This window comes from Cavia porcellus, unplaced genomic scaffold, assembly GCF_034190915.1.
Source record: "Cavia porcellus strain 051 isolate PalLab524CR breed Dunkin Hartley unplaced genomic scaffold, mCavPor4.1 scaffold_7, whole genome shotgun sequence".
NCBI classification, from domain to species: Eukaryota; Metazoa; Chordata; class Mammalia; order Rodentia; family Caviidae; genus Cavia; species Cavia porcellus.
Genome location: NW_026947490.1, coordinates 27102778 through 27374602, shown reverse-complemented (window position 1 = coordinate 27374602; position 271825 = coordinate 27102778). Strand labels below are relative to the sequence as shown.

Here is a 271825-nt window from a genome sequence, read left to right as displayed (position 1 = left end):
CGGGGATACTTGGATATTAAAGAACAGCTTTTTTTTTTTTTTTGTCTGTTTTTAAAGATACCAGGGATCGAACTCACGACTGCCTGCTTGCAAGACAGGCGCTTATGCCACTGAGCTAAATCCCCAGCCCCAAGAGTAGCTTTCTTCCCGAAACCAGTGACTCTTCCCAGGTTTTAGCCCCATGGTAATCTGGCTCCCTGTTTCCTAACAATCACTGCTAAAACAATCATTTGGATAAGTGGTTCCTTTAAGAGGCGCCTCTCCCCTTCATCCCCATCAAGCTGCACGCGCCCAGCCATGTGCTTATCCCTTTCGTCTGCCTCATTGGACACAATTGGGTCACGGTCCCGCCCCTAGCACCACCTTCTATTGGTCAAATGTAGGTCAATGTCCCGCCTCTTTCCAAAAGGCAAGACAACTTCACGCGTCGAGCCCCTCACGCGCCCTCACGGGGTTGGCCGCTATTGGGCCCCCATTGGCCGGGGGTCTCAAGAGGCCGAGACAGGATTGGCCCGTGCCTGCAGCCAGAGGGAGGCACGCGGCAGGGATTCATGGCCAACGAGGAGGGCGGTGCAGGCCCGAGGCGGGCGGGGACCGGGAGGCGGGCACGCGCTTTGGCGGCCGGTGTTTTGGTTTGCATTTTTTTTCCGCGAAAGAAGTTTGCCTTGGCCACGCCTCAAAGCGGCCGCCTCCTTCTGCTCCCTCCTCCACCCCTCCACGCACACCTCTCTGGTGCAGATTGCAAAGCGCCTCCTCTATCGAGAGCTGCAATTTTTGTTAAGAGCAAGACTCGCCCACCTTGTAAGAAGGAGCGCATGTGTCCTCCTGCACCTTCAGTTGCAAAGAACTGGCCGCTTGATCTGGTCACCCACTCGCCCAGATCGTATGATCTCCCTGGACTTTCTTGATTCGCACATTTCTGCACCAAAGATCGCGAACCCCTGGCGCTCCTAGGATTTGCAGCGTTCTGGATACTGAAGGCTTGCAAGCTACGCGCGCCCAACCTGGGGCAGACACTCGCCCGAGCCTCAGGAGTCCCCGGCGAGCAAGTCCTTTGCCTCTCCATGAGCCCATGAACCTGGGTCTAAGTGCCTGGCGATGGCGCGGCCTCTGAGCGACAGAACTCCGGCTCCCCTGCTGCTGGGCGGCCCGGCCGGGGCAACCCCTGGCGGGGGAACACTGCTTGGGCTGAGGAGCCTCCTGCAGGGGACCAGCAAGCCCAGAGAGCCAGCCACCTGTGAGTTCGGCCCTACTCCCGGAGGGACTCAGGTGCCAGGGGTGGGGTGCACAATCACTGCTCGCGTGCTGGGGTCTGTCTTCCCCAACTTATTCTCAGTCGCCCAAGTGGTTAGGGCCCCTCGACCCCTCGGCGTCCAGCGCGCACGGTGCAGGCTCGCAGTCTGTGCGCCCGGAGCACCCCGCCCCCTCATTCTGTGGCCTCGGAGCCTGGACCCCTGGATCCTGGGAAAGGGGGGGTTGTGTGTGTGTCGGAGGCTCACAAGGAGGTGACACGGGCTTGGGCGGGGCCTCGCGAGGTCACATGGCACCCGGGGATGAGGAATGTGCCCGCGGAGCAGAGCCCCTTCCTGCGGCTTCCTGGCGTGGGGAACAGAAAGGGGCGAGGGGACTCGCAGCAATCACAGAGCTGTCATTTTGTTCTCTCACCTGCCCAACCCCTCCAACCTACCTTGTCCCTGCTCCCTCTTTCTCAACTTCCGTCCCTCCCTCTGGGCCTCTGTCCCCATCGCTGAATGTCTTTATCCTCTCCTTTGGATCGCTGTCACCGTTTGTATCTCTGTCCTCTCTTCTCTCTGGGTCCTTGTTCTCCCTCGTCTTCTCTCTCTGGATCACCGCCGTGTGCTTGTCTACACCTCCTCTCCGACACGGGGGATCCCTTCTGCACCCCATCTCCACCCCGCCCCTGTTTCCCTGGCCCGCAGGTCTCCTGAAGGAAAAGGAGCGCAAGGCGGCTCCGCCCGCAGCCACAGTCCCGGGGCCGGGCCTGGAGACGGCAGGCCCGGCGGATGCCCCCGCTGGGGCGGTGGGAGGCGGCGGGTCCCCGCGGGGACGCCCGGGCGCCGTGCCTGGCCCGAGTCTGTTGGCGCCGCTGCTGTGGGAGCGTACGCTGCCTTTCGGCGACGTGGAGTACGTGGACCTGGACGCCTTCCTGCTGGAGCACGGGCTCCCGCCCAGCCCGCCGCCCCCCGGCGGCCCGTCGCCCGCGCCGTCACCCGCGCGCACACCCGCGCCCTCCCCGGGGCCCGGCTCCTGCGGCTCGGCCTCCCCGCGCTCCTCTCCTGGGCATGCCCCCGCCCGGCCCGCCCTGGGGGCCGCCGGCGGCCACCGCGCAGGTGCGACGGAGAGGCGGGGTGCTCCCGGGTGTGGGGCTCGCGGCGCTGCTCGCCAGGACATGGGACCCTGGCCGCCGGCGGAGTACCGACTCTTCTGGGTCCAGATTCTGAGCTCGCAGGCGGATCAGGGACCGAGTCTCCCGAATCCTCACGGAGCAGACTCGAGACTCCGAATTTCAGGACTCCTGCCCGGAGAGGTCGTGGAATTGTCTGTGGAAAACGTAAACAGAGGGTCCAGACATTCCTGGAGCTGGGACAGGAAACCAGGAACTCAAAGTTATTTACTGGGGATGAGCCCTGGGACCCTGACTCCTAGCTCCTCTGAAGTTGGAGAAGGCAGGGCTGGGCACAGACTTTTTCTGTGTCGCCAGGACAGAGGCTGGCCGTTTAGGCCCGTGGGTCCCCCAATAAGAGGTGCCGCAGCCCCGCATTCTGGATCCTCCCCGATCTCCTTTAGCTCTCAGGAAAGGGGCCAGGGATTTTAGAATAGTGGAGCAGGGTGTTCACTGACCATCTGAGATCGGGGGCCTGAGATCTTTGCAATCAGAAGAGGGTGGCATGGAGACCCGAAGGAGCAGAGGAAAGAGGACCCTGTTAGGGGATTCTGGGGTGTCCATGGTCGGACCACAGGCCCAAGATGGCTGGGTGCACCTGCCCCGGGCTTGACCTCCAGACAGAAGCAGGGTCCTCTTTCCCAGCTGCACACTCCGCGCCACGTGAGTCCTTGCTCCCTCCTCAGTGCTGCGCGTTGTCACGCGCGAGGGGGCGGGGCTGGGAACGTGAGGCGGGGGAGGGGCAGAGGGAAGCAGGCAGTGGCACGTGACTGGCCGGCGGACCCTGTGTCCTCAGCTGGCCTCGGTTTGCTCGCGCTTAAAGGCACAGACCCTTATCGAGAACCAATCTTTTGGAACCTCTGAAGGGTTTCCATTTCTCTACACTCACCTTTCCAAGCGAGTAACTGTCATATAATTTTGCAGTCTAATTCTCTGCATAGCCTGGGGTGTAAACTTTGGCCGGCGATTTAGCAAATAATTCCCAGGTTAGACTGTGGAAGAGAAAGGCCACTGTGAATCTGAAGTCCTGAAGTTTTTATTTTTACATTTTACCTTTTTGAGACAGAGTTGCATTATGTACCCCAGGCTGATGTCCATCCTGCAGAGATCCTCCTGTCTCAGCCTCCCAAGTGGTGGGTCTGTGCCATCGTGATTGGGTTAAAGTTTCATTGCATGTCACTTTTTTTTTTTTTGTCTTTTTGAAACAGGGTCTCGCTATGCAGTTCAGGCTGGCCTTAAGCTCACTTCGTAGCCCAGGCTGGTCTCAAACTCGCAATGATCCTCCTGCCTCAGTCTCCCAAGTGCTGGGATTACAGGCATGAGCCACCACACCTGGCTGCATTTAACTTATTTTTGAGACAGCACCTCCCTAAGCAGTCCAAGCTGCGCTAGAACTCTGTCACCCAAGCTTGCTCAAATTGCAGTCCTCCTGCCTCAGCCTCCTGAGTGCTGGATTGTAGGCATGTGCCGCCTTGCCTGACTAGTGTTGAAGTTTTAGAAACTGTTACATGATTTCCGTGTTACTCAGGGCCAGTCACTTATGACTGAGCATCAGTTTCCATGTCTGTAAAAGTGGAATTGGCTTGGTGATATCTAATCATCCTTGCAGCCTGGGGAAAGTTTATATTTTATGTGACAGAGATTGATGCCTGGTAGGCCAGCTCTGTTAGACTCCATGTGGGCCTCTGTGTGCTAGTTAACTTGTCTGAGCAGTGGTAGGCACTGGGGACTTGCGCTTTGTGTGACACACACTGTTTCCCCAAGGCCTGACCTCTCGAGACACACCCAGTCCTGTGGACCCAGACACTGTAGAGGTGCTGATGACCTTTGAACCCGACCCAGCTGATCTTGCCCTATCAAGCATTCCAGGTCATGAGACCTTTGACCCTCGGAGACACCGCTTCTCAGAGGAGGAACTTAAACCGCAGCCAATCATGAAAAAAGCAAGAAAAATTCAGGTGCCAGAGGAGCAGAAGGTGAGTACTACGCATGAGGCACAGGCGTTGCTGGGACAGGGTCAGTGCCTGGGATACTCTGGGCTTCTCACTGGCACCAGCTCTTAGGCTTTGCTACCCTGTAGCCAAAGATAAGTCCTTGGCCAAGGGGCACTGAGGGGTAAGGGACTTTGGCCAGAGATCCACAAAGAGTGTCCCTGTGAGCTATAGACTCAGCCAGCCATGCTAGGTCTGATTGATCACAGGAATCCAGAATTCTCAGCAGGGCAGGGTTCAAGTTCCAAATTCCCTTAGCAGCCAGCTAGGCTGAGGCTTTACCCTCCCATTTGAGATGTCTTCAGACTGACTGCTTCTGCCTAGGATGTAGACTTTGCCAGGGTTTGTAGGCCCTGGCCTTCTTACTAGTGAGATGTCTGAGACTCCCAGGAGCAACCAAGGCCATCTCATTTTAGGTGGCTTGGGCATTGTGCTTGTGCTGCACTGGGGTCTTTGTTAGTAAGGATGCTCTGACAGGTCTTTGCCTTGGCCATTCCCAGCAGCTAGAACTTGCCTAGCAGCTCAGTATAGATGAGTTTTTTCCTGCTGCAGGGCCACGTTGCTAGGAACTGGATGTGCCTTAGAAATCAGGAATTAAAGTGTAACTAAATGGGGAGGGGGCTAAAGGAAACATCTTTTTGAGCTGGGTGGTCTTTGTAACCGAGGACAAGAAATACCAGGATTGGAGGACCCTACGTATAATTCTCAGGGAAGATCATGGAATAGGTACCTTGGCTAAGAATTGACTCCTTTATAGCCAGGTCCTGTTGGGGGAGAGGCAGCTCCCTGGTCTCACTTTGGAGCCAGCATGTCAGAGACTGCCCAGGATCACTGGGACCACTTAGATCTCACTTTTGTTTGCTGAGGAGAGATGAGGTTGCCTTGGCAACCAGGTCAGCAGAGACACAACTCTGGAAAGATTTTATGAGACGCCAAACACCATCATTAGGGGGCCCAAGTTTTCCTTAGCAACCAGGATCTGGAAAGGTGATAGATAGGGCAATGCTCTTCACTAAGATGAGAGCTCAGATGGAGGCTCTGTTGCTAGGTAACAATCTTCCTTAGCAAACCAGGATTAACTGCAGGGGCCTTTTGTTTAGTGGGGAGGGCTGGGGTCTGCTTTGCACTTTGGAGACTTGAAACCGAGTTGCTTGGGGAGGGGGCATCTGTCTCATACTTAGCTTTTGTTAGGAGCCCAAGAAGGGCAGGCCCTTGGATACCCATTCCATCCCAGCAGAGATGGGGTATCCCTGATCTCTCCTGCTAAGCAAGGACCAAGTGTATGTGTATGGGTGTGTGCCCTGGAAACTTCCCCTCCCTTTCTCTCACTGAACCTCAGTGCCCTCCTACCCCTGTACCCCAGGATGAGAAGTATTGGAGCCGAAGGTACAAGAACAATGAGGCAGCCAAGCGGTCTCGTGATGCCCGGAGGCTCAAAGAGAACCAGATAACAGTGCGGGCAGCCTTCCTGGAGAAGGAGAATGCCCTGCTGCGGCAGGAGGTGGTGGCGGTGCGGCAGGAGCTGTCACACTACCGGGCGGTGCTGTCTCGATACCAGGCCCAGCATGGAGCCCTGTGAGAACCCTTTTCCTCTCCCCACCTCAGACTTGTGCCCTGCTGCCTCTTCCCTCCCCCGCTCTGTGGCCCACAGGCTGGCCAGCTGGGTGCCCCAGGGACCTGATGATGCAGATAAATACATTTATATTTTTAAGAAAAAGTGAGCCTACCCCCTCCCTTGTGGGAGCGGGGAGGGTCCCGTGTATGCTCCGGACACACTGGGGACCCCATCCTTCCACCGCTTTCATTAACACGAACCTGAATAAATCTTGAGAACCCTAGAGCCAGCTGTTGTGGGGGACAAGGCAGCCACTGACCCCGGTGTGAGGCCAGCAGTTTACACTGGCGGCAGCTGGCGAGCAGACCTGATGGCTATCCGCAAAAGCCAGGAGTTACTGGAAGGTCTAGTTGTGGGCTGTGGATGGAGGAAGGGGCAAAGGTCTAGAAATGAAGCGACTACCTTTATTGCATAGACCTTTTCAATTGCTTTTTAAATTGGGGACAGAGGGTAACAGGACACAGAAGTGAATTTCCCCGTCCCCACCCGTAGGGGGCGGTATTAGTGCAAATCAGTCAGACTCGGGGACCCGCCCCTTAGGCTGATTGGCCAGTTAAGTGGAGGCACCAGAGTGGATAGGGCGAGACCCAGTCCTGCATGGCCAATTAACTACGGCCTCCCCCAGCTCGTACATTCCAGGTCCCATCATTGGACAATGTGTGAGGCAGTCTCTACCCTCAGCCGCCCAGACCCGCGGCGACCTGGAGGCAAAGTGAGGACCAATTTAGCGTCCCCCTCAGCGCAAACTGAGCCCTCACCAGTCAGGCACTACCCAGGGGATGAGATCGGACCACCCTCCAGCATCACTTCCGGTTCCCTGATGGCAGGTCCCGGACCCTTGCACTTAGGGGGCGCCGCCCCAACTCTAGCAATCAGGCCACGCTGTAGCCTGGGTCCTGTCACTGGCGCATTCCCAGTGGATTCAGGGTCCCTGCCCGGTGCAGCCTGGAGGCCCTGTGAGCAAAGTACCGAGACCCGGGTGTATCTGCGCCTGCAGTGGCCCGTACTCCACCAGCTCTCCATCCACCGTGAGCAAGCCACGGGACGTGAGCGGCTCCAGACGGAAGGCACGGGCCGGGGCATAGCCGACCTGTGGGCAGCCCAGGTTGAAATGGCTCCCGTGCTCCATGGCCAGGAATAAGCGCAGAAGCATAGCCCGCGAAACTCCACCCCGCACCCACAGCAGGTGCACCGCACCGTCGTCAAAGCGCGCATGGGGGACCGCCAGCATATCAGCGCTCAGGTGGCTCGGGGAGATGGCCAACACCAGCACAAAGTCTCCCTCCAGTGTCACCCAACCTGGGGGCAGTGGGCTACCCAACGGTGGCAGCAGATGGTCCTTTGGGCCCTCAGTAGAAGCTGCTGGTGCAGCAGGGGTGTGGGGCGGGAGCCCACAGGCTGTTGGCGTTTCTGGGCGCCCTTCTGTGATAGGAGACAGCGTAGTTGCCTTGGGAGAGCCACAGGGCTGGGACAGGGGTGGGTCTGGGGACAGTGGAGCTTCCCCAGGGCCACCCCAGTCCCCCGCCAGCTCTGGGACCCCACCATTGAGGGACTGCACAGGCATGGGCTCAGGTGAGCTGGGAGAGGCCAGGGCAGTCTGGGGCAGGGGAAGAGGCAGGGGAAGGTCAGACACTGAGCGGTGTAAGGGGGAGTGTGCCACAGTCGGAGGTGGGGCCGGGGCCAAGGTCAGCTCTGACTTTGCCCGGGGCAGGCCTTGGGCAGGGCCAGGTGAGGCTGACTCCACAGTGGTGGGGAGGTAGGAGAGACGTCCGTGGTAGCTGCGCAATGCGGCGAGGCCCAGCACTGTACCCAGTGTGAATCGGGCTTTGCCTAGGGCTCGGAAGCGCTCGCTCTGGATGTCCACATCCGACACAAAGCCCCAGGCCACAGAGAGGAAGGAGAAACAGCGGGCGCCTGAGGCCAGTGTCACAGAGAGCAGGTCCAGTGGGTGGCTGCCACCCCTGCAAAGCAGCAGGGAGCAGTTGAGCAGCAGGTCCAGGCCCAGGGCAGGTGGAAACCTTCACAGCCCAGGATACATGGCCGGGGTAGGAAAGAACAAACAGCACTGGTGAGAGACTTGAAGCACAGGGTGGTGAGACAAAAATGGTGACGTACACTGCACCAAGACCAGGGACCCCATGTCCCAGAGCCCAGTGCAGCCAGGTCTGTGTGCCACAGTTCTAGCTGCTGGGACCCAGCTGAGAATGAGATGGGCTGCGGTGCCTGGGGCTAACAGTGCGGCATCCCGCAACCAGGCTGATTTTGTGGACTGATAGTGGGTTTGGCTAAAGGGGAGATCGGGGTCCCCATTACCCCAGGAGACCTCACCCTGCCCCGAGTGTCTCCGCAACAGGAGTGCCCAACCTACCCTCCATGCCTGTTTACAGCTCCAGCCAGCGCGTTGCCCGAGCCGCAGGGGAGGATCCCCAAGGGCATCTTCACTGCCTGCTCCCAGTCTGGGCGATCTAAGAGCCCATTCAGCACCTGGAGGGCGGAGACCAGCTGTGTGGGGCCCAGCTTCTAACTCTCTGGTCCCCCAGAGCTCAGGGTTAAGGGCAGGGGCTTCTCTACCTCATAGAACAGCCCGTCTCCTGAGAGGGTGACGATACTGTCCCACTCACTCAAGCTCAGTCCCTGGACCAGCTCCCGGGCATGGTTAGGTCGTTCTAAAGGAACAAACCAGAAGATTAGGCAGCTGTCTCTCCCCACAACACCCATCTCCCTGAACCCAGGAGTCCTGGCTGTGCCCCGAGTCCCATGTACCTTCCCATACCTGTCTGAATGAGGTTGAAGGACAGCCCAGCTTCGGAAATCATGGGCAACACGTGGCTCTCACACCACTGCCAGGCCTGGCCCCGTCCCCCAAAGGGATTGACCAAGAGTAGCAACCGGGGTGGCCGTGGCAGGAGCTCAGGGGTGATCTCTGCAGAGAGAGAGAGGGCAGGGTTTGCTGCAACCCCATGGGACAGGGAGGGCTGGGACAAAGTTGGGGTGTGATACCAAGTGCCCTCTGGGCCCACATTCTTGAGGAAGACAAAGGCAGTGTGACCTGGAACATCTGTTATCCAGGATCAGGCTCCTTCACTGTCCCCATCCCTTAGGAGCCACAGCCAGCCAGCAGGACCACAGCAGCCTAAGGAAGGTTCACCAGATGGGGATCCCTGGAGGCCCCTGGAGGCTGTAAAGGTTCCACCCAAAAGCCTTCTCTCTCTATTGGAGCCTCAGATATCTGTGTTGGCAACCTTCACATGAAGTGGCGACTGTTCCTGTCTACTGCTGTCAGTGCCAGGGAGCCTCTGAATCATCTGTCTGTGGTCAAGCCTGGGAAGGGGGTTGGGACTGACACAGCATTGAGCCGGAAAGCAGCTGACAATTCCTTTCTCTCTGCCTGTTTCTGTTCCTTTTGTAGCCCACCCCTGTCTGTGTCCTAATCTCAATGTAAACCCACAAAGAGCAACACCTGTAGATGGAGGCCTCTCTGCAGGCCAGAGCGGCTGCATGGGGCCTCACCCTCTTCCCCAGGCAGTGGCAATCCTCGGAGCAGACTCATTAGGGCAGTGACCCAGCGCTGGGCCTCTGCACGGTTCTCCTCATAGGTTGCAGCCCCATCGGCCTGAAAGGTTCGGGCAGCTCGGCGGCGGCCCCCGCGCCGGCCCCGCAGGTAGGTATAGATGCACAAGTAGGCCGCTGAGTCTGAGGGACTGTGGCTTCGCAGAGTGCAGCAGCCTGAGATCACAGACAGGGGGACAAGGCCATCCCGGGGTCGGGCTTCAGGCTTTGGGAGCAGCCGCTGTATGTGCAGGGCCTGTGATGTGAGGGTGAGGGCAAATCGTGAGCCTCGAGCCGGGTAGGAGCCAAACTCGCCATGCAAGAGTGGGGTGCTGGCAGCCAGTGGTGCTGGTGAGGGGGCCATGGCCTCAGCCCTGTCCAGGGCTCTCCTAGGCCTGTGGCCCCAACTCCTGGTGACCTGCTGCTCCGGTTTCTGTGGAGAGGGAGGAAGGAAGGGTCAGAGTCCAGGGCCCTTATCGGAGATTGGGAAATGGAAGGAGAGGCAGGCACTGTGGACAGGACAATGAGGCAGTGGCAGATGGGAAGGACCCACCAGTGACACACAAGCTTGTGCAGATGTGGAAACCTGAAGGACACAGGCACTTGCACAGGAAGGCCAGCACCCTGAGAGGCCTCGACATGCAAATGGTCACTAGGTCCTCCTCTGTGGCTATTTAGGACCCTTTGTGCATCAGTCATGGTGCGCACAGCAAACAGCAGAAAACGGACAAAAATCCCATTCCAATCAAAAGCAGAAAGGCAGGATGAGACAGTAAACTACTAATGTGTTGGGCGATGATAAGGCTTTAGGAAAAAATACAGCACAGGAGGGAATCAGAAGGTAAAGACAGACTCAGAAATAGGCAGGCTGGACTGGCTGGCTGAAAGTAACCCCCTCGTGCACACTGAGCAATCTGCAGGTGAAGACAGTAGAACCAACTGCTGAGACAGGTGCAGGAAGAGGACAGAGAACACTGGGCAGAAAAGAAGAGCTTCATTGAGATGAAGCTGCACTGATGAAAGAGAGTTTCTCAGCCAAAAGATGAAAGGCAGGGAAAGCTGAGGACACAGAGAAGAGCTGGGAGGCAGGGCTGTAAAATGGAAACCAAAGGTTGCAAGTGCTGAAAAGAGGAAGGGGCTGAGAATCTGTCTCTGAGCACTAACCTGAGTGACTGCTGCCTGCTCTCCAGGAAACAGCCAGAGCCAGGAGTGAGGTCCCTTCCCCACAGGCCCTTCTGCTCAGCTGCCACTCACCTGCTCTTCCTGCTCACCTTTGTCCTCTGCTAGCCCGCCCAGCTTCCTGCCTCTCACCTGTCCGCCCTACAGCAGCCATGGACACACACCCTCACCCCATCAGTGGACTTGTCCTCAGGAGTGGCCTCTGCTGCCCAACACTCCCACCCCGCCCCAGCAGGCTCCCCAAGACCCTGTGTGTCTGCCCCCTCTCCTCCGTGAAAACCTCAAATCAGGCTCAGGCACAAAGCCCTAGTTTTACAGCCTCTGTTCTGTGTCTGGGGCTCTGTCCTGAGTACCTAAGCCTGGCCCTGGCCCTCCACCCACAAACTGCCAAACCAGAGCTTAAGTCACGGTCCGCTGCCACTCCACTTCTGGGCCTGGGCTTCCATTCCTGGATGCCTCAGTCGTGGTCCTGGTTTTCTATTTCCATCTCCCACCCCTGCACTCCAGATGCCGGGCTGGATGTCTGTTCCTCTTCGTTCGCCGGTCCTTCTCCGCCCCCCCCCCCCACTGGGGTCCCTGCCAGTACCCTAGCACCCTCCTTGAGTCCTCCTTTGGGTAGACCCCTCATGTCTGCATGACAGCCCCCAATCAGACCTGGGTGGGGGGAGGGTGTGCATCCGCTGAGCCAATGGATGTGTAGCTGGCCTATACCGCACCAATGAAAGCGCGGGGAGGCGGGGCCAGACAACTCGCGAGTTTAGCGCTCAGTCCCCTTACGCTCCCGGGAGCAAGCGCAAGAACTGAGCGATGCACTGCGCTTCTGGAGGCCTGCCGCCATGGTAAGTGAGGGCACACACATAGCCGAGGTGGCATCACACCCTTGCAGACAACGTTGATGCTGCCTTCTTTGTTGAGGGCAAGTAATCCTGGCGGCCCATCCCTAGAGCTTGTAAAAGAAAAGGGGCGTGGAATAGGAGGGCTTTCACTGCCTACACAAAGCCTTAACACAGCAAGAGGTCCAGAGATAAGTAACCGGAGTTAATAATAAACCTGGACGAAAAAGCAAGTAGACAAAAAGGAAGACAGAGACCCAGAGAAGCAGAGTCAAAGATAGGTTTTAAGTGTGTTAAGGCAGGGTAACAAGCGGGTAGGGTGTCTTTCAGACAGTTACAAGAAAAGCAGAGACACAAATCAGACAAAAACAGTGGGGTTGAGAAAGTGGAAGGGACAGGCACAAGAAATTCCAGAAAATGACAAAAACAGACTGAGATAGGCATTTCTGGAATGAACTCTGCAGATAGGTTCATTAATTCACTATTTACTCTGGATTCCAACCAGAGTAAAGGCAGCAGGAGATAAACATCTGGCCAGGAAATGACTAACCACATAGCAGGACAGACACAAAGGGAGAACCCTCTAGGCCAGGGGTGAGGAAGGGAAAGAACGTTTGAAGTCAGAAACTGAGAGAAACTGAGAGATGAAAGGGGAAGATGTTGACACAAGAAGACACACAGAGGCAAAGATCTAGTCAGGCAGAACTGCGGAGAGACATATGCAGAGTGAGACAGGGATAAAACTGGACAAGTGGAGCTGTGGGTGGTGGCACATGTTTGTGATCTCAGCTGCTGAACTTGGGAGGCTAAGGCAGGAGGACCACAAGTCCAAGGCCAGCTGGGCCAGCTTAACGAGACCCTGTCTCAAAAAGAAAAAAAAAAAAAAACAGCTGGGGATGCGGTTAATGGTATAGTGCCTGGGGCCCAATCCTGAGTACCACATAGGGGTGTGTGTGTGTGTGTGTGTGTGTGTGTGTGCACGCGCGCAGAGGAAACAATTCACTTACTGCCAAGCAAAATATATTCTGCATCCATCCCACATTAACAGTTCATGCAGACCAAGTCAAAGATAGAGAAAATCCCAGAAAGACTGAGGCAAGGGAACAGAGCAACTGAGCTTGGAGCTCAGGAACAAAGAAAGCCCCGATCAAAAAAGCTGAGATTTCTCTGAGTCATCAGGTTAGAGAAAAGGGAACATGAAACGGAAGCAGATGGAGGAAGAAAAGGGGATGGGGACCTACAGCTCACATGGATTTGCTGCATGACTCTATAGAACCCCTCCATTCTTGGCCATACCTACCCTGGCTGGAAAATGGAGAGAAAGCTATTCACTCAAGGCTGAAGAGGAGGTCCAAAGCCAGTGATGGAAAGGTGTCAGCTGATGTAGCCCCACAGAATATCGACCCTGGCTTTCAGATGAACCTTTACCTGATTCCCAGACTCCTCTGATTCAAGGTGTTTGTTCATCTGTGGCCCTCTGTCCTGTTATGTCAACAGACCTTGGCCCTGGGTCTGAGGCCATAGAATGGCAGTCTGGAATGTACAAGGGAGTCAGGTTTCACCGTGCAACCCTGGTTTAGGCTCTGTGGAGGATAGAAAAATGAGACAGTTTGGTTACTGCCTCAACCAGTCAGTCTGGTTCTGTCGAAAAAATAAGTGTTACTTACAAGGCAAATTGCCATTGAGCACTTAGTGCAAAAATAATGCCCAAAAAGAATTTTATTAACCGGTATAAGTTCGGAAAGCATCCCATGTGTCAGATCTACTATCATTCCTTTTTTCTAAATATGGAAAAGTACAGCACAGAGAGTGACTTAGCCAAGGTCACATCACTAATAGTAGCAGAGCCAGGATTAGAATTTGGGTACAGTCTGGGCAAATCCCGTCTCATCATTTTTCTACGTCTCCACCTCTCTCTGGGGCCCCATCCCCTTATTCTTCCTCCCACCCTCAAGTCTCCATCCCCACTCCACGGAGGATCCATTCTTCTTCCTCTTTGAATTTCTAGCTCTGGGTCGCACTTTTGTAGGAGATTTCACCCACCTTCCCTCCATTCCACCCCTCAGGCCGGACCCTCAGGACGCGATCCCTGGGATCCCAGTACCTTGTACCTCCCTCACATCGAAACCGCTGGGCTGGCTGAACCTTTCAGGTGAAGAAAAAAGCAGCCCCTCCCTGGCGGGAGAGGCTGAACCGGTGGTCAGAGAAGGGCCATCTAGGGGTCGGTAGAAGTGCAACCAACAAGGTAGATATGCAGGGTGCTCTAGAGTTGCAGCAAAGTGATCCCAGATTGGAAATCTAGCAGAACTTCCGAGCTTTAGCTGCGCTTGAGAGTTCAGCGCTAAAGAAGGTACCCGTTAATCTAAACAAACGCAAGTCGCTTGGAGAGGACTAGACCCGCCAGCCCCGCCTCCTCACCACCACAACCCGGCCCACCAGGTCCTCCGAAGTCACAGAGAGGCCCCCGGTGTCCGGCCAGAGCGCCACAGCACAATGCCTCTTCCTAGCTCCACGCATCTCTCTTGCTCCGTTTCCTGTATTTCCGGAAGAATATAGAGAACAGCGCCTGAGTAGATCTAGAAAGGCTCCCCGACGTGCTGACCCTTCCTTCCTGCGCGTGGCGCTTGTTTCTCTTTGATTATTCCTGCGCTCTATTTTGTGGTCAGCCTTCTAGGGAGTCATCCAACTCACCATAGAGAAGGCCGGCTCGTGGTAGAGCGTCGCGCCGGGCTCGTAAAACGTCATTAGGGCGTCGCGCGCTGGAGGCTTTCCCCGCCCCTCCCGGCATCGCTCTCTCTTTCCGGGTTTGACTAAGGAGGAGTCGCCATCATGGTGAGCGCGCCCTGGGGTATTCAAGGCATGATCATCCGACGCCATCCTCAGCGGTTTGGGGCTGAGGGTGTGCCAGAGGGATGCAGGGGTTTCGCCAGTGTCGGAGGGAAGCGATTTCCGGGACGAGGATGCTACTCTAGGGACCAAGAGATTCAGCATGGGTCACAACCGTGTATTCCAGTGGTCTCCGTGAACAGACCACCACATTGAGGTATAGGGAGGGAAAATGATGGGATGCGGCCCTGTGTGGCTGGAGGTATAGCTTTTAACCACTTGCTTTGCTGCTTTACCTGGACGTGGCGCTCCTTAGTCTGGGAAGTATAATTAGGGGAATCGAGGGTCGAGAGACCCAGGTGTTGCACCCAAGCCGACTTAACGTTCCAGTTGCAGCCTCTGTATGATGTGGTTTTCCAGGCCTGGGCCACCGTTCTTTTGCTTTTTCCCTGGAAGCATAGTAGGCCTATCTCACAGGTTCCCTCACATGAGTGGGAAAGAAATAATTCGTAGGTGTTTTTCATCAGAAGGGCTTAAGCTTTGAATTCATGAAAGCTGTTAATACGTGTTTACCTAGAGTTAATAATGGTCTGAAAAACTGGTTATTCAGAAAAGCAGGAAGGAGGCGTGGTGGAAATAATGGACTTTCCTGTTTTCTTAGTTTTCGAGTGGGGGCAGCTCTCAGATCATGTGTTATCTTAAATGGAAGTTCACTGTCATTGTTACTGAGAGTTTATTGCTGTATTATCTTAAGCTTTTCATGTGTTATCTTAAAAAGGAGTTTGTTGTCATTGTTCCTGAGAGTATTGCTTATTTCTGGTTATCCTTTTGTTATGAGAGGCAGTTTGGGGAACCTAAGTGAGGTCTGTGTACTTGGGAAGATACAGTTAGTTGGGAATTGGCCATTTTCAGGTCTGCATGGCCACTGTGCTAAGACATTACAGGTGCTGATGAATTTGCAGGCTGCTTTCCTTCCCTTTTGAGAGGGCTCGCTGGTGGCCCTGGAGTACTGTTGCCCGGGGCTCTGCTCTGTCTGGGACAGTTGTTGGGAACATTGGTGGCATAATTGCCCAGATTCAGGGTCAGAATCACAGTTTCCCCTTTATCCTTCCAGGGAGTCGACATCCGCCACAACAAGGACCGAAAGGTCCGGCGCAAGGAGCCCAAGAGCCAGGACATCTACCTGAGGCTGTTGGTCAAGGTGAGGTTGGGGCCCAGGGTCTTGGGGCAGGGCCGCCCAAATCTTCCCTTTTTTGGTACTGAGCTTTAGTGCCTTCAGCTGCTGGGCTGTCAGCACTTTGGGGAGTGGGGAGGAGATTTTCTGTGTTTCCAGGAAGGACCACCATCTACTCTCCCCAGGCTCCACAGAATGGGAAAAGTCATCAGAACCTTCCAGCCTAAAAGGTTCGTTTTCCTCTATCCTGTGCTCTCAGGCTTCTTCTTCCGTCTCTCTCAGCTGTACAGGTTTCTGGCCCGACGGACAAACTCCACCTTCAACCAGGTGGTGCTGAAGAGGTTGTTCATGAGTCGCACCAACCGGCCACCTCTTTCCCTCTCCCGGATGGTGAGTGGCTAGTGTGGGGACCTTGAGCTGTGCCATGGCAGTGTTGGTGTCCCTGGGTTGTCAGTGAGCAGTGGGTGCAGAGCTCTGAGCTTTACTTGGAGTTGAGTATCTCTAGACTACTGGCTTGGCCCCTTGGCTGCCTTTCTGGCTCATTGTGAGGTGGAAGTAGTTGAGCTTCAAGTCCAAGGCCAGGTATGGTGTGCCTGTAATCCTAGCAGTCTGGGAGGCTGAGGCCAGAAAATCTTGTGTTGGACCTCAGCCTGGGCAATTTAGTGACTTAACGAAACCTTGTCTCAAAAAGCGTTAGTGATGTGTAGGTCACCCTGTGCAAAGATCCTGGATTTGGTCTTTAGTACTGAAAACCACAAAAATAAAAAAACTTCCAGAAGGAGTTTGTTGGATATTCTCATCAAGTTTCCTGGAGTAGGGGCTGGTTTAGCTCAGTGGCATAAGCACCTGCCTTGCAAGTGATCAGTCAGTGGCTTCGATCCCTGATCCCCACCCCAAAGTTTCCCTGAGTAGATCTCTGAGAGCCTCGATGTGCTGTGGGAGGTGAGATGGGCTTAGCTGAGACTGTCCCAGGGCTGGAAGTGGATGGAATTAGAAACCCAGATAGCCTGTGACTTGTCTTTCCAAGATCCGGAAGATGAAGCTTCCTGGCCGGGAAAACAAGACAGCAGTGGTTGTGGGGACAGTCACAGATGATGTGCGGGTTCTGGAGGTGCCCAAGCTGAAGGTGAGTGTCACACCTGGTATGGAGCCTGGCCTGCTGTGGTGATGGCCACCTCTTTGGAGTGCAGCAGGCAACTCACACATTTGGGTGGCTTTTAGGGTGGGGTGGGGCTCTCCTGGAGAGGGGTCCTTGGGCTGCTGCTCGTGGATCCTGTTGAACATGTTGGCTCTTGAGCCAGATGGCCTGGGCTCGAATGTGGGTTTCTTTGCAGTTTAAAGTGCCACAGGGTTGGCACATGCCTGTGATTCCAGCACTTGGGAGGCTGAGGCAGGAGGATCACTGTCAATTCTAGGCCAGCCTGAACTCTACATAGTGAGACCCTGTCTCAAAAAGCCAAAACAAGTCTTGTAATTTTTGTACATAATGATGTAAGGTCATTAGAAGGCAGCACTGTGCTCCTAGGAGCTCCTAGGATTAGGTTGGTGTTGGTTCTGCAGGCAGCCAGGGCAATGAGTGGTGACCCCACCTACCCTGTCTCCCCCAGGTTTGTGCCCTGCGTGTGACCAGCCGCGCCCGAAGCCGCATCCTTAAGGCTGGGGGGAAGATCCTCACCTTTGACCAGCTGGCCCTGGAGTCCCCCAAGGGCCGAGGCACAGTCCTGCTCTCTGGTAAGTGGCACTTGGTGGAGGTCAGGGTGTGTCCCAGTTCCGCTCAGCCCTGTGAGGGTTGAAGGGGGTGGGTGGCTTCCTGCAGGTGGTTGAGGTGCAGGACCCTGCTGATCCCTTGCTCCTGTCCCCAGGTCCACGCAAGGGCCGAGAGGTGTACCGGCATTTCGGCAAGGCCCCTGGAACCCCACACAGCCACACCAAGTAAGTACAGGGCCTGCTGGTGCCCCCCTTCATCCCTGCCACCCATTGTGGGTGGGGGGTGAGCACAGCTGGCTTTGAGGGTCAGGCTGGAAACCAGGGCCTGCTGCTGTGTAAGATGGGCTTCTCCCTTACTCTTCCTACAGACCCTATGTCCGCTCCAAGGGCCGGAAGTTCGAGCGCGCCAGAGGCAGACGGGCCAGCAGAGGCTACAAGAACTAGTGCTGGACCCTTCTCTGTTAATAAAAAGATTTGGATTCCGACAGCCCTCTGTGTGTCTTGGTGGATGGGCTGGGATGGTATAAGAGGGTGGTTGGTGCCTGCAAGTTGGGCACATCATGTGTAGAAAGTCACCCATACCCATCCTTCGGGGCATACTTTTGACAGCAGCCTTGGCTTAGCGCATGTGCAGTGTCCTCACTGCGCCTGTTGGGCCCCTGAGAGCCTGAGTTCTGGTGCCTTCCTGGTTGTCAAGTGTTCCCACACCTGCTTCCTCCTGCTGTCATCCTCTCCCAGGGCACCTGGGGCGGAGTTGCAGTGGGCGGGCATGGGAATGGATGAGGAAGCTGGGCAGGTGGCCAGTCCCCGAGGTGGTGCCCTCAGGGCCCTCCCTGTGTTTACCCTAGGGGCTGGGTTCCCTGGGCCCTGCACAGGGACAGGAAGAGTGCCAGAGAAGGAGGCCTTCGGCCCTATTCCTCCGACATGAGAAGGCAAGCCATAGGAGGGTAGCAGGGCTGGGGCAGGAAGAGGCCTGGCTTTGTTCCTCCATTTTCTCTGTGGGGCCATTGCTGTGGTCTCTGGGGAAGCCAGGTACTTGGGTTGAAGAGATCTGGGGCTTGGGCAGGGGATAGGACAGGATGTAGAGAGACCCCAGACCAGGAAGAAGGTGTGGGCTGGTGGGGTTCCTGCAAGCCAGTGGGCTTGGCATGGCCAGGGTGCAGTGCAGCCTGAGGATGCCAGTCTCCACCTAGATGGGTGGTCACGGTCACCCCGGGGAGGGCTGGTGGATCCTGGGCACTGGGTGAGGGGTGGCAGGTGGGAGCCCTGAGATCATCAGAGGATCCAGTTGGCAGAGTCCCTGTGCCATTGGTTAGGGACAGTAGGGTAGCTTGGGTGGCCCGATACATTTGGGGCAACCTGGATTGCAGCATTTTGTGGCCAGAGGGCTGGAGGCTGTGGGGGCTGAGCAGAAGCAGTTGGAGACAGTGTCAGGTGTTCCACCTGGCCCTTAGACAGTGGGGTTCACTGAAGGTGCTGCCCCGGAGAGCCTGGCAGGGCAGGCAGTCATTGGGTCACCCGATCGTTGGAGCTGTGGCCCAGGGACAGCGCAGGGAGCCGTGGGGAGGCCCCCGATGGTCCATCCTCTAGGGACAGCTGGAGGCTGGGTGACCCGGCCCGTCCTTCCACGGCCCGATGGCAGCTTCCCAGCTGGCGGTGCTGGAGGAGGCAGAGGCGGGGTCTGGGCTGCTGCCACTGACCGAGGCCAGCCCTGCCTTCTTGTACTCCGAGGGCCAGCGGCTGGCGATCGAGGCACTGCTGAGCGAGGGTGCCGAAGCCTTCCAGGCTCACCTGCGTCAGGAGGGGCTGCGACCCTTTCTGAGCGGAGAGGAAGTGCGAGCCTTGGCCGAGGCTGCTGAGGACTGGACAGAAGCCGGGCCGGAGCTCAGCGGGGCCGCAGAAGGAGGGGCTGTGGGCAGCCTGACCTACTGGCCTGGGCAGTCGGAGGAGCCGGCGCCTGTGCTGCGGCTGGGCTGGCCAGAGGATGGCGCCTGGAAGGGCATCACTCGGGCACAGCTGTATACCCAGCCCCCCAGTGAGGGCCACCCACCCCTCAAGGAGCTGGTGCGCCGAGAAATCCAGGCTGCCCACAAGGTGGGTGTTGTCATGCGGCCTGCATCCTTTCCTCAGTTCTCACCTACCAGGTCCCCGCTGTCTCTCCCTGGGCTCTGGGACTTGTGTGTCCACAAGTCTACTCCACAGGACCCATCCCCTTCCAGCATCCATGCCCCTTGAACAGAGCTGTGACCCTGCCTGGGCCTCAGGCATCTCCATGTCCTGCTGTCACAAGGCCAGGGGCCCTGTGCTCCCCCAGAGAGGATGCAGACACCTCCCACAGCCTCAGAGGGCCTGGGCTCTCAGTAAGCAGTGTCACCTCCTGTGCCAAGTCTTTCCCGTGGTCCTCCAAGAGCCCTGTGAGGTGAGACTCGTGCCCATTGAGGAGATGGGGAAATTGAGGCAGGTTGTGTAAGTGGCTGAAGGAATTTGAACCTGGACTATCTGATTGTTGAGTCTGTGTTTCGTCCTGGCCCTCAAGCATGATGAGGTCCCTAAGGCATGCCTTCATGGTCTAGTAGGTCAGCCCTACTGTCCCCATACTCAGGCTATTCATTGAGACCCAGAGGTTCAGTTACCTAGGGTCTTGTGAAGGTGTCCAGCAGCTGACCAGGAGCAGAGCTGATCTGGTCATGCATTCCAGCCTGGGGACAAGTTTCACCTTGTGGACATGATTTGTTTTTTCCTTCTTTGAGAAGCTGCTCCCTACACAACCTAGACTGGCCTTCAACTAACAGCAATCCTCCTGCCTCAGCCTCCGTAGCTCTGGGATTCCAGGCATGTGCTTGACATGGGGATATGATTTCTTATGGCAGTTTTCCAGCAGTTCAAGGCTGGGGGCCTTAGAAAGGCTACCATTTCTCATTCAAAGTCCTGGAGTTTCCCCCGTCAGCTCCCCTGAAGTTTTACAACAGAGGCCAGGCCCTCAGAGCCTCCAGAGCCCTGATGCCAGGCCCCCTTCTGCCTTGGGTCCCTGCAGCTCTGGGCTCCCCCAACATGTCCACCTCCCCTCTCCCCACTGCAGCTGGTTGCTGTGGCCATGGACGTCTTCACTGACCCAGACCTGCTTTCGGACCTAGTGGATGCGGCCACACGCCGCTGGGTGCCCGTGTACCTGCTCCTGGACCGTCGGCGGCTGTCGGCTTTCCTGACATTGGCTGGGCAGCTGCGAGTGAACCCCTGGGCCACAGAGGTAGGGGCAGGACTGAGGGATCCAGGTGCCCCCACCACCCTAGCACCCGCATGCAGCAGAGGAGCAGCCTTCCTCAGGGTCCAGGGTCGGTGGGAGGGTCCTTTCCACACCACTGTGGGGAAGAGGTGCGCCCTCCTGTGGCTTCCTGGGCCGCTGAGTGGGTGGGGGGACCCTGAGCCTCCACCCGGCCTCCCCACTGTCCCCCTAGAACCTGGACATCCGAGTTGTGCGGGGCTGCACTTTCCAGAGTCGCTGGCGACGGCAGGTGAGCGGCGACATGCAGGAGAAGTTTGTGCTGCTGGACGGCGACAGGGTCATCTCAGGGTCTTACAGGTATGGCCCCCCACCCCGACATCCTGACCCTGCTCTGTGCACGGGGCTCAGGGCATGGGCAGCGCCCCCTTGTGGGCCTCTTCAACAGCGGGCTGGGGGTAGCAGCTGTGGCTCCCTGGTCAAGGGCCTTTCTCTGGTTGGCCTTGGAAGGACTCCGAGGTGGGTGGCCTGGATTCCAGCTAGCTGCTTGCTTTGTGACTGTGGGCGACTTGCTGCACCTCTCTGGGCATCAGCTTCTACTGCTACAGAAGAGGGAACTAGGTGTGAGCCTCCTGGAACAAATTTGCTAACCGAGCCACTCGTGGTTGGACTGACTGTTGGGGGCGCCACGTGCACTGGAGGACGCTGCCCCCAGTTAGGTGAAGCAGAAACCGTGCTGAGTGCCCTTGGACCCCAGCAGCGCCCCGCTGAGACCCATGGCTCTAGAGTGACTGTTGTCAGCCTGTGTCTCAGAGCCCCGCCCCAGAGGATTTCCTGTTTGTGGCAGTTTTCTCCACCTGGCCTGGGAGGAGCCCGAGACCAAGCATTTCTGACAGTGTTCCCGGATGTCACGCCCTTGTGTGGGGCCACATTCCTGGAATCCGGACACTCTGAGAGGCCAGAAGGGAAGTGGAGGCAGCCTGGGCAACCCAGCGATTTAACAAGATCCTGACTCAAAAAGTAGAAAGGGCTGGAAATGCAACTCAGTGGGAAGGCCCTGGGTTCAATACCCAGTATCTGCAAACCAAACCAAAACGAGGCTAGCTGAACTGGGATGTCTTGGAATGAGGTGTGTCCACCTTCCCAACCTCAAGGAAGGCTCTGAGAGTGTGGAACCCGGCACCTCAGTGAACATCTGTGTCACTATACTGTATTTCCTCAGCTCTAAGGTACCATCAATGGAAAGAAGCATCTTGATCCCAGGGTGAAAAGATACACCTCTCAGAGTCAGCGAAATACAGCAGTCCAGCTGGGCATGGTGGCACATGCTTGTGATCCCAGTACTCGGGAGGCTGAGACACGAGGATCGCTGGAATTTCAAGGCTGGCCTCAGGCTCCATCCTGAGTTGAAGCCCAGCCTGTACAATGTGACGTGAGACCCTGTCTCAAAAAATGAAATAAAAAAAAGGAGGAAAGAAAGAAAGGAAGGCCAAACCATGGACAGTGGCTCTCTTAGAACAGATGAAGCTGTGGCCACAAGAGGTTGTCCAGGGTCATTTAATGGGGAGAAAGGGTCGGGTGAGGAAGTGGCGTGGGGGCGAGGCCGGTCCCAAGCCCGGGATCACAGCAGGTGTCGGAGCAGTAGCAGGCCCAGCACCAGGCTGGTGGCGGCTGTGACTGTCAGGTGGCCTGTGGGGCCACTGCCTCGGTTGCACAGGTGGCCGGAGCAGCAGGAGGTGGTGAGGGTGTAGGTAAGGCCCATGTAACTCACGGGCTCCTCGCGGCCGCAGCTGGTGGTGCGCACGCAGCCTTTGTTGATGACAGGCCCCATGCCCTGGGCCACCCCGCGGCCCGTGAAGCAGTCCTCCTCGTCCCCGCAGTGCATGCGGGTGCCTGGGCAGATCAAGGAGTCAGTCAGCTCGCAGAAGAAACAGTGCTTGATGCCTGCCGTGCCCTGTGGCAGCGTGGTCGCCAGTAGCAGCAGAGGCAGCCACAGCCAGCCAAGGACCATGGTGGCCTGGCAGCAGGGGTGGTGCCCGAGCCAGGCCGGGGGGCGTCGTGGACCCTGTGGAACCGCTGGACCAATGGTGTTTGGGCTCCCACTGTGACACTTGGCCCTGTCCTGGCCTCTCTGTCTGCACCTGCAGTGTCCTTGGCCTCCGACGCTCTGCGTCCCTCTCCTGGGTCTGCGGGCGGAATGTGCGACCTCACAGAACCCTCAGGGTTCTACAGCCCCCCTGGGGGTGAGGTCACACACAGGTGGAGTCGGTGTCACCATCTGAGCAGCAGCTCAGCCCGCCCACCTGCACCCCAGTGGTGCAGGATGCATGGACACCACGCAGGGCACCAGCTGCCACGGGCTTGCTGTGACTCCCATGTCCCATGGCGACTGTTTTCCTGCATGGGTCATCTGAGGCCCAGGACAAGAATGTGACCCATTTGAGGTCCCCTGCAGAGATGCTGGGAGTGAGGACTGTGTTTTCAGTCAGGCTCTGCACCAAAGGCTTTGGTACTAGTCACTTCGGGACCAGGCCTGGCGCTGGCAGGGTGCCTCAACCTGTCCTCAGCTTTGAACCTGCCCGTGTTTCAGATGGGCCAGCAGAGGCACAGAGCAGGAGCACTCAGAGCCTGGCAAGCAACAAATGCTTGATAAATGGAGTCTTTCTAGGGAGCAGCCCAGTCTTAAAACCGCCCTATGGATACCAGGCATGGCGACCCCTGCCTATGATCCCAGCACCTTGGGAGGCTGAGGCAGGATGATTTTTGTGTTTCAGGCCAGTTTGGGCTACACAGTAAGTTTAAGGTCAGCCTGTGCCTCATATGAGACCTTGTCTCAGAAAAAAGTCACCAAAGCCCCTCCACCTGGCTCTGATGGTGATGGGGAACATTTGAGCCTGTGATGATCCCCAGCCCAGGGCTGAGATGCGCACCACCCCAGTTCTGCAGGGGCAGAAGCCGAGCCCCAGGAGGTCAACTTGCCCGAGGTCAGGCAGGCAGGCATAGGCCAGGCTGTACATCTGACCGCCACCCGTGTCTCCCAGCTTCACATGGAGCGACGCTCGCCTGCACCGAGGCCTGCTGACCCTGCTGACTGGGGAGATCGCCGATGCATTCAGCCGCGAGTTCCGCACGCTGTACGCGGCCTCCTGGCCTCTCCCGCCCGCGCCCACCACGGGGCCCTTGCTCAGCGTCCCTGCCTCTGGGGACCTGTTGCCCGCCCGGAGCCCACACCGTGTGGTCCACCGCTGCCCAGTCGCACCGGTGTCACCGCTGCCGCCCAACGGCCCCCTGGCCCACCGTCTGGCTGCCTGCCGCCTGCAGGAGGGGGACCCCAGGGAGGCTCCGGGGCCACCCGGCCTGGCACTCAGCGACATCCTCCGCAGCGTGCAGGGCACCCGGACAGCCAGTGGCCCCCCGGCCCGGCCCAGCCGCTCCCTGTGGGACCTGAGCCGCCTGTCCCAGCTGTCTGGCTCCAGCGATGGGGATGGCGAGGTGAGACGAGCAGCCGCGGCAGAGGCCCAGGAAGGGATGGCACCTATCGAGGTCCCGTGGGTGGCCTGTGGGGTCCCTGCTGGCACTAACCAAAGCAGGAAGTCCTTCCCTCCCTCCATTCTCCCCTCTTCCTTTTTCTCTTCCTCTGTCTTCCCCGCTTCCTTTCTCCCTCCCTCCTTCCTCCCTTCTCTTTCTTTCTGTAGCCCTCAGGATTGAACCCAGGACTTTGCACTGAGCAACATCCCTAGCCCTTGGTTGTTTTTTTTTTTTTTTTTTTTTTTTAATTTAAAATTTTTTTTTTTTAGCCCTTTTGTTGTTTATTTACTTACTTTTTACATTTGGAGAGGCCGGGGGAGATGGCACAAGACCAATTCTCACTAAATCACTAAGTGCCAAGGCTGGACTTGAGTGTGATGATCCTCCTGACTCAGCCTCCTGAAGAGCTGGGGTTAGAGGCAAGTGCTGCTGCACCCAGCAGAAGAAGCATTTTCCCAGGCTTACTGTATCCTCCTGGTGTGGTGACAAGAAGGCCAAATGGTTCACTTGCATTTACAACTGCTTGTCCACACTCTGTAGCCCTACTGTGTGCTGGCCGCACACTCTGGGGCATATGGCAGAGACTCTGAGGCCTGAGTGCGAGTCCTGGATTCATGCCTACCCTCTCCGCACTTCAGTGTTCCTGTCTAGGAAATGAACTGAACCAGTGCCTGGTTCTCCGTGTGGCCGAGAGGTCGGTCTGTGAGGGTAAATAACAATGTCACCCACACTGCTCTGACATGAAAGTTTTTATTTATTCCATGATGTCCTCATCACAGGCCAATGAGGCCATACTCGCTTGTGCCCCCCAACTCCCACTTTTTTTTGGTTTTCCAAGTCTCTCTATGCAATCCAGGCTAGCTTCAAACTCACAGTGACCCTCCTGCCTCAGCCTCCTGAGTGCTAGGATTACAGGTTTGCACCACCACTCTGGGCCTCCTTTCTGGATTTTAGTCTCAAGGGGTGTTAGGGAAAGGGGTCCAGAAGCGCTTATAGGAGCTCCCCTCAGTCCCCCAGCTGCTTAGACAGTGGGGTCCCACAGAGCCTGTCCCAACCTGCAACTGGAGGACCCAGGGCAGGTGATGTCCTCTCTCTGTGCTTCAGGGTTATGGACTTGAAGTGGGTGACCGTGAGGGTATAGCAGAGCCATGTGGGGCAGATCTGTGGGCAGGCCTGCTGTGCCCTCCTGCCTGTTTCCCTGAGGCTGACATGTTCCTGAGTCCCTCCAGCTGCAGCTTGGAGAGACTGGGGAGGCACTGGGCTGGGGCAAGATCCTGGCCTCCACCGGGTCTGGCTGTCTTCACTCCATAGTGCCACCCTCGGCAAATATTTGCTCCTACAGGAACTGCAGGTGGCTTCCGGTTCCTTCTAATCCGCAAAACCACAAAACCATAGGTGGCTCCCTGTGTGGGTCTGGGGGTGCGTGGCTCCCCACTGCCTTTTTCCCCTTCATGCCCACCTGGTCCTCACCCCCCCACTTTCCCCTCTACTTCCCTCACCCCCACTTCTCACCTCCCCCTTTCCCTCCACAGCTCAAGGCCTGGGGCTCCAAGGACACCCCAGCCAAGGCCCTGATGAGACAGCGGGGTGCTGGAGATGCCCGGCCTCTCGCCTGGTGCCAGCCCCGGGGCAGCCCCCTGCCCCCAATCCCTGCCCGCCGCCTCCGCTACCTGTCCCCCACCCGCAGGAGGATCGGTGACAGCGGTCCATCCCAGTTGGTGGAGCTCAGAGGCATCCAGCAGCCAGACTGGGCCCCTCGCTTGGGAAGAGGGGGGCGACCCTGACAGAGCCCCAGCCCTCACACTGGGCTGAGGGAGTGATTTTGTGCCGTGGTCCAGGAACTGGGTGAGCCTGGGGCCTGCTCTAGGCTCAGGGTCACAGTCTGGGAAACAGAAAAAGTCCCCAGGGCCACAGCACAGTGCATGAGGCCTCAGCCAGGCCAGGACTTCTTGGAGGAGGTGGCTGAGCACCCCATGGTGAATATGGGGTGAGGAGGAGGACCCCTGGGGACCAAAGTGGAAGAAGATACTGCTCCCACCATGCTCGGGCGCTGTGGGTAAACTGAGTCCTGGAACGGAAGAGCCCGAGGATGGGGTGCCTACATTTCCGAAGAGAGCAGAGCTGAGTAACGAGGGACCAGAGAGTCTCATGATTAGGGTGCAGGCGGGTAGGATGGGGTGATGAGGGGCAAAAGGGAGCATCGGTTGGGAGGGAGGCCTCCCTTTCTTCAGAGAATAAACTGCCTCCTGACACACATGCGTGTCTCCGCGGCCCCCACACCCCTCCTCATGTTCCTCCTCATGTTCCTCCTAGGGGCTCTGGTCCCCTGCCTTCTGCTGGGAGTCGTCCCTGTGTGGGGCTCCTGGCCACCCTGTTCTCTTGGGCCAGGGCTGAGTCTCAGTCCCTTTCAGCGGCCCAGCCCTCTGCCCTCGGGAGCCCTCTGCCACCTCCCCTGGAACCCCCCCTCCTGAAATCACCAAGAAATGGGGTTCGGCAAAGCATTTATTTTCAGGGTCACTAGTGGGGGGGTTTGGAGTCCTCACTGGAGCCAGGGCTGCTCTCAGGCTCAAGCTCTGGGTCCAGGCCACAGTCCCCCAGGTCCTTGTCCCAGGGGAAGGCTGGCATCTCCTGCATCTGCTCCCTGTAGACGCGGTTGAAGGCCTCGCTCTGCGCCACTGTGAAGTGGTTCTTCCAGTCGCCGCTAACCCCTGGCAAAGGAGGAAGGGGCTGGGTGAGGGGCTGCCGAGGGGTAGGAGGGTCATGACCGCCCACATTCGGGCACTTTCTTTCCCACCTCCTGGCCCTTATGGAGACAGCAACCCCAAGTCAGCCTGTCCCCTGCTTCACCCCTGCCTGAGCCAGGCATTCTCTGGGGTTCATCCAGAGACCTCCATGGCCTGGCTGTGAGCCCCCAGCCAGTGTAGGACTCCTTTGGTTTGCCACCTACTCCTAGGGCGACCACTGGGTGCCAGCCTTGCCTGGAATCCTGGGGCCCACTGATCCAGATCCAGATCCTAGCATTTGAAATGCCGGTGCCACATACCACACAATCTCCATGTGAGCTCTTGGGGAGCTCCTATCAAGGGCTGGGTACCCCCAAGAAGTCCCAATCCTTGGAATCTGTGAATATGCAACTTTTCTTTCTTTGTTTTTTTTGAGATGGGGTCTCACTGTGCAGTGCAGGCTGGCCTTGAGCTCACTTTGTAGCCTGGGCTGACCTCAAACTCACAATGATCCTCCTGCCTCAGCCTCCCAAGTGCTGGGATTACAGGCGTGCACCACCATACCCAGCTTCAAGCATCTGACAGTTTCGGCAGTGATCAGGGGACTGGGGGATGGGGCTCTCCAGAGGGCATGGGGCCCGCCAGTCCGGGTGCCTGTGTCACCCCAGGCTGGATGCTGTGCTCTATGGGTCTATCCCCACCTTTGCGGAGGAAGGCCCCAAGGCGGTGGTCCAGCAGGCTGGGGGGCAGCAGCGTGTAGTTGGACATAGTGTTGGCCTTCATGGCGCCAAAGGCCGAGTGCGCCACAACGGAGCCCAGCGCCTCCTCGCCCAGCGGCCGGTCCAGGAACTCACAGATGCGCTGCACGGAGCTGTGGAGGTCCTGGGTTGGGGAGAGGCCAGGGAGGCTGAGGCAGGAGACATCCACCACAGGGGTACCCAAGATGGCTCATTCACCCCTCACAGGGCTGGGTGCTGGGCCTGACCTCTCCGCCCTTGGCCTTCACCCCACCTCAGCCATTAGTCATCAACCCTGACCCTCCTCCCTCACCTCTGCCATGTTCCCAACTCTGTGCCCACAGCCCCAGGACTGACGGAGGCCTCTCCCTTCCAGACCCGAACCCAGCCTCCTCCCTGCACTCCCTGCCACTGCCTCACCATTCCCCTCAAGCCAGCCCTGCTCCTCCCTGGCTCCCAGCCCCCTGTGGCCCCCAGTGCTTTTCTTTCTTTCTTCCTTTCTTCCTTCCTTCCTTCCTTCCTTCCTTCCTTCCTTCCTTCCTTCTTTCCTTCCTTCCTTTTCTTTCTTTCTTTTCTTTTTTTGCTTTTTGAGACAGGATCTCACTTTGAACTCGCAGGCTGGCCTCAAATGTTCAGAGATCTTCCTGCCTCAGCCTTCTGAGCACTGAGATCACAGGCATACTGTCCGATGCCTCACTGGCCTGGCTTTCAAAGACAGGGTGACCTGTTCTCAGCGCTTCCCAAGGTTCCAGGATTTGCTGTTCCCTGCACATTCCTCCCTCGGCCTGGCTGGAGGCTGTCAGGGACACCGTTAGCCACTGAGGATGGCTGTCTTCCAAATGGGTGGTTTAGGTCCCTGTAGACTGAGCACCCACTGCATTCCAAGCCCTGGTTCCAGCCCCTCATGTACGTTTGCGCCAGTTCTGTCATTGGCTTTGCAATGAGAAGCACCATGCTGTAATGCCAACCCTCTGGGAGGCTGAGGTAGGAGGACTATAAATTCAAACCTAGCCTGGCCAATTCAACAACCTTGTCTCAAAAAAAAAAAAAAAAAAAAAAAAAAAAAAAAAAAAAAAAACAACTAAGGATGTAGCGCAGTGTAAGGCTCTGGATATTTAACTGAACAAGAAAATTATCATAGCTGGGTGTGGTGACACAGCCTCTAATCCCAGGGCTCAGGAGGCTGAGGCGGGAGAATCCTTGCAAATTCAAGACCATTGTAGGCTACAAAGTGAGCTCAAGGCCAGCCTGAACCGCACAGGGAGACCCTGACTCAAAAAAAAAAAAAAAAAAAAAAAAAAAAAAAGAGAAAAACAAAGCTAGCTTGCCCAGCGACAGCAAGGCACTTGTCCAAGGTCACACAGCACGGAGAAGGTCAGACTCAGTCAGTGCAGGCCTCAGCTGCCCTCTCCCTCACAGCCTTCTGTGACACGCAGCGCCACCTTTCCAGGTCACTCCTGGTTTCGTAACCGCCATCCCTTTCTGTCCCAGAAACGTGACCATGACCGTGTGGGCAGCTGGAGAGCTCTGCCGGGCTCGGTGGCCCAGTTTCTGGTCTAGAGAACCAGGCTTGGAAGGGAGGGAGGGTGGAGCCGAGCTAGGACCTCTTCTGCATCTTCCCATGAGAACACATTTCCCAGGCCAGGAGAAGTAACCGTCTAGCAGGCTGACTGCACCCAAGGTGCCTCCTCCAGGAAGCCTCCCTGACTTCTCCACCGAGCACATAGGGCAGGGCTGGCTGGGGTACTGTCTTCACTGTCTCCCTCAGCCCTTCCTGGTCCTCCTCTCCCACGTGCTGCAGTTCTGCAGACTTTCATCCATCTAATTGTCTTCCCTGCTCAGAGCCCACCCAAGGGCCCCTGCTGCTCAGACAACGGAAGTGCTCTCCGAGCTGGCCCCTCCTCCACCCTCCCAGACCCTCATTTGTTTCTGTTCTCCTGGGATCACACTGAGGCAAAAGCCAACCCAGGGCCTTTGCACCAGCCACCTCCCCAGGCATTGCCTCTCCTCCTCAGCTCCTGCTCCCTCCAGAGCTGCTCCTCTGACCCCTGACCCTGAGTCATGGCCCCAGGGTCCTGACTTTCTTCCCTGCTGGGTTGGCATTTCCAGGGGTGCATCTACACCTGGCTCCATTCCAAATCTACAGTGCCAGGCTTAGGAGCATGGGGGCAGCAGGGCTGAGGGGACCCACCTGCTGGAGCTCCTCGTAGGTGAGGAACAGGAAGTTCTCTTTCCCCTGCATCCGAATCCAGCCCTTAATGTGGTCGAACCAGGAACCAAACTGCACTGTGGGCGAGGGGTGGGAAGAGGGTGAGGCACAGGACCCCCTGGCTTAAGGGGACGTGCTGTGAACCCAGCAGCACCCCAGGTCCCCAGGTCTGCTGAGTCCTGGGCCCCTCCCTCCTGCACCTCCCAGCTCCCACCACATGCACCCCCCCCCCATCCATATGGTCAGACCATCAGCAGTCTGATCCCCCCTCAGCTTGGATCTAAACTGGAGCTTGGATCTAAACTGGAGCTTGGATCTAAACTCCTGCTTCAGCCTCCCAGAGTGCTGGGCTTACAGATGTGTGGCACCATCCCCAGCTTCCAGCACTCTGTCCCTTTCCTCATCCCCTCTTCCCTCTGGGTCTTCCTTTCCTGGAGTGGGCCTCACCTTGGCCTTTGAGGAAGTCCTGCAGGAACTGGTCCGGCGTGCCAGGGTCCTTCAGCTGCCGGGCAATCCTGGAGTAGTGGTAGAAGGATACCAGGACGTCGCGGGGGTTCCGGGCGAGGTAGATGACCTACATGTGGGCATCAGGGAGTGGAAGGGTGTCAGACCCAGGTGGGGCCCAGATCCCAGGCAGGAAGGTTTAGGGCGGACCTGGGCAGGGTCCTGCAGCTGACAGTGGCTCAGCACTGGCCTCACTCTGGGGGTGGGAGGGACCATTTCAGGATCAGGAGAAGTGCAGCACAGGAGGAGGCGTGGGATTCAGGGTAGGGGAGATCAAGATGCAAGGCATTGACTGAGAGACATGGAAAACTGCCCACCTCCGTGACCTCCCCCTCCGCACCTTGGCCTTAGAGTTGAAGGCAGCCTTGGGAAAGATGTGCAGGGGGAGATGGGAACTCAGGAGGCGTGGCCTGGGCTGGTCCGGGAGGCTGAAGGCGCCCATGATGGTCTCACACCAGGGCGCACGCTCCCAGATGGGCACCGAGCGTATCCAGGTGGGATCCCCATCCTTCAGGATTAGGCTGAGGATCTCGATCATCCAGGAGGTACCTATTGGGGGAGACTGGGTGATGAACCGGAGTGGGAAGGGGTGATGGGGGAGCAGTCAGATTAACAACAGCAGCCCCCACACAGCACTTTGCCACGTATTTTTTCTATATTTTTGTGGCAAGGTCTTGCTATGGATTCCAGACTGGCCTCGAAGTCATGGTGATTGTCCTGCCTCAGCCTCCTGAGTGCTGGGCATTCACCATTTGTTTTATTGCATTTATTTTATCCTCAGTCCATGGCAAAGGCAGGGTTGATGAGCCTCGTTTTCAGAACATGTGACTAAAATGCCAAGAACAGTGTCTATCAGGACCCTGGGAGGCTGAGGCAGTAGGATCCCAAATTTGCATCCAGCCTAGGCAAATTTTAAGAATCTATTTCCAAATAAATAAATAAAAAGGGCTGGGGGGTACAGCTAAGTGCAAAGGCCCTGGGTTCAATTCTCAGTGCTAAAAAACAAAAACAAAATCCTGAGGCGATGTCATTCATCCAAGGCCGCAGAACGGGAAAGTGGCAAGTGGCAGCTATAACCTGGCCACCCACCCTCCCTTGTCCCATCTTCCTGGTGGGAAATGGTGAAGCCACATCTCTTGTTTGCTCTGTGGGGCCACATGACAGAGCCTGACCAAGGAAGGGTTCTGGATGCTTTATTTTTCTTGTAGCACTGGGAATTGAACCCAGGGCCTTTGCACTAAATCATCCTGTTTTAGTTTTTATTTTGAGACAAGGTCTCACCAAGTCTCCAAGTTGCCCAGGCTGGGTTTTAACACTGGCTCCTCCTGCCTCAGCCTCCGAGTGCTGGCAGTGCAGGTGTGCGCTCATTCTGCTGAATTTTAACAAATGCCCGGCGCCCGGCACCAAAGCGTGGCCTCCTAGCTCTAGTTCGTTGGTCTCACGGGTGAACCTTTCCCTTGGTCAGCTGGGTCGGTGCGAAGTTCTGCCGGCAGAGGGCGCTGCAGGCATGTGCCATGAGGACAGGTTGCTCTTCCTGTCCCTGAGGATCTGTGCCTCCTTAGCGGTCAGCCCATCAGTGGACACCCAGCGACATTTACCCACTTGGCAAGTTTCAGCGCCACACCCTCTCCAGGGGAGTGGGGTGGGAATAGGGAGGCAGAAAAGTCCCTTTTCCAAATGTGTTGCTGCTTGGGGGGAGCAGGAGGGAGGAGTTAGTTCCAGCCCAGGAAAAGCGGCTGCTCTTTAAATCGGCTGTTCCTGTGTACTTTTTAATCGATGTTTTGAGACAGGGTCTCCCTATGCAGTAGGCTGCCCTTGAACTCACTGTGTTGTCTAGTCTGGCCTCAAACTCTTGGAAATCCTCCTGCCTTAGCCTCCTGAGTACAGAGATTATAGGCATGCTTTAGCACACCCAGCTTTATGTGTTGGTTTGTTTGTTTTTTGAGGAAACTCCGTGCTGTTCTCCACCGTGGCCGCATCATTTTGCATTCTCATCACAGAGCACAAAGTATCTGGTTCCTCCACATTCTGGTCCACACTTAACATTCTCTAAATAATTGCCACCGCTTGGGTGTGAATCATTCTTTACATGAGGCCTTTCTTGTCCAAATCACTGCGGTTTTAGTCTCCTGTCTGGGCCTGACCGATCCACCCTCGTGAGACGGTTTAGCAGAGATCCAAGCATCTTCAGGCCCATCCTCCCTTCCTCAGGGTTATTACGCGCAAAGCACGTTACCATCAACCAGAAACTACATTTCCCAGAATCCTCCGCAGCTGGGTTAGTCACGTGACAACGCTCTGGCCTATGAAAGGCGAGAAGTGAGTCCGCGGTCTGGGTTGTGCTATAAACGTTCGTTTCCCTTTCCTACTTGGCAGCACGGTGGAGCCGGTACCTGAGAAGAGGCAGACAACATCTTACACGCTAACCAGCTTGACTGCTTGGAACGGAGCCCCCTGTCTGTCCAAATACCCGCCCACCTGACGCCGTCGTGGGGAGAAAAAGCAGCTTATTTCCTCTTAGGAAGAGCGTTATTTTGAGACAGGGTCTGGCTAAATTGCTAAACTGCCTAGGCTGGGCTCAAACTTGTGATTCTCCAGCCTCAGCCTCTCCCAGAGTGCTGGGATTCGAGGTGTACCACTAGGGCTGGCCGCTAAAGCATTTTTTTTTTTTTTTTTTTGGTCTTTTTTCTTTTTATCGATACCGGGGATCGAACTCACGACTGCCTGCTTTCAAGGCAGGCGCTTATGCCGCTGAGCTAAATCCCCAGCCCCAAGCATTTTAACCTAAACCCGGACTAGCACCAGCGTTGACTAGGGAGAAGAAACTACGGCAGTGGGGAACAGGAAAGAGAGGGTTTGGAGATGTTCTCAAGGGTTTTCACATTTCCTAAGGATCTGAGCCCAGGGTGGAACAACCAGAGGGAAAGGTGTTTCATCGCGGAATCCTGCCTACAGAGAATCCAGTTGTGTTCCCACGATCAGAAGCTATCCCATAATCATAGCCACAGCACCTGGAGTCCCAGCTACTCAGGAGGCTGAGGCAGGAGAATCTTGAGCACAAATTTGACGTGGGACTGGGAAACATAGCCAGACTGTCTCAAGAAAAAAATCATGATGATGATTAAGGAATCAAAGATATATATTATCTCGTTTGTTTTGTTTTGTGAGACAGAATCTCACTATGTAGCCGAGGCTGGCCTCAAACTCTGCCTCAGCCTCTCAAGTGGTGAGATTTTAGGTGCGCAAAGAGAAATAGCAAAGAGAAATATTTTTTGTTGTTGTTGTTTTGGTAATAGGGATTGAACTAAGGACCTTATATTTGCCAGGCAGGCACTTGTGCCACTGAGCTATGCCCCTGGCACTTTTGTTGTGTTTTTTTGTTTGTTTGTTTTGTTGTTGTTATTTTGAGCCCGTCTCACTATGTGGCCCAGGCTGCCCTTGAACTCAGAGCAGTCTTCCTGTCTCAGCCTCCAGAGTGCTGCAATTACAGACATGAGCTACCACATCTGGATAAATACAAATACAGTTTGATTACATACTTTTAAAAATATGCATAGAAAAACATTATGAACAAAGGCTAAAAGGCAAATGACGACCTGGACAAAGATACATAATTTGTTACAAAAAGTTAAGTTCACTAATAAATAAAAAGCACTTATGAATCAATAAAAAACCAATAATATAATAGAAGGGGAAAAAGGACCAAGGGTAACAAATTCCAAAAGAAGAAATAGAAGTAGGTTTTGTTGTTGTTGGCTTTTATTCTTAGGGACCAGTGATCAAACCCAGGGCCTCTCATGTGCGAGGCACGTTGTCTACCACTGAGCAAATCCACAGCCTGTAAGTAGTTTTTGAAATATTTAGCCAGATGTGGTGGCACTTGCCTGTAATCCCAGCACTCTGGAGGCTAAAGCAGGAGGATTGTTGTAAGATCGAGACCACTCTGAGCTACAAAATGTGCTCAAGGCCAGCCTGAACTCTATAGTGAGACCCTGTCTCAAAAAGAATAAATAAACCTTTATTAGAAAAGAAAAGGAATATCTAAAATTATGTTCAACTTCATCACTAGTGATATAAGCATACATTAACATGAGGCAGAGTCCTTTTTTAGTTTCACTTGTCAGCCTGGTACAGAGCAAAAGCTCTGGTTCAGGATGATAGCGGAGATGTGGGGAAGAATGCCCCAGATTTTATGTGGAAATTGGGCCACAACTTTCAGGACTGCAAGTGTACATAGTCCACCCTTCTTGTAGAGGTGCTTGGGGATGGAACTCAGGGCCTTGTGACACCCCCAGCTCTTTATTTTTTATTTTGAAACAGGGTCTTACTAAGTCTCTACATTGTGCACACTGGGTTTGAATTTATAGTCCTCTTGCCTCAGCCTCCCAGAATGCTAATATTACATGTATACCACCATACCAGGCTCATGTCTAGGAGTTTACCCTGCAGATAAACACACATGCAAAAGTATGCATGTATGTTTTTGTTTGGTTTGGTACTGGGGATTGAACTCATGATCGTGGGCTTGCCAGACAGGCACTTAGGCTGCTGAGTTATATACCGGGCCCCTGTTTGTTTGGGTTTTTTTTGAGACAGAGTCTATGTAGCCCAAAGTGACCTTTAGCTCACGGAAATCCTCCTGCCTCAGCCTCCTGAGGGCTGGGACTCCACTATCCCCCTCCTTTAATGGGTCATAGATTTTTTTTTTTTTTTTTGTATTTTTACCAGGACCAGGGATTGAACTCATAACCACACGCTTGCAAGGCAGGCATTTATGCTGCTGAGCTAAATCCCCAGCCCCCTATGGGTCATAGATTTTAATGTAAAATCCAAATTCATAAAACTCAAAGAAACACAAGCCATCTTTGTTACTCTGTTTTGTTTTTTGGTCTTTTTGAGACAGGGTCTTGCTATATAGCCCAGGCCAGTCTCAAACTCACAAGGATCCTCCTATCTCAGCCTCCCAAGTGCTGGGATTACATGCATGCACCACCACATCCAGTCAGGCCATCTTTGTGATCATGGGTTAAATAAAGACTCCTTGGCTACAGCACCAGACTCATGATCCATAAAAGCACAAATTGACAAATTTGATATTTGATGAAAAATGTGTGCGCTTATGCCCTGGTGAGAAATGAAGAGACCTTGTACAACGAGAGAAGTCTGTGGAAAATGTATGCGTGATCAGGAGTATCTGGACTACCGAACAATTTCTGGAGGCTCAGTGATGAGAAAACAAACTGCTCAGCTGAGGAGTAAGATGATTTGACCTGAGGCTTTCCCAGAGAAGACACAGAAGGGCTGAACACCAGGAAGAAATCACGGCACCACTGGTCACTGGGAAGATGCAAATTGAAGCCACAGTGAGACATCCAGCAGTGCCTATCAGAGTAGCTTTAAAGAATATAGGATAGAGCCTTGGGGTAGAGCTCAGTAGCACAGCGCCTGCCTGGCATCACGAGGTCCTGAGTTTAATTCCTGGGACCAACAACAACAACAGAAGAGCAATCTGGAGTGGTGGCGCTGGCCTGTGATCCCAGCACTCAGAAGGCTGAGGCAGGAAGGTTGCAATTTCAAGGCCAGCTTGCATTACATAGACTCTGTTCAAAATTGGGCTGAGGATTTAGCTCAGTGGTGTAAGCGTCTGCTTGGCAAGTGCATGGTTGTAAGTTCGATTCCTGGTACCAGGAAAAAATAAATTGAATTAAAAATAGAAAAAATAAAATAAAAAGGTTTTTAAAAAATAATGTAATCACTGGCATTTACTGGGACCCTCACCGTGCTGGGACCTGGAGCACTGGGAAACCAATCAACCCCTCCCCACCGCCTGTTTTGTTTTGTTGAACTTCAATATACATGAGGGTATGGACAGCTATTTTAAAGAGAACGAGAGACTCTACGACAGCCATTGGTGACATCCCTGTTGTCTGGTTTTGAAGACCTAAAACGCCTTCCTCATTTTGTTCGGATCAGTTTTATACCATGTTGTTTTGTATGAATTCTCTGTATGCGAAGACGTGGACAACGATTTGGAAGAAAACGAGACAATATGATAGATAGTGAAGATCTCAGGTCATCTAGCTTTGAAATTTATATCTCTTACATTGCTTTCTTATGTCCTATTTTGTTCTGTTTTGTTGTGTTTAATTTTACCCCCTTTGAAATAAAAAATTTAAAAAAATAATGTAATCCCAGCACACAGGAGGCCGAGGCAGGAGAATTGCTGTGTTTGAGGCCATCACGGGCTACATCATGAATTCAAGACTACTCTGAATTACATAGTGAGATCCTATGTCAATAAATAAAATAAAACCTCAGTTTGGAGCCTAGAACAGGATCCTCCATTACACTATGTAATAAATGTTCATGACGGATTTGTATAAGAGAGGGGAAGGACCTTCATTTTCTGCTCTGGGTCTCTGAAATGCTACTGATGGGTCATCTGTGACCAAGAGCAATATGTGTCAATTTTCTGGGAAAAACAGATTTTTTTTTTTTTTTTTTTGGTCTTTTTCACTTTTATCGGTACCAGGGATCGAACTCACGACTGCCTGCTTGCAAGGCAGGCGCTTATGCCGCTGAGCTAAATCCCCAGCCCCCTTTTTTTTTTTTTTTTTTGAAAAACAGATTTTTAAAAAATATTTTGAGACAGGGTCTCACCAAGTCAGTTGCCTGGGATGGGCCTGAATTTGCCATCCTCCTGCCTCAGCCTCCCAGAATGCCAGGATCACAGGCGTACACCACGGTGTCCGGTGTCCAGCAAACCAGGCTTTATTTAAACACACAATTAGCTGCATCGCCTTGTAATTAGGGCTGGGGGTCTGTCAAGGAAATAAGATGGGGCCTGGGGCTGGGGGAGGCACCCAGCTGGAGGAGGAGGGTGGGGGTGTGGGTGGGGATGGCAGCTTGGGGGACAAAGAAGGGCTGGGAGCTGGAGGTTGGGAGCTTTCACTCATGCAGTGCAAAGGGAGGTCCTGTGAGGCTGGGGGCAGGGGAGAGCTGGGCTTCTGCCTCTCTTCTGACGTGATGGGGTTAACCTGGTGAATTTCTGTTACTTTTGAAATTTTTCAAAATATTTCATTCTTTTTTTTTCCTTTTTTTGGTTGGTGTTATTGTTATTTAATTGGTTGGTTGGTTTTGGTTGTTTTGAGAGTCTCACTATGTAGTCCAACCTGACGTCGAGCTTGCAGAGATCCTCCTTCCTCAGCCTCCCTAGTGCTGGCGTGACAGGTGTGAATCACCGCACACGACAGGTTTGAAAGCAGACCAACCCAACTGAAGTTACAGTTTCTCATTCCAGTGGGGACACCAGAGAGCCTGGCCAGCAGCGACAAATACATACACTGAAGGTGAAGGGAACCGGAGGGCAGGAGGGGGCGCTGCTGCCACCGCCACCAGCAGCTCGGGGACCCCTGGCCCCATGCCAGGCTCCTGGGTGACCCCCACCTCGCTCTCCCCGGCCTCAGTACCTGACTTGGGGTAGGTGACAATGAAGATGTCGTCATCCCACACGTCCTGGGTGTTCTCGGCCTGGCTGATGCTCTCGGGTGAGTAGAGGCCCACGGGGAAGGGGATGCCCTTGTACCAGAAGTATTCACCCAGCAGCTTCGTGCTGCAGGAGAGAGACAGGCAGTGTGAGGACACAGGGCCACCCTGGGTACCAAGCCCCGCGGGATCCAGCTTTCATCAAAAGTGGGAGTGGCTTGCTGAACCCCTGCATGACCTGGATGTCATGATTGTGATCCATCCTTCATGGGTGGATGAAGGCAAGCATGGGCTGAGGATTTAGCTCAGTTGCATAAGCATCTGTCTGGCAAGTGTGAGGTCGTGAGTGAGTTCAATCCCCGGTACCAAAAAACAAAAAATAAAGCCAGGCACACGCTGGACATATGGTGCATACTTGTATCCCCCACACTCAGAACTCTGAGGCAGGAGGATCTCAGGCTGGTCTTGAATTTATTATGTAGCCCAGACTGGCATCAAACTCGTGAAGATCCTCCTGCCTCAGCCTCCCAAGTGCTAGGCTTACTGGTATAAACCACCATGCCTAGCTGTATTTTTCTTTTTAATTTTTTTTTTTTGCTTTTGGGGATGGGATTTCACTATGCAGTTCAGGCTGGCCTTGAACTCATTTTGTAGCCCAGGCTGGTCTCAAACTTGAAACAATCCCTGCCTCAGCCTCCTAAGTGTTAGGATTACAGGAATGCGCCACCATGCCTGGCCTTTAGTTTGTGCTTTTGAAACAGGGTCTCACTATGTTATTCAGGCTGGTTTTAAAGTTGTAGAGATCCTCCTGCATCAGCTTCTTGAGTGCTGGGATTACAGACATGCACCACAACCCCTGGCTTTATCCCTCGTACTTTGGCACCACTTGTGTTCCAAGACCCCCAGAGATGCCTAAACCCTGGGATAACACCAAAGTACAGACACAAGGGGTAACAATACAGCAGCTGATCTGACAGCCCAGGCAACCAAGCAGGGACTTCGTGGTGGACATGGAGAGGGGACTCAGGTCAGGGGACAATTCCTGGGCAGGCAGGGTGCAGCGGGACAGTGGGAGGTTTCATTATCCCTCCCAGAATGCTCTGCAACTTCAAACTGAAAAATTGTTTCTTTCTCAGATCTTCACCCCTCACTTGTTTCTCTTGACTTGGAGGACTGAACCAAAGCTTGCACATTAAGCTGTATCTTCAATTTTTTTTTTAACCATGATCTCACTCTATAGCACAGGCTGGCCTCAAACTCCTGGTGATTGTCCTGCCTCAGCTCCTGGGTTCTGGGATTGGGGGCATGTACCCCCACGCCTGGTTTAGAGGGGCTAAGGCTGGCTGTTCCCCTGCTGTGGCCGAGTCCTTTGGGTCTTCAAGGTCATCACAGCTCCTTGAGGAAGTTACTTCCCTCCACTTGCAGCAAGGAGCACAGACCACACAAGGAGAGGCTCCTGTGATGTTCACAGGAGCATAAGGAAATCCGGGGTACCCTAGAGCACCCCGCAGTGCCACAGGGCTGAGACACTTGATGCTCAACCAGTATCTGAAAAAATGAACAGTGAAGGCTTCACTAGGAAGCAGGGGGAGAAAGGTCCAGGTCACACAGCCCTGTCCAGTCCCAATGGTTCTCTGCCCTGGGCTATGAAGGGTCGGGACCCCCCAGTTTCCCTGCCGAAGCCCCAGTGCACAAAGCTCATCCCACACAACTCATGTGAGGAGGAATCCCTGTCCCTGCAGGAATGATGGCTTGGGGTTCCCCACGTGTTTCAGATGGGAAAATGGGGGGTTCAGGGAGGGCCACAGTTTGGCTAAGGTCACACAATGAGAACCACGCACAACTGGAGTGATGCTGCAGGCCAGTTATACCAGCTACTGGCAGGCTGAGGCAGGAGGATCTCCAGTGTGAGCCCAGCCTGAGCCACTTAGTGAGACCCGGTCTCAGTAAACGACACTAAACAAGGAGCGCTGGGGTCTGGTTCTTCCCCAAATTGCTCCTTCCCTGCAGCCCACCCTCAGCCAGAGTCCCCAAGTGCACTGTGCCCTGGACCTGACCCGGGGGTGTGGTGCACAGAGGCCACAGGATGGCCCTGGCTGAACTCTTGCTGTGCTGGACACAGGGCCTGAGCCTCTTCTCCCCACTCCTGAGCCAGATGTGGCCCCAGGGCAGCTCCTCCCTGGGTCACAGGCCCAGGGTGTCACACACACACACACACACACACACACACACACACACACACACACACTCACACAGCAGGCATCCTGAGCAGAAGAATGAGGGGACAGCGGGGGGCAGGAACAGGGACTCAGTGGCCCAGGACTGCTGATGGGACAGGCTGAAGGCCTCATATCCGCTTTGTGTCATCACTGGTCCTGCAGATGACCCCAGACCATGGGACTCACCCATCCTCCTCCTCTCCCCCACTTCCTTCCTCTCCCTCCCTTTTTTTCTTTTGGTACCTGGGATCAAACTCATGAATGTACACTTGCAAGGCAGGCGCTTATGCCACTGAGCTAAATCCCCGGCCCTCTTTCTTCCTTTCTTTTCTTTTCTTTTCTTTTCTTTTCTTTTCTTTTCTTTTCTTTTCTTTTCTTTTCTTTTCTTTTCTTTCTTTCTTCCTTTCAAGACAGGGTCTCATAGCTGGGCGTGGTGGCTCACACCTGTAATCCCAGCATTCAAGAGGTTGAGGCAGGAGGATCATTTCGAGTTCAAAATCAGCCTGGGCTACAAAGTGAGCTCAAGGCCAGCCTGCACTGCACAGCAAGACCCTGTCTCAAAAAGACACACACACACACACACACAAAAAAAAAAAAAAAACCCCAAAACCAGGGACTCACTATGTAGCCCAGGCTGGCCTCAACCAGCAATCATCCTGCCTCAGCTTTCCAAGTACAGGGATTACAGACATGAGCTACCATGCCTGGCTTCTTTCCCTCTCACGGTTTACATTGCAGTGTTGAGTGTCTCTTATTTATTCCAACATGCTCAAGACTTCAACTGTTTGAAGGTCAGACTCCCCCCCCCCCAAGGTTTTGTAATATTTGCAGATTTGCCACGAGCTGTCTCTCGTAGGGATCGGAGTCTAAACACAAAGCCTGCGTAGCTTTGTGTACTTTCTGCACAGAGCTTGGGGGGAACTGGGTACAATAGCCTTTTGGACTGGGACCCGCGGGGAGGGGAGGCTGGGTGGAATTTTCCACCTTGGAGTGTCTGGGGCAGGGCTTCCGGATGGTCACCCTCGTGTGGACAGTTCGTGGCTGTCCCCATGGAGCTGTGGGCCCAGGCTGTGCACTGATGGCTTCTTCCTCCCACTGCATCCAAAGTACTCCTAACAGGGAGGCTGGAACCATCCTGGGGTCCCTCACTCCCCACAGCCTCCAGAGTGATTCACACATCTCTCGCTGTACCCTCAGCAGCTTATTATCTTCCCTCCTTATAGCTGAGCCGACAGCCTGTGTGTGGTGCTCAACATGTGTGCATCCAGCGCTCGGGAGGCTGGGGCAGGAGGGTTGCCACAAATTCCAGGCAGCCTAGGCTACATTATAAGACCTTGTCTCCAAACCAGACTAAACCACACCAGAGACAGAGGAACAAACAGGCACACAGAGAGGCATTACACAGCTGGAAGATGTTATACAGCTGCAGGAGGACAAAGCTGGGATTCACAGGCAGGCAGTGCAGCCCCAAAGTGCGCGGCCTCAAGAGTTTAGGGCCATGGGTGCTCCCTACCAGCCTCCTCTTGGCTTCTTCCCGGGGGCACCTCTGTGCAGGCCCTGGGGCCTTTGGGGACAGGGTAGTCAGACTCAGTTTGATCTTGAAGAGCTCATAGGCCCTCTCTAAGTCCCTCTCACCACCACCCAGCTCCCTGCTGTCACCTGCAGAGTTAACCCCCTGGGGGTTATGTTATTATTATTACTGACATTTTTGATATGAGGTCTTGCTATGTAATCCAGTATGGCCTTGAACTCAGTATGTGACCTCAAACTCATCGCAATCCTCCTGCCCCAGCCTCCTGAGTGCTGAGACGACATGTGTGTACCAACAGGCCCGGCCACACACGCGTGTTGACAGCTGCTCTGTTGTCATTATCCAAAGCTGGGAATGGCATAGACACCCCCCGATGGCTGATGAGAGGGGCCACTCTGCATGTGACTACAGGGCTGAGTCCCGGCCCCAAAAACACCCTAGTGTGGGAAAGGGATTTCGCAGAGGGGATCATGGGAGGGTCATCGGCAGCAGGGTGTCCCTGAGCTGTTGGCCCCTGACTGTCCTCAAGGGTCCTCATGATAGCAGAGGGCAGGAGGCCGGAGGACACCACTGCTGGCTTTTAAGGAGGAAGCCAACTGGCAGGGAGAGGGCTCTGCTGGTGGGGTCAATCCTGGCAACACCTCAGTGGCCCCTGGAACGGATCTGTAAGGCAGCCAGCAGGTAAGGACACAGAAAGAAAAATTGGGACAGAGACCGGTGTGGTTTAGTCTGTTGTGTAGGGTGGGAAGTAGAGACAGGAGGTGGTGACAGCCGAGGGGGTCCCCTGAGGACAGGGACAGTTCTGGGCCCTATCAGTAGAGGTCACCCAGTCCTACATTAAATCCACAAAGCTCATTTGCCTACAATCCTCGCACTCAGGAGGCTGAGGCAGGACAGTCATTATGAGTTTGAGGCCAGCCTGGGCTACCTAGAGAGACCTGTCTCCAAAAACCAAAACCAAAAGACTGAAGTCTACAGAACTTATGTATTTCCCTTCAAAAGGTGGGTTTCACTGTCTGCTTATTATTATTTTTGATGCGTTATGTTTTTTAAGAGCCTTTCCATACAGTACTCAAGCTTATCATATCGAATTGGCCCATGTCCCTTGAGACCACTCGAGCACCTGGACAGAAGCAATGTGGGTGTCATTTTAGATCCATGGAGCGTTCACCTGTATTTCCAGCACTCTAGGTGGCTGAGGCAGGAGAACTGCGAGTTCAAGCCCAGTCTGGGCAATTTAGTGATGTATCAAAGCTTGTCTCAAAATTTATATATATATATATATATATATATATATATATATATATATATATTTTTTTTTTTTTTTTTTTTAAGGGCTGAGGATGTAGCACAGTGCAAAGGCCGTGTATTCTGTCGCTAGTACTGAGAAAAAGTAATAAAGGAGCAGTGCATGCAGAGGCAGCGGCCTGCTGGACCCCCAGGATTTGGGGGCGGGTTGCAGCTGGACCCTTGCAGCCCCAGAGCTGCCTACGCGGCTCCTACTCGACTGCATCAGGGCAGTGTCCCCAACTGCAACCGCAGCGCGATGACTCATGGTTTGGCCAGGCTCAGGTCACGACTGGCACTGCCTCTGCGGACCAGACCGACCGCGGGAGGCATTTCCAGAATGCAGGCGGGCTCCTCCCCTCTGCAGGGCTCCCTGGGGCTTCCCAGGTCCAGGACCCCTGCCCAAGCACCTCACCCATCCCCCTGCCCAGCATCCTGCCGCCTTTCTTCCCCGTTGTTTCAGTACTTAGTGACTTTTTTTTTCTTCTGTTTTGTCTGCTACCGTCTTTAAATCCACAAGAGCAGAAACTCTCTCCCCTCCCAGGCTCCATCCAGAAGGGGCTGAGTGGGAGATACGAGGTCCACACTCCCTTCAGTGGCTGGATGACCGAATAAGATCCCTCGCCCCCAGCCGGCCAAATGCACAGGGTACATGGATGTGCTTGGGAGATGCCTGATGAAATATATACCCGGATGTGGATTGCAACATTTTTGGAAGAGGAACAAAAACAATAAGACCGTGGGTCAATAAATCAGGGCCCCTGAAAACACTGGCAGGTTGCCATGCCCAGACTGTTTGCATTCGGCTATTAGTCTCAGCCTAGGTGTGTTCAGAGTTCTGCAGTTCACTGATATAAACTTCTTCCACTAAAAAAAAAAAAAAAAAAAAAAAAAAATCTGGTGGATGTGGCAATGCACACCTGCAACCCCTGGAATTTGGGAGGCTGAGACAGGAGGATCACAGTGAGTTCCAGGTCAACTGGGCTATGCAGGGAGATCCAGTCACATAAATGATTTTTTTTTTTTTTTTTTTTTTTTTTTTTTTTTTTTTTTGAGACAAGGTTTCACTGTAGTTCAGCAGCCTGAACTCACTGTGTAGTCAAGGCTGGCCTCAAACTCACGGCAGTGCTCCTGCCTCAGCCTGCTGAGTGCTGGGATTACAGGCGCAGGTCACCACATCCAGCCTCACAAATGAACACTGCACTCAGGTTAATGATGCGGCTTGATGGGGGGATTGTAGGCACCACAGGTTTGGGGTGCTACATGCATGGGGAAGGATCAGGTGTGCCCAGGGCAGAGCCAGGTATAATGTAGTAGCTTAAATGTGTGAAAAATAAGAAAGAAAAGAAAAGGAAAGAAAGGTGCAGTGGTGCATACCTGTGATCCCTACCCAGGAGGCTGAAGCAGGAGGACCTCAATTCAAGGCCAAGCTGGGACAAGCTTGAATCTCAAAATAAAAAATACAAAGAGGCTGAGGACATAGCTCAGTGTTCCCTGGGCTTGCTTCTCCAGGAAAGGGGGCGGGGGGGGGGTGAATTCAGGGGCAGAAGTGAGCCTGCCTTGAGGTCTGCGGTGTGAGGGCCTGAGAGGGGGTGGAGGTGATTTGGTACAACTTCTTGACTGCCTGTTTTTGGCTTTATTTTGGTATTAGAGATTGAGCTCAGGGCCTCTGCACTGAGCTACATCTCCAGCCCTTTAGCTGAATTGCTAAATTTCCCCGGCTGGCGCTAACTTGTGATCCTGCTGCCTCCGCTTCCCAGAGTGCTGAAATTCCAGGCACATACCACCACACCGATATTATACCTTGCCCCTTCCTCTGCCGCTTGCTTTGTTTTCAGGGACCATATCATGGCCATCTTTTCAGGTCACCTGCAGCCACCACACTTCAAACTCAGTTGTAAAATACCTCACTGCCGCCCTCTGAAATCGGTTTCCTTCCAGGGTAGGTGCCCAAATCCTTCATATAAAATTGCCGGGCCAGGGGAAGTGGAGCACACTCAGGAGGCTGAGGTAGGAGGATCACCGTGAGTCTGAGGGCAGCCTGGGCTCCACAGTGAGTTTGAGGCCAGCCTGAACTGCATTGTGAAAACCAGTCTCAAAATGTCAACATAAGCCAGGTGTGGTGGCTCACGCCTGTAATCCCAGCACTCAGGAGGCTGAGGCAGGAGGATCATTGCGAGTTCAAGACCAGCCTCGGCTACAAAGTGAGCTCGAGGCCAGCCTGAACTGCATAGAGAGACCCTGTCTCAGAAAGACAAAAAAAAAAAAAAAAAAATCAACATAAATAGTAATAGTTTACAGTAATAAAAATGCTTTTTAAAAAAATAATAATTTTAAAAAACAGTTGGGATCAGATTGGGGAGGTAGCTCAGTGGCACAGTACCTGCCTGATAAACATGAGGCCCTGAGTTCAATTCCTGGTAACCCCAACCAAAGCCAGGTGGGGTGAGTTGCTGCTCTGTGTCTATACTGCAATAATAACAGAGAAACCTCCAGTTAAATAACTGAGTCTCTCTGCATTCCTCAGCGTTCTCTATGCGGGACATTGGTCCCCAGTCTGTGACTTTGCCAGGCTGTGAGCTCATGGGCAGACACTTGGGTTGAAAGAGGTGGTTCTGGGTCCAGTTGGGGCCAGGGCAGGGAGTTGCCTCATAGGATGGGGTGCCTGGCTCCTACAGCTGGCTGTGGGCTCCCTCCAGGCCCTGCTGCAAGCCGGGGACCCCAGGTTCCAGGCCTGGCCCTGTCCCTGGGGCCCGGAATCCCTCTGCGGCCTCTGTCAGACTTCGGCCCCACCTCTGGGTCAGCGTCATGTTCAGTCCCCGAGGCCAGGTTCTGCCTGTTCCTAAGGCTCCATGCGCCACCACCCAGGGACCTCATGTGCGCCACCAACACTGGGTCCTCGGGGCTCTTCTGCCAGCTTGCTCCTTTCTCTCTTCTGAATTCCTCCCTTTGCCCCCTCTCCCTGGCCCCTCTATCTGGCTTTATGAACCCCCTACTGTATGCCGGGAGCTGAGCCCCAGTGCCAACTCCGACGTGGTAGGTGCCCACACGCGGCTGCAGTGATGGGAGAACGGGATTTATAATTTCATTTTATGGTCGCTGGTTCAACATCCCACACTCATAATCGAGTCAGACCCTGGGAAACTTAGTTAGCGGGCCGGGAACAGCTTGGGCCGGCGAGTCCACTTTTTCAGCCAGAAAGTTGATGAGAACGAACTGCAAATGGGATCCTTGCTGTGAGTTAGAAAGCAGAGCTCCATTTCAAAGGCCGGTGCCACAGAGACACGAACCGTCTTACTGGGACTTTTTACATGGATTACATGTTGAAACGAAGCTGTCTCACCCAATCAGGCTACATATATAATTAAAATTAATTTCACCCATTTCTTTGGCTCCTTTAAATGTGGCAACTAGAAAAGGTTAACCTATGAGAGACGGGTGTGGTGGTAAACACATGTGTAATTCCAGCCCGCTGGGAGGCTGAGGCAGGAGGATCCCACGTTCAAGCCCACTCTGGACAATCTAGCAAGACCCCATCTGCAAATTAAAAAATTAAAAAAGGGACGGGGATGTAACTCAATGGAAAGGCCCTGGGTTGGATTCCCCAGTAGCACAAGAAAAAACAAAACAAAACACAGCAGCGTAGCTATGGGGCTCACTGACCCCGCGGGGGTGACAAGGCCCCGATGGAGAGAGATCCTGAGGGGCGGCCTCCTCCAGCTGTTCAGAGCCCTGGCTGCTCCTTCCCTCCTGTATGCAGGCTGAGAAGCTGCCCCACCCTGGGGCAGCTCCAGGGACCCCTTCTCAGCTGTATGCCTCAGTTTTCCCCCCTGAAATGGGAATTACCATGGCGACCGCACGGGCTGCTCCCAGGGTGGCAGGAGCTGGGCTGTGTGAGCCTGGGAACACAGTGCACATGGGGAGCCTGTGGCTGGCACTGTCCTTCCCTGCCCCCATCTTCCCAGCTCCTGAGCTCCTGGCTCGGAGGGTGGCAGGGATCCAAGAAGGAAGGAGAAACCAAACAAAGGACCAAGCAACAAAACCAGCAGGGGGCACCGTGGCCGTGTTGGGGGCATCACCTTGTCACACACTTCCACAGCCATCTTGTCTACCCGGCAGTTCCCACTGATGGAGTGACGGGGCTGGTGGCTGACTTCCGGTGGCCTTCTTTCTCTCTCTCTTTTTTAATAGACAGTCTTACTTCCTAGTCCAGGCTGGCCTTGAACTCATGGTGGTCCTCTTGCCTCAGCTTCCCAAGAGCTGGGATCACAGGCATGCACCACCACGCCTGGTTTGTGGCCATCCTTCCTTGCAGCAGTGGTGTCCCCACTTTCCCTGCCCCTCAGTCCCCACACAGTGGCCCCTAAATCTCTCTGGGAGCCTCTGTCCAGGCCTCCCTGCAAGACCAGGGTCTTTGGTGCCTCTGTTGGCCAAAGGGTCCCCTTCCTTCCCCAAGAGAAACCAGAGGTGGTGGGTGCTCTGGATCTCCTGGTGCCTACGTTGGACCCCAGGGGACACGAGGGGGCAGGGGACAGAGGTGTCCTGCATGCAGTGCAGCGCAGTGAGGGGCTGTCAGCCTCTCCCCGTCCCCATGGGCCCCCTGCATTCTGCCAGCCCGCGGCCCCCCCAGGGCCACGCTCAGCCAGTGCCACCGTGGAACCTTTTATCACCTGTGGGCACTCACTTGGCTACAGGGCCCTGTGCCTGCCGTAAAACCAGTGAGGCGCACAGCAGCCTCCTGGCAAGGAGGGGCTGTAAAGAGCAGAGATCAGAAGGTCCCCAGTGGGTCCTCGGAGATCAGAGGGAGGAGCAGCAGTGTGGCTGTTCAGGGCCATCAAAGGTGCAGCCCGGTCCAAAAGGTAGCTGACCAGCTGGGCCTTGACCCGGGTTCAGAGGGGAGTCTCCAAGCCTCCTCTGGGCAGGAGCTCCCACAGGGCTCTTGCTATACATCTGTCTTCCTCATTCCCTCACCTGGGGTGTGCTAGAGTGAGGTTTTCCTAGTTCAAGTCCCAGCTAGCCCATGGACTGCTGTGTGACCCTGGGCAAGTTTTTCAACCTCTCTGGGCCTCACATTTTTTTTTTTTTACCAGTACTGGGGATCAAACTCATGACTGCCTGCTTGGAAGGCGGGTGCTTATGCCGCTGAGCTAAACCCCGAGCCCCTGGGCCTCACATTTTAAATGGGGTGATGGTACTAGGTTGATCTCAGGCAGGCAGGTCACTGAGAGGATTAAGTGAGATAATACACAGCATAAGGTGAGCAGATCCTGGAACTCGGGCACCATGGAGCTCTGCACCGCCAGCAGCTGCCCATCCTGCCCGCTGCCTGCATCCTTCCCTCCTCAAGCTTATTTGGTCCTTATTAAGCCATTTTTAGCCCACCAGATACATACAAGACTGTGCAGAACTACCAAGCACAGTCTATAACCCCAAAGGTCTTGCTGGCTATTTCAGAGCCCAAATTATGAACCCCTTGTACCTCAAAGCCTGCCACTCCAAAACAACATATGATTTAGTTTTTCTCATTCAGGAGACTTAAAATGCAATCTGAAGCTGTGGCGGTGCACACCTGTGATCCCAATGCTTGGGAGGTTGAGGATGGCCAAGGGCTCCAGGCCAGCAGGGGCTCCCTAGAGAGCTCCAGTGAGAGCCTGTCTCAAAGAACAAACCAGCCTCTTGCCACCCCCCCCCAACCAAAAAATCAGTTAAAAAATTAAAATGCCAGGGCTGGGGATTTAGCTCAGTGGTGTAAGCACCTGCCTTGCCAGTGTGTGGTCGTGAGTTCAATCCCCGGTACTGATAAAAAAGAAAAAGACAAAAAAATAAATAAATAAATAAATAAATAAATAAAAAAAATGCTAGCAAGCCAGCAAGATCCCAGGGGTCACTGCCTCTGCCTAACACCCACTGTGGGACCATGCAGAGGGCAGCTCCTGGGCCCCGATGCAAACCCAGGATGCGTCTGATTGTCCCAGCAGCCTCTGGCCTCAAAGCCCAGCCCTCCTTTGGAGCAGGCCTGGCCCCTCCTCGCCTGCCTGCATGCTCATAACCCTGACTCAGCCACCACCCCACGTTGCCCAATCTCGTCTCCGTTCCTCCATTCATTCATTCCTGGGCCATTCACTCTCACCGACTCAGCTCCACATTGTCCCCCAACAGGCAGAGGCTCAGGGGTCTCAGGATGATTTGGCCACAGGCCAGTGCCATCTGGGACCCCAGGTGGGCACATCCTTCCCCTGGGCTGGCCAAAAATCCCAAATGCTGCCATGAAAGCTCTGGGCCTGAGAATCCACTGGGCCAGGGAAAGAGAAACAGCAGAGGCTGCCCCAGAGGAGGATTCGGGGACAACTTGGAGGGAGGGACCAGGTCATCAATCAGTCAATCGAGGCTGATGCCAAGGCCTGAGAATGGTGGAGAAGGAGAGGCAGGGAGGTCATACCAGGCTTCTGCTGGTCACTGGAGGGGGCAGATGCAGGGACACGAGAAGGGGCCTCTATCCCAGCCCTGAGCTCCATTCCAAACCAGGGGTCTCTACTTTGTATTCCTCCTGCGAGGAAGATTTCTCTTCAATAAAATAAAATCCCTGTCTTACAATGCTTTTGTAAGCCACTGCCATGGACACAGAGGTGCCCAAAAGGGACTCCAGAAGGGGACAGCTGGGGACAGACCTGGGATTTAGACAGAGCCTTGGCCTCCTTGGGAATCCCTGTGGCAGAAACCCAGTGTTAAGGCCTGGGGCAGGGAGCCCAAGGCGTGGCAAGGGAAGGTGACATCAGTCACCGTCCCTGGGGAGGATGGAATGTGGGAGGTTATGGGGTGGGGTGGGCATGAGGTGGCACCTCAGGACCTGGAGGGGCTGGGAAGGTGGGAGAGGCAGCTTGGGACCCAAGGGAGGCTCTGGAGAGGCCGAGACTGAGCTGGGTTCAAAGTACGGAACAGGCTGGGGCCTGGAGACAAGGTCCAGGGATGGGGTGTCAGGGACCTTGCAGGAGGAGCAGTGCTCTGTTGAAGTGATAGTGGGGTCAGAGGTCAGGGCAGGGGCAGAGCTCCATAAAGGTAAAGGCCCCAGAGAATGGCTTATGCCCAAGAGTGACAGCCTCCTGGGCCCAGGGGCCTCCGCTGTTGGGGGAGCTGGAGATGCTGTTGTGCACTAGAGACCGTGACACCCTGACTGACAGTGACAAAGGGGAGAAACTCCCAGTCCTGGGGTGGGGGTGCAGGGACCCTGCAGGTAAGCTGCTTTCTGAGGACCCAAGGCAGATCCCGGAGCCCCTGGCAGGAAGCACTTAGTAGAGAACACGACCCCCCCTTCCCGGTGGGCCCAAAGATGCTCGGAGGTTTGTTGAGGCCACATGGCACTTGGCTGGGGTTAGCAGTCCCATCTTTGGAGTCTCACCTTACAGTGCCCTGGCTCTGGAGTAACACAGGGCCCAGCAGCATACAGAGGTTACCCCAGCTGTGTGCTGTGTGATGGCAGGTAGCTGCCTGCCCTCTCTGGGCCTGGTCTGTTCCTCCGAGAACAGTGGAACCATAGAGCCACTGCCGGCAGGGGCCTGCAATCTGGCCAATTTCTCTCTCAGCCTTAGTCTCCCTATCTGGGAAGCAGGTGCTTCACAGGCCTCTGATTTCCTAGGTGCAGCGAGGAGCTGGAAGACTCTGTCCTCACCTCTCCCACTTGGCCCACACTTCCTGGGGCACAGCTTCTCCCTCAGAGACATCCAGGCATCTCCATCCTGCTCACCCTGCTCTGCTACCTGCCCCTCCATTCAAGCAGGGGGCACGTTCTGACCCACAGGAAACACCCTTATTTATTTATTTATTTTTTGGAGATAGTCTCACTATGTAGCCCAGGCTGGCCCCAGATTTGTGGTGATCTTCCTGTTTCAGCCTCCTGAGGGCTGAGATTACTATGAGCCACCTCCCTCACCCCCCTCCCCATTCTCTGAGGGCTTATGAAGGAAGGGTATTCTGAGAAAAAATGGGGTGCAGCAAGCCCTTAGTTTTGCCAGGCAGCTCCTGCACACCCAGCAGCCCCCCAGGCAGGCATCAGTCAGATGGTGACTGTGGATCCCTTGCACAGAGGAGCAATCAAGGCTGGGGGAACTCAGTGCCAATGGCCCACTCTCTTCTCTGGAGGGACCCTGGGGCCACCAGTTTCATCCTGTCCCCTTGCACCCAGACTTTCGGGCAACCTCACCTGATTTCCGAGATGTTGTTCTTGAAGTAGTCCGGCATCACAGGGGCGCAGGGCCCGTCCATGGCGGTGGGCGAGGGGCAGGAAGAGAGGAGCTGGCCAGGTGCGCGCAGCCCGTGTCTGGCGTCTGTCGCCGAGCAAGCGCCAGGTGCTGGCCAGGTGCAACCTCGCCCGCCCAGGGGCGGAGCTGCAGCCGGTTCGCCCAGGTGCTGCCCACGCCCCGCGCGGGCCCAACAGGGAGGGAAGGGCGCCTCCCTGCTGAGAGGGCGGGGGAGAGGAGGGAGGGCAATGCCAGGTCCCAGCCAATGGCACCTCCGAGGCGGCTCCTGCACGGGCCCAAGCCCCGTCTTCATTCATTCTTTCCTTCTTTTTCGTTTTTCTCCTTTTCTCTGAAGTTTTGAATCCAGGGCTTGTTCTATAGCCCAGGCTGGCCTCTAGCTGGCAGGATACTCCTATCTCAGCCCCCCGAATTCTGGGATTGTGAGCATGTGCTACCATTTTTTACTTCACTTCATTCGTTCACTTTTATTTATTTAAGAACTACTTGCCAGGGGTAGTGGCTCTCACCTCTAATCCCAGCACTGGGGAGGCTGAGGCAGGAGGATCATTGTGAGTTCGATACCAGCCTGGGCTACAAAGTGAGCTCAAGGCCAGCCTGAACTGCATAGAGAGACCCTGTCTCAAAAAGACAAAAAAAAAAAAAAAAGAACTACTGAACTTTAAAGATAACAATACACCATATACGGCATCAGCACCTGCCTGGCAATTGTAAGGCTGTGAGCTTGATCCCCAGTACCAAAACCAAAAACAATATGCATTATATGAACCATCATTACCCTCTTACCATCTTGTTTTGAAATTTTCTCTTTAAAAAAAAAAAAAAAAAAGAGATAGTGTCTATTAGGATTCTTACTCTGCTAAAAACAAACAAACAAACAAACAAAAACCAGGGCTGGGGATTTAGCTTAGTGGCATAACAGCCTGCTTGGCAAGTGCAAGGTCATGAGTTCAATCACCAGCATACCCCCCTCAAAAAAACCCCATGCACACACACAACTTATTTACTGAGCGCCTGCTGTCTTCTGGGTGCTGGTCTAAGTGCCAGGGCAGAGCAAGATAGTAACTGTGTCCTCCTGGGTGACCTGGCACAGAGTGACAGAGGCACAGAGATGGCACAAGGGTGCCAGTGGGGGTGGCAGAGGGACGAAAGAGACAGAGACAGTGAGGGACACAGAGAGACCAAACAAAGGGCAGGAACAGCAAAGATTCACAGGAAGTCAGAGACAGAGACCAAGAGGCCAAGAGGTGACAGATACAGAAAGAACTTGGGACAGAAACACCCAGATGTCATGCAGGACACCAAGACCCAAAAGGGACAGAATCCCAGAGAAGGCCAGAGATGTGTGGGGACCCAGAGAGGCAGCAGGCACCCTGGCTGGGGCTGCCCGAGGAATCTGAAGGCCTGGTGGGCAGCTGTGCCTTGGTTTCCCCATCTGTGCATGATGCCCATTTGGTCAGCTGTAATGAGGACAAAGTGGGGCATAGGGACACCCCAAACTGGTTCTGTCCTCCCAAGCCTTCCCCCACCCAGGCCCAAACCCCTGGATCTGCCTGAGAAACCCAGGCCCACTGGAAGTGACATTTTTATTGAGCAGAAGAAATAGGTCCAACAAGTTTAAAAACACCTTCTGCAAACTGGGTGTGGTGGTGTATGCCTGTAATCCCAGCACTCAGGAGGCTGGGGCAAGAGGATCTCTTTGAGTTTGTGATCTGCCTGGGCAACAAAGTGAGCTCTAGGTCAGCCTGAACTGCATAGTGAGACCCCGATTCAAAAAGATAAAAGAAAAGGGGGGGGGTGCGAGAATTTAGCTCAGCAGCATAAGTGCCTGCCTGCCAAGTGCGAGGTTGTGAGTTCATCCCGGTTCCACAAAACAAACAAACAAACACACAAACAAAAAAAACCAAACCACATTAAGAAAGGAAATAAAAGTCACTGTGCCACCTCCAAAAAGACTACCACAAACATTGTGATAGGATCTTTCTAAAAAGTTCTCACTTCTCAGGGATCCAGGAGATTTTCGTCAGATGAATAACCATCCCCCCAATCAACATTTGCTTTTCTGCTTGCTTGTTTGTTTGTTCAGGTACTGGGATTGAATTCAGGACCTTTGCATGAGCTACATCTCAGTGCCCCACCCCTTTGAGACAGGGTCTCAGTAAGTCCCTAAACTGGTAGTCCTCCCACCTCAGCCTCTCACAGGGCTGGGATGACAGCACTGTGCCTGTCATGTGCCTGGCTTTAAATTTTATTTACTTATTATTGCTGCACAGATGAGGGTGATGGGAGGGATCATTCTCCTAAGGATGTGTGGAAAGGGGTCCAGAAAGGGGTGAGCACCACCAAGGTCACACAGCACTGTCCCCTTCATGCTGTGCACAGGCAGGAGACAAATGTCGTGGGATGTCCCATGCCCTCAGCATTTCCACGCAAAGACTCAACTCTGAGACCTGGGGGGTGTGGGGACCTCCACCCCTCAACCCCGACTGAGCCTCCCCCACCCCCAGTTCACTGCTTTAGCACCCAGCTGTGAAAAGGGGCCCTGGAATTGAAGACGAAAAGCAGCCAAGCAAGGGCCATCCTGATGTTGGGAGCCAAGCAGCAGCACTTCACCTGGCCCTGGGCTAGAGCCACTTCCTCCCTGATGCGCTATGACACATTCTTTTCTCCGGAGGACGTGACCCTGGCCTGTCCCTCCCGTGGGAAGTCACCAGACTGCTGTGGGCCCAGCGTCACCCAGAGAGGCGGAGCGGAAGGGGAGGCAGCCCTGGGGGTCTGGAAGAGCCAGCAGGACCCTGCGTGGTCATTGGGATGCGGCCGGCAAGCGACCCGGGCGGCACCCGAGCTGGCTGTGGCAGGTAACTAGCCAAGCGAGCAAGCCGAGGTCCAGACGTTCCCACCCCAGGGCCTTTGCATTTGCTGCTCCCCTCCACCTAGGAGTGCTGTGGCCTCCTGAGCCGTTTCCACAGTGCCACCAACGTCATATCCCGCCCTGTGCTTTTTCCACCGCCCTTGTCACCATCTGATTTCCAAAATGTTCTGCTTGCTGTCAACCACACAGGGATGCCGCTTGTCCTCCATCTGTCACCATGGTGTCTCCAGCAGGTTCCGGAATGTGGCAGCTGTGGCAGGGGGCTGGGCTCTGGAGCCAGCGGAAGGGGCTGAGAAGACACACAGGCGACTGGGGCAAAGTCCTGGCAACTGCAGGACAGGAGGGACACGGACGACGATCAGCGACCCCCAGAAATCCAGCGGGCCCTGAACATCCGGGACCCGGGGAGGGGGCGGGGCAGAGGCAGCAGGGGCTGTCCAGGTCGGGCCGCAGGGGCAGTGGGCGGGGCCGGGAGCCCCTCTGCAGCCCTGGCCCTGCTACCGCGCTTGACTGGCACTCGCCTGGGGTTTCTTCCTGGACCTCAGGGAAACCACGCAGGGGTTTAATCCCTAGTTTTATGTTACTGGTTTTAGAAGGGTGGAAATTTAATCCCACTGTGACGTTTAGAGGTGGGGCCTTTGCGAAGTGATTAGGTTAGATGAGGTCATCAAGGTGGAGCCCACGAATGAATCCAGGTGGCTTTAGTAGGCCAGAGAGAGAAGCCTCGTGACACTGGTTCTGCGAAGAGCAGGGGGAGGGAGCCTCGAGAACATGCATGACACTTTTTATCTCCAGAACAGTGAGATAAATGAACTTTTTTCTTTACAAAATAACCAGTCTCATTTATTTTGTTATAATAATGAAAAACTGGCCACTAGACCACCCCTCTATCCATTTATTGATCTATTCCTGCATCCATTCGCCATTCACTCAACTATTCATCCATTCTTTATCCATCCATCATCCATCCAGCACCCTCATCCAACCACCTCCATTCATCCAACCACTCACCTATCCAACCATCCACTCTTCCACTCAACTATCTATCTATCCACCCCAACAACACACCCATCCATCCAACCACTCATCCATCCACCACTCACTCATCCAATCATCCATATAGCCATCCAATCATATATTCACCCAATCATTCATTTATCCATCCACCCACTCACCCAACATCCATCCATCCATTGGCCCATCCATTCATCCACCCACCTGCTGCCCATCCCTCCGTGCAACCATCCAGCCATCCATTCCATTTATCCATTCATAGATGCTTCTGTCCATCCAAGGACCCATCCATTACTTCATCTATTCATATCCATCATTCACTCATCCACCCATTAAATATCATGCTTCCACTCACCCATCCAACTCTCCATCCATCCATCCATCCATCCATCCATCCTATTTATCCATTCATGAGATGTTCCCATCCATCGAAGAACTCATCAATCACTCTATCTATTCATTATCCATCCATCATCCATTTATCCCCCACCATATATCATCCAACCATCCACCCACTTACCCATCCATCCAACCATGCATCCACCCTTCCATCCATTCTATTTCATTGTATGTATCCACTCACAAAATGCTCCATCCACCACCCACCTATAATCTATTCACCCATCCAGTCAACCACACTTCCATCCATGCACCCATTCACTCGACATTCCTTCAACATATGGGGAGGTGTCTCCAGTCAGCCCTCACTGACGTTTACTCACTGACAAGATTAGAAAGTAAACATCTTAGAGCCCAGCTAACCAAAGCAGTGGCTGTTTAGCACTAGAAATGAGGCATAAGTGACCAAGGGAATAAAAATTTTCAATTCCACTTCATTTTAATCAGTTTAAATGTAGCTTCAATTGCAGAAACAATGTAAAATACTTCCTCTGAAATGCAGTGGGAATGTTTTGGTCAGACTATGTTTTACTTGCTGTGGTACACGCCTGTGACCCCAGCACTTGGGAGGCTGAGGCAGGAGAACTACTGAGTTCAAGGCCAGCCTGAACTACATAGCAAGACCCTGTCTCAAAAAACAAAACAAATGGGAGCTAGGGATTTAGCTCAGTGGCATAAGAACCTGTCTTGCAAGCAGGTGGTCATGAGTTCGATCCCTGGTACCGATTAAAACAAAAAAAAACCATTATCCTTCAATTGTGCTGTTGGCAATTAACTGGAATTGAGACACGAAGCCTATGAAACATCTCAGAGTGACTTTGATATTGATTGTGTTGATTAATAGATAGATTGGATTAAATACAGCATATCCTTAAAACTAATTTTACTGGTTTTACTTTTTGAAAATCGTGGCGGGGCCAGGTGTGCTGGCACATGTCCGTGATTCTGCACTCTGAGAGGCTGAGGCAGGAGGATCACCTCAACTTCACAAAGAGTTCAAGGCCAGCCCGAATGACATATAAAGAAGCTGTCTACAAACAAACAAACAAACAAAATAGTCCAAAAAATGTGGCAGCCGGCAAGCCTGAGGTACACTGGCTCTGGGAGCTGAGAATGGAGTCAGGGCTGGATGTCCCCTGTAGAGATCAGGGCAATAGGACAGTTGTCCCAGAGGTCAGATGCCCCAGGAGGACCAAGGACAGGAAGGCTCTGTACTGGGCAGGGACCTGAGTACAAAAGGCACAGGGGGTGGGCACAGAGGCCTGGAGGCCCGAGGAGCGCTGGTGGGAGTTTTCTCTTCCCCAAGAGCGGGAACCCCAAGAGGTGTGGGGTGCCAGGGACACCCACCTCTGTCTCTGGCTCGATAGGCTGTGCTCTCCGCTCAGAAACCTCCAGGAAGATGAGTGTCAACTGCCTGGGCCACCAGCCCTGACAAAGCGCTTTCCCACCTAGAGCTCCCTGCCTAGGGACTGACTTTGGGGGGGGGGGGCAACGCGGAGTTGGGTGCAGAGAGGACCCTATTCCCAGCCTCTCGCGGGGGGTCCCGCCAGCCCCTCCCCAGCCCCGGAGGGTGCACTTTGCTGTGGGAACGCGTGGATGCGGCACAGGGAGGTCACTGGGTCACGAGGTTATATTTCCCAAGAATCAGGCCACCTTCACCTCCAGAGCGCAGCCTTTCCATTAAAAGCTGGTAATTGCCACAAATACCAGGCGAACTCAGCTGCGGGAGAGGCCGGGTTCCCAGAGGGCGAGGCTGGGGGAGGGCGCCCCAGTCTGGAGGAAGGAGCCGAGCAGGAAGCTGTGGGGCGCGGTGGGGACAGCCCGGGTCGGAGGCCAGGACCCCGGGTTTGAGGGAGGAGGCGGGACCCGGGCTCTGGGCCCCAGACCAAAGCTCAAGGGCACTGTTAGACCCCTGGCTATGGAAAGAGTGTGGGAAAAGGGGAGGCGGGGTCCCGCTGGGGAGGAAATGAAGTCCTCAGGCGGGCGGGGCGCCGGCTCTATCCCCAGTCTCCCCTCTAATCGCGGGTCCATCTCGGGGTGTGCGGCATTGCAGACACCTCCTTCTCTGCCCTCCACCCCGATTACTCCATCGCCGGGGAGCCGCCCCGAGGCCGATACCACCTTCCTCCGTCCCGCCCGCCCCGCCCCACATCCTCCTCCGGGAAGGGGTGCAGGAGGTCGGCTGCGGGGTCCCACAGGCCGGTGGAGTTGGGGAAAGAGACTGGGCGGGGCTGAGGCCGAAAACCTGGGTCAGAATCAACCGCGTGGCCGGGCATGGTGGCGCACACCTGTAATCCTAGCACTCAAGAGGCTGAGGCAGGAGGACTTCTGCAATTTCGAGGCCAGCCTGGGCTTCATAGTGAGACGGTCTCAGAAAAAGAAAAAACTCCAAGGCCTGGTCTGTTGAGTCCGAGGGAGAAGGCCTCTGGGTCTAGGCTGAAACAGCGCCCACTGGGGGCACAGGATGTGTGCTGTACGCAGGGTACTGGGCAGCACAGGTGGGCACAGGTGAGCGAGCCCCCCGGGCTCCTCGCTGTTCCAGCGGCGTCCTCCGTGTCTCTGGCCTCTCCTCCAAGGTGCCAGGACCAGACAAACCCGCCGCGCCGGTCGTCACCCCCCTTCCGCCCCCCAGCCTCCCGCCCGGTAGGGGAGGAGGTGGGCGGGGGGCAGGGTCGAGAACCGGCTCCGGCCACGCCCCCGCGAAGCCTGCAGGGCTCCTTCCCGGCCTCGGCGCCGCCCGCCACCTTCCGGGCCTGGCTTCCTCCTTGCTCTAGCACCGCTCCCCTCCAAAACCTGTTCCCTAAACCCACTCTGCATACTCTGAGTCCTCATCCAGGGTCCTGTAAATATGTCACTTCCCCCTGCAAAAGGGACTTTGAAGTACTGGGCTACTGGAGATTAAACACAGCGCTTTCACACTGAGCTACATCCTCAGTCCTTTTCATTTTTTATTTTTATTTTTTATTTTTATTTACACAGTCTGGCTAAATTGTAAAATTGGCCTGGTATCCAGTCATGGTGTCCTCCTGCCTCAGTCTCCCAGATCGCTGAGATCACAGCTGTGTGCCGCCACACCCCCAGCTAAATGAGGGATCTGGAGGTAGGGAGATGATGTTGGAGTAAGGAGCTAGGCCTTCCCAGGGCCCAGTGGAAGAGGCTGGAGGTCACTGCTGTGGGCTTTGAAGGTGGAGGACTGGGCTCAGAACTGAGTGGGGAAATCCCAGTGATTCAAGTGACCCCAGCCAGCCCAGCCCACACCTGGATTTCAGCCTCACAACAACCATTTTGGATTTCTGACGAGCACAACTGTGAGAAATACACGTATGTTGTTTTAAACCACTGCATTTGTGTCAATTGTTCCAGTGGCCAAAGTAAAGAAGAAAAAAGATGACAAAGGACTAAATGTTACATGCAATGAAATAGCACACAGAAAAAAATACTATGCGGAACACTTGGGACAGGGCAAAGGACTGGAGTGTCACCCGAAGGCTGTTTTGGGGAAGGCCATCAGGGTGGCCTCTTGAAAGAGGTAGGTATCTGGGGAACATTAGATGTCAAGAACAGACTATAGGCACCTGTCATCCCAGGACTCATGAGGCTGAGGCAGGAGGGCTGCCAAAATCCAAACCCAGCCTGGGATATACAACAAGGAGACCCTGTCTTAGAAACAAACAAAATCCAGGATGATGACATCTGAAAGAATCTTGGAAGGTGGCCAAAGCCTGGACAGAGGGCAGTGTGAGCCACGGAGCTGTCTCCAGACTGGCAGGAGGCAAAGGGTTCTCCGCAGTGTCCTGAAAGTAGGCTGTATCCCAGCAAGGGGAGCCAGTGGGTGCCTGGGGACTCTACTACCTCGAGGTACACAGACGCACAGTCAGTTTTACTGTCTTTGTCAAGCATTCAGCAAGAGCCGAGTGAGCTAAGATTATTGCCTGCTCTACTAGGCTGCTGGGCTACTGGCTATTCGTTTAATCCTGAGAGGCCCTCTGAGGTCACCCTGCCTCTGAAAGGAGGCAGCAGGGACTCAGAGTGCTGATGTCACTTGTCCAAGTCACTGCAAGTACTGGGTAGTGCCAGGACGTGAACCCACCAGCTTGGGCTGCTGTTGGAGGTGTGACCTGCATTCCAGGAAAAATGACTTTGCGCTTTTCTGGCTCACAATAAAATAAAGGGTAACACTTAGTCTGCACCCAGGCATCAGGCTTCAGCCAGGCGCACCCAGCAGTAGCTTGCTCTCTCTCTCTCTCTTTCTTTCTTTCTTTCTTTTTTTTTTTTTTTTTTTTGTCTTTTTGAGACAGGGTCTCACTGTGCAGTTCAGGCTGGACTTGAATTCACTTTGTAGCCCAGGCTGATATCAAACTTGCAATGATTTTCCTGCTTCAGCCTCCCCAGTGCTAGGATTACAGGTGTGCCCCACCAAGCTTGGCTCTTTCTTTTTTTTTTTTTGGTGTATGTGCTGGGCATTGAACTTAGGGCCTTTGCACTGACTTGTATCTCCAGCCCCTTTTTAAAGTTTTGAGACAGAGTCTCACTATTGCCCAAGATAAACTTGAACTTGCTAAACTCCTGCCTCAGTCTCCCAGGGTGCTGGATGTGCACACCCAGGTATGCACCAACACCCCTAGCTCAGGAGAGCTTTCAATTGTTCTATTCCATTCCATTCTGTCCCAATGCTTGGGATGGAACCCAGGGTTTCACACATGCTAGGTAAATAGTCCACCACTGAGTTACCAGTTCTGGACAGCTTTTCAGTTTTGCTTTGACTTTGGAACCCTGTCTCAAAGATAGGAAGGGCTGGGAGTGTAGCCCAGTAGTAAGGTGCCCTTGGGTTCTATCATTAAAAAAAAAAAAAAAAAAAGGCCAGTCTTAGACTGAGGAAGTTGTAAATTCCAGTGGTGGCCCACATTTGACAGCCTGTTACCACCACCCTTGGTTAGGCAGAGGTTGACAGAGAAACTCAAGAAACTGGAAAGAATTCACACCAAAAGTGTTGAGCCAGGACCTAATCAGACCTCATTTAGCCCAGGACTCTCAGCTGACCTACCTGTCTCTCCCCTTAGAACCCAGAGCAGTTTCGGGCTGGGCATTTAGCTTATCAAGTGAGACCAGTCCCGCAGGGGGGACACCCACATGGGACAACGATCCACCTCGAATTGGGCAAAAGAGGGAAGGACCTTACACTTTACCTATTTCCTAGGGCTCCTGAATTAGGATGTTTTACAGGCTTTATAAATTTATACACTTTGTAGATTTCACACTGTGCATAAGGTAAAGCTATGAGGGTGGGGGAAGAGGGGATGCACAGCAGGATTACCTGCTGGGTCAAGGGTTTACCAGGAGAAACAAAAGCTGGGCTGGTGCAGCTTTGTTTGCTGAAATCAAACACTGGAAGAGAACCTCATGCCCATCAGAACCTCATGCCCACCAGATCGATCAGTGGCCCCACACAGAACCCTGAGGGCAGGAGAAGGGGAGCCCCATGGCCCTGCTGAGCCCCAGAGCTCTGAGCACTTCTGGGCTACCACTTTGGTAGAAAATGCAGAGCAGCCGTGTGTAGTAGCACATGCCTATAATCCCAGCATTCCAGAGGCTGAGGCAGAAGAAACTTACTGTGAGTTCCAGACTGGCCTGGGCTACAAAGTGAGCTCAAGGCCGGCCTGAACTGCAGAGCGAGACCCTGTCTCAAAAAGACAAAAAAAAAAAAACAACAAAAATGTGGGGGATGAGGTGTCACTTTGTAGGCCCAACCCCCTCTAACCTGCAATTTACAATAGCCGCCCTGGTATGCGAGAAGGAGGTAGAATAGGAATGCCTGTTCTTAGTGAGCCCTCACCCTCTGGAATCCATACTGTGAGCTGGCTTTGTTTTGCAGAAGTCTTGAGGAAGTGGCTGGCCACCCTTTGTGACACTAACAGCAGACAAATTAACAACATTCTTGAGCTAATGAATTTCTTCCTGGGCTAGAGAGGTTATGAGAACTGGTTGTGATTATTTACTTCACTTAGATAGTTTTAGAATAAACATTGTAGTCTGTCACGTTGTAGCTTGCCACAAAGAATGCCTTTTCACTACTTAATTATCTGGGCTCTGTGAATTGATCGGGTTTACTATATATGAATCCTAAAATAAAGATTGTGCGTACAGTGCAGTGCAGTGCAGTGTAACGCGGTGCAGACAGCAAAGGTGTCTCTCCTGTCTTTCTTTTCCAAGCGCTGTACCCCCCGTGTCCCGACAAGGCGTGCGTGTTTACCTTGCCCGGAGTTCAGAGTGCTCTAGACACTCACGACAAGTGGCGCCCGAATTCAGGGACTCCGAAGGTCGCTTAGGAAGGTAAGTATAATTTTATTACGGGGAAATGGGACAATCTGCTTCCTCTCCTTTCTTAAAAATTCTTAAACATTTATTATCTATATATGGCATATCGCTCAGGTCAGCTGACTTGGATATGTGTATTGATACAATTAAAGAATATAATCCTTGGTTTCCAGATGAAGGAACTTTGGATGTAGAAGTATGGAGGAAGGCAAGGGTTAGTATAGAAAGGGCTATGCAACAGGAGGAAAAGATTCCTTTACGTTTTTGGGCTATTTGGTCGGTTGTGTACTCTTTATTAAAAGCTATGGAAGATGAACATATTGTAGAAAATCTTCAACTAGAAATTAAGCCAGTTATTCAGGAATTGCCCCTCACAGAGGAGGAGCAGAATGTAGTTCAAAATGACGCTATCGCTTTAAGTAGTGAAAAGGCGTCCAAACTAAAAGTAAAATCCACTACAGCCGACTCAGCTTTAGCTGCCGCAGCAATATCAAATTATGACAATCGCCCAATTTTACAGGCTATACAACATTTAACACAAGAGGTGAAACAACTCTCCGTTAAGCAAAACCCGCCTATAATTCCCTCTGCACCTCCTCCATCTAACCCTAATTGGAGTAAAGCCAAGCTAGCTTTGGCTGATCTACCAAAATTAGGGGATTCTGATGAGGAAAAGCCTGCCTTTGCTTTCCCTGTAATCAGGCCTCAGCCAATAGATGGAGAGGCAGTTCCCCCTAGATGGGAAGCATTTAATATGGATGATTTAGCAAAATTAAAAAAGGCTGTAACCCTTTATGGCCCTCAGGCTCATTACACTAGAGAATTAATAACATCAGTAGCAGATCAGTATGGTAATCTTGCTCCTTATGATTGGAAAGCCTTGGCCAAAATTCTTTTAAAGGAGCCAGAATATTTACAGTGGCACATGTGGTTTATGGAAGGTTGTGCGAAAAAGGCAAGACAAAAATGCTAATATAGTGATAGAAATGTTTTAAAAGATATTTTAAAAACTTTACCTCAATATTTTTCTCCGTTTGGACTTGTAATAGCACAGGATAAAATTCAAAAGGAAGAAGTTAGTCATTATTTGGGATATATTCTTACTAGACAAAAGGTGATTCCACAAAAAATGTCTATTAGGAGAGATAAGTTATCCACTTTAAATGATTTTCAAAAATTATTAGGGGATATTAATTGGCTTCGTCCCACACTAGGTATTCCTACCCATGCATTACAGCATTTGTTTGCTACTCTACAGGGCTCTTCAGATCCATCCAGCCCTCGTTCTTTAACAACAAAAGCCGAGCAAGAATTACAGTTTGTAGAACAACGAATTAAGGATGCATTTTTAATTAGGATTGATCCTAAATTGCCTCTAACTTTATATATTATTAATACTTTTCAATATCCCTCTGCAGTTTTAGGTCAAAATGCTATGCCAGTAGAATGGGTATTCACTAAAACTAAGCAATCTAAAAATGTTATGCCTTATATTGACATGGTTGCAGCTTTAATTATGAATGGTAGAGCTCGTTCTATAACTTTGATAGGAGAAGATATAAACAATATAGTTATCCCTTTAACTAAGGAACAATGGGAATATTTGTTGTCAATTACTGAAACCTTACAAATTGCTTTAGCAGATTTCATGGGAACTTTTTCATATCATTTTCCTAAAAGTAAATTATGGGATTTTTTTAGACGTCAACAATTTGTGGTTAATACCTTATTAGCTGTACAGCCAATTCCACAAGCTTTGACTATATTTACAGATGGATCTAAAAATAAAGCTGCATATTGGACTCAAAAATCTTACTGGGTACGTCAGACAAATTTTAACTCTGTACAACAAAATAAACTTTTTGCTATATTACAAGTGTTTTTAGATTTTCATAACCAACCTATTAATATTATAGCCGATTCGGCCTATTCTGTTGGAGTAGTGACAAATATCTATTCAGCTGTGTTATATTCTAATAAGCCTGCTTTATTGTCTTTATTTCAAAATTTACAAACACATGTTCAAAAAAAAAAATCATTCTTATTTTATTACTCATTTACGTTCTCATTCTCAGTTACCCGGACCATTAGTATCAGGTAACAATGCAGTGGATTCCTTAGTTATGTTCACCACACCCGTTAAAAAACATCAATTTAATCATGCAAATGCAGGACATTTGCATCTTAAATATAAGATACCTTTTACAAAAGCTAAACAGATTGTAAAAGCCTGCCCTATTTGTAGACCATTACATTTAAGAATTATTCCCGCAGGTGTCAACCCTCGAGGAACTCAACCTAATGAATTATGGCAAATGGATATTACACATGTACCTTCTTTTGGTCGGCTTTCTTATGTACATGTAGTTATTGATACCTATTCTTCATTTCTATGGGCTACTGCTCAACAGGGAGAATCCACTAAAAATGTTATTGTACATTTATTGGAGACTTTTGCAGTTATGGGAATTCCTTCTAAAATCAAAACAGATAATAGACCTGCTTATACTAGCAGAACATTTAAACAATTTTGTGATCTCCATAATATTATTCATATTACAGGGATTGAATATAACCCCCAGGGTCAAGCTATTGTTAAAAGAGCACATGACACTCTTAAGTTGCAAATTAAAAAATTAAAAAGGAGGAGTCAGGAGGATATTCAGATACCAATACTGTTTAAATTGCAAAACAGTCCAAAAACATTACTGCATCAAGCATTGTTTATTTTAAATTTTCTCAATTTACCACAAGGTGAAATATTAACAAGAGCTGAAAAACATTTTGAACAGCAACAACAGTCTTTTGTGATTAATGAACCTATTTGGACTAAAACAGCTCCAGAGGCTGAATGGGAGAGGGGCACATTGCTCTATAGGGGGAAAGGTTTTGGTTATATCTCCACAGAAAATGGAATTCAGCAGTGGGTCCCTGGACGATGGATCAGGACCCGCGTCTCCAGATCCTGTTCACCAGCCCCGGAGACAACTCCCCAAGGAACCGGAACCGTGCCTTCAGAAGCGAGCGCGAAACCAGCTAGAAGCTGAGGATGCTGAGTTTGTTCCTATCGCAGCCATGGCCAGATTACAGCTAAGAAAATCCCGCCGCTCACAGCGACCAAATTTAAATCCCCTCCCTACATGGGGACAATTAAAGAAATTGACCATAGAAGGGCAACGGCTTGTCCTTCAAGCAGGAAAGCCTTTAAACCCCGAAAACTTGTTTTTAGCTTTATGTGCCTTGCTCACCGTTGCATCGGGGACTGAGGTACCTCCGCATTCGTACTGGGCATATATTCCAAACCCCCCTTTATTAGAACCTGTAAAATGGGGAACTAGTGATATTTTACTTTATACCACACCTAGAGAAATTTTGTCAGCACCGTGGGCTGATTTAACCCCCCACAATCAAGATGATGGGACACTATTCAATTTTACTTATTATGGTAATCAAAGGCCTATTTGCATTGGGGAACCGCCTTGCATCCCTCTGGGATGGCAGTATTGGATTCAACATGGAATAAAAGCAGGCAACAAAAGGACAAGGCTTCAAGCCTTGGCTGCTCAAACCTTTAATGTTACCTGGAAAAATTTAACAGCACCTGATACAAATACATTTCCTGTATGCCCTGAATTCACTTATAAAAATATTTCTTATAATCCCATAATTTGGCAACTATGTATGGGAAAATTTGCTAAAAATATTGATGGGTATATTATTTGGGGACCATTTGGAAAATTCGTTAATGGATGTGCTGAATGGAATGAGACAAGATGTAATCTCTCTGTTGTGTATAGTCTTCCAGATCCAAAGAAAATAACTGACGGAGCTCCTATATTTCAACAAAAGACGGCTCTCTTGTGGTGGGGAGATGGTGGAATCGCTAACCCTGCTGTTGCAGCCGAAGAATACCCTCATCACCTTCAAAATCATATTTGGAAGATCCCAGCCGCTATGCAACCTGTAACCTTGTACAATGTTTCATATTCAGGGACTAGTCGATCTGTATCTACTACTTATAATTTTACTAGGTTTAAAATGTATAATATTACTGTTTGTGCACCTCTACCTTATGTCTTTTTAGTGGGAACTTTTAATTTTACACATTTTTCTTGTACTTGTTTAAATTGTCAATTGTTTACATGCTTAAATAGCACACTAAATTTCACTAAGCCTTATACAGTTATGCTGTTACAACAAAAAACTCATATTTGGTTGCCTGTAAATTTAACTCGACCTTGGTCTCAAGACCCGGTAATTTCTGTTACTACTGAATTTTTTAAACATCTGTTAAAACGTACAAAAAGATTTATTGGAATAGTGGTTGCTGTACTGTTAAGTCTGATAACTGTAGCCTCTCTAGCAGCAGTCTCAGGAGTAGCTTTACATACCTCTTTGCAAGAAAAACATGTTGTCGAATTATGGCATGAGAATTCTCATGAACTTTGGTTAACTCAGTGGCAAATAAACGCCAAACTACAACAACAAATAGACCTCCTTAAACAAACAGTTGAATGGATGGGTAGAAAAATATTGGCTTTTCAGCATCAAGTGTTTTTAAAATGTGATTGGAATTCAACTACTTTCTGTATAACCCAACGACCTTATAATCAGACAAAACATAAATGGGAAATGATTAGAATGTATTTAAATGGAAACACCTCTGCCCAGGAGGAAATAGAATCTTTGCATAATCAAATTGACAAGGATTTTGCAAAGCAAAATGATGATGAATCTCTAGCACAATTCGCGCAATTGCTTGCTCAATCTTTGAAAGGATTAGATTCCAAAGGAATCTGGCAGAGCATTACCCACACTTTTAGTGGCATGGGACTTAGTTTAATTATAGTTCTCATTGCCATAGTTCTTGTGTATTTTTACTGCATAAGACGAAATACTATTAATAACCTGATCTTATGGAAATTGTTGTTAAAAAATAAAAAGGAAGGAAGTGTGGGGGATGAGGTGTCACTTTGTAGGCCCAACCCCCTCTAACCTGCAATTTACAATAGCCGCCCTGGTATGCGAGAAGGAGGTAGAATAGGAATGCCTGTTCTTAGTGAGCCCTCACCCTCTGGAATCCATACTGTGAGCTGGCTTTGTTTTGCAGAAGTCTTGAGGAAGTGGCTGGCCACCCTTTGTGACACTAACAGCAGACAAATTAACAACATTCTTGAGCTAATGAATTTCTTCCTGGGCTAGAGAGGTTATGAGAACTGGTTGTGATTATTTACTTCACTTAGATAGTTTTAGAATAAACATTGTAGTCTGTCACGTTGTAGCTTGCCACAAAGAATGCCTTTTCACTACTTAATTATCTGGGCTCTGTGAATTGATCGGGTTTACTATATATGAATCCTAAAATAAAGATTGTGCGTACAGTGCAGTGCAGTGCAGTGTAACGCGGTGCAGACAGCAAAGGTGTCTCTCCTGTCTTTCTTTTCCAAGCGCTGTACCCCCCGTGTCCCGACAAGGCGTGCGTGTTTACCTTGCCCGGAGTTCAGAGTGCTCTAGACACTCACGACACAAAAAACCAGAGTAGGCTCCTGAAAGTACAAAGTTCCTGAGTTCTACCTGCAGTACCAGAATACAAAAGCCAAAGACAAAAACAAAACAAAACAAAACAAAAAAAAAACACCTTACCAACCTTACCAAATTACATGCTTTTAGTATGTACTGTTTATTGTGTATAGTTGACACCACTTCCCACGAAGTTCAAATAAAGCAGTGAAAACACACTCATTCAATTGTTGAGTTCAAAAGTTGAACTGTGTTCTTTTCCTTTTTTGAGAAAGGGTCTTGTCATGCATTTTAGGCTGGCCTTGAACTCACTACATAGCCCAGGATGGCCTCAAATTCATGAGGATTCTCCTCTTTGGCTTCCTGAATCCTGGGATTACAGGCATAGGCTACTGGCCCTGAACTGTGTATTTTTTTGTTCTTTTTTTTTTTTATCAGTACCAGGGATCGAACTCACAACCATGTGCTTGCAAAGCAGGCACTTATGCCACTGAGTTAAATCCCCAGCCCCTGAACTGTGTATTTTTAAAGTGTGCATTTTGTATGGCCTTGGTGTGTGATTGTATGTTAATCATAAAATTTCATAGCTCTGACTGGAAAATGAAGCAGATGGATAGCTGTTTTAGAATGAAGACCAGAGCGGGGCATGGTGGCACCCAGCTGTCACCCCTCTATGAAGCAGGAGGCTGAAGCAAGAGGATCACTGAGAGTTGGAGACCATCCTGGTGTATGTAGTAAGATCTTCTCTAAAAAATCCCCCCAAAATACCAAGAACCAAAACAAACAACCCTCCAGAAAATTGCTTAAATTAAAAGGGACCAAAGAAACTCAATAACTGGGGATTTAGCTCAATGGCATAAGCACTTGCCTGGCAAGTATGGGGTTGTGAGTTCAATCCCTGGTACCAAAAAAGAAAAAAAGAAAATCAACAACTGAACCAATGTGTGTGCCTTGCAGGAGGAATCATGGCACACGCGTTGGTTTTTGCCTCTTGGAGCATTTGGTGATCTGGAAGAAGAGACCCCCTTGGGTGCTCATAAAGCAGCAAAGAGGAGGAGTTTCTGGCCCTCAGACAGGGATTCCAAGGACACCTGAGACAGATGGTCCAGCGGGGTGACAGACTTGGGTTTTCAAATTCACGTGTTGCTGTTATCTCAAGGTCACAGGAAATTGGGGTTCAATAAATACAGTCACACGTTAGAAAGTCTCATGACTCAGGTCTGCTGGGTCCCTTTCCCCAGAAACCAGGAAGCCCGCATTTAATCATTAAGATACAAGAGGCTGCCTTTGTGACAGCTGGACTATCACTTTCACTCAGGACAGTTATCACCCAAGCAGCATCCGGGATCTGCAAGGAGCTGGCAAAACCAGGAAGGCCCTGCATAACCGAGTGACCTCTGGACCAGTGATGCGTGAAGACACCGAAACCAAGGGAAGCTGCAGGGGTTTACTTAGGTCTTCTCTCAGTTACAAAGCGAACCAGTCTGAGACAGTGGGAACGTCTGTTTTTTCTTTCTTTCTTTCTTTCTTCCTTTTTTATTTCTTCTTTCTTTCTTTCTTTCTTTCTTTCTTTCTTTCTTTCTTTCTTTCTTTCTTTCCTTCCTTCCTTCCTTCCTTCTTTCTTTTTCTTTCTTTCTGAGACAGCCTCTTGCTGTGCAGCCCAGGCTGGCCTTGAACTTACAGTGATCTTGCTACCTCAGCCTTCAGAGCGCTGGGATTGCAGGTGAATGCCAATGTGCCCAGCGGCATCTCCTCAGTTTTTTCCATCCTTTCACTAACACACAATAACTGTACAGCTTTCAGGCAGCCTGTGGGGACTGGACATAGGGATCAAATCAGGTGACTGCCAGCTCTGTAGCATTACTTTATGTTTAGAGACTTCAAATTCCTCTCTTATAACCAACAGGATGCCTGTTTGTTCTATTTGGTTTTGTTTCTGTTTTCCTTGTTGCACTCAGGATCGAACTTGGGTCTTTTCAGTGAGCTACATCCCCAGCTTTTTTCTTCAAGTTGCCCAAGTAGGACATGAATTTATAGTCCTCTCACCTCAGGCTCTTGGAGTGCTGGCCTTGCAGTGGCCCAGTTGCCTGTTTTTTTTTTCCCCTAAGCTGCCTCTTTTCTGCCATCTCAGATGTCTCAGGCAGGGGGACCCACCCCCCACTTTCCACCATGTTGTCCCTGCTCAGTGCAGACTCTGGGGCCAGGTCCCAACCTCAGAACCCGTGAGCTTGAGTCATTTCATAGCAAAAGGGATTGGGGGTGCAGTTGAGATGGGGCAATGGCCCTGGGTTATCCATAGGGGCCCTGGAGGCCATCTGGGCTGTCCAAGGGAAGGAAGTTGGCACGATGAGACTCCCTTCCCGGGACTGCAGGCAGCAAGGGCCACTGGAAGGGGCCAAGGATCCAGTTCACGCCTGGAGTCTTCAGATCACCCTGTGGCCCAATGCTTGATTTTGGCCTCAGTGAGACTCAGTGAAGACGTATAGGCCCTGGAACTCTTAAGGGGGGCGGATTTGTGTTTTATGCCTCTAACACTGTGTAATTTGTTAGGGCATCAATAGAAAGCTGATGTTAAAACAATGCACAAGTTGATTGGTTGTTTGATAGTTAAACAACTGGAATGAAGTGCATCCAGGAAACCAGCACTTTCTCTACTTCCCTTAGAGTTTTGAGGTCAGAAGTGGTTCACAAGGAAGAAAAGACAACCAACCCTGGTGTGGTGGCATGGGTGTCCTGGCTGCCTCGATGTCCTGAATGAATTCAAAACCTTTCTTTTTCATGGTCATTTTGATTTTGGTGAAAAGCCAGAAGTTGCACAGTGTCAGATCTGGTGAATAAAAGAGAGGAGAACTCAGCCTGCCTTTGCCGTGGGTGACATTGGCAGCAGCGTCCACGGTACTTATCACCCCTAGTAAAGATACTTCTGAGAGAGCACCTCCAGAGCCGCTTCAGAAAGTATCAAGCACCAAGGGATATGTGTGTGCAAGTGAAGGGGGGATGGAATTGTGAGACAGGATGGTGGCAGTGTGTCTTTTACCGTAATCATTAAAAAAAATCTTGGGGCTGGGGATTTAGCTCAGCGGCATAAGCACCTGCCTTGCAAGCAGGCAGTCGTGAGTTCGATCCCTGGTACCGATAAAAACGAAAAAGACCAAAAAAAAATCTTATACACACACACACACATATTTTTGTTTTGTTTTGTTGTGACAGGGTTCACTATACAAGTTGTGCTGGCCTTGAACTCACTGTATAGCCCAGACTGGCCTCAGACTCACAGCAATCCTCCTGCAATAGCCTCAGAAGTGCTGGGATTACAGGCATGCACCACCACACTCGGTTCAATAAAAAAATCTAATATTTCACTGTATGTTTTGATCACATTGCATGCAGCATAATATCAGTCATAAATGAACAGCATATAAAACTGCAAGAAGCTGGGTGTGGGGGTGCACTGTTGTAACCCACCCAAAAAGAAGGCCCCATGATAAAAAGTGGGGCAAGATCCCTGAGATGATAAACGGGGCAAGACATCTTTTTTAAAAGAAGCGCTTTTATTTTAGCTGGCCCAGTGACACAGTGCAGATGGAATTTGCAAAGCTGTGCAACCGAGTTAGAATTTTGACTGATTTTTATAGTTTATTTATGATTAGCTCATTGAACATTAAGTACATAGTGATGAGAAACAAAAACAAGGTGGGCCTTTGTTACTTTTTGCTTGAGGTAAGAGGCATTTCACAGTGGGTGGTTAGCCAATTTATAGCCCTTGGTCTGCCAATTCCAGGAATATTTGTCTCTCATAAAGAGAACAATGGTTGACACAGCATCATTTGTCTCTTACAAAGGGAACAAAGATTGACACAGCGAACAGGTTACTCGAGGGACGATGCATACAGAACAGCATGACGACGCCATCAGTTAATCTATAATTATGTGGTTGGTGAAAAACCATATAACTATGGTTACTAGGGTAATGAGCTCAGCGCAGAATGACAATACTGCTAATAACTATCTTTTTAACTAACTATTTTTGCTAATTATCTTTTAATCAATTATTTTAATTTTTCAGCATCTTAGTATAACATTCCCCACTGATTTTTGTCAATGATCCAAATCATTGGCTCATGGAATTTTCAAGCAGTGGTATTTTTTTTATAAACTTGTGTCCTTAAAACCACGAGTTTTATTGTTTGAACCCAATCTTTGACATAATTTACCAATTTGTTTATGGTGCAAAGTTCAATTGTTAAACAAGTAAGTAAGATTAACAGAGGTCTAGAGGCTGCTGTGATTAATGTTGTCAACCAGGGAGATAGAGAAAACCATCATTTATATCAATTTTATATAGCTTGTCTGGCTTGTTTTTATTTTTGTTTAAAGCTGGCCATACTTTGTCAGATAACCCCAGGATAAATGGCATACAAGCAACAATTTTTTTTTAATGTCAGACAGAGGCCTCTTTTCTTTAGGAACAGGAGATCTAGACCCCACCGGTCTTGTAAAACCATCTCAGCCAGTGAACTTAAAGAATCATCTAATTTGGAGACAGTCACTAAGAGCTGCTAAATCTTGGTCAATTAGTGTACTTAAGTGTCTATAATTTTGGTCTCTAACTATTAGGCTGGACACTCTTAAACCTATTGACCTTGTTATCTCAATTTTCAGTAATACAGGTAAGAGTACAGGATTTCTCTTTGCTCGGATTGGACTTTTTAAGTCAAAGTGACTCCTACCGTTATCTCTAGAGTACCAATACACTTGGGGAAAGATAAGGACTAATATGCAAAGTTCAGGGCGATGGGTGAACAGGTGATGCATGGAACAAGTCGTTAAGGACTTATAACAGAAGTACAGGCAAACCAGGCTCCATTGGGAGCAACAAGGTGCTGATTAGCAGGATAGGAAAAATTATGAATCAAAGCTGAAGAGGTAAGATTACAGAGCACAGCATAAGGGGAAATACACAAGGAGTAGGAGGCAGAGTAAACACAGGTTCCTGGGGTGCCCCGTACATTGTCCATTGTGAGCAGAGGCCTGGCATCCCATCAACAAGAGGTGTCATCTGTACAGGAATTTAAAAGTTGATTTGCCATAAGCAATGTTCAGAGGCAAGAAGGGGTCTAGAGATGGCGCAGAAATTGCAGAGAGCAGAAAGGTCTCAGGAGCAGGAAGTCTAGTGGAGAACAGAAGATTGGATCTCCCGAGTGAGGAAAAAGTAACAACCCCCTTTATTTTCCTGTCAAGGAGATACAGATTTACAACCCCAATGTCTACAAAAATATTTTGTCTTCACGGACTGTGAACACCTGTGATCAGAGGCTGGCTGTTGCTTTTGGGGGCAAAGATACCAGCCAGTGGACTGTAATTTCTTTTGACTACATAGGTCCCTGCAAGTCTTTATTAGCAACCAATCAGGCAGCATGGCATGCAAACCCAACAACATTTTTTTTGTCTAAGTTTTGCTGGGATGAATAGGGCACATAAATCTATCTTAATTATCTCATAGCCAGTAGCATTGGCTACCAATAATTTACCAGTGAAATAGTAATTTTCTAAGTCTTAAATAGTGGGTTATAAGGTATCTCCTGGGGGTCTCCATAAGGAAGAACACCTAAGAACAAAGATTATCGGATACATTTGGCAATTTTAAGCTTTAAAGAATCCTTGGAGGGAAAAACAGTCTACTTATCTGTAGGTTGATCGCTGTCCAAGGCCAGAACTGGCTTGAAGTGGCAATGATGAATCGAGGCAGGCTTTTCAGTGACTCTGACAACAGTCGGAGTGCTGAGGATCACGGTGTAGAGGTCTTCTCTCCATGGTTTGAGAGACTCACGGTGATGTCTCTTGATGACTAGTGTCCTAGGTTTCACTGCAGGACATTCGTCCTCGGGATGGGCTGCAGGCAGAGGTTGTTGTTCTTGGAATAACCGGTGGATGGAACCAGTGGAAGTCAGAGCTAGCTGAAGGGCCTGGAGGAACTTAACAAGATCTTGATTAGCCAGATCAGCTAGATTTTTTCTCAGAAATCTTAGGAATAAGAGGAGGAGGTCTCCCATATAGAACTTCAAAGGGGAAACAACTACAACATAGGGGGTACATCACTCACGCAAGAGGGCAAAAGGAAGGAGACTCACCCAGCTCTCGCCAGTTTTCAATGCAATCTTAGTTATTACCATTTTTCAAGTCTGGTTTATCCTTTTTACTTATCTTGAACTTTAAAGCCGGTAAGCACAATGGAGTTTTCAATCAATCTGCAAAGCTTGGGTTAGTTTTTAAGTTATCTGGGCTATAAAAGCCGGGCCATTATCGGACCCCATGAATAAAGGAAGGCCAAATCAGGGAAACTGCTATCAGGGCTGACTCAAGACTTAGTAGGAAAAGTTATCTACCGCTACTCTTAAAGTCCAGGCTTGCTCGTTTTTGTGAACTCTATTTTCCAATGTTTTCCAGGCATAGTCCCACGATAACAAGTGGTTTCCATTTGTTGTGGTTGCTTAGGGTTTGCCAACTGGCACTGAGGCCATCTAAGGCTCACAAACTGAGTAAGCTTTAATAACTGAGGGATAAAGAAACGATCTTAAAAAGAGCAGCGAGTATTGATCCTCCCATGTGAGCGGACTGATGAGCTTGTTGGATGAGTTTTTATCTCAAGGCCTTGGGGAGGAGGACTCGATTATCAGGCAGTTGGTACCAGCCCACAGGGATATCAGACTTTGCTTGGAGTTGAGCTGCCAAATGCAAGTCTTTTTGAGTGCAAAAGGGCTCTGACAAAGTAGTAGGAATCAGTAGCAACGTCGGGGCTGTCTCAATCCCCACTGATTTTGTGGCTGCTCTTCGAGCATCAGCGTCTGCTAGATTATTTAATAGCTACCTTTCTTGGCATCCAAATGGCAGCTAACAAATCCAAAATTTGGGGAACATTTTTGATCTTTTGGCCCCTTTAAGTCAATAAATCTCATTCTTGATAAATGGTCCCATGAACATGGGCAGTAGCAAATGCATATCTGCTATCAGTCTGACAACTTGAGGGCCTCAGTGAGGGCAATGAGTTCAGCCCATTGGGCTGATGTTCCTGGCTCCAAGGTTTGCTCCCATAGAATCTGAGAGTCCATGATGGCGGCTCCCATGACCTGCTTACCTTTATAGATGTGACTGCTTCCATCAGAGAAATATGATGGAACTCTGGACAGTGGCTCATCTGTCAAGTCTGATCGAAGCCCCATGAGATGATCAGAGGGGCAAGGAGAGGTCATCATCAGGCAGCAGAGTATCTGGGTTTAAAGCCACTGTCCCCTTGAAACTGATGGTAGTTGCTGATAGTGCATGACTTGTGAGTCAGGCAGCCATGGGTCCGGGGGAGCTTTGATGAGAGTCTCCAGTGAATGAGAGGAGATAATTAAAAGTTTTTGTCCAAATGTCTTCTTTTGGGCCATTTTCACCAGGAGGTCCACCGAGGCAATCATCTGCAGGCAAGGCAGCCATCGGGCTGCCACATTATCAAGTCTCTTGGAAAGATAGGTGTTGGGAGCCGCGTCTGTGATAGCTCGCCTTGCGCGGCGGACGTGCGGCCTGTGGTAAAGAGCAAAGCCTGAGGTAGATTACCCCTCCCATCGAATATGTTAGTTTCCTGCTTACCGCGTAAACAACCCGCTCAACAATATAGTCTGCCTGGCAACTGATGATGTTAGCCAATCAGCTTGCCTTGCTTACTTTAACATGATTGGACACTGTACCCGTATATATACCGGTGCCACCCCTGGGCGGAAGAAGAAGCCAGGTAGAAGCCCAGAAGTAAAAGCCCAAAAGGAGCCGCGGAGAGCGGACCGGTAGAGGCTTTGGGGCAGACTGAAGCACAAAAGGAGCCGCGGGGAGCGGACCAGAGGAGGCTTCAGCTGGGAGAACCCAGGGCAGGCTGTACGGAGAAGGAAAATAAAAAGAAAAGGTTGTCCACTACCAGACTTTGTCGTGTGTCCTTCCTGCCGGCCGGGAGCGGACATCGACATTTGGAGGTCCGCACGGGGACTGATCACCCCCGAGACGTGGAAGTGGACAACGCTCCAGTACAGAGCTGCGAGACAGGTGAGTTGGGGATAAGCCTGGGCTCTGGGTGGCGCGCACCTACAGGGCTTTTAGACTCCCCTCAGGCTCACGCGTAAGTGGCGGATTCCTTGGGCCTCATGCGGTGAGTAACATATTAAAAGATGGGAAACATGTTAGGTAGCAACACTAAGAGCGAGGGTGGTTGTGGAGAAAGCTCTCAAGAGCTTACAAAAGTACGCAGGGTATTTGAGCAGGCCCAGTCAGGGAGCTCCCGAGAGGGGTCCGTCAAGGGGAACAAGGATGCTAAGGAGGAGGACGGGGCTCTAGCCTCGGAGTCGTCTGACTCCGAGGACGAGGGAAAGTTGAATGGCAAGGAGGCCAAAGAGACCAGCTGTCAGGAGCCTAAATCGCTCAATAAGGAGTCGCAGGGTTCTTTTCCAGCGTTGCCCCGCGAATTGCGCTCTGCTCAACCTGGTCTTCGGAGGAGTAGAGAGCTCCTGAGCGCTCCCCGGCGCGAGAGGGAGGCGAAGCCTTCCGCCCCACCTTGGGGGCCGTTTCCGGAGGCGATTCCTCGCCACGAGGCGGCCACCTGGGAGCTCTCTCCCCTTTCGCCAGAACAGGAAGTGATGCACGGGCCCCCATTTTCCGCCCAATCACGGCCGCTGTCTTATGCTCTGCCGCCGGCGGGTCGGTATTTTTACAGGCGGCTTTGGCAGGGGGGACGCTTGTCTCATGAGGTACATCCACCTGGGATAGATAGTGGCCCCTACGGGATATTTCCTGTACAAGTAGCTATGGGCCAGGGACGCAATGTATGGGAGCCTTTTGAGATAAAGCAGATTAGAGAACTTAAAAATGCAGTTACAACCTTTGGGCCGACTGCGCCTTACACCATTGCCATGCTGGAGAATCTGTCTTCTGGGCCCCTCACCCCCGCGGACTGGATTCAGCTGGCAAAGGCGTGTCTGCCCTCGGGCAGTTACCTGGATTGGCGAGCCTGGTACACAGAGTTCTCTGCCGAGCAGGCTGAGAAAAACGCCGGTCGAGGAAATGGGGGCTGGGGATTTAGCTCAGCGGCGTAAGTGCCTGCCTTGCAAGCAGGCAGTCGTGAGTTCGATCCCTGGTACCGATAAAAACGAAAAAGATAAAAATAAAAAATAAAAAATAAAAAACAAAAAGGGGGAGTAAGCCAAGGCCTGCCTCCAAAGGCGCGGTTATCTATGACAGGACAATGGATGGGCCCGGATCCAGTGGTCAGCTGGAACCGAGGCGCGGTTTGTGTTTTCCCACAGGAACCGGGACGAGAACCACTGTGGATACCGGAGAGACTGACACGGGCAACAAAGCCCTCGACTGAAGATCAGACCTGCCCTACTGGAGATCCATCACAGACCAACCAATAAGATGAATAGAAATAGCGGTAGCCCGAAATGGACAAGAAGATCCTCAGGCATATGCATGGCTTGCTCAATTGGCCCACGACCGAGTCTAGATATGGCGGGCATCCCTCATTCTCCTCCATAAGGTGACAATACACAGCAGGGTAGGTGAGTCAATGACGGGTAAGAGCGTGCCTCCCCAGCACGACTCGACCTAAGCCAGGCCCTACCCCATCCTGCACGTAAGCCGCTGGACTGTTAGATGCTGCCCAGGTCTAAATTTCTCTCCGAGGGGATTTCTTTACGGAGAGGAAATGAGTGCAAGCTTGTGTGCATCCAGGTTCCGTCCAGTTTGTGCCTGGCCCTAGAAAAAGGACGAGGGCCTCAGGGCCTTGGCAGACCATGGCATGGCCAACCAGGGTCTAAGCCAAGGACCTACGGTGGACCTACACATAGGGCATAAGCCTCTGCACCCAGTCCAGGAAGGGCTACGATGCGCACATTCATAAAAAATAAAATAGGGGGAGATGTTGGGAGCCGCATCTGTGATAGCTCGCCTTGCGCGGCGGACGTGCGGCCTGTGGTAAAGAGCAAAGCCTGAGGTAGATTACCCCTCCCATCGAATATGTTAGTTTCCTGCTTACCGCGTAAACAACCCGCTCAACAATATAGTCTGCCTGGCAACTGATGATGTTAGCCAATCAGCTTGCCTTGCTTACTTTAACATGATTGGACACTGTACCCGTATATATACCGGTGCCACCCCTGGGCGGAAGAAGAAGCCAGGTAGAAGCCCAGAAGTAAAAGCCCAAAAGGAGCCGCGGAGAGCGGACCGGTAGAGGCTTTGGGGCAGACTGAAGCACAAAAGGAGCCGCGGGGAGCGGACCAGAGGAGGCTTCAGCTGGGAGAACCCAGGGCAGGCTGTACGGAGAAGGAAAATAAAAAGAAAAGGTTGTCCACTACCAGACTTTGTCGTGTGTCCTTCCTGCCGGCCGGGAGCGGACATCGACAGATAGGCAACAGGCCCTTGCCATGGTCCTAAACTCTGGGTCAGTACTCCTTTTGCTATCCCTTGCTTTTTATCAACATAGAGGGAAAAAGGTTTTTGCAACTTAAGCACAGCCAGCACTGGAGCTTCTGGTAAGGCTGATTTTAGTTGCTTAAAAGCCTGGTCTCGTGAGTCTATAATCTAAAGCAGACAATATCCTATGGCTCCTAGAAATTTTCACATTTGCTTCTAGTCAAAGGGACCGGAATCTGTTGAATGGCTTGTACCAGCTGGGAGGAAAGAGTCAGTTCTAAGCAAACTCTAATAACTAACTGAGGGGCATTTTTTCAAATCTCTCAAGCCTTTGCAATTTTTGCTTAATATTAGGGGCCCACGGTTACAAAGGTATTATTAATGGCCCTTGCATTTTCAGGTGCCACCAGATCTATAGGTGTACAAATGTAATAGGCCTCTAGCAATCTCTCTAGAAACCCCCGAGGGGGACTCATCTTCCAGTTGTCTCACCTCTGCTACCTTGGACAAATTGGTGGGTTTTCTGGCAGCCCTTAAAAGCTTCTGAGAACAACTGGTGATACTGAACGAGAGCCTTCTTACCTCTGGCTGTTCAATTGGGGCAGGACAAAGGGGAAACACGGTTCTGGCATTTAGGACCAGACGACAGGTTTTTATTTGGAATGCACACTGCTTTTTATCCTGCAGCATGAATTTTTTTTTCTCTTTTACTGTAAACAAAACCTGCAAAATCTGTTGGCAGTCATCCCAAGTGGGGTGATGAATGGAGAAGACAGACTCTCCCCCTTTTTAGAATATAATCTTATTTTAATGGAAACATTTTGCAGTAAAGGTTTACTGATCCAATTTTGTCAAATTCTGAACACATTTGTTTTTCTGTTTTTTACTTATTACCAGTCAATTACCTTTTCTCTAGCTTTTTAGACAAACATTAAAACTTTTAACAAAATCCTTGAAGTGATTTTTTTTAGTAGTCTAAAATATATTAAATCATTTTATGTCTTTTTACCACTTTAAAATGTTACACTTTAAAAACTGTAACTTTTCAAATTGGCTCAATAACAGTATGACCTAGCTTTACTTAGTAAAGTCAATATGATTTTAAAAACCATAAACATATATATGTGTAAATATATATATGCATATATATATACTTACATTTTAACCAGAAAGAAAAATACTTGGCTGGGGATTTAGCTCAGCGGCATAAGTGCCTGCCTTGCAAGCAGGCAGTCGTGAGTTCGATCCCTGGTACCGGTAAAAAGGAAAAAGACAAAAAAAAAAAAAAAAAAGAAAGAAAAATACTTTTAAAGGCATGCCAAGGTTGTACATAATCAGTTGAGGACTAAAACATTAAACAAGGCGCCACAAAAGACAAGACCAATATTAAAGACACAAACAAAGGTTTTTCTGTCTGTGGTTTGGTGACCTAAAGGGAAATAAATTTTTATTATGACCCTTTAGTCTAATAAGCCACATGGAACCTGCAACAGTAGTTTAAGAGAAAAAAGAAATCTGAATGTTAATACTGAGGTAACAGATTCAAATGAACAAATGGCTCCACAATAAAAATATGCCAAGCACAAAACCAAATGGACAAAAAAATCCCAAATCACAAATGGGCTAGAAGCCCTTTCCCAGAGGGCGTCCTGCTCCAGTGCAGAAGGAACCAGCCAAGCTCCTCTGCAACTTTAAACGTGCACACTTAAATTATAAAGAACAAAAGACCCAAATACTTATAGATGGTTCAAGCTGATCGATTGGTGGAAAAAACATGGGGAGGGGTCCCCTTGTAATCCCAGACGAGCTCCCAAATGTTGTAACCCACCCAAAAAGAAGGCCCCATGATGAAAAACGGGGCAAGATGTCTTTTTTAAAAGAAGCGCTTTTATTTTAGCTGGCCCAGTGACACAGTGCAGATGGAATTTGCAAAGCTGTGCAACTGAGTTAGAATTTTGACTGATTTTTATAGTTTATTTATGATTAGCTCATTGATCATTAAGTACATAGTAATGAGAAACAGAAATAAGGTGGGCCTTTGTTCCTTTTTGCTTGAGGTAAGAGACATTTCACAGTGGGTCGTTAGCCAATTCCTAGCCTTTGGTCTGTCAATTCCAGAAACATTTGTCTCTAATAAAGGAACAATGGTTGACACAACATCATTTGTCTCTTACAAGGGAACAAAGGTTGACACAGCACACAGGTTACTGGGGGGGGGGTGACGCGTACAGAACAGCATAACGGCGCGGTCAGTTAATCTATAACTATGTGGTTGGTGCTTGGTTACTAGGGTAATGAGCTCAGCACAAAATGACAATACTGCTAATAACTATCTTTTTAACTAACTATTTTTGCTAATTATCTTTTAGTCAATTATTTTAATTTTTCAGCATCTTAGTATAACACATCCTAGCACTCAGGAGGCTGAGGCAGGCAGATCCGTGGCTTTATAGGATGCAGCCTGGGCTACATAGCAACACCCTGTATCAAAAGACAAAGTCATGGAAATGACTTCAGGATGGAGGCAGCAGTGGTTGTGGAGGATGCTGGGGCTAATGTCCCCAGCATTGCTCTTGGGGCTGGAACTGCAGGCGTGGGGCCCAAGAGAGACATGGCCCTGAGTTTCTTCCTTCCTGAGCCTCCTGTCCCACAGAGCCACTGCTGTGTGGAGAAGAAGGAGAGGACCTGCACCCCATCCTCTGACCTGAGAAGGGAACCCTGAGCCAAGACCAAGTCACCCTCAAAAGATCAAGAGCCTATCTGCGGGAACAAAGAGGCTTTGTCAGACAAAGGCTCCCCTACTGCTTCTCAGAAAGTGGAGTAGAAATCATACATCCCTTCACCCCCACACTAACCTTAACCCTAACCTACCAGCACTGAGGACTGAACGCAGGTCCTTTGGCCTGAGCTCATACCTAGCCTGTTTTTGAAAATGAAATGACTCCCACCCAGCTAACACACAGATAAGAGTGATCCCATTTCAAGATGCAAAATTGAGAATTATGGAGGAGGAGGAAGAGGAAGAAGAGGAAGAGGAGAAAGCAATTAGCACATCCTGGTCCCTCCTAGGGTTCACACTTGATCATGAACTCAAGGATGTTCATGGGAGCATTTTAACATTTCCTGGGCAAAAGCCTGGAAAGTCCCTTGGCTATCAGGTAATAATTAAGCTAGGACTCAGCATCCTGTGACACAGGGCGTAGCAGTTTAGAACTGCTGGATGGTGCTAGGGATGGGGAGAGTAAATGATGAAGATGAAGTGATACAGGCAAGTTGGGAAACAAATTGCTCAGGGCAGTATGCGGTGGTCACAAGTCCACAGAAGTGTACATTTAGCTGGGCACGGCATTGCATGCCTGCACTGGGAGGCCAAGACAGGAAGATTGCAAGTTACAACCCAGCCTGAGCAATTTAGTGAGAGCTTGTCTCAAAATAAAATAAAAATTTTAAAAGTTCTGGGAGTGTAGTCTAGACCCTGGGTTCACCGGGCATGGTGGTACATACCTGTAATCCCAGCACTTGGGAAGCTGAGGCAGGAGGATCCAGGAGTTTGAGGACAGCCTGAACTACATAGCGAGACCCTGTCTCAAAAAACCAAAAAAGGAAAAAAAGACCCTAGGTTCAATCCCCAGGATGATCAAAGATAACATAAAACCTTCATCCTCATTTCACCAAAAACTGATTGTGGGGCTGGGGATTTAGCTCAGTGGCATATGTGCCTGCCTGGCAAGCGCAAGATTGTGAGTTTGCTCCTCAGTATCAACAAACAAACAAAATCCTGATTGTGTCATTTTCCACAAAGATGCTGTCCCATAAATTGTTTTGTTTTGTTTTGAGACAAAGTCTCACTATGAAGTCCAGGCTGCCCTCAGACTCGCAGAGATCCTCCTGCCTCAGTTTTCTGAGTGCTGGATTCACAGGTATGTGTCACCATGACCAGCTCAAGCACATATATTAGAACTGTACAGATTGATGAGTTGGTTTTCAGTAGATATACCAGTTATCGAGGAGCAAAGTTTTTTTTTTTTTTTAAGGAAAGGACATTTCCAGCCCTACCTCTAGAATCCTAGATTCTCATCCCACCTCCCCAAGGCCACCGTGACCTTGATTTCTCATATGTTGCAATTATATTTTAACCAGCAGCTCTGAATCCCAGAGATAGACTTAGAAGCTACCTTTGTGAACCCTATATGGGATTATTAGCATGCATGCCTGATCTTTCCCCTCTGCTCCTGGTACAATAAAACCCTGATCTTTATTCTCTGTGTTCAGTGAGTACGAGGTTCTGTGTCTGATTTAAATCAGCAGATGTGCAAACACACGTGCACAAAGCTAGCAGATGACACTGGGGCAATCAGATGGGTGGATAAAGGGAGGCCAGGTTGCTGGAGCAGGGCAGCATGGCCCCCCAGCAGCTGTCATAGGTGACATTGCCAATGGGCACATCTCAGCCACAGCTTTGACAGGCAGGTAAGAACATCAGGGTTGTTGGTACTTGGAGACTTTGGTTTTTTTCTTTGTGGTATTGGGGATTCAATGTGGGGGCTTTGCAATGAGCCACATCCCAGCCCTTTTCTTTTTTTAATTTTGAGACAGTGTCTTGCTAAATTGCACCAAATGGACTTAAACTGCTGCAGTCCTCCTGCTTCAGCCTCCTGAGATGCTGGGACAGCAAGCATGTGCAGCCACAATCAACTGACGTTATTTTAAACCTATGTAACATCAGTGCCAGCCTTCCAGATGGTCCACTGTCCAGTGGTCATACCTTTGTGCGTGCCTTCTTTTCTCAGGCAGGAACCAAAAGAACATGCTAGAATTGACTTAGGAGTCGCCGTCATATCCATGGTGTCCCAGACACCTACTTCGGGAACCCAGGCAGCTCAGTGGAGAGGCTTCACCCAGCCGTGAGGCCAGGCCAGTGTGTATGCAGACCTTCTAGCTTTAGCCAAGGCTTCTCACTACCGCAGCCTGGTCTACATCTGACCACAGATGCACAACATACCTCAAGTCAGAGCGGTAAGAAAAGAGTCATGCAGAGTCCTCTAAAAAAAAATTATTTTAGCTGGACATGGTAGTATAAATCTGTAATCCCAGCACTCAAGAAGCTGAGGCAGGAGGATTACCATGAGTTCAAGGCCAATGTGGGCTACATAGTGAGCTCAAGACCAGCCTGAACTACATATCAAGAACCTGTCTCAAAAAATGTTTTTGCAGTGCTGGGGATTTGTCCTAGGGCCTTCACACTAGCTACACCCCTATCTATTTTTTTTTTTTTTTTTTTTTTTGAAACAGAGTCTTACTAAATTCCAAGGCTGGGTTCAAGCTTGCAATCCTCCTGCCTTAGCCTCCTCCAATGGTGATGGGATTACAGGTGTACACCCATATGCCAGTTTGAGCCCCTTTGAATCTTGCTGGAGGGAAGGTAAGGATTCTGGGAGTGCTGCCCCAAGATCCAACCCTTCATTCTCCAACCCGGTGAGCACTAGGCCTTAGCCAGGTTGATGAGCTGTATGACTGGGATGTGCCTGCTTGGAACAGGTGAAGGGGTTCAGAGAGCATGTGGTATGCAGGAGCGCGGCCCAACTTTTTCTTGCTCCATGGTTCCTGTGGTACGTCCAGGAAACCCTGCTCCAGGTGTTTACAACCTGTGGTGTTCCCTCTCTGGGGACCCTGGGCCTTGCCTGTAGGACATTATCAAGCACATGTATAAAGGAATTTGATTGCTGTATCGCTCCTCTCAAGGTCCAAGCAGCCACATGCGGAGACCACACACAGAGAGACTCAGGCCAGCCCCTAGCCACCCCAAGGATACTAATTATGGAAGTAAACCTATGGCGGAAGTTGCAGGCTCAGTCACAACCAGACTCTGCAGAGGTGAATGAGCAGAAGAACCAACCATTCAGCAGAGCTCAGTCTACACTGGGATCAAGACAAAGAACAAACCGAGCTGCTTTGTGACCAGGTCTGGGGAAGTGTGTCTTGCATGAGTGGGTAGGAGAGACAAATTTCTGCAGCAGGCCTGAACCTGAGAGGTGAGGAAAACAGTGAATCTTTCAGTGTGAGAAATGCTGGCAGTGCTGCAGAGCAGGACTCTGCAGAAACCCCTATACCCATAGGGCTAACTAAGCACTTGAAATACGGAGTGCAACTGAGAAACTGTTTGGTTGTTTGGTTTTGGTTTTGGTTTTGGTTGGTTTGAGATAGGATCTTTCTATGTTGTCCAGGCTGTCCTTGAACTCATTGCATATCCCAGACTGGCCTCATACTTGATGATGATTCTCCTGCATTAGCCTCCCAAGTGCTGGGATCATAGGTATGTACCACCACACCTGGCAAGAGACTAGATTATTTTCTTAATTTTATGTTTTGGATTTCTTAAATTTAATTTCAGGGCCGAGGTTTAGCTCAGAGGTACAAGCGCCTACCTGGCAAGCGTGAGGTCCTGAGTTCAATCCTTGGTACCAAAATAAAAAAACAAATAAAATTTCATTTTATTTACATTTAAATAGTCTGGGGGCTGGGGATTTAGCTCAGCAGCATAAGCACCTGCCTTGCAAGCAGGCAGTCGTGAGTTCGATCCCTGGTACCGATAAAAACCACAAAAAGACAAAAAAAAAAAAAAAAAAGAAAAAAGAAAAGACAAGAGTGCCTGGCAAACCACATAGAACCCGATCTGTCCCTCAGACAGATGCTTTCTTTCTCTCAATAAATATATTCCACTCTCAACTCAGTTGTTTCTAAAATTCATTCTTCGATTTTAGAGAACACGAACTCGTACTGGACATACAGTAGGCCAGGAGTTTTATTCCCCTATCCCCTTGGGCCTCGCCAAGGAGTCCTCCCATCAGCGTTAGCGGGGCTCAAGCATGAGAGCTTCCTGGATGCAGGAGCTGATCCTAAACACCCGGGAGCAGGAGGTTGGTCTCTTCAGCGGGGACAGAGTGAGGGGTGACTGGGGTTTGGCTCCCCGCAAGTGCCTGCTGAGCTCTGATTGCCATGGGCACCATTGGGCGGTGAGGCCTTTAAGTTGTGATTAGGTCATTAAGAAAAACTGATGCCTTTATTAATTAATCAATTTAATTAATGCCCTCAGGTCCTAAAGAGAGATAATAAGGGGCAGGCTCCTCTACCGCAAGAGCAAGTTAGGAGCCAGTCTGCACCCACAGGTCCTCATCTCCCCTTGACTTGCACCTGGGACTTCACTCAGCAACCTCCAAGCTTTTCTGCCCCTGGCACAGAGTAGGTTGTAGTTCCTTTTTTTTTTTTTCCTCTTTTTTGTGGTGCGGGCAGTTGAACCCAGAGCCTTCACACTGAGCTAAATCCCTGAAACTTTTTTGTTGTTATTGTTACTTTTGAGATCAGATCTTACAAAGTCACCAAATTGCCCAGGCTGGGCTCAAACTTGTGATCCTCCTGCCTCAGCCTCCCAGAATGCTGGGATTACCCAGCTGGGTGCTAGGTGGTGAGCATCACCATACCCAGCTTCCTCATTCTTGGTTCTTTTTTTCTTTTTAATGCATTCTTTTTTTTTTTTTTTTTTTTTGAGACAGGGTCTCTCTATGCAGTTCAGGCTGGCCTTGAGCTCACTTTGTAGCCTAGGCTGGTCTCGAACTCACATCGAAGCTCCTGCCTCAGCCTCCCGAGTGCTGGGATTACAGGTGTGAGCTACCACACCTGGCTCCTCATTCTTTTTAATGTCTGCACAATGTTTTGTGCGGTAGAGAGCCCCTTTTATTAATGCATCCTCTCTGATAAAGCAGGAGTATCTTCCTATTTTTTGTGGCTTTTTTAAATGATCACAGGCAAGTAAGTAAATAAGGATGGAAAATCTCTGCATGATATAGGTGTGGCTTTAGACTCTGCAGACAGATATGTCCCAATCTTGCTAAATAGGTGAAATCCAGGGCTGGGCATGGTGGTGCATACCTGTAATCCAGACACTCTGGAGGCTGAAGCAGGAAGGTTGCTGCAAATTCAAGGCCAGCCTGAGCAACATAGTGAGTTGGAGGCCAGCCCGAACTACATATATGACCCTGTCTCAAAAGACAAGGGTACAGATGCAGCAATCCCTCGCTTGAGCTTCCACCTAAGGTAACTGAGCTCAACGTGCTGGAAAGGTGTCCACTGTGCCCTGCCCACAGCCACCTGTTCCCACCCACAGAGCTATGCAGACGCCCTGGGCGCCCATCACTGCATGAATGGATAAAGAAAACCCAGGGATGCCTACAATGGCCACCATTCAGCCAGCAAACAGGAAATTCTATCAACAATATGCACCAACCTAGAGGACATTTTGTGAAGCACGGAGAGGCAGAAACCTCTGTGTGATCTCACTGACAGGTGGAATCTTGAAAATCCCGAGTGGGAGGGAGAGATGGCCATCACCTGGAACCCAGTCAACATTGAGGAGGTTGAATAGGGCTCGGCACTCCAGTCACAAAGGAGGACTGCGGTTGACACTCACGCAGTGCATGTTGCGAAATAGCTCACAGGGAGCAGGATTTTGAATCACAAAAGAATCATTGCAAAGTATGATAAATGTCTGCAGTCATGGATATGGTGACTGCCATATTTGATCATCACACAGCATATCCATGTTCCAAGTGGGACATTAAAGCCAGGTATGGTAGTGTGTGCTTGTAATCCCAGCACTCGGGAGGCTGAGGCAGGAGAATCCTTGTGAGTTCGAAGCCGGCCTGGACTGATACGGAGATCCCGTCTCAAAAACAGAAACAAAGCATTGAAGGTAGGTCTTTTAGGGCTTTGTGGGGTGTGAAGACCTGAATTTTCACCTGTCCGATGATCCAGGACATCCAGGGAGCATTTAATGGCAAAAAATGGCTTCCTGGCAACACTCTGGGATGGGGCCAGGGGCCAGGGAAGGGGCTACTGCAGTGATCCCAGCCACGTACACGGGTATGACACAAGTGGTCAGAGCCTGGGAAACATGAGCAGCAGAGCTGGCTGTGGGGCAGCATGGGGGTGTGAGAAGCAGCCAGGTGCCACAGGGACCATGGGTTTGTCCCCAGGGCACGTGGGTGGCAGATGTTTCCTGAATGTTGTGCTGTTTAGCACCTTTGGACCTTGCACTGCCTGTGTCTCCAACCCCAGCCTTGTTGCACCCCATTTCCTAGTAGAGTCAGCTCAGAGGACGCCATGTATGGAAACTGCTGTAACCCTGGCTTTGCTTCTCCTTTAAGAGGACAAAGGACAAGCAGCTGCTGCTCAGAGATGGGAAAGGGGCCTTGACCTCAGCCAGCAGCAAATCAGTCAGCAGGAAATGACTTCTAGTTTTTTCCTTCAGCAAACATTTATTGGGCACCTACTGTGTGTCAGGCACTGGGAAGGGTGGGAAACACAGAGACAGCTCTGGGCCTACATGGGGCTTGAATAGAGGGGGAAGACAACCACCAGGAAGGACAGGAGGACAAAGCAGGTAGACAACCAAGAATGGCTCTCAGTATTGAGAATGACAAGTGCAAAGGTCCTGGGGCTCCTGTGCTGGATGGGGTAACCAGAGCTAGGGTTCAGTAGGAGAATAGGCTGGAGAAAGGGGGGGTGCCATTGTGGGGTCTCATGGTCCTGGTAAGCACTTTGCTTCTACTCCGAGTGATAAGGCAGCCACAGGAGGTTCTGTGCAGAAAAGGGATTATATTAATCATATTCCTTATTCTGTGCTATTTTGGCATCTTTTTTCCTTTCTTTTTTGAGATGGGTGAAGGGGAGACCTCAAGTGATCTTCCTGCTGCAGCTTCCCAAATAGCTGAGACTGTAGCTACAAACCACGGCGCACAGCCAATATTTTGACATCCTGAGGTGTGAGGGTCCAGAGAGGCCACTGTCACAGCCAGCCCTGAGGACCACAGATGGTGCCCACCAGTGATCTATGCCAGGCTGATGAGCATTCCAGAAACTTCCCTTTTCCTTGGCCCAGTGGTGAACCATCATCAAAACCACCATAAGTGCCCAAAAACAGATTCTGGAGCCCAGTTTTGGTTTTGGCTTTTTTTTTTTTTTTTAATGTTTTTCGCCATACTGCAGACTCAACCCAGGCCCCAGTCATGCTAGCCAAGCACTGAGCTACTCCCGCGGGCTCCCTCCCCCTTGTGAGACAATGTTGCTAAGTCACTGCGTTGCCCATGCTGCCCTGGAACTTTGGATCCACCCGCCTCGGTCTCCGAAGTAGCTGGAGTCCATGCCAGCACCACTGTGCCCGCGCTGAAGCCAGTATTTATTTATTTTGTCTTTTTGCGACAGGGTTTCACTATGCAGTTCACAGTGGCCTTGAACTCACTGTAACCCAGATCTCAGACTCGCAGCAATCTTCCCCCCCATCTCAGCCTCCTGAGTGCTAGGATTACAAGCATGTGCCACCACGTTCCGCCAAAGTCATATTTTAAAGGCTTTTAAACATTTTGCTTGAGACAGGGTCTCTCTATGCAGCTCAGGCTGGCCTCCACCTTTCAGCGATGCTCCTGCCTCAAGGTCCTGAGTACTGAGATCGCAGGCGTGCACCACCATACCTTGCTGTCCTCATAGGTCCTAAATATCCAGGCAAAAGGACCCTGGCCCCTTCCAACCTCTTCCAGTCTCTGCCTCCTCCGCGAGACGCCCAACCCAAATTCCCTCCGGGAGGAACCAAGACTACATTTCCAGTGAGCCTCAGCGCGTACTGCACCTCCCACGTGCTCTGCTCTGCCCGGCTGAGTGCCCTTCAGCCTCGGGGCAGCTGCCAGCTCCGCCCCTCGCCCTCACCCCGCCTCTTCACCCCATGCCGGCGCCCTACAGTCATGCTTGGCACCCCCTGCCTCCCACTGCGAACCTTCCTCTATTTCCCGGACCAGAGTCCCCGCGAGGCAGCCTGTCCTGCATGGGCCCTGTGCGCCACAGTTGCGTGCTGGGTGCAGCCCCTGGTTTGGGGGCGCGCGCAGGGCGGGGTCCGTGTCGCCGAAGGGACGCGTCGAGGTGCCATCGGACGATGGAGACGTCCGCGCCAAGGCGGGGGCCCGCGCTTCCGGGTGTGTGTGCAGCTCAGGGTTCGGGGTGAGGGGAGCCCCGGAACTGCAGCCTGGCACGCGCGCGCGCGTGTGTGGCAGTGTCTGATGTGTCGCTGTCCCTGCCCGGGTTCCAGTCCCAGCTCTATTCTTGCGGGCTGTGCGCCACGGAGCGGGTGACCCCTCTGGCTGTGCCCTGGCTGTACAGTAGGCTCTTGATAAAAGTCCCCGTCTCCGAGGGCTGTGAGGAGGATTAAAAGGTAAAAGTGTAAAGCGCTGAGAACCACGTCTGGCACAGGGTAAACACTCAGGAGAATAAATAAATAAAATAAACGATGATCGTGTATCTTTTGTGACGAGGCAAGTGTCATGGTCTGTGAGCTTCCTGGGAGAAGTGCTGCCTGTCTGTCTGTGTGTTCTTGGCATGTCCTGTGTGCCTGTGTGTGTACGTGTGTGATGTGTGACTGGCCAGGAAGGAGTCTCCGTAGCCTTGGTAACCTTGTGTGAAGTGTGTATTGTGCATTTGCAGTGCATGTGTCTGAGCCGGTTGTTGTGTGTCGTTTTTGGTCTGCCTCTCATATGCACGCCTGTGTTATCTGTGTGATGTGTGTGCTCGGATATACTCATACGTGATGCGTCTGCATGGGTGAGTGTCGTGTGTTTGTGTATTTTCATATGAGTCTAGCTTTGCGTGTATGAGAGGTGTGCATCTATGGGCAGCTGCACATGTAATGAATCTGTATTCTGGGGAGTGAAGTATGTGTGTCATATGTGTCTTCTCTGTGTCTACACGCATGTGTTGTTTCTGCACACTCACATATACGATGTGCCTGTCTGCATGCATGTGTCTGTATGTCTCTGTGTGTTCCTTGTGTGACATGTCTGCATGTCTCTGTATACTTGTGTCCATGTATGTTAATGCTTGCATTCCTGGGTGTTGTCACTTATTTGCCTGTTGGTGTCTGGTATCTGGGTAGATCTTTGTCTGTGACACGTGTCTGTGGCTTTGAAGACGGACTTTGTCTGTGGTGCATGTGGGTCTTTGTGAGGCTTTGATGTCCCTGTGTGGCCCTGTGCACCCTGCCTGTGTGTTTTCAGTGCGGCCTGTTCCTGCGTCTTTGTGTGTGACGTGTATGTGTCCCCGTCTGCTGATGGCTGTCCACCTTTGTATGTACCGTGTTTGTCTTTGAGAGTCCCTATAACGTATGTCAGCTCTGTGTGGACTGTGCATGCTCGACATCTGCATCTTGACGTGTAGCACACATATCTGTGCTGTGGCATGTCACAGCAGCGTCAGGGCCAGGCACTGGGGACTCTGGGTCAACCCCCATGCAAGGGTCTGCTGGTCTTGTCTGTCCCCCACCTCCTCTCTCTCCCCTCCCTCCTGACAGCCAATGCTACAGGGAGCCAGTCGCCATGACAACACTCCATCCTCCCTCCATCCTCCCTCCTCCCACCCTTCCTCTGACAGGCTCTCTGCTCCCCCAATCCTGGTTGTCCTCGGGGGCGGGGCCCTCATTCTCGCCCCCCCATCTTACCCTCTCCCCCCCCACCCCAGCCACCCCGGCTCCCCAGCTCCTCTCCTCTGTCTGCCTCTCCATCCCTTCATCAGTCTGTCCCTTCGAAGAGGGGGAGGGGGGTACCTGAGCTAGCAAGCAGCCCCTCCCTCCCCCGTCCTGCGTCTCCTGCCCCTCTCCTGGGCTGGGGGGAGGCCAGGGTCGTGCGGGTCCCCATGGCCGGGGGCTGAGGGCCCGCCCCCCCTCCTCCCCAGCCGCCACCACCTCCACCTCCCTTCCATCCTCGACAAGATGCCTGCCCCGGGCGCCCTCATCCTTCTCGCGGCCGTCTCCGCCTCCGGCTGCCTGGCGTCTCCGGCCCATCCCGGTGAGTTTGTCCGGCCATCCGTCCGTCCAGGCCCCCACCCCCACTGCGGCCTGGCTGCTACTGGGCCTTGTCCGCGGGGCTCCCGGTCCATCACCTGTGCGCGTCTCAGCGCCTCCGAGCTGGGCCTGTGAGCCACGGGAACAGTGCTTGTGTCGGCCGGGGCCTGGGGGAGCTCGGCTGGGGGGTGGGCTGGGAGGGGGCCTGTCTGGCAACATGTGTGTTTATGTGCACGCATGTGTGTGCGTCGGGCCTGTGTGCAGGGAGACAGGGAAGGCCGGGCCTCTGGGAGACTGGGAGCAGAGGGGAGCAATACTATTTCTAAGGGGCGCACAACACAGAGGCTGACTGGCTTTGGGGAAGACCCATGGCTTGCAGAGTGTCCCTTCTCAGGGGCTTGGGCTGGGGTAGGAGGACAAGCCTGGGCTCCCAGCGTCTTGAGAAGAGACAGTTCTCAGCACCCCTGAGCAGCAGCGAGAAGGGCAGTGCGGGGCTACAGTCTTCCCCTGGTCAGTCTGCAGTTGGGAGATCAGGGTAATGAGTGTGCCTGTGGGAGCGCATTATAAATGCTGAGATCTTTGGGCCTACTACTCCTTCCCTCAGTCCTCATCCGAATTCTTTGATGCCTGGGGTGAAGGGATGCAGTGGGGGGGTCCCAGTTTGGGCGAGAGAAAGAACCCCACCCCCAGCCCGACCACCTGGGAAGGCTGCAAACTACAACTCCCACAAGGCCGTGGGCCATCTGGCTCTCCTGACAAGGGGCTCCTGGCTTCAGATTATCTTGGGAACTGTAGTCCAAGGATGATCAGGATGGGAGGGGCACGGAGTGCAGAAGCCAGGTGCCTGAAGCGCAGACCCCAGCCCAGCCCTGTGCCTACAGATGGATTCGCCTTGGGCCGGGCCCCTCTGGCCCCTCCCTATGCCGTGGTCCTCATTTCCTGCTCTGGCCTGTTGGCCTTCATCTTCCTCCTCCTCACCTGTCTGTGCTGCAAAAGAGGCGATGTCGGTTTCAAGGTGAGGTGCCTGAGGGTCTCATATGTTTCCTCTCCCCTCAAGCCAGATCTCAGGGAGGAGGGGCAGCAAATTAGAGAGCTTGCTCCAGCCTGAAGTTATGGTGGCGAGGCCTGGAGCCTTAGGATGTGGAAACGGGGGTGACATTTGGGCTTGGGCTGGACGATATTATGAGCACCAAGGGGCAACACACTTAAGGGAAGGATGCTAGGGTGTCTCTCAGTCCTGTGTTCTGCTCCTCACCTGCCTGGTTCCAGGAATTTGAGAACCCTGAAGGGGAGGACTGCTCCGGGGAGTATACGCCCCCCGCGGAGGAGACCTCCTCCTCACAGTCGCTGCCAGATGTCTACATCCTCCCACTGGCTGAGGTCTCCTTGCCAATGCCTGCCCCGCAGCCTTCACACTCAGGTACTGCCCCACACCCAGACCAGTGTGCCAGGCCCAATGGCTCTGAGCGTCTTCTTTCAGGGGTCAGGGAACTGAGCCCCGAAAGGCAGAGGTGGGAACCCCAGGTTCATGGGAATAGCTACAGAGAAGCAGACAGATATCATCTTGGGGGAAGCCATTGGTTAATCCAAAACCAGACTTGGGGATTCATGTGGAGCAATGGATGGTGAGATCAGCTTGGATCTCATTCTCAGAGACAGCCAATGGGAGGCTGAAATCAAGTCATAGGAGCTTGGTTTGCCAAAGGGAAAGACTGATTGGATGCTAGAATGTTGTGGGCAGCCAATGAGGATGCTGAGATCCTGTCGTGGAATGTTGGAGGCAGCCAATGAAAAGAGATTGGTGTCTGCCTTGACCTGAGTTAACCATTGAGTTGGGGGGGGGCACCTGGGAGGGAAGAGAGGCTCAGGGGTCTCCTCCATCCCCTTTCCCAGACATGACCACCCCCTTGGGCCTTAGCCGTCAGCACCTCAGCTACCTGCAAGAAATTGGGAATGGCTGGTTTGGGAAGGTGAGTGGGGCTGGATTGGGAGGTGGGGGTCCATACAGACCCGGCCTGTGTTCCTGTTCTATGTTCATCCCCACCTCCGCTCTCACCACTTCTCATCTATCCCTGGATCCCAACCCTGCCCTCTCAGCGCACCACACACCTCACCAGTGCCCACCCGCCACCTCCCCCTGCATCTGTCCGGTCAGCGCCTCCCTCCTCACTCCATTGACCACTCCGCCTCGTCATCCGGCTCTCCACACGTCTGTCCGTCTGTCCATCCTTCCATCAGTCCCTGCGTCCATCGGACTCTGGGCCCGTGAGTCTCTCACCCATGTCTGGTGGGGGATGGACAAGGGTGGCTGGGCATGAGGGAGGGGCTGAGAAGGAGAGGGGAGTTGGGGTCCCTGGGGCCAAGACTGGGGACATGGCCCTGTTTGCTCCATCTGGTGCTCCTCATTCAGGTTATCCTGGGAGAGATCTTCTCCGACTACACCCCGGCCCAGGTGGTGGTAAAGGAGCTCAGGGCCAGTGCCGGGCCACTGGAGCAGCGCAAGTTCATCTCAGAAGCCCAGCCATACAGGTATGAAGGCCTCTCTGCCTCATGGGTTCTGGAGTGTCCAGCTTTGCACCTCCATGGAGGTAACACTGGGGAGAGGAGAAGTGTGGTATGGGATTGTATCCTTAGTCTTTCTCTTCCAGGCTGTGTGGCTTGGGCCCAGGAATTTCCCTTCTAGAGCGTCAGGTTGTCCTGACAAGTCTTGGAGTATGCAGTGCACTGGAGGTGGGGTGCGCTGAGGCTGAGCCCAGGGAGCCTGTGTGTCCGTGATTGGGGCAGCAGGAAGGTCAGGGGATGACCTATGTTGATTGCATGGTGAGATATGAGTTCCTCGCTTGGAAAGTGTGTGTATGCAGAAAACTCTTATCAGAGCTGTGGTAAAAGTGACACAGATACTGACTTTGACATTCCCTTGCTCCAAAACCCCCATGGCTCCCTACTCCCCACAGAGCAAATTTTGTTTTTCCTTACTACTGAGAGTTCCTGAAGCCTGACCCAGCTGCCCACTGACTCTCCCGTGTAGCAGCATCTTTCCTGCCCTAGCCTTTGCTTTTGCTTTTGTCTTAAGCAGAATTTCACTGTGCTGTAGCCCAGGCTGGCCTTGAACTCACAGCAATCCTCTGCCTCCGCCTCTCAAGTACTAGGATTATAGATGTGTGCCACCACACACCGAGCTGTTTTGGGTTTTTTTTTTTTTCTGTACTGGGGATCAAATTTATCACCTTGAGCTTGTCAGGCAGATGCTTATGCTGCTGAGCTAAATCCCTGGCCTTTCCAGTTCTTTTTTTTTTTTTTTTTTTTTTTTTTTAATTTTGAGACAGCATTTCCTTAAGTCACTAAATTGCCCAGATTGGACTTGAATTTGAAATCCTCTTGCCTCAGCCTCCCAGAGTGCTGGAGTCACAGATGAGTGCCACCATGCTCCATCTTGTCTTGCCTTTTGTCTGTCTCTCCCTAAAACCTGAGTTGACAATGACAGCTATTTAGAATGAAATCCCAGTCACTCATATCCTAGCCACACCAGCTACATTTCAGGTGCCCCAGCTATAAGTGCCCCATGCTGGACATTTCCACTTTCATAGAAAATGCTGCTGAGCAGAACAGGTCTTCTTTGGCAGCAGAAGGTCCATCCTATTGCCCTTGCACAAGTGCCATCAAGCTCGGCAGACATTTCCTGTGAGTCACAGGCCTGAGATCAAATACCAGTGTGGGCAGCATCTGCAGCTGTGTGACTTTATGCAAGTCACTTCCCCTCTCTGGGGAATTCTGGGAGGATTTGGTGATGGAAGTGGCTGGTCTTGGCCACAGGTGTGTGGTGACTCCAGGTCTCTTCTACGTCTGCCATCCTAGATCTCCCACCCTGGCCATTTCTCAGCCCCAGCACATGGCAGGTGCGTTATGAATCCTCTGTGATTCTTCTGCCCGCTGGGCATGGGAGTCAGGTACCTTTTCCCAGGGGGAGAAGGCCAGAGGGAAATAGCTGCTGTTAGAATGAAGAGTGACCCTTGCCTCCTGCTAGGCCTTGGCAGGGGAAAAAAAAAAAAACTTTCCACACACCCACGGAACTCCAGGCCCTGTGTGTGGGTAGGTTGCCACTAGGCTTTATTGAGCAACTATTTACCTACATATCAGGGACACAGCTGGGAACAAACTCCCAAAACTTCATCCCAGAGAGGGGTACCGTACATAGCAGAGAAGACAAAAAATATGAATAATTTGTCAGGTGTGATGGTCCACACCTGTAATCATAGAATTCTGGGAGGCCGGAGCAGGAGATCACATGTTGGAGCCCAGCCTGAGCAACTAAGTAACATAGCAAGGTCCTGTTTCAAAATAAAAATAATAAAACAGGGCTGGAAAAGCAACTCAGTTCGGTGTCTGGGTTCAATCCCTACACTGAAATGAAAGAAAGAAAAGTAAATACATTTTCAAAGGAGGAACTATAGGAGAGTAAGTGCAGCGAGGAAACGTGGGGGCCATGTGACAGATACCAGGACCTCTTTGACAGGAGGAGCATGGCAGGGGTGGGCAGGACTGACTCGGAGGCCTCAGTGGAAAGCGTGTTCCAGGCAGAGGGAAGAGCAAGTGCAAAGCTGGGAGATAGGAGCCAGCTGCCCAGAACTACAGTAAGGCTGGAGGGCAAAACACATTCAGATAAGAAGGACAGAGCCAGGTGGACCTCTCACCAGCTTCTCTGATCTCCCTGTTCTACAGAGAAGGGAAATGAGGGCAGGGTGGGGGGCATGGACACTGGGAGACTTGGGCTCAGGATTCAAACCCACAGTGTGAGGGTGCAGGAGGCCCAGTAATGGGGGCAGTGAGGCTTCCTGAGAAGATGGTGCTGTAGCTGGGGTGGGGAGGGCTTGATGAGGAGAGGGAGTCCAGGGCAAAACATGGTGGTGCCAGCGTGGGGGCAGTGACATCAAGAAGCCAGGCCTCTGGATGGCACGGAAAGCCACAGAGGATTGTGTACAGGTGAGTGGCAGAGGAGGGACCAACTGTAGGCCCAGACTGCGGGGATGGGGGGAGGGGACAGGGGAAGGATGGGCAGGATGAATGCTGGGGGTGAGGAGGCAGATGGGGTCCTTGAGGGACCATGCTGAGACGGGGTACCTATGGGGTAGGGAGGGCCGCTCTGAGGGGGCCAACTGAGTCCACAGTGATGACCAGTAGGGTTAGGCTCTGCTGGGTGGTGGGTGGGGCCTTCTCTCTCACAAGCCACCTCTCCCCAGGAGCCTGCAGCACCCCAATGTCCTCCAGTGCCTGGGCTTGTGTGTGGAGACGCTGCCCTTCCTGCTGATCATGGAGTTCTGCCAGCTGGTGAGGGCCCCTCACCCTAGCACCCTTTCCTCACTGATACCTCTGTGGCCTGTACTACCCTTTCTTCAGTGCTGGCTGCACCCGTGGGCCTTGAGCTAGCAAGCCAGGGGGTTCTGGTATCACCCTCTTTTTTTTTTTTTTTTTTTAATCGGTACCAGGGATCGAACTCACGACCTCCTGCTTGCAATGCAGGTGCTTATGCCGCTGAGCTAAATCCCCCCGCCCTTTTTTTGTCTTTTTCTTTTTTATCGGTACCGGGGATATAGAACTCACGACCACACATTTGCAAGGCAGGCGCGTATGCCGCTGAGCTAAATCCTCAGCCCTGGTATCACCCACTTTGAGCAGAGCGACCCCATCCTTGTTTGAGGGAGGTGCTGTTGTGCTGACCGAGGCCTGCCTCCCTCCCAGGGAGATCTGAAAAGGTACCTTCGGGCCCAGCGGCCCCCTGAAGGCTTATCCCCGGAACTGCCCCCGCGGGACCTGAGGACACTGCAGAGGATGGGCCTGGAGATCGCCCGGGGACTGGCTCACCTGCACTCACACAATTATGTGCACAGGTGGGGAGAGGGGGTCACAGCGGGGAGCCACCCAGGCGGGAAGGGGCGGGAGGCAGAGAAGGGGCTGGAGAAGGCAGTGAGAGCTAGGAGAGGAGGAGGAGTCAGGTGATGACGGGGAGGGCCAAGTGTGGAGGGGGAGGAGTCGTGTTAAAGGGGCGGGGTCAGGCACAGAGTGGTAGGGGCCAGGATGAAGGAGAGGTTAGGTAAGGAGAGAGGGAGGAGCCAAGAGAGAAAAAAGATTCAAGGGAGGAGACCACTAGAACGGGGAGGAGTCTGTGGAAATTGGGCGTGGCGTCCTGCGCTTACCCCGCCCCTCTTCTCCCCAGCGACCTGGCCCTGCGCAACTGTCTGCTGACTTCGGACCTCACGGTGCGCATAGGAGACTATGGGCTGGCGCACAGCAACTACAAGGTGGGGCTGCCCTCCGCAGGGTGGGGTGAGGTGCGGAGGCCCTGGCCCGCCTGACCCGTTTTCCCTGCCAGGAGGATTACTACCTGACCCCCGAGCGCCTGTGGATCCCCTTGCGCTGGGCGGCGCCCGAGCTCCTGGGGGAGCTGCACGGCACCTTCATGGTGGTAGATCAGAGCCCTGAGAGTAACATCTGGTGAGGCCCGGGCCTGGGGGCGGGAAAGCTCCCATTGGGAAACTGAGGCTGGAGAAGTATAGGGTCCCCTTCTACAGGCCAGTGCTGGACTGAGGCCCCTGCCCCTCTGTTTCCTGCAGGTCTTTGGGGGTGACCCTATGGGAGCTGTTTGAGTTTGGGGCACAGCCTTATCGCCACCTGTCAGATGAAGAGGTCCTCGCCTTTGTTGTCCGCCAGCAGCACGTCAAGCTGGCCCGGCCAAGGCTCAAGCTGCCTTATGCAGACTACTGGTGAGGGCCAGGCCCTGATGCCGGGCTCTTGACCTCCCCCAACCCACCCCAGGGTGGCCCCAGGACCCCCTATTTCTTTCTGTGCCACCCACAATCTATCTCACCCCCCCATACTACCCCAAGAGGAGAAAAGGCCAGCATCTGCTACATGGACAGGGAAACTGAGGCAGGCAGTGACAGAGCTGGGATCTGAAGTAACTCTAAATGACCCCAAATGATCCCTGCTAACTCTAAATGACCCCTACTGCTTTCCTGTGTCTGATCTCAGGATTCACAGCCACCTCCTCATTATGTGCCTCCCTGTCCCTCTTCCCGGAGTCTCCTCTCTCCCCTCTCTGTAACTCGGTCACACCTCTAGATTTTCCCCCCTCCCCATCTCTCTGTCTCTTTCTCTCTGGGTTTCTGTCCTGCTCACTCTTGCCTTGCCCCTGTCCCCCAGGTATGACATCCTGCAGTCCTGCTGGCGGCCCCCTGCCCAGCGCCCCTCGGCCTCTGATCTCCAACTGCAGCTCACCTACCTACTCTCCGAGCGGCCCCCCAGGCCCCCACCCCCACCACCCCCACCCCGAGATGGTCCCTTCCCCTGGCCCTGGCCTCCATCACACAGCGCACCACGCCCAGGGACCCTATCCTCACAGTTTCCCCTTCTGGATGGCTTCCCCGGGGCAGACCCCGACGATGTGCTCACGGTCACCGAAAGCAGCCGTGGCCTCAACCTCGAGTGCCTATGGGAGAAGGCCAGGCGTGGAGCTGGCCGGGGTGGAGGGGCACCTGCCTGGCAGCCAGCATCAGCACCCCCAGCCCCCCACGCCAACCCCTCCAACCCTTTCTACGAGGCCCTGTCCACACCCAGTGTGCTGCCGGTCATCAGTGCCCGCAGCCCCTCGGTCAGCAGCGAGTACTACATCCGCCTCGAGGAGCATGGCTCCCCACCCGAGCCCCTCTTCCCCAACGACTGGGACCCTCTGGACCCAGGCGTGCCTGCTGCCCAAGCCCCCCAGCCCCCCTCGGAGGTCCCCCAGCTGGTGTCCGAGACCTGGGCTTCCCCCCTCTTCCCTGCGCCCCGACCCTTCCAGGCCCAGTCCTCTGCATCCGGCAGCTTCCTGCTGAGTGGTTGGGACCCCGAGGGCCGGGGCGCTGGGGAGACCTTGGCAGGAGACCCCGCCGAGGTTCTGGGGGAACGGGGGAATGCCCCATGGGCCGAAGAGGAGGAGGAGGAGGAAGGCAGTTCCCCAGGAGAGGACAGCAGCAGCCTTGGGGTTGGCCCCGGCCGCCGGGGCCCCCTGCCCTGTCCCCTGTGCAGCCGAGAGGGGGCCTGTTCCTGCCTGCCACTGGAGCGGGGAGATGCTGTGGCCGGCTGGGGAGGCCACCCTGCCCTTGGGTGTCCTCACCCCCCAGAGGACGATTCATCTCTGCGGGCAGAGCGGGGCTCCCTGGCCGACCTGCCCCTGGTCCCCCCCACATCAGCCCCTACAGAGTTTCTGGACCCCCTCATGGGGGCCGCAGCACCCCAGTACCCCGGGCGGGGGCCACCTCCCGCTCCACCGCCTCCACCACCACCTCCCCGGGCTCCCGCGGAACCAGCCGCAACTCCCGACCCCCCATCGGCCGTGGCCAGTCCAGGCTCCGGCCTGTCATCTCCGGGCCCCAAGCCGGGAGACAGCGGCTACGAGACCGAGACCCCTTTTTCCCCCGAGGGAGCCTTCCCAGGTGGGGAGGCAGCCGAGGAGGAAGGGGTCCCTCGGCCACGGGCTCCCCCCGAGCCACCCGACCCAGGAGCGCCCCGGCCACCCCCAGACCCGGGTCCCCTCCCACTCCCAGGGACTCGGGAGAAACCAACCTTCGTAGTTCAAGTGAGCACCGAGCAGCTGCTGATGTCCCTGCGGGAGGACGTGACAAGGAACCTCCTAGGAGACAAGGGGGTGACATCCCGGGAAACAGGACCCAGGAAGGTGGGGAGAGGCCCCGGGAACAGAGAGAAAGTCCTGGGCCTGGACAGGGACCTGCCAGTCCTGGGCGGCGGGAAGAAAGCCCCAAGCCTAAGCCTTCCCGTGAACGGGGTGACAGTGTTGGGGAATGGGGCCCAGAGAGCCCCAGACATCGAGGAGAAGCCTGCAGAGAACGGGGGCCTGGGGTCCCCAGAGAAAGAAGTGAAAGTGCTGGCGAATGGGGAACTGATGCCACCAAGGAGGGAGAAGGCCCTGGAGAATGGGGAGCTGAGGTCCCCAGAGGCCGGGGAGAAGGTGCTGGCGAATGGGGGCCCGATACCGCCCGAGATCGAGGAGAAGGTCTCAAAGAATGGGCTCCTGAGCTTCCCCAGGAACACGGAGAGGCCGACAGAGACTGGGCCTTGGAGAGCCCCAGGGCCCCAGGAGAAGATGCACGAGAGTGGGGGGCCAGCCCCCGAGACCCTTCTGGAGAGAGCCCCTGTGCCCGGCGAGGTAGCCTCGCCCCAGAACGGCTTGGAGACATCCCCTGGCCCCCTTGGTCCAGCCCCCAAGAGCGGGATACTGGACCCCGGGATGGAGAGGAGAGCCCACGAGACTGGGGGGGTGCCGAGAGCCCCCGGGGCTGGGAGGCTGGACCTCGGGAGTGGGGGCCGAGCCCCAGTGGGCGTCGGGATGGTCCCCGGCGGAGGCCCCGGAAGCGGCGTGGACGCAAAGGCCGAATGGGTAGACAACATGAGGCAACAGCCACTGCCACCGCTGCCGCCTCCGGAAGCCCAGCCGAGGAGGCCGGAGCCAGTGCCCCCGAGAATCAGGCCGGAAGCAGTCTCCGAGGGAGAGCCCGGGGTCCCAGACAGCAGAGCCGGCGGAGACACGGCACCCAGAGGAGACGGGGACCTCTCCAAGCCCGAGAGGAAGGGCCCCGAGATGCCACGACTGTTCTTGGACTTGGGACCCCCACAGGGGAACAGCGAGCAGATCAAAGGTGAGGAGGTTTGGGGAGGTGGGGAAACTGGTGCACTCTGCCGGGGGTGTGGTCCAATCTGGGCACAAATCCTGACGTTTTCCCTTCCCTACTCTGAAGTCTTAGGCAGAGATGTTTGCTGCTCTGTGACTCAGTTTCCCTGTCTGTCAAGAACAGGTGACCAGTTCAGGATGATTGTGAGGGTTGAGTTAGGACCCAGGGCCCAAGCCTGAGTCAGGAACTGATACATCCTTCTAGACCAGCGGTCCCGAAGTCAGACTACAGAAGGTACTAGGAAGGGGTGAAGTGGGCTGAGGAAGAGATTGGGTGGGGGAGAAATGGCCTTGTCTATAGGGGCTGCCACATCCCAGGAAGCCCACCCAGAGTTTGCCAAATCTGCTGCTTTTCCTTTTGAAAAGGAATTCCAAGAAAGCCCAGGTGCGTGTGTGTGTGTGTGTGGGGGGGGGGGATGTTGGCTGCTGGCCTGTGGTCTCTGCTTTAAACTCTCTAGTGAGCTGGGGTGTCTGCCCAGTGCACCACGCTTCCAGCAGCACAGTGTTGAGGGTTGGGGGAATTAAAAACAGAGGTCAGGACGGGATCATAGCTTGGTGGCACAGCACCTACCTGGCAAGTACAAGGTCCTGAGTTCGATTCCTGATTACCCCTCTCCCCCAAAAGAGGTTGGGCTGGCTTTGCCACAGAGCTGTGGCCTATGAGTAGATAAACAAAGAGGAAGGATGAACAGCCGAGTCTCCACTGACCAGTGGGGCCTATGGCTTGGGCAGCAAGGGCCAGGACAGGAGCTGTGGCAGGCCTCGGAGATGTATTGGGGGGTTCATGACCAGTGTCTGAAGACAGCATGAGCATGTTAGTTGTTGGCAGCTGTCAGTTTGGGGCTGCTGGGTAGAAAAGGCTAGGAAGAGCTTTTTTCTACTCAAAGAATTCCTATTCATTGCCCTACCTAAGTGCCCCTCCCTGCCCCACCTTCCCTGGGAAGCTGACCTGGCTTCTGAAGGTTGTCACCCTGCCCTTTCTCTGAGCACTGTAGGTACCCTTTCTGTGGCACGCCTTTTATCCCATCATCTGAGGTCAGGTTTGGGTTGGAAGAGAGATACTTTCCTCCAGGGATCCAAAATCCTTTGCTCCCTGCAGGCTGAGACTGGAGAGCCAGGGCAGAACAGGAGTTTGGAGATGGTTAGAGGCCACAACTTTGGCTAGCAAGGACCAGTGAGGGAAGTACTTGGCCAGGAACGCAGCAGGGAACATCCCATTAACCCCAACAGACCTGAGTACTTCTGCGTGTCCTGCTGGGAGATCTCTGAGGGCTGGGAAGGCCCAGAGCCCCAGGACCAGCAGGAATTGAACCAGAAAAGGGAACAGTATTGCATAGGCTCAGAGGATATGGCTGGATGAAGGCCAAGCCAGAATGAGGTGGGGACAGACAGCGGTCAGCCAGCTGGGGCAGCCAGCCTGCTATGGGAGAAGATGGGCTTTAGGCCCTGGGTCCTACAGCACCGTGGGGCAGGGGGGTACAGAGAGGAGGGTCTGCCTGAGTTTCCCCGACGGCTCACGCTCTCTCCCCTGCAGCCAAGCTCTCGCGCCTGTCGCTGGCGCTGCCGCCGCTCACGCTCTCGCCGTTCCCGGGTCCGGGCCCGCGGCGACCCCCGTGGGAGGGCGCGGACGCCGGGGCGGCTGGCGGGGAGGCCGGCGGGGCGGGGTCGTCGGGGCCAGCGGAGGACGGGGAGGACGAGGACGAGGACGAGGAGGAGGACGAGGCGGCGGGCGCGGCGGCGGGGCCGCGGGGCTCCGAGAGGACGCGGGCAGCCCCGGTGCCCGTCGTGGTGAGCAGCGCAGACGCGGACGCGGCCCGCCCGCTGCGGGGGCTGCTCAAGTCTCCGCGCGGGGCCGACGAGTCCGAGGACAGCGAGTTGGAGAGGAAGCGCAAGATGGTCTCCTTCCACGGGGACGTGACCGTCTACCTCTTCGACCAGGTGGGTGCGGCAGGCACGGGATGCGAGACAAGCTGCAGGGAAGCTTGTCCCCCCCCCCGGAGGGCGTGGCGTGAGTTTGTCACGCCCAGAGGGCGGGGCATAGCAATGAGGTCCCGCCCTGGGTGGGATCTGAGAGTGCGCTTTCGGTGAGGGGCGGCACAACCTTAAGGGGCGTGGCTTGGATGCAGGCCACACTTCGAATAAGAAGGGCCTGGAGCGAAGCTTAGTTTAGGAAGACGTGATGAGCCCCTGGAGACTAGAGCAAGAATGGAATGGTGGCAGGGCCTGTGGGGTGGTGGGAGTCCGTAGAGAGAGGCGAGGCGGAAATGTGTGGTGGTCCTGAAAGAAAAGGGAGATAGTGGTTAGGTAGTAGAGCCTGGAAAGCTTAGAGAGAAAGAAGTACGGTCTGATCGTGGGGCCGAACCTAGTGCGATTTGGGGCGGAGTTTGTGGATCGAACCCCTAATGACCTTAGAAGCTGTTGGAGTGGATCTTACCCAAGAATTTTAAGCATCTTGGCAGGTAGTGTTAGGATATTTAACTGCTTGGGAGGCTGAGGCGGGAAGGTCGATTGTGTCCAGGAATTTGAAGTCATCCTGGGCAATACAGCGAGTTCCTGTCTCAAAAATGAAAATAAGGACCGGGGATATAGCTCAGGGAGGGCACAATTTCTTGCCAGGCAAGAGTGAGGTAGTGAGTGCGATTCCCCGGACACAAAAAAAAGAAAGAAAGAAACAAAAGAAGTCGGGTGTAGTGGCACACACTGTTAATTCTAGCACTTAGGAGGCTGGGCAGGAGATTGCCGTGGATTCGAAGCCAGTCTGGGCTACAAAATGAGTTCATGGTCACCCTGAATTGCAAAATGAAACCCTATCTAAAAAGACCAAAAAAATAAAAGCTATTAAAAAGAAAAAGAAAACAAACAAAACTTCTGGGGCTGAGGGCTGAGTTAAGTGTAGTTGGAAGCCCGTCGTAGTGGAGCTCACCTGTATTCTCAGCATGCGGGAGGCTGAGCCAAGGATGCAAACTCGAGCCAAACCTGGGCAATCTAGTGAGACCCTGTCTCAAGAGGAGCTGGGGTATAAGGCTGAAGAAAGTCAAGGTTAGGTGGTGCTTGTTAACTGGCGCAGTCTAGATGAACCTGGCATAGGATACTGCGGTGGACTGGTTTTCCAGCTGGGGTCGGAGTCCCCTCCAAAGAAGGGGTGTGCGGAGGCTGGGGAGGGATCTGGAGGGCCATGCATTAGGTGGCCCAGATCTGGAGGGGGATGGGCGGGGTCCGCAGCCACGTGAGGAGCGGGCTAGGTTAGACGAAGGCGGCTGGGGCCTGGAGGGCAGGTGCTGAGCTGCGGCCTCCTCTCCGCGGTTGTTCATCGGATATCGGATACCAAGGGCCCGAGTGCGCCTGCAGCACGGGCGCTTGCGGGATAGGCGGTGTGTAGGATGTGACGGTTCTTTCGCTCGCGATTCCATTCATCTGCCTCCGCAGGAGACGCCAACCAACGAGCTGAGCGTCCAGGGGCCCCCCGAGGGGGACACGGACCCGTCAACGCCCCCAGCGCCCCCGACGCCTCCCCACCCCGCCACCCCAGGAGATGGGTTTCCCAGCAACGACAGCGGCTTTGGTGAGGGCGGGGCCTCCGCCGGGCCAGGGGCGGGGCATCGGTGGCCGAGCCTCTGGTGCTGAGGGTCTTTGGGGGCGGGGCCTCTCGGGGGCGGAGCCGAGCCCGGGCCTTGACCCAAGGGTCTAAGGGTCCTGCTCTCCGCTCCCCCAGGAGGCAGTTTCGAGTGGGCGGAGGATTTCCCCCTCCTCCCCCCACCAGGGCCCCCCCTGTGCTTCTCCCGCTTCTCCGTCTCGCCTGCACTGGAGACCCCGGGGCCCCCCGCCCGGGCCCCCGACGCTCGGCCCGCAGGTAAGGCTCCCCACTTCTGATCCATGTCCCGGTGTGTCATCCTCCTCCTCTCCCCTCCCAGAATTTCCCTGCCTCTTGCTTCTCAGGCTTTTCCCAAGCATCTGAGTCACCACTGCCTTGTCCAAGTGGGGTCCTTCCCCAGCCTCAGTTTCCCCTTTTATAAGACTTGTACACACATTTGTGCCCATCTCCATCCCATTTCTGGGCTCGAGCCTGATGGATTCATGGATTCGTTCGTGGAGAAGGGGATCTGGCAGACAGTCAGAGGACGTGGCCATCAGTGAGTCTGTGACAGACAGAATGACTCGCCACAGAGTAGCAGGCAGGATGCTGACCACATTCCAAACCTCGAGATGAACCCAAGGGATCCCATTTTAGCAAGGGGAGAATGGACCTAGAAAAGAGTGAGGAACCAGGATCCGGGCCGCTTTGCTGGCTCTGAGCCCTTGCAGGCCTCATAGTCCTCCTCTGCCACACACCTTGCCTCTGGTGCAGCACTGGTGCTAATCCCCAGGCCACCTTGGCAGAGGGTCAGGGCCTTCTTAGTGCTGACTGCGGGTGCCACCGCCACTGGGAGGCCAAGCAGGCAGGACTGGGCTCTCTGCTGCCCTCTGCTGTCCCACCTGAGGATGCCCCGGCGCACAGGGTCAGGGAGAAGGGCTGGGAAGGCAGAAGTGCAACAGGGCTTTGCCGTGGGGGATTCCATTTTTGCTTCCCCAAATGTCTCCAGAGTCCACGTATTGTCCCCCATTCGTGAGCTGTGTGACCTGCAGCAAGTCACTTTCCCTCTCTGTGTTTTATTTTCCTCATCTGTAGATTAGGGATGATAATATGACCCAGTTCCTAAGAGGAATTAAATAGCTTGACCCACCAGTGTGTGCAGTACAGGGCCTGGTCATATACCAGTGGCCTCTGGCTGTTAGCTGTCATTACGCTTCATGTTTGTTGAGTAACCAGTGTGCGGGGTCCTGCCTGCCTCTGCCTTCATTGATCACACAGAGTCACCGTATTAGAACAGCCATGAATGTAGGGAAAACAGATGGCAAGAGGAAAGGCCGCTATTCTCCTGGTAACTGTGTCACCTGGCCAGGGACCTGCAGGCTGGTTGACGTTAAGTGGTGTTGGGGAAGGGGACGGTGTGCTGGGCCGAGAATAGCTTGTACAAAGGCCCAAGGGCAGACTGGTCCTGGGACAAGATGCCAGGGTGGCCATGAGGAAGGGCATGTGGTGTGGTGGCCAGGGGCTGGATGTGGTTCTGGGCAGAAGGGACCCATGGAGGACTGTATGCAGGGAAGGATCTTGGCACACACAGGGCCAATGAGGGGAAAGAGTAGAAACCTGGTAGCTGGGGAAAGGCTGGGAACAGGGTTGGGCCTTGCTCTTCTTGGTTGTGTCTCCAGGCTCGCCCCGAACGTCACTGCTCCCTGACACTCCACCACCAGGGCCCTGAGAGGGCAGGGTAGGGTGGGTCCAGGATGTGGGAATAAATAGTGAATCAGGGCTGAGGCTGGCAGGGCCAGCTGGGAGTATGACCTCGGTTTTAGTCACCAGGAGCACAGCAGAGGGCCTGGTCATGCGGAACCCCAGATCCCTGCACGAGGCCGACAGATACTTGGAAGTCACAGAATCCCACCTGTTTGCCCAGGCAGCTGCTGTGCCCAGCCGAGTGATAATCCCACATGTCCCAAAAATCTCCCCCACTCCTTTGGAAAGGAGCCAGAGCCCCACTTTCCATTGAGGCTGGGGCAGGCATGGAGGACCACGGTCCTCACCGAGCTTCCTTAGACTCTAGAGCAGCAAGCAGACAGCAGCATGGAGAGCCAGAGTGACTGTGTGACTGGGGATGATCAGGGAGGGTCCCTGCCAAGGGCACACTGCAGCACGGAGCTGAGTTGCTTGGGCAGGGTGGGGTAGCACCGTCAAAGGCCCCATGGTAGGCTGTGCTTGGAGCGTTGCGGGAACAGTCTGGGGGCCACTGTGGCTGGAGTGGACAAAGGGAGTCAGAGGGGTGGAAGGCAGACATTGGTATATATACGGGGCCTCCTAGGTCACAGCTTTGCTTTCACTCTGAGCCACCGGAAGTTGGTAATCTGGCCTCCCCATAATCCTGTGTTTCTCCATTCTCTCCATCCTCAGGCCCCGTGGAGAACTGATTCCCCAAAGACCTGACCCCCCCGCACCCCCAGAAGAGGGGCTGAGAGTAGAATCCTCTGTGGATGACAGAGCCACTGCCACCACTGCAGACGCCACCGCCTCCGCCTCTGGGGAGGCTCCTGAGGCTGGGCCCTCCCCCTCCCCCACCGTGTGCCAAACGGGAGGCCCCGGTCCCCCGCCCCCCAGTCCCCCGGATGGCTCCCCAGACCCCCCAGACCCCTTTGGTGCCAAATGAGGCAGGAAGCCCCTCGCCCCTCCCCGGAGAGCCGCCTTTCTCAGAACTGAACTGAACTCTTTGGGGCCTGGAGCCCTGGGCACAGCGGAGGTCCCTCCTCACCCGCCCCGCCCTGTGCACGCGCGCAGGAGCTGCAGGCTTCGAGGACCTGGACCCCCATCTCCGTCTCCCCTGCCCTCCCTAGCCCAGCCCCTGGAGGGGCCTCTGGTTCAACCTTTGCGTGGCATTTTCACATTATTTAAAAAGACAAAAGCAACTTTTTGGAGGAACATGGAGCCTGTGTGTGTTTCAGGGAGCCCTGTTTGAGAGGCTCCCCGGGCTGTGGCGGGGGAGCCCATCCTGGCCCTTGCTCTGGGTCAGGGTTCAAGACTTTCAGCTTCTCCCAGCACTCACGAAGCTGAGGTAGGAGAATTGCTAAGTTTGGAGCCTGCCTGAGTCTCACAGTGACAAAAACAAAAACCAATCCGCACCCTCACCTGACCAGGAGGCCGAGGAGTGGTGAGGCTGGGCTAGGTGAGCAACTGTGGTGGGAGTCGTTTCTACAGCTGGCCCAGGACCAAGGTGGGTGATAGGGGTCAGAAATGACCTGCCAGTGTCCCTAATGGGCCCCAACAGTGTCCTAGACACTGACTGCTGCCGTCTGTCCTTGAAGGCCAAGGTTGACGTCTCTGCTGGTGCTTGCACTGCCTCAGTTTAACCCACTTTTCCATGTGACTCTCACCTCCGACATCCCTCAGCTCTGTGTAGATTCCTTGTGTTGCCCCCTGTCCTCCTGAGCTCCTCTGGTTTTGTTCTCCATCCCTGGTGTTTTCTGTCCACCTGAGGCTTCCCTCCTTGAAGTTCGTCTGCCCCCATGTTTCCACCTGCACCTCTCTTTCCCTGTACGGGAACCTAGAAATCTTTTGGCCTTTTGGGCCTGGCTGTCCCCCATCACCTGGGACCAGATTCACTGGCACAGTAGATAGTTGGATGGCACAGAAGGGTGAGGGGGACCCCAAGGCTCCTAAGTTTAGAAATGAAAGTGGGGAAATCATTATGGTCACACGACTGTCATGCAACTGAGGGAGGCAGGGAGGAGGGTTTTGCCTCTTCAGCCATAGTCCCTGCTGACGCACATGGTAACGCTCGGTATAATCTTGAGTACTTGTGCTGAGTGGCAGTGTAGAGTGAGACCCTGGGTCTGCAGGAGGGTGTGCGCACTAGTTCACTGGAGTTAATACAACAAAGTACCTGAAAGCTGGGGTCTTAAAGCACAGAAACAGTCTCAGCCCTAGAGGGCTGAAGTTCAGGATGAGCAACAGTAAGGTGGTTTCCCTCCGCTGACTCTGGAGGAAATCTGCACCCTGCCTTTCCCACCTTGGCTCCTGCACTTTGCTGGTGACCCTTGATTGTCCTGGATTTCAGCCACTTGACCCCATATGTGCCCTGGTCTCCACATGATACTGGCTGGTGTGTTTAAGGACAAGAGTCTGTATTGGGTTAGAACCGCACAATTGACTTCGTGTCAGTGAGTCTTATTTGCAATAACCCCATTTCCAAATAAGACTGCACTATGAGCTGAGGTGGGTGGGGTTCAGTACAGGAATCTAAATACACAATTCGACCTATAAAAAGGCTGGAGGTCAGGGTTGGGGTGAGGATGGCGCCGGAACCCAGACTCTTCAGTCCTGGGAAGACAGGTCAAGGCAGAATCAAGGGTAACTGCAGTCTGGCTTAAAAGTTCCATGGGCATCTGCAGATTTGGCAAAAACCTGACTGCTGAACCCTGCCCCCCCCCCCAAGAAAAACCGTTCCTTTGGGAGCAGGGCAGTCAGTGGAACTGTCACTCAAGCTGGTGGCTCCTGTCGCAAAGCATCTGGTGTGGTTTCCAGTCCTCCCCACCACTGCAGCCCTTACCTCAGTCCTGACACACCTGCTGTAGGGTGACACATAGGCCCCCCAGCTCTGGTCCAAGGCCCAGTGTGGAATGGGATGTCCCTTCTACAAGAGCAGCAGTCATCACAATACTGGCTGAAGCCAGTATCAAGGATGAGACTTGGGTTGCTCCCCACTCATTCTGCCAAACGTAACAACTGGCAGCTCTACATCTCCGGATGCCACGGGGGACTAACTCCCAGCAGGCTTCAGGGCACCCAAGGCATGCTGGGAGCTGTGGTCTTCCTGGAGACCTAAATGGCAGCATAGATGTTATCTCCCAAGCAAACTGCACAGCCTCAGAACCCACCAGCCTGTCTCTGAGGACACCAGAGACCCCAAACACAGAACACAAGAAGGGCAGGACCACTCGCCTAAGGTATGTCCTATCCAAAGATCCTGTCTTCAAAGCATTGGGCCTTATACTCCACTATCACCTTCCCAGGATAGCACTGGAAAGGCAGCACCTTGGTGCAACCCCCACAGGAGGCTCAAAGTGGTGGCAAGGCCTTAATCCAAGGCACTACCCCACAGAGCTGTCTCCACCCTGCAAACAAGGCATCTTCTGTGCCTGATGGTCCCTACCAGGGACACCACCCAGTTCAATACCTCACTGCACGCCCATCCGCCCTATTCTTTGGTGCTTTGGCCCAGTTCCCTCCATGCACCGTGATGCTGGCTACTTCTGCCAGGGTGCACCAAAACTGGATGCAGGAATGTGCCTTCCAAGGGTGCCTTCCATCCTCTCATCAGCCAGCTCTGCATGCTAACTCTTAGTAAACTTCTCCAGATGTGATCTTTGGGGGACAGCACCTGCTCTGGGTCCCTTTTGAGCTGCTCAGCAGCTGTGACCAACCTAGCTGCTGACCTTTCCCATGGGTACAGAACTCAGCACCTCAGCTCTGGATTCCAAGAAACAAGGGGGTTAAACTGCAGGCTTGAGTGGTTAAATAATTAATAAGATTACCAACAGCATGTTAATTACAAATAAGGAGGAGCTGGAGGGAGATGGCACATTTCCAAATGGAGAACCGGGATCCACAACCCCAGGGCCCAGGGGTCCGGCCACCCGGGTGGGGCAGCTCCATAATAAATAATAGAATGGGGGCAGGGGTCAGGGCTGCTCCTGCTTCTTCTTGACCGAAATCCTCTTCTTCCTTGCAGCCAGCATCTCATAGAAGGGGTCCACGCTCACAGCAGCCCTGCGGAGGAGAGATCTCAGTGGAGGACCAAGGGGCCGAGCCCGGCCTCCTCCCGCAGTCCCAGGGCCAGGAGCAGCCTGGGCTCACTGAATAGACTTGATCCACTCGTCCTTCTCCTCCTGTGTGGGGGCTGAGATCCGGTACACCATGTGGTTCCCCTCCACCACCCGGCCGTCTGCTTCTGTTTTGCAGGCTTTGATAAGCTGCCCCTTGTTGTTGGGGATGTAAAGCTCGAAGCAGTTCTGAGGAGACATGGCAGAGACAACAGGTTAAAGGCCAGTCAGGGGCCCAGACTGGCACCCCCTGTGGGCAGGAAGAGGCACCCTGAGTGTCTTACTGGCTTCCGGGGGTCATCCACTTCTCGGATGCTCAGGTTTTCCAAGGGGATGATTCCTCTGGGCTCCTTGTCCTGAAGGGGCAAGAAGGTCAGAATTTAGATACCCAGATCTTCTACCCCAGCCCCTCCTCCCTCAGACCAGGAATCCAGGCCCAGCCTCCTCCCTCAGATCCAGGGAGCTGCCAGCCTCTCACCGTTGTGTACTCAAAGTAGTAGAGGCAGTTGTCAGTGAGGATGAACCAGCGTCGCTTCCATGTCTTCACCCGGCCCCCTGAAAGGGAAGGGGCGGGAGGGGGCCTGGGCTCAACACGGGGACAGGACCTCTGGGACGGGGAGGGCAGGTAGAGCAGAGCAGGAAAGGTGGGGCTCTCAGGCCAAGGACAGAGGCAGCGCTCGGGAAGAGACAAGCAGGGACAAGCACGTTTGGGCCCAGGAATGAGTCCACCCCCAGCCTGGGGTTTTCGCTTTTGAGGCCCATCTGTCACTCAGGCCCGTGAGGTAGCTTCCTATGGGCCAGGAAGGTCCCCTGCCAGTGCGCTGCTTGGGGCAGGGCGAGGCCGGCGTGCACCTACCTCCTGGGGCAGACAGCGAGAAAGCAGCAGGACCGGGTGCAGGAGAGGGAAGGCGGAAGGTGGGAGCCCCCAGAGCCGTGGCAGCAGAGACAGGGTAGGTGAGGGAGAATGCACGGAGGTGGGACAGACAGACAGACAGATGGCCAGACAAGAGACACAGGCACGCAAAGAGAGAGGGAGGGAGGGAGAGAGAGGAAGAAAAACAGTTACATCCACACAGGACAGGAATGGCCGTAGCCTCTCCTGCCCAGGAAGGCCGAGGGGCCCCAAGCCCCTCAGAGGCCATGAACACCCCCTCGCATCTGGCCTCAGCTCCAGACCCTCAGAACATGCCCCTGGCTCCTCTGGGGCCATGGAGAACTTGTCCCTCCCCTACGGGTACATCTTAGTTCTCCTACGTAAGAATGGTTGTGTGACCTTAGGACATGCACTTGCCCTATCTGGACTCCAGCCTGGGACCTATCTGGGCCCACCCCATCCTGTAGCAAGATGACCTGATTCTGGCTTCCCTGTGGGCCTGAAAGGACAGAGTGACATCTACTGGCTGTCACCAGGAGTAAGGACATCACAGGTCACCTTTGAGCACACCAAGGAAGTTTGCCCTTTCTTTTTTTTTTTAATTTTTTTTTTTGGTCTTTTTCCTTTTTATCGGTACCAGGGATCGAACCCACGACTGCCTGCTTGCAAGACAGGCACTTATGCCACTGAGCTAAATCCCCAGCCCCTATGTTTGCCCTTTCTAAGGGCCAACAGAGGGAACGTGTGCTTTGCCCAGAGACCAGTCCTGGGCTGCAAGGTGGGGGCTGTGCCTCAGTTTCCACAGCTGGGAAATCAGGGACTTCCTGTTGACACCAACAGTGCTGGGGTACTGGCTTGTGGTGGCACTGGCACTAGAGGCCATAGCAGGCAGGCACCCTGTGAGGGGAGAGGGATGTGGGTTGGCCAGTGGGTGGCAGGGTTCGTGCAGGCGCTAGGATGGAAGCCAGGGTCTTGAGCTGAGCTATAGCCTGCAGGAACATGGCTGGGCCACTAGGGTTCTCAGAGGACCCAGATGGCTGTCATGTACAGCCAATGCTGACAACTGCACATCTCACAGTGACTGCCACCTTCTGTGACCCATGCTGGCTGACCAGGAATCTGCTGGTGCCACAAGGGGAACAGCTCCACACACCCAGCTGGGACTTGATTTATCTCCATCACTCCAGGGGCCCCCTCCCAGCCAGCAGCCCATCTAGCCAGGCAGGGAAGGGTCCTCGGGACTCTGGGACAGCTGTTCTTGCAAGTGCTGGCTCTTCTGTCTGTGACTGACATTTCAGAGATAGCTAGACCTTGAGAGAACAGCCACTGTGCTACTGGCTTGATGACTCGGCCAGCGGATGGAGACAACAAAGCCCTGCACAACTGGCTGCCGAGGCCTCTGGGTACCACCTCTTTGAGCTACACTTCTGTTAACTGCAGTGGGGACTACACTAAGGGGTCACGATGGCCCAGAGGTTAAGCTATCTGTGGTGTCCATGGTGCAGAGTTTAGGGCTTGGCACAGTGGAAACTCCAGAACAGACCTGGGACTGGAGCCAGCACTTGGGCCCAGCTTGCTGTGAGCCCCATTTTTAGATATGGAAACTGAGGCTCAGAGAGGTTAAACTCTTCACTTCCTGTCACACAGGTATGTGTGGAAGCTAAGCCCTGAGTCCAGCTTACTGGCATTCCCTGCAGAGGCGGCCAGAGGGGTCAGGAGGGGACGTACCCAGCTTAAGGAGCCAGCCCTCCCGGTCTGGGTTGAAGAACGTGTGGGTCAGGTCATTCCCGTCGTCCTCGGGGATCTTGAAGGGCTCATTTCGGATGCTGTCATAGAGGTTCTAAGGGGCGAAGGCAGGTCAGTGATCCCAGGCCCCAGGCCCTCCCGGGGCATTTAGGGGCGTTCACATCATGGTAAGGAGGCTGGGGTGGGGGGAGAGAGGGAGCGAAGTGCCAGGCTCAAAGGAGAAGGGAGGGAAGATGACAGGCGAAGAGTGCTAAGTTCTCAGGGGCTGGACAGAGGAGGACAGATCAAGACCCAGCAGAGTCAGAGAAAAGATGCACAGTAAGGACTGGGGACAGAGGGACGGGGGAGAGAGAACATGTGCTGCTGAGCAGGGTGGGCCACTGGGGGAGGGGACAGGACAGGATAGCACTGGGGGGTCCAGGGAAGCGGAGAAGCCGGAACATGGGCCTGACCCTGAGCAGCTCCTCAGGCAGGTCCCCGCCCTCGTTGATCCCCCGGTTCATGGCCACAAAACGCTCCAGGCCGGGCTTGTCCCTGACATTTGGGTTGTGCAGGCTGGTGTTCAACATGATCACAGCGAAAGACAGCACGTAGCACGTGTCTGCACAGAACCAGACGGGATGACGGCCCAGATGTGTGAGCCACAGGCCTCCTCCCTCAGACCTGGGGGTCGCAGCCCCGCCTCCTCCCTCAGACCCTGAAGTCCAGGCCCCAGTCTTTTCCATCTCAGGAACTATGAGTTGGGCCCCTACCTGTGGACTGGAAAACCCCAGGGTTGCACAGGCAGTATCGCTGAGCAAAGGCTTCCATCATCCGGTCAATTTTCTGGGCCTCTCCAGGGAGACGAAAGCTCCACAGAAACTGCCTGGTTTGAGGAGGGACCAGGGGTGACATCAGGGCCAGAAGCCCCTCCTCACACCCGGTCTCTCTGCTAGGAACTGGCTGTTAGGAAGCCCAACCTTTTGTACTCAGCAGCTGCCTGAGATGTGGTCTGGTGACCCATTTTGATACACGAGCACTCTCAAGGTACTTCCGGTGTATCTATCTCTATGGAAATAGCCTCCTTTCCCCTAGAGCTGCTTTACCAGGTCTGGTGGTCACTGCCACAGGTGGGTGTCTGGAGAGCACAACCAATAGCATGGCCAGCACAAGCATGAGACAGGGGAAGCTGACTTTCCAATTCCACATAGGCACCTTGATCCAGTTACGACTGAAGAAGGCCCTGTCCGTGGACTCATGTTTCATGAAGCCAGCGGCTTCCTAGTTTTATATCTATTTCTGCGCGCTCTGAGTTAGACGATCCAATCCGACTAAGCCTACATTACTGCTCCTGGGCCATCCTTCTCACCTGAGAGCCTGCACCAAATTGAGGTCAGTGAACTCATGCAGATCCACAAAGGCATGGAGCACGGCCAGGTTCAGCTCTTCTCTGGGAGGAGAAGGCAAACACAGTCACATAGGGTGTCTGGGAGCAGTGCTGGAGGTGCCCCCACAGAGGGGAGTGGGCTGCCATCTGAGGGGGTATGCCTTCAGAGCCCTGCTTTGTTGGATCTTTGAACAGGGAGAGAAGTGTGGCAAGACACATGCAGGTTGCCTATCTCCAGCATTCCCTAAGCTCCAGATAGCCTGTCCTGGTCCCCATGGGCCCCTCCTTATGACCCCAGATGTCCACAGAGAGCTCCAGGTCCCCAGTGTCAGTCACAGGTCCCTGACTGCTAGATGTCCACGGGGGCCCAGTTCCCTGCACCACTGCCACAGTCTCCACATTTCCTGGCATCCATATGTGGTCCCTAAGCTGTCTCTGTGCCACCAGATATAGGCAGTGTCCCCCACCTCCAAGACACCGTTGGAAGTCCCACACCCACAGTGCTGTGGTCAGTCCGCTTCATGGCAGTCCTGTCTCTCGAAGGTGGGGCATTCCCACTCAGGGCTGTGCAGTGCAGGCAGGCGCAGGGCAGGTAGCTCACCTCTCCCCCAGATAGTCCCCGATGGCAGTCTTGTTCAGCCCCTCACCCTTGTACAGGAAGCGGGCAATCTCCTCAGGTGTATTCTGCAGCAACTCATTGTCCACCAAGAACTGGATGCCCTGGTTGGGGCGGGGTTGGAGGTCTCAGTGTGGAGGGCCAGAAGTCCCAGCTCCCTCACCTCCTCGTGAACCTTGACATCTAAATTCACCCTGGCCTCAACAGGGCTCAATGTGTGAATGACCGAACAAACTATAACTGCCATAGGCATGAATAAAGAGCGAGGCTGTTAGCACTGCTCTCTTGTCAAAGTCTGTGAGTGTACAATCCCAGGTGTGACTGGATCCTTCTTTGGCTCTCCCTATGCAGTGCTGAGTTCGCCATTACAGCTGCCTCACAACTGTGGTATCAATGTCTAGGGTCCCTCTTTGGGGAAGGTTGGATTCTTCTCTAGGTCCTCAGTATTGTCTAGCAAAATCAGGCTTCTGAGAGGCCTCATGCAATGAGTATGAAGTAAGTGAACAAATTTACTTCCTCCTCCAGGACTGGTGGTGAAGATCTGTAATTCCCAGCACTTGGGAGGCTGAGGCAGGAGGATCACTGTGAGTGTAAGGCCAGCCTGATCTACAAAGTCAGTTTGTGGCCAGCCTGAATGACACATTGTAGAAATGTCTTTTCTCCACCTGGTGAACACCTACTCATCCCTCAAACTTGATCAAATGTCTCCTCCTCAGGATCTTCTAAGCTCCTGTCTCTGGGTGCGCCCCCAGCAATTCCCTCCACAGGGGCACTAGTTTACTATGCAGTCCCTATGCACGTCATTTTGGCCATAACCCCTTCCACACTCAAGGTCCTCTCGGGACCTGGACTGCATCTGGAATAGGGACAGGCTGGCACACTTAGGCAGTGTCCTCAAAACAAACTGGCAATCAGCCTGCCACCTGTACCTGTCACATTTTTACAACTTTGAGGTGCAAGAACCCCTTTGCCTGCCTAATCCCACCTCCGTGGTCCCAAGTACCTTCTTGGGGTCCATGTTAAATTTCTTCCGGCCCATCGCCATCTTCCGGTTCCGCTGCAAAGTCTTACTGCAGGGGTAGAAGGCAGGGTGGGGTTGGGGGCTTGAGGGTCAATGCCTGAACATTCCTGGCCCTGGCCACATCCCAGCCCCCCAAGTTCCCTGCCCCAGCCTCACCTGCCCTCATTGGCCTCCAGACCCTCCACCTCGCTCATGGCTTCGCTGAGCTCCTCCCGGAGGCGCTGGATCTCCACCAGCAGCTCCTGCTTTCGCCGGCGGATGTTCTCTAGCTCCATCCGCTCCTCAGGGGTCAGGTCCGGGGGTTCTGAGGGTCAGGGTTTAGAAATCAAGTTCTTAGAACTACCCTGCAGCTATCCTGCAACCCTGGAGATGAGGCTGGGGGAATGAGAAAGGGCTGTCCATGTCTGTCTTAAGAAGGTGGGGGGTCTGGATTCCTTATCCAGGGCAGAAGGGCTGGAGGAGGGCACTTGGGACCCAGACTCCTGAGTCTGAGGGACCGGGGAAAACCTGAGCTCTTGGGTCTAAGAGGAGGAAAGAGCTAAAGTCTGAAGTTCTGGGCTCATTACTTGGAAAGGGGCTGAAGCCTTGGTTTTCTGACTCCATAACTGGTGAGGTAGCTGGGGGCCTGGGCTCCTGGGAGGCGAGGACAAGACAGCCTGGGCGTCAGGACTCTTGGGCCCATGAAAAGTGACGACGGCAGGGGTAGCTGCTGTCAGCTTGAAAGAGTTGGGGAAGGAGGGACGAGCACCGGAGCCGCCGCCCCCGCCTTAGCGAGGTCTCCTGAGCTCGCGAGGTTCCCCCCGCTACTATGTCCCAGGAGCCTCTCTGTGCCCCGCAGGCGCTGGGATTTGCCTGCCCCTTCGGAGGGTCTGAGTCGGCCCAAGCCGCGCCTCCAGCTCCATTCCGCCCCCTCCCGCCGCCGCCGGAAACTGGCTCGGCCCAAACAATGGCCTGGAACGCCCCGTTCTGCAACCCGCCGGAAGCCCGTCCTGCGCCGCCGACAGGCGAGTACAGGCCCGGGTGCTAGGCGCCGCGCGTCCGGAGGGCTCGTTGGCTGCGGGGCGGCGGACAGGGAATGCACCCTCGGGGCGCCGCCGGCCCCGCCCCTCCCCGGCCTACCATAGACACCGTCCTCCATGGCGGCTAGGAAGGCCCGCGGGGAATCCGGGGCTGTCCCGCCGGTCGGGCCTGGATCCGCGTTGGCCCGCGGGCTCGGATGAGCCCGCTCAAACGCTCCAGGAGCCACCGCCGCCTCCTCAGCGCCAGTCCTCAGCGCTGAAAAGACTCTCCTTTCACTGTCCAACCGCCCGGCCAGTAAGGACCGCCCCTCGTTTTGACACCGTCCAATCCACGGCGGGCCTCCTCGGCGTTTCCGCCCCCGACCCTAAAGGATCGCTCTCCAATACCAATAGGCGCGCGAGAATCAGATGTAGCAATGTCCGGGGCTGGCGGCAGACGGCCTGCGGGGCCAATCGGCGTACGGGCAGGGCGCCAGGTTCCGCCTCCGAAACAAAAGAAAGCCCTTGGCAGGCTTATGCTCCAATGAGAAGCCTCAGGAAAGAGTTTAAAAGGAGGTGGGGCTATGTATTGCAGAGAACACTGCGCCTGCGCCAAGGTTCTGGCGCTTGATGAGGCCCGCTGAACTCCGCCTTCCTGATGCGTTGCTAGTGGGCGGTACTGGCTATGCTTGTTGCTAGGGGCGTGGCCTCAGTTTTGGGCTGTTTCCAGTAGCCACACCTCTAAGTGGGCCAAGCTGGCTTTTGACCGCAGCGGTTGCCATGCAACCGGGAGCAGCTAAGGCCTTTTACCTTTTTTTCTCCGGGCGCTTCTCTTTCTTTCAGCCCTCTACTATCTCCAGACCCTTTCCTTAATACCTTCTATAGTCTCCCCATTTTCAGAGTCTAGAGGTGATGAAATGACTTTCTTCCCAGTGCCATGCAATTTGGCACCTGTCATGGAGAACGGACAATAAAGGAAGGGCAGATATAGTGAAAGCACGGGTTCCCCCTTCCTGGCACCTTCTGCCTCTAATCTCCTCCCCCAATTAAAAGTCCTCCAAGGACCCTCCCCCCCCTCCTAAAACAACTCCACTTCCTTCATCCCCTCTCCTCTGATTCTGGCTCTTCCTTTTCTATTTCTGCCACCTTACCTTGCCTGTCCTCACACTCTTGCCCCAATTAAATGTCTTTCTCCACGAAAAACACAACCATGTCAGAGGCCATTCTCAATCCACAGCTCTTTGGTGGCTCCTTGCAGGAAGGGCGAACTGGACAGGGGCCTGGATGGGATGGAGAACCCGGATATGCCATAAAAGGCCAGGACCACAATGGGGGCTAAAGTGGTGTCCGAGCTTCGTCCTCATTTGCTGTCTTGGCCTGGTTAAGCTGTTGGATTAGACATAGAGCCTCCTAATCCCCTCACTGACCTTTATGAGTTGCCCAGGCCCTGCCCTCCCCAGTGTAGACCCAGGCTGTGCCAACACTGCCCAGCCCCTCCCAAACAGAACCACTCCCTGCCCCTTCACCCCCAACCCAAGAGCCCTCCCCACCACTGTTTCCATTGTCCTCTGTCCCAGTCCCAGACACCTGGGCTGGAAGAGCAGCAGCTAATTAATCCCATCCGGTTATTACACAGGGATTCTGAAGGATAAAGAAAGAGTGAGCCAGCCGAAGGAACCTGGACTGATGCGGCTGTTGGGTGGGCTGGTGGCCAGTGACAGTGCCTGCCCTCAGCTGGGAACACAAGGTGGGAACATGTCCTCCCCTGGCACAAGCTCTTTCTGCAGCTGGCTCCCAGCCTGCCGGGCACTTAGGAGGATGACAGCATGGCTGAAGTCCAGGCCGCAGGACCCGTGCCCCAGAAACACACTCAGAACAGGTCTTTAATCTGGGAACAGGCCTGCCCCTCAAATATCCCTTTTCCACACAGTGGGAAGACCCCTAGTATTCAGAGCTACCTCTTCCTCTGCCATTCCCATGAGCTGGGAGCTGGAGGTGGTGACATTGGCCCTCCATACCACCCCTTGTTTGGCCCCGAGAGTCACAAACTCTAGTTCAGAGTCAGCCTTGTCAAGATCATCTCCCATCCCAGCTGCCCCTGGGAGGTCATGTGATCCAGGGGCATTGGGAAATGCCCAGAACCCACACCCCATCCTACCATCCACGAAGCAAGCAATTGTCCTCCTGCAAATGCCCCTGGAGAACTCCAAGTTCCAAAGCTCCTTTTTCACAGATGGGGAAACTGAGGCAAACAGAGGGGAACAATTTGCCCCAAATCAAAGTTGGGACAGTTGGGGCACAGAACAAAGCTTCCTGTATCTTTGAAAAGGACCCCATTCTAATTAGAGTTCAATTTCTAAACTTGCTATAGTAATCAGAGGAAAAAAAGATATTTGTATATATATATATTATATATATATATGATATACATATGTATAATATTTTTAAGAAACAGACACATCACTAGGTGTAGTATTCCAGAACATTCTAGACTCCACCAGCTTTGGGCTTCCCCCTTCCCTTGCACACTAATGAGCCCTGTGACCTACAAGATCTCACCTGAGCCTTCACTTGCTAGGTCAACCCAGAAATGCTACACATCAACACCTGTGTCCCCGTTCTAGAATTGCAGAGCAGTCCATCCAGAGGTGATCAGAACTTCTAGGCTTCAGGAATGGAGAACTCTGGATCCTTGCAGCCGTTGATTCCCTTTGGCATTACAGAACCACGAGTCATTTAGGATCATCAAGATTCTCCACATCATTGGGCAAACTGGAGCCAGCAGTTTGCAGCTGTCTAGAATCACCACACCTCCCTGTGGTCAGGTGCCCAGCATCCTGATTCCTTTGCATGATGGTTCAGAAGCTGCACTTATCCCCTTGGCCAGATGTTCTACAGCCAATGTCAAAAGTTCTTTTAGTTCTTTTTTTCTTTTTTGGTACTGGGAAGCAAACTCATGACCTCACACTTGCCAAGGAGGCACTGTGCCACTGAGCTATACCCTAACCCAGAAGTTCTTTCATGTCAAGAACTTCCGATCTGCCACTTTTGTTCTTTGAAAGCCAGGCCTTGCTGTTTTGTGCATTCTAGAAGTGTAATTCTAGTTTGTGGAATTATCCAGCTCCCAAGATCAACCTGTTTAAAATCAACAGTGTTTGCCCATGTGGTCTATCTCGACTCACCAAATCTTGGGCTTTCTGGAGCCACAAGGTCTTTTCTTGTCATGCAGCCACAATTGTTTGCTTTTGGCCTATCAAGACAGTCTCGAAAACATAAGAGTGTTCCACAAACTTTTCTCTTGGTCTTAAATAATTGGCTTCTCAGTGGCTGACCCACGAAGCCTCCTGAATCTGAGGTCAACCTAGACCTGCAGACTTGATCTTTGTGGCTATCCAGGAACCACTGACTTCCTCCCCCAATGGTTGTCTGTTATCACTGATTTCTGATTCTGCTCAATAATCAGGCCCTGCCATGAGGAGGAATCTAGAACCAGCAGCTCTTGCTTCTTTGGTGCTACAGAATTCTGGATCCCTCAGCTCTGCTAGGATTCAGGAATTGGACTTATAAGTCCAATTGGACTTATAAGCAGAGTCAGGAGGAAGCACAGAAGCAAAGAAATTAAGGTCCAGTATGTCCATGGTGGGTCCACCAGGCCTGGCAGATTTACCCAATGGGGCTGTTGATCTTGGGAAATACCTTCCCCTGTGCTGGAGGAGGCTGATCCCTCCATCCTGCTACCTCTGGGAAGGGGGCAGAAGTAGGAGCAGGGACATCAGTTTGCATCATGGAAGCAGGGACAGAGCCAGGGTTGGTGTGATGACTCGGGGGCTGGCAGCTCCATCTTCTGTCTCTGCCCCGGTCTCCTCTTTAGTCTCCTCTTCCTCATCCTCCTCCTGGCAGCAGCTGAGAGCAAGCTCATTCTCATAACAAAATGCAGCCAGGGAGCCAGGGAAGCTGGACTTGGGGCTGTGGGCATTCTGCTCTGCCCTTTCATCCAGCTCCTTGGCGCTGCAGACAGGTGTTCCTGGGACCTCGTAAGTGCGATGGAAGTGGCGATAGTCCACCTCGTACTGGGAGCCACGTTGGAAGAGGACTGGCTCAAAACGGTGGCCCCAGAGCAGCTCCCCAGGGAGGTAGGATGAGCGACACTGTGTGGTCATGGCCGTGGCCTCAACCATGCCTTCAAGGATAACCACCAGTTCAAAGTCAGCCCGAGCCAGCTCAGCACGTCCCAGCTCATAGAGAGGACTGGCAGAGTCGATCTCATGCACGATGGTGATGGGGGACACGAGGAAGATGCGATCAGTGCCCCCGTCGAAGCCCACGTCCACATCCTGGTGGTCCAGTGGAATGTACTCACCTTCCGGGGTTACACGGGGCTGCAGCAAAAGGCCAGGAGTCAAAGACAGAGACAGGAGTATGGAGATGAAAAGGACAGCGAGGGAGAGAGAAGGAACAGAGATGTGGAGAGAAAAGAAAGCAAAGGCCAGCAGAGATAAAACACAGGGTGAGAACATGAATGGGAAGGGAGGGACGAGAGACCCAGGGATAAAGAGAAGGACAAGGACAGACAGAATTGGGGGACAGAAACCCAGGGAGGTAGGTAGAGAGAAAGACACAGAAGCACAGAGTAAGATCCACATAGAGCCACAGGAGTTAAGACAGTAAGCCAGAGACACAGAAGGTGAGGATGACATCCAGCAGAGGAATTGGAGGAGAGGGATAAAAAAAAATGGCTTTCAGTATGACAGAAGGCTGGTCGTGATGGCACACATCTGTAATCCCAGCACTCAGGAGGTTCAGGCAGGACGACTGCTATGAGTTCAAGGCCAGCGTGGGATACATAGTGAGACCTTGTCTCAAAAAACAAAAAAACAAAATAAACCCAAATCAAAAAATATATAGATAGATGGATGAAGAGAAATGGATAACAAGGGGAGTTAAGATAATCGAGGGTCCACATGCTGGACTCCTTCATGCCTCAGGCTAGCTCTGCAATATCCTCAACCATCACAGCTCCCTGTTCTCCACCCTTCCATGTGCCTATGGGGGTCCATACTCACCTCTTAGGTCACTGACTTTGGAAGAGATAGTGTCCCTCCTGGTTATAAATCCTGGTGTTTCACACTGCCCCGGCAGGTGATTCAGGTGTGGCTGGGCACTGATTCCAACCCCAGCTGCTGAGATTGCTACTTCCTGGCACCACCATCCCTCTACCCTCCTCTTGCCTCAAGTCTCGCCTCAGCCTGGAGCTGGGCTTTTGTGTTTTGTTTTGCAGTACTGGGCATTGAACCCATAGCCTTCACACTTAACTATATCGCCGCGTCTTTTATTTATTTTTATATTTTATTTTATTTTATTTGAAGCAGGCTTTCATTAAGTTCCCTGGGGGAAACTTGAACTTGCAATCCTCCTGCCTTGGCCTCCCAAAGTGCTGCGATTACAGACATGCACTTCCACACTAGAGTTCTTCCACCTGGGTTAGGCAGCTGCTGTCGCGTTTGTTGGGACAGGGATACCAACAATTTGACCCCAAATCTGAGAACACAAGGCACTTGCCTTGGGGCTTCCAAGGAAGCTGCTAGCACAGGGGCTGGTAAGAGTGGGGGCTGTGTTGTCACTGGGAAGTTGCTATTCAGAAGTGCTTTCTAGCTGATGAGATAGTGGGGCACTGAAGTGTCCCCCGCATTTGGCAGGATCCCCGGAGTTCCGGAGAACTGGATCATGCACCTCTGCAGGCACCTGCTTGCAGCCCACCTGGGGCCTACCTCAGAGCTGAAAGCCACTCCTAGTGGCTGCTGGGAATTGAATACTTGAGCCATGGAAAGGCCACACAGTCACTAAATGCCACCACCTCATCGGGGTATCTGTCTGCTCCAAGGCTGGAGTCACTTAGGTTTACACTACCCACAAGACCAGGAAACTCCTTCTGTCTCAAGTGTTGGCCTCAGGAAGAGTAGGCACAGGTCCATCTGGAGGCCACCCTCCCGGGGAACCGTGTACCCACAGGGTCCCTCCCCTCCTGCCGTACCTGCAACAGCTGGGCTCGCACGTGGGCCTCCACCAGGTGACTGCGCCGCAGGTTGCCCACGCGCCACATGAGGCAGAGACGGCGGTCGCGAAGCGCCACCACGGCGTTCTCGCTGAAGACCAGCGTCTCGTTGCGCTTCTTGGGCTTGGCCATCTTGGCCATGACAGCGCCCACGACAAAGGCGTCGAGCACGCAGCCAGCTATACACTGCAGCACCACGGCGGCCACGGCGGCTGGACACTCTTCGGTGACGCTGCGGACGCCGTAGCCGATGGATGTCTGCGTCTCGAGTGCGAAGAGGAAGGCGGCCAGGAAGCTGGCCACGTGCGAGAAGCAGGGCGCGGGCGGCGGCGGCGCGGCCAGGTCGCCGTGCAGGGAGGCGATGAGCCAGAAGGCCAGGCCAAAGAGCAGCCAGGAGGCGAGGAAGGAGCAGGAGAAGAGCAGGCACATCCAGCGCCAGCGCACGTCCACGCACGTGGTGAACAGGTCGCTGAGATATCGAGCGCCCTGGCCGCCCAGGTTGACGAAGCGCACGTTGCAGTGCCCGTCCTTCTTCACGAAGCGCCCGCGCCGCCGCGCCCCCGGGCCCTGCGCCGGCGCCCACCCATTGCGGCACAGCCCGGGACCCGCCGCCTCCTCGTCGTCAGGCCTGCTGTTACCCTCCCGGCTGTTCCCCGACTCCAGGGCGCCGCTCAGGCGGCGCAGGGCCTTGGCCAGGCCCATTGGGCGGGGGGAACCCCCTCCACTCCGCCTAGTAGGGGGCGGGCGCCCCGATCCTGTGGGAAGAGAAAGGGACAGCGAGTCAGGGGCTCCCATGGGTCCCCGGCATGCTGTGCTCCCGGGCAGATGGGTAGGAGTTTGAAGAGTAAGGCAGCCGTGACAGTCCTGGAACCCGTGCAGGGTAGTGGCAGCACCGTGCTGACGAAGCGCCCGCAGATGCTTTCTAGAGTGCTGAGTTTAAGTAACAAGCCAGGTGTGGCGGTGCCCGCTCAGGTGTGGTGTGAGAAGCTGGGGCAGGAGATTCGCAAGTTTGAGCCCAGCAAGTTTGGACACCTAGTAACTTAGCAAGACCTGGCTCAAAATAAAAAGTAAAAGGCCAAAGAAATAACAGCTCAGCTGTTTGATTCCCGGTACCAAGCAAACAAACAAACAAACAAACAAAGGTGAAAAAGATTCAATGTGACCTAACATGATAAAAAAAAAAAAAAAAAAAAAAAAAGATGAAAAAGGCCTTGGGTTCAATTCCCAATAGTGAAAGAGAGAGTGAAAGAAAAGGAGAGATACGGTTTGGACATTTTGAAGCACTTTACATAAATTTACCTATTTGACCCTTAGGACTAGACTTTTGAGGTACACATTATTGCCCCCATTTTACCAAGAGGGAAACTGAGGTCTCGTTTTTTTGTAACTTGCCCAAAATCACAGCTAAGAAAGCTAGGATTTAAATGCTAGCAGACCATGCTGATAATAGCTAGGTTGTAACTGCTTCTCCACAGAGAGGAGCTGGGTCTGAGGGCAGCTGTGGTTCTAAAATCAGATAACACATGTTAGAGCAGACTGGCTCTCTCTTTCCTTCCTTCCTACTGTCAGGATGGAGGGTTAGTGTAAGGGTGGTGCCCGTATATGCATTCACATTGGTGCTTTTTGCCAGGATTAGTAAGCAATCAATAGCCCCCTACCTATGACAGGACTGTTTATTTAGCTAGTAAAATATTCTTGAACCCATTGATCCAACCACTGCCCCCAAATCCTCTAAGTTGTCTTGCACCCCATTTCCTTAGCTCTCCTCTTAGGCATCTCTGGATATTTCCAGAGCCAGCAGGTAAGGGTCAAGACCCAGCACAACAGAAGGTTCCAGGGTCCTTGTTCCAGCCTATCTGATTAGCTCTAGCCCATGCTATACCCATGGCTGGGTACAACCTCTGGTTTGTCTCATGTATCTACTGTTCAAGGTACATGGCTCCCCATGATTTTAAAAGTACAAATAAAAATCTTTACTTTAAAAAAATGGGCTCAGAGAATGTAAGCAACAAAGGAAAAATAGATAAATTGAATTTTGTCAAAACTGAACACTTGCGTGCTTCAAAGGGCACTCTCAAAAAATGCGTAAGTCCACCAGAGGGAAGCAAATACTGGCAAATCGTGTATCTGCTCTCAATATGTAAAGAGCATTTGAGATTCAATACTAAAGACAAATTACCCAGTGTAAAAGTAGGCAAAGGGCCAGAATGGTAGCTCATGCCTGTAATCCCAGCACCCTGGAGGCTGATGGATCACCAGGAGTTTGAGGCCAGCCTGGGCTGCACAGAGAGTGACTCCAAGGCCAACCTGAACTACGTAATGAGACCCCACTATGAAAAAATAAAAACAAAACAAAACAGGGAAAGGGTCTGTATACATATATCGCCAAGGAAGATACAAATAGCCAATATGCATGTAAAAAAGAAGGAAGGAAGGAAGAAAGGAAGAAAGAAAGAAAAAGAAAGAAAGAAAGCACGAATTCACAGGATCAGCCAGAGGGAAACCAAACCCACAATGAGGCTGGGGTTGTATTTCACTGGTAAAGTGTAGCTTAGCCTTTGTGAAGCCCTGGGTTCAATCCCCATTGCCCATCAATAAACTGAACCTTCCCACCCCCATAGCACGACACCCCCACCTAAGATGGGTAAAAGGCAGTCAGCCAGTGTTGGAGAGAGTGTGGAAAGTGGGCCTTTGCCAGGCCACCAGTGGAAAGGGGACAGGGCGCAGCTGCTGTGGAAACCAGCCTGGCAGGTCCCTTAGGGGCCACAGAGTTACCACGTGGCCCAGCAGCTCCACTCCCTAGCTATCTAGTTATCTAAGAGAAATGAGGGCAGAGGTCCACACAAAATCTCGTACAGAAATGCTCACAGCAGTGTAATAGTGAAACACTTAGAAGCAAACCAGGTGTGGTGACACACGCTGAAAACCCAAGCACTTTGGGTGGCTGAGGCTCCCAGGAGGATCATGAGTTAGAGCCCACCCTGGGAAATTTAGCAGCTTAGTGAGATTCTGTCTCAAAATTGAAAAACAAATTTAAAATGTCTGAGGACATAATTCATTGCAAACACCCTGGGTTCAATTTGCCAGTACTGGGGGAGGAGGCACCACCAAAGACTTGTCAACTCGTGGTGAATAGACAGTTACAATGTGATGTATTCCTCCCAAGAATACTGTTTGGCAATAAAAGCAAATGAAGTACTAATTGATGTAACAATATGGGAACAGGGAAAACATTATTTTAAATGAGAAACCAATCATGAAAGGCCACCTATGCTGGCTGTAGTGGCGCACATCTGTATTCCCAGCATTTGGGAGGCTGAGGCAGGAAGATCAATGTGAGTTTGAGTTTAGTGTAGACTGCAAAGTGATTTCAGGGCTCATCTGAATGACATGGCGAAACCCAATCTCAAAACAGATTTTTTAAAAAAATCCTCTATGTATGTTATATTATTCAGTTTGTGGTCAGCCCTCTATATTGGTAGTTTCCCCATCTGCAATTTCAACCAATTTCAGTTTGAATATTTCCTCTGTTCTGAAATGGACACGAAATTTTCTTGGCAGGATTCCTTAAACAATACCATTTATCACTATTTACATAGCATGCACACTGCATTAAGTATTAGAAGTATTAGAAGTAACCTTGAGGGTTTTTTTTTTCCCTTGTAGAACTGAAAACTTTTTTCTTTTGAGGCAGGGGCTTGTTACTAAGCAGCTCAGGCTGGCCTTGAACTCACTTTGCAGGCCAGGTTGGACTCCTGCTTCACGCTCCCAAATATTGGGATTATAGGTGTGTGCCACCATACCTGACCATGGTACTGAGGACTGAACACAGGGCCTCCCACTGAGCTACATCTCCAGCCCTTTTTAATTTTTGAGACAATCTTGCTAAATTGCCCAGACTGAGCTTGGATTTGCAATCCTCCTACTTCAGCTTCCTAGAGTGCTGGGATGACAAGTATGCAGTACCATACCTGGTGATCTCGAGTGATTTTAAGTATAGGAGAAGCTATTGATAGGTTATCGGTAAATGTTACGCCATTTTATGTAAGGGCCATCAGCATCCATGCTAGTCAGTATCTAAAGGACTCCAGAGCCCATGCCCTGCTGGCCCTGAGGGACACCTGTGTCTGAAATGTACAGCACAGGTAAATCCATAAACTAAGAAAGTAGATGGGGCAGGGGTGCAGCTCGGTGGTAGAGCATTTTTCTCCCATGTGTCCAGCTCTGGGTTTGATCCCCAGAGCTGCAGGGGGAAATAAAAGTAGCCCCGGGGCTGGGGACTTAGCTCAGCGGCATAAGCACCTGCCTTGCAAGCAGGCAGTCGTGAGTTCAATCCCCGGTACCGATAAAAGGGAAAAAGACAAAAAAAATTTTTAAAAAAGTAGCCCCGCAGTTGTCTGGGCCTAGGGAAATTGGAGAGGTCAGAGACAGATGGCCAAAGGATATGGGGTTTCTTTTGGAAGTGAGGAACATGTTCTAAAGTTCCTCAGGGTGACATTTGTGCCACCGTAAATATACTAAAAGCTGCTGTCTGCTTGGATGGGATGGCCCGTGAATTCTATTCCATTAAGCTGTCACCAAATACATAGGTGCAGCTTGACCTTCTGATTGGGGCACCCCTTTCTGAACCTCAGTTTCACCAGCTGTAAAATGGAGACATTGCTAAAGTCAAGAGGTGTGCTCCCACCCTAAAGATCCGGGACTGAATCCCAACCGTGTTGCCCAGGATCCCTGGCTACCTGGCCCAGAGCCTCACTTTGCTCCTCTGCGGAATGCGTTACCTGCCTCCCAACCGAAAATGAAGGGGACCAGAAGTCCTTAGCCTTTCATCAGGGCTGAGTGAGAGATGCCTGGACCTACCCCTTCCTGAGGCCTGGGAAGTGGAGGGAATCCTGGCAGCCCCACAGGGCGGAGGGACTGGGCAGGGTCCTGCAGAGCTCATGGTCGTCGTCTACAGCCCCATCCCAACCTTAACCGACACATGCATGGCCACTTCTGGGACTGGGCAGGCCTGGGCTAAGCCCTGGCAGTTATGGCAGTCATAATCTGCAGTACACCAAATTTCCCAAGCCTTTCTCTGTGCTGCGTGCCTACTGGACCAGCACCAGCCATGTGGACACTTGCCAGGCCCACCTGACAAGTGGGTGCTGAGGCTTGGGGCAGTGACTGAGCTGGGCTCTGTTCAACACCGAGTGTCTGTGAGTGCCCATGCCAGGAACTTCCCCCTTAACACCCCTGGAAGTTAGAGATAGCCCTCTTGTAGCCCCTTCCCAGTAAGGGGCTCTCTGGGGGAGGGACTGGCAGGAACGGGCAGGAACTGGCACTGGCATCAGCACCAACCTCCCAGGCCCCTTGCCCCTCACTCCTTCATCCCTCACTTTCTCCATGCAAACCGTTTGCTGCCCCCAGGAAAGCAATGCACTTGTCTCAGGTCTCCAGTCGAGGAGGGGCCCGAGACCTTGCTGCAGCCACGGCTGGTATACTGAGCGCCTGTCCCAGGCCAGGCCCAGGCCAGGCCACCAGACCCCCGGCTCACCTGAGTGCTCAAGGCGACCCCATGTCGGGCAGGAAGCAGGCTGGCTGGGCCCACACAGTGCTGGGGCGCAAGGCTTGTCCCACCCAGAACTCTGCTTCCTCGATCCTGGCTGCCACCGCCTACCCCAGACCTTCGGGAATCTTCACCTCCAGAGGGCCCTGGTTGCAGCCAGCATAGCCCAGGTCACAGGGGAGTGGAGGGGCTGGAGCTCAGGACACCCCCACCCAGTCCCCCACCAGGGCGGGAGGGGAGGGCAAAGGATCCCGAGCTTGAGGTTCCCCCTCCAGCTGACCTGCAAGAGCAGCTTACTGTTTCCATATAAAGGAGCTGTGAGGCTTAAGGTGCTTCCACTTGTGTCAAAGTCACTGTCTAATCTGGGGCCAATAGGCCCCGCCCTTGGCCCCCCTTGGCCCCCTAAATGAACACGCACTCCACTCTCCTATGACCAAGGAAACCCCACTGCCCCCCACTAACCAGCAGGGTCCAGACAGCAGGCTGGGGCATGGATACTGATGGGGAGGCACATGGGGCAGGCTGCAGAGGAAGGAGACTGCAGGATGAGGGGCAGCGAGAAGGGGCCCTAAGAGAAGGGCAGGGCCCAGCAAGGGAACACGGGCCCAAGGTGGGGGCCAAGGGGCAGAAAACGGTAAGGCAGCCAGACTGGGATCAACGAAGCTACTGTCCTAAACAGAGAGGGATGTCCTAAACAGTGAGAGACAGAGAGGAGGATTCCCAACAGATGATGCCAATGAGGAAAGGTAGAAACCAGGGTGGGTGTGAGTGGGGAGTCCTAGATCTGGGGGGAGGCAGGTTTCCCCAGGGCTGGAGCTGGCACGGAGGTAGGCATGGCAGGAGGATGCGAGGGGGGCTGGCTCTCGTGCTAGCCCTCTATGGAGCACATACCTGGAGGGGCGGCCCACCCCCATGCCCTGCACTGGGGGCTCCTCTGCTCCGGCTGTAGGGAGGTCTCTGGGGTGCTGTGATCAGTCCTTGGCCCCTGGGGCTTCAAGCTGGGACAGACCTCTGAGCCCACGGCGGATCAGAGGCTGCGTGCAGAGGGGGTGGGGGGTAGGGCGGCTCCGCCGCAGTAGGGGAGCCAGGGAGGCCGGCCAGGCAGGGCGCTGGGCCCATGCCCAGGAGACTGGAGGAGCCCGGCAGAAAGCAGGTGGGGGGAAGGGAGCTGGGAGTCTTGGGAAGATGGGGACACAGAGTAGCAACAATTCAGGGGACAGAAAGAAATGGCGAGACGATGAATGGAACAGAGATGGGGGCTCCATGGTCACCTTAGTAAGTTGGGGGGCACAGGATAAGCCACACTTGCACTAAGGCAGAGTGAACTCCAGAATAAAACTGAGGTGAGGCAGAGGGCTGAGGGCCAGCCTGCTGCAGCCTGGTGGAGCAGAGACCCATGGGTGCCAGTTCTGTCTGTCCCCTCAGCACTCACACAGTGATGGGCTGGAAGGACCGGGCTGCACACACTCCAGGCCTTGTTCTGGTCCTTTATTACCAGTCAGGAGACCTAGCCTTCCGCTCCAGGAAGGCACTGGGAAACCTCAGTCTTGCTCGGGCTGGCGGGAGAAACCCACCCCAGGAAATGTGGTCCAGCGGTGGCAAAGCCCCCGAGTCCCTGAAGGTAGCTGCTGAATCTGCTGCAGGGCAGAGGTTGAAGGGTCAAGCCAAAAATCAAAGCTGATAAAAGCTGGATACTCAGGTTGTATATGGTCTGCAATGTCCTCTGCCAGGCAGGGGTCTTTGGTGAGAGTGACTGCACAGGGCCATGGGTCAAACCAAGTCCTTTGGGAGAACACGAAGTCTGTAGGGTCCATGGGAACCCCCTCTTTTAGGGGTCCAGTCAGCAGGCCTTAATGTACCCCTTCCGAGGAACCAGCTTCCATGCCAAGTCCACAGTGCAAGGCCACCTTAGACGCTGATGGTGCGGAAGACAGTGAAGCCGGACAAGGCGGTGCTGACCAGGAGGCCGGGGCACTGCGGGTGCCAGTGCAGCTCCTTCAGGTCTGTCTCACCTTGGTGCACAAACAGTAGCTGCTGGGGCAGCTCTGCCAGCCCTGGGTCAGCCTCCGCCTCGCCTACTTCGGGGTCCCGCTCCACTGCCAGGTCCCACTGTGTGATCTGATTGTCTGCTCCTGAGGCTGCAAAGACCCCACTGTCCTGTGGGTGCCACTCAACGGAGGTCACAGGGGCCACATGTTGCTTGAAGGTAGCCACAGGGGAGCCAGACTGTGGGAGAGGGTAGGTATCAGGGGTGCCAAGAGACCCACTTGGGGACCAGCCTCAAGGTTCAAGCAGGGCTTTTCCCCCTAACACCCCGCAAACACAAGCCATGGGAGGACACAGCAAAGGACAGCTGCTGGGAGCTGGGGTTTCACCTGAAAAGCCCTCATCAGCTCCAGGTCACAGAGGCCCGGCCCATGCTGGTGCCCTGGGTCTCCTTTGATAAAGGACAGGGATTCTTGCTGTGCTCGCCTGGCTGTTCTCCCCCACCCTTGCACCCCGGCCAGTATTTAGTCTTCATACTAAGCTTCATCTCATTCCAACTAAAATCTTTTTGAGACAGGGTCTCACTAGGTCACTATGTTGCCCAGGCTGGATTCAAACTTGTCATGCTCCTCTCTCAAGCCTCCCAGCACTGGGGTTACAGGCGCAAGCCCTTTCTGTGCCCGTTTCTTCCCTTGCAATGAGTGAGCTGGTCTCCAGTTCTTAGTGGATGCTCTAAAATCCACTAGAACACAAACTACAGCTCCCCGAAGCCCCAGGCTGTACAGTCAGCTGCACCCTTGCCTCTCGGGTGGCTCCGAGCTTCCCAAGGTGGAGTGAGGGACCCCACGCTGCTCTCACAGCCTTCTCCTGCTGAGCCTCAGGATTGTGGCTGGCTTCTAGTTCCAGGTCTCCCAGACCTGGTTGGACTGAGACAGAAGCAAGCAACCTGCAGATCCCAGTGGCTGCTGAGAAAATACCTTGAACTGTCGCAGGTCCCAGACCTTGAGGACCCCGTCATCCCCACCACTGAGCAGGAAGGGCTCCCGGCGGCTCCAGCTGATGACGTTGACATCACCGTGGTGGGCGGAGGCTGTGGTGAGCATGCAGGCCTTACCAGGGGCTGCCCGGATGTCCCATATGCGAATGGAGGCATCAGCTGAGCAGGAGGCGAATACCTGAGCAAGGCAGAGTGAATCTGAGTGCACAGATGTCCCTACCTTCCACTGAGGACCAGGAGCTGGTGGGAAGCCACTCACTCCTCAGTGTCCCCAGGACTCACACTTGGGCTGGAAACCGAGACTCTGCCAGGCCCTCAGCTCAGAGATCCTCCCTGGAGACCCAGGATTCCAGGTCCCTAGGTGCCTCCCACTGACCCCCTTTATCCCTCACCGTGTCCTCAGTTGGTGACCATTGCAGGTCCTCCACGGAGCATGTGTGGCCCACAAATGGCCGCTGGTCTACATGCCAGGAGCCACCATCTGTAGGCATCCAGAGATGGATGTTCTTCTGACAGTCACCGGTCAGCAGGCGACCTGGGATAGGATTTAAATGACCTCACCTGATCTGGCCACAGCTCGATGCTCACTATGGCTGGCCCATTCCCAGCTACCTCTCCAAACCCTGGGCACACCCCAGGGACTTACCTGGCACCCGAGGGGACCAGTCAAGGGCAAAGCCCTCACCCATGTGGCCCGAAAAGGTGAAGATAGGCTTCATTCGGGCCTGCTCGTCCCGGAGGAAGACCGCCAGGGCCTGGGGGTCATCCACCACCTGCAGGAGCCTCCGCAGTGCATACACTTCCACCTGGCCCTTCTCTGACCACACGGCCACAACAGGCTCCTCACCCAGCCAGGAAACCTGCATGAGAGGTGCTCATGAAACAGAGAGACAGGGGACTCAGGGCAGTTTCTCAGATGCCCAGGGCTGGGACTATAGCTCCCAGAAACCTTGTGTGGTAAAATCACAACCTGCAGGGCCAGCTGCTATCTGGTCGCTCCCACATCAGTCCTACCAGGTAAACTTTATAAATCACCTTAACCCAATGCCCCATGCTACAGTGAAGCAGCCAGTACGGTGGGAGGACAAAACTTCAAGACACCCATGCATGGACACTGCAAGTCCCACCAGCCCTCCTAGGGTGCTGACTCCTGTTTTTCTTGCCCACTGCTGAAGGGTCACAGGGCTCATCTGCATGCCTAAAACTCATGATCCTCCTGAGTGCTAGGATTACAGGTATGTATAACCAAATTCCAGAGCCTATCTTTCTTATGCTCTAAACTTTCTAGTGAGTCTCAATTTCTCTCCAATAAACCTAATTATCTTTATGGTTCTCAACATTGTCTCCTCTTCGACCACTCTCTATCACCTTCTCTCTGCCATTTTGCTCCAGGCATACTAGTTTCCAAGCTTCCCTTGAAATTCTTCGAATATGCCAAGCTCAATCTGTGGCCTTTGCATCTGCATTTTCTTTGCTTGCAAATTTGTTCCCACAGATAGCCTTGGTTTACTCCTTCACTTCGTGTGGGTCTCTGTTCAAAGAAACTGGGCATCTTATGATATACATTTACTCAGCTCCTTCTTAATCCCTCTCCACTAGAGCTTAATCCCTCTTCATGGAGCTAGAAACTGCTTCATTTAATTCACTTAACCTGCAGCTAAATTCTCAAGGCTTAGGACAGTACCCAAGACATACTAATAACAATGTACTGGAAACACAGGACCAGCTATGGGACAAACCTTGCTCTAAGTGTACAACCTGTCATGTTATATGCATGTCTACCTGATCAGAAGATGCTTTGCCTCTGAAGTAAAAAATCCAAAATGAAACTCCTATAGTCCAATAGTTCCCAAGTCGTAATTTAGCAAAAAACTACACCTTACATTACAATCAAAGGCTATTTCAGACACTGTACATTATTTCACTGTATCCTCACAACACTAAGGCTAGGGAGTACTTACCCGAACGCGATTGATGCCACCATAGTGGGGTACCATGGCCAGTTCCAGCTGAGGCTTCCGCTCTTCTTCATCCTCTTCATCTTCTTCCTCCTCTTCATCACTTTCCTCTGAGGGCGGGGCCTTGGTGCCATGTAAATTGTGCATCCGAAGCATCATCAGTCTGGAGAAAGGACTGGGTAAGTTGGGCAGCCAATGCCAAGATGCTTATCAAGAAGGGTGGCTGAGGGGCTGGGAATTTAGCTCAGCGGCATAAGTACCTGCCTTGCAAGCAGGCAGTCGTGAGTTCGATCCCTGGTACCAATAAAAATGAAAAAAAAGACAAAAAAAAAAAAAGAAGGGTGGCTGGAGACCTAGATTCTTGGGTGGGGTGAGGCAGAAGTTTGAATCCCTGGGTCCTCGGTCTTTAGAAAGGAGGTGGAAACAAAAGGTTCAGACTCCTGAACAAGGGAATGCCTTGTGTCTCACCTGTTGCTCTGGGCGCTCTCCGCTTGAGTCCCCGCACACAGGTAAAGTGTAAGAGGAAGCTCTGTCCTGTTGTCTCCCAGGTGATCTCGGACTATATCGAAGCTAAGACACGGAGCGCCTGGGCATGAGGGAAGGGGCTGGGTAGTGAGGATGTGACAGAGCGACGATCTCCATCTCCACCTCCCTCAGAAACCAGCTGTTCCGTAGTGTGACACCACCTCTCTTAGACGCCAGACACCTCTTCTCCTGGGCACCTTTTTAGTTAAAAGCTTAGGACCAGTCCCCTCCTCCCCCAGGACCCAGGAGATCGGACTCTCAAGCCTACCAGTCTGCGCGCGGTGATACAGTACATAGGCCTCCTCGTCCATGACCAGCTCCTCCCCTTCGCGTAGCGGAGGCCCCCGGCCGGGTAAGTAGACCTGAGCCGGGCCCTCGGAATCTGTGTCGCGAGATTCGGTCTCCATGGCCTCTCCAGCAGTACACGTGCGCCGCTGCCCTCTGCGGGCCGCCATCTTCGAACCCTCTTACTGGCGGCGCAGGGTAGGAGCGTCACTTCCGGAGTCCATTTCCCACCTCAGGAGCTCCGCTTTGCTAAGCGGTTACCTTGGAAACCTTCGGTCCACCAATTGGGGAGGGCGGTGCGGGAAGAGAAAGAGAATTAAGGTAATTGAGTCTCGGTCCACGAGAGAAGCCTGAGGCTTCGGAGAAACTGTTGTCCTCATGACCTTGGAGCGACCTTCCACGCAGCATAGGCAAAGGCTCCTGGGAGTTGTAGTTTTACAAGGAAGCCAGGCTCCCCTCCCCCCTAGCATTCCGAACCCTTCTCCATCTTCCTCTTTTGATTCCCAGGGCTATCTTTCCACTTAATTAATTATTCATGTATGCAAACTTGAACACTTACTGGCAGGGTGATTGGATTTCTGCTCCCTTAGGATCTATAAAGCTGTTTTCTTCTCTCCCTGTTATGATGACTCTAATTCATTTCAAAAGGCTTTCGGGTAGACAGTGTGGGTATTATGTGTTAGTCGTTGAATTCACCCTCTAGGGGCAGTCAAGTGCCTAACCAACCGTTCGCATTGCAGCTCTGGTCAGCGAGCACTTAATCAGAAAGTCCACCCTCTGGAGGCAGCGCTTATAAACGGGGCCGCTCTCTTTATTGCCTATTGGCACCAGCGGTTTGGCTAATTGGCGTAATGAAATGTTAGAAATGGATTCTCATTGATAAAATTAATGGCATTCTAGACATGGGGACTGGCCGGGATGTGTTAGACACTGTCCTTGCTAGCATGAACAGAATATTATGAATCAAGCAAGCCATGTGGACTGTAGTCACAGGAAAGCCATAGACACCCTCGACTTGATCCTAAAACGTTTTGTAACAGATCTGAGGACCTTTCTCCCACGCTTTTGGAGTCTCTGTCCCGGTCCCGTGTCAAGTTCCTCTCTTCTCAGGTCTTTCTTCCCGGTCCCTTCTCAAGTCCCATCTCCCTTCAGCCTCTGTTATTTCTTCCTGTGGTACTTTACTCAGTTTCTGTTTCCTTTAGAGGAGTTAAGGGGGTAAGAGACAGACACAGAGCTCAAACTTGGGTTGAGGAGGCATAAAAACATGGTTTATTCCAAACACTGCAATGTGGAATAGAAGAGGGATAAAGAAGGTCGGTGGTGAAGTTTGGGCTCCCAGACCCTCCCCTCCACAACCCATCCCAGGCCCGGCTGGAGATCTGGGAAGAGGAGGCTTTTGTGGATCTGCTGGATCATCACTGAATGGTGACAAATTAGGACTGGATTTGGAGAGGATGTGGTTGGTGGCACCTGGGCTGGTGCTGGTGGTGGGAAAGGTGGGAAGTTTAGGCTGAAGGGGGCTGGGATCAACCTGGGAGGGGAAGGCGGGGCTTCAGTTGGGGGATAGGTCCTAGGTCAAAATAGGGAAAAACCGACGAGGATGGTAAAGGAGGGGGCTGTCACGGTTTGACATCAAGGTTACGGTCTGGGATTCGGGGCACAGTCTGGGGTCAGAAGACCATTTAGGTGTTGGAGGAAGTCACAGTCTGGGGTCGGGGGTTTCTGTGTGGCGGGGCAAAGGTCTGGGGTCACAGTTTGGCGAATGCGTCTCACAGTTTTGAGTCCCGATGGATGAAAGGTTAAAAACGGGCTTCCCCGGAGGCGTGGCTGGGGCCGGGAAGCTGCACAGTGATGTGGGGGCCACAGCCCCGAGCGTGGGGGCAGGGCGGGGCGCGACCCTCCACCTGCCGCCCCCTCTGGTGACGTTAAAAAGCCCTTGTCGGGTTTTAAAAAAATGTCGGGTAGGCTCCAAGACCCCCTCCCCCCCTTTGCTCTCTGGCTGGGTGAGATCTGGCAGACCAGATCCCCTCTGGCTCGTGATCCCCCAGTGCGAGGGGGCGCAGGACGCTGCTCCAAGCGGGGTCCGGCCAGTTGCCTGTGGTTCCTCCCCAATCCACGTGGGTCCTGTCCACTGCGCGCGCCTCCTCGGGCCGTGGCCTGCGCTGACCGAGGGGGCGACAGGGCCCCCGGGGCCAAGTCATACCTCGGACTCGAGGCTGGAGAAGTGCGCCGAGCCCCTGCGCGTGCCCAGCTCCCCGCCCCGGTGTCTCCGGTGGGGCGCGGTGGGCAGCGGCGGCCCCCAGTGCGCAGCGTGCGGGCACCGGCGCGCGTGGCGCGAGGGCCCAGTGAGCCTGCGTGCGGGCGCGGCGCGGGGACATGAGCTGAGGTCCTCCAGCGAGCGCGAGGTGGGCGCGGGCGGCGGGAGGTCCCAGCCCCCCGCGGAGCGCCGGTGCCGGTGGTGGTGGGGCGCCGCCTGCGCGCGATGCGAGGCGCGCGGGCGATGCGGGTGTGACCGAGGGCATCCGCAGCGCGCCCGGTGCCGGGGCGGGGGCCCCGCGGCCCACGGTGGGGGCGGCGGCGCCCACCAGCCGCCGTCCAGGCCGTCGTGTGAGCAGCTGAGGTGGCGTGGCGGTGGCAGCAGCTCCAGGCTGGCGCAGTGGCGGCAGTGCCAGGCGGCGGGCCCGGTGCGCGGGGGCAGGTAGTCCCAGCTACCGGCGCGCCAGCCCCCAAGCTTGTCGACCGACCAGTAGCGACCAGGCGGCGGTCCGAAGCGCTCAGCGTACGGGTAAGGGAAGTCGGCGAACCACCAGGGCTCCAGGCCGCCCAGCGACGCGCCGCCCAGGCTCTCCGAGTCCTCCGAGTCCGACGGCGACGGCTCGAGGTCGAGGTACGGGCAGGGCGGCGGCGCGGCACGGCACGGAGGCGGAGCGGCCGGGACCCCACCGCCCGCGCTGCCTGCGGCCCCTGCGCCACCTGCGCCCGGGCCCAGCAGCGGTTGACTCTCGGGGTCCGCGCGCGGCCACCGCGCCGGCGCCGGCGGGCTCTCGTCCTCGAAGGCCAGGCGGCACAGCGGCGGCCCGACGGCGGCAGCGGCGGCGGAGGCGGTGGCGGGAGGCGCGGGCGGCGACGGGAACCCGGGAAAGGCGCCCGAGGCGGAGTCGGCCGGCTCCTTGTCGCGCACGATGGCGAAGTAGGAGGGCGGCGGTTTCTGCGGGGGCTGCGTAGCCGGCGGCGACAGTGGACGCCCGGCCGCTCCCCGGGCCGTCCCCCGCGCCTCGCCCAGGCCCAGGCCCTGCGGCTCGATGGGGCCGTAGTAGCGGTGGAAGCCGTCGGCCAGGCCCGCGCCCCCCGGGGGCCCTGCGCCCTTGGCCCGGCGCCAGCGATCCACGGCGGCGCGCTCGCGGGGCACGAAAGGCGCGGGGCCAGGCGCGGGGCGCGCCGCGGGGTAGGCGGGGCTGGGCAAGGGCTGTGGCGGCGGCGGCGGCTTGGCAGGCGGCGGGGCGGCCTCGGCGCTGCAGCAGCTGTACATACCCTGCAGGCCGGAGCGCGGATTAGCGCGGGGCTTCCCTCCCCGGCCCCTGGTGGCCGGGGTCTCCCGCCACCACCAGTTTCCGGGCCTCCCCTCCCCACCTGTATCTCCCGGTCCCGCGTCTGCCCTCTCCCGCATACCCTGGAGAAGGCCAGCAGGAAGTCCATGCGGTGCGTGGGCCCCAGGCAGTGCCGCAGGCGCCAGTACACCAGGTGCTCCCAGGCGAAGACCAGCAGGGACAGGCCCATGGCCACTAGCAACATGTAGAAAACCCCGGCCATGTTGTCGATGTCCAGCTTGCTGCTCATCACCTCGATCTTGTCGTTGTGGCAGATCCCAGAGAGCCACAGTCGCTCCAGCATCTCGATCTCATCTGGGGAAGGGGATAGGGGTCACCTGCTGTGAGCATCTTCTGAGGTCTTGCCCTTGGGTATGGGAGTCCAGTCCCCTTCCCTTCTGCTCCTGGGCCTAGCACCCAGGTCTTCATTCCCTACATTCGCAGGACCCACCGGTCCTGTCTCTCCCCACCCCCTGGGCAGAAATCCTTGCAGGCAGCCCCACCGTCCCCCAGGAACTGCAGGAGTGCCAGATCGATGGGCCGCTTCCAGCGGGAGCCTTTGTGCAAAGCGATGCCATAGCCTGTGGTGGCGAAGACCTTGCCGGAGCCGATGGTGACCAACTTGCAGCCCTCGTCCTTTCGGGCCATGTAGTTGAGCACAGCGGCATCATAGATGAAAGCATCCAGCTTCCTGAGGATAGGATTGCATGAAGGGCAGGGTCAGCCCACATCGCTCACTCACCCAGCGGCCTAGTGAGGCCTGGCTCATGCCAGCCTCTCCTGCTCTGAAATCTCACTAGTGCCTTTTGCTTCACCATCTGAAAAATGTAAATGCAACATCTCCATTCTAAGGTTGCTAAGGTTAGACATTGCTTAATGCAAAGGAGGTGCTGGAGAAATGGTCCTTGTTGTCAGTGTTTTTTTTGTTTCTTTGGAGACTGGCCTATTACAGTAGTTCAGAATGACCTTGAACTCACTGAACAGGCTAGGCTGGCCTCCAGCCCCTAGAGACTGCCCAGCCTACCAGAGTGCTGGGGTTGCAGGCAAGCACCACCCTTCCTGGCTTTAACCTTGATTTTTGGTTTGCTAATCTGTCTGAGTTGGTTTGTTTGGTTTTGGTTAAACCCACCCCACCAGTGGTAGGGATTAAAACTAGGGCTTGTCAAATATTAGGCAAGCCTGCCTGCATTGAACTACACCCCTGTCTGTTGATGTAAATCCTCCTGCATCCTCAGCCTCCCCAGAAGCCCTGGCTGCACACTCCTGTGCTCACCCATAAACATCTGTGTGTGGAAAGGAAGAAAAGGGTCTGTGTTAACCATGCACCCTGAGTGGGAGATTCAGTGAGGTACCGGCTCCCCAGGCTAAGTGGCTGGAGCCAAATGGTGCAAGGAGGTGGAGCCAAGCACACTGAGCTGGTGGTGGGAAGGGAGTCACCATCCCAAAGCTCCTGGCCCTGCTAAATTAGCTGGGAGATCCCAGCTGACACCTGGAACCGGATATACAGGCGAGAAAAATACTGCCACTGCCTGGGGCACTTCTGCCTAGTAGGCAAACTGTAATTTCTCTCCAGGTTTCTCTTTGTTTAGGAAAATGCCCTTGGGGGCAAAAGGTGAATTGCTCTTCCGTTTTAAGTGGGAAGAATTTAAAGTGAGAGGGACTCAAGGAGCCTTTTAGGGAAAGCTATAAGCTAGGAACGGTGGAGGAACGTTCTGAAGGCGGATCCCACAGCTCCCACAGCTCGGTACCAAAGCCCAGGCCTCCACACCCCCAGCCTAGTGAACCCTTGAATGGATGGCTTTGTTCTGGGTTGTATAATGCCTGCCTCCATCCCATCCAAGACTCCAGCTCCCTCCTCCTCCTAGTTCTTAAATCACTATGAAAACCCAGTGTGTTTCCTGCAGCCTTTGGAGGTTTGTGGGGAAATTATAATTCCCTGCTCACATGCATCCAGAGGTCTTAATACTGGAGCTGATGCTGGTCCCTCCCTGGCTCTCCGCTTAGTGTGACCTAAGTCACCTCTGGCAGCCCTATCTCACTCTCCTCTTTTTACAAACATCCTCTCCCTTTTCCAGGCTTCCCACCACACCTGCAGTGCTCCATTCCAGGCCCTGGGCCTCCTCCTCAGGCTTTCCACTCACTCACCCTGCCTTGTTTGGGTGTGTAAGCATCTGTGCCTTGTCACACACCATAAAATGCCAGCTGGTATATTGTTCACCTCCCTTCACTGGCTTTGAATTCCATGAGGGCAGACTACTAGTTGGCCTGGTTCAGAGCTCTGTTCGTGGGGTGTGAAGGACCAGCACACAGGTGGTGCCTAATGAGTCACTGAGTGAGCTACATGCAGTGGTCTGCACTGTAGTCGCAGGAGGCTGAGGCAGGAAGATCTCTAAGTTCAATGCCAATTTGGGTTACAAAGTGAGTTCAAGGCCAACTTGAACTCATAATGAGACCCTGTCTCAAAAAGACAAAATAAATAAACACATAAATAAATAAATAAAAGGCTGGCTGTGGTGGTACACGCCTATAGTCCCAGTAATTTGGGAGGCCTGGGCTCCACAGTGAATTCAAGGCCAGTCTGAACTACATAGTGATACCCAGTATTAAAAACAAGACAACAGCAACAAAAGGCCAATCAATGAATTAAGACCCCTGATAGGCAGTGGGCGGGGCCTCAGAACTAAGGCCGTGGTATTGGGGAAAGATGCCAGAAGCTGTCCTCCATAGAGAAAGCAGCAGGGACTTCCAGGCTGCACATGCCTGAGGTGTGTGCACGTGCATGTTTTAACTCTGACAGAAACTGAAAAACAGCTTTAGGGGAAAGGCATTGGATGTTTCCTTTTTGCCTCTCCTGTGTGTGCAGCTGACCTCACTGGGCGGCAGGCAGATGCTGGCTGGCGGGGAAGCCCTGTTTCCCTTCTCCCCTAGCTGCCTTTCCTTGCCCTCCTGGGAGGCGGCTGCCGCCTCAGCAGCAAAGTGAGCTGCCTGCCAAAGCCCCAAGGCTGCCAGGCTCCTTGTGCCTCACCGGATGGAATTTTCTTGCACTATTCCCAGTGGGGATCACTAGCCACCTCTGACTCTGCATTTCAATTTTAATTAAAAGTCTGGTTCCGTAGTAACATTGATGATCAGAAGCTGGTGGCTGCCATATTGGGCTGCACAAGTCTAGGCCTTTTTAAAATTATTATTATTGGTTTTTTGAGACAAGGTCTCACTTCAAGCTGACCTTGAACTCACTGTGTAGCCCAGCCTGGCCTGGAACTTAAGGCATTCAAAGTGATACTCCTCCTGCCTTAGCCTCCCAAGTGCTGGGATTGTAATCATAGGCGTGTGCCACTATGCCAGGTCAGAGGTCTTTCATGTCTTCAGTTGCACTGTTATGGCTGCCTTGATGTCCTGAATAAACTAGAAACATTTCCCTTTCCTGGTCATTTTGACTTTGGGGAAGAGCCAGAAGTTACATGAGGTCCGATCTGGAGAACCAAGTGGTGGTGAGGCCAGCATGATGCTCTTAGCTGCCTGCCTTTCCACTGGGTGGTGCTGAGGACCAGCATTTGCTGATTTTTGATCACACCTTGTGAAGACACTCAGGCAAGAGGGCTTCCAGAACTGCTTCATAAAGGGACCCGGATGACGGGCTGAACATATTTGAAGGCAGGAGGAGCAGTTTAAAGAGATGTAATGGTAATGGGTTTTTAATGGTTTAACAGTTTAAACTTTCCCTGTGTATTTTGACCATATCTCATGTATATCCCAAGAAGAGACCAAAAACTACTAACATTGGCAATGCCCTGATAAATATGGTCCTGATTACCCTACATGGAGTTCATAATCAACAAATCCCTCGTGCCCTCCTGGAATAGCCACTGGGAATGTCAAACCTCAGCCCCACCACGAGCAGGCTGCCCAAGGTCACTGGACATCAGGTAGACAGCAACCTGAACCCAAAAGGACTGAGTAGAAACATGGTATGCACAGTGTGAAGAATACTTTTTAAAACTACTCATAATATCATCAGAGAAATAAGACAAGATATTGAGATTTGAACCATGAATAAGATTCTATAGAATAGTATACTGTGAAATTTATAAAAATACCATAACAACTGAGAAACCAAAAAAGAAGAAGAAATTAAAAATGTGCTTGGCGAGGGGTATGGTTCAGTGGTAGAGGTATTGTCTATATAGTACTAGCACTATAAATATAGACACACACACAATCACATAGGTAAGCAGAAATGAAAAGCTTAACTAAGGGGTGGAAGAAAAATGAAAATCAGGAAGTAAAACAGAAAGGCAGAATAAAAGAAATGGACCGTCCATCAAATTCAATAGCAAACTCAGATGAGTTCCAGAAATAAAAGAAATGAACAAGAGGGAAAAACTGTCCAGGACAGGAAAGAAGGTGGGAAAATCAGAGAAATGTTCTCAGTCAGAACAAATGGCATGACACACAAATGACTAAAAGACACCCCAAGGAAAATAGGTGAAGGCGGGGCTGGGGATTTAGCTCAGTGGCATAAGCACCTTGCAAGCAGGTGGTCATGAGTTCGATCCCTGGTACCGATAAAAATGAAAAAGACAAAAAAAAAAAAAAATAGATGAAGGCCTATTACCAGTAAATGAGGAGAAGGGGAAGAAAAACAGGCCACATACGAAGGTTAGGAATTGGAATGACAGAGCAAGAGCCTGTGAGATTCTAGGGCTTATGACATGAGATAAAGAATTATACCTTACTGGCAGTACAGGTGCCAGCCTTGCATGTATCAAACTATCTGTTGCACTGCTAATTGGGGGCCCTCTGTGCTTGGTGCAAAGGTGCTCTGTTTCTCCTTACAGTCAGGGCCTGCAAAGTTCTCTTCTCCAGCATTCTGCCGAGACCCCCCACCCACCTCCCTGATTGATACCAATAAAAGCCATGAGTTCTTGGACTTATGGCCCTTTGTTCCGTAGCCCTGCGGGTCCTCCCAGAGCTCCTCAACTGCAGAATTCTGTCTTTCTTTTGCATCCATATGCCATATTGCTGGGGGAGAGACTGATACCCTCTGTGGGAGTTTCAGCACCTTTTGTCTGGACACTCAAAAGAACAAGGGAGCAAGACCCAGAAACGTTAGAAATTTGTATGGTAATGAGAAAAAAAAAAGCTGGGTATAGTGGCACACACCTGTAATTCTACCACTTGGGAGGCTGAGACAGGAGGATCAGCTTGAACTAGACTGTTTCAAAAACCACCAAAACCAAAACCAAAAAAAAAAAAAAAGAAGAAGAAGAAAGAAAAGAAAAAGAAAAAGAAAAAACGCGGAGGAAAACAAAACCATTGTGATAACATAGAATTCAAATCTGGAGGAATGCAAATGGTGACCCCTAAAACGGCCTTGATGTACCTGCCTATAGCAGCCCCAGAGTCCAAAACAGAAACCTTTTTAGTGAGAGGAAACTGATAGACCATTTGATGCTTTTAAGCGTAAGAAGAGATTCACATAGTTAACAGAATTTCGGCTTGAATTAATTAAACACAAAGGAAACTCCGACACTTAATGACTGAAGGAAAAAAAAGACAATTACTGTATTAATTATAGGAAAAACTAAGACTGTGTAGAAATGGAAAGTAATTGTGGTTTAGCTGTGGGAGCATTTACAGTCATAATATGTAAACACTGGATATTCATCTAGTTAGAATCACAATGCAGGAAGCTAGATTGATTTAAATATCAGTGCACAAGTGTGTGCCTTCCATAGTGAGAAGTAAATGGAAGCTGCCTAAAATTGAAAAACTAGAGCAGGGCGTGGTGGCTCATGCCTGTAATCCCAGCACTCAGGAGGCTGAGGCAGGAGGGAAGGAGTAAGAGACCAGCCTGAGCTACAAAGTGAGCTCAAGGCCAGCCTGAACCGCATTGGGAGACCCTGTCTCAAAAAAAAAAAAAAAAAAGATAAAATTGAAAAACTGTAGCTGGGTGAGGTGACACATGACCTGTCATCCAGCACTGTGGGAGGCTGAGGCAGGAGGATTGCAAGTTCATGCCTGGGTAATTTAGCAAAATCCTGTCCAAAAAAAATGGGGATTTAGCTCAGCAGCTCAAGCACTTGCCTGGTAAGCGCAAGGCTGTGAGTTCAATCTCTGGCACAGAAAAAAGTAATAAAAAATTTTTAGAAAGGGTCTGGGGATGTTGCTTAGTACAAAGGCCCTGGGCTTAATCCCTAGTACTAAGGGAAGCAAATCCAGAGGAAACTGAGGTATTTAGGACTAGGGAGATACGTGGCAAAATGATCCAGTATAGAGGGGAAGCAGATTCTTCCGGGTTGGGCGCAGGAGGGGTAAGCTTAGGGGAGACAGCTGCTTTTCATGTTTTAAAACTCTTGGGCTGGGGATTTAGCTCAGCGGCATAAGCACCTGCTTTGCAAGCAGGTGGTCGTGAGTTCGATCCCCGGTACCAGAAAAAAGAAAAAAACAAAACAAAACAAAACTCTTGCATTTCTCTGGATAGACAACTGATAAAAATAGAGCTAAAAACTAGGGGGGAAAAACTGTAAAAAGGGTTATTGGGGCAAAAAGAATCCAGCGGAAGCAGGAAATCGGAGCAAGAGGGGAGAGCAAGGTACTCAGGTGTCCTTTGTGAGGCCTCAAAGCTCCTGGGAGTGGCCGTGGTTCTCTCTGTTCACCTGAGGTAGCCAGGCCGAGGGACGAGCCACCAGCCGGCCAAGGTTCAAGTCCCAGCCCTGCAGCCTGGCAGCTTCAAGGATCTTGCTGCACTTTAGCCTCTCAGAATATCCACCACACCCACGGTCCCCCTTGCAAAATTCGCAAATCAAAGTCCCGGCCGTCAGTTCCTCAGCATACGACCTTCTCTGTAACATGAGCTCCTTCCTTCTCTGTAATATGAGCCCCTTCTGGGGATCACTGCGCTATTGTGAGGGCATGGAGTGGGCCCTAAAAGTCCATCTGACTGATGCCTTTATAAGAAGGGGACATGATCAGCTTGGTATGGTGCTGCATGCCTGTGACCCCAGCACTCCAGGCGACGGAGGCAGGAAGATCATAAATTTGAACAGGGTAATTTAGTGACATAGGGAGACCTTGTCTCACTACCACCACCACCGACGACAAAAACCAAGGTCTGGTAAAGTAGCTCAGTGTGATGGCTTCGGGTTCCAGCTCCAGTACTGCAAAAACAACCACACCAACAAACAAGAACCGCTGGCTACACATAGAGCGATGAAGACCTAAAGAGACATGGGACAGAGACACTGCCCCCTCCAAGCTAAGGACAGGGAGGCTGGGCAGTTGTCAGGCCCTTTCAAGGAGCTGCCAGGGGACAGCAGGTCTCCAGGGCCCTCAGACCAAATACCACCAGCCCTAGCAAACCAATTACCCAAATCAGGAACTTCAGTGCGTTAGAACGCACCTTGCTACATAATAAGCACTATGTAAATGCAAAGGACAGTGGGAACCAGACCAAGCCTTGGCAAGGACTCAGAACAAGCAGAACTCTGTGCACCGCTGACGCCAGTGTGGCTGGCAGAGGCGGGCAGGGACTCAGCTGAGGATGAGTGTGCGGGGCTGCTGTGTGGCCGCCGGCTCCAGGAGGGCAGATTTGGGCTCTAACCTAGTGACTGCACACAGTGCTAGATCCACAGCAGTGAGCCATCGATCTAGTAATAACGCAGAGTGAGATGCACCAGACACAAGGGGAGAGATGCCCTGCCCATCCTCTGTAGGTGTCATCCCAACTTGGGCACAGTCACTCACAGGAATGTCCTACGATCCCTGGAAGGTAGAGGGGGAGTTTCCAGGGAGAAAGATGTGTCCCCATACTCTTAACGTAGGCATGTATAAACGGCCAAGAAAACATACACAGCTCATCTTTCACCATTCCTCGCACAGATGTATCTCAATTAAAAAAGATAAAAACTAGCAGGGCCCGGTGGCACATGGCAGTCATCCCAGCAGGGGTGAGACAGGAAGACTGGAAGTTCTAGCCTACCCTGGGCAACTTAGTGTCCTCGTGACACTCTGTCTCAAAAAAAATTTCATGTTTAAAAGATGAAAACAGGGGCTGCAGGTTTAGCTCAGTGGCACAAGTGCCTGCCTGGCAAGTGCAAGGTCATGGGTTTAATCCCCGGTACCAAAAAAAAAAATGAAAGATGAAAAAAATAGGGCCAGGGATTAAGCTCAGTGGCATAAGTGCCTTTCTGGCAAGCCTGAGGTCTTGAGTTCAATTCCTGGTACCAAAAATAAATAAACAAATAAATAAAATTAAAAGAAAATAAATGATGAAAACATCTACACAAAGACATGCGATGGGGCCTCAAGCTATTTTTCACTCCGTAAAGGCTGGGGATGTGGCTGCTGTCTGTATGGGGGAAAGTACAGGTCCCCTAGGTTCCTTTAGTCAAGGAAGGTACAGATTTGGACTCATTAGGAGGTGGTAGGTCTGCCTGGCTGGTCACATTCAGGTCAGCTCTTCAGGCTCTAAGACTGGGAGGAGGCTGGGGAGGATGCAGGAGTGAGGGGAGGGAATGGGAAAGTCTGGGGTGCTGGGGGATGTTCAGGGGGCAGCTTTGCCCTGGCCCACACACCGACTGTGTGGGAGAATCAGAAGGGAAGGGTCGTGGCCATGTTTGTACTGACTATTGTGGCAAGGCCAAGGATGATTTTGAATGTATGGGGTTAAGTAAGATACATCATGAAACTCCACTTCTATTTTTTATTTATTGTGAGACAGGAGGTCATTATGTAGTTAGGCTGGCCTTGAACTCACTATGTAGCCTAGGCTGGCTTCACACCCAGGGCAATCATCCTGCCTCAGCCTCCTCACTGTTGGGGTTACGGGCATGCACCACCCTTCCCTACTCAGAGTGGGGGCTTTTGCGGGTCCTGATTCTGACTAATATCGTTGGCTGTGTCAGGGAAAGCACGCTCAGGCCAGTGAGATGGCCCAGAAAGTGCATTAAATCAGTAAAAAAGAGTTTGAAGCCAGGGTGAACCTGGGAAACCCAGGAATTTATGGAATTCTCAGGCAAGGGCTTGACCCACCCTCACCCAGGTCCCAAGGCAGGAGGATCCCCTGAATGACATTTGCAGGTGAGGTAACAGAAAGGAAGGGAAAGGAGGAGAGGAAAGGAAAGTCCCAGAAGGGGAAAGAAAATAACAAAAAAGACAAAAGAGAGTTCTAGAGCCGGGCATGTAGCTCAGCAGTGCAATGCCTGCCTGGTAAGTGCAAAGCCCTGATTCGATTTCCGGTACCAAAAAAGAAAATAGTTTTTTTTTGTTTTTTTTTTTTTTAAAGCCCCTTTAAAAAAGAGAGAGAGAGAGAGAGAGAGAGAGAGAGAGAGAGAGAGTTCTGCATGGACTGTCCAGTCCAGCATGACAGCCCCTGGATGCGGCTGCTGATGGCAAATCCAAACTGAAAAGCACTGTGAATATTCAATACATATCAGACCTTCCCCCCCAAACATAAAACATCTTACCCATTTTTTTGGGAGGGGGAATGGGTAATGTGGTACTTGGCACTTAACTGAGGGCCTTCATGCTGACCTACATCCTCAGTGCCTTTTAAAAATGTTTTTTTAAAATTTTGAGACAGGGTCTTGTTGAACTGCGAAGGCAGGGCTAGAATTTTCAATCCTCCTGCCTCAGCCTCCCAGAGTGCTGAGATTACAGATGTGCACCATTGCCCTGGGAAGAACCCGAGGCTTTCCTTGACCAAAGGAGCCTGCAAAGTGGACCCCTGAGAACCTGTGCTCTCTATGGGAGCTGCAGTCCTGTCCAGCACATGACCAACCCTGGCCACCACTGATTGGTCCTGCTGTGGACACCTGACTGGTGCTGGCCCAATCAGAGTCTCCCCAGTGGAGCTAGGACATTGAACTGTTTTGCCCTCACTTGATAAACAGAGGTTGTAAACCAGCCCCACTATAGAGGCAAAAGTGAAGGCTCAGGAACTGAATTGCCTACCCCAGGGCCCACCAGGAGTAAGGGGTGTACCTCTTCACCCCCAGGAATCCAGCACCCTCTGCCTTGGAGTTTACTGCTGTTTGGTGTCCCCAGGGGACTGGTCAGAACTCTCAGGCAGTGGGAGCCACCATAGCACCCAGGACTGTAAGGGGGAAAGGAGAAAGGAGGCTGCCTGGCAAGGACATCCCTGTGGTCAGCTGCTTAGAGCCAGGATACTTTACAGGGCGAGCGTGATGTTAACAACACTGAGTGTTCCTGCCTCCCTGCCACTCCAAAGGAGGCTTCAAGTACACGGGGACTTAGGCTTCTGGCAGAGAGCCTCCTTCATTGGAGACACCCCATAAATACTTGTCAAAGAAGGAATAGATGGCTGAATGCACAATGTGGGGAAAAGTCCAGTTCTGTGCTCCATCCGACACCTCAGACTGTGGGCAAAGGTGTGCTGTTGTGCACCCCACCCCCAACCTTTTTAGCTTTTTGAGGCAGGGTCTTGCTATGAGGTTGAGGCTGGCCTGGAACTTGACTATCTTCCTGCCTCAGCCTCCCCAGTGCTAGGACACAGGTGTGCCCCACTATGCCTTGCTTGAGGCCCAGTTTTTATTTAGGACTCTCTCTTGAGAGAGGAGCCCCTGGAGCAAGGTTGGGGGTCCCTAGAATACACTTTTCTCGGTGAGATTATGTCCTGGAATCTGTGGGCCCCTGTCTTACATAGCTGCAAGGAACGAATGTGTTATTTTCTATGGCAGCACACTTTGCAGATGGACTAAGGGAGGGTCATGAGGTGCCACTGCTGGGGTGAGTCGGGTGGGCCCAAGGCAGTCACAGAAGAGGAGGGTGAGACAGTCTGTCAGAGAAGGAGGTGTGCTGGTGGAAGTGGAAGTCAGGGTGACTCAGGCCAGGAGCCAAAGAGCGTGGCAGCCTCCGGAAGCTGGAAGGGGCACGGGATCGGCTCCTGGGAGGACAAGGAGTCCAGCTCTGTTGTGGGAGTTTGAGAGAAAAGAGTCCTGGGGCTTCTTAACTGGAACTTAGTAGCCCTTCAGGTTGCTAAGAAGATATATTTGAGCAGAGCATGGTGGTTATACCCATAATCCCAGCACTCTGGGAGGCTGAGGCAGAAGAATCTTAAGGTTGAGCTCAGCCCAGGAAATTCAGATTTAGCAAGACCTAGGGTCAAAATAAGGGAGGGCAGGGGATGTAGCTCCATGAGAAGGCCCTCTGTTCAATTCCTACCTCCATATGCAAGAAAGAAAAGAGGAGGAGAAAGGAAGGAAGGAACAGTATATTTGTCAAGGCGGGGGGGGCAATATATTATTTGGCAGTTTAAACTTATCAAGTTTAAATCCATATGGTGTGAGAGTCTGTGAGCCCCCACTGCAGTACTGAGGATTGAACCAGGGCCTTTGCACTGAGTGACACCCCCAGATCTTTAATTTGTAACTTTTATTTTGAAACAGGGTCTCACTAAGTTGCTAAGTCACCCAGGCCAAGCTCAAACTTGGGATTCTCCTGCCTCAGCCTCCCGAGTATGGCTACGACAGGGGTGTGTCACCACACCAGACTCCACTGTCCTTTTGCCCCAGACCCTCCCAAGGTTTGCAGCATACCCATCCAGAGCCTCATGTCACAGAAGCCTGTGCCCCAGCCTGTGACCATGTCCAGGAGAAGATGAGGAATAGAGAGGTAAATAAACCCAACAAGGCCTGGGGAGAGGCAGAGAGCACAGCAGGCCCTGCAGGTGCTGAAATTCTCATGATCGGAAACAAGAAATAGCAGGATCCCTGGAGGGCACACACAGAGACCATCTTGTGGCCCTCAAGACCTTTCCCTCTCCTCCTTTGCTCTTTTCTACAACACAGGCTGGAGGCTAATGAAATAGACTTCCAGCTCCCACTGCAGCTACGAGGTACCATCGGAGAGGTTCTGGGGAACACATCAGAAATCCCTATCAGTGGCTTATTTTTCCAGATAAAAAGGCAAAGCCCTGGGGCTGGGGATTTAGCTCAGCGGCGTAAGCACCTGCCTTGCAAGCAGGCAGTCATGAGTTCGCTCCCCGGTACCGATAAAAAGGAAAAAGACCAAAAAAAAAAAAAAAAAAAAAAAAGGCAAAGCCCTGCCAGCAGAGAATCCTCTATTCTTTTCTTGCCTGGCACTAGGATGTGCTCCATGGAATGGCTGCAGCCTTCTTGTGACCATTAGACAGCCGCAATGAGCACAAAGATCTATGGCTGTGAGCTTGGTAAGAGCTCAGATTGTTAGCAGTGACCCTGAGCTGTCCTGCCAGCTTTGGGCTTTCTGTGAGAGATGGACCTGTCTGTTTAAGCTCTAACCAATCTGAGAAATGGACGTGTTTTGCTGCCCATTAGTATCATGCAGTGCAGGTAACATACCTGGCACAGAGTTGATGCTTTGTAAAAAAGTTTTGTTTTTGTTTTTTTTTTGTCTTTTTCCTTTTTATCAGTACCAGGGATCAAACTCACGACTGCCTGTTTGTAAGGCAGGCACTTATGCTGCTGAGCTAAATCCCCAGCCCCTGTAAAAAAGTTCTAACTGCATGCATGATTTCCCCATTTCCAGAAAGCCTATCTTTGCTTTTTGCAGTTGGTTCTGAGACTCCCCACCTGGACCCTTGGGCTGACCCACCCATCTTCCTTAAAGCAGATTCACCAGGTCCCTTTTCAATTAAAACCACGCCAGGGGTGATGACAGAGACCCAGGAAGGACTGGCTAATTGAGGGTGACAGGGAGTGGGCCTTGGGAGGTTGAAATGACATAATGGCCTCCATACCTGCTTTCCTGCTTTGGCTCAGGAAACCAAGGCCAAACCTACCCCAGGACCTCTATCCTCTATACTTTAGGGACTAAATTTGACTAAGATTTAGAAAACTAATGTAAGAAAAGATATAACCCAAGTATTGACTCTAATGAGTTGATGTTCAATGCTGATAATATCAGCAGATATGGTGTGTCCGGTCTTTTTTGTGGTCTAACTAATTTAATTCTTATAATGCCCTGACAGGCTATAGTACAGAGAAGGAGGTGGAGAGCTTCGGAGAAGTTTAGTCACTTCCATAAGGGGACCAAGCCACTAAAGGGGCAAAGCTAGGATTTGAGCCTAGCAGGGTAGTCCCAAATCTGTAACTACTGCACCCTGGGAACGTCACTGGACCCTACTTGCCAGATATCTCCGTGACCCCCGCCCCCCGTTGATCACCCCGGGCTGAGGTCTGTGCTTCAGTACCACTCCCCTCCCTGCGCCCAGCCCGTGTCTGCACTGACCCTGCCTTGAGCTGGGTGAGGGCCTCTTCTACGCGTGGCTGGTTGTAGCGCACCATGTAGCTGTGCATGTCGGGGTAATTGCTGCGGATGTTCTTCTCCGTGGAGCCGTTGGGTACTGTCCCAAACTTCAGGGGCGGGTACTGCTCCTGGGGCCGCTGGAACTGCAGCAAAAGGCAGAGTTACTGAGGCCTGTGCCCCAGGGACATCCCTGAGCCTGGTGCCCCCCACTTCTGGGGAATCCCTGTCAACTGGTAGATGCCCCAGTCTCAGAAGTGTTTCCTAGATTGCTCACTTCAGTAAGAAACATGATTCTTTTCCTTTTCTTTTTCTTTGGTTTTTTTTTTTTTTTTTTTTTTTTTTTTTTCTGAGACAGAGTCTCAGCTCAGGGAGGCCTTGAACTCCTGCCTTAGCCTCCAAGGTGCTGAGATCACAGATGTGTGGCAGCATACCAGGTACAGTTTCCCCTCCTACCCAGTATGCATGGCTTCTCAGGCAGGAAAAGCCAGGAGCTCCTGCAGCTGGGCATTAACCCTAGGCTCACTGGACTGCAGCAGAGGCCAAGCTGGCACTGACCAATCTGCTCAGCAGTAGCCAAAGACTATTTTAGCAACAGGTGTGACCAGATGGGTGCATCCCACCCTCAGGTCGGGTGTGTTTATCAGTAAAAGTCTCATAAAACTGTGGTCCTGCATCCCATGTAAGGCACACGCAACACCATCTATTTCTGTACTATTCTGTTCCACTTGTTGGGGGAAAAAAGTGCTTATTGCAACCCACCTACCTTGTTTCTCAGCCCTCTAACAGGTCCTGACTCTGGTGGACCTCTCTGTCTCTCTGTGCAGTGCTGGTCCCTGAACACATTGTAAGCACAATGAGGCAAGAGCAGAAATCATGGGGTTTGGCATCTGGACCCATGGGACAGGACAGTTTTATGTTTGTTGAATCCAGTAAATAAAATATGGGGTTGGCCTTTGTATGTCTTGCTTTTGAATTTTACTTTACTAGTAATTCATTACACTTGCATTTTACTAAAGCACTAGTCTTTGATGAATTTGAAGTTTCAGAAATTAATCCTTGGTCTGGGGATTTAGCTCAGCAGCACAAGCACCTGCCTGGCAAGTGCGAGGTCCTGAGTTCAATCCCTGGTACCAACAGAGACAAAACAAAAAATTAATCCTTTGAGCCTTGCATAAGCTATATTCCTGTAGTTCCAGGAGTCTGGGAGGCTGAGGCAGGAGGATGGCAAGTTTGACCCCAGCCTGGGCAACTTAATAATTTAGTGAAACTCTGCCCCAAAATTGAAAAAATTTAAAAAGAGTTGGAAGGTTCAGCTTGATGCAAAGGCCTTGGGTCCAAATCTCAATACCAACAAGTAAAGAACCATCTAGTTTTACTATCTGAGAGTCACACTAGTCTAGAGCAGCCTTTGAACATTTTAAAAATCCATTTTTTTTTTGCTCTTTTTTTTTTTTTTAAACTTTTTATCGGTACTAGGGATCGAACTCACGACCGCCTGCTTGCAAGGCAGGTGCTTATGCCGCTGAGCTAAATCCCCAGCCCCGAACATTTTAAAAATCCATTTTAAAACACTGCTTTCTATCAGAACATTCCAGCCTACCATTCTGGGATTCATCTTGGGAAGGACCTTGAGGAGTGCCCTTCTGGCCAGCCATCTGCCAAGCTCAGAGTGCTCCAACCAAGCCACTGCCTCCCCTTTCCACACACCTTGCGGTCACTGAGCCCAGACACAGTGTCCACATATTCCTCCTGGATCATGAAGGCAGCCAGGTTGGCTGTGTAGCTGGCGAGGAAGATGACAGCGAAGAAGGCCCACACCAGCACCATGATTTTGCTGGTGGTTCCCCGGGGGTTCTCCACGGGCACTGAGTTATTGAACACCAAGGCCCAGAGCAGCCAGATGGATTTCCCAATGGTGAATGTTGAGCCGCCAGGACCTGCAGGGAGCCAGGAGGGGACATGGACCCCAAGTCCATTCTGTTTCTTGGGGGAGCAAAGAGAACTACAGCTCCCAGTGGCCTTTGAGGCTGTAGCTCTGCCCCAAAGGGCTACTGGGAGATGTAGTTCCATGTGTGGTCAGGGTGTTATTGAGGGCGCTGAAGAGATATGGCACTCACGTTTGCCCGTGGCCAGGCTGCGGTTGTAGCCCACAGGACTGAGGTACTCGAAGATGAAAACAGTGACAGCGACCACGGTGAGGCACATGACAAACATCATCACCCACACAGCAGGGCTGTAGGGCTCTGGGGACAAGGAAGATAGTGTCATGGCTCAGCCAAGCAAAGGGGAACACAAAGACATGCGAAGGAAGTTCCCAGTTCTGGGGGCAGCCCCGTGGCTCATACAGAAGCCTGGGAGGCAGTGTCTCTTGGATCCATCCCACCCTTTTCTGTGGTGTTTGGTTTGGTTTGGTATTTGAAACATGGTCTCTCTGTGTAGTCCAGGCTAGACTTGAACTCAGTATGGGTTCAAGTCTGGGTTTGATACCAGGCTGGGTTTGATACTCATGGAAATCCTCCTGCCTCAGCCTCCGGAGTGCTGAGTTTATAGTCTGCATCATCACATCCAGCCCCATTTCTGGTTTTAACACTTAATCTCAGCTGTCTCCTAAATATTTTCTGGGCATCATGTCCTACACTGCCCCAGACCAGCTCCCAGGCTCCTGTATTAAGAGTTCCACACCCATGCAGTCCCAGGCCATGCCTGCCTCCTCCCTCTCCTCCTCTACCCCAAGGCTGGGTCCCCTGGGTCCGAGTTGGGCTCTCCATTCTCATGGCCCATAGTGGGCACACTTCCTATCTTCGTGGGAACACCTGGCTCAGGGTCTCAGCTCCAGCCCAACTCCTACATGGCTGAGAGGTGACTGTGCCCCCCCCCAGCCCTCCCAGTGGCTCCCAGTACCCCCAGGACAAAGCCTTGTCCTGCCCTCCTCTCTTGACCATATCACTGTCACTGGGCCACTCTGTAACTATCCTTGAGCTACACCCTCCCCACCTCATCTCCTCGGCTCCCCTGCTTGGCACAGTAAACTGTCCCCCACTCACATCCCTTCTCAGTCAGTAACTGTGCGGCACCTCCAGGAGCCCAGGAATTTCACCTCCCAGGGCTAAGTAGGCCTACGCTGTCGGAGCCATCCCTGTCACAGCAAGGTCATTGCCCTGGGCTGTTGCTGCAGCATCTGGGGACTGCTTGTCACCTCTTCTAGGTGACTTGGCAGGACACCTGCCCCTGTCACCACCCTGCCCTGTGCTGCCTGGAGGAAGGGACCTAATATGGCGTTTCTCAGGGTGCCCTGTCGGGTACAGTGCAAGGAAAAGGCTGCCAGAGCTACAGAAAATAAAATGCACCGGAAGGGGTGCCCCATCTTCCGGGTCCTCCCATTCCTAGGGTTTTGCTCCAGCTTTGGAGAGCAAGCAGGCGCTGAAGAGGACCCATTGCCCAGGGCCCTGGGCATATCTCTCCCAAGTTCTCTGGCTCAGAAGATGGGATTTCTACCCAACCCACTACAGAGCTACCAGCCCCTCTGGGGCCGACATCCTACCCACCCCCTGGTCTGTCTGCTTCTATCACTCCATTCCCACCTCCCTACTGCACCCAACATCCTTTCTCAGCATGGACCTTGCAGCAGCCTCATTGCTAGCCTCCTGCTCCTACAGCAGATGACATGTGACCCTATGTCCCCATGCTGTCTTCCAGAGTAATCACCCTTGTCACTGCAGTAAGGGCAAAAGCCACACTTCTGCTGGCAGCATCTGAGGTCCTGCAAAGTCTGCCTGTTGTCTCACAGGCTTCACCTTCTGTCCCTCTAGCCTCGGTCTCTCTCCAACTCTCACCCTGGCTCCTTTTCTCACGGTGTCTGTCACCAGTGGAAAGGCCTGTGTAACCATTTAAATTTCCCCTCTGTCTTCCTGAGGAGCCCTGGAGCTCCTAGAGGGCAAGGATCTGTCTGGCTCATTCAGTGCTAGGTCCTAGCCAGCAGCCCAGAGCCCAGCACCTAGCAGGTACTCAGTGCCACATAGATGGGTGACTCGAGTGCTTATAGTGTGCTGGAGCCATACTAATCTCGCCTCTTCCTCTCACACTCAGGCCCAGGGGAAGACTTGGGTTTTGTGAGGCCTGAAGTGTACACAATTTGGAAGGCTCGCTTTAAGAAAAGAGGTTGTAACTATGAATAGAAAAGGAGGGCTGGGATGAGTTATGGCGAAAGAAGGCTCCTGAGTTCAGTCTTTTAATTTCATGATAAAACTCCTTCTGGTAGGGGGAAATGATTTCTCCCATTTTACAGATTAGGAAATGTGGTCTCAGAAATGATGTCACATCTCCGGAGTCATGTAGGGTCTCACTATGCAGCATAGGTTGGCCTTGAACTCCCAGAAAGACCCTCCTGCTTCAGCCTCTGGGAGTGCTGGGATGTGGATGTACTCCCACATCCTTTGGAACCTGGGTTTCTGACTCCACATGATTAGGGACAGTTACTCCATCCTTGCTGAAGTCTGGCTCCCTGTCCCAGGGCCCCAGCTCACCGAGGAAGGCGGATGGGGACACGGTGCCATTGCTACGGGCCACCATGACGCTGATGCCTGTCTCCACGAAGGGCACGGAAAAGTCCACTATCTCAGACCGCTCCTCGTTGATAGTGAGGGAGCCGATGGCCATGTCTGCACGTTGGTAGAACACCTGGGTGGGGAGGGAAGGCACAGGAAACGACTCTGGACCCTTCATCCTGGAGAGCTACCTCTTTGCCCGGCCCCGCCCACCCTCTCCCTGCCCCCAGACCCACTACCTTCAAGGCCCCGTCCCAAACCGTAACCCCGCCCCTTTGTCAAGCTCACTTTGCTGGCGGCCCCGCCCTCCTGATGCCGCGTGTCCTCCTATTGGCCATGCCCTTCCGCTGTCGGTCCGCCCCCTCACCTCCCCAATCATGCCGTTCCAGACACCATCTATCTTCTTTCCGTGTTTGCCATTTGTGACCAGGTAGAGGTCGTAGCTGAAGCCGATCGTGTGTGCCAGTCTCTTCAGAATGTCGATGCAGAAGCCCTTGCAGCACCGCTTTTCTGGGCGGGGAGCGTCCTGTGGAGGGCTGCGGAAGCGACCAGGTTTGGGGAGCTCAGAGACTTCTCCCTTAGGTTCCCCCCATGACGTGAGAGTATGGAGGAAGGGACCCCCGAGGCTGAAACTATGGTTAGCACTTCCTGGGGAAATTCGAGGCACCCCTAAGTCACTAAACTGGAAGGGCTCTGCGGGGCTGGGACCAAGATTTCGAGCTTCACAGGAGGAGCGTTTGAAGCTGCAATTCCTGGATCCTGGGCTGTCACCTGTGGGTTCGGTTGAGCTGGCTCCGGCAGGGGACCGAGTCTCGGATGCAGGTGCCGCTGATGGGGTCAGCAGGCTCCACAATGACAAAGGGTCTCTCCTCCAGCGTGGCCACCGTGAGATGCTGCGTGTCATCCACAGGCTGCAGGAAGCGGCCGTAGCGGGACCACAGCGGGTACTTGAGGCGGAGAGTCTGCTGTTCCCAGCTGCCCACCTTTAACAAAGAGAAGGGTCAGCCTTCCTGGGGGGACTTTCTGGGTACTAGAAAGGGAACTGGAAAGTCTTGGTCTCCCTGCTTCTTTCCTTCAAACTTAGGAATAAACGCCCTTCTCCTTTTAGGAACCATCAGCTTCATCCTCTTCCAGACACAGGAGCCTGGCCCTCAGTTTGGTTCTCCCATCAGGACCCAGGGGTCCAGGCCTGGTCTCCTCCCTCAGACTTGGGGATCCAGGCCTCCTCTTTTAGATCTGGGGATCCAGTCCTGCCTCCCCCACCCAATCCAAGCCCTCCAACCTTCCTCTGTGAGGATCCGGAATCCAGCCCTCTCCTGTGCTTGGGGTCTGGACCCTGTGACTCACCACCTCCCACGTCCTGTCTCTGGTGAGGGAAATGACCACCAAGGAAGGGTTCACCAAGAAGCCGTCCTCATTGAAGGAGTAGTCCCGGTTATCCCAGGTGATGTTCATGAAGTACCTGTTTGGGAGACAGGCAGGGCCTGTGAGGAAACTCCTTTCCATTGTCCGGTCCCTGCTGTGGGATGGAATCTCTGCTCCCTCACCCCCCAAATCTCAGAAACACACCCTTCCTGGGCTGCCCCACACCCTCAGGGCACTGTCCTTGCGTGGTGCTGTGGACCAACAGCCCCTGCATGTTCTGGCTCCACCTGCCTCTGGAGCCCCATCTCTGACTGTTTCCTACCCAAAAACTTTCTATTTATTTATTTTATTTCAAGGTACAACCTCATTAAGTCTCTCAGTTGCCCAGGCTGTGCTCAAACTCTTTGATCCTCCTGCCTCAGCCTTCCAGAGTACAAGATTACAGCGAGCACCACCATGCCTGGCTTTGCCTGAGACAGGGTCTCACTATGCAGCCCTGGCTGATCTTGTCCTTGCAATCCTCCTGTCTCAGCCTCTCAAGTGCTGCACCACCATGCTTGGCTATGAAAACTATTTTTGATAGAATCCACACTGAATGCAGTGTCTCTGAACATGTCAAATAAATTTTTTTTTAATCTCTAGGCATTTATGGGTGCTGTTCTCTCTGACTGGAAGCCCTACCGTGACCAACTCTCATGTCACAGAGTCAGCTCCAGTGTCCCTTCTGGGAAGAGGGCCTCTGACTGCACTGATGGCTTTGATGTCACACTGCCTGTCCCATCACTGGGCTGAACCTTCCTCTCCCCCTCCAAGCTCTGCCCCTTCCCACTTTCTACACAACCCTCTGGACCTCACCTCTGCCTCCAGCGTCTACCTCTCACCTCCTCTCTTGAAGTCTGAACCCCACCTAGCCCCAGTTGCTTCACCCCTTCCCTACTCATGGTTGCTGAAGACTCCCCAGGGCCCAGGCTGAGTCCAGACTTCTCAACATTATGCTGGAGGCCAGAGCTTGGCTGTATGCAGCTCTGTGGCTTTCTCACTGCCGCCCCTAATTCTGCTGCTCTTGCCTGTTCTGAACAACTGTGGCCCATCTTGTCCCATCCCCTTGTTTTATTTTCATCTTAGGCATTACCACCTGCTGATATTTCTTTTTTTTGTTTTTGGGGGGTAGGAGTACCAGGAATTGAACTCAGGACCTTCTGCTTACAAGGCAGGCGCTGTGCCACTGAGCTATATCCCTAGCGTGATATTTTCTTTCTTGTCTTGTTTGTTTGCTACTTCTTTCCCTGTCAGACTGTAAGCTCTGTGACAGCAGAGACTGTTTCACGCTAGTCCTTTGGCCCACACTGGTGCTCAGCACCCAGTACATTCTCTATAAGAAGAAGGCATTTTGAGCTGGGCGTGGTGGCTCATGCCTGCAATTCCAGCACTCAGGAGGCTGAGGCAGGAGGATCGTTGTGAGTTTGAGGGCAGCCTGGCTACATTGTGAGATCCTAGTTCAGAGAGAAGAGAGAGAGAGAGACAGACAGACAGACAGATAGACAGTGATTGTCTTGCCTCAGCCTCCTGAGTACAGTGATTACAGGCATGCAGCCTGCCGGGTGAGGTCATGCCCGGCCTCACCATCCTCTCTTGGGATGACATTTTACTCTGAGATTGGAGGGATGTATGGTAGCCAGCAAAGGCTGAAATTTTAGGAAACAGATTCTAGTTAAGAATTGAACAGCCCCAGGGGAGGCAAGCCTGCAAGATGAGAGAGAGACTGAAAAGACAGATCAGAAAGAGATGAAAGTGGCTGGCCCTAGGCTTAGCCTCTGTCGCTCATTTCTGTGTCTCTGTATATGTTTATCTTTCCAATAACCCCCTTTCCCCTGAGGAACCTGAGATTAGACTCGGCTCCTCGCAACCAGAAACATCCGGGCTTCCACGGAATCCTCCCCCTCCCCATGCAAGGCGGGTGCTACCTCTATTCCTGCAAGCGCCACACTGCGCTGTCATTGTGCCCATCCCAGCTGCCACCTCTCCTGGACCCTGCTTTCTTTGAAGAAGCCCGTAGTCTTACTCATCTCTCTGCTCCCAGCTCCCAGCACCCAGCAAAAGCCCTAGTTCCTGGCGAGTGTTTTGGGATCCAAATCCCCATCAGTCCTCAATTCTCCTCCTCTAGGTCTTCTTGCCCACCCCTACCTCCCCCCAAACTCAACTCACTTTAGGATTAGCGGCCTCTCCTCCCGCCTTTCTATCACTAGACTTATCAGTTTCCCCACACCAACAGCTTCCAATGCTGGAGATGCTTGCTTTCCACCAGAAAATCATAATGTGTAAACTGGGCACACAGGCAGCAAGCTAAGGTTGACACTTCCCAGCAGCTAACCAGAGCCATGTGCAGGGGTGGCATTCAGCCTCTTTCACAATCAGTACAGTACAGGCACCCGCTAATTAGAACCGAGGTCGCGGTAAACAACCAGTACCCCAGCCCCGACCACGTGACTGCATTTTCACCAATAGGATGCGAGACCAGACCCTTCCACTTCGCTTAAAAGGAAATTGAGGGGCTGGGGATTTAGCTCAGCGGCATAAGCACCTGCCTTGCAAGCAGGCAGTCGTGAGTTCGATAAAAATGAAAAAGACAAAATAAATAAATAAACGGAAATTGATTGCTCCCCACTTCCTCCTCCTGGCTTCTCATGAACTAGGCCTCTTCAGCATGCCCAGAACCCAGTCTGACAGTAGGGGATGCCAGGGCAACTAGGAGGTGGTCCTGGGACCTTGGGAGATCAGACCACTCATCTCTGGGTTGTCACGGGTTGGAAGAGCCCAATTCTGCTTCTAGGAGCCACTGGATCATCAGGTCTTTTTGTTACTGAAGCTCGCCTTACAATCTAACTAGGATCCAATCTAAAATGCTATCAGTTATGAACTATAGCCAGGCGTTGTGCTGTATGCCCATAATCCCAGGACTCAGGAAGCAGAGATAAGAGGATTACTGTGAGTTTGAGGGCAGCCTGGGCCCTGAGATGGGTTCAAGGCCAGCCTGAACTGCATAGGGAGTCCCTGTCTCAAATGTAAAGAAAATAAAACTTGAAATATTATGCAACTTAGACCATGAAATATAGTCATACACTCACAGTATGTCAGGTGCTTTCCAAATTACCTGATTTAGTCCCAGAAAATAAATCCAGTTAAAAGGGATGCTTGAGAAATACGGTGACTATTTAAATTAAAAAATGTTTTATTACAGTAAAAGCATATTGCTATTAATCCCCCTCAAAATCTTTCCCTCTACTTCAAACACATTTATCACACATTCTCTTTTCTTTTTTCTTTTTTTTATATACTGGCAATTAAACTCATGACCTCACACTTGTCAGGCAGGCACTGTGCTGCGGAGCTGTATCCTCAGCCCTAGCCCAACATTCTTGCCACTACTGCTAAGCGGCAAGGGAATGGCAGGTTTGTACGAACACGGCAGTATGTCCTTATCTGACATCTTGTGACTTCTGACTGTTCTTCAAAGTCAAAATGACCAGAAAAGTAAACATCTTGAATCAATTCAGGACATGGAGGCTACTACAGCTGCACAGCTAACAACATTCATGACAGGAATCCCAGAACTGCTTCAGAAAGAAGCAAGAGAGCTGGGCCTGGTGGCTCATGCCTGTAATCCCAGCACTCGGGAGGCTGAGGCAGGAGGATCGCTGTGAGTTCGAGATCAGCCTGGGCTACAAAGTGAGCTCAAGGTCAGCCGGAACTGCATAGCTCGAGACCCTGCCTCAAAAAAAAAAAAAAAAAAAAAAAAAGAAACAAGCAAGAATAATGGTATTAGTGTGTTCAGAATGATGGAGCGTATTCTGAAGGCAGCTAATGACAACGTCTTTTATGGTATTAATTTTTCTTTTTTGAGGTCTCACTATGCATTTCAGGCTGGCCTTGAACTCACTATGTAGCCCAGGTTGGCCACAAACTCATGGCGATCCTCCTGCCAGGGCCTCAGCCTCAGCCTCAATCTTCCTGCCTCAGTGCTGGGATGACAGACGTGTACCACCACGCCTCGATAAAGTTTTTAAAAATTAAAAATTCATATTTTTCCGATCACATTTCATAAACTCATTTTGCAGAAAGTATCCTGAGGTTCAGACAGGGAATGGGACCCAGGGTATGTGCGGGTGTGGGTTAGGTCAGGGTGAGGGCTCCCGCTTCCCCACACCCCTTCCCCAGCCCCACTCACCGATGCAGACTCTCTCCGCGGTGGGTGCGGTTCTGGGCGCGGCAGTCGTGGCCCAGCTCGGGCAGGAAGCCATAGTCCCGCAGCAGGGCCTGGGCGCCTCTAGCCACCACCGCCACCCCAGCTGCCACACGCCGGGCCAAGTCGTCCCGCCAGCCCGCCGAGCGCACTGCAAACAGCCCTGCGGGCAGTGGAGCTCCTCCTGGCAGAAGAAGGGGCTCCCCGAAGGCCCCCGAGCCCCCGCCTCCGGCCAGCTGGGGTCCCACCATGAACCACACGTAGCCGGGCCCGGTGAGGCCGGCCTCCTCGGCGGCTCGGAACACGGGCTCGGCTTCTTCGCGCGCGCAGAAGAGCAGGCGGATCTGTGCACTGACGCTGCGGAGCTGCGCCCCCAGCACGGCCTCGCCCGCGCCCGGGTCCAGCGTCAGCGCCCCGCGGTGCTCCCAGCCCACCAGGCTGCCGTCGGTCAGCACCTCGATGTAAGACAGGAAGGCGCGGTGGCCGGGGGCACGCGTGGTCACCGCCACGAAGGATGTCCAGTCATACTCCTCCAGCACCTCGAAGATGACCTGAAGCTGCTGCTCGGTGGAAGAGCCCAGCTGCAGGAAGGTGGAGCCCTTCTCCTGTGAGACAAGGGGGTCCGGGGTCGTCAGCCTCCCAGTCCTCACAGACCAGCGATGGACCTTGCCAGCCCCAGTTCCCAGTGACAATGGCCTGGGCCAGCACTCAGCATAGCAGACTGAGTTGAAGTTCACCGAACCTATCTCATTCCCTCCAGGGCGCAGGCTACACTGTCTTAGGTTTAATCGCGTGACTGAGTCCTCTGGGGCCCTCTTCTAAGAACTGTGCTACATGAAGCCAAGGTGTGGGGGCAGGTTTGTAATCCCACCAGCAGGAGGCTGAGTCAGAAAGATCTCTGCAAGTTCAAGGCCAGCCTGAACGACATAGTGAGACCTTGTCTCAACAAAGATAAGAAGAAAGTAAAATAAAATGAAACAAAAAAGAAATATAAATAAAAAGACTCTCCCACATGAACCTTACACTCCTTCTGGTCAAAGGACAGACTCCAATGCCAAAGAAGAGGCCTCTGAAATCCTACAGGATTCCAGAGCCACACAGGGAAAGGAGCCTGAGGCTCGCAGTCAACTTGTGGGAGACAGCCAGCTCCAATCACGACCACCTGTTTGGGTTTTATATGAATGAAAAACAAATTTCAGTATTGAGTTGAGCTGTTTGCTGCTAACATGTCCGTCATAACACAGCCAGCAACCACTAAGGGAACTACAACTCCCAGCATGCACTGAGAGAGACTGTTTCTCCCTGCGGCAAAGCAGACTACACTCCCAACATGCAGTGCTGGTATCCTACCTCCAGGAGGAGTGGACTTTTCCCTTTGATTTTTATGGTATCTCCCCTATCCCCTCGTTCTCTATGTCCTTTACTGGTCCTTCCTGCTCGGTGTAGCACCCTTTTGCTCATCTTCTCTGTCCTTCGGTTAGGTCATCCAGGTCCCACAGCTTTAATTACTGTCGCCTGACACACTGTCCAATATGATAGCCCAGTTTGTATCTATTCAAATTTAAATTAATTAAATTTCAGTAAAACTGAAAACATTAGTTCTCTAGTCCCGCTAAGCACACCATAAGAGCTCGACAGCCCCAGGTTGCTTGTGGCTGTCTTATTGCACAGAGCCGATATGCAGGAGGCTGTCCTCACATTGCAGGAAGTTCCGCCGGATGCAGCAGGTTATCCCGATGGCTCCCATCTCTAGCCCATGTGCTATACACAAACCTATCCCCCCGTCTGTCAACATCTCCACTTTGGATTTTCAAGAACATCTCAACATTAGCATGTCGAAAACAGATTTTTGGGGGGCAGGTGGTATTAGGAATGGAGTCCAGGGTGGCTCTTAACACTGGACTAAATCCTCAGGCCTTTTTATTTTGAGACAGGGTCTTGTTAATTTGTCCAAGCTAGCCTCAAAGTTCTGACTCTCCTGCCAAAGCCTCCCAAGTAGCTGGGATTACAGATGATAGCTGTATGCCACCACACCCAGCAAAAATAAAATTCTTGAGCTCCTCTATGTGCCTCAGACTTGCACCCTTGGGTCAGACTCCCTTTCTTCATGTCCACATATACTCAGGCCTTTTCCAAGTCTCAGAGCTATGTCTGACCATGAGCCAGTTGTCCACTTCAGATGCCACCATCACAACCCTCACCACCATCGCTTTGTCTCTTGCCTAGATGCCTATAGCTTTCCAACCCATCTCTGCCTCCATTCTTTCATCTTCCAGTGTATTCTCCAAACAGCAGCCTCTGTGATCCCTTTAAAATATTAATTGGATCACATCCCTTCTCAGCTATGAGCCTTCCAATGATTCTTCTTTGGAATCAAAGCCAAAGTCCTCTCCGTGGTCCAGAAGCCCCTGTGTGAATTGGACTCAGACCTCACCTATTGCCATGCCTAACACCCAGCTGGCTCCAGGCACACTTCTCCTAGCTCCTCCTCAAACACACCACGATGCTCCTGCCTTTGGGACCGTTTGTCCTTATTTGTCACCTCTCCCAAGGACACTGTCCCTGGCTCTTCTGTGCCTGATTTACCCATTCCTCAGGTCCATTCAATCCTCTCCTAATCACCTGCTGTTGAAGCCCCTGCTTCAGTTATTACAGCATCCTGTCAGTTTCCTCCAGGGCCAGGTTTATTATCTGTGGCTGGTCTTATCACTTTCCTTTGTTAGAATTCAAGCTCCATAAGACAGGAATTTGTTCCCCAGAACCCAAAGTGGCTCTCTCACAAAATCAGCCCTCAAACAGCCTTCCTGTGATGCAGTGTGGACGGCACGCAGACTGTCACTAGGCAGGCACCTGTGGTTGTACACGTAGAGAACGCAAGCATGCAGTGGGAAGATGGGCACCTCACCCTTCAGCGGGTGGAAGTATGTAGAGGGGGCCACATGCCTCGAAGTCAATGGCATGCACATCCAGCTGTGAGGATCACTTTCTTTTGTCCAGGGATACCAAGGGGACTACACTTCCCTGAAGGCAATGGACTGTACCCTGAGTGGACCAGTGTCCAGCAGAAAGTGAATGGAGTGGACCACCCTTAGCTGCAGTTGGCAGCGTGAAAGACTGAACCTCTTGTTATTCTACAAAAGTGGCAGCCAAGAAACAGTACATTCAACTCTTAGGTCTACAGCTTTGCCTACGAACTTCTGCACAACATCATGCCAAGGAGAAAGAGAAAGCTGGGTTAGAGGTCCTTCCCAGAAGGCTTTGAACAGGAGAACTATGAGTCCCAGAATGCAATAATGATCCGGTCACAAAGTCATTGCCCTTGCAGAAAGAAACTGACTGATCGGGGTTCCACCCATTCAGGTGGCTCCACCATCTATCGAATCACACCTCTCATTTCCACTAGCTTCGGCACTTATAATAGGCCCCACCGTTTGTCAAGCTCCGCCTCTTGACTTTTCCCCATCTGAGAGGCCAGGTCAGGCTTGCTCTGTGATGCTTGGCTACTACAAGTCCACTACAGTTGGGCTTCCTCGTGCCGTAGGGAGGCAACCTCTCACAGGCCACGCCAGCTCCAGACTTGCTCCCACTTCACTGCAGCCTCCTGACTCTGACCTTTCATTGACTGGGCCTCCCTCGACATAGGCCTTCATTGTCCCACTTCCCAACTCCAGGGCTGGGCAGGGCCCCTTCCTAAGCCCTATACCCAGACCTGCCTTTCCATCGCAGAGGCCCCGCCCCTTCCCTGGTTGGTCCGCCCAGAAATCTCTTTCCAGGCCTGGTTCTCCCCTTTCTCATCCACCTCTCTGTGACGATTCCTCCCCTTCTCAGACTGGTTTTGCTGGATGACTTGTAGACGGCTAAGCTGGCCTGTCCCTCTCCAGACCCTGTGCTTCACTATCCCAGTCCCTGTCCCTGCCTTCCGGGGCCCACCTTCCTACTAGACAACGCCCCATTTGGATCCTTAATCCTGTCTAACAGATTCCTGGCCAATCCCGTACCTCCCTTCCTTCCTTTCTTCATCTGCAGGATGGGGCCTATGTCCTCCCCAAGCTCTGGTCCTTGCCGGCCATCCTCTGAACGTTCTAGGTGCCCGCCTATTCAAGCTCGCCCCGCTTGTGGCCTAGGCCCTGCCTGGGTCCCAGGAGCTGACCCACGGAGGGCCCCGCCCACCCGAGCCCCGCCCCCAGAGCCACGCCCCCGCGCGCACCTTAGGCGTGAGCACGAGCGCTGCACCGCCGTGCACGGCCACGATGGGCAGCGAGGTCTGGGCCGAGAGGAAGTCGAGGATGGGCGCGACGGCGGGCGCGCGAGAGTCATCCTCAAAGACGACGCCGTGCACGCGCAGCCCCGACAGCAGGTCGCAGAGCTGCAGCACGAGGCTGCGTGGGTCCGAGCCGTTGAGCACCAGCGCCACCGGCCGCACGTCCAGGCCCGGGCTGCGCACGGCCGCTGCCACCGCCGGGCCCAGGCGCGCCGCCTCGGCCGCGTACGCGGGCCCCGAGAACACGAGCGCCACGTTGAGCGGCCGCGCCCCGCCTGCGCCCCCGCCCGGCCCGGCGCCCCCGCCCGGCCCTGGCGTCTCCTCCGGGAAAGGGCTGGCGCAGGCCAGCGCGAGCAGCAGCAGCATCCTAGCGGGGCCCCGAGGGCCGCGGGGTCCCCCGGCGCGGCGCATCGCCTGCGGGTCCCGCCGGGCGGCCCCTGCGAGGGACAGAGGCACCGAGGGAGGGGCGCACAGGAGTGGGGAGGAAAGAGGGGGGGGGACAGAGACAGCGAGAGAGGAAGAGAGCAAAGGAGAGATCCAGATAGAGACAGAAATAGAGGGGCAGAGACAAATGATAAGAGGAGAGGGCGGGAGAGACACCGGTAGTAGGACAGAGGCACACCAAGGGAGAGACAGAGATAGAGAGGGAGACAGAGACCAAATGAGAGACACAGGAAGGACCGAGACAAGAAGAGAGACACCAAAGGAGAAACAGACCAAGGGAGAGACAGCAAAGGAGAGATACAGAAACCAAGGGAGAGACCGAGGAAGACAGAAAAGGACAGTGACGGAGGTGGAAGGGAGCCCCAGTACCGTGGGGCGGGGTTGGGGAGGTGGAGCGGGAGGAGAGGTTCGTGGGACCCAGGCACCCAGCCAGGGAGGATGGGAATGAGTAATGGGGGGGGGTGATACAGAGGTAAGGGGGGAAAAAAGAGAAGGAGGCAAGAATGGAGGGGCCAGTGAGCCCCGCAGCGATGGGACAGAATACGTAAAGGAAGAGTTAGGGGAAGAGATGGAAGGCAAAACAGACGGAGTGGACAGGCTCAGAGTGACAGACACAGGGAGTGAGCGTAAGCCAGAGAGGGGAGATGCAGAAGGAGACAGGGGTAGGGAGGCCGGAGAGGTAAGAGACAAAAAAATTGGACAGGGAAGGAGATGGAGAGTGAGCCGAAGCCGGAGATAGACCCCAGGGCCACCAGGGAACAAGCACACACAGCCACAGGGACAGGGCAGGCGGAGCAGAGCGAATGCACAGGAGGACAGAAATAGCGAGCGAAGCAGAGCCCGAGATCCCGCCAGGGAAGTGCCGGCACAGACATGAAAGGCCGGCCAGGAAGGCCAGTGGCAGGAGGGAGCGGAAATAAAAGGAAGAAAAAGTGAGGGGAAAAAAAGAGAGGGAAAAGGGGTCAGGTGTGTGGGGAGACAGAATGAAGAGAAATTAGCGGGGTGTCCTAAGGGGAGAAAATGCCCCCCCAGGCCTTGTCCCTCACCCCATCATCACCCCAGTCCACCCCCCACTCCTGTCCCTGTCCCTCATTCTCAGAGTGAGAGTCATGGGCCAGACCGGGATGCAAGGTTGGGGGGCACAGCTGTGCAGAGCTGGGGAGGGGGGTCCCTGGCACCTAGCCCAGAGCAATTTAGTAAATTAGAGGAAATACAGCTTTGCCTCCACTGCCCCCTGTTGAATCCCAGCGGCCTGGGGTGCATGGGTTGGGAGCCCAGGCTCCTGGGTCCTGGGTCTGAGGGAGGAGGACATGGGGGGCCTTGACTTCTGACTCCTGGTGAGGTGCTGGAGCCCGCACTGGGGGCTCCCCAAAGGGGAGAGGGTCTAGAAGGGAGGGTTCTCTATTGGCTGTCAATCAGCCTCCTGTCCAGTTGCCATGGTAGCACAGGCCTTCACCACCCCAGCCAGCCAGGGTTGGGGAAAGGCCCACACTCCCAGCCCTGCCCAAAGGCCTCACCCCTCCTTCCCACCCCTTGACCCTGCTAGAGATCCCAGGCCACTGTCTTTTTGGATAAGGAAGCAGGGACTCCAGACAGGCCCGCTTCCAAATCCTGGTTTCTCTTCGCCCCTCCTCTCCACTGCCCTTCCCCAAGCAGCTGGCTCAATCAGCGCTCAGAATAGCCCCCCCCTCCACCCCAAAATAACCCACAGCTGTGGCCTGGCCCCCCGCGGGGTTAACTCTGGCGTTCTCTCTTCTAGGGGGCTGCTCACCCCTCCACCCCTTCTTTCCCCCACTCAGGCCCACCCCTTGTCTCTGATTTGGGGGCACTCCAGGGTTTTGCTCTCTGCTGAGACCAGGGGGGCAGTTCACAGCGTTCCTAGGAGGCAGGAGGCCAGCTTCTTTCTCTTCAGGCATTCGGACACCACCTCCTACCCCTCTGGGACTGAGGAGTGGCATCCCCACCCCTCCAGTGCTCTGGAGGCTGATCCCCAGAGCTCACACCCCCAAGGATGAGAGTCCAGGCCGGAAGCGCCACCTCCTCCTGAGTCTCAGCCCCAACTCTGGTCCAGCCACATGGGGGCCCAAGAGCAGGACCCCAGCCCTCCCTGGCCGGCAGCTAGGCCCCACCCCTCCTCTTCCCTCTGATGCCCAGCACTGCCCTCCAACTTCTCCCACAGACTCCCCAGCCTGGCGGGCAGCCCCTGCCTCCCCCGAGGACTCCAGAGTTCTACTCTGCTCTTCAACAGGACCCAGAAGCCCCGGTTCCCTCCTGTTCCCCAGCCCCAACAGCCTGGGCTCCTAGAACTACCCTCCTTTGTGCCTTCCAGCTCTGGCCTCAGTCGTCCCCCTGATGGCAGACTGTCCCCAAATTGAAGAGGAGGAAGGTGCCAGAGATTTCCTGGGGCGTCCCTGTCTCTCTTGCTTTCCTCACCCTGTCCATCGCAGAAAAGGGGAGAGACTACTTTGATCCATAGCTTCCCCCCAGTTACGCTGCAGACGGTCCTTTGGCCCCCCCCCACTCTGGGTCTCCCCCTCCCAGTCCTGGTGCCTTAGAGAAGCTGGAAGGGCATTGCAGAACCTTGAGGAGGGGGTCTCAGCCTGGGGCGAGGGTGCCAGGGGCCTAGATGCTCTCAAGGTCCTTGGCAGGAGTATTAATAGCAGACTCATAGCTCTGAGAGGGGAGGGGTGAGCCCGAGGGGAGCGGGAGAGGGACGCCAGCATTGCTGAGGAGCCTGACAGGGAGGGGGTGCAGGGGTAGGGGTGTCAGGTATGTGTGGATGGGGAGAGGAGCAGTGTCAGAGGAAGTGGGGGGGGTTAGGAGGTTTGTGGTGTAGGGACCCAGAAAAGAGGTTCAGGGAGGGAGTAGTGGGGTGGAGGAGAGTCTCTGAGGCACCCGGGGGGACCCTTGCCTCCCCTGAAGCCCCTTCATGCCTGAACCTGTGGCCAACTTTCCCTGTCCTACATTTAGGGGGGGTCCACATTCCCACCCCCACCGCCACAGCCCCTGCCCCAGCCTTACCTTTTCATGACCCTGTTCTGTGGGGGGGATTTCAGAGGGGCCAGAACCGGAACCCAGTGTCCAGGGACCCGAAGATTCTGCGGAGGGCTCGCGGAGCCGGTGGGGGGGGGGGCAGGCCCTGGGGCGGTGGCAGGAGGCAGTAGTGCTGGCGCGGTGGTAGCAGCAGCGGCAGGGACCTCTTTCCTGTCCCTGGCTGTCTCCCTCCTCTTCCTTGATCCTGACCTGCCCTGTCTGTCCCCCAAGGTTGCAGGCACCCGGACTAGGTGAGGACGAGGCTACACATGTTGCGCTGGAAGTTGGGCCCCGGACATTGCAGAGGCTGTCGGGGTGTCCTCTTGCGGCCTCGACCCCATGGGGATCCCCCCTCCACCCACCAGGGGTGCCCCCCTCTGCCGCTTCAGCCCCAGCTCATCCTCCCTGTCCATAAGCCCCATCCCGCCTCTCCCTAGCTCATTTGCACCCCTCCTTTGTGCCCTGGGCAACCCCCCCACAGCGTCTGTGTCTGTCTGTCTGTCTGTCTGTCTGGGTCACCTCTGAAGCAGTGGCTGGTGTGCATGTTTGTGAAAGAAGCAGGAGATTGCCTGAGGGGACTGCGCACCCCTTCCTTGCTTGGCCACCTCCAAACCCCCCTCCCCTTAGCGCCCCCACTCTGGATCACAGGCAGAAGCACACACAGACACACGCGGGCACACACGCACAACCTCACTTCCCTGGGATTCCCCCTCAACACCCCCGGAGCTTGAGTAGGGAGACACACACACACACACACACACACACACACACACACACACACACACGCATGCACGCAGGGGTCCAATGGGGGCCCAGTTGCCACTGCTGTTGGGCTGTTTGGACAGACAGGAGGACAGAGGCAGCCAGGGACACGCAGACGGCCCGGCTGGCTGCGGGAGCCGGACTCAGGCAGGAGGCAAAGAACCCAGGTACACACAATGCCTGCAAGTCTGGGGGATCGGGAGGGGGGCAGACTAGGGGGCCCGCGACATGCAGGCAGGCAGCTCAGGGTCAAGACAGACAGACAGACCCCTCCTCCCTCGGCCGCCGCAGCCCTCCGCAGACACACCCCCCCCGCAGCCCGCCCCACATGCCCGGACACGCATTCTCACCGGGCAGATGGCAGTCTCACGGGAGACCCCTGGGGGCCGGGCGGACCCACCCAGGCCCACACCCCCAGCTGGGCGCTGGTGGCCAGGAGGCTGCGGGCGGAGGGTGGCGGCGGCGGCGGCGGCCGTGGCTTGGAGGAGCTGGAGCGGGAGGGACTCGCACACTCACTGCTCTCTCACACACGCTCAGTCGGGATGCGATTAACATTCAGTCCCCGTCCGTCCCTGCTGGAGACCCACAGCCCCCCCTCCTGGCCTCTCCGGGGACCCCTCCTCCTGCGAGGGCTGGGGGAAGGGCCGCCCCCTGCCCCGGCTCCCAGCCCCTGGCTTCCTCCTGGGACACGGGAGAGGGGCTGCAAATAAAAAAGGAGGGGGGGGGGATTCAGAACCAGCGTGGGGATGTTAGTTTCTGATTGAGATTCCTGTGCTGTGGGAGCTGCCCTGAGCCCCCTCCTCACAAAGGCTCAGCACCTGGAGGCCTTTCTTTGGCTCCTGTAACCAACTGACCACCATGCCAAGACCCGACCTTGGCTTCTGTCACCCCAAAAGGCTGGGCTCAAAAACTAGGTCTCTATTATGGAATTAGAAGTCTTGGCCCCAAGGGTTCATTCCTCAGACCCAAGGGTTCAAGCCCCAGCTCTCCTCCCTCAGACTAGGATCCAGGCCCAGCCTTCTCCCTCAGACCCTGGTGGGTCCAGGCCCAGCTTTTTCCCTCAGACCCAAGGGTTCAATCCCAGCTCTCCTCCCTCAGACTCCAGGGTTCAGGCCCAGCCTCCTCCCTCGGACTCCAGGGTCCTCATCTCTTCTGGAACCTATGGACCTAATCCTGAGCCCCTTTTAAAGTGTTCAGGCATTCTGCCTTTCCTAGCACAAACCAGCCTTGGTCTCATGAATGTCACTGAGATATAGTTATAGTACATACAAGCCTCTGAGGAAGCACGGCTACGCACCTTCCTTTACTAAGGAGCACAGTAATCAGTAGCCATGGTGCTTGGACATCCAGAAGTAAAGCCGCATCTGCTGTGTCCAGACCACAGCCTGGCCTCTGAGTGCCCACAAGGCCATCTGCCCATGCTGCCCTCCTGGTCAAGCAATCCTATAAGGCCGCCTGTGAGCCTCTGTGTAGGAGGGTGGTACCAGACAACTGGGTCCTTGAAATTGGGGTCTGAGAGTGGGGGTGGGGGCTTGCAGATATGGAGCCGGTTCTGGAGTCTGGGCTAGTACCAGGCCCACGAGCACCTGAGGCAGTGCAAGTCCAGAGTTTTGCCCTTGAGCCCACTAGGAAACTCCTGTTCCCTTCGTTCCCAAAGTCTGGAAGGGCTGGTCTGAAGGTGCATGGTCCTGAAAAAGAAGGGACTTAGGGTCTGAATTGTAAGGTGGCACAGGAGGAAGGGACTGTGGACCTAGATTCCTGGTGGTAAAACTCTCAAGCTATAAAATGTTAAAGTGGGATCCTAAATTCCAACACAGGGGATATGAAGGGGAGAGTGCTGGGGCCTGGCCCCCTGGGTATGAGAGAGGTGATGCTAAGAGCCTCCTTCTTTACTGACTGGAGCTGGAGACCCCAGGTGAGCCAGCAGCCCAGCAGCTGGGTTTCCGCGCAGGACTTTTGAAGTTCACGAGGCGCCTCTTGAATCCCTGTAAGGACAGGGTCTCCGAAGCTCTTCTCCACCCTTTACAAAGACGCACACTGTCTGGGGGAGCAATGCTGGGATTTGGGAGTGTCAGATCGCGGCGACCCTCCAAGTTCAGAGGGCTCAGGACTGGGGCGCTTTGGGCACCGGAGCTACCAAAGCAGGAGGTGGGCGACAGGGGGAGCCCGAGAGCCTGGGACCCCTCCCTCGGGGGCGGGGCCTTTCGGCTGAGACTCCTCCTCCTCCGCCGCCCTCCCTCTTCCCCGCTCCGGCTCCGCCGCCAGCTCGGGCCACGGACCCCCACCCAGAGCCCCCTCCCCGCAGCGCAGCCCAACGGAGGGCCCTCTCCCGCCTGTAGCCCAACCGCCCGCCGGAGCAACAGCTCGGGGGCCAGACCCCCGCCCGCCCGCCCTCAGCTCAGCCTTGCCGGAGCCTCCTGGCCATGAATCTCTTCCGATTCCTGGGAGATCTCTCCCACCTCCTAGCCATCATCTTGCTACTGCTCAAAATCTGGAAGTCCCGCTCGTGTGCCGGTGAGAGGCCCGCCCAAGGGAGAAGGGGACAGGAGGCGGGGGCATCCCGGGACCGGGAGAAGCTGGGGAACCTCGGGGGACTGGTTCCTGCGCCCACTGCTCGGTGGGGACTCCCTCTTCCAGCCTGGGGTCACCGCGGGGTCAGCTCGCCTCCCCAGGCCGGGGGTGCACACGGTCCGATTGGTGGCGCCAAGCCGCCCGCGTTCAGCCTCCCGAAGCCCCGCTCTGAGCTGTCTTAGAGGTTCCATGCTGGGAACAGGGAGCCATGGCTGGCCGAGAGGTGGCTGGGAGTTGGTGACGTGGACAGTGGCAGCCAGGAAGAGAACAGGAGGGAGGTGACTTGTTTGGGGGGGGCGCTGAGGTCAGGCAGGGTCCTCCTTAGGCCCCTCCTCCGATTGAGAGGGTGGGAGGACTCCAAGGAGGGTCGAGATGGCTCTGAGGCCTAGCCCGGGACGGAGCCTCGGGCTGGAGTAGCTTTGGGGCCGGCTGCCCCCTGGCTGTGGGCCGTGGGAAAGAAGGGCCCTGCTTGGGCTGAGCATGCTGGGAAGGCCTTTAGAGACAGCTGTGGTTCAGAGCCAGGCTGGTCCCAGGCACCACACTGTGCCTTCATTCATGGCCCATGCAGCCCACCACCAGCTTTCTCCTGTCCTTTCTGTGTCCCACAGGAATTTCAGGGAAGAGCCAGGTCCTATTTGCTGTGGTGTTCACTGCCCGCTACCTGGACCTGTTCACCAACTACATCTCACTCTACAACACGTGCATGAAGGTAAGGCTCGGGGCCATCTTCTTGGGTCCCTGAGAGAGGATGAGAGACCCCTCGGGTTTGAGGGAGGAGGCAGCTGGGGTTCCAGACCCCTAGGTCTGAGCCACAGGCTGGGCCCGCCCCCCTTGAGTGAGGTAACACACTGTCATCCCTGTCAGGTGGTCTACATAGCTTGCTCCTTCACCACTGTCTGGATGATTTATAGCAAGTTCAAAGCTACGTATGATGGGAACCATGACACATTCCGAGTGGAGTTCCTTGTTCTTCCCACGGCTGTCCTCGCATTCCTGGTCAACCATGACTTCACTCCTCTAGAGGTAGGCTGCCCACAGACTCCTGCAGTGGTCAGATGGTGGTGATAGAATGACTGCTGGATGGCAGGCCTTCTCACACACTTCTGTCTGCCTGGTTTGCTGAGGCTTCCTTATTTTGGGAGCTACACACTCAGGGCACAGGCCCCGGAGTTGGTGATGTGAAAGCAGCGGTGTGAGCTGGATGCTGCTCTGCTCATCCCACGTACTTGGTCTCGCTGATTTTCACAACAGTCCCACTTTGCCGATGAGGAAACTGAGACTCAGGGGTCTAAGTATCCCTAGTCTCTGACCTCGTAATACCAGACTGAATAGGCCAGGAATTGGGATGGGCCTCAGGAGCCAGGCTGCCTGAGTTTGAATCCCAGAGCTGCCTATTTTCTACTGACATGAACCTGGGCCTGTGACTTAACCTTTTCCTACCTCAGTTTCCCAAATATGAAGTCGGGATCAGGCCCTTATGAGGATTTCTGATATTTTGTAGCAGTGCCTCATGGTGAAACACACAGGGACTCTAGAACTGTAATGCAGAGGTCTGAAACCTGTTCCTTCCACTGAGCATTAGTGAGACTTGAGGCAAGTCGTGCAGCTTCCCGTGCCTCAGTTTCCCCATCTGTTAAACTACAGATAAACAGTTCTGATCTAATAGTGTGTGGTTTTGGTGTAGGAATTGGAATCCAGAGCCCCGTGTGTGTTGGGTGCACACTGCACACTGAGCCGTACGCTGGTCTCCCTCGCCAGTGCGGGGCCGTGGTGGGGTTGATGTTTGGAAGGTGGGAAGTATTCTATCTCTGTGTCTGTGACTGAAGTGTTCGGTACCATGCCTGACCTTTCTGGTTTGAGATGTTTGTCACTGTGATTTTCATTCTGTGGCTTTTTTGCTGGGGGCCCTTCAGAGGAATTCTGGGAGGGCCAGGTCACAGTTAGAGATGTTGTGTCAACTGCTAGGAGTCATAAATTTGAAGCAACCTTGCCTTCCTCACACCCGCTCCTGCCCTACAGGAAGCCAGCCTGGATGGCAGGGTGAGCCTATGTTTTCGATAGAACCCATAACCCGGTATTTTTTTTTTTTATACCGAGAATCGAACTCAGGACCTTGACCTTGCTAGGCAATTGCTGAGCTATATCCCTGACCAATCTAGTAGTTTTTAGGCAGATCCCATTTTAAAATTTTGGCCACAGGGTTCACAATATATCTCCTTAGGCACTGTGCAGGCTTGACCAGTCCAACAGAGGTGACTGTGGCCCGTGTATCCCTAGAAATACCAGAGGGACACTGGCTGTGCTGCAGTAGGCGTGCTGGGCTTCCAAACAGATCAGTGTTGTCACTTGGCACAGAGCAGGGGCCTACCCTTGACTGTGACTACCCTGCCCCGGGGGGTCATGAGCCCAGTTTGCAGAAGGGACAGTGAGGGAGATGGGGAGATTGAGGATTGCTCAAGGCAAAGGGGCCTGGCCCAGAAACAGGCGTTGGTGTCTCCTCATTCAGAGGGGAGAGGTCACTTGCTCTAGTGCTAAGCCACATGCCTGGCCCCGGTCTGTTCTTTGACTTTACTTTGAGACAGAGTCTCGCTGAGTTACCCACACTGGCCTCAAACTTGTGATTCTCTTGCTTCAGGCTCCCCAGTGCTAAGATTATAAGAGTGTGCCACTATGCTGGGCCTTACCCCATTTTTTAGAGGATTGATGGGAGGTTCAAAGGGGAAAGCTCACATCATTTGAACCCAGTCTTCCTTCTGCTAAAGCTTGGACTAGTAAATGGTGCTTGCTTAATATATATGAATATATATATTATATATAATGAATTTATTTATTAGTACTGGGGATTGAGCTCATGACCTCGTACTTGCTAGGCAGGTGTTTATGCCGCTGAGCTAAATCCCTGGCTCAAATATATATATATATATATTTTTTTTTTTTTTCAATTGTTACCAGGGATCGAACTCACAACCGCCTGCTTTCAAGGCAGGTGCTTATGCCGCTGAGCTAAATCCCCAGACCCTAAAAAAATATATATTTTAGAAGGAAAATATTCTTTTTTTTTTTTTTTTTTGTCTTTTTCCTTTTTATCGGTACCAGGGATCAAACTCACGACTGCCTGCTTGCAAGGCAGGTGCTTATGCCGCTGAGCTAAATCCCCAGCCCCGAAAATATTCTTCTTTAAAAATTCAGGTATTGTTGGGAGTGGTGTTTCATGCCTGTAATCCCAGCACTCAGGAGGCTGAGATAGGAGGATTATTGTGAGTTCAAGGCTGGCCTGGACTGTATATAGACACCCTGTCTCAAAAAAAAAAAGAAGAAGAAGAAGAAGAAGCCCAAAAAACAAAATCCAACACTCAGGAGGCTCTAAAACAAGGAGGACTGCCCCAGCTTTGAGCCTACACTACATAACAAGACCCTGTCTCAAAAAAGCAAAAAAAAAAAAAAAAAAAAAAATCCTCAAACACTAAAAAGCAACAAAACAAAATAACCAAAGGAAAAACAAAAACAAAACCAATTTGGCTATCAAGCAATCATGCTGCACACCTGTAATCCCAGATTCTTGGGAGGCTGAGGCAGGAGAAATCACAAGTTTGAGGCCAATCTGGACAACTTAGTGAGACTGTCCAAAAAAATAAATAAAGTCAGTTAAATTGTTGTGCTGCATCCTGGCATTCCAGTCCAACCTGGATAGTTTAACCAGTTAGCAAAACCAACTCTTAAAAGATGAAAAAACAGCTGGGGATGTAGTTCAGTGCTGAGGCCCTGGGTTCAATCTCTGATGCTGTAAAACAGACAAACAAAGAGATACCATGAACTATGCCCAGTGCCACAAACCTCTGTCTCCTCCTGTGCCTTGGTTCTGTTCCCCAAGGCCAATCCCAAGTGTGAGCATTGGTGTGGATCCGCCCAGTGGGTGCATTTCCCATGAGCCTTAGCTGACGATCGTTGAGAGCCTCCTGGAGGATTCTGGGTGGTTCTGAGGGCAGGCCCTGTGTTCCAGCCTCCTGGACCTGGAGCCATGTCCTCCCTCAGGGCGTTTAAAACAGCAGGGGCTGCTCCTGCTGCTGCCTCTGTCCTGTGAGGGGAGGTTTCAGCTCGGTAGTCACAGGTCGCAGACCATCCCAGGTGGGACTTTCACAAAGCTAGGTATGAAAAGGGCCTGGCAGGAAGCATCTTTCTTTAGAAGGAAACCAAAGCATGAGACTGGGAGGGTGTGGAGGAGGGGAAAGCCCTGGGTTCCCCACTGTCACACGCACACATGATGTCTCCAGCTCTGCTGCTAATAAGCTATGTAATTTGGGCAGGTGCCTTACCTTCTCTGAGCCTCAGTTTCCTCAGCTATTGAATGGGGATGTTGTTAATTATAACTTCCTGCCAGGCATGGTGGTGCACAGCTGTTATCTCAGTACTCAGGAGCACTGAGGCAGGAGGATCTCCATGAGTTCAAGGCCAGCCTGGACTACATAGTGAATGGAAGGCCAGCTTGAACTACAAAGTGAGATCCCATCTCAAAAAAAGAATGAAAGAACAGTTTCTTCCTCCTGTAGCTTCCTCCTGGGGCAGTGGTGAGAGTTAAATGACATATAATAGGGGCGGCACCGGATGGGGTTCCCTGAGCCCTGACTGCTGTCCCCTCTGCCCGCCCTGCTAACCCCTCTCTGACCTCCCACAGATCCTCTGGACCTTCTCCATCTACCTGGAGTCCGTGGCCATCCTGCCACAGCTGTTCATGGTGAGCAAGACTGGCGAGGCGGAGACCATCACCAGCCACTACCTGTTCGCGCTGGGTGTCTACCGCACGCTTTATCTCTTCAATTGGATCTGGCGCTACCACTTCGAGGGCTTCTTTGACCTCATCGCCATTGTGGCTGGGCTGGTCCAGACGGTCCTGTATTGCGATTTCTTCTACCTCTACATCACCAAAGGTAGCCCGGGCGCAGGCCCGTTCCTCAGCCTCTGTGCTGTCTGGGAGCTGGGGTTGGAGTCCTGAGTCCTCTCTCTCTCTGTCATGGGAGGGAGGGCTTCCTCCTGGGGCTTTGGGTACCTTATCCACTGCTCCCTGGGAATCTGGGCCTCTAGTCCCTGGCTCCCCGAGGATCCAGGAGTTTCTGTCTTTTGGCAGCCATATTGGGGGATCCCCAAGTGGGGATCAGGCCAGGGAGGACTTAGAACCTTGAACTTTGTTCATTCATTGAACAATTGTGTGGAGGGCTGTGGATTTAGCTCAGTGACTCAGGAGCTTGCCTAGTAAGTGCAAGGTTGTCAGTTCGATCCTTGGTACCAAAACAAACAAAGAAACAAATAATGTATTGGAGTACTTTGTGTGTCCCAGGCAAGGCGTCAGGGTCCCCAGGTGCAGCAGGAGGAGAAATGATGGTCATCGTCAGGCATTGTGGTGTACCTTACACCCGTGTCATCCCAGCACTCAGGAGGCTGAGGCAGGAGGATTGCCCTGAGTTTGAGGCCAGCCTGGACTATAGTCCAGGCCAGTCTCCAAAACCAAAGGAGAAAAAAAAAGTAAAGAAAAGATGATCAAGGCCCTTCTCCTCCCCTCTGAGCCTGGAGGGAAAGTTGGGGCAGGAAGAAGAGGGAAGGAATTCCCAGTGGTGAGGAGAGCCTGGAGAGAAACTAGGGGTGCCTTCTCGAGGTGCTGCAGGGCACGACTTCGCCTAGGGCCTGAGAAGAGGTGATGCTGAAGAGGCCAGAGTAGGATCCAGCCGGGGCAGCGCCTCTGCCCTCAGAGACTTGAGGCGGCCGATCCTGGGTGCCACAGAGCAGGAAGAGACCCAGCCATCACTGAAACGGGGGGCCTGTGTCACCCTGTGCTCAGCCCCTGGCACAAGTCCAGGATCCTTGGTCCAGGCCCCTGCCATTCCGCTTGGTCCGTGATATGGCAGACGCTGGCTGGGCCGTGGTGTGGGGAAGGCTCCCAGTAATGCCTGTGTCTCTCCCCACAGTCCTCAAGGGGAAGAAGCTGAGTTTGCCTGCGTAGCCCTGGTCCGGCCTGGCCCGGCCCACTCCACTCCTCAGCATGGTGGAGGCAGCAGCAGAAGCAGAGGAAGGTGTCAGGAGACTGACGGCGCCTTCCGTCCAGGAGTGACTTTTTAAAGAACCCGACTTTCCCCACTCCCTGTACCCGCTCCTACCGGGTTTGGGGCGGCTGATGGAAGACCCAAGTCTTGGGAAACTCAGGACCTGGGCTGTTTCTAGTTTTCTGCCTTTTAGAGATGACAAAAAAAAAAAAAAAAAGAAAAATTTTTCCACTCTTTAGTTTTTGATTCTGATGAGCCCTTTTTCTTTCCTTCTCTGGCCCCAATTTTTATAAACTCTTTTTGAGTGTCCCATGAGCCAGGACATGAGCTCTTCCCGTCCCCAGGCCCCTCCACTGGTTGCCAAACCCCAAATCTGCTGCTCCCTCCCACAAAGTCCCTGGGTGGGGGACAGGGAGGAAGGGAGGCCCGGGAAGGTCTCCCTAGAGTTTTCATAATTTTTGCCAGAATTTGGGATTTTTTGGTCTTGTCTTGGTTTTTGGAAAATTGTGGGAGGCTCTGGGCCTGGACGTGGGAAGGGGGCTGGCCCTTGGGTCCCCACGGCTCTTAACACCATGTTTTTGTACAGAATTTGATGGTTGATTCTTTGTTCTCTTGAAATAAACAGAGGAAAATGATACCTCTTTTGCTACTCCTTTTCCTCTCTGCTGATCATGGGGTCCACTCCAATGCCCCTTCTCTGTTCTGCTTTTGCCTCATTGATCATCTTTGGTGATCCAGAGATCGGGGAACAGCAGAATGAGAAATGGGGTTCCTGAGATAATCAGCTGCACTTGAGGCCCCCACAGCTGTGCTGGAGAAGAGGTTTTGGGGAAAAGCTTGCAGATCCTCTTAACCTTGGCATGAAAAGTGTCCGAGGGTTCCCCTGACCTTCAGGAGTCCAGAGCTCCTACACTGCTGAGGGCCCTGACCCCAGCCCAGTCAGCATGGGGTTGGATTTTGTCCAGCACTTTGTGTTTGCTAGAAAAGTAAAATGGATGGGTTGCCAGCGTTTCAGAACCAGATTTTCACACTGAAGCTGGGATTTCTGGCTTCGTTTGAAAGAAAAGCTCCTTCTTCTGACAGTGCCGGGGCGTTTCCGGGTGGCACAGATGGCTGGAGCTGAATGGGTTGGGGTGTGCACCTGCCCCACATCCCCAGGACTGGCTATGGGGCTGTCACCATTTGTTAATGGGTCAGCGTCGATTGCTCTGTGTGTGTGTGTGGGGTTAAAAGAAAAATATTTTCCAGGTCTCCAGATTGGCTTCACACCTGACCTGTTTCTTACACAGATTTTCTCGCGATGTAGCCCAGGATGGCCTTGAAGCAGCATTGATCTTCCTGCCTCAGCCTCAACATTGGAATTGTTAATCTTTAGTTACTTTAAAAAAAAAAAATCTTTAGTTACTTTGTAAACATCCTTTGAGCCAGGCTTGGAATCTGAGCACTTGGGGGAAGATAAGCCAGGGAGATCACTATGAATTTTTTCTTTTTAAGACAGGGTTTCACTACATAGTTTAGGCTGGCTTGGAACTCACTTTGTAGCCCAGGCTGGCCTTGAATTTGCAGCAGCATGGACTTTGAAATACAGAAAGACAAGGGTTCCTCTGAATCTCATTCATGGGCTCCCAAGTCTCTTGTCCCTCACCCTCCCCCAACCCCCTCAACACACAGTGTGGCTTTGTGTTGGGTCCTTGTCACTGTGGGGAGTGGAAGGAAGGTAGGGTTTGGCATCTGTGAAACCCATGGCCAGGGGCTCATTGATCCATGGTTGGCCCTGATTCTTCTTTGTTTGTTTTTTTGGTCACAAGGTCTCAGTGTGTAACTTAGGTTGTCCTCTTAATCACCGTGACTTTCCTGGCTCAGCCTCCCAAGTGCCAGGATTATAGGAGTGGCCATCACTTCTGGTTTGGGCCTGATCCTTTTTTTACAGGGGGTAGGGGAAACTGAGAATCAAACTCATGACCTTGCACTTACCAGGCAGGCCCTGTACCACTGAGCTCCCCAACATTGGGCCTGATTCTCTTTTGTGGGGGCGCGGTATTGTCTTTTTGAGACAAGGTCTTGCCCTGCAGTTCAGGCTGGCTCTGAGCTCGCTTTGTAGCCCAGGCTGGTTTTGAAATCACAAGGATCCTCCTGCCTCAGCCTCCTGAGTGCTGGGATTACGAGTGTATACCACCACATCCAGCTCTGAGCTTGATTCTTGATGGGGTTTTCTCTACCCAGCAGAAGCATGTTGAGTCTCAACTGCAGGATGGGGCACCTAGGGTCTCCCCACCACAGCTAGTACCAGGCCTGAGGTGTTGCTTGTGCTTCTGGTCTGGCACTACCTCCCACTGCTGCCATCAAAAGGTGCCTAGAGGTGAAGGAGATGTGATCCCCTGAAGACACCCCGGAGATGAGCTAGTGGAATTCTGGGGAGAAGAGGACAGACACAGGGCTGTTTTCTGAAGAAAGAATATCTCTTTACTGCTTTGGACAAGGACATTCAGCTGTCGGGCATCATAGCCAGGCGGGGGCCCTTCGGGGTGGTCACGTGGGAGGGCAGAGGGGAGCTGGAGTACGTCAGGCTACCAGGGTTGGAGGCCGGCAAGTTCACCGAGCTGGAGGTGGACGGCGGGGAAAGGGTGGTCAGCACCACACCGCTCTCGTCCAGAGAGCGTTTGTAGGGGACGGGGACTTCATTCCGGAGGTCCTGGAATGCCAGATAGGCCTGGACTATCTGTGGGCAGAAAAGGGCAGGCTGAGGACCACCAGGCGAGGCGGATCCCTGATGCTGGGCCTGGCCTTGGAGCCCAGCCAGCCTGCCCCTCCCTGTGGAAGGGGCGGGAGGGTGGGGGAGGGCTGTGGAGCACCAGGCCCCGTCCTCACCCAGACAAAGATGGAGAAGAAAGCAAAGCTGATGGCCGCCTTAGCGCCGGTGCTCCCCACAAGAAGCTCTTTGGGTGAGGAATGGTGCCACTGGTTGGCCAGGAAGCAGAAACCCACGAACCAGGTGATTGCCCAGAGCACTGCAAGAGAGAAGAGGCTGGGAGAGCCCTGTCGGCTGGCTGCTGAGGAGTGCAGGCCGGACTGGGGTCTCCTGGCCCTCCCTCTGGTGCCACCCTGTCCTGTGGCCCCCCCTCACAAAGTGAATCCTTCCAAGAAGAGCTTCATCCCCAACATGAGAGCCACAGGCCACTTCCTGGACAACAACAACCTGGGGTCACAAACCTCAGGCCAGGTTTAAGCCCAGCACTTGGGAGGCTGAGGCAGGAGGCTTGTGGGGAGTCCAAGGCCAGCCTGGAATACATAGCGAGACACTGCTCCCCTCAAAAAAAAAGAGAGAGAGGAGGACACTTCCTTCTAGGATCAGTCCAGAGTCAAAAGGGGTGAGCTTCATACCAAACTGGAAGATGTGTAATCTGTGCCTGAGAGATGTGGGGCTGCCTGGAGTCAGACCTTGGGTGCAGGCCAACCACTGTGCCACAAGGGCTGGCCCCTGCAGACTCTGGGAAGCCAGGGCTCACCCGCCACGATGATGTCCAGGAGTCGGAAGGCCATCTTGAGGTGGGGGTTGACCATGTGGGCCTCGCGGGCATCCAGGGAGAGGAAGACCAGGCAGCTAAGGAAGGCGAGGACTCCGGCACCCACAGCGAAGCTGCAGGCCGCCTGGTTGCCGTTGAAGACACAGAGGAGCTCGGGAGAGTCTGTCTTGTTCTGGTAGCCATCGGTCAGCAGGGAGGAGAAGATGACCAACGAGAAGACCTGGGGACTCGAGGGACCAGGCCAGAGCTCAGCATCTCTCCCCTGACCCTGGGTCTCAACTTCTTGGGGGGGACAGTCCTGCTGCACCCTGGCTGCTCCTCCCCCCCCCCCCGTCACTGGGCAGAGCCCTCAGTCTCCACCCTGCACCCCTGCTTCTCTCCACCCTGTCTCTCTGGCTCGGCTCAGCCCCTCTATCTACCCCTGTCCTTTACACCTCGGCACTATCTCCTCAGACCTCAGAGCCTTTGCCTAGACTCAAGGTGCCCCATGGGCCTCACCCTCCTCTCCTCCTCCTTGACCCAGCTGTCCCCACACATCCCTGCCTTGCTCCACACTCTTCTGCTATCAGACTCAGGCACCCGAACTTTGTGGGGTCATCGGAAATAATGCGTGCACACAGAAAAGTGCAGAGAGATGCAAAACAAACACCCAGCACTCCCTATGCAGAACCAACCAGTGTTACCACTATTGTGTCCACACACATTGTGTGTGTGTATTTGCATGTGTGTGTGTGTGCATGCACATGTGTGTACGTGAGTGGTACTGGGGACGGAACCCAGAACCCTCACACTGACCTACATCCTCAGCCCTTTTTATTTTTTGAGTTGGAGTCTCGCTAAGTTGCTAAATTATCTAGTTTGGTTTCAACTTCAGATCCTCCTGCCTCAGCCTCCCAGAGTGCTGAGATTACAGAGGTATACCATCATGCTTCGCTTGTTCTTTATTTTGTTTTTGCTTTTTTTTTTTTTTAAATTGGTACCAGGGATCGAACTCACGACTGCCTGCTTGCAAGGCAGGCACTTATGCCGCTGAGCTAAATCCCCAGCCCCACTGTTTTTGCTTTTTTGAGAGAGGGCCTCACTATGTATTCCAGGGTGGCCTTGAATTCACCATGTAGCCCAGGCAGGTCTCGAATTCTTGGCACTCTTCCTGCCTCAGCCTCCCAAATGTTGGCACTACAGGTGTGCATCACTATGGCCAGCACAATCTTGGTTTTCAGAGAATGGAACAGTGGTACAGAGAGCATAGGAATGGGCTGCTCTTGGTCTGCTGGTCAGCAGCAGAGCCTGCATTTGAACCACAGCCATCTGGCTTCTCAGTCCACTCTGAACTCCTGGCTGTGCTCCTCATTCTGGACCAAACACCCCGAGGAAGGGGTTTTTAATCCTTGCAACTCTGCAAAGAGTCAAGGCTCAGATAGTCCTGCTGCAGTGGGCTAGGGCTATGCCAGACGAGAAGGAGCCCGTGTGTGTGTGTGTGTGTGTGTGTGTGGTGGGGTTGGCCCAGGGGGTTACTACAGAGAACCAGCCCTGAGTGTGGACAGTGAGGGCAGGAGGGGAGAACAGCTGGTGAGGCAGGAAGGAGTTTGCTGGGGAATCAAAGTCATGGGCTGGAGTTAGGAGGTAAACTGAGACCCCCAGTGGCCCTGGAGGAGGAAAGGTGAGCAGAATGTGTGAAGGTCACATGCTGCAGGACCAGAGAAGCCCCAGTTTGAGGGATCTGGTGAGACTCGATGGGAAGTGGGCAGGAGTCAGCCTGACAAGCCTGCCCTGGAGCCAGGAGCTGGGAGCCGGGGAAAAGTGGTCTGAATTGAATTTGATGTGCAGAAGGGTTCTGAGCTGAGGATGGCCAGAGTCACATTTGGGGGGCAGCGAAGTCCCCTGGGCTCATGTGGCGAGACGAGAGGCTATAGACCTGAGAGTGGCATGCCTTGGAGGCCAGAGCCCTGGGGAGTCCAGGAATATCCAGGATGTAAAATCGGACCTGGAGATTGATTGGATGTGACAGTGCTGGCAATGGCAGATTTTGGGGTAGGCCAAGGGAAAGAGAGTGTCAAACATGTCCTCTTCTTGAAAATCAGAGCTCCCACAGGACAGGCTCTATGGGGAGACTTTGCACTGTCCCCAGCACTCAGGAAGAGATCAGGCTTGTGAATACTTGTGGAACAGCGATGCTGGCTTCTTGCTGTGTCCTTCAGCTCAGGGACAGGGGAGACCCAAGCCTGACTCCTAAACACCGTGGCTTTGGGCCCACCCATCCTTCCTAGCTTCATTGCAACGCCAGCACTGATGCCTGAGGCTGAGGGTCCCTCTTGGGCTGCCGTCTCTCTCCATGGTGCTGCTGCCCAGAGGGAGGCTGGAGCAGAGGACCAGGTTGTGAGGGACACGCTTTGTGCCGCTGGTTTGGGGCAAAGCCAGGTCAAGGACGAGAACGCACATCGATCATTGCTGAGCTCGAATCCATTGAACCTATACCAGCCCCACGCGGCCGTGTTATTAATGCCTTTCTGTTTCACAGGTGATAAATCGAAGCCATTACGATGGAGTGGAAAGAGCCAGGCGCGAGTGACTGCCAGCTGTGTGGCCCTGAGCAAATCTCTCAGCTCCTGGAGCCCTGGGTTCCTAGTGTGACAGAGCCCCAATGAGGGGCGACACGGGGGTGACTGGTTCAGCCCTAGTAGGTGCTCAGGAAAACCATGTGCTCAGGAGTTGCCCAGAGGGGAAGTGTCCCTTCAAGGTCACCCTTGGGCTGGGTGGGACTAGAACCTGGCTCTCTGGACTTCCGGGCCCAGGGTTGTCTGCCCATCGACCAGAACGGACTGAGGCTGCAATGGAGCCTGGGACATGGAAGATGGTAAGAGGGGGGAGGGTGTGCGCTGGCCCAGGGACCTGACCGAGTCCAGCCTCCTCCAGCCCTCCCGTCCCATCCCCAGGGAGGGAGTGAAGATTCATCAGTTAAGGCAGCAGCTGGCAGGCATCAGGGAGGACAGGGGCACCAGCTGCCCAGGGGCTCCCTGCCGAGCAGCCAGGCCAGGGGGGCAGAGGAGAGGGTGGTGGGAGGACAGAGGCAGATGGTGAAGTCTGTGAGCAGTGTGTCTGGCATGGCTGGAGTCCTGTCTTGCCTAGGCCTTCTGCTCCCCTCTACCCGATCTTCCTTCCAGCTTTGGGGACAGGTGGGGTGACTGTGGCTCTGTCTTGCTTATCAGCTAATGATGTCCCTGGGCAAGTCTCAGTTTCCCCTTGGGTTACGCAGGAGTAAGAATGTTCATTTCATAGGGTTGTGGTGAGGAGCAGAGGAGCCACCACCAACAAAGGATCTGGCACCGGGGATTCAAGTCTGTCACTCTAGGCACCCTCCACCCATATCTGTCCTCCCTCGCAAGCCATGATTTGTTCCAATAATGATTGCTATTTAAGGAAAGCCCCCACCTGCCAGGCCCACACTCAGCGCTATCTAGGCGTTAACTTGTCTCCCTACCAGCCTTTTCCACTCCATCTCTGGAGGCTCAGAGAGGGTGAGGAAGTTGTTCCAGGTCACACAGTCACAGGGTGACCATGGAAGCTGAGGGACAAAACAAGGCAACCCTGAGAATGGAAGCTGCTGCTGTGACTGCTATGCCAGGACTGGCTCAGGACCACAGGGACTGTGCCTTGTTAAAGGACAGGGCAGAGCCAGGCCATGGCTTGAAGCCAGGTTCAAAGCAGGTCCCCTCTCCGGAGAGGGAACAGTCTGTATGAGGAGTCTGTGAGGAAACCCAGGGCGATACAGGGCACCCTGCCTACTCCCGTGAGCTGGATCAAATGCTGTCATGGTTTTGGCTTGTTTCCAATTTGTAAAGGGCTAAGTGCAGGTGGCAGCTCATAACCACACCTTTGACCCCCCCCCCCCAAACAGTGATGTCCAGGGAGGAGCAGTGATTGGTCCAAAGTCACACAGCACAGTCTGTGCTTGGTGAAGATTTGACTCCTAGTCAGGCATGGTGGTGCACACCTACAGTCCCAGTACTCAAGAAGCTGAGGCAGGAGGCTCACCATGAGTGTGAGGTTAGCCTGAACTACATAGTGAGTTTAAGACCAGATTGGATTGCATAGGAAATCCTGTCTCATTAAACAAAACAAAACAAGGCTGGGCATAGTGACACTGCATGGCTGCAATCCCAGCACTACAAAGACTGAGGTAGGAGGATAGTGATCTTGTGTGTTTGAGGCCAGCCTGGGCCACATAAATCAGTTTGAGGTCAGTGTGGACTACAAATGAGACCCTGTCTCAAGAATCCATAGTCAGCTGGATGTGGTGGTGCACTCCTGTAATCCCAGCACACAGGAGGCTGAAGCAGGAGGATCATTGTCAGTTACAATGTGAGCTGAGTTACATAGTGAGCTCAAGGCCAGCCTGAACTGCATAGCCAGTCCCTGTCTTAAAAAAAAAAAATTCATCATCAAAAAGGGGGTTCAAGGGACTTCCTTTTAAAGTTCTTGTTAGGAGTTGATAATGCTGAGAGGGGTGTGGGGTACAGTGGGGTGCTCAGTAGAAGGCGGCTCCTCTTATTAGCTCTCTTTTCTTCATTTTCCCTCCTGCCTGCTCCCTGACCCACCGTTGGGCCCTGGCTCTGAGAATTCTTCTCTCTGTCCCCTGTCCCCCAGAGCCACAGGCAGGCCACAGAGGCCTCACCCCTGCAAGGATCCGTGTGATACTCTTTGGCCTCCTAAGGAAGCGCACAGCCTCACTGTTAGTCAGGTCCTGCAGGCTCGGGGGGAGGTGCATGGCGGAGGTTGTCCTGCCTTGGCCCCAAAGTGCGGGGACACGGGTGTGGGGCGCCACCGTCTGTGTGCTGCAGGGCCACCTGGGTTCAGCTTCTGCAAGACAGCATAGATGCTGATATCAGAGTTGGGGTGCAGGTAGGAGTGAAGGGGCACTGCCAGGACTCTGAGGAATCTGGGCTGGGGGGCACGGATCCCTAGGGGCCCCAGGGGTGACACAAGGGGAGGGGATCCCAGGCGAGGAGAAAAGACACGGAGAGGACTGCCCATGTCTTTTGGCACATAGGTAGACGTCTTTGGGAGATCTGAACCAGATGAATCCCAGATTTGGGGGTGACTGGTATTCATATTATTATTAAGAGTAGTAGTTTTGCAGATAATGTCTCCTTATGTAGCCCAGGCTGGACTCCATCTTACAGTGATCCTCCTGAGAGCTGGGTTAACAGAAATGTACCACATGCCAGGCTCAGCCCCCACAAGGGAGAGTCCAGGCACGCAGGGTATATTTTAGGATGTCCTTGGACCTTGGGGTTATGTCCTAGAGGAGACAGCCCCCTTAGAATTCGGTTTCATCTTTCATAAAAATGAAAGGGTGGGCGGGGACAGGGGAAGAACCTCAGAAACAAGCTGTTCCCCACAGAATGAGAAGACGAAGTCCCTGTGCTAGTGGGATGGGAGTACTGGAGTTTGGGGGTGATATTGTCTGAGGAAAAAGGGCCACCTCTACTCTCGGGAACCGCGGGTATCACCTGGAGGCCGGCTCTTTCTTCCACCTTCCCTACCCTTCGGGTCGCGGGCGCCACCTCAGCCTTCTTTTGGTTCCTCTTTTTCCCGCCTTTTCGTTCCGCCCTGGCTGATTGGCTGCACCCAAGTCCCGCCCCCTTTTTCCTGCCTACTCAGGAGCTGATTTGAGCGAGGGTGTGACCTAAACAGACGTTGGGCTGTTCGCCGTTGGCGGGCTGCGCGCGGGAGCCCCGCCCAGTCCTTGGCCTCGCGCCTGTCCCGCCCCTTCCCTTTGAAGTCCGCGGACAAGGAGACACTATGTGGCGCATGCGCCTCACAAAAAACTGGCGCTGGCGGCGGAAAAAAAGCCGTGCATACTACGCATGTGCCTTGAGAAAGGCAGTCAAAGAAGCGGACTCCTCTGACGGACCCAGGGTTCGCGCATGCGTCTTGATGCTGGTTGAAGCCAAAACCCGGAGCCCAGGACACCATCCTGCACATGCGCAGGAGGCACAATGACAGTGGAGCGTTGCCTAAGGTGAGGGAAGGGCGGGGGGATTGCATAGCCGTGGGAGGGCGGCCCTGCATCCCCAGTGTAGCTTTTCGAGCATTTCCTATACGCCTAAGATCCACCTTGCTGCCTAGATCCCGCAAAAACCAGTTTTACCAACACAAGATCTCTGGGTCTGCAGAACACCTTGACCTTTGACCCCATGCTAGGTTCCAGGACCACTGAACGGTGTGGGAGGGGACGGGCAACAATGTGTACGCTGCGGGTGGACCAGGCTGTAGGGCAGGGATGGCCCTCGAGGATGCGACACGAGGAACATTTCCTTCGGATGACATTTGGTCCCACTCCTTTCCCTCTTTTTAGGCTCCGGGGAAAGTGTCTGGCCATGCTGCACGTGACCCGAGGAGCCTGGGGGTCCAGGGTTCGAGTACGGCCGCAGTTGTCAGCACTCCTTGGGACCCCCCGAGCACTGTCATCCCTGGCGGAAAAGATGGGGGTGTACCGCAAGATGTGGAACCCCACGGAGCCCCGCGACTGGGCCCAGCAATACAGAGAGCGTTTCATTCCGTTTTCCAAGGAGCAACTGCTCCGCCTCCTGATACAGGTAAAGACTGTCCCCGGGTCAGAGATTTTGAGGACTCCAATTCCCAGCAGGCCTCGGGGCGCCGGAGCCCTGCATGCCATGGAGGGCTGTCAAGGAGCCTTCGGGGGATTGTAGTTCCAGATCCCCTCTGTGGCCAAATGGTTGTGCTGAGATGGAATGCAGGAGTAAGAGCTAATAAATCAGATTTATGAGCCGGGCGTGGTGGTTCATGCCTGTAATCCCAGCACTCGGGAGGCTGAGGTGGGAGGATCCTTGTGAGTTCGAGACTAGCCTGGGCTACAAAGTGAGCCCATGGCCAGCCTGAACTGCATAGTGAGACCCCGACTCAAAAAAGACCGGAAAAAAAAAAAAAAAAAATCAGATTCAGGAAAGATTCTCCGGGGACTCGCCCTCTCTGGGGCATGGTTTCCCCTCCAATCCATTCATCATTACTGTTTCTATACCAAATAAAAACTATCTACAATCACAAAGCTATGATCGTAATTGTTTTCATACTATTTGAGCTTATACTTAGTGATACCGTGCCAAGTATTTGCCATGAATTTACTAACCAGAACCACCCAATAAAGGAGGTGCCCCTGTCATCCCCATTTATAGAAGAGGTAGCAGAAGTGCTCAGGAGGAAAAGGCCACAGCATAGTGGCCCAACCTTGGCTGACCTAACAACTAGGTGTAAAACATACGTGTTTTGCCCTTGGGTGACCTATTCACCTCACCCTAGTCCTGGTCCTGCTTCAGCGTTTCAGCTCTAACCCACCATCATCATACCTGTCAGCCCTGAGGATGGTCATCCACTCACTTCAAGTTTTTATCAAACACTTGCTTTATGTGCTAAGTCTTGTGCTATACTTCACACACACACACACACACACACACAGGCACACAGACACTGCCACAGTCACAGGTAATCTCATCAAGCTCACCACAGCCCCATGAGAAAAAGGCTGGAACCCTCTGTTGCTAGACAGAAAGTGACTCTCACTGAGGTGGAGATGTTTAACCAGGCACCAACAAAGCGGGCTCCTTTGCCCATGCAACAAAAGTGACATGGTGAAGGGTTTCAGTATGTAACCTGAATCAGATCAGGATTGGAGTTACCTCACTAGCCCTCAGGAGATGACTTCCTTGTGTCTCTGTTTCCCCCTTTGAAAAATGGGAGTTATAATTCCATCAAGCCCATGCAGTCTTTGGGCCATGGTATCATGCACACAGTACCTGATACACCATAAACATTGTGCCAGTGTTGGAACTCAGACACCCACCTCTATAAGCCCTTTGTTAATGTTTTTATTTTAATTTTTTTTTTTATTTTTGAGGCAGGCTCATACTATGTAGTTCAGATTGGCCTTGAATTCACTATGTAGTCCAGGATGGTGATTTTCCTGCTTCAGCTTCCTAAGTGCTTAGAGTAGGTAAATGTACCACCACGCCTGGCAAACCAACTGTTTTTCACTGTCTTGAGCTGCCTCAGTTTCTTGATCAGCAAGATTGCTCAAGCCTTCCCCCTTAACCGCAAATAATACAAATTTTAAAAAGCATTTGGGCTGCTGGGAAAAGAATTCCTCTGCATGGGAAGGACAAAGGGACCTAAAGAGATTTTGCTTCCTGAGATGACAGGAATTCCACTCCAGTCCAGCAGAGAAGGCAGCCCTGGAGGAGTTCTCGGCCCATGTGGACTTCTGCACCCTGTTCCACTACCACCACATCCTGGCCCGGCTGCAGGTGAGGTCAGCCCCCCCAAGCCCTGTCCCACTTGTTTGCCCATGCAACCATCTGTCCATCATCTACCCTTCCACTCATCTGTCCACCATTCATCCATTCCTTTATCCACCCATCATCCATCATCCTTCCATCCCTCCCTCCATCCATCCATCATCCATCATCGAAACATCCATCCTTGCATCATCCATCCATCATTTATCCATCCACTCATCCATCCTTCCCTCCATCATACATTCTTGGAGCCCTGGGGACCCCGCAGCGGACAGGGCAGAGGCAGCCATGCCCTCCTGGATAGGAACACAAGAGATAAAACAGGAATAGCATAGGATGCCTGGGAGGGGAGCACCGTGGAGACCAGTGAAGCAGAGTGGTGGAAGAAAGCGGGATGGGAGGGAAAGGCTAGTAGTTTTGTTGTTGTTTTGGTTTTTTTTTTTTTTTTTTGTCTTTTTCCTTTTTATCGGTACCGGGGATCGAACTCATGACTGCCTGCTTGCAAGGCAGGCGCTTATGCCGCTGAGCTAAATCCCCAACCCCTGTTGTTTTGGTTTTTTGAGACAGCATCTTGCTTTGTAGTCCAGGCTGACCTTAAACTCATTATGGAGCCCAAGGTTGGCCTTGAACTTGTAGCGATCTTCTTGCCTCAGCCTCCCAAGTGCTGGGATGGCAGACCTCCGGTAAGGGTGTGTTTTAGCTGGTGTGGTCAGGGAAGGGCTCCCTGAGAAGTAACTGACTGGCAGCTTGAGTCCTGTGTGAAAAGAGGGACTGAGGCTGATGGCTGGCTGGGGGAGGACATGCCCGGCTGAAGGAGGAGGGCAGACTGGGTGGATAAGAGGACAGGCACGGGGTGAATCATCCTGGGCCTGGTGAGGACTTCACTTTGAGCCAGAATGAGCCGGGTGCCACAGGAGGGCCGTGATCAGAGAGGAGATGCAGCTGGCCTGGGAGCTAACAGGATCCCTCTGGCTGCCCTGCGGGGAGCAGACAGTGAGAGGCCTAGAGCCCAATTATGGAACCAATTGTACTTGTCCAGCGCGAGATGATGGAAGCTCCCCAGTGACCGCAGCCTTGCCCTGGGGAGAAAGGCTGAGGGGTTCTGTGGGTGGGGCAGCAGGAGAAAGGCCAGAGAGAGCCTCCCAAGGAACAGACAGCTGCCCTTGCCTGAGATGTGAAAGATGTGGGGGGAGGCAGGTCTGCAGGGAGCCAAGAGAGCGCAGCTTGGTTTCTCTGTTGCTTGTTCTTGGTTTTGTTTTTTGAAACAGGGATTCACTAAGCAGCCCAGGCTGGCCTCAAACTCGAGACAATCCTCCTGCCTCAGTCTCCTGAGTGCAGGGATTTCAGGTGGGCGCCTCCAAACCCAGCTCTTGGATTTAGGAATTCGAGCTGCCCATTGGACAGCCAGGTAGAGAGGTGATTGGAAGACGTGGGTCCAGAGGTGAGAGGAGAGGCCTGGGCTGAGAAGAAGCACTGGAAGGACCTTGATGGTAGGGAAAAGGACCAATCAAGGGAATTAGTGTCTCACCTGGGCCACTGGAGCACAGATGCTGTAAACCGGTTAGCTTTGACAGCCAAATGGTTAAACTGGACTTGGTGGTGCACACCTATAACCCCAGTGCTCAGGAGTCTGAGGCAGGAGGATCATCATAAGTTCAAGGCCAGCCTGGGCTCCATAAGACCCTGTTGAGGGAGAGAGCCAGAGAGAGAGAGCTAGAGGATGGACACAGGGGAATATACCTGACTCACTGGGCAGCAGCTGGTGCAGCGCTGATTCAAACGCCAGCTTCCATGTTCCCTAGCAGGCGGTGACCTTGGAGGTGACCTCTCTCTGATCCTGCTTTCTCTTCTGCATTCACCCAGTGAATCCACTCCATAAATATTTACTGGCACCTGCTGTGTGCCCTGACTGGCCCAGGCCCCAGGGTGTGGCCATGATCTGATAGCTGTGTGCTACTTGTCTGCCTCCCGTGGAGCACCACAAGAGAGGTGGAGAGGAGCCCAGGTTCCCTGCTTGCCTCTGGGCCGGGGGCCCAGAACAGCTGAGGTTTATACTGCATTTGGGAAGGTGGACGTCTGAAGTTAGGGTGTCGGCAGGATGGGCTTCTACTGGCTGGGAGGGGGGATGCATTGTTCTGTCCTCTCTTTAGTGGGTGGTGGCCGTGGCCTGCCCCGTGGTACTCATGGCTGGTGGAGGCCTCATTCCCACCCCCTCTCTGGCTCCACCTGCCTTTCTTCTTTGGTCTCTGTTTCTCATCCTGTCTCTCTTCGTGATATTTATGTATTTATTTTTGAGACAAGGTCTGGCTATGTAGAGCAGGTTGGCCCGAACTTACTGAGATCCTCCTGCCTCAGCCTCCTAGATGCTGACATTACAGGCATGCACCACTGTGCTCGGGCTCTTTTCTGTTTCTTAAGATAAGGCCCTTCCTTTTGGATTTAGGACCTACTCCAGTCCAGTTTAATGTCAACTCATCCTTACCTTATTTCCCTGCAAAGACCCTATTTCCAAATGAGGTCATATTTTGAAACTTGGAGGGGATTTGTTTATCTGTTTGTGGCTCTAAATATTGAACTCAGGGCCTTTTCACTGAGCCACATCCTCAGACCTTTTAAAATTTTTATTTTGAAGCCAGATGTGGTGGTGTAGGCCTTTAATCCCAGCACTGGGGAGGCTGTGGCAGTAGGATTGTTATGAGTTCAATACCAGCCTGGGCTACAAAGTGAGCTCAAGGCCAGCTTGAACTGCACAGGGAGACCTCATCTCAAAAAAAAATCTATTTTGAGACAGGGTCTCTGGAAGTCACTAAGTTGTTTAGGCTGGGCTCAAACTTGTGATCCTCCTGCCTCAGCCTCCCCAAGTGCTGGGATTATAGGCATGCACTGCCAAACTCAGAAAAGGATATGAATTTTTAAAAAACATGTAAACAATTTTTTCCTTGGAGGTAGAGCATGAATTTTTAGGGGATATTTTTCAGCCCACTCTATCCAGTTAAGTTTTTTTTTTTTAATTTTAAAGAGAATAAAATAGAATAGAACAAAGCAAATCAGAACAAAACAATGCAAGAAACACACCACATCATAACATAACAACCGGATATTAACAGTAGCTACCATAATATCTCTTTTCTTTGAAATAGGTGAACATACCTTCACATACAATAGTATCAAACATAGTAAAATAGTATAAAACTGTTCAAGAGAATGGAAGTATTACAGAACATTTAGAACCAAATAACAGATAATGAACAATGACTACTGTATTATCTCATTTTCCTTAAAAAATTTGTTTATACTATCACACATATTAAAATCCAATAAGACACAACATGATAGAACCAATGGAAATAGAAGAACAAAAGCATGGTAGGACTTCAAAGCAAGATGGTATTAAATCAGCAGTGGCTGCCATGATGTCTTGTTTTCTTTAAAGTAGCTGTTCATTCCATCAGACATAATAAAATCAAACAAAACAGAATAAAACCATTCCAACCAATGAATGAAAATTTTATAAGCAATATAAATGGGGAATCAAAGCAATATAATGGGGAACCATGATTACCATAAACTCTTATGTACTCTTACCATTTCTTATACTAGGGAGATTATACAGTATTTATACATGTGAATTTGATTTATTTCACTTATGATTATGGTCTCGAGTTGCATCCATTTACTTATAAATATCTCAATGTGATCATTCTTTATAGCTGAGTAATACTGCATTGTATAGAAATACCACTTTTTTATCCATTCCTCAGTTGATGGACACTTGGGTTGTTTCCAAGATCTGGCGATTACAAATTGTGCTGCTATAAACATAGGTGCACATATATCGCTGTGGTATGATGTTTTCAGTTCTTCTGGGAATATGCCTAAAAGTGGAATAGCTGGGTCGAATGGGACTTCCAATCCCAGCTTTTTGATAACCCATTAATTTGAATTTCATATAAACTTAGGAACTTTTTTAGTGCGTCTCTTATGAAATAGTCTTCAAATATTGCATAGAACATACTTCAACCCAAAAGATTTTATGTGTGTGTATATATTAAAAGCTGCAGTTTGTTTTGTTTTGTCTTTTTTCTTATTCTTTGAGAGAGGATTTTGCTATGTTATTCAGGCTGCTCTCAAACTTGTGATCCTCTTGCCTCAGCTTCCCAAATCCTGGGATTGCAGGCATGGGCCACCACACCTAGCATTTACATTTATATTACATACAGGATATATATTCTAGATAAGATATATATATATATATATATATATATATATATATTGTCTATATGATATGCATTTTCTTCTTTTTTGAAATTTGACAACTGTAATTGAGAAAGTGAATGGAGGTTGTTGTACAGTTTTATTTATTTATTAACTTGTTGAAACAGAGTCTCACTATGTAGCACAGACTGATGCTGAACTCATTATGGATCCCAGGCTGGCCTCAAACTCACAGCAATCCTCCTGCCTCAGGCTCCAGAGTGCTGGTATCACAGGTGTGCACTACTATGCCCCAGCTATTGTGAGTTTTTTTTTTTTTTTTTTCTTTTTGAGACAGCTCTGGCTAAGCAATTCAGGCTGGCCTTGGGCTCACTTTGTAGCCCAAACTGGTCTCGAACTTGCAGTGAACCTCCTGCCTCAGCCTCCCTTCGGAGTACTGGGATTACAAGAGTGCACCACCACACCCAGGAGGTAGTCAGGAGAGGCCTATTGAGGAGGAGGAGGACCTAGACTTGCGTGCATCTGAGGGAGCAGTAGGTGCAAAGGCCCTGAGACAGGGGTATGTGCAGTTTTGCAGGAAGAGCAAGGATGTCTGAGAGGCTTGACTGATTTGTACGAACAGTGCTGCACAAAAGGGTGGATTGGAGCTAGGGCCACGCTCTGCAGGTTCTTGTGCGCATTGTGAGCTCTCTGGAACAGAGGCCAAATCGCACTACCGCAAGTGTGAACAGGTGCCCTCTGGCGGGCTCTTGGATGCTGATAAGCCTGAAGCCCAGGGCTGGGCCCCTGCAGAGCAGGCAGGTGGGTCTGTGGTGCAGGACAGGTGCAGAGGGCCCGGGTGAAGGCGCCGCTGTACAAAGGGAACTGAGCTGACCTCTTGTCTATACACAGCCTGCATGCTCCGGCCAGGGACCAGGAGTGGTTGGATACCTGATCTATGTCTTACTTGTTTTGAGACAGTCTCGATATATAGTCCAGGCTGGCCTTGAAGTCACAGTGATCCTCCTGCCTCAGCCTCCTGAGTGCTGGGATTACAGTGTGTGTCACCATGCTTAGCTGATCTCAGATGCCCCAATTGGCCGTTTGGTTGGTTGTGTGAGCAACAAGAGGTTTGGTGGGGGGTGGGGGAGGGGGACTGCAGGCTCTGGACCTGAGCTCCTGGAGGAGCAGGTTTGTGGTGGAAACAGGATTCAGCCTGGAGCTAGCATTGGGAGCCGGGGGGGGGGGGGGGGCGTCCCAGGGGAGCGTTGGGTGGGCCCCAGCTGGCGTGTCAAGCCCGGGCACAGAAGCCTGGCAGGGGATCTTTGCCTAGCAGCTGGTATCTGAGACTCCCCAAGGTTGCTCAAGGATGGAGAATGGTGGTGACAGTTGCCAGGAGGGCCCAGTTTTATCCCACATTGTTCCAGCAGCTGCCAAAAGGGGCTGGGGGGTGGGGGTGGAGCGATGCTCTGGATGGAGTGCAGGTTGCCCCTGCTCACAGGGCTTGGTGTGAGGTGGGGAGGGGCCGAGCCTGACTTCTAGGGACAGTTAGGTGCAGACAGGGTGAGGGGCATGGTGCTGGGATGAGGAGGACACAGTGGCCTTGGCGTCCATGCCGGGATCTGTGTGTAGATGAGGAACAGGCACCCTTGGTGCAGGGCTCACCCTGCCCAGCCCTCCTCAACCTGTGGGCTGGAGAAACGCTTAGAAAGTGACGTGGACCTGCAGCATCAGAGGCGAGAGATTTTGTAGTGAAGGAAAGGAGGCAGAAAGAGTGTTGGTGACGGCATGTGCAAAGTCCTGTGACTGGAGGAATAAGGCCAGGGTATGTGGCCACCCAGGAAGATTTTGACACCTGGAGGGCCTTCCAAGAGTGAGGTCCTGGTTCCCAGAGCAGCAGGGCCTTGAAAGGGTCTTTCTGTTTTTTATTTTTATTTTTTTGAGACAGGGTCTCATTAAGGAGTTCAGGCTGGTCTTGAACTCACTCTGTAGTCCAGGATGACCTCCCAGAGATCCTCCTGCCTCAGCCTCCTGAATGCTAGTGTTGCGCTACAGTACATGCTGGGCTTGAAAGGGTCCTAGTAGTAGTGACCGTTGTGGTCTGATGTGGAATTCCAGCTTTATTTCCTGACTGTGTGACCGTAGGGACTTCCTGATCCTACCTGTGCCTCAGTTTCCACATCTATAAATGAGGATCACTGCAGTACCACCTCTAGAAGGTGCATGCACGTGTTTCCTGGGTTATCATCCTGACTGCTGCCAAGCTCTCCCTGGCAACCTCAAGAGGCTGGGATAAGGAGTCAGCAGGACAGCCCAGGTGGGCTGGGGGAGGGAGGAGTGGACAGGATCCTGGTTCGAGAGAGGAACTGCAGGGCCCTTCTTGTTGCCCAGGGTCCCAGCTCAAAGCTTGAGGCTTATGTGAAGTGTGCAGAGGAAACTTCCCTTGCAGTGTAGACTTGATGGACGCAGGTTTCTCTCTTCCTCTCATCCTTGGCTCTGGGGTTTTCAAGGTCATCTAGGAGTCTGAGGATGTGGCCTGAGAGTTGAGTGTTTGGTGTGGAGACATGACCTCCTGAGGCTTGTGGCCTCGTGAGGAGGTACACGTCATTCGGAGACTCCCCCTGACCACAAGTCCTGCTGGCCAGGCAGTTGGAAGTGCACGTTTTCCATTAGTTCAGAAGGGCTTTTTTGGTGGGGAGGATGCTGAAGAGAAGGGAGCCTGGCCAGTTTGTGAGAGGCCTTGAGGTCAGGGAAAACTTGGCATTTTACTCTGAATGCAGAGGGAAGCCATTGGGATGTGAGGTGTGAGGTGTGTGAATTATAGAATCAGTTTGTAATTGAGTGCTTTTTAAATTTTGTTTTGAAGCTGGGCGTGGTGGTGCGTGCTTATAATCGCAGCACTTGGCAGGCTGAGACAGGAGGATCGTCATGAGTTCAAGACCAGCCTGGGCTACAAAGTGTGCTCAAGGCCAGCCTGAACTGCATAGTGAGACCCTGTCTCAAAAAGAAAAAAATTTTTTAAAAATTTTGTTTGGATTTTTTAAAGATGGTGTGTTAGGTGGGTGTAGTGGTATACATCTGTAATCCCAGCACTCTGGGAGGCTGATGCAGGGGGATTGCTGCAAGTTTGAAACCAGCCTGGGCTACAAAGTGAGTTCAAGGCCAACCTGAACCACACAGGGAAACCCTGTCTCAAAAAAAAATAAATAAATAAATAAATACAACATGTTGACGTGTAGCCCAGGCTGCCTTAAACTCTTGGCTATATCCTCCTGCTTCAGCCACCGAGTGCTGGGATCACAGGCATGTACCACCACCTTGTTGGTTTTTTTTTTTTTTTTTTTTTTTTTTTTTACGACCTGGTGTTTTGCCAGGTAGGTGCTTATGCTGCTAAGCTAAATCCCCAGCCCGTGTTTTTTGTTTTTGACACAAGGTCTCACTATGTAGTCCAGGTTGGCCTTGATCTCTGGATCCTCCTGCTTCCCAAGGTGGTTGTTTAGGTGAGAGATGAAGATGACTTTGGAGAGTAAGGTGGATTCCAGAGAGATTTAGGTGCCCAGTGTGGTGGTGCAGATCTGTGATCCTATCATCCTGTGAGGCTGAGGCAGGAGAATCACAGGTTTGAGCCAGTCTGGGGAAACTTAGCAAAAACTTTCTCAAAAAATTTTTTAAAAGGGGCTGGGATAATAGTTCAGTGGGAAGGTCCTGGGTATTGAGGAGCAAGAAAGAGAGAGAGACAGAGACAGACTGGGAATGAGAGTCTCTCTAGCTCTGTTTAGATACAGATGTCATTAGAGCATCACCTGGAACTGTCAGAGAGATCATTAACATAAGAGTTTGGTGTAGCTTGGTGCTGTGGCATGTACCTGCAATCCCAGCAATCATGGCTACTCTCCTGCCTCAGCCTCCCAAATGCTGGGCCGACAGACGTGTGCTACCACACACAGCTTTAACAACATGTATAATTTAGTAGGCCTGAGGGTTCTAAAGAGGCAGAACAGGCGAGAGCAGCGCTCCAAGGAGCCATGACACTTTTCCTCCCACCCATGGACAAGCCCGAAGTCCCAAGACTAAATGTGCCTTCCAGCTGGGTAGCTTGTGCCTGAGGAGGAAGAGGCTGGAGCCCTCCCTGAGGAACTGCATCGGGGTGCATGGGGACCCAGGACGCAGTCCTGCACCCCGTAACCCTGCCCGCTTCCCTCCCCACTCTCTGCGCAGGTGCTGTATGACCCCATCAACCCTGACAGGGAGACCCTCGACCAGCCATCACTCACGGACCCCCAGCGTCTGTCCAACGAGAAGGAGGTGCTGCAGGCCTTGGAGCCGCTGTTGGCCCAGGCCAACTTCTGCCCGCTGTCAGAGGACACCCTGGCCTACGCGCTTGTGGTCCACCACCCTCAGGATGAGGTCCAGGTACTTGGCTTCCGGGGCAAGCCGAGCTCCCGAGGTGTGTCCTCAATACACGGCCTGGGGCCAGGCAGCACTAGAATTCAAGAACTGGGCTGTCTTGTGGGTCATCTCAGGGCTGTCCATCAAGATATTATCAAACCAGGAGGCTGAGGCAGGAGGATTCAAGTTTGAACCCAGCATGGGGAATTTAGCAACTTAGTAAGACCCTGTCTCTAAGATTAACAAAGGAATGACTGAATAAATAAATAAATAATTTGAGGGGAGGGTACCAGGAATGGAATTTAGGGCCTGACGCTTGCCAGGCAGGCACTGTACCCCTGAGATAAATCTCCAACCCCTAAATAAAAATTTTAGTAGAGCTGAGCATGTAGCTAGTGTGAAAGCTCTGGGTTCAATTCTTAGTATGGAAAAAACTAAAGAAAAGGAAAAGTATCTTCTAGGGGCTGGGGATTTAGCTCAGCAGCATAAGCGCCTGCCTTGCAAGCAGGCAGTCGTGAGTTCGATCCCTGGTACCGATAAAAAGGGAAAAAGACAAAAAAAAAAAAAAAAAAAAAAAAAAAAAAAAAAAAAAAAAAGAAAACAAGAAAAGGAAAAGTATCTTCAAATACGGATTTTCTTAGGACTTTATCTGCCATGTTCCAGAAAATTATAATAATATACGATACAAAGTTTCATCCTTTCTTTGTGAGGTGGGGCAGGGCTGTAATCCCAGAATCTGGGAGGCAGAGGCAGGAGATTGTTGGAGACCAGTCTGGGGTCCATAGTGAGTTCAAGGTTAGTGTGGATTACACAGCGAGATCCTGTCTTAAAAAAACAAATCAGCAGGCTGGGTATTTGGCTCAGCGGTATAAGTGTTTGCCTAACAAGTGTGAGGTTGTGAGTTCAATCTCTGGTACCAAAACAACACAAAAAACAAATCAAACCCTAAACACTAAAGTCCCTAAAATCCACATTTTAGTAATTTTTTTTTTTCGTGGGGGGACAGAGAATCAAACACGGGGCCTTTACACTGAGCCCATCCCTAATTCTTTTTCTATTTTTTATTGTGAGGTGGATGCTCTCTAAATCAGTCACTGAATTGCCTAGGCTGGGTTTGAACTCATGACTCTCCTGTCTCAGCCTTCCAGAGTGCTAGGATTATCGATGTATAACAATATACCCAGCTCAATTATCTCTGAAATTGAGATGTGATTTAAAAGCAATGGTGAGACCTTATCTAACGGGCAATATATTTTATAGTTGCTTCATAAAAGGATTTTTTTGGAGACAGAGTCTCTCTATATAGTCCAGGCTGGTTGTGAACTCACTATGTAGCCCAGGCTGGGCTTGAATTAAAGTCTTTCCTCTTGCCTCAGCCTCCCAAGTGCTGGAATTGTAGGTGGGCACCACCATGCCCAACCAATGGGGTATTTTAAAGTCAGTGGCATTTTAGAGACCAGGAAATATGGTGTCTTAGTCACTTTTCATCACTGGGTTAGAATACCTTACACCTGCAAGTTATAGGAAGAGAGGTTTGTTTTAGTTCATGGGTTCAGTCCATGGTAGGATCAAAGGCAGGAAGAGCATGGCAGAAGGGCCTGGGAGAAGAAGCTGCTCATCTCATGGCAGCCAAGAAGTGGAGAGAGAGGAGAGGAGCCAGGGCAAAAATATACCCCAAATGACTCACTTCCAATCCAGGCCCCACCTCCTAACTCCTAAGGTTCAGCCATGTTGTTGTAAGTGGGTTAATGCATTGATGGATATAGTGCCCCCATGCTCCCATCACCTGCCAAAAGCTCCCTTCTGAATTCATGAGATCTGGGGGGACATTTTCAATCTAAAACCTAGCATGGTAAGAACAGTGGCTGTTATGTGAACAATGCCATTTTTGATGTGTACTTGTGCAGTGTCCAACATGAACAACCTTAGGTGGCTTCTCTACCTGAACACAGAATGATGATAGGTGGCACTGGCTGGGAAGAATCATTTTAGGGAAGGACATCTATGCGGGGGTCCTGCACATAACACCCCAGCCTACGTTCAGCTGCCTCTGCTTTCTTCGTCCCCTTTGGTAGGTGACAATAAATTTGGATCAGTATATCTACATGCAGTTCTGGGCCTTGGGCCAGCGAGTGGGCCAGATGCCCCGTATGTCCAGTGTGGGCTCCAAGCGTGGCTTCTTCACCAAGCAGCCCCCTGCAGAGAGGTGAGAGGGGGGCCCTTGTTCTCCAGCTGCAGTAAGAGGGAGCCAGGTTAGATCGGCAGTGGGGGGTGGGGACTCGAGGAACAGTTGTGGGGAGGCAGAGTCACCCGGTGCTGCCTCTCTTCCGCAGGAAGAGAAAGACTGGGCCAGTTCTGGGCGGGTGAGCAGCTGGATCCAGTCAGCGGGGTCCCGTCGCATCACCGATTCCCTATTGCTGGACTCGCAGGTTATGGCCTGCATGAAGCCGCCCGCAGACCCGCATGGCCGCGTGGCTGCGAGCATGGCCCTGGCAGGGTGTAGGCCGCCCCAGCCCTGTGTTGTTGTCCCCGGCAGGAGGTACTTCAAGCGGGTGGTGCTGGCGGCGCGGACCAAGCGGGGCCACCTGGTGCTAAAGAGCTTCAAGGACACCCCGCTGGAGGGTCTGGAGCAGCTGCTACCCGAGCTCAAGGTGCGCACGCCCACGCTGCAGCGTGCTGCGCTCAACCTCACACTGGTGGTGTCCGGCCTGGTGTTCTTCGTCAACGTGGGCATGGTGGTGCTGAGCGACCTCAAGGTGGCCACGTCCCTGCTGCTGCTGCTCTTTGCCATGTTCATGGGCCTGCGGGCCTCCAAGGTAACCACCTGCCGGTGAGGTACCTGCTATTACTAATATTACTTTAGGTTATTGTTGTTATTGTTATTCATATTTTGTTGGTGCTGTGGATGGAACACAGGACCTTTGCACTGACATATGCAGCCCTTTTTATTTATTTTGTTATTTTGAGGCTGGGTCTCCCAAAGTCACTAACTTGCCCAGGCCAGGCTTGAATTTGTGATCCTTCTGTCTCAGCCTCCCAGGATGCTGGGATTACACGCTGTATCCCCAGGTACTGTCTATTGTATTTTCATCTCATGCATTATTTCTGCTGCCCTGCCACCTCCCCTCGGTTTCCTTGTCTAGAAAATGAAAATAATAGTGAGACCTGCCTTGGAGGGTGGGTCACTGTGAGAGGCATGTCACCTGCATGCTGTCCCTCAAGCCCCTCACAGAGGACCTGCTTTGGGGACTGCTTTACAGGCAGACAGGGGGTGCATGATCACCTCAGCCTGGATTTGAATCTGACTGACATCTTGGAGCCATGTGATCTTTTGGTTTTTTGAGACTCCCTGTGTAATTCAGGCTGGCCTTGAACTTGCAGTGATCCTCCTGTCTCAGCCTCCTGAGTGCTGGGGCTACAGGCCTGTGCCACCATGCCTGGCTGAGCTGTGTGATCTTGAGTTGCTTCAGCTCTCTGCAGTGAGGTGATAGGACCTCACTCAAAGGGTAGCGGGGGTGGGGTGGGGGGTGGAGGCATTAATCTGCATACAAGGCTGAGAGCAGAGCCTGGCGCAGTCTCAGAAGTCTCATCTGAGTGTTAGCTATTAGGATGATGGTTATTATTACTGATCGGACTATTTGTTCCCCGAGTTTCCATCCCAGCCGGGCGTCATTATCATTGGGGAGCTGGTTTATAAATGCACCTCCTGGGCTCCAGCCCAAATGAACTGGATCGGAAACAGTGGGATGGCTTCCAGGGAATTGTTTTTACCAAGCTCCCTCCCTGAGTCTACTCCACGTGAGCATAGGCCCGCCTGGTACAGTTGCTCAGGCTGTTCACTGTCTCGGGATTTGTGGCAGGGTGAGGGTGTCAATGCCTAGCACTGCTGTGTCTTGAGGCTAAGCTGGCCTGGCTGGGCTGCCTTGCACCACTCTCCCAGCTTGGCGCTGGCCCCAGGAGAAAGGAGCAGTGTGAGGCTGCTGCTGTACCCCATCGATCGATTGCTGGCTCATTGGTTTTCAAGCTGTTTGCCGCGTCCTGACAGGCACTCGGAAAGATGGGTCATAAATCCCACAGATAATGGCCAGGCTGGGCAGGCCAGGAGGGTCTGAGTCCCAGGCCAGCAGGAAGTCTGGGGGGCACTTCCTGCTCAGGACCAGGGCTGAGGCAGGAAAGGGGTACAACAAGAAGAGATGGCCCCAGGCTTTGTTCTCAGGGGTACAGGGAGCCAGGAGGGATTGCAGTGTCCATGGAGGACAGAGGGTAGGGCAACAATGGGGCTAGAGGCCAGCGAGGGGGACCTAGCATTCTGGGGAGGGGATGCCAAGCCCCAGCCCAGAGCTGCTCATCTGTTCTGTCCCTTGGTGGCCCTAGGGGCTCCAGAGCTTCTCAGGCTGATGAACCCTGTTTAAACCCATTACTCCTGTAATCACAGCACTTGGGAGGCTGAGGCAGGGGGATTCTTTGCAAGTTCAGGATCAGCATAGGCTGATCAGCCCAGAAACACAAGTGTGCACAAAATGAGGTCAAGGCCAGTCTGAACTGCAGAGCCAGACCCTGTCTCAAAAAGACAAAATCAAAGCAAAGCAAAGCAAAACAAAACGAAACAAACAAAACAAAAACCCATCATAGCTAGGTGTGGAGGTACAGGCCTGTCATCCCAGCACTCTGGGAGGTTGAGACAGGAGGACTGCAGATGAGTTCAACCTAGGCAAATTAGCCACTCAGCCAGTCCCTGTCTCAAAATAAAAATAAAAAATGGGCCAGGCATGTAGCTCAGTATGAGTGACTGGGATTCAATCTCCAGCACACACACACACACACACACACACACACACACATATACAGAGTGAATTGAGTGACTTTGTGAGCTTTCCCCATGTCCTGGCCAGGCTGCAGCCCTCAGCCTACATCTCTTGCACCTGCTCCTTCTGGTTAGGGTTCCCCATCTTTGGGTGCTCAGACTTCCACTGGTCCCTCACACGCAGAGCTGTCCTGTCCCTCCCCTGCATGCTACCCTGCAGGGACAGAGTCACATATATACATAGTGGAGGTTGTGGTGGGGACTGATGAGCCCAGGAACACAAAAGTGTGCATCTGCGGGGAGAGGTGAGCCCACAGCAGAGGAGTGGCTGTTAGAGCAGCCCTGGTGACCTGGCGTGTTCCATGCGAGTGAGGTGTGCTGGTGTGGTGGGGTAGCTCTGGTGCTTGGGGACAGCAAGGGAGGGGCAGGGCCAGCCCTGGAACTGGGTGGGGATGGGCTAAAGATGCGGGGCTGTCCATCCCCATGTGGTAGCAGTGTGGTAGGGGTGAGTGCTGGGTCCCAGTGGCAGGTGGCCACTGCTCTCCTGGGTGACTTTTGGCCCCATCTGAGTGCCATTCACAGTGAGGCACAGGAGAATCCAGCTGCATGGCTTGGCAGCCTCGGACACAGAGGCTAATGTGCTTTTCCTATCTGAAGGGCCCTAAGGCTGTCCTCCCGAATCCCCCACTGGCTATGTGGGGACAGAGGCTGGAGGTGCTGGGCTTGCAGGGAGCTGGTGCAGTGTGCACATAGCCATGTCCCTGCTGTTGGTATTGTGTGGCATCTCAGTGATTTGTGAGGTGTCACCTCCGGCACTGCTGGGAGATGGGCCATGCACCATGGTCGCCCAACTGGCTGTTCTGTTGATGACGTCCCAGTACTCCCCATGGGCCAGGCTGTGTCCCAGGGGCTGACCTTCTGGGCTCATGGCATCAGCCTCACTATCCTACGACTTGGTCTCAGCCTAGGGTGGGCTTTCAGCTCCCCTCCTGAGATACCCCAAGGATGGGGAGAGGAGTACAGGTGAGGGGCCAGCAGAGAGGGTGGGGTGGCTGATGAGCCCCCGGGCTCCAGGCCTCCCCTCCCTCAACATTGTCCCCTAGGTTCTCTTTATAATTTAAATACCATTTAATATCAAGGTTTAATATTTTAAATCTTTTTATTATGCAAAAGTTCAGCCAAAATGCAGAAATAGGAGTGTGATGAACTCTGGTATATGGGTACCCGGCTCCCAGAGTTAGTGAATCAGTATGATTTCCTTTGCACTCAGCCCCTCCTCCACCGGGTCCTTTTGAAATCTGGACATGGATCTGGATATAGGGAAGTATAAGTCCGTCCAAGACGGGGACTTATTATTGTAACACAAACGTCCAAAACTACAACTCTTATTGTTTTGAAATTGTTCAGAAAACCCATTTAAACATAGCCCAAAACAGCAAACCGGCGTCGCGATTGATAAAAAGTAATCTTCAAACGTCATGGTGGCGCTCCTGTCCTCCCATGTACCCAGAAGGCTGAGGCAGGAGGGCTGCAAGTTTCACCCCAGCCTGGGGAATGTAACCAATTAGTGAGACCCTGTTTCAAAACAAAATATGGGTTGAGCGCAGGCCTAGCACGTGCCAGGTCTTGAGTCCAGTCCCTAGCATTGCAAAAACAAAACAAAAATCCCAGTGATCTTCCTACTAGTGGGGCTTGTGTGGGGTCTGGTAGCCGGGAGCCCCGAAGGGACACCATACCCACATACCCAAGGGTGAAAATCAGTTCTAGACCGCAGTCCTAGCTCGGAACTGAAGAAGCCGGGGCAGGGCGGCGTGGGGACCCCTCAGACTCTCACCTCCGCCTTCCGCGGGCTGTCCCCGCAGATGTTCGGGCAGCGGCGCAGCGCGCAGGCGCTGGAGCTGGCGCACATGCTGTACTTCCGCAGCACGTCCAACAACTCCGAGCTGCTCAGCGCGTTGGCCCTGCGCGCGCAGGACGAGCACGCCAAGGAGGCGCTGCTGGCGCACAGCTTCCTGGCTCGGCGGCCGGGGGGCACGCACTGCCCGCCCGAAGGTGCGCCCGCCCCGCCCCTCCTCCCGCCCCTCCCCCTCTGGAATGTGCCCCGCCCCAAACCAAGACCTGTCCAATGGCCCCGCCCACCTCCGACCACGCCCCCCGTCTGCTCTTTCTAGGGGCCAACCCTGGCTCCCACTGTGAACCCCATTTGACTTGGGCTCTTATCCCACTCTCTGAGCCCCTCCCCGACCGGAACCCCATGATTCCCTGTACACACACCAGTGGTCCAGATGAAGGCCTAGTCCCTGTTCGCTGAACCCCTGGCCGGCCTCACACCTGCCTCTGCCCGCAGAGACCTCCCGATGGCTGCAGTCGGAAGTGGAGAGCTGGCTCCGGGCCCAGTCTGGCTGTGATGTGACCTTCAACGGATCCCGGGCCCTGGGTCACCTGCAAGCCCTGGCCCCCAGCATTGGGCTATACCCTCCCCCGGGTTTCCCCAAACTAGACCCATTGGCCCCAGGCACTGCCGGGGTCCAGCAGGCCGCCCCCAGCAGTAGAGCCCCGTGATTGCCACCTGGTCAGGGGCTAAGCTCCGCCCCCTCCACGACGGGCTGCCAATCACGGCTACTGCACTTTGTCACTCTCCAATACCCAGTTACTGACAGGTAAATTTTGGCTACGCTGTATATTTAAAGCAGTCAGTTGAGCCTGCTGCCGGTTGCTAGGCATACCCTCTTCAGGAATCGAAGCAGCTTTGCCCGGCTTCTGTTATGGAACCCTTAGTCTTACCCTCTCTCTAGACATCGAACCGGAGGAGGTGAGGCTGTTAGCCGGTCCCAACTGCTGAGCTTCGGCTCTGTAAGCCTCCAGGCAGAGGGGAGAGAGCTGAGCCCTCGCCAGGCAACGTATCATTGTCTTTTTTTTTTTTTTTTCCCCTGGTCTTTTTCGTTTTTATCGGTACCGGGGATCGAACTCACGATTGCCTGCTTGCAAGGCAGGTGCTTATGCCGCTGAGCTAAACCCCCAGCCCCATATCAATTGTCTTTTTAGCCCGCTGGGTGCCTGTCCATCACGGGCGCTGGGCGGGGCTCGGCACCCGCAAGTTGAGCCGCTTGGCTCCGCCCCCTGGCCCACCGCCAGCGGCAGCAGCTGGGCACCATCGGCCAGGGGCAGCCGGTTGTCTCCGTAGAGAAGAAGCAACCAATCCGAGTTCCTGGCGGAGCCTGGTCTTTGTATCCGTGTGCTAGCCATCTGGTCTACTGTCGGGGCTGAAGGTGTTGAAACCGTGCACCAGGCTGGCAGGTGTGGACCTGGCAGAATCGGAGACCAATCCCACCCAAGGCTCATTGCAACTCAGGCTTCCAACGACCTCAGGTGCCTTCCCCGCCTGGGGCTCTCACCTTCTCTACAGAAACTACCTCGGTCTAGAGCCCCCTCCCCCATGCATATTTATTGGTCTGTGAATTTCTTCCCAGTTCTCTCCCAAACAAATAAATCATGTTTAATAAATCTGAGTGCCTAGGGTGATGAAGGGTGGGGGTGTCAGAATCCTGGAAAGGAGCTCTGCATCTTGAGGATGTCGGGCACAGAGAGCTGCAGTCTTAGAGGGCTGGATCACAGAAGAGAATCTTAAAAGGACCTCATTTCTGAGGACCTGATTCTGGTCTCACCAGCAGGGGCGATCCGGTGACCCTGCGGGATTTTGCACTGAACAAAAGCACACAGCCTCTGGGCAAGTGGCTGTGAAATACAGCCTGTGGGCCACTGTGTCCTGGTGTAAGCCTGGGTTAGCCAGGAGGAGAGGTGTGCCTTTTGTTTTTTACTAAAGCATCCTAACAGCTAGAGACAGCTTTTTGGGGAGACAGAGAAAATGAGAAGCCAGGAATGGTGGCATGTGTCTGTAATCCCAGCACTTGGGAGGCTGAGGCAGGAGGATTGCTGCCAGTTCAAGGCCCATTTGGGTGACATAGTGAGTTTAAAGCTAGCCTGAAGTACACAGTGAGACTTTGTCTCAAGAATGAAAAGGAAAAGAGGAAGGACTGGGTTCTGGAGAGGAAGAGAGAATGGTTTCCAAGAGGAACAAAGAAAAACATTTTCCAGAGTGACAGTTTCAGAGAAGACTAAAGAGATTAACAATTTAGGAACATACACAGCACGCTTGGGTCCCACAATGTGGACCCAATAACAGAACCTTGAACAGAGAGAGGTCTGTACCACAGACTTCTGTGGTCTCTATAGGGTCTCGATAATTAGCTCAGGCTGGTCTCAAACTTGGGTGACCCTCCTGCCTCAGCCTCCCAAGTGCTGGGATCACAGGCGTGTGCCACCATGTCCAGTTTAGATTTCTGATTTCTACCAGTGTTTGCTGGGATTCTGGCTCCTGGTTCTTCCCCAGAAGTGTCTGCCAGTCTAAATTAGGTCGTCCCAGCAATCCTGGGTCCCCAGGAGGGCTAAGATTCAGTTTGAGTCTCTCTGGGGAGAGATTGGCATTCTGATGGCTCTGAGGCTGGAGGTGGGGCCCTGCCAGGTTGGGTCGAGAGAGATCAGAGAGATCAGGCCAGTGCTGCCTGCTTACCCCCCCCACCCCCAGGAGTCAGGAAGGAAGGTGAGAGCAGAAGGACCCGGTGAAATGGTTTTATTCTCCGGAGGATTCGGCTGGGCAGTGGGCGGAGGGCTCACTCCCGCTTCCGCAGGTGGATGTAGACGATGCCGCTCACCAGTGCCAGGGGGAAGGCCACCCAGGCCAGCGCAAAGCAGTACCCGAAGCTGCCCCCGCGCGGGTGCTTTGCCACAATCTCCTCGGCATGGATGGCGTAGATCAGGGCCCCGGAAAACACTGCTACACCTGCGGGAACACGGGGCCAGCTTCACAGGTGCAAGCAGGGAGACGGTGTGTCCCACCCACCCGAGAGGAGCCATATGGTCTTAACACTGAGAAAGCGATCGAGCTGCTGCAGGGTAGCCTTGGGTATTTAACTTTTCTGGGTCTCATGTACTCATCCACAAAATGGGACCCTGATGTCTATTTACCTATGCAGCCACCTATCCACCCACCCACCCATGCATCCCATGGAATATTTTGTTTCCAGTACTGAGGTTTGAACCCAGGGCCTATGCACAGAGCTACATCCCCAGTCTTTTAAAATTTTTTTTTAAATTTTGAGATAGGGTCTTACTAACTCATTAAAATTGCCCAGCTAGATTTAAATTTATTATCCTTCTGCCTCAGAGTGCTGAGATATTGAGCTTATTTATTTATTTTTAGTGTTTTTGAGACGGGAGCTCTTAGTTCAGGCTGGTCATGAACTCACTGTGTAGCCCAGGCTAGCCTCCAACTTGTGGCGATTCTCCTGTCTCAGCTACCTGAGTGCTGGGATTTTGGGTATGCACCACTATGTCCAGATGAGTTTTTTTTTTTTTTTACAAGCCATATATGCAAAGTGAATTAATAAAACAGGAACAGAACGATAATGTTTCTCAAACCAAGCACTATGATTAACTGAGTCCCTTGCTGGTTGAAGCAAAAAAAAAAAAAAAAAAAAAAAAAAATTAAAAAGATAAATTTCTTTCAAGTGTTGGAGTCATGATAGCTATATAAGAAATAGTGGTTGGATAGGTTGGGTATGGTGATAGATGCTTGTAATACCAGCACATGGTAGGCTGAGGCAGGACTGTTGTGAGTTTGAGATCAGCTTGAGCTATATATGGTGAGTTCAGGGCCAACCTGCACTACATAGCCAGACCCTGTCTCCAAAACCAAACCAAAGGAAATAGTGGTTAACTGACATAATAACATTACCACTATGATTCAGATATCCGTTCTGGGGTGCTTCTTAGTCACCCCATCCCTGGGGCCCAAATTATTTACCAGAACTCCTTTCCCCAGGCAGGCTCTTTGGGAGCCCCAAGCTCCCCAGTGACTCAGAGAAACGTCAAAACTGCCCTTGAGTCACCAAAAACTACAACTCGCACCAGTCCTTGGGGAAGAGCAGGGAAGGCGTCCAGGAAGACACCTGAGTTGGTTCTTGGGATGCTGGAAAAAGTTTTTTATTAGCAGACAGCTGTTCTCGGGGCCCCAGCATCCCGCCCCGCCCCACCCAGTTCCCAGGTGGAGGAGGGGCAGCACTTACTGGTACAGAGCTGGCAGAGGCCGGTGGCGTAGAAGAGCCCCCCGCGCCGCATGGTGTACAGTTGGAACATGAACAGGATGAAGGACAGGCAGCACAGGATGAGGGACAGTACCATGAGCACCTGCACTGCCTTCAGCCAGCCTGCAGAGAGGGGGACACGGAGGTGCGGGTCGCAGGAGGCTGGGACTCAGCTCCCTACTTGCTCATCTTTCACCCCTTTGCTTCCTGTACCCCGCCCCACTCAGAGCTACTTAGCAGCAGATGCAGCGCAGTGCAGACACCTAGCAGTACTCGTAAGTGACCTTCGGTCGCCTGACCTTCGCTAACATTCCTCCATCAGCTCTGGTGGTTACTTTGCAGAATTTTAAGGGTTTTCTACATAAACAAATATGTGTCCTAGGAATAAAGCCACTTTTGATTAATTCTTTCCATTTCTTTCTCTTGTTTTGACTAATGTCCGTACAAGCTTGAACAGAGATGAGGGTAAACTGCTGGCTTTGATCTTAAGGGAAAAGCACTTAACCTTTTGCATTTTATTTTTATTTTTATTTGCAGTTCCGGGGATGGAACTAGGGGTGGACTGTGCTAGACAAGTACTCTCCTGCTCCAGCCCCACCTTCTTACCCCGGGGATTGCAGGGATGGGGGGAGGGTGCAGGTAGATCCCTTTGGAATTTGGAACCCTAAGGTGGTTCCGGCCTTGCTCTTTCTCACGCACCAGCGCCTCTGCTTAGACCTTTGGACATAAAGCCTTCTCAGAATGTTTGAGTCTTATTCTCTATTCCTTCAACCTGTAGAATCCTAAGGGGGGCCCATCCTTTTTAGGAGCAACAGCCCACTATCATATAGACAGGTGGGGCGCCACCACCCCAGGGGCCCACTCAGCCTGTGAGCATTGAAAAGTGAGGGCCTGGAGAGGACTTGGGGCCCCCTACCATGCTGCGGCCCAGTCCCTGCCCTCACCGTTCTCGCTGACGTTACTGCAGGCCCACGTTTTGGTGTCGTTGTTCCACGTGCAGTCGTACCAGAGATTCAGGGACTCTTTCCCAGGGAGAGTCCACCAGGACTGGGGTGAAAGGAGAGACCAGGTGGGGGTTAAGGAGGGGAGGTGGGCGGGGAGAGGGAAGAGCCAGAAGGAGCAGGGTGAGGGCGGGGCTGGGAGGCAGGGATGCTGGGAGGAAAGGAGGTGGGTAAGGGGCAGGTGAGGTTGTGGGAAATAACGGTAGGGGTGGACAAGAAAAGATGAAAGAGGCAAAGTTGGGAAAGTGGGCGGGGCTACAGCGATCTGGGAGGGCACGCGTGGTCAGTGGTCAGGGCGGGCCCCGCCCCAAGAAGGTTTACCTTATCCAGAGTGGCCACGAAAAGCAGGATGAGGATGAGGATGTGAAGGGCAGAGACCACCAACAGGAGGAGCGACATGGCTGCGATGGAAGCCTAGGGGTGGGGCAGCTTTAGGTGGAGGGTCATAAGCCTGGGACCGAGGCGGGGGAGACCGAGGGAGGAGGTTGGGGTCTGAACGTCTGGGTCTGCGCGAGGAGTGTCTGGGACTAAACTCTTGTGTCTCTCAGGGAGGAAGAGGTCCAGTCCCAGACTCTTGTGTTCCTTGGGGCAGGATGCAGACTGCGGGAGACCGGCTCTTGGGTCCCACACTGAGTAGGACTATCGGTGTAGCACCTGCGTCCTCCGAATCCTGTCTCTAGGGACATGTGGGCCAACATAGGAAAACTGAAGTTGACTCTACCCCCTCCCATTTATCAGGAGTTAGTGGTTGACCCGGCAACAGGCATCCTTGACTTACACCACTCCCTTCCTGGGTGGGAGGGGGGACCCGGGTGAGTCACCCGTGACTCATTTATCCCCCCACCCCCTCCGCTTGGCTCCAAACACCAGGGAAACCCCAGTCCCTGGCTATCCCGCTATGTCCCCACCCCAGCCCGCCGCTGGCTGTGGGTGACACCTCCTGGAGTCATGGATGGGATCTCTGCTGGGATAGTGAGGGCCGACAATAGCGCCTCCTCCCACTTCCAGAAGCCAACAGGGAGTCCCAGAGATACCCCTCAAGCCCCTCCTGATCTCAGGGCCCTCAGGAGAAAGTAGAGAATCCTGGGGAGAAGCTTTCCCGTAGGGGGCTCTGCTGAGCCCCTCCAAACCCTGCCAAATCCATTCCTTCCTGGTTCCCCACCCCAAGTGCTAAGAGAGCACTTCTTAAATTACAAGGGTTTCCATGGGGTCGAAAGCCGGAAGCTTCTCTCCGCCTGGAGGAGTCTGCCCCACCCAGAGTGCTGCACCCCTAAGTAAATAAAGAAATCCCAGGCCGAATAACGGACTGAAAACTTACCCAAGAGCCGCCGAAAAAGTCAGAGTTGGAGCCTTGTCCCTGGCCCGGGCCTCCGTGCCCCGCCCTTCTGCTCCCTCCTTCCCCTCTGAGGCCCCCGCCTCCCTCCTCGCCGCCCTCCTCCCTCCTTCACCTCGCAGCCCTCTCTCGCCGCTGCCTAGCCTCCTCCTCTGGCTCCGGTCTCTGGCCCTGCTCCTTAATATATACCGACCCTTTTATACCACGCTCACCGCGCCCCGCCGAGGGCCGCAGCAGTGGGAGGGCCCCGGGCCCGCCTTCCTCTCTCTCTGGCCCCCACCCAGGGTCCCCAGACTGGCATCCAAGAGGGTTTCCTCAGAACCAGGGTGCGACAGGCCTGGGCGGGGATCCCATCCTCGGGTTTGAGGGAAGAGGACTGCTCTCTGCTGTGGAGTTTGGAGCTGGGTGCTGAGGGAGTCCCAGGTTCCAGGATGGAAGGAATATGCCAGACTCTGGAAGTGGCAGGAATTGGCAGTCAAGTATCCCAGTGCTGTCGTTTCCAGGTTGGGTGACTTGAGCCAATTATTTCACCACTCCCAGCCTCAATTTCCTCGTCTGTGTGTTGGGTGCAGTACTACCAACGATATTCTAATGCTGGCAACAGTAATTGTGATAGATACTCGGTTTTTTTTTTTTTTTTTTTTTTTTGTCTTTTTCATTTTTATCGGTACCAGGGATCAAACTCACGACCGCCTGCTTGCAAGGCAGGTGCTTATGCCACTGAGCTAAATCCCCAGCCCCGTGATACATATTCTGAAAGAAGATAATATTGGCATGGTGACAAACCCACACCATTCGGCCTGTACAATCAAGCAGAAATTAATAATGAAGAAAGTCCCTGTGAGTTCAGCACTTATTAAGCTTATCTTCTAGTAGGGGGAGATGGACAATAAAGGAAACCTGGCTATGAGGAAGGAACACAACTTTCTAAAGTGATGACAGTTTTGGAGGAAGTAGATCAATAGAGATAAGAAGGGTGTGGCACAGGCGATTTGAAACGGGATAATCAGGGAAGGCCTCTCGGAGGAGGTGACTTTTAAACTGAGATTTAAAGACAGGAATCCTTTGATGCTAGGAGAACAGGAAGTGCTGGGGTCCTGGAGAACAAGCTGCAGTTGTTTGGGGAGCAGACAGAAGGGTCAGTGTGGCTGGAGGACAGGCAGCCAAAGGAGGGAGGGTGGGGAAATCAAAGGGAGCCCTTGAAGAGCAAAGGAGGAGCTTGGATGTTCTGCTGAGTGCAGCGGAAACCCGCAAGAAGTTTAACAAGTGTAGTACGTGCACCAGGGACTGAGTTTTAACCATGCACCTGGGTGACTCGACAGGCACCAGGTGCCGCGGTTCACATGAATTGAAAGCTGGAAGCAGGGACGAGAAGCAGTGTCTGTGTATCAGATGAGGCCAGAGCCTAGTTTGGAGGTCTGGACCTCCTGAGAGGGAGTGGGACTGGTACAACTCTGTTACCATCCCTAGAGCCAGATGGGCTAGATTGGGATCCAAGCTTTATTCACTGGCTGCAAGTTACTAATAACCTCTCTATGTCTGTTTCTCTCTTCCTCTCTGTCTTTTTGAGACAGTCTTGCTATGCATTTCAGGCTGTCCTTGAGCTCATTTTGCAGCCCAGGCTGGTCTCAAACTCACAGTGATCCTCCTGCCTCAGTTTCCCAAGTGCTGGGATTACAGGTGTGTACCACCACAGCTGGTTTTCTTTCACTTTTTTTTTTCTTCTTTTTTATCTGTACCGGGATCGAACTCACAACTGCTTGCTTGCAAGGCAGGTGCTTATGCTGCTGAGCTAAATCCCCATCCCCTTCTTTTTTTTTTTTTTTTGTGGGTCTTTTGAGAGACCGTCTCAATATTTAGTTCACTGCTCTGAACTTACAGCAATCCTCCTGCTTTAGTTTTAGAAGTGTTGGTATTCCAGGTTTGTACCACCATGCCCAACTGCCTCCGTTTCTTCATGTATAAAACGGGTGATAACAAATGTTAGTATGTGTAGCTCTTACAATAGTCTTAGCACACAGCAAGCACAGTGCCGTATGTGTTAGTTATGGGGCCCTGCCCTGAGAAGATTCATAAGTACTCTGGTTCAGGGTCTCTAGGAATTAGGGAAATAGCTTCTTGAGTACACTGGATCCTTGAGGCTAAAGTTTTGAATGCAAAATGAGGATCCCTAGGGGAAGAGAATAAATAGCTGCGAACTAAAATTCCTGAGGAGGGAGAATACGGACTGAACTCAGATCCTGAAGAAGTTAGAAAGTCTAAGTCTCTGAAGGAAAATGAGTTTGTGTCTCTGTGCATGTCTGTGTGTGTGTGTATGTGTGTGCGCGCGCACGCGCGCGTGTGTGTATCAGAGTGAAGAGTGTTCGGTTAGGGAAATGCCTTTCAGTTCTGGGAGGAAAGATGGGCGCTTAAGCTGGGGAGGCGGAAGTCTAGCAGTCCAGTTAGGTTGTGAGTCGAGTCGGCACCGGGTTGAGGTACCCCGGGGTATGTTGGGGCGGTGCCCCCCGACGGGTAGGGTTCCATTGAAGGGGAAGAATCAGGAGATCCGAAGGCTATAGCGGGATCTTCCCCACACTGGCCTTTTGAGGAGCGAGCCGAGTTGAGCGCTCGAGACCCGCTTCCTCCTACAGGAAACCGCAGGCGGCAGGCACACCCACCCTGCAGGGAGAAGCGCCCACCTTCCACCCTCCCGCGAGGCCCACGTGGACAGCAGCAGGCGGCGGAGGGCGTGGCCTGCGGTAGAGGGTGTGGCCAGAGAAGACCACGCCCCCGCCTCTCCGGAGGCGGACGCTGAAGGTGGCCCAGCGCTTTTGGCTGCTTCTCTGCCAGCCGTTGGTCGCGCATGCGTAGTGAGTCTGCGAGGACCTAAGGTGGTGGTGAGCGCTCTCCTCTCTCTCACAAGTCCCGGCGTCGGCACCGCTTCTTGCTAGTGAATTCTTAAAATACCGTGGTTTTAATCAGCCTATGACACCCACCCTCGCCGCCCTCCCACCAAACCTCTTGTGTTTTTCCAATTTGAGCGCCAATCTGCGCCGTAATCACCGGAGCCCCGCCCTTCGCCAGCCCTGGCCTCGCCTTTATAGGCCCATGGCCCCTCCCCTGGTCTGCCCCGCAGCCCCGTCCCTCGGCAGACTTGAAAGCCCTGCCCTTTACAGTACCCAAGCCCCGCCTCTAGCCCCATTCTTTAAGAGCTCCTGGCCACACCATTTTCGCCCCCTCAGCAATTAAACACTTGAGCTACGCCCCTCGCCAATGCCCGAAGTCCCGCCCTTTACAGTATTCCACTCCCACCTTTTGTCCCCCCCACCTTTTTACACGCCCTGCTCTATAAATTTCCTGGCTCTTCCCTCTTACCCCACCCAAAAACTTTTCTGGCTCCTCCCCTGTCTCCCTGCAGCTCCGCCCCTTGCTCACTCCATAGCTGCCCTCTTCTCAGGACCTGAACTACTCCTGCCTAGAGCAGATCTCTGGCTCCTCCTCTCGGCAGCCCCAAGCCCCCGCCCCTGCGCTCCGCGGCCTTCTCAGCCCCGCGCTTCGCAGACCCGGCCGTCTGTCAATCTTAGCTTCCATTCATCGCCCTTGCACACCTCCCTCCTTCCCCACTCCCTCCGCCCCTCCCCGGCCGCTGTCCTCTAGCCTCATTGGCCTGTTTATCTCCCCAGTAACCAGATCACAACAGTGTGCTTGCAGCACCCAGGACAGGTCAGGCACTGGAGCAGGTAGGGCCTGCTGGGGTGTCTCCTGGCTGGGACGTCCCCTCTGTCCTGCTGCTGTGCTAAGGAGCTGGGACTTGGAGATGCTGATAACCAGCTTGAGAGACTAGACCAAGCTCCAAGGTGGGCGGTGGGAGGGTGGGATATCGCCGTCCATCTCCTTGCAGGAACTGAGACTCAGAGAGAGGCTAGAGTGATTATGTGTGGCTCCACTCCCTTGCCTGTCCGGTCTGAAGGCTCCGAATCTTCACCTACAGGACACCGCTTTCTTTGGCCGCGATGCCTTTGGGACTCTCTGCAAGGAGCACCCTCTCCGAGGAGGGCAGCGAGGTCCTCCTGGAGAGCCTGGGTAATTCGTGTGTTCTTTCTCAATCCATCCATTCTTTTTCTGTCCTCAATGTACCCCTTTTCTAGGTACCCTGCCCCGGGGTCCGGGACAGAGAGGCCTCTCAGGTGCACCCTCTAGCGGGGAATCAGAGGTGTGCCGGGGTGGAGGTGACACGAATCGATGGGTGGGCCAGGTCTAGGCAGTGGAGGGGCCCAGGAAATAGAGGGGTCCAGGAAGACTTCCGACAGGCAGCAGAGGTTTGATCGGGGCCGGAACTTCTAGGAACTGCAATGGGAAGAAGGGACTGGTGTTTTCACCAAGAACAGTGTGTGGCTCTTAAAGGAGGATTTCTCAATCTCAGTAGTATTGATAGTCGGGGTAGGATAATTTTTTCTTATCCTTGCCCCGACCTGTTCATTGTAACAGCGTCACTAGGTTTAACCCTCAGTTGTTAATTCCCCCCTTCCGCTAAGTGTGACAATAAAAAATGTCACCACGGTGTCAAATGTGAGAACCAATGGGTCTTGGTGGGCCAGCCTGAGGAGCTAAAACTGTCCTGAGGGTACTGGGGTGCTTTGGAGGCCTGTGAGTAGGAGGAGGAATGGAGTCCTCAGAGGAAGGAGGCTCTGGGAACACTGCAGGGCGGTTGAGGAGGAATCTGTTGCTAGTTCAGTCAGAAAGGGTGAGTTTGAGTCCGGGGACCAGAGGAGAGAGGCATTAGGCAGGAAGAGGGGGCTGAGGGCTGCTTGGAAGAAGGGATCCAGGTCTGGTGCCCGGGTTGGGGGTCCTGCTCCGGGAGATCGGCGGCCTTCCCGGCGCGCCCTCTAGAGGTAACAACCAACCTGTGCCCACAGTCTGAGTGGAGAGGAATCTGAGGTCAGTTTGGGGTGGAGCCATGAGGGAACCTGAGGTTCTTTGCGGTTCCTTTGCAGTTTGTAAGACTCTAAGGGGTCAGAATTCCTGGGTGCTAGGGAGGAAGGGGATGCCCATGGCATCTTTGCCCCGACTACCCTCAATAGATTGGGAGCTGAGCAGACTGCAGCGACGGTACAAGGTCATGGAGATGGAGAGGCAAGCCTACAGCAAGGAAGTCCACCAGCGCATCAAAAAGCAGCTGTGAGCCCGGCCTGGGCCCTGCCCTGGGAGGGGTGTCGAAGGCCACGAGGTGTCCAACCTTTAGCTTACACTGAGCTTCGCCCCCTCTGCCCTCTCCCGCACCTGGCCTGGGCAGTGAGGAGATCCGGCACCTGGAGCAGGTGCGGGCCGATCTCCAGACGAAGATCACCGTGGCTCAGAGCCAGGTGAAGCGGCTTCGGGATGTCGAGCGGCTGGAGAACATGGGCCGCCTGCTCAAGTGCAGGGCTCAGGTGCAGGCGGAGATGGAGGAGCTGCAGCAGCAGACTCGGGCTCTGGACAAGCAGGTGGGTGCGTGGGCCTGCGCTATGGGTCCTGCCTGGGCCCTGTGCAGCTCTGCAGGAGCCTTGGCTGCAGCGGTGGCCTTGGGAGCAGGGGTGTCTTCCGCGCCAGGTTGTGTGCCAGCTCACTCTCGGTGCTAACCGGTAAGGCTTTCTCAGACTGCAAAGCCTGCACTGGGATCCTGGCTCTGTCACCCTGGGTCTTTGCCTCCCTGGCCCCAGTTTCTTCACGTGGGAAGGAGGATTATGGGGGCAGCAGAATGGAGGCAGCTTTCTAATCCAGCACCTCCCGATCTTGCTTTCTGGCTTTACAAATGATGTGGTTTTTCAAGACCCGTGTCCTTCCAGGTTTTTGCGACTCACTGTGATAGGGTTTCCTGTACATCTGGAGATGTAAACATACACACAAACTGGTATCAAACAGAGATTTCCACCAGATAACACCTTTTTTCTATGTGAGATTCATTTTGCTATTTCTAACCTAATTGTCATCTAAAACCCCACCTGTCTAGAGTCTAAACTGTGTTTTTGTACATTGTTGGCTCATGAGAGTTGGAAAACTTACTCATCTTGGTGGCCTGTATAAATGCACCATCTTGCAATTCTGGGTGTGGTGGTGCACACCTGGAATCCCTGCACTGGTGAGGCTGAGGCAGGTTAGCCTTGAGTTCCACATCAGCCTGGATTACAGAGTGAGTCCCTGTTGCAAAAAGCAAATAAAAAGCCTGGTGTGCTGGCACATGCCTGTAATCCCAGCACTCTGGAGGCTGAGACTGGAGGATTGCTGTGAGTTTGAGGCCAGTGTGGGCTTCAAAGTGAGTGAGTGCAGCCTGGTCTGCATAGCAAAACCCTGTCTCAAAAAGACAAAAAAAAAAAAAAAAAAAAAAAGGAAAGGAAAAAGGAAGGATTGGAGATACAGCTTAGTTGCACAGTCCCTGCCTGACAAGCACAAAGTCCTGAGTTTGATTCCCAGAACCAAAAACAAACAGACAAATAAAATCTTACGGTTCTGGAGGCATGAAATCAGAAGTGGATCTCATGGGCTATGATCAGGGTGTTGGCAGGGTTGCATTTTCTGATGCAAGGGGACAATGTATTTTCAGTCCCTTTTTGTGCCTCGATGCCACCTGCAAGGCTTGACTCATGGTCCCTTTCTCTGCTTTCAAAGCCAGCAATACCTGCATCACTCTGACCCCAGCTTCCTTCGCTTCTTTTGCTCCCCTTTTTGCTTAATAGACCGCTGAGGTGGCACTTGGGCTCATCCTCGTGCCGCAGGAGCGTCTCCCCATTTCCAGATCCTTAGCTTCACATGCATGCAGAGTTCCCCTGGTCGGTCACAGTAGCAGCATAGCCACAGGTTCCAGGAATTAGGACGTGGATGTGTGCAGGGGCCATCATCTTGCCTGTCATATGTTCTGTTTTTGTTCACTGTTTTTTTTTTTTAACAGCTGACTTTGTGTCAGTCTTCAAACAGCCCTTGATCTCACCTGACTGCCCTTTGAAGCTGAATTCTGATTTTCTCATGTCAGGCTTTGGGTTGTTTCCAAGGGGTGCAGTGGCGTGGTGGGTGTGGCTGCTGGACTTTACTTTTCCTTCGCCTTTCATGGACGCTCACTAGAGTTAGGCTCAAGCAGGGGCATCTTATTTTTTTTTTAACAACAGGGATTCTTTTCCCTGGAGAAATGCGATTATGGAGTATTGTAGGTCTGGTGAGATTTAGGGTCGCCAGGGGTGAGACCAGGAAGTCCCCATGAGGTTGAGGAGGGATGGAGTTATCTGATGACCTTCATTCAGCCCAACAGATGTTTTGAGTTCTAAGTTCAGGCACAGGAACAGCGAATGAAATGCACCAGGGCTCCTGCTTATGTAGTTTGTAATCTGCCAGGAAGAAACTGACAAGAGGCCAGATAAAGAATCTGTGGCAGAAACCATCTGGATCTAGCACAGACAGGGAAGAAACTGGGATTATCACAAGGTGGCTGAGGAACACAGTGAGAAGGTTTCGTGTGTGTCAGAAGGACAGAGGGACCGGAACAGGGTGGAGGTCACATGGGACAATGACCAGAACCAATAAAAAACCACATACATGATGCCAGGAAGCCTCAGAGTCCCAGACGGGATGCATAAAAAAACCACAATCTACAGGGCACAGGAAGCTTTGGAATAATAAAGCAGGCAGATCATAAAAAGACATTACTTTCAAAGGAACCACAATGAGACTGACAGCTGATTTCTCCAAAGAAACATTGGCAGTCAGGAGACGGCTTAACTTCAGGACTGAAGGGGGGCGCTGGAGCCTTCAGCTGCTGCACCTGGGGAAATGTTCTTTCAAGAACAAGAGAGCAGGAGACACATCCCAGGAAAGAAAAGTACAGAATTAGTCTCCAGTTAGGTTTTAACTGATAGAAATTATAAACCAGTGTTTCTTAAGCTGCATGAGTGTAGGATGAATTTTCTAAATTTCTGATCTGTTACCAAGTGCTACTGTTTTGCTTTTTGGTAGTACTGAGAATCAAACCCAGAGGCTCATGGATGTTAGTCAAGCCCTGGAGGGAATGTAAGATGGTAAAACCTCTCTGGGAAACCAAGTCAGCAGTTACAAAGAAATAAACAAACAAAAAAGAAATAAAGCATCCCCTTCGGTAGGCTTCCACTCTGAATATTTACCCAAGAGAAAAGAAAACATTTGTCCATGAGCTGGGTGTGATGGTATGACCCACGCCTATAATCCATGCACTCAGGAGGCTGAGGCAGGAGGATGGCCACCAGTTTGAGGCTAGCCTGGCTTACATAGTGAGACTCTGTCTCAAGAAACCAAAAAATAAAAAAAATTGCAAAAAGCAAAATTTGAGTACTTTTAAAGATTGAAAGAGAATGTTTTCTCATCTTGAGAAGAATTTCTTGGATGAGTGGGTCCTAAATTTTCTTTTTCCCTGGAACTCTGAATTTCTTGGCCTTTTTTTTGAGGTGGGGTTTTGCTACGTTGCCTAGACTGGACCCAAACTTGTGAGCTCAAGTGGCTCTCCTGCTTCAGCCTCCTGAGTAACTGGGATCATGTCTGGCTTCCTAGTAAATGTTTTAGCCTTCATAGAAATCCTTGACAGTCTGAAGTATGCTAGGAAATAGTGCCTAGGGGTAAAATGCTCAATTTCAGCGTTTGCTTATTTTTGTGACATCTGTGCTCCTGCTGATGTGCAGACTTGAGGTAGCCCTGTGAGTCATACCACTGAGTGTCCCTCTCCTGGGATCTAATAGAATCTGTGACTTCTGCTGCTGTCCCACGAATGAGGCGTGGGTGACAGATTAGCTCGTGACATTTAGGACTTCATCTTAGTTGACTGCAGACTGCAGACACTGCCTCACTGGCACTGAGAAACCTGCTTTATTGTGGGACAGAGGTGCCTGTGTGGTCTCTGGGTTGTGGGCTCTTGCTCTGCTTCCTGGGTCATGGGTGGGCTGTTGCCTCTGACATACCTTCCCCTGCCATGGCTACCCAGGACCTCACCGGAGCCCAGGGCCACAGGGTCACCGGATCTTGGGCTAGAACCTCAGAATCATCAGCTGAAATAAGCTTTTCTCTTCCCAGGTTCATAGCCTCAGTTATTTTGTCACAGTAGTAGGAAGCTGGCTGAGACAGTGATGCAGTAATGGAAAACTAATACCACGGAAGTCTTCATGCTACCAGCTGTTAACTCCTGGCTCACAGAATTCCTGAAACATAACCATGGGTTCTCCAGTTGTCTCGAGTGACCCCAAGTATCACACTGCTAATAACTGTATTATTATTATTTGGCTTTTTTGAGACGAGTCTCTAGCCCAGGTTGGCCTCAAGTTTGTAGAAATCTTCCTTCCTCATCCTGCTGAGGGCTGGGGTTACAGATATGTGTCACCATGTCCAACTAAAAGTTTTTTTTTTTAAATTTATTTTTTTATTTTTAAAAATTGAGACAGGGTCTCTATGCAGGTCAGGCTGGCCTTGAACTCACTTTGCAGCCCAGGCTGGTCTCCAACTCGCAACAATCCTCCTGCCTCAGCCTCCTGAGTGCTGAGATTACAGGTGTGAGCCACCACGCCCACTTAAAAGTTTCTTTTATTAACTGATTCGGTTCAAATAACTATTATGTGTTTGTGTTTTAGCAGGTTAGAAAGCATTTGTAACATATATGCATAAATTCAAAAATGTATTTAACCTGCCCCCACCTCACTGTGTAGTCCAGGCTGACTTTGAACACCCCTGGGTGCTGAGATGACAGGCGTGCGCCGTCCTGCATGCACCAATCTGTGTTTCATACTCCAGAGCCATAATTAGCAGGCGGGAATGCGGGCCTTGGTGCACGCTGTGACGCATTTCTTTTTTTGTCTTTTTCATTTTTATCGGTACCGGGGATCGAACTCACGACCACCTGCTTGCAAGGCAGGTGCTTATGCCGCTGAGCTAAATCCCCAGCCCCTTGCGATGCATTTCTGATCTTGCAACTGAATATCGCCACCCTCGTTCCCCGTTGACTTCTAGTCGATTCTGGGTTGTGTTGTCATTGCTTTTTCCAGACTGAAAATTAAAAAACAAAAAAACTCTCCCAAATAGTTGAAAGTTTAGTTGGGGAAGTGTAGGCTCACACGCGGTTGGCAGAATAAGTGCACAGTTAAACTCTGTGCATTTTGCTTAGTTGCCCAAGCAGGAACATTGGTGGGTTTTTTTTTTTTTTGACTTTTATCGCAGTAATCGCTGAAAACTTGATTTTCCCACAGACGCGACCGTGAAGGAACGTAGCGCCATCTTGTGTCAAGCCTGTGCACTGCACTGAGCCTGTAGTTAATGTGTCCGACCAAGGTCAAAGTTGGCCCCAGGCATTTACAATGTCAGCCTGGTTTGGCGGTACGTGCCTGTCATCCCAGCACTCGGGAGGCTAAAGCAGGGGAAACGCCACAAGTTCGAGGCCAGCACGAGCTCTTTAGTGAGTTTATGAAATCCAAGGCCTTGAATTTATGGCAATCCTCCTGTCTCGGCCTCCCGAGTGCTGGGATGACAGTTGTTCCACCACGCCTGGTTTAGATCTTTTTGCTTTTTAAGCCCTTAGCTCAGTGGGAAAGACAGAGCACATTGCATGTAATTAAAAATGAGTGCAGGGATGGGAAGCGGGGGAGGGGGTGAGGGTGGGGCTGGCTTCAGATACAGGCTGACTCAGGGCCTCTAATGACATCAGGCTCACGCTTGGCACCTCTCAGGCTCTCTGCACTTCTGTCAGCTGGCCTTGCTCCCCCATATCCTCCTGGGCGCGGTGACCATGCCGGCCCCAGTCCTATGCTTCAGGTCTCAACTTCCCCCAAATCCCAGGGGAGGTGTCAGAGGCCCTGGCCAGGCCCAGGGGTGCAGCAGGCAGCCCCACGCCAATGACACAGAGCGGTGGGCATGGAGAAGATTACAGGGCTGTTGGGACCACAGGGACAGCAGATGTCAGCTGCATGCACTGCCCCTCTACCCCTGCAGCCATTTGGTCCTTCCTGGGCACCAGTTGGACACCTGCATCTTTCTTCTAGATCCAGGAGTGGGAGACCCGGATCTTCACCCAGAGCAAGAACACCCTGGCTCCAGGGGTCATCAGGGATCACAAGGCCAAGATCCGACGCAGGATCAAGATCCTGGAGGACCAGCTGGATAGGGTGAGGCTGCCCTGGGCTCTGTCCCGGCCACGACCTTGGGGGCCAGGAGAGCCAAGCACAGGGGCAGCATCAGGAGGAAACACCCTGGACTGGGAGGTCCCAAGGGAAGGGCAGGTGTACCCGAAGAGGACACAGGCTGGTCTCCACCCTACTGGTGCCCACTTGGTTGAGCTGGGGGAGGGTGGTAGGCCATGCCACACAAGACTCCATGTCCCTGCTCCCAGGTCACCTGTCGCTTTGATGTCCAGCTGGTGCGCAATGCGGCCCTGCGGGAGGAGCTGGACCTGCTGCGCATTGAGAGGGGCCGCTACCTGAACGTCGACCGCAAGTTGAAGAAGGTGAGTGAGCTTGAGGCTTTCCCAGGCCGGACTGTGAAGCCAGCCCAAGTGTGGAACCATGGGATTGGCTTAGGCTCTGGGGTAGGGATGGGGAACTGCAGGAGGTGGGGCTGCGACAGCTAAAGTGGCCTTATTTCTATTGGGGGCACACAGGCGACGTGCAATATGGTCACTCAGAGCACCAGGGAGCCAGTGAGGTCACTTACATTCCAGGGTTCATTTAATAACCTTCTCAGTCCATCGAAGGACCTGCCTTCCCTCCATTCTTTTAAAGTGATTTCAAATTTGCAGGAAAGGTGCAGGAAACATACAAGATACTCCTACATATCCTTTATCAAGATTGATAATTTGCCACATTCTCTCTCTGTTTTTTGAGACAAGGTCACTTTATGTAGCTCAGGCCGGCCTTTAGTTTATGGGATCCTCCTGCCTCAGCCTCCTGAGTGCTGAGATGACGGGCATATGCCACCACACCCAGATTCTCTCTATGTATGTGTGTGTTTCATTACTGATAAGATTGTATCCAAAAGAAGAGAAGTATAAAACAAAAGAGGCCTTTATTCTGAGAATGCAGAGAGAGAAAACCAAAACACCTCCGACCCCTGGAGTCCCGCTTTCTCTGTGGTGGACACGTGGTGTGGGAGGGTATATAGGTAGCCTCGGTTTGGGGTGGAACCTAAGGGGGCATTAGGGATGCACGGGTAGCCCATTGGTCTTTGTTTGGCGCCATAGGTAAATTCCTAGGGGTGGGGAAGATGGAGTCACAGGTAAATTCCTAGGGGTGGGGGAGATAGGAGCTCCTTGGTTCCACCTCTAAGGCTTCACCAGCTACAGTGTCTTGTCTGGGTCAAAGCTCTTTCAATTACTATTTTTGCTGAAAATGACTTATTATCACAGTACTATTTGATAGCACGTTGTAGACATTATGCCTCAAGTATTTCAATGTGTATTTCTTTTTTTTTTTTTTTTTTTTTGTTTGACACAGTGTTTTGCTGTGAATTTCAGGGTGGCCTTGAACTTGATAGGCAACCCAGGCTGGCCTTGAACTTGTGATCCTTCTGCCTCAGCCTCCAGAGTGCTGGGATGACAGGTGTGCACCACTACACCGGGCTTCCATATGTATTTCTTAAAAACAATGATATCTGCTTTTTTATTTATTTATTTTTCTGGTCTTTTTGAGACAGGGTCTCTCTGTGCAGTTCAGGCTGGCCTTGAGCTCACTTTGTAGCTTTGGCTGGTCTTGAACTCGAAACGATCCTCCTGCCTCAGCCTCCCGAGCGCTGGGATTACAGGCATGAGCCACCACACCTGGCTATTTGCTTTTTTATTTTTGTCTTTCTTTTTTTGGTGTTTTGAGACAAAACTCAGGGTCCTTTGCTTAGTAGGCACATGTTGTACCACTTAGCTCCATCACCAACCCCCATGGTGCCATTTTTTCTTTATAAACAGCATAGTTACCTAAGTCAGGAAGTTGAATGTGGCTGGAATTCTAAACAGTCAACATTTCAGGATCCCTGATTGCCCCAATGACGTCCTTGGAGGCTGATTTGATTTTCCAGCCTCAGCCCAGGCTGCAGGCCAGCATTCCAGGTTGCATCTGATTGTCCAGGCGCCGGTCACCTGAAATAGCGCCTTGGCTCTTTGTCTCCACGACCTTGACACTTGGGAAGCATCCAGGCCGGCTCTACCGTGCGTGTGTGCGGTCCTCCCCCTGGACACACTGATATTCGGGGTTATCCAGGGCCTGCATTTCAGCTGCACTCCACCACTGGGAGCTGATGTCTCTGAGGGCCTGATAGCGGGATGCCCCTGACCAGCCCGTCCCATAGCCAGCGAAGTGGCTTTGACCACTGGGTTGACCTTCTTCTCTATGATGACCAAGGCGTCTTCGGGAGACTCTGACTCCCGTAACCTTTCACTCAGTCGTGCTAGCTTCTGTTAATGATTACTACCTGAATAGTTAGCACCACCTTGCCTGCCAGAAGGTGCCTTTTCTACTCTATCATTTATTTGGCTATTTTTTATTTTTGAGGCAAAATCTCCTTATGGTAATTCAGGCTGGCTTGTGTAGCCCCCGGCTGGCCTTGAACTTGTGTGGATATTCCTGTCTCAGCCTCCCAACTGCTGGGGTTACAGATGTCTCAGTCACCATGCCAGGCTGAGACAGTTTATTTTAAAAACAAACTCTTGATTTCTTAAAGATCTTTTCACTCTTGCAATTACAGAAGCACAAATAATTCTGTGCTTGTGCTGCCCCAGCTCTGGTTTTTGCTTATAAAGGACTAGGTATTGGAACCCAAGATTCAGATACTAAAAATCTTATTGCTACAGGGGTGGCATTACTTCGAGGTCCTTTCCCTGGAAACCTCCAACATCCCTACATGTGTCTGAAAATTATGCTTTCTCATCAGTAACCTCAAGGTGCAATCTGAGCAGGTGTTGGTGGCACATGCCCGTAATCCCTGTGCTTAGGAGGCTGAGGCAGGAGGATGGTGAATTCAAGGCCAGCCTGGGCAATAGGCTGAGACCCTGTTTTAAAAACCTAAGAAAAAATTCAATCTAGCATTGCCAGGTTCCCCCTGGAGCCCTCCCCACTTAATCTTCCCATTTTTCTTCCCCCTCAGTGGGAACCGGGCTCCCCAGAAGCTTCAACCCTCTTCAACTCTACCCTGCTGCAGGGTTCAAGCTTTGCCTGTAGTTTGTTTTCCTCTTGGCTCTGCAGGCATCTGTATGCCTTCAGATGATCAAAGTTACCTGGCACAGCGCCTGTGTGTTGGTTTTCTGTGCAGTTATATTCATCATTTGAAATAGTTAGGTTTATATACTTCTGTTTGCATTCAGTTTTAGTTTTCTCTGCAGTCTTTGATTTAATCTCTTTTATGAATATGTAAATATGAGAAGACTCCTAGATCAAAACTATTCCAAAATGTGTTCCATGAAGACATCGTTGCCTCCCCAGCTTTTCTGCCTCATTCCTATGCAGTCCCAGTAGGCCTTAGCCTCTCCTTAGCTTCTGTCTTCTCCTCCCTTCCCTCCCTCCCCTCCCCTCCCTTCTCCTCCCCCCTCCCTTCCCTTCCTTGCCCTTCCATTCCCTCCCTCCCCTCCCCTCCCTTCCCTTCCTTGCCCTTCCCTTCCCTTCCCTCCCTCCCCTCCCTTCTCCTTCCCTCCCCTCCCTTCCCTTCCTTGCCCTTCCCTTCCCTTCCCATCTCTTCCTTGCCCTGCCTTGCCCTTCCCTTCTCTTTTCTTTCCTTTTTGTTTCATTTTGAGACAGAATCTTACTTTGTAGTCCAGACTGGCCTCAAATTCAAGGTGATCATCTTGCTTCAGCCTCCTGAGTGCTGGGGTCTGAGGCAGGTGCATAACAGCTGGCCTCCTTAGTTAGTGGTTATTTTTGCAAAAGTAACTGTGTCTGTGTGTGCCCCTCGGCACATGTGTTTAAATATCTGTACATCTATGTATGTCCATGTATATTTCATTTCTGTCCTTTCCTCCTTTGGAAAGAGAAAGAGCCCCTGCTCCCCACCATTTTTTGTTCTGTAGCCCAGGCTTGTAACAAACCCTAACCCTAACCCTAACCCTAACCCTAACCCTAGCCCTAAACCTAACCCTAGCCCTAACCATAGCCCTAACCCTAGCCCTAACCCTAGCCCTAACCCTACCCCTACCCCTAGCCCTAGCCCAAACCCTAACACTAACCCTAACCCTAGCCCTAGCCCTAACCCTAACCCTAGCCCTAACCCTAACCCTAACCATAGCCCTAGCCCTAACCCTAGCCCTAATCCTAGCCCTAACCCTAGCCCTAACCCTAGCCCTAGCCCTAGCCCTAGCCCTAGCCCTAACCCTAGCCCTAGCCCTAGCCCTAGCCCTAACCCTAGCCCTAACACTAACCCTAACCCTAGCCCTAACCCTAGCCCTAACCCTAGCCCTAACCCTAGCCCTAACCCTAACCCTAGCCCTAGCCCTAACCCTAACCCTAACCCTAGCCCTAACCCTAGCCCTAACCCTAGCCCTAGCCCTAACCCTAGCCCTAACCCTAGCCCTAGCCCTAGCCCTGACCCTAGCCCTAACCCTAGCCCTAACCCTAGCCCTAGCCCTAACCCTAGCCCTAACCCTAGCCCTAACCCTAGCCCTAACCCTAACCCTAACCCTAACCCTAGCCCTAACCCTAACCCTAACCCTAACCCTAACCCTAGCCCTAGCCCTAACCCTAGCCCTAACCCTAGCCCTAACCCTAACCCTAACCCTAATCCTAACCCTAACCCTAACCCTAGCCCTAACCCTAGCCCTAGCCCTAGCCCTAACCCCAACCTTGGCGCTCCTTCCACCTCAGCCTCTCAAATGCTGGGATTATAGGTGTGATGAGCCCTGTGCAACCCAGAGCATGAGGTCAAATTCATACACATTTCCCAGTCCAGCAAGAAGGCTGGGTGGCCCCCGAGTGCATCGGCAGTATGGGTGTCTCCCGCTCGCACTGAGAGCTGCACTGTCAGCCCACAGCTCTGTGCCTTTGAAGCACCTCTCACAGAGGCCGATCCTGAGGGTCCAGGCCTGGAGGGGTCGCCATGGGGTGAGTCTTGGGTAGTAGCAGCGGCAGCAGCATTTGTTTGTCATCCTTCCCGACAGGAGATCTCCCTCCTGCAGCAGATGGTCAGCACCCTCATTGCCTCCTCCACCTCGGCCTATGCTGTCAGGTAGGGCCCAAGCAGCATGGGGTGGTGGGGAAGCCTCAGGGCTTGGGAACTAGATGGTCAGATTATTCAGAGTTAATGCTGTTAGTAATAAAGGCTGTAAAAAGATACTGTCAGAATGTCAGCTGGCTTTTGGCTGCTAGGCAAGTGCTTTGCCACTGAGCTACATCCTGAGCCAGTTTTAAACATCTTCAGGACAGGGTTTTGTGAAATCGCCTAGGTTGGTTTCTATCTTGGGATTCTCCTGTCTGCCTCAGCCTTCTGAGCAGCTGGGATTACAGGCCTGTACACATCTAATTTAGGGTCTAGCTTTTTTGTTTTTGATAATGTGCAGTCCCCTTCTCCCCCACTGATTACTCAGCTCCTCAGCATGGTGCTGGTCTTGGAGTATGTGAAACACCAGGCTTTTGTCAGTGCCCCCAGAATGGCCTGCAGCACGCTAGTGCAGAGAGGATTACGACGCAGCCCTGTGGTGTATGCAGCAGGGGTCTGGAGCCAGCAAGTATCTGGTGGATGAGAAGTGGGTTATTTATGAGCACTGGCCTGAAGGGCAGGCGCCTCAGGTAAATAGCTGTGTGCAACAGAGGTCAGGCATCAGCTTCTCTGTCCCTACTGAGCTCTAGTGGGCTCTGGGCTCTCTTCCGGCCTCTCTGCTTCCCTCCCAGCCACAGCCTGTCTCCTGGGCTCTCCTGCTTTCCTGTCTTCTGCCCAGGTCTGCTTTCCCCTCATGATCTCTGCTTGCTTGGGGCTCCCAATTTCTCTTGACCTCTGCTAAAGCCCAGGTCTTCCTCACTTGGCCTGTGGCTGTTTTCCGTCCTTCTCCCCTCCTTTCTACTAAATGTACAGAACAAAAATTTAAAAGTTACAGCTTGGTGACATTTAATACAATCATAGTGTGCAACTCTCATTTCTATCCAGATCCAAAACATTTTCATTGCCTCAAGAGGAAACTTGCGCTCACACAGCAGCCGAAGTCCTTCCTGCTTAGCCATTGCCCTGGAAATCACTACTCTCTCTCCCTCCCTTCCTCTCCTCCCCGCTTTTTTGGAGACAAGGTCTTGGCTATCTCAAAGTTCAGGGTCCAGGTTCAAGGTCCAGGCTGGCACCTTGCAACAATCCTTCTGCCTCAGCCTCCCAAATGCTGAGATGACAGGTGTGTACTGCCATGCCTGGCTAGGACTTTGCTCATTTTTCCTCCCATGCTGATTTCTCCCCCAGTGCACCTGTGGCTTCTATCCACACGGGGCTCTGGTTTCTTCTTACCCTGGCCTTGTCCTCCGATCCTGTGCTTTCTCTCTGTATAGTCCTCCAGCTTTGGCTGTGGACATGGTCAGGAGTGAGCCTTTGGGGGTGGACACTGCTGCCAGTCTCAGTTCCCTACACTGAGTCAGGGTGGTGAGCATGGCATCTGCTGCTGTAACTCGGGGTCCCCCTTTCCTGGACCTCAGGAGCCCCAGGCCAGAGAGCTCCAGGGCCTAGGCTGGCTATCAGGAGGACTGGCCTAAATTAACCTTCAGGGCAGCATCTAAATGGAGCGAGAAGCTGGGGTTCTGGGTGGCAGCACCCAGGACTGGCAAAGTTGTGGAGGTGGGAGCTAGTGAGGTTCTTGGGTGGGGACCTGCAGGAGAATGCCCCTTTATATCCCTGTGCCAGGGACACCCTGTAGCTAGGAGCACCCTGAAGCTGGCAGCACTACGTCGAAAGCTTAAAGGCAGCATTCACAGAGGAGTGGAGTGTTCATTGAGAGGCTGGTCACTGTCCCTGATATCCTAATGGGCTATGTGCTCAGGTGCCTGTCCTCACAAGGCCTGAGCTGTCCAGGTTACCTCACCCCTGGGTTGAAGTCTTGGTGTCCAGATGGAATCTCTCCCTATTTCCCCATCACTCATCTTTCCTCCTCTTCCATGGTTACATAATTCCCGGGCTCCCTGAGACCCCTGTGTGCATCCCAGCAATGCCCACCGGTGGCCTAGACTGATAAATCGGATCCTGCCAGGCTCAGTACCCCAGCTCTGATTCTACCCATGACCCCATCTGGACCCAGTTCTGGGAGCCCAGAAAGTTCTCTGCTTCTCGAGGCCACAGGCGACCAGTAACCTGATTATGCTGCTTCCTTGTGACCCAGATGACCACACTTTACCCCTGTGACCTCAAGCCGACCGCCCCATCTTTGTCACCCTTCGCTGGCACTGCTCCTTCAAGGACAGCAGGCAGAGCCCCCTCCAACCTCCATCTCCCTGCCCCAGGGAGGAGGCAAAGGCCAAGATGGGTGTGCTGCGGGAGCGGGCAGAGAAGGAGGTGGCGCAGAGTGACGCGGAGGCGAAGATATTGCAGCGGCAGGTGTTGCACCTGGAGCAGCTGCATCGATTCCTGAAGCTCAAGAACAACGAGCGGCAGCCGGATCCCGATGTCCTGCAGAAGGGCGAGCAGCGGGGTGAGGCCCGGACTGCTTCTCCACTGCTGGCCCAAGGGCTGTGAGGGCTCCAGGGTCTGGGCGTGGGCGGGGCCTGACAGGCAGAGAGGGAGCCGGACAGGGCGGGGCCTGGAGGGAGAGGGGAGGGTGGGGCGGGGCCTGACGGGGTTGGTGGTGAAGAGGGACAAGGAGGGGCCTGACCCCTGGACCCCACCGCACTGCTCCCTCAGCCAAAGAGGTGGCGGAAGGCCTCCGAAAGACCTCTCAGGAGAAGATGGTGCTGCGATACGAGGACGCCCTGAATAAACTGTCCCAGCTGACGGGTGAGAGCGACCCCGACCAGCTGGTGCAGAAGTACCTAGAAAGTGAGTGGCGCCCCTGCAGCCCTCCCGGGTCACCGTCCCTGCCCGTGTCCGCCCTGGCCCTGGCCCGGAGCTACTCCACCCCCCTATAGTTCCCCTCCCCATCAGGCTTAGGCCAGGCCTGCCGGCTCCAAGCCGGTCCCCAGACCCCCTCCCCCGCCGTGGAGGCCAAGCCTACTCTTTGGATTGTTCTTCCCCGTCCTGTGCCCTGTTTCTCTGTCCCTGCACTCTTTCTCGCGGCCTTTGTTTCCCTCTTTCTCAGCATCTCCTCTTTTGTCTTTCTCTCCACCTGTTGGTGGCTTTCTTGGTCGCTCTTTCTCTTGGACTTACTCTGTAATTCTGTGTCCCTGTGGTGTCTCTCCTTGTCTACATTTCTGGCTCTCTCATCTCTGCCTGCCTCTTTCTCAACACCTGTCTGTCCTCTGTGATCGCTTCATCCCTGTTTCCTGGCTGCGCGTCTCCGTCTGTTCCTGTGGACCCTGTCTGTCGCATCTCCTCCAGTCGAGGAGCGCAACTTCGCCGAGTTTAACTTCATCAACGAGCAGAATTCTGAGCTGCATTTCCTCGGGGAAGAGATCCAAGAGGTGCGTGAGTCCCTGGCTACTCCTTTCTTCCCTCCCCATCCTGCCCTCCCCTCTCCTCCTCTCCCCGCCCCGCCCCTGACCCCGCCCCTCGCGCTACCCCTCTCTCAGCTTGCCCCTCCCCGCCCCCCAGATACAGGAGGCCTTGTCCCAGGAACGCTTGCGTGCGGAGAACCCGCACCTGGGCGAGGAGGAGCACCTTGCCCTGCAGCAGCTTGTGGACACTGTGCGCACGGAGGCCGAGCAGATCGAGGCCCGGTGCCAGAGCCTGCGGGAGATGCTGGAGAAGCTCAAGGCCGGTGAGCGCCCACAGGAAGGATGTGGAATCCGCGGCTGGCCAGTGGGAGCCATCCCAAGGCCAGATTTGACTACTTAGCATCGAGTGTCACCTCACATCCTGCCCACCCATGCTTCCATCCAGACACCCATCCAAACTGATCTGTGTTCCCCATGGTTTTTCCGCCCATCTGTCTGTCTAGAGATGCCTAGGTGTGGGACTGTTGGGTCATAGAGCAGCTATATTGGGATTTATTAGGAAATCCCACAATTCTCCACATTGGTTGCAGCATTTAGGTGCGGGTTACAGATGCCCCCCCCCAGCGCTCTTTGCTCCCAATTATTTCAGGGTTACCCATCCGGAGGTGCCTCCTCTCAGTACAAAACCATTCTGGGTTTCCCACCCAAATGTTACTGGTTTTAGCTTCCATATTGAAGTCTTCAACCTATTACAAATTAGTTGTGACATCTAGGGCTGTCTTATCAAACTACCACAAACTGAGCCAGTTGTGGTAGAACATGCCTGTAATGTTAGCACTCTGGGAGGCTGAGGCAGGAGGACTGCAAGTCTGAGTCCAGCCTAGGCAGTTTAGTCACTTGGTGAGATCCTGTCTCAAAAACGAAAACAAAAAACAAATGAGTAAATAAACAACCAAAGCCAAAACAATACAAAAAGGCTGAGGATGTTGGTTCAATCCCCAGTAGTACCACCAAACAAGTGAACAAATCCCCAGAAGAATGATTTGTCACGGCTTAAACAACAGAAATGTATTGTGTGACAGTCTGGAGGCCAGAAGTCTGACACCACGTCATGCGTGGGGTTGCTTTCTCCTGAGGGCTGGGGGTGGGGGTCTGTTCCGGGCCTCTTTCCTTGGCTTTCTGATGGCTTCTCCCTATATCTCTTCACATCATCTCCCTGCTGTGTCGAGTTCACCTGTTAGTGATGACACTAATCCTACTCCATTATGACCCTGTCTTAACTAAATGCATCCCCAATGACTGTATTTCCAAATTAGCTCACATTCTGAAGTACTGAGGGCTAGAATTTTGGGGCACGCAGTTCAACGGACCTGGCCAGGATTCCCAACTGCCTCTATGATGGGTACAGCAAAGGATGAAATAAGAGGCAGAGAGAGATTAGTAATGTGTAAAGGTGGGGGGTGGGAGATCAGTGCTTCAGGATGGGCAAGACAAAGACTCCAGCTCGCCACTATGGTAGCAGCCAGTGAATGGAGCAGCAGGGGTAGCAAGGATTCCAGGAACAGTTTTTTGGTACCACAGATTGAACTCACAACTTTGTGCTTGCAAGGTAGGTGCTTATGCTGCTGAGCTAAATCCCCAGCTTGTCGTCAGGAGGCTTTATCTTGCCCTGTGAGTGCCACAGCATCACTAGACGTGGGACTTCAGCTGTGACCAAGAGAAAATGCAGAGTTTCTGGTCTGGCTTACAGGACAAGACAAGGATGCCTTCTAGACTCAATTTGTGATTTGTGGTCCCCAACAAACCCATAACACTATGGATGTTTTGGATTTACCTATTTCTTATGGATGGACATTTAGAGGAGTTTTAATTGTTTGCTGTTGTTATTAATGCCACTGAGGCTTCTCTTAGGAAGTTAAAATATAAAAACGATGTTTTTTTTTTTTTTTTTTCTTGAGACAGGGTCTTGCTATGCAGTTCAGGCTAGCCTTGAGCTCACTTTGTAGCCCAGGCTGGTCTCGAACTTGCAGTGAACCTCCTTCCTCAGCCTCCCAAGTGCTGGGATTATAGGGGTGTGTTGCCACATCCAGTTTAAAAGTGTATGCTTGGGGGCTGGGGATTTAGCTCAGCGGCATAAGTGCCTGCCTTGTAAGCAGGCAGTCTTGAGTTCGATCCCCGGTACCGATAAAAAGGAAAAAGCCAAAAAACAAAACAAAACAAAACAAAAAAACAAAAAAACAAAACCAAAAAAGTGATATGCTTTTTTTTTTTTTTTTTTGTCTTTTTGAGACAGGATCTTGCTATGCAGTTCAGCTGGTCTTGAGCTTACTTTGTAGCCCAGGCTGGTCTCGAACTCCCAACAATCCTCTTCCTCAGCCTCCCCAGTGTTGGGAAAAATACGCTCTTTTCTTTTTTCTTTTTTGGCAACAGGATCTCCTCACGTAGCCCAGACTGGCCTCGAACTCACTGTAATCCTCTTGCCTCAGCCTCCTGGGTACTGGGATTACAGGCATGCACCACTATGTCCCACTTTGTATAACCTTTAAAATGCATATCGTTTCTGATTGGGCATAGTGGCACATGCCCAGCACCCAGGAGAGTGAGGCAGGAGCATCACTGAGAGAGAATCCAAGTCAGCCTGGGCTATGTAGTGAGTCCAAGGCCACTATGTATTGTCTTTGAACTACATAGTAGCCTGTCTAAAAAAAAAGTACACAAAATGCAATGAAGGTATTCAGAATCATGGGGATGGTCCGGGCCACCTTCTTACTTTATTAACAGTAGTCAGTTAATAAAATGCAAGTGGCGAGGCAGGGGCCAGTGTGAGTGTGGGTTACAACACTATCAATCAGCCAAGGACAGTGATCAGTCTGGGTCTGATGTGAGGACGGTGAAAACAGCCCTGCACACCTCAATGGTGTGTGTCATGTGTGTCCTGTAGGCACCAACCTGAGCAGGGGGATCACTGGGTCAGGAGGTTGGGCTTGTTTCTAGTCAAGGTATCTGACAGGGGACATGAAACGGGTTTGTGTTTGGCCTCCCGAGCCCTGAGGTTAGGTGCACAACAGTATTGGGCCAAGTGCCTTTAAGCCTTTGGGGCTGGGTTGTGTCACCACAGAACAGGTGGCAGTGACCTGGGTTGACACATCCCTGACTACGGGTCCCTCCCTGACTCCAGACATCCAGCTGCTCTTCACCAAGGCCCATTGTGACAGCAGGATCATCGATGACCTCCTTGGGGTCAAGGGCCACTCGCGGGATCAGGACATAGGTCTCTTCCTGGGCATCATTGAGAAGCGGCTGGTGGAGCTCCTGACCGTGCAGGCCTTCTTGGACATGCAGGTGGGGCTGCAGAGGCAGCGGGTGCCCTGGGTGGTTCGGGCTGGAGCTGACTCCTGCTCTGACACTCTCAGAACCAGTCTTCAGAGGCTGATGCTGCACTCCTCGTGCTGGGCCAGAGCCTGGAAGATCCTCTAAAGAAAATGGACACACTGAAGCCTCCTGACAATCTGTGAGACCCAGGGCAGGGTGGGGTGCAGGGAGCAAATGAGATGGAGGATTTTTTTTTTTTTTGTCTTTTTTGTTTTAATCGGTACCAGGGATCGAACTCACGACTACCTGCTTGCAAGGCAGGTGCTTATGCCGCTGAGCTAAACCCCCAGCCCCAAGAGATGGAGTATTTTGGGGGCCTCAGTGGTGGCCTTGGGTGGGAAGAAGATGAAAGGGAGAACGCTAGAGGGCTGTATGGGAGGATGGGGCTCCAGGTATCTGGAGTGAAGAGAGCCAGGCAGAGTGGCTGAGGATCTCTGGAAGTTGCTGGGAGGCATCACTGACATTTTGTAGGTTGAGTCCAGACTTTTCCTCTCCACTCTAGAGAGGACCCTCCTGGCTTCACGGCAAAAGACAGCTACCCCATGAGCAGGGAGGAGCTACTGCGTGTCGTGATGAAGTCGGTGAGTGGGAGGCTTGGGGTCTGGGCAAGGACCACAGCCAGCCACCACCAGGACCCCAACTGTTCCCTCCCCTAGGTGGAGCTCCTGGAGCTGGGTCAGGAACAGAACCAGAAGGAGCTGTTGGAGGCTGCGAGGAAGCTGGATGGCACTGTGAGCCCTGGCTTCTCTGGCACCCGGGCCCTTGGCATGAGCCCTGTCCTGGGGCCTGCCAGGAAGAGCAGTGGGGTTCCTGGGTCCATCCTGAGTCACAGGACTAGCAAAAGCCATGGCACTGGCTCTGTTGGCCACGTCACTTTTGGAATTCCCAGTTTTAGCACAAATCAGCTGTTCAAATCTGGCTCCTTTGAGTCCAACCTGGCCTCCAGTTCCAAGGGCTCTGGTGGCCACCTGGGGTCCACTAGCCCTGGAGGTGGCACAGAGAGTAGAGGCAGAGAGTCTGCTTCCTTCAATAAGGACTCCCAGGGCAATGAGTAGAGGCGCCTTGCTCTGCCTGGCCCTCAGCAGGCTTTCTCTGTGTCTCTGCCTCGCTCTTTGCCTTGGGACGCTCTGCCTCTCTCTCCCAGCTGAGGCCTCTGCTTCTCTGTCCCTCTACCTCTTTTCATCTGCTTGTCCTCGTTGCCGGCCTCCTAGGCCTAATCCTCTGCTATCCCTGCTCCTCCTCTGCATCCCCGTATCTGGCTCCTCTCCTCACCTCTACTGCCCGGCTCTCCCAGCATCTGGTGTCCCCACATCTGCAGTTCCTTGGTCCTTACCCTCCAAGGCCCCCATATTGACCAGGTGAGCTGTGACCATGGGAGGTAAAGGACAGAGCTGGATGTTTACCCAAGCCTGGTTACAAACCAAACCTAAGCAGATAATGTGTCACCTACCTTTCAAACTTTGAGGCTTATTCCCTTCAAACTGGTGAGTGAGCAGGCTCGAGACATGGCTACTGCCTCTACCTCGAGCCCAGGGGAAAATCTGGCGCTTGTGCTCTGCCATTCAATCATTCCTCTTTCAAGACTTCCACATTTTGAGCTCTGGTGGGAGCTGCATAGACAGGACAGGCTGGGCTATGCTGCAGTGACAAACAGCCTTAGAATCAGTGGCCCTAATGTAGCAAAGATTTCTTTCCCCATTGTGGGTCACCCGAGAAGCCTGCTCCATGTCATCTGTGTGCTCCTGGCCAGTGGGACAGTCTCTGTCTGGAGAGGTGCTGGTCCTTTGGGCCTGTGAAAAGATGGGAAAATGGCAGAGCTTTTAGAGCATCGAACTGGGTGTGACTTGGCCACCTTTATTCACGCTCAGCCGTGGAAGGTCCCTTGGCTGTGCCTCGGCTCAAAGGGTGGTGGGGCCAGGGAGAGCAGCCTTTCTGGGAGGAGGGAAAGGAGGGGATATTTGTAGGCATCCTAATGCCAGCTGGGGGGTCACAGAGGCAAAGCTGGCCTTGCTCTTGTCCTTGGGGTTGGGAGGGGGCTTAGAACACGTGGATGACTCCTGTGGGAAGCTGAGTCATGCCAAACGCCCTCCCAAATCTTAATCCAAACAGAGAATCGACCTACCCTTCTAACTCAGGAAGGTAGTGCTTCCAGTCTCATTCCCCTCAGGATGAGTGATAACTACATACCTTAAAGGAAGTTTTGTTTTTTGTGTGAGAATAAAATGAGTTGATAACAGATAGCCTGGCACAAAGTAAGTACTCAAAAATATCTGATTATAAGTACAGTCATCCCTTGGTGTCTGGAGGGGACTGGTCTCATAACTCCTGTGGATACCAGGATCTATATGTGTGCAGGTGCCCTATATGCAGCGGCGCAGTATTTATATACAGTCACATCCTCCTGTCTACTCTACCTCAGAACTGAAAGTGCTCCGCGAATAGGGATACAGTCCAGAACTCCATCCATAGTCAAAAGACAAAACACAGGAAACCAAACCTCTGATTTGACCATCTTTGATTAATTTGCTTTTATCAAGACAAAAAGAGTAGGACCGCAGGAAAGAAGTGTTTAAAGCAAATAAAGTAGTCCTAGTGTATTGGTTTTCAAGTACCCAGTTCCATCATGTGGACTTTGTAAGAAAACCTTCAGAAGAGAGAAGAGCTCAAGAATCTGATTTAGGGTGAGGGTGACATTTGTTTGTGGGTCAAGCAGCTGTCACCACCTCCCATGCATTCTCTGCCAGCCCGGAAGTTGAGCCACATGTGGTCCACGTAGCCTTCTACATTTGACCCAGACAGGGCTCCTTAGTTCTCTGTACAACACTCAGTCTTGTGGAGTCGTGGGCTTTAATAATGCCCATCCCTGCATATGAGAATGCATATGAGAAAAGAGAGCTGACGAGACATCCGTGTGTGCAGACAGTTTACATTCAGGGATGTCATCCAGAGGGCAGCCAACGAGTAAGTGGAACAGCACTTGAGAATCAAAACTTTCTTATAGAGAGAACAGTTTCCAGAATTTTTGGAATCCTTTGTTACAGTGTTGCTTTATGAATAGGTATCAGCCCCCTGGGGGCCCAAGGGAGATTTTTACCAGTGACAGCAGCAACAGCTGGCAGCGTGGAGTCGAGCAGAGCACAAGAACCACCACATCTCTGTTGTATATATTTTATCCAGGTCATTATCACTCACGTACATTCTTTCATGCTGGCCTCATTGGCGCTTGTGCAGTTGCCCACTGCTAAGTCATGGTTGCATACTTAGGCCCGATGTGCGCCTGTGGGGCGTGTCCTCAGGGCTCTCTGGATGTGTCCTTATATGCCCTGAACTTTGGCGCAGTCTGGGAGGGTCCCCACAACAGAGAACAAGAAAGCTGGAATGAGTTAATTCTCACACATGTCTAGGGCACCTGATCAGTATGTTTCTTCAGTTCCTGTCTGGCCAGGTATGGTGCTGTATGTGTATGTCCTGTTTATTAGGGAGGCTGAGGCAGGAGGGTCACCAGCTTTAAGACCAGCCTGGGTAACTTAATGAAAACCTATGTCAATGTAAAATAAAAAGGAGCTGAGGATGTAGTTCAACACTTCCTGGGTTCAGTCCCCATACTAGAGGTACCAGGCATTGAATTCAGGGTCTCCTGCTTGACAGGCAGACACTGCAGCACTAAGCCATATTCCGAGCCCCTCTTTGTTTTTTTTGTCTTTTTCCTTTTTATCGGTACCAGGGATCGAACTCACAACTGCCTGCTTGCAAGGCAGGCGCTTATGCCGCTGAGCTAAATCCCCAGCCCCTTGTTTTTGTTTTTTAAGACAGGGTTGCATGGTGTAGTTCATTCTGGCCTTGCAATCTCTGTGTAGCCCAGGCTGCCCTGGAGTTTGTGGCAATCCTCCTGCTTCAGTCTCCCTAGTGCTGAGATTACAGGTGGATGCCTCACGCCCAACCAGATCCTTTGGAATAATTTTAGAAACCTCTGCAGAGCTGTGGAGGGAGTGGGTCCCCTCCATCTCTTTCCCCATTAATTTGACAAATACTTATTGAGTGCTTCCTACATCTCATGGATTGTACGAGGTTCTGGGGATAGAAGAATCAACAAGAAATTAACAGATGTATTTCAGGAGACAGAAAAAGCAGCTCTCCTGGGTCACGGCTGCTGGAGTGGAGCTGCTGCTCCCTCTTCCTGCTCTGGGGCCCTGCAGGTCTCACCTCAGGGTGGAACAGAGTCCAATTCTGTCCCAAAGGGACTTTCTCCTCCTGACCGCCAAATGCAAGAGGGGGAGCACAGTTGACCAAAGACCTTAGATGCCATTGCCTGCCCCATATTGGGCTCGTCAACTACAGCAGCAGCAGGGACTCAGGCCAACCCCAGGTCTTGTCCACCTCAAAGGCCCAGACCTGTCCCGTGTAGACCTCCTCCTGGCTTCATGCACAGGTACGTTTGAGCCATATTAGTATTTTTTTTTTTTTTTTTTGTCTTTTTGAGACAGAGTTTTGCTATGTAGTTCAGCCTGGCCTTGAATTGACTTTGCAGCAATCATCCTTCCCCAGCCTCCCAAGTGCTAGGATCACAGGCGTGTTCCACCACACCTGGTTTGAGGCCATAATAGAGAAGCCATAGGATCAAACTGATATTCCTCATATTCCCAACATGACGGCACTTCGTGACCTTCACCTGGCTAAGGCTGGAAAGAACACCAGAGAATATAAGTTTGAAGACACAGAGAGTGACCAGGAAGAATGAAGGGTGGCTGGAAGCTTAAAGGCTGGTGTCTGGGTACCTGCTCTGAGGCAGTGAGGGTGGTGGTGGTGATGGTGACGCTAGTGACCCTGTTGAGAACAGCGATCCTGGTGGTGATAGATGTAGGTGGTTAATGACATTTTGGGGCTCTCAGGTTACTGGTTTCACTGGATAACGATGAGATTAGGAACATTTAGGATTTGTTCCTCCAAGAATGAGGCAGAAACTGGCTCTGTGGCATCCGTGCTGCGTGGCCTTGGACAAGGGCCTTAATTGCTCTGAGCCCAGTTCCTCATCCTGAAATCAGAGCCCCCTTGAATGTGGCCAGCAGCCTGTGTGGCGGGGGTGGCTTTGGGGGAAGTGATGTGGAAGCCATCTCCTCCCCCATTGTCTCTTCGTCAGCAGAAATAATCAAGGATAATGAAGGAAAACACTCCCAGACAAGCCAGGAAATCATTTAAACTTGATCAGAGAAAGAGTGCAATGGGGTGGCATCATTTAAAAAAATTCTTATTTTTATTTGTACCCATTTGTTGTACATAGTGATAACACAATCATATGACATTAGAACACGGACATGACACTTTTTACTTTTTTTTTCTTTTTCAGACAGGTTCTCTCTATGAAGTCCAGGCTGGTCTTGAGCTCACTTTGTACGCCCAGTTGTTTTATTTCATTTTACGCTCCCTTCTCCTCCCTCTCTTTCTAGGTCCCCTTCCCATTTGCGGTGGTATCATTTTGTGAAATTACGTTCACATGAAATGATTTTTTACTGGGCAACATGGAGAAGTTTGGTATCCACTGGCCTGAGTCCCCAGCAAGGCACGATTTTTTTCATGCCTGTTTCAGGAGCCAGTCCCACCCTACCCCAGGTAAAGGTTTCTGTCCCCTGGGACGTGGCCTTCTCAGCGCTCTGCCACCAGGTTGCGAGCACCCCCTGCAGGGCGTGGCTTTGGCTCCACCTTGGTCTACATGGTCCAAGCAGGTGGTTTGCTTCTGGTGCTGCTGCCAGGGGCGCGTTTCCTGGGATTGGAAGCTCTGGCCTTGATTATAGTTCCCGGAGCACAGCCCTGCTGGGAGCGGGTGTCCCAAGCAGTCAAGATGGCATGTGGGCCAAGAGATCGATTCATCCCAGCATGTCCATGAAATACCTGTGTGCATCAGATGGGGTCCCCGCCTCTGAGCCCACGTTCCAGTAGCGAGGACAGATGAGGTGGAAACTTGCAAACTTTATTACAGGCAGTGCTGGCCTGGGAGTTAAAAGCTAAGCTTCTGATGTCTGCTGTGCCTCAGCTTCCTCTGTTATGAAGTGGAAATGGTAACAGACCAGGTGTGTGGCACATAACTGTAATCCCAGTGCTCAGGAGGCTGAGGCAGGAGGAGCATCATGAGTGCAAGGCCTGCCTGGGCTAGATAGTGAGTTCAAGGCTAGCCTGAACTGCTCAGTGAGATCTTGTCTCAAAAAAAAAAAAAAAAAAAAAAAATTGAACTTGCAATCTTCCTGCTTCAGCCTTCCAGAATGCTTTTGACTTCCAGCCAGAGTCCTTTTCAGAATGTTGGGAACAATATATGACCGGCACAGCTCCCCAATGAAACAGGAGACAGGAGACGCTTTTGTGGACGACAGTTAACTGCTAGTTTATTTACGCGGGCTCTGGTTTATATATTTGGCCGTGACCAATCACAGGCTGCCACAAGGAAGCAGGGCGGGAATGGGATGCAGGCTCTGGCTACTATATCCAGCTGTGGCCAATCAGGAGTTGCCACAGAGTACGAGTGAGCGCGGGGTGCGCACGGGTTGGCTAATTTAAAGAGGGACTTAGCGCATTGCGGAAGCTGGCGTGGTCCTTAGTCCCGGGTGGGGTATGGTATGTTGAGCGCCTGCGCCCAACAAATATATAGTTCTTGGTCCCTTCATCTATGGACCCAATCCCCTGCTCTGCTCCCTGGCCCCATGAAGGAAGCAGCTCTGCTTGGTCGGGCCCTTCCACAATGATGTTGCTGTGTTGCCATGGACGTCTGCCATGGACTGAATCTTCTGAAATCGTGAGCTAGGTAAACTATCTTTTCAGCTGTAGGTGTTAGATATTTGGCTCCAGCAATGGGAACACTGCCTAATAGGGAAAATTGATACTAAGAGAAGTGGAGTCACTCCGGGACTGTACTTGATGTGATTTAGATACCTTGAAACCGGTTTGCAGGAGGACTTTGGAAAAGTTTGGAGCTGCAGACCAGAGAAACCCTAGAATGAGCAGAGCCCTGTGATTCTGATCAGGGCTCAAAAAGACCAGAACACTGCTAGAAATATGAACAGCAAAGGCACTTTGTCTAGAAAAAGGACTGCATTGGCGATTAGACCATAGGCAGGGTATTGTACTCTGGAAAAATTTGTCTATAGTTTGCCCATGTTCTGAGACTTTGCAGGAGACTGAGATGAAGGGCGGCAGACTTGTTGATCTGGAAAATTTAGGCTGTGGCTGCTTTTATCCAGATTGATAGAATCAGGGACAAAAAAAAAAAAAGCTAGAGAAGAAACATCTACTAAATGGGTTGAATTTATATTTTTTAATAGTTAAATTTATGCACCACTAAGTTTTCTCTTTGTGGTGGTTTGCTCACAGACTGCAGGTCATATTTCTTTTCCTTCTTTTAGTTAGCTCAGCCTCTCTCTGCAGAGTGTGTTTCTTTTTCTACCTTTAATAAAACTTTACTACAATTAAAAATGGTCACATTTATGACATGTGACTCTCACCTTATTAGTGAAAAAATTCCTTTTACCTTAGAGGCAAACTAAAGCTTATCTATGCCAGGCTGGCTTTGAACTTGTGGTGATCCTCCTGCCTCAGCCTCCTGAGTGCTGGGATCACAGGCGTGAGCCCACCACACTCAGCTCGCCAGTTTCTTTCTGGCACAGTTCACTGCTCAGCTTCCAAGCCATCATGAACTAAGCAGCTTCGCTCTGTCTGGTCCTTCCACTATGACGTTCCTGCCTTGGAGCCAGCAAACCATGAACTGAAATCTCCTGACACTATGACCTAAATGAAACGTTTCCTTCCAGTGATTCACAGTGTCCCTCTCCTGAGTTGTACATTGAAACCCTGACCCTCAAGGTAGAGATGTTAGGGTGGTGCTGGGAGGCTGTCAGATCATGAGGGTGGAGCGCACCCTGGTGCATGGCATTAGCAGTCTCCTGAGAGAGGCCTGAGAGGCGCCAATCCTGCTCCTCTTCCATAGGAAGGTACAATCGAAAGACAGCTGTCTATGAGCCAGGAAACGGGTTCTTACCAAACAGCACCTGGGACTTCCTGTCTGTAGGACTATGAGAGACATAATTTTTTTGTACCAGGAATTGAACCTCAAGACCTTGTGCTTGCCTGGTAGGCGTTGTGCCTCTGAGATAAATCCCTGGCCCACATTTTTTTTTAAAAAGTTATTAAGAAACAGAAAAAAGGGTAGAAGTGATACAGAATTTTAAAAAATAATAAGTAATCATTATTAATTGACATATTACATATCATTATCTTAGAAGTAGTTGTTCAAGTTACAAAATCAAAGCATAAAAAATGGACAGTGACAGCATAAATTATTCCATTTCATGTACTAACAAAAACTTAGTAGTATGGTTATCTATCTTGCACACTTAAACATATATATAGTTATATGTATATACCTATAACTTGTTTCCTTTTGAGCACTTTCTTTCCCTTTCATTTTTTTTGGTCTTTTTTGTTTTTATCGGTACCAGGGATTGAACTCACGACTGCCTGCTTGCAAGGCAGGCGCTTATGCCGCTGAACTAAATCCCCAGTCCCTTCCCTTTCATTTTTTTTTTTTTTTGTCTTTTTGAGACAGAGTCTTGCTGTGCAGTTCAGGCTGGCCTTGAGCTCACTTTGTAGCCCAGGCTGGTCTCGAACTCGCAACGATCCTCCTGCCTCAGCCTCCCAAGTGCTGGGATTACAGGCATGAGCCACCACGCCGGCTTTCCTTCCCTTTCATTTTTACAATATCCATTATACATGTTGGATCTTATTTTATCTTTCAGTTTTGTTATTTTTTATACTAGACAGACAATACAATATTTACAAATGTGAGTCAGATTTATTTCACTTAGGATAGTCTCAAGTTGCCTCCATTTACTACAAAAGCTTCAAGATCATCCTTTTTTATAGCTGAGTAATATTCCATTGTATAAAAATACCACATCTTTTTTTATCCATTCTGTGGTTGATGGGCATTTTGGTTGTTTCCAAGATTTAGCTATTACAGATTGTGCTGATATAAACATTGGTGCACATATATCAGTGTGACATGATCTTTTCAGTTTTTCTGAGAAAATATCCAACAGGGGAAAAGCTGGATTGAATGGAACTTCCAATCCTAGTTTTTTGAGGAATTTCCATACTGATTTCCATAGTGGATGCACCAGTCTACACTCCCACCAACAGTGGAGAAGTGTTCCTTTTTCCTCACAGCCTCTCCAACATCATGATTTCTTGATGGCAGCTACTCTTTCCATAGTGAGATGAAATCTCAATGCTGTTTTAATTTGCATTTCTCGAATGACCAGTGATGGTGAACATTTCTTCAGTATTTATTTACCATCTGTATATCTTCGTCTGAGAACTGTGTGCATCTCAGATGCCCATTTTTGGAGAGTGTCTTTGAATTTAGGGGCTTGATGTTTTTCAATTTTTTATATGTTCTCGATATAAGTCCTTTGTCTGAGGGATTGTCAGCTAAAATTCTTTTGCATTCTGTGGGTTTTCTTTTCACTTTGTGATTTCTTTTGAAGTGCAAAAACTTTTAAATAAGATGAGATACAAGTTGGTGATTCTTTGAAGTATTTCCCGTGTGGTTTGCATTTTGTTCATGAACTCTTTGCCTGCCTCTATGTCTCCAAGATTTCTACCTACCTTGTCTTCCAGTAGATTTAGTGTGAGAAACACATTTTTATTTATAAGCTACTTAGTTGATAGTGTTTTGCTACAGGAGTCTAAAAGGTCTAAGGCACATGGGGATACTGGGGATTGAACCCAGTACCTTCACACTGAGCTCCAGCCTTAGCTCTGTCTTCATTTTTACTTTTGAGACAGGGTCTCCCTAAGTCACTATGTTTCCCAGGTTGGTACCTTCCTGCCTCAGTCTCCCTGGTGCTGAGATTACAGATGTGTGCCTCTAGTCCTGGCTGACATTTCTATTTTTTTTTCTTTTTCCTTTTTTATCGGTACCGGGGATTGAACTCATGACCGCCTGCTTGCAAGGCAGGTGCTTATGCCGCTGAGCTAAATCCCCAGCCCCGACATTTCTATTTTTATGAACCCCAAATAAGCTAAGCCCCCTCCCCATCAGAAAAGAAGGCTGTGAGTTTGTTGGTAATGGAAAATCTGATGAAAAGGAATCCATTGCCCAGCAATGTGACTGGTGAATGAACTGTGAGGCCCAATGTGTCTCCGTTCTCAGTCTCCTGCTCTGAGTTGCAAGTGGGTGGCATGGACTACAGGTGCCTGGTGGGACACAGTGCTGGGCTGTGAGGAAACTGACCTGAGTGCTTCCCAGTGCAGGGGCTGATGCCGGGCTGCCTGCTGTGCAGTCTTGGGGATGGGGTCAGCCTTCCCCTTCAGTCTTCAGGGTGTCTCATGACTACAGTGGCTGGATCCTCCTTAATTCCCTTGGCTCGGGGTGTCCAGCATCCTGTATTACTCATCGCCAAGTAACAATCGACCAACACATTTCAAACTGCAGCGGGCCAGTTTCCCGGGGCAAGCGACTCCAGGCTGTACTGAGCTGGGCTTTCCTTCCCTGTCCAAGGTGACACAGCTCAGCGCCCAGTAAGCCTGGCTTGCCTGCACCCTGCATTTTAATTTGAAGGGAGATTAGGGACAATACTAAAATTTGTATGCAACTTTCCCTTAATCTGGCATGGGTACTTGTGGGATGGGAAAATGCTTAGAAGAATTAAGAAGCAGGAAGCACCAGGATGGTGGTGCCTGTTTTCCTAGGACTCTGGGAGGCCCTAGGTTTAATCTCCAGTCCTGGGGGCTGGTGGGAATGCAAGAAGCGGGAAGTAATGAGCAATCTTGGGGGATGACTAATGGAGAGACTGGAAATTCACATCTGCACCCGGCAATCCAGCGGCACCAGATGGCAGGAAAGGCAGGTTGTGAGGCCAGTTGTGCCAGCTGGAAGGGTCTCCTCAGGGCTGGGTCTGAACCCCAAAGGGAAGTGTTGCAACTGATGGAAACACACTGAAGACTAAAAATATCTCCGCTCATAATGAGACCCAGAGAGAGTGAGCCTGGAGGAATAAAAGAGCACAAAGTATGACTAATCAGGGGGAAGCAGTAAGCCTCTATTTTGCCTTTGTAGAGGGGAAAGAAACACAATAACTCTTGTCAATCACAGAGAACTCTACACAGAATCCAGGCTGTCTCTCAAAGAAATGATGAATTTTGAAAAGCGCCCCATTTTATAAGCCTACTGCTTCCTTCACAACCATCTAATTCCTCCCAGCCCTTTCACGTGTGTCCAGGATATTCGTGTGATGTCCGGGGAGGGTGGACAGAGTCGTGGACCCTGGAAAGCGAGACCCCAGGTGACCTGCAGCCACGTGGAGGCGGCCTGGTCCATGGGGGTGAGGTGAGGATCTGGGGACAGGGCCGGGTCCTGGGCTCCTCCAGTGCACGGTGTCTTGCTGCAAGGACCTCGCAAGGGAAAGAGGGGGGCAGGAGAGGGCCACACAGAGGACATAGGGCTGCTGATGCTGCTTGGAAGAGAAAGGAAGGGGGCAGCAGCCAGGAAGTGCAGGGCCTTCAGAGGACGGGGCAGGCAGGGAGACAGAGGCTCCCCTGGAGCCCCGGCCACACCTCGGTTTTAGCTGAAACAAGACCGATTTTGGACATTTGACTAATGCACATCAGTCACAGGGCATTAATAACATCGTGTCCTAGGACACTACCTCCAAGATAGTCTTGTTTTAATTATAAAAATCAAGCAACAACAAAAAAGAATAGAAACATGATGCAGATTTCAAAGCAACATAATAGGAAATTATCTTTGAAGTAGTTGTTCAGATTACAAGATTTAAGCATGAAAAAAATGAAAGCACAGACTGTTCTTTCTGATGCACGAACAGGTCAGTAGTATAGTTCTCTGACTGTCTGTCTATGGACATACATACATAGAGGTCCCCCCACATGTATACTCTTTCTTTCCCTTCTTTTCTCCTTTCTCAGTCCGAGGTGTTCTTTTCTTTCAAGCACTTTCTTTCCCTTTCCTTTTCCCTTTCCCAATATCTGTTGTACATTTTGGATCATAGTTACTCTTTCAGTTTTTTTTTGAGACAGGGTCTTACTATGCAGTTCATGCGATACTTGAATTCCCTGAGGAGCGCAGGCTGGTTTCAAACTCAGAGTGGTCCTCCTGCCTCAGCCTCCCGCATGCTAGGATTACAGGCATGAGGCGCCACACTTGGCCAGTTGAGATCTGTGTGAGTCATCATGAGCAGATGGCTGTTGGCCCCTGTGACAGATGTGAAAGTGTTGCAGTCATTTTTCTTGTAGCTCAGACTTTCCTCCTGCCATTGGCTCTCATCCTGGGATCTTATCCCACCCACCCATGTGACAAGGTCCTGACCTTTCCATCCCAGGTCAGCAAGCAACCATTTCTCTAAGGAATCCTGCTTTTTGGTGGGAAATGGTGCCCTGTTCCAGGCTGAATATATTTTTGGTGAGAATTATAAACAGTATGGCTTAAAAGATGATTTAGAGCTGGATGTGGTGGTACTCGCCCATAATCCCAACTATTTAGGAGGGTGAGGCAGGGGGATTCAAAATTCAAAGCCAGCCTGGACATTTTCGTACGACTATCTTTAAATAAAAAATGTAAAGGGTGGGGATGTAGCTCAGGGGTAGAACATTTGCATGCTAGCATGCTTGAGGCCCTGGGTTCAATCTTTAGCGACCCTCAAAAATCAAAATAATAAAAAACTCCTTAGACTTTAAGTCTATGGAGGTATAATTTATATACAATGGAATGTGTTGATTTAAAGACTAGGAAAAATTTCAGAACTATTCAAAGATATATTTAAATGGATACATTTGATTTTAGAGAAATTATATTCATATTTAACCATATGACCTAGTAATCTCACTCCCAGGTATTTACCCATCTGAAATACAAATCTGTGTTACACAAAACCTGCAAATAATAAACATTTCTAGCATCTTTATTAGTAAGTATCTCAAACTGGAAACAACCCAACAATAACAGATACAACCATACAATGGAATATGACACAGCCATGAAAAGTAACAAACTACTGTTACAGCAACACAGATACATCTCAAATGCATGGATGCTGGGCACAAGCACTTCCCCCAGCTCTGACTGCCTCCTGGTCCACTATGTTAATGTTGTGGCATTGGGATGGCCCATAGGAGATGTTGTTGTGTGGGCACATTACCAAGATGGGCTTTAGTGGGATTTGGTGGTTTGCTGACATTTCTGTGGGGTAGGAATGGCTTCCTGGAGCCTTTCTGTTGTCCACTCACCTTCATGGTGCCAGCTGTGGCTTTTAGGCTACCATCTGCATTTTGACACAAAAATGCCTTCTATGGCCGGGCGTGGTGGCTCACGCCTATAATCCCAGCACTTGGAAGGCTGAGGCAGGAGGATTGCTGTGAGTTCGAGACCAGCCTGGGCTACAAAGTGAGCTCAAGGCTAGCCTGAACTGCATATCGAGATGATGTCTCAAAAAAATGCCTTCTATGTTCTAGAAGAGAGAGAGAGAGGTATGTGTGTGGCAGTCTCTCCATGGGCAGCAGTCCGTCCGAGGTAAGCTATTTGAAGGACTTTAGACCGTATATTTTATTTTTTCTTGCTATGTGGTTCAGCCTGGCTTTGAACACACTTTGTCGTCCAAGCTGGCCTCAGACTTGTGGCAATCCTCCTGCCTCAGCCTTTGGAGTATTGGGATTACAGGTATGCACCACCGTGACTGGTGAAAATTCACATTTGAGTGAAATTTGTTGGTGATTTCCCTTGCTTTGAGAACAAACCTAAACATCTACCCTGCCCGTAATGAAACTTTTCTAAACTATGAATAATTAGATTAAATTAACCATGCTAGAACTATGAATAATTAGATTAAATTAACTATGTCAGAAAAACCTCAGTGACAAATATTTTCCCAAGAGGACATTACAAAAATAGAAGCATTCAAATAAATGTCAAATAGGAGGCAGAAGGGTGGATGGCTGTCAGGTAGTTACTAACTAAATATAATTTCCTTTGAGTTTGTGATGGCTTTGATACTTTTTGTAGAAGTTGTAATTCTCTGGTTTCTTTTCTCAGTGTAAATGTTCACTTCCATAGCAAAAATTATATATTTATCTTTTGAAAATTAAAAAAAAAAGCTAATGTTGGGTCTTGCTAAGTGACTCATTTGCTGCTATGAAAATTTCTTGACCACGCGGCAGGTGATGTGAATGGATGTCTACGGTCGGGCCTCTTCTGTGTGCTGTAAATTCCTCTTCATCACGATGAGTTATGCGCTGTCAAATTCTGCTTAGTAACACTTTATCCACTGTCCTCACCTTGGGAGGGCTCACTTGTGCTGTTCTTTTGTAGGCAGTGTCTTGTGTGGAATTCATGTCCTGTCTATGCTTGTTTTAGGCTCTCTCTTAGAGGAGACATCCAGTGGCCTCTGCCTCTACCTAGAAGTCGTGCCTCTAGCTCTTGTGTTTGCTTTTTTTGGGTGGTGAAGCTCGGGTTTGAATCCAGGGCCTTTGCATTCAGCCATTCAAAAAATTTTTATTTTTAGACAGGGCTTCACTGAAACACTAAATTACCCAGGCTGTGTTCAAACTGATAATTCTCCTGTTTCAACCTCCTAGAATGCTGAGATCACAGGTGTGGACCTGTAATTGCTGGTGCAATTCACTTTCTTTTTTTTGGACAGGGTCCCACTATGCAGTTCAGGCTGGCCTTGAATTCACTTTGTAGCCCAGGCTGGCCTCGAACTCACAACGATCCTCCTGCCTCAGCCTCCCGAGTGCTGGGATTACAGGCATGTATCCCCATACTCAGCCTATAATTCGCTTCTTAATATGACTTCCTGGCTACAGTATTTTCCATGCTGTGGCATATATTGATTCGAGTTGAAACTATTTCATTTTAAAAGGACAAGGAGGGAGAATTTGTGCTGGTGTTTTTTTGGTTTTAGAGATTCATAGTTTCATTTTTTGGAAAACAGTTTTAATTCTACTTTGGGTTTATCATGTAACAGAAACTGTGATATTTAAGCTCATGTGTCTGATTTATTGGAAGAGGAGGACGGGGGGGAGTGTGAAAAAAGGGACTAAAAAAGAAAAAAGGAAAAACAAGAAAATGCATTACGTGGATGAACCAGCTCCGCACCAGGAGTATGAACAGTATATACTGCAAACAGGGACTCATCAAATAAAAGCACTTTCAAAGCTTTTTAACCGTGTCCAGGTTGCATCTATGATATTCTATTTATCATAGATCTCAAAGGCACTTTCTGGATGATTGAATATTTTAAGCTACATCCACACAGTGGTCCATAGCAAGGGGGGAGCAAGGGCTGGTGTTTGTCATGTCGTTAGTACAGAGAAAATTCCGCCATTATCTAATGTGAAGTGAACCAAGCGAGCTGCCCGAGTTTCTACAGCCCTTACTAAACAAAGGGCCCTGGGAAGATGTGCGAGGATTTATAAAGGCGGTCACAGCGGACGGCCAGGATTGTGACACAGGCAGGGTCAGAGGAAGGACTGGAGATTTAATCACTTCTGGTTTTTAAACACCGCGTTTTCTTACATTCTCAAATAGATACTCACCAAAATGTTCTTGGCAATTACATGAAGCAGTTACAACTCGGTGGATGTGTTTAACTTTTTAACTTTGCCATATTTTTCAGCTAAAACAGTAATGCCTTCTACCTGAGAACTTTAATGCCATCTGCACTACAGAATTCTTTATGGGCACAGGCAAGGGGAAGTGGAAACTGTATTCCCAGAGCCTTTTGTTTTTTAAAATCAGCACCAGGGATCAAACTCATGGCTGCCTGCTTGCAAGGCAGGTGCTTATGCCACTGAGCTAAATCCCCAGCCCTTCTCAGAGCCTTTTAAATGTAGTGCTCTTTCTTATCCTTGGGGGTCATGTTCCAAAACCCCAGTAGATAGCTAAACCTCTGCACAGTACCAGCTATATATATCTGTACAAAATGTTTTTCTGTACTTATACACGTACAGTAACATTTAATTCATAAATTAGCCACAGTAAGAAATGAACCACAATAACTAATTTAAAGAAATGGAACGATTATAGCCAAGTGTTGTGGTGCATGCCTATACCCCCGCATTTGGGAGGCTGAGGCCGGAAGATCCCCATGAGTTTGAGGCCATCTTGGGCTACACAGTGAGTTCAATGCTGGCCTGAACTACGTAGCAAGACTCTATCTTGAGCAAAGAAACAAAATTATAATACTGCAATAAAGGTGGCTGAAAACATGATTTATTCTGGAGTTTTCCATGTGTTTTTGAATCATGTTTTGGTTCCTTGCACCTAATAACAGACTGAGAAACACAAACCATGGAGAAGGGAGGATTACTATGTGTCTATTCTGCTTAAGAATTATGCACCCATATGCTTTTTTTTTGTGTACTGGGGATTGAACTCAGGACCATGCACTTGCCAAGCAGGTGCTTATGCCGTTGAGCTTAATCTCCAGCCCCTAATGCTTTGTTTTTGAGATAGGGTCTCACTATGTAGCCCAGGTTGGCCTCGAATTTACAGTGATCCTCCTGCCTCAGCCTCCTGAGTGCTGGGATTACAGGCGTACATCACCACACCCGGCTCTTCCTGCTTTCAGTTCCAAAAATTTCCATATTTTTCCATGGGATTCCAAGGTCCCCAGGTATTTATGACTCCAGAGTTCTCATTAGCTCAGATTTTCACGAAGAAAAAGAGACGCAATGTTCATTTAATATTACACCTCTGGGTGCTGTGAGAACTCAGGCTCGCTGCTGGCGAGGAATCGAGCGGGCGATGCCGTGCAGGCCTGGTGAGGCGGGGAACCTGCAGCTGCCTATTTTTCTCTGGAGGAAAAGAAAGAGTGGCTTTTCTTTGTTTCTTTTTTTTTTCGTGTTGTTAACGGGTCTGAAACCCTCAGTGGAAGGTCCGTTTGCCTCCTACGCCTTTCTCTAGGCGCTCTCTCTTCCTCCTCCCCCAGGCCATAGTGCATTAACCGCAAGGCACCCATTAGGAACTCTGAAACGGTTCCAAATGTCGCGGTGAAACAGGTCTGGCCCAGCTGTTCCTGGATGAAGCCGATCATTTAGGAGACAAGCGTGATGGGGAGCAGAAGAGCTTTCCTGGCAAGAAGCCAGGAAGCTGGAAGATGGGGACTCTCATCTTAAACAAGCCATCTTTTTTGGTGATTCAGGAGCAAGGCTTTTACAGTTTTTTTTTTGAGGTGTATCAGATGGGCCCTGGGGCAATTACACATTGTGGGTGGCCTAATTTTCCTAGGTTATCTGTAGGTCACCAATCTTGGCTTCTGTAAATCTAAGGAAAAGTTATTGATTAGATCTTATAGGGGTAAGATAGAAAAAAAAATACAGGTAAAAAGGAGATAAGGCAAATGGGAATTGAAAAATTGTACTTTTTTTTAGAAAATTGGAGCTCCGGGGTACAAAATATACTCAAGTCTTTTCCCCTTCCAGGAAATTCTCACTAAAAACAATCCTAAGGGCATTAAAGATACATTAAGCCTACAGACTGGGCACTGGGCCCTTGCATTTCACCTGTAAGTTGTATTTCCTCCCTCCTCAAGGAGGCAGCAGTGGTAGTGGGCAAATCTCAACTCTGATAACATGCAAATGGTTTGCATTCTTTTTTTTTTGTACCAGGAATTGAACTCACAACCTCGCACTTGCCAGGCAGGTACTTATGCTGCTGAGCTAAATTCCTGGCTATGGTTTGCATCCTAACAGAGCCCCTCCAAGAGAGTAAGGCTGAAGGTACCCCCAGGTAGGATTTGTTTTTTGGTACCAGGGATTGAACTCACAACCTTGCACTTGCCAGGCAGGAGCTTGTGCCACTGAGCTAAACCCCTAGCCTCTTGCTATAGGTTACAAAGCACTTTCCTTTCTTGAAGGAACATACTCTTTCTTTGAGTGTGTACTTTTATATTTCTTCTTCTTTTTTTTGGTCTTTTTCCTTTTTTATCGGTACCGGGGATTGAACTCACGACTGCCTGCTTGCAAGGCAGGCGCTTATGCCGCTGAGCTAAATCCCCAGCCCCTACTTTTATATTTCTGCCTAATAAGTCCTTTTATGGTTCTTACTGGCACATCCTAAAAATTCTTTTTCCATGACAGGAATCAGGAAATCTATAGTTTAATTCTGTGTTTAGGGTGGGTTTGGCTTCCTCATCATGCCTTTGGAAACCTCCTAGGATAGTTAAGTTAGGTAGAGTGATAGGCAGGTGTGAAGGGATAGGATTTAAGATGGAGTCAGAATAGAGATGAGGCAAACCAAGCCTGTGGTCATCGGCTAGTTGTAGAAACCAGGCCCCAAAATGGAGATAGGATGGCCCAGCTTGAGGCAGGAGATTAGGGCATGGCCAGCCAGCCAGTTAGTCGGCTGGACTAGTGGGTGTGATCCATCAGTCCTGGAGATCCAGGGCTCATGAGTACAAGCCCTGTACCTGGGACCAATTGGGAAGGCCCAAAGGTTCGCGGTGGAAGCCAGAAAGTCTATTCCAGCAGGGTGAAGGAGCTGTGCCAGTAGGTTAAGGATTCTATGCTGGAGTTGAGAAATCACACAACAAAGACCAGGGCTGTCCTGAAAAGCACCCCAGCCATCCTCAGTGACACGGAGGCCCCGATCTCCTGCAATGATGAGCATAGTCGATTACATGCAAGGAAGCCAGTGTGACGAGTTCATTCTGGAGATTAAGCAGCACACATCTTCCCCTCCAGAGCCAGGAAGCAATGCTTGATGTGAGGACCAGAGCTTCTCCAGGAGAACCAACGGCTCAAGCAGCAACATGTAGGAGAACCCTCAATCCCTCAATGCCTCAACGCATAGCTTCTCCTTCTCCACGTCTCTATTTATGCTGGCAACTTTCCTCAGGTGAAACATCTACACTCAGCACCCTGCTAGTTTAATTCAGCTGGCGTTAAGTTGACCACCAGTTTTTAATCCATAACAGATGGCCTAGGTCTGATGTCAGACTGGAATACATGAAATACAATTTCCTACCTGTTATGGGTTGAGAACTGGTGGTCAACTTAATGCCAGCTGGATTATATCAGCATGCACTGAGTGAAGATGCTCCACCTGAAGAAAGTTGCCAGGACAAATAGGTGGAGAAGAAGGGAGGTATTAGGGGTTGAGGCATTAAGGAGGCATTGTGGGTTCTTCTATGAGTTGCTGTCTGAGCTGTTGGTTCTCCTGGAGAAGCTTTGGTCCTCACATCGAGCATTGCTTCCTGGCTCCAGAGGGGAAGATATGTGCTGCTTGGTCTCCAGGATGAACTTGTCACGCTGCTTCCTGGCACGTACCCAGCCGTGCTTGTCATCGGAGGAGCTCGGGGCCTCCCTGTCGCTGAGGACAGCTATGGTACCTTTCAGGATAGCCCTGGTCTTTGTTGTGAATGTGACTTCTTGGCTCCAGCGTAGAACCTTCATCCCACTAGCACAGCTCCTTCATCCTACTGGCATAGACTTTCTGGCTTCCACTGCTGACCCTTGGGTCTTCCTGGCACGGATCCATAAAAGAGACTCGCATGAGTCCTTCTTGTGGGTGCTGGACCTCCAGTTGGACTTGTGGAGGCATTGTCCGGAGCTCTGGATTTTTATCTGGACTCATGTGGGACATTGCCATGGGGTTTAGGTTCTTGACTAAATAATCTATGTCTTTGGTGTTGTGGATAGATTTCCTGCATTTTTCTGTGTTAACTTCTGGTGACCATTATAAAAATATTTTAAACTCCACGTTCTAATCCTAATTGTTCTCTGTGTACAACCCCTGACTACCACACTACCTTTAATAAATGTAAAACCTTGGTACCTTTGGTACCTGTCTTGTCCAGTTCTTCATACAGGACAACAAGAATGTTAAAAGACTCTAGAAGGACCCTACAGCACCCCGGAACCCTGATAACAGGACTGCAAGCTTCACCAGAGATAAATAACAGTTTGAAGTTGTAACTAGCACAGCCTGGGGCAGTGATTTAGCTGAATAAATAACTCCATTGGACAAAGAACCTCAGCAGCAGCCCACTTTAGGGACCCCTTCCACTCTTAGGAGCGTTCTTTTAATAAACCGTCCCTACTTTTCCCTTCCTGTGTCCGCAGCCAGTTCTCTGGTGTCCTGAGACAAGCACCCAGGCTGCCATGAACTCTGAAACCCTGTCACGTTAGGACCCAGACTGGTGACATTCTAACTTGTGTCTTTGCAGTTCTTTTCCTCATGAGTAGCTGCACATGGAGTTAACCCTTATGCTACAAAGATGTTGTTGTAGTCTGGGGTTATTACACAGAGAACAACTCAGGTCAGGACATGGAGTTTATAATATTTTTATAATGGTCACTGAAAGTTAATACAGGAGAATGCAGGAAATCTATCCGCAACACCAAAGACATAGATTATTTAAGTCAAGAGCCTAAACCCCACGGCAATGTCCCACATGAGTCCAGATAAAAACCCAGAGCTCAGGACAATGCCTCCACGAGTCCAACTGGAAGTCCAGGGCCCACAAGGACTCACGCCAGTCTCTTTTACGGATTCGTGCCGGGAGGACCCAAGGGTCAGCGGTGGAAGCCAGAAAGTCCATGCCAGCAGAATGAAGGAGCTGTGCTAGTGGGATGAGGGTTCTACACTGTAGCTGAGAAGTCACACTCACAACAAAGAACGGGGCTGTCCTGAAAGGAACCACAGCTGTCCTCGGCGACACGGAGGTCCTGAGCTTCTCCAACGACAAGTACAGTCGGGAACGTGCCAGGAAGCAGTGTGAAGAGTTCACCCTGGAGACCAGGCAGCTTTCAGTGCAGAATGGGGGCTGAGGTGGGGGAGACCGCAGAAGGGCCGCTGTCCCATGGCAGACCAAGGAAGAGCACAGAAGAGCGACACTGTACCAGATACTGAAAGACGTCACAGCTTCAGTCTACGAAGCAGCTTCCGTGGTCACCAGCACTGCAAAATGGAGCTTTAAAAGTTAGATTTTGTTCTCTTGGAGGCATAAGCAGTTTCTCCAAAGCTTCCTCCTGCTGAGCACAGCCTAAGAGGAGAGTGCACAGGTCCAGCTGCAGAAGGGGAAAGCGGAACCCTTTCCACAAGGCAGGGCTGGACTGAAGACACTGGGGTGAAAAACCATTCCCCACTCGCACAGATGGAGACGGTGACCTGAGACAAACAGGCCTCTCCATCCTTGGAGCTAGCTTTGAATAAGTCCTTTTTCCCTTTAATCAAACTAAATGACCTCTTTCAATTTGGTCAGCAACCAGCAAACATACGCAGGTGGATAAACTGAGCGGCCAGCGATACGGTCAGCAGCGGAGCTGGTGGGAGACTGGCTGTCCGTGGCTCAGCTCTGTGCCCTCCAAATGAGTGATCTTAAAAATCTACCAAAAGCAAGGGAAGCGAGAGGGTATATGAAGGTGTTCCCTTGGTAACACAAAGACAGTCTCTGTTTCTTGGGGAACGTGTGTTGTTGTGATAACGAAACCCCAAAATGTCCAGATTCACCGGCCTGCCTTGAGGCAGCCAAGAAACCCAGAGGCAGAGGGAGAAGGAAGGACTTGATTGGCAACAAGTCAGCCTCTGGGAGATGGAGGTTCTTGCTTTTAATGACCTTTATTTTTTTTTAGGTACCGGGAATTGAACTCACAACTTTGAGCTTGCCAAGCAGGCGCTATGCCACTGAGCTAAATCTCTGGCCTTTAGTGACCTTCTTGACCTCGGCTCTAAGTGTGAGCTTTTTATAGGCTTTGTGGAGGCAGGGATGTGGCAAGGTCTGTGGGTCCCAGACTGGCAGTTCGCAGAGGTATTTAATACACAGCTTCTGTTATGTAGGCTGCGTACATCTTGTTTCTTTGCAGAGTCGGAGAGTGTTCCAGCCTTGTGAAGCTGAAGAAAACATAAAATGGCAAAGCCTCATGATTGAGGTAAGAGCTGCGCACTTGATCCCCATCATGGTCCGCGTCTCCTGTGCATGTTTCTGGCGATGGCAGCCTGGGCGTGACCTTTCTCTGGACCCTGGGACCAGGGGAAATTCAGGGACATTCCCAGCTAGTTATCAAGGTGCAATTAATCATCAAAGCACAGAACAGGCACAAAGAAAGAATATGTTTTTTATCCTTTTATTCCTTAAAGATCTTCAGTAAGAGCTGAATGTGGTGGTGCACTCTTGTAATCCCAGCACTTGGGAGGCTGAGGCAGGAGGATCACTGTGAGTGAGAGGCCAGCCTGGGCTACCCAGTGAGTTCAATGCCAGCCTGAATGATACAGTGAGACCCTGACTCAAAAAACAAAAAATAAACACAAGAATGTGGGGTGAAACCCCTCTCCTAGTGAGAATAATATCTCTCACCTAATCAGATCACACATGAGAGTTATGGGCTTCAACTACTAGATTCCGCCTCGTATATGAACCTGAGACTTGGACAGAGTGTGACACCGGGAGCTGTGACAGGTTACCCTGTGCCCAGCTTCCCAGGTTCCCCCAACACAGCATCATTTGCCAGCGTTTTCCTGAGGTCATGCTTTGACATCCCCTAAACCATACCAGACAGTTTGCAAGAAAAAAAGTTTCCATAAATGACCCTCCCAACCATGACTGGGATTGTACTAATCTCTCAGCAAGGATAGGATGACCTCTGATCTGGGAAAATCCAGTGCCAACGAGCCAAACGAGAAGTGCTGTGATCTGGAAGACAGAAACACACAGAAGTAGGCTTGTGTCACCAGACAGAGGTGACTGTCAGGCACTCAGCACAGACTGACAGGCAAAAGCCTGAATTAAAGTAAGAGGGAAAAAAGGGGACCACAGCTCTGACAAAGACCAAGGCGGTCCTCTAACAAAGGGAAGTCAGGGGAAATAGGAAAAGGGGCTCAGCCTGAGAAACAGACTGAAAAGGGGGGTTCACAAAAGAATGAGATCAGTGTCATGGGGTCTGTGGTGGGCTGGGGTCTGGCTGATCGTCATCTCAGTCTTGATTTTGTAGCTCTGGAGGAGCCCTTAGGCCCTGGAGGGGTCAGTTTGATTCCTACAGATGGCTGTCTCTGCTTGGAGGAGCCTCAGTGTTGGAGGTCTGTGCTGGAATCCAAGGTGACCCTCCGTTTAGGGCAGTGGAGACTTCTAGATGTGTCTGAACGTTCCTATAAATCCTCGGTGTTCGCAGTCTTGAAGGAGGAAGGGACAGGCTGGGTTAATTTTGGGCTAATGAATCTTGTTTTGCCGATGGTTCCCAAATGAATGACACACCTGTGCAGGTTTCAAGGTACTGAAGGGTTTTACTGATCTCTGGCTCCGTGGCAGTCTCTGACTGGGTCAGTGGCACAGTTAACTGGGGACTTCCTGACAGTGCAGTGGTCACAGGCAGCAGCAATTAGGGCAGATTGCTGGGGCCTGGGTCAGAGGGAGGAGGCTTGCATGGGGGTGAGATGTACAGCGGTCAGGACAGGGGGAGCATTCATCCAAACTGGGATGGACCTGGCTTCTCCCCAGCTGTGTGTCAGTCAGCCTTTCGCTGCTGTGACAGATTGCCTGACAAAATCAGCTTCAGAGGAGGAAAGATTTATTTTGGTTCATGGTTTTGGAGGTTTCAGACCATGGTCACTTGGGCCTGTTAGTTCAGATGTAAATGGGCAGCACTTCATGGCAAAGCTCCTCCATTACAGCAAAAAGGAGAGCAAAGGGTGGGGTCTCACTGTCTCCTTTAGGGGCCTCCAGTGCCTCCCACTAAGCTCCAGCCCCAGAGGTCCCACTGCCTCCCAGCAGGGCCACAGTGTAGAGACCCCTTCCGATCCTCATTGCAGTCTGGGAAGTTTATATTTGCAGTCCCATGCACAAGGTATTGGAATCCTTTTTTTTATTAATTTTTTTTTTTTATTATTTTGAAGGTAGTGAAATACAACAGAACAAGACAGAACAAAGCCAGCTGAGACTGTGTAGTGAAATTGGTACAGAACATCACAGCAGGTTACCGGGATAACAGTAATAGGTACCATGGTATATCTCATTATCTTCACAATAGTTGTTCTTTCAATCACGTATAGCAAAATAAAATGAAATACAGAACATTATAGAACTTATCAAAACAGAATACTGAATGAGCAGTACCATTAATCAGAATAAAGCAAAACAGTAGTAAAAATATTTGCTTTCAAAGAGATGGTAGAAGGAAATCCCCCATATTTGCTATATTGCATATGGTCAACCTCCCAAGAGATGCTCAGATCGCTGGTTCCCACTTGCTAACGGGGGGCAGGGGAAGTGGGATGTTTGACTCTCAGCCTGTGCACCAGTAGGCTCACTATTGCTTAGCAGGGAGGCAGGCTGGTTGCTTGGTTTCCCAACACCCTAAGTTCCAACACGGCGCGGATCTAGGAGACACTGGTATTGAAATCCTAGCAAGTTAATTCCAATCTACCACTTCCAGTGTGATGCATGATGAGAACAAATACATCAAAAAGCATATGTGTGGTGGTGGGGAGCCAAGGAGATCCTAAGTCCAGCTAGGGTGACAGCTAACTAGAACAGAGGCCTGGACCAGGGCTGAATCCAGGTTTTATTAATTCATGAAGAGGGCTGTGGCTTGAGGATGAGTGACTGTGAGAATGCCAGGCAGTATGTGAGTGCTGAGAGCCAGGGTAGGCAGGAGGCCTGAATCATCTCTGCATTATGCAGAGAGAAGGGTGTGTAGAAGGAGTCGTCTGCATGGCACAGTCCAAGGTAGCATCTGACGTGTTGGGGTCAGTGGGTCAGCTCTGATGTGTAATTTTTTATGCACTGGGGAGTCACAGCCTCTTATGTCAAGGCTCAATCCCAGCCGACAGCGTGGAGCCTGGCTCTCCCTCCTGGCTCTTGGAAGCCAGGGCAGCCCCGACTGTCACCTTGCTTCAAAGACTCCCTCTCAGCACCTCAGCTAGACTGATTTGTATTGCTTGAAGCCAAGTGAGGGGACAAGAAGGAACCTTAACCAGCTGTGTGTGTAGCAGTACGTGGCAGTAGGGTCAGATTTAGCCAAGATGGAGACACCTGCTCTTCTTTGCAGGACAGTTATCCTGGTGGCCCACAGCACAGGTTGGTGACCAAGCCTTCGCCACTGGGGGACATTTTTCCCACATTGCTTCTACCCATTTCTCTTTTCCTTCTCCTCTGGGAAATGTATAATGTCTTCCTCAGTTTTCTATATTTCTCATTGCATTATTTTTCACTTTCCATTCTCTTTAAGATCCATGCTCCGCCTTGAGTCTGTTCCCTACTTGTCTTCTAATACTTTCTTTACTTCAGCTGTGTCTTCTGAGGTGTTGAATAAAACTTAATTAAAATTAGTAATAAAAATGCTGAGATGTCCTGATTCACCGCAGGCTTTTTTCCACTGCTGAACATGGGACGCCTGCAGAAGCCTTGTTCTGGGGCCGTGGTCCCTCCTTATCCACGGATTATATTTTATGACCTGCAGTGGATGTCTGAGCCCTTGATAAGCACTCAGTCCTATAAATATTACGTTTTTCTTCTTAAACATACAAAATCCTAATTTATGAATTAGGCACAGTAAGATTAACAATAATAGGTAATAAACAGAACAACAATAAAGGTTATATGACTGTGATCCTTCTCTCTTTTTGAAAATATCTTGATTTTTGTTTGATTTTATTATATGTGATGGTATGAACAGCTGCTTTGAAGAAAACAAGACATCATGGCAGCCATTGCTGATTTAATATCATCTTGCTTTGAAATCCTACCATGCTTTTGTTCTTCTGTTTCCATTGGTTCTATCATGTTGTGTTTTATTGGATTTTAATATGTGTAACAGTATAAACAAATTTTTTTTGTCAAAAATGAGATATTATAGAAGCCATTGTTCATTTTCTGTTATTTGGTTCTGAATGCCCTGTAATAATTTCATTCTCTTGAATGATTTTGTACTATTTTGTTATGTTTGATACTATTGTATATGAAGATATGCTCAACTATTTCAAAGGAAGAGACATCATGGCAACTACTGTTAATATCTGGGTGTCTTGTAATGAAGACACCCAGTACTTGTAATCGTGTACTGGGTGTCTTGTGTTGCTTACATTGTTCTGTTCTGATCTGCTTTGTTCTGTCCTCTTTTGTCTTAATCTCTTTAAAATAAAAAAAATATCATGACTGTGCTACACCCATGCGAGGTGATACAGTGCTGATGTGATGGGGAGGTTACGGGCTTGCGTGGGGACAATGACACAGTGGCAGGTATTACATAAGGACCACCTGGGCACGACACTGTGATGTCCCAACGGTTGATCATGGAGGTAGCCACTGGGTGACCATAGCCTGCGTCTTCTGGCCTAAGGGGCGATTCCAGCCCCAGCAGGATGGAGTGGATTTGTCTGAGCCCCTCAAAGAGAGTGGGGGAAGGCTTGGGAATTTGGAAGCGCAGACTAGAGCCTAGAGCGCAGCCTCGGGCATCAAAGAACGTTCCTCTCCTGACCTCTAGCGGCAGGAGGTGCGCACTTCCTTCTGTTTTCTCCGAATCTTCCCATTCTCCATTTGTTTTCCTCTTTGTTCTCACCTCCTATTTTAATACCTCGCTTCTCTTCTGCTTATTTCCCGATGTCCTGTTTGACCTATACCTTCATTTCTGGGTAGTTATTTTGGAGGAAAATTGAGAACTCTATATTATCTCACCTCTAAATATATCAGTATGTTTGGATATGAAAGCTTAATTCCTTTACGCTTAAAAATAACCTTAATACATGCTGTCATTCAGTACCGAGCCGATGCCATTTCCGTGACTATCTTATGTCTTTTTTTGGCTTGTTCTTTTACAGAAGTGTATGAGTCATTCAGGTAACAGGGTTTTGCAACTCCTCGCCCATTGTTAAATTTTTGCTTATCTCATCCCCTCCCAGCCCCACCTCCAATTTGATAACGTTGCACAAACTAGATAATTTGTCCAGTTAAAATTTCTTAGCTTCAGTTTTGCCTGTTCCATAATTGTGTTATCATTTAGGATGTTCTTCTGGCTGTGAATTACCTTTAAATTGATGGTTAGATATGGAGCCTTGATCAAATTCAAGTATATTTTTTAAAAAACAGGCTTAATTTAAGTAATATCGTATGTTCCCATAAAGAAACACATGACACAGTTCTGGGTGCAGTGGTGCATACCAGTAATCCCAGCACTTGGGAGGCTGAGGCAGGAAGATTGCCTTGAATTTGAGGACAGTCTGGGCTACACAGTGAGTTTAGGGCCAGGGTCAGCCTGAACTACAAAGTGAGACCCTGTCTCCAAAACAAAATAGGACAAAGAACAGAGCCCCCCCCCCATTTCTTTATCACTTTTAGTGACTATTCCTTACATCATTCAGTTCATTAGGGCTACAAAATGATGATATTCTAATGCCATTATTCCATCTTTATGTAACAGCAAGAGTTCTTTCCGTTCTTCTCTTCTCCCTCCCTTTTCGTTTCCTTTCCTTTATCCTGCTCCTCTTTTACTTTTTCTCCCTCTCTCTTCTTTTTTTCTTTTTTCTTATTTTTTCTCTTCCTTTAGCTGGTGGTGGTACTCAGGGCCCTGTGCATGCTAGGCAAGAATTCCACTACTGAGCTAAACCCCTAGCCCTAGGATTATTCCTTTTTTGGTACCAGGGACTGAACTCACGACTGCATGCTTGCGAGGCAGGCGCTTATGCTGCTGAGCTAAATCCTGGGCCCTAGGATTATTCTTTACAAGGAGGTATGTCCTTCATTATAGATGTGATCACCTCAGAGAATAGTTCATTCAGGCAAAATAATCTTTGATTGAAGTGGTTCCTTTCATAATTGACTGATATTAAAAAATTTGTGTTTAAGCACCAGTGTAGAAAATAGACTTAAAATATATATAACGCCTTTAATATATTTAAATTACTCTTATTGATGTGATATCTTAGTTGGGAGCTTAGTCAGGTTGGTCTCAGAGTCTTTTGGTGTATATATATATGTGTGTGTGTGTGTGTGATATAATTATAATTTCTACACACTCTACAATAAAAGTGCTTAACAAAACTCCATAACTGAAGTGGAGAGAAAAAGAATGAACTAAGGAATGAATCAAATGTATTGATGGCCCTGGGATGTTCCGTGGTGTAAATGGAGTGGGCTAGGAAGAGACTGTGATAGATGTATTCATCATGTGTGCATGATTATGAGATGATACCTCTGATAAAATAAATTTAAGTACTGAATTGAGTCGTTTTGTTTCTTGAAGAGTTGCTTCTTTGACAGGAAAACACAATTGGTAAACCCACAGTCAGACACACTGGAAGAAGGAAAGGAAAAGTCCATATGGCTGAGAGCAGTTGCTCACACCTGTAATTCCGGCACTCAGGAAGCTGAGGCAGGAGGAATGCTGTAAGCTCAAGGGCAGCCTGGGTTTCATAGTGAGTTCGAGGCCAGCCTGAACTACATAGTGAGATCCTATCTCAAAAAAGAAAAATGAAATTCAGGGTTGGGAATATAACTTAGTGGCATAGAGCCTGCCTGGTAAGTGTGAGGTCATGAATTTGATTCCTGGCACCAAAAAAACCCAAACCCAAACCCAAACCAAAACAAAACAAAAAACAAAACTAAATTCGTATTAATGCACCAAGAAATGAAAAAAGTGAAATTCCAAGGAGCACAGCTGAAATACAAAGGATTATCTGAAGATATTACAGACTTATAAATTGAAGAATCTAGAAGAAATTTAAGACACATGAATTACTGAAACTGAATCAAGAAGACATAAAAACCCTGAGCAGACCAATAAGAGGACGGAATGGAGGCAGTAATAAAACCCTACCAACTAAGAAAAGACAAGAACTGGCGAAGCCACTGCTGAATTTTCCTAAAACTCCAGAGAAGAAATAACACCAGTGTTCCTCAAATTCTTTCATGAAATTGTAAAGGAAAGAACACTACCACCCTCATTCCTTGAATATATCATTATCTCGATATTATAAGTGGACAAGGACTCAACAACAACGGAAAACTGCTAGTCAGTTTCCTTGATGAACTTAGATGTGAAAATCTTCATTATTATACTGGTAAACAGAATGTAATGTCATTAATAACGTGCATCATGAGCAAATGGGCTTTGTCCCAGAGATGCAGGAATGGTTCAATACTCCTGAATCAATAAATGTCATGCAACATCAAACAGAAGGTTAAAAAATCGTGTGATTATCTCAACAGATACAGAGAGTGTCTGACAAAATCAACATCCATTCACGATGAAAGACGGGATGCTTGTAGATGTCGAAGGACCCTGTCTCATATTGATAAAAGCCATCTGTGTCAAACTCACAGTGAACATCATAAAGTGGGTAAAAGCTGAAAGTGTGTCCTCTAAATTCAGGCACTAGACAACTGGTACACCCTCATGATTCTTATTCAACGTGGTACTCAAATCTTTAGGCAGAGAAATAAGGTAGGAGAAAGAGGTAAAAGGGATTTGAAAAAAAAAACAAGGCTAAAGTGTTCTTATTGGCCAGTGTACAGGAGATTCAAAATACTCCACCAGAGGACTTTTAGAACTAACAAATAAAATGGCAGAAGACAGAATAAAACACAAAATTCAGGAAAATCTCTACATAGTAGCAATGAATCCACTGAGAAAAGAAAATCAATAAACAATTCCCTTTCTACTAGCTTCCAGATAATTAAATTAACCTAACCAAGGAAGTAAAGGACTTGTAAAATCAAAATGGCATTTCTTTGAAAACAGTGATTAAAACAGTGATTAAAAAATGGAAAGCCATTCAGTATTTTTGGATAGGCAGATCAATATTGTCAGAATAATATAATTGATTTTGTCAAAATTAACCAAAAAGGATACAGATTTACTGTGAATACAATCAAACTATCATCCACATTTTTCACAAAACTAGAAAAAACAATGGTGGAATTTATATGGTCCCTGAAAGGCAAAGGCAAACCTGGGTAACAAGAGCAAAGTAGAAGGCATAATGGTCCAGAAGTTTAAGCTATTCTGAAAAACTATACATATTAAAACAGCATGGTACTTACACCCAAACTGATATGTTGACCAATGGAATAGAATAGACAATGCAGGAACAACTCATCCACCTCCTACATCAATTCTTGACAAAGGGCCAACAGTATTAGCTGGAAGAAAGACAGTTTCTTTGATAACAGGTACTGGAAAAGCTAGTGTTCATGTGCAGAAGAATGAATTTAGAAACACGTCTCTCATCCTATACTACAAAACGAATCAAAATGGGCCAAAGACCTAAATACAAAGACAGAAACATTGAATCTGCTCAAAGGAACAAAATGTAAGACTTTTGAACACAAGCCACAGGCAAGGACTTTCTGAACAAAACCTTGAACTGCATTAGCTATAATAGGAAGAATCAACAGACAGGATTATAGCAAACGAAAAATCCTCCACAACGGAAAGGGGATAACTGAGAGGGAAGAGACAGCCTACAGCAATTACAGGTTTACCTGTGTGTACGCAGCGCAGATTCACAATATTTCAATATGGAAACAGTCCAGGGGCCCTGTGAATGGATGTAATGATAAAGCAGGTGTGGCATACATGCACAGTTAAGTTTACTCTGATATAAGAAGGGAAATCTGAGGGACTTGTCAGAAATGGACGGATCCTGAGACCATAATGTTAAATGAAAGCACACAGACATAAAAGGCTAAGTAGAATTTTGTCTGTTTTTTTGTTGATTTAATAACATATGGTTTATTTTATATAAGAAATCAATAATACAAATAAATTGATGAACAAAACAATAGAAAATTGGTGGAGAATGGAGGTACACTTTTTGGAGAGTGGGGACAGGGGGTCTGGAGATGAGGGCTAGAGAGGAAACGTGATTGGAAATGATCAAGATAGTTTATATGTGGTAATTTCCCCAGAAAAGATGTGATTATTATGTTTTGCAAACATAAAGAATAAAGAAAGCAAATTTAGGTGATGAGGCTGCAGTGTTTTCAGTTTCCTTGTCTGCCTGGTTACTTATCCTCCTTCCTTGCTTCCCTTTCTTCTGCCTTTTATTTTTGCCCATTATCTTCTTTTTTCCACCTCTGTAATTTTAGAACAAAAAAATTATTCATATATATATATATATATATATATATATATATACAAGGTTCAGAAAAATATTTTATTCTTGGTATGTGTGGCACAAGATGGCAGATCATTCAGATACTTAGACAGGGATGGAATTAAGGCTCACCCTCATCTCAGGTAGGATGAGCTGCTTACTTTTGCCATGCTTCTTTATCTTATTATGTATTTTATTTTATTTTTTGGTCTTTTTCAAAGTAGAGTTTCACTATGTGGTTCAGGCTGAGCTTGAACTCACTTTGTAGTCCAGGCTGGCTTCAAACTCACAGTGATCCTCCTGCCTCAGCCTCCTGAGTGCTGGGATTACATGATAATTTTTTAATTTTAAAGAGAATAAAACTGAACAAAATAAAACTGAATAGAACCAATCAAAACAAACAGTGACCATGACACAGGGGACTTCAAAACAAGATGATAAGAAATCAACAATGGCTACCAGAATGTATCTTGTTATTGTCAAAATAGCTGCCCATACCACCAGATATAATAAAATCGAACAGAACAAGATAGAATAAAACCAAATAAAACAGAACTATGAAAATGATACAGAGCTTTAAATTAACAATGACTTCTCTTTTTAGGTGTTTCCTCCCCTTTCGCTTTCACAATATCTACTTTGGATCCTACTAACTCCTTCAGTTTATTTTTTATTTTTAAAATTATTATTATTTTGAAGATAGTAAAATACAACAGAACAAGACAGAATAAAGCCAGTCTCCTTCAGTTTTTTATGCTGGAGAGACAACACAGTGTTCACCCATGTGGGCTGGAATCATTTCACCCATCAGCCGGATCTCCAGTTGCATCCATTCACCTACAAGAGCCTCGAGATTATCCTTCTTTACAGCTGAATAGCTTTCCACCATATAAACATGCCTTACCTTTCTTATCCACTCTGCGGTTGATGGGAAGCTACCCCTGTTATTCTCTGGTTCTGTCCCTCGGAGCATTGTTTTCTTCCCTGTGACCTGAGCTTGGAGCACTTGGGAGTTTCTTTAGTCCCCTCATCCGCCTCCCTGGCCTGCTTGCACATTCTCAGGGCCTTCGTTTTAACATCTTTGTGGCTGGACACAGCACATGCTACCTTTCCTCAGAGCTTGCACCAAAATTTTCTGACCTCTTACTCAATAAAAATGTGTCATCTAATTTATAATTTACATTGTATCCGTTTGTCTATATCCACCGTACCCAGCCATCTTCTAGAAGTTTTGGCACTGACCGGTTCCTTGGGGGAAGAATGACCTGTCTGCTATTCTTTCCCCAGCCTTGGTCCAGGGACAGAGTAGTCTCAGCTACATTCTGAAGTGCTCCTGGGCCTCTGTAACTTTCCATCCCCCCTCCTCCAGCTCTCTTTAAGTCATTCAGCAATGGAATGTTTGCTTTGTATGTGCAACAGCCAGGAGTCCTCTGAACTCCATAAGGACAAAAAAAGTTCCAACTCTCTCAAGTCCTTTTCTAAACGTGAATCTTCAGAGAGCCGCCAAGAACAAACCTCCTGTATTTTTACTATGAGGCTAAAAAGACATTGTTTTAGGAATGGGAGATGGAAGACCAAGATAAATTCAAGAACCAGAATTTTTTTCTCTGGAGGTAAAAATTCAGTTATTTGGCTAAGAGATGGATAATAATTTTTGGCAAGAAGTCTGACGATATCACTGAATGATCAAGAATCTCTGAGTGGACTTTTGATTATATGACATCTTTACCTACTAATAGAATTCAGGAAACATCTGGTTTAAATGGATACCCACTTACCTAATTTCTGTCATGGGGACAGGTATCTGAAAGACAGAGGACATGGTGAACTATTTTTCCCTCCTTTAAAAATTAAAAATACCATCCATTGCTGGATCAATTTGTGTGTTTTTTTTCTTTTTGAGACAGGGTCTCGCTGTGCAGTTCAGGCTGGCCTTGAGCTCACTTTGTAGTCGAGGCTGGTCTCGAACTCACAATGATCCTCCTGCCTCAGCCTCCTGAGTGCTGGGATTATAGGCGTGAGGCACCACGCTCGGCTCAATTTGTGTTTTTAATATCATATTTTCTTATTGCGTGAATCTTACACTAAAAGGAAGGTTGCTAACTTACCTGTCTCAGTGACTTTAATAAGGTTTTTCTCTGGCATTTTAACACTTTTCATTGTTCTTTGTAAATGCATGTAGTCCCGGGGGGTCAGATCACGGTCTGGGACTGGGGCTTGAATTAGGAGACAAAATTCCTAATGGTTATTTAGTAGCCATAGAATGGAATGCTGATTTCAAGAGCAAGCTGGTACTCTCTTCAAACAGAGAAAGCGGTGCATGTTTGAGCAATTTAGGGGTGCGGCAGCCTGCACCCCATTTTCCATTTTTGATTTCCAGAAACCTGCAATGTGGTTTTTTACGGGGCTCTGAATTCCAGCTCAGTGAGGGAAGGGAAAGGTGTCACAGTTCGGGGACATGGATGGAGGTCAGGACAATCAGAATGGGCACAGTTACTCACTGATCCGTGAGCTTCTGCCCGCTGCTGGAAAGATCCGGTTGGACATTTACCAGGGACAAGATCAGCTCCACTAGGAAATGGAGTTTAAGGCTGATAGTACGGATGAGAGCAGTTCTTTTTGAGTTTCTAAAAAAACCCTGAACCTTACTACTGGGAACACTAAAGAGAATATCTCATAGGTCCGGTGGGAAATTTGGGGCTTAAAAATCATCTGCATATTCAGCAGCCCCACTTGCAGGTATATATCCAAGGGTGAGGAAATCAGAAGTTGAAGAGAAGCCTGTGTTTCCATGGTTACGGCGGCAGTATTCACAATGAGCAAAAGATCAAAGCAACTGAGACACTCATGAATGGATAAGAGAATGGATAAATAGAATGTGCTTTTCAACAAAATGGAGCGTTGACTGGGTGTGGTGGTGCACGCTTGTAATCTCGGGACATGGGAGGCTGAGGCAGGAAGACTGCCATGAATTCAAGGCCAACCTGAACTATATGGTGAGGCCCTTACAAAAAAAGAGGAGTATCATTCAGTGGTAAAATGAAATGAAGTAATTCCACACACTACCACATTGATAAGCCTTGATAATATTTTTTTGTACCAGGGATCTAACTCATGACTTGCCAGGTAGGTGCTTATGCCACTGAGCTAAATACCCAGCCCCTTGCTTTCTTTTAGAGTGATGCACTGAGTTTCGACCCATGGAGGACTGTGTTAGTGCTGCATTCCTGAGTAACATTTTACTTCAGGGATGGAGAAGATATTGCTCATCCATCCAGTAGTTAAGGGGTATTTAGGTAGTTTGTAGTTTTTGCGGTTAATGAATAGAAATATAGATATCCCCGAGTAGGGCATGTATGAAATGAGTTTTTATTTCTTCAGGGTAACAACCTAAAAGTGAAATTATAAGTTGTACGAACCACTTACAGAAATCTTCCTTAGGTTAAATTGCTTCCTTATTAAATCTGACTGGCTTAAAAAAATAAATAAATTGCTTCCTTAGGCAAGGGTTATGGAGGGTAGGAGGATGGAAAGAGTTATTTTCTAGTATCAAAATCTGAAGGAATATGGATTCCCTTCTGAGAAGTTTTTTGTTTCATTCAAGGTATTTGGACAGAATGAATATAGATAGCACAGTGTTCTTAGTTTTATCCATCAGGCTTGATAAGAGCAGGTTCGAGAAGGATCCACGAACCCCACCTCCTTACCCCAAGTGGCATGGCTGTCATACTTACCTATGGCCAGCAGCATGTAAGTCACTTTAGCATCCTCACTTATGTTAGCTAGGAAAATTACTTGTGCTTTCTCAAAGCTTCCTGTCATGTGGAAGTAGCTTTTCCCTGAGTCTGTGAGAGAAAAGAGACAGAAAATGTCGTCTTAGTGCTACTGGTTACATATTTGTGATGTTAAAAAAAAAGTTTTCACTGATCTTCATTATGTGACAGACAGGGTTTCCCACAGTAGCACAGACATCTTCTTGCCTTCTTGCCACACATTAGCAATCTCTAGAATTCATTTCATGACAAAATGAAGAAAAGAAGTGTTTCCTGAGGAAGACAAGATGGCTGCCTAGGGGGTGACAGAAATGGTGTCTTTGAACTGGTATTGGAGAACAGCAGGTACCCTGAAGTGAGGGTGAAAGATGAAGTCTGACACAAGAGGATAAATGAAAAAAGAACCTAGTCAAACTAAACTCCAATACTTCAGGAGTGTGTGAGGGGAAACTGGACCCCTCCTGTACTGTAGCAACTCCCCTCCTCATACCCACACAAACGCCATCTTGGGAGAGGTTCAGACTGAAGGAGGGAACTGGCCCTTCAGTGTTGGCTTAGTTTGTGGAATAGACCTGTCTCCCCAGCACGAAGAGTGGGGTACGTACAAGGCGGGGAGTCAGAGGAAACAAAAGCAGGTCAGTGGAGAGGGACAATATGGCACATACTGGGAAGGATTGAGACAGCCGAGCGCTCTGAGCTGGCGAAGGGGGCCCTCACCTGCCTGGGGGCAGCCCTAGGTACCACAGATATGACTGTGGCAGCTCCTCATCTGGAAGCAGACAGACAGTGAACAGTGACTGGGCCAGAATGTCTTCCGGGCATCTGTCAGGCAAGGAAGGGCCGTGCGGGAAAGATACAGAGACGCCAGGGAAGCTGCCAGGCTCTGAAGGAACTGCGAGTGTGTGAGGTCTCTGGCAGAAACTGAGAGAGCTGGGGGCTGGGATTTGGGAAACTGCACCACGTACACCGAGGCAGCTGGATCCAGGCCTCTGGTGGGTCACATTTGGAGCACAGCTTGCATCCAGGACACGAGTCTGGAGGCAGTAATGGCCCTCACTGCTTTGGGCAGCCAATGACAGGTCCACAGGGATGCTGTGGGGCCGCTCAGAACCAGGCTATGAGGGAGCCTGTGGATTTCTGGGTCAATGCCATGACAACTGTGCAAAGGTTTTAAATTTTACTTCTATTTTAATTTTGGCTGTTGTAGTTGTTTCCTTGATTGTTCGAATTGGGTTATCTCAGATTTTATTTCTTTTTTTCTCATTTTCTTTTTCCATTTAGTTTTTATTCCAGTTTTTACTTCTTCATAGGTAATGCTTCATTATTGTATTCTTTAAGTGTTCCCCCTTGACCTCCTCCTTCTTCTAGTGAGTCTTTTTATCTTTTGACTGTCTTTCCTCCCTATTCTCTTTCCTCATTTTTTTGCCTCCTCGCTTCTCTCCTCCTCCTTTCCACATATTTAGTGTCATAGATTACAGGGCCTGTACATATGAATTAGAGAGTAAGAATTAACCAGTGCTATAACTTAAACAGTACAATCCAAGAGCGGTGTCAGGGTAGGCTTTAAAACACCGGGCTTAGAGGATCCAAGCGGAACTAATAGCTTTCGGTGATTTCACAGCCTCCCTCAATCTCTAAATGCGTTTCACCTATCTGTGCCTCTTCCCCCATACACAAACACTCTCTTAACCTCCCTCATCAGTAGGCTCATGAATAAAAATAATTTAGAGTCCAACATCTTATCTGTCTTTTACCCAATGATATTTTTCTTAACTCCCTGTGTCACCACCGACATAACCTGTTCCTGTCTCGTTCCTCTCTCCCTTTGCCCTCTGCGCCCCAGACGAACCACAAAGAGCAGTGTATTTAGCTTACAGGGCGTACTGATAGAAGGGCGAGAGCTTTCAGAACAAGTTTTAATATATGTGACTGATGTATGGCTGGATTCAGTGACACTGTTATAACCAGCAGAAATTCTCTCTTTATAGAAAAGCAACAGGGTCCAATTGAACTAAATTGAACAAGGTGGAGTTGTTAACAATACCTCTTGATCAGTAAAGTCAAGAACAAATCACTGGAAAACAGAAACAAACTGAAGATATCTTTGTATCAACAAAGAATTCTTTTCATTCTATTTGACTTCAAACCTAATCTCTCTCTGTCTCTGTCTTTCTGTCTGTCTCTGTCTCTGTCTCTCTCTCTCACACGCAGGGAACATGAAAAAGAAAGGTAATAAAAGGCCTCCAGAGACTCCCGACGCTCCCTAAGCAGATCCAAGCAGCCCTGATGGGAAGGAAAACAAACACCATAGAGCCAAGCTGCATGACATGAAGAGGAAAGACAGACTCAGAAGGCTCAATGGTGGCGTATCCCAGAAGGCAGTGGAGATGTCAGACCAACTGACACATGTAGTACTGGAAGAAACAAAAATTGGAAGACCTGACCAAAGTTTTTCAAAACATGAATAATAAATTTACCAAAGAATAGACTCAAAGAAGAGTAAGTAAACAGAAATCTCAGAGGTAAAGAGTTCTCCTAAATTCATACACAGCAGAATTGACCAATGTGAAGAAAGGGTTTCAGAAATCAAGGACAAAATAGATCACATGACGATATACTTAGAGAAACCTTAAAAATGATAAGAGAGTAAGAAAAATTCACCCAATGCCTACGGGGTGATACTAAGAAGCCTAACCCAGAGTTGGAGAGAAATTAGAGGGCCACGCTCATGGAATAAGAAATCTGTTTATAGATATAATAGCAGATAACTTTCCAAATATGGGGTAATAAATTAATATATATATATAGATAAGAAAGGGATAAAACATTCCA

General features: G+C 51.8%; 18 protein-coding genes and 1 long non-coding RNA gene across 57 annotated transcripts; 9 read left to right on the top strand and 10 right to left on the bottom strand.

Annotated features, from left to right (window-relative positions):
• Nucleotides 1-548: 548 nt before the first annotated feature.
• Nucleotides 549-6233, top strand: Dbp (D-box binding PAR bZIP transcription factor). 4 transcript variants are annotated; one of them, XM_063253039.1, is made up of 4 exons: nt 549-1237; nt 1941-2351; nt 4169-4380; nt 5759-6233. In XM_063253039.1, the coding sequence occupies exons 1-4, from the start codon at nt 1099-1101 to the stop codon at nt 5972-5974; spliced, it is 978 nt and encodes a 325-aa protein (XP_063109109.1). In that variant the 5' UTR covers nt 549-1098; the 3' UTR covers nt 5975-6233. The 4 variants fall into 4 exon arrangements, with proteins under 4 accessions (XP_063109109.1, XP_063109110.1, XP_063109108.1 ...); XM_063253040.1 differs by lacking the exon at nt 1941-2351 and having other exon boundaries at nt 617-1237; XM_063253038.1 differs by lacking the exon at nt 549-1237 and having other exon boundaries at nt 1345-2351.
• Nucleotides 6234-6394: 161 nt separating this feature from the next.
• Sphk2 (sphingosine kinase 2) lies at nt 6395-14197 on the bottom strand. Of its 11 annotated transcripts, none has more exons than XM_003465445.5 (7): nt 14008-14197; nt 13000-13154; nt 9521-9992; nt 8784-8933; nt 8582-8676; nt 8379-8494; nt 6395-8028 (listed from the first exon to the last, which is right to left on the bottom strand). In XM_003465445.5, the coding sequence occupies exons 2-7, from the start codon at nt 13036-13038 to the stop codon at nt 6933-6935; spliced, it is 1968 nt and encodes a 655-aa protein (XP_003465493.1). In that variant the 5' UTR covers nt 13039-13154; nt 14008-14197; the 3' UTR covers nt 6395-6932. The 11 variants fall into 11 exon arrangements, with proteins under 11 accessions (XP_003465493.1, XP_063109102.1, XP_005001841.1 ...); XM_063253032.1 differs by having other exon boundaries at nt 9521-9815; XM_005001784.4 differs by having other exon boundaries at nt 13990-14140.
• On the top strand, nt 11442-17765 carry Rpl18 (ribosomal protein L18). 3 transcript variants are annotated; one of them, XM_063253043.1, is made up of 7 exons: nt 11442-11577; nt 15512-15598; nt 15831-15961; nt 16599-16697; nt 17179-17302; nt 17434-17503; nt 17647-17765. In XM_063253043.1, exons 1-7 carry the CDS (start codon nt 11457-11459, stop codon nt 17720-17722), a joined length of 708 nt encoding a protein of 235 aa, XP_063109113.1. In that variant the 5' UTR covers nt 11442-11456; the 3' UTR covers nt 17723-17765. The 3 variants fall into 3 exon arrangements, with proteins under 3 accessions (XP_063109113.1, XP_063109114.1, XP_003465581.1); XM_063253044.1 differs by having other exon boundaries at nt 11559-11577; nt 15854-15961; XM_003465533.5 differs by lacking the exon at nt 11442-11577 and adding an exon at nt 14305-14403 and having other exon boundaries at nt 15854-15961.
• Nucleotides 17766-18126: 361 nt separating this feature from the next.
• On the top strand, nt 18127-26280 carry Fam83e (family with sequence similarity 83 member E). Of its 3 annotated transcripts, none has more exons than XM_063253035.1 (6): nt 18127-19372; nt 19569-19697; nt 20358-20525; nt 20734-20858; nt 23540-23990; nt 25559-26280. In XM_063253035.1, the coding sequence occupies exons 1-6, from the start codon at nt 18914-18916 to the stop codon at nt 25808-25810; spliced, it is 1584 nt and encodes a 527-aa protein (XP_063109105.1). In that variant the 5' UTR covers nt 18127-18913; the 3' UTR covers nt 25811-26280. The 3 variants fall into 3 exon arrangements, with proteins under 3 accessions (XP_063109105.1, XP_013003409.1, XP_063109106.1); XM_063253036.1 differs by having other exon boundaries at nt 19246-19372; nt 19498-19697; XM_013147955.2 differs by lacking the exon at nt 19569-19697 and having other exon boundaries at nt 18131-19372.
• Spaca4 (sperm acrosome associated 4) lies at nt 22040-22683 on the bottom strand. The gene has a single exon (XM_063253045.1). It carries the CDS (start codon nt 22507-22509, stop codon nt 22120-22122), a length of 390 nt encoding a protein of 129 aa, XP_063109115.1. The 5' UTR covers nt 22510-22683; the 3' UTR covers nt 22040-22119.
• Nucleotides 26281-26515: 235 nt separating the features above from the next.
• On the bottom strand, nt 26516-51091 carry Sult2b1 (sulfotransferase family 2B member 1). Of its 2 annotated transcripts, none has more exons than XM_063253037.1 (7): nt 50919-51091; nt 37669-37811; nt 30540-30761; nt 30143-30269; nt 29678-29772; nt 27451-27631; nt 26516-26734 (listed from the first exon to the last, which is right to left on the bottom strand). In XM_063253037.1, the coding sequence occupies exons 2-7, from the start codon at nt 37702-37704 to the stop codon at nt 26544-26546; spliced, it is 852 nt and encodes a 283-aa protein (XP_063109107.1). In that variant the 5' UTR covers nt 37705-37811; nt 50919-51091; the 3' UTR covers nt 26516-26543. The 2 variants fall into 2 exon arrangements, with proteins under 2 accessions (XP_063109107.1, XP_003465494.1); XM_003465446.4 differs by having other exon boundaries at nt 30540-30748; nt 50919-51043.
• Nucleotides 51092-64651: 13560 nt separating this feature from the next.
• Nucleotides 64652-66993, top strand: LOC134476888 (endogenous retrovirus group K member 18 Env polyprotein-like). The gene is made up of 2 exons (XM_063253031.1): nt 64652-64840; nt 65371-66993. The coding sequence occupies exon 2, from the start codon at nt 65528-65530 to the stop codon at nt 66566-66568; it is 1041 nt and encodes a 346-aa protein (XP_063109101.1). The 5' UTR covers nt 64652-64840; nt 65371-65527; the 3' UTR covers nt 66569-66993.
• A 5466-nt stretch (nt 66994-72459) lies between these two features.
• Nucleotides 72460-90087, bottom strand: LOC134476886 (uncharacterized). Of its 3 annotated transcripts, none has more exons than XM_063253024.1 (2): nt 88353-90087; nt 72460-74659 (listed from the first exon to the last, which is right to left on the bottom strand). In XM_063253024.1, the coding sequence occupies exons 1-2, from the start codon at nt 89197-89199 to the stop codon at nt 74550-74552; spliced, it is 957 nt and encodes a 318-aa protein (XP_063109094.1). In that variant the 5' UTR covers nt 89200-90087; the 3' UTR covers nt 72460-74549. The 3 variants fall into 3 exon arrangements, 2 of the variants coding, with proteins under 2 accessions (XP_063109094.1, XP_063109095.1); XR_010048669.1 differs by lacking the exon at nt 72460-74659 and adding an exon at nt 85175-87163 and having other exon boundaries at nt 88054-90087; XM_063253025.1 differs by lacking the exon at nt 72460-74659 and adding an exon at nt 85175-87163.
• On the top strand, nt 90055-106137 carry Lmtk3 (lemur tyrosine kinase 3). 3 transcript variants are annotated; one of them, XM_003465447.5, is made up of 15 exons: nt 90055-90408; nt 91286-91419; nt 91674-91824; nt 92298-92374; nt 92815-92933; nt 95642-95729; nt 96141-96289; nt 96616-96700; nt 96772-96893; nt 97013-97162; nt 97602-100093; nt 101660-102063; nt 103552-103687; nt 103838-103975; nt 106112-106137. In XM_003465447.5, the coding sequence occupies exons 1-15, from the start codon at nt 90333-90335 to the stop codon at nt 106126-106128; spliced, it is 4338 nt and encodes a 1445-aa protein (XP_003465495.3). In that variant the 5' UTR covers nt 90055-90332; the 3' UTR covers nt 106129-106137. The 3 variants fall into 3 exon arrangements, with proteins under 3 accessions (XP_003465495.3, XP_063109080.1, XP_063109081.1); XM_063253010.1 differs by having other exon boundaries at nt 91181-91419; XM_063253011.1 differs by lacking the exons at nt 101660-102063; nt 103552-103687; nt 103838-103975; nt 106112-106137 and adding an exon at nt 100250-101444 and having other exon boundaries at nt 91181-91419.
• A 3079-nt stretch (nt 106138-109216) lies between these two features.
• Nucleotides 109217-116493, bottom strand: Cyth2 (cytohesin 2). 2 transcript variants are annotated; one of them, XM_063253023.1, is made up of 12 exons: nt 116276-116493; nt 115313-115460; nt 115139-115205; nt 114121-114239; nt 113502-113582; nt 112906-113018; nt 112606-112754; nt 112136-112247; nt 110012-110088; nt 109818-109889; nt 109568-109722; nt 109217-109480 (listed from the first exon to the last, which is right to left on the bottom strand). In XM_063253023.1, the coding sequence occupies exons 1-12, from the start codon at nt 116292-116294 to the stop codon at nt 109393-109395; spliced, it is 1200 nt and encodes a 399-aa protein (XP_063109093.1). In that variant the 5' UTR covers nt 116295-116493; the 3' UTR covers nt 109217-109392. The 2 variants fall into 2 exon arrangements, with proteins under 2 accessions (XP_063109093.1, XP_005001846.1); XM_005001789.4 differs by lacking the exon at nt 116276-116493 and adding an exon at nt 115723-116208.
• Nucleotides 116494-118544: 2051 nt separating this feature from the next.
• Kcnj14 (potassium inwardly rectifying channel subfamily J member 14) lies at nt 118545-129075 on the bottom strand. 3 transcript variants are annotated; one of them, XM_005001700.4, is made up of 3 exons: nt 128646-129075; nt 122186-122961; nt 118545-120533 (listed from the first exon to the last, which is right to left on the bottom strand). In XM_005001700.4, exons 2-3 carry the CDS (start codon nt 122906-122908, stop codon nt 119937-119939), a joined length of 1320 nt encoding a protein of 439 aa, XP_005001757.1. In that variant the 5' UTR covers nt 122909-122961; nt 128646-129075; the 3' UTR covers nt 118545-119936.
• A 152-nt stretch (nt 129076-129227) lies between these two features.
• Nucleotides 129228-133774, bottom strand: Grwd1 (glutamate rich WD repeat containing 1). The gene is made up of 7 exons (XM_003465535.5): nt 133489-133774; nt 133164-133281; nt 132699-132858; nt 131384-131597; nt 131130-131272; nt 130718-130915; nt 129228-129980 (listed from the first exon to the last, which is right to left on the bottom strand). Exons 1-7 carry the CDS (start codon nt 133673-133675, stop codon nt 129663-129665), a joined length of 1338 nt encoding a protein of 445 aa, XP_003465583.1. The 5' UTR covers nt 133676-133774; the 3' UTR covers nt 129228-129662.
• A 1744-nt stretch (nt 133775-135518) lies between these two features.
• Grin2d (glutamate ionotropic receptor NMDA type subunit 2D) lies at nt 135519-171189 on the bottom strand. Of its 2 annotated transcripts, XM_063253012.1 has the most exons (14): nt 169340-171189; nt 168216-168504; nt 164697-165187; nt 160475-161094; nt 156232-156346; nt 155656-155867; nt 155252-155420; nt 154864-155017; nt 152458-152583; nt 152048-152277; nt 150323-150483; nt 137596-137783; nt 137175-137407; nt 135519-137037 (listed from the first exon to the last, which is right to left on the bottom strand). In XM_063253012.1, the coding sequence occupies exons 3-14, from the start codon at nt 165159-165161 to the stop codon at nt 135703-135705; spliced, it is 4008 nt and encodes a 1335-aa protein (XP_063109082.1). In that variant the 5' UTR covers nt 165162-165187; nt 168216-168504; nt 169340-171189; the 3' UTR covers nt 135519-135702. The 2 variants fall into 2 exon arrangements, with proteins under 2 accessions (XP_063109082.1, XP_063109083.1); XM_063253013.1 differs by lacking the exon at nt 169340-171189 and having other exon boundaries at nt 168216-168906.
• On the top strand, nt 136204-156235 carry LOC134476887 (uncharacterized). The gene is made up of 4 exons (XR_010048670.1): nt 136204-136392; nt 154851-155436; nt 155760-155884; nt 155993-156235. It is a non-coding gene; the product is annotated as an uncharacterized LOC134476887 (long non-coding RNA).
• A 49-nt stretch (nt 171190-171238) lies between the features above and the next one.
• On the top strand, nt 171239-178229 carry Kdelr1 (KDEL endoplasmic reticulum protein retention receptor 1). Its single transcript, XM_003465536.5, has 5 exons — nt 171239-171503; nt 172169-172269; nt 172425-172583; nt 176233-176485; nt 177518-178229. Exons 1-5 carry the CDS (start codon nt 171413-171415, stop codon nt 177550-177552), a joined length of 639 nt encoding a protein of 212 aa, XP_003465584.1. The 5' UTR covers nt 171239-171412; the 3' UTR covers nt 177553-178229.
• A 1811-nt stretch (nt 178230-180040) lies between these two features.
• Syngr4 (synaptogyrin 4) lies at nt 180041-191290 on the bottom strand. Of its 2 annotated transcripts, none has more exons than XM_063253026.1 (5): nt 191169-191290; nt 185789-185973; nt 181099-181336; nt 180461-180600; nt 180041-180311 (listed from the first exon to the last, which is right to left on the bottom strand). In XM_063253026.1, the coding sequence occupies exons 2-5, from the start codon at nt 185879-185881 to the stop codon at nt 180078-180080; spliced, it is 705 nt and encodes a 234-aa protein (XP_063109096.1). In that variant the 5' UTR covers nt 185882-185973; nt 191169-191290; the 3' UTR covers nt 180041-180077. The 2 variants fall into 2 exon arrangements, with proteins under 2 accessions (XP_063109096.1, XP_003465585.1); XM_003465537.3 differs by lacking the exon at nt 191169-191290 and adding an exon at nt 186627-186792.
• Nucleotides 186983-206319, top strand: Tmem143 (transmembrane protein 143). 2 transcript variants are annotated; one of them, XM_003465450.5, is made up of 8 exons: nt 186984-187138; nt 187475-187715; nt 189333-189437; nt 197841-198035; nt 200087-200217; nt 200548-200827; nt 204678-204867; nt 205163-206319. In XM_003465450.5, exons 1-8 carry the CDS (start codon nt 187116-187118, stop codon nt 205375-205377), a joined length of 1380 nt encoding a protein of 459 aa, XP_003465498.1. In that variant the 5' UTR covers nt 186984-187115; the 3' UTR covers nt 205378-206319. The 2 variants fall into 2 exon arrangements, with proteins under 2 accessions (XP_013003415.1, XP_003465498.1); XM_013147961.3 differs by lacking the exon at nt 189333-189437 and having other exon boundaries at nt 186983-187138.
• Nucleotides 206320-207430: 1111 nt separating this feature from the next.
• Nucleotides 207431-211452, bottom strand: Emp3 (epithelial membrane protein 3 (MAM blood group)). Of its 4 annotated transcripts, none has more exons than XM_063253027.1 (5): nt 211278-211452; nt 210281-210373; nt 209903-210005; nt 208941-209081; nt 207431-207655 (listed from the first exon to the last, which is right to left on the bottom strand). In XM_063253027.1, the coding sequence occupies exons 2-5, from the start codon at nt 210356-210358 to the stop codon at nt 207486-207488; spliced, it is 492 nt and encodes a 163-aa protein (XP_063109097.1). In that variant the 5' UTR covers nt 210359-210373; nt 211278-211452; the 3' UTR covers nt 207431-207485. The 4 variants fall into 4 exon arrangements, with proteins under 4 accessions (XP_063109097.1, XP_063109100.1, XP_063109098.1 ...); XM_063253030.1 differs by having other exon boundaries at nt 210281-210388; nt 211278-211429; XM_063253028.1 differs by having other exon boundaries at nt 210281-210635; nt 211278-211428.
• A 2612-nt stretch (nt 211453-214064) lies between these two features.
• On the top strand, nt 214065-236377 carry Odad1 (outer dynein arm docking complex subunit 1). Of its 8 annotated transcripts, XM_063253017.1 has the most exons (16): nt 214065-214168; nt 214955-215011; nt 215263-215354; nt 216353-216449; nt 216565-216754; nt 222287-222409; nt 222634-222747; nt 227371-227438; nt 229682-229869; nt 230079-230213; nt 230712-230794; nt 230925-231090; nt 233946-234109; nt 234181-234278; nt 234642-234720; nt 234796-236377. In XM_063253017.1, exons 3-16 carry the CDS (start codon nt 215285-215287, stop codon nt 235192-235194), a joined length of 1974 nt encoding a protein of 657 aa, XP_063109087.1. In that variant the 5' UTR covers nt 214065-214168; nt 214955-215011; nt 215263-215284; the 3' UTR covers nt 235195-236377. The 8 variants fall into 8 exon arrangements, with proteins under 8 accessions (XP_063109087.1, XP_063109090.1, XP_063109088.1 ...); XM_063253020.1 differs by lacking the exon at nt 214065-214168 and having other exon boundaries at nt 214664-215011; nt 222658-222747; XM_063253018.1 differs by lacking the exon at nt 214065-214168 and having other exon boundaries at nt 214665-214994.
• The last annotated feature ends 35448 nt before the right edge of the window (nt 236378-271825 follow it).

Excerpts from the sequence above, each read along its gene's own strand:
- Dbp (XM_063253038.1), top strand. The coding sequence starts at position 1,541 with ATGGCACCCGGGGATGAGGAATGTGCCCGCGGAGCAGAGCCCCTTCCT. Across the intron at positions 2,352-4,168 it reads CGCCGGCGGCCACCGCGCAG|GCCTGACCTCTCGAGACACA; the intron begins GTGCGACGGAGA and ends TGTTTCCCCAAG. Across the intron at positions 4,381-5,758 it reads AGGTGCCAGAGGAGCAGAAG|GATGAGAAGTATTGGAGCCG; the intron begins GTGAGTACTACG and ends CCTGTACCCCAG.
- Rpl18 (XM_063253043.1), top strand. The coding sequence starts at position 11,457 with ATGAAAGCGCGGGGAGGCGGGGCCAGACAACTCGCGAGTTTAGCGCTC. Across the intron at positions 15,962-16,598 it reads CTCTTTCCCTCTCCCGGATG|ATCCGGAAGATGAAGCTTCC; the intron begins GTGAGTGGCTAG and ends TGTCTTTCCAAG. Across the intron at positions 16,698-17,178 it reads TGGAGGTGCCCAAGCTGAAG|GTTTGTGCCCTGCGTGTGAC; the intron begins GTGAGTGTCACA and ends TGTCTCCCCCAG.
- Sphk2 (XM_003465445.5), bottom strand. The coding sequence starts at position 13,038 with ATGAACAAACACCTTGAATCAGAGGAGTCTGGGAATCAG. Across the intron at positions 8,677-8,783 it reads CTTCAACCTCATTCAGACAG|AACGACCTAACCATGCCCGG; the intron begins GTATGGGAAGGT and ends TTGTTCCTTTAG. Across the intron at positions 8,495-8,581 it reads GAGACGGGCTGTTCTATGAG|GTGCTGAATGGGCTCTTAGA; the intron begins GTAGAGAAGCCC and ends TCCGCCCTCCAG.
- Fam83e (XM_063253035.1), top strand. The coding sequence starts at position 18,914 with ATGGCAGCTTCCCAGCTGGCGGTGCTGGAGGAGGCAGAGGCGGGGTCT. Across the intron at positions 20,859-23,539 it reads GTCATCTCAGGGTCTTACAG|CTTCACATGGAGCGACGCTC; the intron begins GTATGGCCCCCC and ends CGTGTCTCCCAG. Across the intron at positions 23,991-25,558 it reads CCAGCGATGGGGATGGCGAG|CTCAAGGCCTGGGGCTCCAA; the intron begins GTGAGACGAGCA and ends TTCCCTCCACAG.
- Spaca4 (XM_063253045.1), bottom strand. The coding sequence starts at position 22,509 with ATGGTCCTTGGCTGGCTGTGGCTGCCTCTGCTGCTACTGGCGACCACG.
- Sult2b1 (XM_003465446.4), bottom strand. The coding sequence starts at position 50,980 with ATGGACGGGCCCTGCGCCCCTGTGATGCCGGACTACTTCAAGAACAAC. Across the intron at positions 37,812-50,918 it reads AACAACATCTCGGAAATCAG|CACGAAGCTGCTGGGTGAAT; the intron begins GTGAGGTTGCCC and ends TCTCTCCTGCAG. Across the intron at positions 29,773-30,142 it reads GGACTTCCTCAAAGGCCAAG|TGCAGTTTGGTTCCTGGTTC; the intron begins GTGAGGCCCACT and ends CCTCGCCCACAG.
- LOC134476888 (XM_063253031.1), top strand. The coding sequence starts at position 65,528 with ATGCAACCTGTAACCTTGTACAATGTTTCATATTCAGGGACTAGTCGA.
- LOC134476886 (XM_063253024.1), bottom strand. The coding sequence starts at position 89,199 with ATGAAAATACACAAACACACGACACTCACCCATGCAGACGCATCACGT. Across the intron at positions 74,660-88,352 it reads GGTCCGGGAAATAGAGGAAG|GCCGCACGTCCGCCGCGCAA; the intron begins GTTCGCAGTGGG and ends TCTTTACCACAG.
- Lmtk3 (XM_063253010.1), top strand. The coding sequence starts at position 90,333 with ATGCCTGCCCCGGGCGCCCTCATCCTTCTCGCGGCCGTCTCCGCCTCC. Across the intron at positions 91,420-91,673 it reads GAGGCGATGTCGGTTTCAAG|GAATTTGAGAACCCTGAAGG; the intron begins GTGAGGTGCCTG and ends GCCTGGTTCCAG. Across the intron at positions 92,375-92,814 it reads GGAATGGCTGGTTTGGGAAG|GTTATCCTGGGAGAGATCTT; the intron begins GTGAGTGGGGCT and ends CTCCTCATTCAG.
- Cyth2 (XM_005001789.4), bottom strand. The coding sequence starts at position 115,759 with ATGGAGTCAGAAAACCAAGGCTTCAGCCCCTTTCCAA. Across the intron at positions 113,583-114,120 it reads GGGGACTATCTGGGGGAGAG|AGAAGAGCTGAACCTGGCCG; the intron begins GTGAGCTACCTG and ends TTCTCCTCCCAG. Across the intron at positions 109,481-109,567 it reads GAGTGGATCAAGTCTATTCA|GGCTGCTGTGAGCGTGGACC; the intron begins GTGAGCCCAGGC and ends TCTCCTCCGCAG.
- Kcnj14 (XM_005001700.4), bottom strand. The coding sequence starts at position 122,908 with ATGGGCCTGGCCAAGGCCCTGCGCCGCCTGAGCGGCGCCCTGGAGTCG. Across the intron at positions 120,534-122,185 it reads TGCGAGCCCAGCTGTTGCAG|CCCCGTGTAACCCCGGAAGG; the intron begins GTACGGCAGGAG and ends CTTTTGCTGCAG.
- Grwd1 (XM_003465535.5), bottom strand. The coding sequence starts at position 133,675 with ATGGCGGCCCGCAGAGGGCAGCGGCGCACGTGTACTGCTGGAGAGGCC. Across the intron at positions 133,282-133,488 it reads GTATCACCGCGCGCAGACTG|GCGCTCCGTGTCTTAGCTTC; the intron begins GTAGGCTTGAGA and ends CCTCATGCCCAG. Across the intron at positions 132,859-133,163 it reads GAGAGCGCCCAGAGCAACAG|ACTGATGATGCTTCGGATGC; the intron begins GTGAGACACAAG and ends TCCTTTCTCCAG.
- Grin2d (XM_063253012.1), bottom strand. The coding sequence starts at position 165,161 with ATGCGCCGCGCCGGGGGACCCCGCGGCCCTCGGGGCCCCGCTAGGATG. Across the intron at positions 152,584-154,863 it reads GTCCCCATCCGCCTTCCTCG|AGCCCTACAGCCCTGCTGTG; the intron begins GTGAGCTGGGGC and ends CCTTGTCCCCAG. Across the intron at positions 137,038-137,174 it reads TCCTGCTGGCCTTCTCCAGG|GGTATGTACAGCTGCTGCAG; the intron begins GTATGCGGGAGA and ends TCCGGCCTGCAG.
- Kdelr1 (XM_003465536.5), top strand. The coding sequence starts at position 171,413 with ATGAATCTCTTCCGATTCCTGGGAGATCTCTCCCACCTCCTAGCCATC. Across the intron at positions 172,270-172,424 it reads TCTACAACACGTGCATGAAG|GTGGTCTACATAGCTTGCTC; the intron begins GTAAGGCTCGGG and ends CATCCCTGTCAG. Across the intron at positions 172,584-176,232 it reads ATGACTTCACTCCTCTAGAG|ATCCTCTGGACCTTCTCCAT; the intron begins GTAGGCTGCCCA and ends GACCTCCCACAG.
- Syngr4 (XM_063253026.1), bottom strand. The coding sequence starts at position 185,881 with ATGCACCTCCCCCCGAGCCTGCAGGACCTGACTAACAGTGAGGCTGTG. Across the intron at positions 180,601-181,098 it reads CCTGGACATCATCGTGGCGG|TGCTCTGGGCAATCACCTGG; the intron begins GTGAGCCCTGGC and ends TCTCTCTTGCAG. Across the intron at positions 180,312-180,460 it reads TCTTCTCCATCTTTGTCTGG|ATAGTCCAGGCCTATCTGGC; the intron begins GTGAGGACGGGG and ends TTCTGCCCACAG.
- Tmem143 (XM_003465450.5), top strand. The coding sequence starts at position 187,116 with ATGACAGTGGAGCGTTGCCTAAG. Across the intron at positions 200,218-200,547 it reads AAGCAGCCCCCTGCAGAGAG|GAGGTACTTCAAGCGGGTGG; the intron begins GTGAGAGGGGGG and ends TGTCCCCGGCAG. Across the intron at positions 204,868-205,162 it reads CACGCACTGCCCGCCCGAAG|AGACCTCCCGATGGCTGCAG; the intron begins GTGCGCCCGCCC and ends CTCTGCCCGCAG.
- Emp3 (XM_063253027.1), bottom strand. The coding sequence starts at position 210,358 with ATGTCGCTCCTCCTGTTGGTGGTCTCTGCCCTTCACATCCTCATCCTC. Across the intron at positions 210,006-210,280 it reads TCGTGGCCACTCTGGATAAG|TCCTGGTGGACTCTCCCTGG; the intron begins GTAAACCTTCTT and ends CTTTCACCCCAG. Across the intron at positions 209,082-209,902 it reads CAGTAACGTCAGCGAGAACG|GCTGGCTGAAGGCAGTGCAG; the intron begins GTGAGGGCAGGG and ends CCCTCTCTGCAG.
- Odad1 (XM_063253017.1), top strand. The coding sequence starts at position 215,285 with ATGCCTTTGGGACTCTCTGCAAGGAGCACCCTCTCCGAGGAGGGCAGC. Across the intron at positions 215,355-216,352 it reads GGTCCTCCTGGAGAGCCTGG|ATTGGGAGCTGAGCAGACTG; the intron begins GTAATTCGTGTG and ends TACCCTCAATAG. Across the intron at positions 234,110-234,180 it reads AGGCCTTCTTGGACATGCAG|AACCAGTCTTCAGAGGCTGA; the intron begins GTGGGGCTGCAG and ends TGACACTCTCAG.